General features: G+C 37.0%; 26 protein-coding genes across 34 annotated transcripts in view; 10 read left to right on the forward strand and 16 right to left on the reverse strand.

Annotated features, from left to right (window-relative positions):
• Positions 1–1,641, reverse strand: part of LOC140759484 (protein ACCELERATED CELL DEATH 6-like) — a 3,756-nt gene extending 2,115 nt beyond the window's left edge. Inside the window, exon 1 of the mRNA XM_073096063.1 lies at positions 928–1,641. Coding sequence (XP_072952164.1) covers positions 928–1,633 — 706 coding nt within the window. The 5' untranslated portion in view covers positions 1,634–1,641. The remainder of the gene's footprint in view (positions 1–927) is intronic.
• A 3,544-nt stretch (positions 1,642–5,185) lies between these two features.
• On the reverse strand, positions 5,186–13,225 carry LOC140758678 (protein ACCELERATED CELL DEATH 6-like). The gene is made up of 3 exons (XM_073094921.1): positions 12,257–13,225; positions 6,332–6,864; positions 5,186–5,881 (listed from the first exon to the last, which is right to left on the reverse strand). Exons 1-3 carry the CDS (start codon positions 12,987–12,989, stop codon positions 5,186–5,188), a joined length of 1,962 nt encoding a protein of 653 aa, XP_072951022.1. The 5' UTR covers positions 12,990–13,225.
• A 10,056-nt stretch (positions 13,226–23,281) lies between these two features.
• Positions 23,282–25,072, reverse strand: LOC140758679 (uncharacterized). Its single transcript, XM_073094922.1, has one exon. The coding sequence runs from the start codon at positions 25,070–25,072 to the stop codon at positions 23,282–23,284; it is 1,791 nt and encodes a 596-aa protein (XP_072951023.1).
• Positions 25,073–26,575: 1,503 nt separating this feature from the next.
• LOC140759284 (uncharacterized) lies at positions 26,576–27,702 on the forward strand. The gene is made up of 2 exons (XM_073095798.1): positions 26,576–27,121; positions 27,244–27,702. Exons 1-2 carry the CDS (start codon positions 26,984–26,986, stop codon positions 27,433–27,435), a joined length of 330 nt encoding a protein of 109 aa, XP_072951899.1. The 5' UTR covers positions 26,576–26,983; the 3' UTR covers positions 27,436–27,702.
• Positions 27,703–28,129: 427 nt separating this feature from the next.
• On the reverse strand, positions 28,130–32,083 carry LOC140759283 (cyclic nucleotide-gated ion channel 4-like). Its single transcript, XM_073095797.1, has 8 exons — positions 31,396–32,083; positions 30,296–30,511; positions 29,894–30,207; positions 29,660–29,771; positions 29,335–29,571; positions 29,140–29,226; positions 28,805–29,049; positions 28,130–28,586 (listed from the first exon to the last, which is right to left on the reverse strand). The coding sequence occupies exons 1-8, from the start codon at positions 31,942–31,944 to the stop codon at positions 28,313–28,315; spliced, it is 2,034 nt and encodes a 677-aa protein (XP_072951898.1). The 5' UTR covers positions 31,945–32,083; the 3' UTR covers positions 28,130–28,312.
• A 3,284-nt stretch (positions 32,084–35,367) lies between these two features.
• On the forward strand, positions 35,368–47,003 carry LOC140758821 (protein transport protein SEC24 A). The gene is made up of 13 exons (XM_073095143.1): positions 35,368–35,744; positions 39,038–40,178; positions 40,258–40,396; positions 41,825–42,015; positions 42,164–42,271; positions 42,436–42,639; positions 42,724–42,955; positions 43,043–43,192; positions 43,291–43,447; positions 44,393–44,520; positions 44,615–44,937; positions 45,308–45,493; positions 46,365–47,003. Exons 2-13 carry the CDS (start codon positions 39,054–39,056, stop codon positions 46,590–46,592), a joined length of 3,171 nt encoding a protein of 1,056 aa, XP_072951244.1. The 5' UTR covers positions 35,368–35,744; positions 39,038–39,053; the 3' UTR covers positions 46,593–47,003.
• Positions 47,004–47,818: 815 nt separating this feature from the next.
• Positions 47,819–49,450, reverse strand: LOC140758680 (UPF0481 protein At3g47200-like). Its single transcript, XM_073094923.1, has 2 exons — positions 48,905–49,450; positions 47,819–48,844 (listed from the first exon to the last, which is right to left on the reverse strand). Exons 1-2 carry the CDS (start codon positions 49,448–49,450, stop codon positions 47,819–47,821), a joined length of 1,572 nt encoding a protein of 523 aa, XP_072951024.1.
• Positions 49,451–53,551: 4,101 nt separating this feature from the next.
• Positions 53,552–75,121, reverse strand: LOC140758641 (myosin-2-like). Its single transcript, XM_073094882.1, has 24 exons — positions 74,182–75,121; positions 72,506–72,607; positions 72,286–72,429; positions 72,027–72,177; positions 71,908–71,935; positions 71,611–71,776; positions 71,418–71,481; positions 71,272–71,285; positions 71,104–71,188; positions 70,462–70,565; positions 70,182–70,320; positions 67,964–68,082; positions 67,714–67,866; positions 67,541–67,630; positions 64,541–64,618; positions 62,958–63,116; positions 62,191–62,382; positions 60,044–60,249; positions 59,823–59,955; positions 56,798–56,927; positions 56,250–56,396; positions 56,048–56,163; positions 54,923–55,135; positions 53,552–54,468 (listed from the first exon to the last, which is right to left on the reverse strand). Exons 1-24 carry the CDS (start codon positions 74,668–74,670, stop codon positions 54,016–54,018), a joined length of 3,675 nt encoding a protein of 1,224 aa, XP_072950983.1. The 5' UTR covers positions 74,671–75,121; the 3' UTR covers positions 53,552–54,015.
• Positions 75,122–78,867: 3,746 nt separating this feature from the next.
• LOC140759551 (B3 domain-containing protein Os07g0563300-like) lies at positions 78,868–93,935 on the forward strand. Its single transcript, XM_073096139.1, has 12 exons — positions 78,868–79,196; positions 79,523–79,604; positions 79,738–79,836; positions 81,680–82,494; positions 83,228–83,324; positions 84,890–85,064; positions 85,638–85,717; positions 86,529–86,927; positions 89,889–89,938; positions 91,624–91,737; positions 91,888–91,955; positions 92,640–93,935. Exons 1-12 carry the CDS (start codon positions 79,036–79,038, stop codon positions 93,227–93,229), a joined length of 2,730 nt encoding a protein of 909 aa, XP_072952240.1. The 5' UTR covers positions 78,868–79,035; the 3' UTR covers positions 93,230–93,935.
• Positions 93,936–94,257: 322 nt separating this feature from the next.
• LOC140759552 (uncharacterized) lies at positions 94,258–95,355 on the reverse strand. The gene is made up of 2 exons (XM_073096141.1): positions 94,734–95,355; positions 94,258–94,643 (listed from the first exon to the last, which is right to left on the reverse strand). Exons 1-2 carry the CDS (start codon positions 95,278–95,280, stop codon positions 94,267–94,269), a joined length of 924 nt encoding a protein of 307 aa, XP_072952242.1. The 5' UTR covers positions 95,281–95,355; the 3' UTR covers positions 94,258–94,266.
• A 2,830-nt stretch (positions 95,356–98,185) lies between these two features.
• On the reverse strand, positions 98,186–108,247 carry LOC140758808 (ADP-ribosylation factor GTPase-activating protein AGD5-like). The gene is made up of 11 exons (XM_073095111.1): positions 107,904–108,247; positions 106,108–106,166; positions 104,952–105,042; positions 103,789–103,843; positions 103,469–103,559; positions 103,188–103,347; positions 101,866–102,100; positions 101,491–101,666; positions 99,830–100,084; positions 99,697–99,755; positions 98,186–98,604 (listed from the first exon to the last, which is right to left on the reverse strand). Exons 1-11 carry the CDS (start codon positions 107,952–107,954, stop codon positions 98,448–98,450), a joined length of 1,389 nt encoding a protein of 462 aa, XP_072951212.1. The 5' UTR covers positions 107,955–108,247; the 3' UTR covers positions 98,186–98,447.
• Positions 108,248–112,548: 4,301 nt separating this feature from the next.
• LOC140759744 (uncharacterized) lies at positions 112,549–119,869 on the forward strand. The gene is made up of 8 exons (XM_073096382.1): positions 112,549–112,690; positions 114,706–114,870; positions 115,299–115,487; positions 115,946–116,024; positions 116,127–116,257; positions 117,048–117,129; positions 117,705–117,778; positions 118,746–119,869. Exons 1-8 carry the CDS (start codon positions 112,634–112,636, stop codon positions 119,166–119,168), a joined length of 1,200 nt encoding a protein of 399 aa, XP_072952483.1. The 5' UTR covers positions 112,549–112,633; the 3' UTR covers positions 119,169–119,869.
• A 582-nt stretch (positions 119,870–120,451) lies between these two features.
• Positions 120,452–121,907, forward strand: LOC140758694 (uncharacterized). Of its 2 annotated transcripts, none has more exons than XM_073094945.1 (2): positions 120,452–120,882; positions 121,000–121,907. In XM_073094945.1, exons 1-2 carry the CDS (start codon positions 120,582–120,584, stop codon positions 121,305–121,307), a joined length of 609 nt encoding a protein of 202 aa, XP_072951046.1. In that variant the 5' UTR covers positions 120,452–120,581; the 3' UTR covers positions 121,308–121,907. The 2 variants fall into 2 exon arrangements, with proteins under 2 accessions (XP_072951046.1, XP_072951047.1); XM_073094946.1 differs by having other exon boundaries at positions 120,454–120,879; positions 121,000–121,906.
• Positions 121,908–121,922: 15 nt separating this feature from the next.
• Positions 121,923–124,900, reverse strand: LOC140758692 (uncharacterized). 4 transcript variants are annotated; one of them, XM_073094943.1, is made up of 5 exons: positions 124,649–124,900; positions 123,748–124,011; positions 123,546–123,668; positions 122,545–122,835; positions 121,923–122,126 (listed from the first exon to the last, which is right to left on the reverse strand). In XM_073094943.1, exons 2-5 carry the CDS (start codon positions 124,009–124,011, stop codon positions 121,923–121,925), a joined length of 882 nt encoding a protein of 293 aa, XP_072951044.1. In that variant the 5' UTR covers positions 124,649–124,900. The 4 variants fall into 4 exon arrangements, with proteins under 4 accessions (XP_072951044.1, XP_072951045.1, XP_072951042.1 ...); XM_073094944.1 differs by lacking the exon at positions 124,649–124,900 and adding an exon at positions 124,610–124,631; XM_073094941.1 differs by lacking the exon at positions 124,649–124,900 and adding an exon at positions 124,520–124,619.
• Positions 124,901–130,045: 5,145 nt separating this feature from the next.
• LOC140759380 (uncharacterized) lies at positions 130,046–130,569 on the reverse strand. Its single transcript, XM_073095925.1, has one exon. The coding sequence runs from the start codon at positions 130,454–130,456 to the stop codon at positions 130,250–130,252; it is 207 nt and encodes a 68-aa protein (XP_072952026.1). The 5' UTR covers positions 130,457–130,569; the 3' UTR covers positions 130,046–130,249.
• A 1,685-nt stretch (positions 130,570–132,254) lies between these two features.
• Positions 132,255–141,650, reverse strand: LOC140758691 (secretory carrier-associated membrane protein 2-like). Its single transcript, XM_073094940.1, has 13 exons — positions 141,400–141,650; positions 139,543–139,608; positions 139,290–139,406; positions 138,969–139,031; positions 137,709–137,742; positions 137,093–137,215; positions 135,684–135,746; positions 135,497–135,590; positions 135,323–135,368; positions 135,148–135,215; positions 133,505–133,553; positions 132,939–133,004; positions 132,255–132,653 (listed from the first exon to the last, which is right to left on the reverse strand). The coding sequence occupies exons 1-13, from the start codon at positions 141,454–141,456 to the stop codon at positions 132,567–132,569; spliced, it is 933 nt and encodes a 310-aa protein (XP_072951041.1). The 5' UTR covers positions 141,457–141,650; the 3' UTR covers positions 132,255–132,566.
• A 1,183-nt stretch (positions 141,651–142,833) lies between these two features.
• LOC140759762 (brefeldin A-inhibited guanine nucleotide-exchange protein 5) lies at positions 142,834–165,316 on the reverse strand. Its single transcript, XM_073096409.1, has 33 exons — positions 164,946–165,316; positions 161,586–161,661; positions 161,110–161,353; positions 160,275–160,396; positions 160,124–160,182; positions 157,559–157,616; positions 157,393–157,477; positions 157,105–157,302; positions 156,920–156,978; positions 156,743–156,812; positions 156,587–156,655; positions 156,279–156,401; positions 156,064–156,117; positions 155,888–155,976; positions 155,666–155,762; positions 155,468–155,566; positions 155,171–155,380; positions 154,922–155,032; positions 153,420–153,604; positions 152,713–153,339; positions 152,137–152,554; positions 151,562–151,801; positions 151,356–151,479; positions 151,070–151,218; positions 148,241–148,597; positions 147,867–148,033; positions 147,491–147,768; positions 147,146–147,321; positions 146,419–146,532; positions 146,165–146,301; positions 145,773–146,088; positions 144,444–144,539; positions 142,834–143,380 (listed from the first exon to the last, which is right to left on the reverse strand). Exons 1-33 carry the CDS (start codon positions 165,055–165,057, stop codon positions 143,318–143,320), a joined length of 5,382 nt encoding a protein of 1,793 aa, XP_072952510.1. The 5' UTR covers positions 165,058–165,316; the 3' UTR covers positions 142,834–143,317.
• Positions 165,317–166,939: 1,623 nt separating this feature from the next.
• LOC140758690 (protein STRUBBELIG-RECEPTOR FAMILY 3-like) lies at positions 166,940–180,587 on the reverse strand. Of its 4 annotated transcripts, none has more exons than XR_012104143.1 (18): positions 180,230–180,587; positions 179,348–179,482; positions 174,911–175,040; positions 174,761–174,832; positions 174,511–174,576; positions 174,337–174,408; positions 174,171–174,242; positions 174,007–174,078; positions 173,862–173,927; positions 172,001–172,066; positions 171,258–171,799; positions 170,891–171,177; positions 169,857–170,125; positions 169,626–169,764; positions 168,549–168,688; positions 168,242–168,398; positions 167,435–167,722; positions 166,940–167,246 (listed from the first exon to the last, which is right to left on the reverse strand). XR_012104143.1 is itself a non-coding variant. In XM_073094939.1 (18 exons), the coding sequence occupies exons 2-18, from the start codon at positions 179,469–179,471 to the stop codon at positions 167,636–167,638; spliced, it is 2,268 nt and encodes a 755-aa protein (XP_072951040.1). In that variant the 5' UTR covers positions 179,472–179,482; positions 180,230–180,582; the 3' UTR covers positions 167,299–167,635. The 4 variants fall into 4 exon arrangements, 3 of the variants coding, with proteins under 3 accessions (XP_072951040.1, XP_072951038.1, XP_072951039.1); XM_073094939.1 differs by lacking the exon at positions 166,940–167,246 and having other exon boundaries at positions 167,299–167,722; positions 171,258–171,314; positions 171,408–171,799; positions 180,230–180,582; XM_073094937.1 differs by lacking the exon at positions 166,940–167,246 and having other exon boundaries at positions 167,299–167,722.
• Positions 180,588–191,693: 11,106 nt separating this feature from the next.
• On the reverse strand, positions 191,694–195,018 carry LOC140759344 (indole-3-acetic acid-amido synthetase GH3.10). The gene is made up of 4 exons (XM_073095878.1): positions 194,545–195,018; positions 194,324–194,425; positions 193,375–194,231; positions 191,694–192,477 (listed from the first exon to the last, which is right to left on the reverse strand). Exons 1-4 carry the CDS (start codon positions 194,922–194,924, stop codon positions 191,915–191,917), a joined length of 1,902 nt encoding a protein of 633 aa, XP_072951979.1. The 5' UTR covers positions 194,925–195,018; the 3' UTR covers positions 191,694–191,914.
• A 3,742-nt stretch (positions 195,019–198,760) lies between these two features.
• LOC140758818 (peptidyl-prolyl cis-trans isomerase CYP37, chloroplastic) lies at positions 198,761–212,485 on the forward strand. 2 transcript variants are annotated; one of them, XM_073095140.1, is made up of 12 exons: positions 198,762–199,043; positions 199,539–199,793; positions 199,879–199,968; positions 206,308–206,403; positions 208,589–208,696; positions 208,816–208,865; positions 209,958–210,060; positions 210,465–210,518; positions 210,740–210,895; positions 210,988–211,110; positions 211,931–211,980; positions 212,133–212,485. In XM_073095140.1, exons 1-12 carry the CDS (start codon positions 198,825–198,827, stop codon positions 212,242–212,244), a joined length of 1,416 nt encoding a protein of 471 aa, XP_072951241.1. In that variant the 5' UTR covers positions 198,762–198,824; the 3' UTR covers positions 212,245–212,485. The 2 variants fall into 2 exon arrangements, with proteins under 2 accessions (XP_072951242.1, XP_072951241.1); XM_073095141.1 differs by lacking the exon at positions 210,988–211,110 and having other exon boundaries at positions 198,761–199,043.
• Positions 212,486–212,491: 6 nt separating this feature from the next.
• On the reverse strand, positions 212,492–213,969 carry LOC140758820 (caffeoylshikimate esterase). Its single transcript, XM_073095142.1, has one exon. It carries the CDS (start codon positions 213,708–213,710, stop codon positions 212,682–212,684), a length of 1,029 nt encoding a protein of 342 aa, XP_072951243.1. The 5' UTR covers positions 213,711–213,969; the 3' UTR covers positions 212,492–212,681.
• A 4,124-nt stretch (positions 213,970–218,093) lies between these two features.
• On the forward strand, positions 218,094–218,423 carry LOC140758681 (ent-beyerene synthase KSL4, chloroplastic-like). Its single transcript, XM_073094925.1, has one exon. It carries the CDS (start codon positions 218,094–218,096, stop codon positions 218,421–218,423), a length of 330 nt encoding a protein of 109 aa, XP_072951026.1.
• A 917-nt stretch (positions 218,424–219,340) lies between these two features.
• LOC140758682 ((E,E)-geranyllinalool synthase) lies at positions 219,341–225,145 on the forward strand. Its single transcript, XM_073094926.1, has 12 exons — positions 219,341–219,692; positions 220,118–220,307; positions 220,409–220,635; positions 220,808–220,931; positions 221,131–221,261; positions 221,385–221,617; positions 221,703–221,833; positions 222,699–222,791; positions 223,657–223,872; positions 224,067–224,196; positions 224,319–224,555; positions 224,643–225,145. The coding sequence occupies exons 1-12, from the start codon at positions 219,359–219,361 to the stop codon at positions 225,033–225,035; spliced, it is 2,439 nt and encodes an 812-aa protein (XP_072951027.1). The 5' UTR covers positions 219,341–219,358; the 3' UTR covers positions 225,036–225,145.
• A 24,597-nt stretch (positions 225,146–249,742) lies between these two features.
• LOC140758803 (probable protein phosphatase 2C 64) lies at positions 249,743–255,835 on the reverse strand. The gene is made up of 5 exons (XM_073095105.1): positions 254,935–255,835; positions 254,539–254,805; positions 254,315–254,435; positions 253,985–254,208; positions 249,743–250,413 (listed from the first exon to the last, which is right to left on the reverse strand). The coding sequence occupies exons 1-5, from the start codon at positions 255,169–255,171 to the stop codon at positions 249,952–249,954; spliced, it is 1,311 nt and encodes a 436-aa protein (XP_072951206.1). The 5' UTR covers positions 255,172–255,835; the 3' UTR covers positions 249,743–249,951.
• Positions 255,836–278,047: 22,212 nt separating this feature from the next.
• On the forward strand, positions 278,048–279,849 carry LOC140759264 (UDP-glucosyltransferase 29-like). The gene has a single exon (XM_073095774.1). It carries the CDS (start codon positions 278,254–278,256, stop codon positions 279,736–279,738), a length of 1,485 nt encoding a protein of 494 aa, XP_072951875.1. The 5' UTR covers positions 278,048–278,253; the 3' UTR covers positions 279,739–279,849.
• A 3,134-nt stretch (positions 279,850–282,983) lies between these two features.
• LOC140759137 (cytokinin riboside 5'-monophosphate phosphoribohydrolase LOG4) lies at positions 282,984–286,242 on the forward strand. Its single transcript, XM_073095622.1, has 4 exons — positions 282,984–283,553; positions 283,669–283,797; positions 284,701–284,885; positions 284,969–286,242. The coding sequence occupies exons 1-4, from the start codon at positions 283,347–283,349 to the stop codon at positions 285,390–285,392; spliced, it is 945 nt and encodes a 314-aa protein (XP_072951723.1). The 5' UTR covers positions 282,984–283,346; the 3' UTR covers positions 285,393–286,242.
• The last annotated feature ends 696 nt before the right edge of the window (positions 286,243–286,938 follow it).

Below are 286,938 nucleotides of genomic sequence, written 5' to 3' on the forward strand. Positions count from 1 at the left end.
TGGTAGGTTAATTTGGAAATTCACTAGGTAACACAATTTACATCATATGCCGTGAGGAGATAGCTCGCTAATCTTAAGGAGCTTACAATACTGACCAACAACTTGAACAGTTTGCAACTGTGTAAATTTAAAATTGTAGAATTAAAGATAAGGCACAAATTAGATTAGCAGTAGAAACTAATGCCATATCAGCCTTGTATCTTATTTAACTTGATATTCTTTAAGGAAAAAAAGAACATAATTTACACCCATATGTTGGGGCAAAAATTTAAAAAATGCCCCCTGAATTTTTTGTTATGCCACGTAATCTTCTTATAGTTCGAACTTACGTGCAATTCATGTTAATTTTGATATGAAAAGACCAAAATATTCTTTATGTTTTGTAACAAAAAATTAGAAAAAATATTATTTTTGTGCAAAAACAATATTTTAGTCTTATGCTTCTTTCATCTCACCCACTTTTACCTTTTTAATATTAAAAGATATTTCAAAAAGAGATATTATAAAAGATAAAGTTGATGGTTAAAAGATTATCTTCACTGTTAGTTTTGTACGAAAACAAAAATATATTGGTTACATATAGATTAAAATTATAAAACGGTTAAATGATATAAGTGAAACTTCAAGGAGACATTTTTGAAATTAGGACTAATCACAAGGCGTTTAAAATGTATATCCCCCTATCTAAAATTAGTTTGTCTTATATCCACAAGAATCAAGAAAAGGGTCGCCACAAGATTTTTCTTGAGAATCCTGCATAATATCCTATGTTTTATACATAACTGATGCGTGTTTACAATATAAACAGCAACGAATAATATGAAGCCATAAATTTCCAAAAGAGAGAGAGAAAAAAAAAGAGTTATGTTGTAGATAAGTAATGCTGCTGAGTTTTAACACAGAATTGAAAAATGAAATGTTCATTACCTGAGTTATTTTGGGTGAAGGCAGCAGCATGCAAAGCCGTTTGTCCATTTGGTCCGGCGTAAGATACAGGGAACGATGATGCAGTTGATGGCGTTGTAGAAGATGATGGAAGGATGGCGCGGAGAAGTGGAAGCGATCCTGCCATGGCGACCCAATAAAGCGGAGATATACCTTCTTCGTCCACCATATTCGCCAGTCCGGGATCAGCTGACATTAACTCCTTTGCAACCTCAACATGGCCATTTCGAGCTGCCTCATGTAACGCAGTCCCCCAATCGCTACTCCTTGCTCTCAGCACCGTCTCTTCTCCGACTCCGTTGTAATCACGGGTGAAAATAATGATAGAGGAAACTATTAGGTGATGCCCTGCCCTTGCAGCGCAGTGCAGCGGCGTCTCGCGCATCACATTGCGAGCCACCAGGAGGGACCTTTCTTTCTTGAAGATCAATTGGGCAAGCTCCAAGTGTCCATGGGTAGCAGCGATATGGAGGGCTGTGTTGCCCCCTATGGTTACTCCAAGGAGGATGCTGGCTCCTCGGTTCTGTGCTGAGAGAGCATCGTCCGGAGGAGCTGATATGGCTATTTTGGTTCTTGCTAGTAGGTTCTCTACGAGACTCGTATCCCCTCTTCTTGCTGCTTTGAGCAACTCAGGATCCATGGGGATTCGGTCACGACCCATTGGATCTGCTTGAGTTTGAGGACACATGTTATGAGATAATGGACGAAGCAGCAGGAGAAGATACATATATAGATTCTATATCAGTAGTTCTTTCTTTGTCAACTGCATGCATTTTTGTCAATAATGCTGAATGTTTTTTTTGTTTTTTGTTAAAAGGGTATTGTAACGGAAACTTCCATTATTCTATTATAGCATGATGATTACTATTGGAAATTTTAGAACAAGAAGACTTTGGGTATCCAATAGCTTGATAGATTCTTCATCAACGAATGCAGACGATTCTACCTTTTTATTAAGTAGGAGGAGTGCGATGGTTTAGTACTCTTGTTTGGTAGTTGCATCTTGATGGAGAGCTTTACCCCTTGACTTGACTCGTTCAATAAGAAGAAAGAAGAACTATTCAATTAGATCTTTTTGATGAGTGTGAATTTGAAATTTCTGTTTTTCTTTGCTAACGTAGAGAATACAATTGGAGTTTGAAAAGGATGGCAATTTGATGGATACTCAATAATTTTGGTTGTTGTTGTTTTAAAACAAATGAAATCATCTTCCGCCATTAGAAAGCTTCATAGAGTCTTCACACACGTTTGACCACTTGCTTATTATACTTTCACGTTGTGAGAAACTTAAAGCTGAAAACGACTAAGGGCTGATAAAGATTTGGGATGAAATAAAAGAAAAAAAACAAGGAGAAATTTTTGGAGAACATATTGAGATATTGTTGTGTAAATACCTAGATGAAGCAAAACCCTTCATCCTCAAACAAATCCAAATGGAATAGCAATAATTTGGGGCAAACCAAATATTAGCAAAGCTAATATCAATATGAGAACTCCAAATACAAGATGCTAGTTGTAGAGAACTTCAAATACCCAAGGTAATCACAAATATGAATACCAAATAAATACAAACCATAAAAAGAAAAGAGGGAGAGACACGGTTTACGTAGTTCGGCGATGTGCCTATATCCACAAGCGGAGCAATCTTCAATCCACTATGCAAATCACCAAATACAAAGAGTTTACAACTCAAATCTCACTCTAAACAATGGTGGCTCTCTCCTACAAAATTTTCTCTCTTGCAAAATGCCCACACAAAACTCTAAAACCTAACATTTCTATTTATAGGGTCGGTTCAAATTGGTGATTTCCACGGCGTGATTCAGGGTTGCGTTCGAACACGCCCAGTATCAATACAACAAAACCAAAGGGGTATTCTAATGCAAGAGAGGCCGTTCGAACACTTGCAGAACAGGCTGCTCTCGAGTTGGTCCACGTTTGAACGCGACTGGGCCGTTCGAACCCCTGCATCATCCAGTCTCTATTTGGGAACTGCATCCGAATGCCCCCTGAGCCCGTTCGAACGCATTGGCACATCAAGCCTGCAAAATGCTGAAATCTAAATTATATATTTGAAAACATACTATTACTTTATCCCTCTAACTTTTGTCACTTTTAAAAAATTGATTACTTTCCCATCAGTGGCTTACTTACGCTCTTTTTGCCACTTGACTCAAGGAATAGGAATCTTCTAATATTTTTTATACTAATTCTGCTTAAAAAAATCCACAATCTTTTAAATAATTATATCTCAAAAATGCACAATGTTCAAATCAATATGTAAAATGTTATTAAAATCTCTAAATAAGTATATTTAAGATATGGATAGAGTCTGTTGCTCCGTTAAGTAACTTCCTGAACGATAGCTTATGATTTAATTAGAACATTGATATAGACATAGTCTACCGTTGACTGGTATCCTATTAATTTGAGACATCTTATTCTCCGTTGAGTGATTCCCTGAACGATGATAGCTTGTAGATTTAATTAGGACACTCCTAAATCTCGTAATGCCAAGAACGACGTGATCTAATCTTGCGTCCATGGTACATCTTGTCTCTCTCCCCTATTACTTGGTGTACTTCAAGAAGCATTTGAACACATTATAATCACCACCACATCATTCATGATTTCTCTGTACATTCACAAGTTCAAGGTCAAACCGCGTTGGACTAACAAGGAGTGACGCATTTGCAAGTAGCTTCCTTCAAAGGTCTTTAAAGGTGGACTGGCACGAGACTAGCTCTGTCCAAATTTACTTTTACTAAAATAAACTTATGCGAATCAAGTTAGATCCGATCACATCAAAAGGAGATTAGATTCAATAGATTGAGTGTAATTATCTTATTTAGTTATTTGGTTTAGTTAGAATCTTAGCAGGTTAGGATTTTATTTAATTAGCTAAAACCAACTCTGGATTTTATTTAATTAGTTAAGACCAACTTTGCGCAGTTTTGAACAAATATTCATAGAATATTCTACACATATCCAAATAATATCAAACCAGTTGGATAAGGTCGCCAACCTCGAGATACAACTTTTATATTCATAACTTCTCCAGATTCGAAATATATGTACGACGAAATGAAATGAAGAGTTAATCCGAGAAGATAAGGAAGACTAGTTTAGTTGATTTGTTAGGGTTTTAACTTAATTATTGATTTGTTAGGATTTGCTTGGAGTTGTTTAACTTAGTTGATGTAGCCTCTATATATATGTGGAGGAAATCCTAGCCTCATCTTCTTTTCTCTTGACTCTAGCCATTGGCGCCCTCTCTCACCGCCCAAGTCTTTGATCGGCCTCTTCCAACCTCTAATCTCCCTCTTCCACAACAACTTCTTCCCCTTCATACCAAGGACCAATCCTAGCATCCATCTAGCTATTGAAGGGCTATCAAGCTATGATCTAAGTTTTGGAACCATTGCAGATCGGATTAGGCCGGTTCGTAACATAAACCCTACTAAATCGGTGTAATTTACTAAAGTCATAATAAAAATACTATATTTTATCTCTAAATAGAAACACTAATTAGCTCAGCGTTTTTGTCTGATCCTAAAATACTAAACTAATTAGCATTTTATATATATTAATTTATTTAACTTAATCTATCAGCAGTTAAAAAAAAATTGTTCGACAATAAAAATGTTAAATTCATTAGTATTTTTAAAAACACTAATTAATTTAGCATTTTAAAAATAGTAATTATTTAATATTTTTATTAGATTTGTAGTGAATTAAATATCATTTAAACACCATGTTTTATATTTGAACTGTCAGAATATTCTATTAAGTAAAAATATTTAAGTTTTAAAATAATTAAAATATCTTTATTTTTAAAATAACTAAAATATCCTTAGTATAACTTGGTTGAAAATATTTTCATAATTTTTTTAGTTTACTTAATTTAACTCAGAGATTTGATTAATTTTAATTAACTAATATAACTCCGAGCATTTTCTACACATATTAACTAAAATATAAGATGTAAATCATAATTTTATTAAAAGATGGGTAATATATGTGAATTTTCCTTGATTTAATTATATAAGTTGGATGTGTTGGTTTCCCTTTTTTTGTCAAGTGGATACTTTTCTGGCTTGTAATATGACAAGTACATGCAAATTGTAAGAAAATGCCATATAAAAAAGAAGAAGAAATAGTCATATTACAAGCCATTTCAAGAGTTCATCTGTCTTCTTAAACAACTATGTATATATAGTTGCATAAAGTTAATTTTAAACTAAAGTAACGCTAACAGAAAAATGAAGATATAAATCAATGAAGCACCTAAAATTTCTAGGATGTGGGACTTCAACAAATACAAGACAAACCGAAGCGCATGGGATTCGAACAATCCTGTCCATCCTACTCTGCCCTTCATTGTTATTGCAAGTTTATATAGGGGGATCAAATGAGGAGCGTCGAGCAAAAGTTCTGAGGTAGAAGCGATCACACAGACAACAATGCCAAAGGAATTGCTAACCGGAGCGAGCACCAGATATATAGCTAATGCAAATGCTGCCACCAAACTTCTACCTGCCATCGCTAACAAACCAGTAGAAGAAGCAACATAGTAGCGGCGTAGCTTGAGAGACATCAACTCGGCCCCACCAAAAGTGCTAAAATATGTGGATAATACGGAGAAAATAAACGCAAAGGTGTCTGCAATAACAAACGCCTTGAAGGTGTATCTCCTTACAAGAGTTGGTGTGCCATCAGCTCTGTAACCCCCAGGTAAGGTGAAAGCTGCCGCAAATGCCACAGTAGCAATAACTACTGAGGAGATTGCTAGGCTTCGAGTCAAGGACGCATGTTTCTGTGATTCCTTCTCTAAATCCTCTGGGACGATATTGTCGCGTACAAAGTGGTCTGCCCGATGAGGACTAAAACGAGCTCCAGCCCATTGCAAGCACATTAGAATCCAATCTGATGGATTCTAGGAGAAAGAAAAGAGAGAGTAAGATATTAAAAGCTGAAGAAAATTAGGACAATTATTTGGTAATCTCATAGAGCTTACCTATAGCCATTGGTTTCTGAAAATGTGTCGGGAATTTATATTGGCATTTAGTCCTCTGTAACTTTAATTGCATATAACCGGGGTTCTTAACTCAATGTTGCTGTTGCCACCGGAGTCGTAAGTACTTAGTGCCACATGCTATTTTGTGGAAATTTATAAAAAGAGAGCCTTTAGGTGCTACATTTACTATATATCAATTTTGTATATATGTTTTAGTATATCCTACGACCAAAAAGAATTAGTAGTACTTCTATTAGCATCTTTCACCCAACTTCGAAGTGTGTTGCTACAGATGAATCTCTAGGTGATGAACATAACATATATTAAGAGATTGAAATTAATGAATGAGTAGTACCGAAGGAGGCTTACCATAACATAAGTGAGACCACGGTCAACCCCAACAACGGAAAGATCTAGAGGTGTTAGGCCATCCTTGTTCATGGTACTTGAATCTACTCTCTTGTTCCGCATCAGTAGACTTACAATCTCTTGTTCTCCGCTTCTTACTGCTAGATGTAGAGGTGTGTTCCCTTCATAATCCTTAGCATTCATCAGTTTCACAAGGTCTGACCTTTTGCACACATACTGGACTATTGCTATCCTTTTGTGTTCAACAGCATTATGAAGCAAATTCCGTCCTTTGTTATCGAGTAACTCATCCGAATCTGGACAATGTTTGATGAACACACCAATTACGCCAACTCTACCCATGGTAGCAGTGACATGCACAGGAAATAAGCCACTTGAGTCTGAGATGTATGCCAGAGAACTGTCATGTTCTAATAATAGTTTAACCATTTTTTCATTTCCAACCGACGCTGCATAGTGAAGAGGAGTGCTCCCTGATTTATCAGCACTTTTGGCAAGCATTTTGTTCCACTTCAGAAGTTCTTTGGCGATTTCTGTTGTTTAAGTTTACATATATGCTATCAGAGAATGAAGACTATTAAATATAATTTAAGTACATATTCAAGAGTGCTTAGAGCCTCCTATCAGAACCACCTTCTTTTTCACTCTCTTAGTTGATTTAAAGTATCCTACCTTTGCCAAGTGAATAGTAACTAGGCTGCAATTAAACTCGGCTCAAAAATAAGTTAAACCGAGCTTAATATTCAAAATAAGCTCAAAAATAATTTCAAGACGAGCTTAATAATGAGCTGGCTGATCAAATAAGCTCGATAAAGCTCAATGAGGTTCAAAATAATTATAATATAGATAGATATAAATATATATAATATAAGTAATATTTTTTATATTATACTATAATTCTATTATATTCTAAGATTTACTTAAGGGAATTATTATGTACTCTAATCTTATAAAATTTAGTTCTAAATTTAATTCTATTAATTTATATTTTAAAATTAGGCCGAATTTGAAGCTTAATTCAAGTTTAAATTAAGCTTAATTTAATTTAAGTTTGATGAGGTTTGAAATTTGGCTTAAATTGATTAAGGCTTAAAATTGTTTATTGATTGGCTCGTTTCAGCTCGAGCTCAAAATTAGCTCGAATTGAAATAATTTTAATTCAAGCTTAATCATAAATAAAACCTCAAAATTAATTTCAATTCAAGCTTAATCAATTTGATGCGAAACAGATTAGTTCGGATCACATCACGAGAACATTGGGCTCGATGAATTGAGTCTATTTATCTTTTAATTGATTCATGTTTATGTAAGCCCTTAAGGCAAGTCTAGTTAAGTTATGTAAGTTAGTAAGACAATTTTAATTAAATCATGTAAGCCACTAAGACATTTTTAATTAAGTCATATAAATCTCTAAGGCAAGTCCTAATTCGAGTCGTATAAGCTTTTAGGGCTAAGTTCGAGTATGACTCATTGTATCCCACCTCTATATATAGAGGGGCTGGGTTTTAATCATCAAAGCGTCCAAGCATTAAGAAATTATTTTAGTATTTAGTTTATCTTAGGAGTGAGAGTAAAATAATCATAGTCGTTTATTTTCCTAAGAGTAGATATAAGTTAGAAACTATAATTCTAACTCTATAGCCACCATCACCTCCACCCTACCATACAGCCGTCCACCACCACCCTTGGTCGTTCGCCATTAGAATTCTATCTCGTGAGGCTACCACTTTCTTATGTTCGAATCGGTTAGTTCTTAATAAGATTACACCCCTAATAGTAACTCCAAGCTTCCAACTATTATGTATGTATGTGTAAATGTGTATGCATATTCAGATTATCCATTTGATGCTAGGTTACTTATAGAACATAAAACTACTTAACTATGTAGTCCACATATATATAGAATTAAACATCTTGCTCTTCAGTATATTGTAGAGGAACATAGTTGATTTAAGGAACAATGGCGTACTAATTTTTGTGTGCCTTCTATCGTGCTAATTCCAATAAGATGGAGGGTAGCGGAACTGATTCTTAATCATCCATAAAATAATCTAATAGAATTGCAATGGATAAAAGTGTGGAAAATCAATCAATGGCTCTAGTACACTTAGAATATTTTATACACAATTGCCAACAATTAAAAAACCTAACAAAATCATCTTTCTACTTATGAAACACAAAGGATAGCATAGATGATAAGCATCCTTTATATTGCAACATATCAAGCACATGAGATAACGAAGCGTGACAAATTATTCATAAAATTCAAATGTCAAACCAGTTGATCTCGAGTGATCCTCTCGAAGGTCATGCCTTCCTCGAGAGGAATTGAGCTGGTCTTGCTTTTAGATTACATCATCGAAAAATCTAGAAGAACATAACTGTGGTGGAGAAAGACTATCATATATGTACCCTCTAATTCAGAGCAGGAGGTGTATATGTGAACATCTGATTATAGTAAGAATTTCTATTTTATAGTAATAATTCAGAGCAGCTTCCCCATCCTTGATTACTACTGGATTGGGCTCTGATCAAAGTAACAATTTAGGATGGGGAAGCTGGGATAAGGTCTTCCCAAAGATGGGTCAAAGGGAAGCTAGACTTTCTGAGACTCCCATGAAAGGTGTTTGCGAGAAGGGCTCAATGAAGGCAAAAATACATCAGAAAGAGGAGGATCAGGCAAAGGAGAATATCAGAAGGTGGACTGTAAGCTGGATATTAAAGGCAAAAGGAATATGGAGCAGGAATTTTCATTTAATTCACCAGAAACTGTGCCTCAAGTAGAAGATATAATGTTAGGCTCGTGTAATTGGCAAATTATATTTCAAAATATAATTTATATTATGTAATATGCTTAGATTTTATGTATGAGCTATGCACAAGATATGAGATATTTAATAAAAAATATTGAAGTGCAAAATTAATTTTAAAATTAAAGTATTCGAAATAATTTTAAAATCGTTATTTAAGTGCTTAAATGGTGTTATGATGGTTGAAGAAGTATGAAATTTTACCTAAAGTTATAAGAATAGGCACTCTGCATTCAATTATTTAGTCTGTCATTTGAATAAGGCGTTCGAACGCACTCTAGGCCCTTTCGAATGCACCCTATAGCTATTCACATCACGTTCACACATACATAGAGCTTGTTTTGGTTGATCGAAAATACCCTACAGGCGTTCACACATATAGTAGTGGTGTTCACACATATAGAGGTTCATATTTGGCCGTTCGTAGCGCATTCACACTTCAAATCACCATTCAAACACACCCACATAATTTACAATTTCTAGAGTTATGTGAAATGTGATTTGACTTAGATTTGGCATTATCTCAAAGAGGTATTTATCTTATCTCTAAGAAAATCCGTGGAGAATATTTAAAGAGATTTATCTTATCTCTAAGAGATATTTATTTTATCTCTAAGAGATATTTATCTTATCTCTAAGAAGTATATAAATAATTTTAATCTAACCATGGGAGAATTGTCATCAAGTATTAGATTAGGGAACACTTTTCTACTTTAGACGAAATATGCTAAATTATTCTCATCTCAATACATCTACATCAGATTTAAAAAAACTAAGTCTCGAAGATCACTAAGACGGAAGGATCAACCTTGAGGGGGTTACTAAGGTTTGAAAATCTATCACCAGAAGTAGTACATCACAGGGTCAATTGAGCAAGGTTGGTGGGATCTGTAGGCTTCTTGTTAATTACTATAGGTTTTGGTGATTGATTTCGATCAAAGTTTAGATCTGTGATTTTTTACTTAGGTTTGGGGTTTTTTCCATATAAAAACCTTTGTGTTTGAGATCATTTTTTATACGCATTATTTTTCACATATTATTATAGATAGTTTGTGATAGATCTATCTCATAGGACATTTAAGTTTTTTAATAAATATCATAGTATAATCTAAGTATTCACGTAAGTTTCAGTTTTTTTCATATAAGGAGCTCCAAAAAATTGGAGTTAAGTGGAAAAGTTATGGATGTAGAAAAAAATTCTAATTGAAAAGGAAACCTAGGCCAAAATGATAGATATAGGAAGGCTATGGAAGGAGAAATGGAAGAGATGGAGATGCAAAAGATGGATACGGAGGAAGTGAAACATGAAGACTGGTAGCTGGCTGTGTACTCTGAAGGAATCTATAAGATGTCCAAAGATTATGAAATATGTCAGGAAAAAGTCCCACTAAGTCACCACAGCTACCAATACAGAGAAGCATCAGAGATATCATCAAGTAAGGAGGATAGGACTATCCAACAGTAGTTGGAGGATGTTGGAAGAGCTAAATCCCTAGAAAGAGCTGGGAGGAAAAGGACACAAGCAGGTGAAGATATTTTTTTACAATGTTTGTATTTTTCAAAATTTTCTGATGATGAGTAATTATCTATTGCTCATACTTGTGGTATTAATCTGGGTTTTATCTAAGATGAGAAAAAAGAAAATTTAAAAATATTAACAGCATTGAGGGGGAAAGAGCAAAGAAATATATAGATTCTCTTGGATGAACTAGAGAGGGAGAGGGAGCTTAGTCTAGTAAACTATGAGGGGTCTGTTTCCAAATATCAGACGTATGGGAATAGTTGAAAAAAAAAAAAAAAAGAATTGATTCTGAAGTGAATAAATGATGGTCTCGTGAGACAATGGGGGTATCTATTATGGATATTTGGACTGAAAAAATTAAAAGGTTTTGCTGAGTTTGAAAGGGTGGAGTAGGAATTTAAAAAAGATGGATCGGTATCAAAAAGAAAATCTGGTTGATTTAGACTATAAATCTGATTGATGTGTTGGAGGAGGAGAGAAAGTTGAATAAAAAGGAAATTCTAAGTAGGGAAGAAGTCGTTATACAGTTGTAGCAGCCGGTACGAATACGAATAATTGAAGTGGCAGCAGAGATCGAGATAGATTAACTTGGTGACTGCTCACTACAGTCATAGTAAAAAGAGTGAAGACAGAGTTAGACGGAGATTTGAGAACAACGACATCTTCACTATTAAGTCAATCTATAGGTTCTTAAATTATGTGGGTATTTCATCTAAAAGCTTGCCAAAAATCTAGAAGTTGAATATTCCCTTGAAAGTTAGAGCTTTTTGTGGTTAGTTTGTGGTAACAGAGTGTTAATTAGAGATAATTTGCTTAAGAAAGGGTAGACCGAAAACTCTACTTGTGTTTTCTGTAGGATAGATGAGACTGTGGACCACTTGTTCTTGCATTGTAAATATGGAGGAAAGCACTATCATGCATGTAAAAGATTGGTTTTGAATGGACAATTTGCAGCTGGGTAAAGAAAAGAAAAGGTGATGGTTTATTTGGTTGAATGTAATGATGTGGGCTCTTTGATTGGGAATAATAGAATCTTTAATAACTGTGTCAAATCATGCAAAGTTTTATCTCATAAGATGACCTTGTGTTTTTTACTGGGCAGAGGGATTCGAAGGGAGGAGGCAGCGAAACTGGCTTGTCGGCTGACGCAAGGCTACACGATGGACAATATGGTTGATCTAGAGATAAACTAAAGATGCTGCTCAGGGACTGGGTAGGCATGCTTGCTGAATTGTCTTTCGATCCATATATGTTCCTTCTGTCTGATGTTCTGAGATATTCTGTGATGTTTTGGATTTGTAGTTGTGATAATCTGTCGGATTTTCGGTAGGTTTGTTTGGATATATAGGTAGTGTGGTTATCTTGGTTATGGTTTGCTCTGGTTGTTATTGTCATTAGAGAGGTCTTTTAAGGTCAAAAACTGTGACCGATTTTGTGGTTTCTTTTGTGGGGAATCTTGGTGGAAGGTTGTGCTACTAATTAAGTTTTAATAAAATAAGGGTCACGGCTTGCTTGTCAAAAGAAAATTTCTATTTCATAGTTGTCTTTAGTCTGTTGCATAGCAATTGCATTTCTTGAATTTCTGTTAGCCACGAGATGCTGCTGCAGGTTTTTTAAAACTGAATTGAGAGATGAGATGTCCATTACCTAAATTTAGGAAGAAGAAGGCAGCAGCATGCAAAGCCGTTTGTCCATTTGGTCCGGCACAAGATACCGGGAATGATGCTGTTGTAGTTGTAGAAGATGATGGAAGTATGGCGCAGAGAAGAGCAACCGATCCTGCTGTGGCAGCCAGATAAAGCGGAGATATACCTTGTTCGTCCACCATATTCGCCAGTCCGGGATCAGCTGACATTAACTCCACTGCAACTTGTACATGGCCATTTCGGGCTGCCTCATGTAATGCAGTTTCCCCGGCACGATTCCTTGCTCTCAGCATCGTCTCTACTCCAATTCCATTGGAATCCCTGGTGAAAGAGATGATGGAGGAAACTATTTTATCATTCCCAGCCCTTGCTGCACAGTGCAGCGGCGTCTCGAGCATCACATTGCGAGCCTCCAGGAGGGAGCTTTCTCTTTGGCAGATCAATTTGGCAAGCTTCAAGTGTCCATGGGTTGAGGCGATATGGAGAGCTGTGTTGCCCCCTACGGTAACGCCGAGGAGGTTGACATCCCTTCTAGGAACTTCAATGGCTGTTTCAGTTCTTTCTACAGATGGCGGCTGTAATAAGAGATTCTGATCCCCTATTCTTGCTGCTTTGAGCAACTCAAGATCGATGGGGATTCGTGTATGACCGATTGGATCTACTTGAGTTTGAGGATTCATGTCACTCCTTTTGATAAGGCCAAAGCAGCAAGAGAAGAAACAATCGGTATGCAGCTATACATCAAGAGAACATATATATATATATATATATATATATATATATGTATGTATGTATGTATTATACACTTATAAGAAACTTTTGCCAGCAAGACGTGGAAAAGTCAAATCAGTGCATGGGATAGGCTGGGCCTCGTGGCCACGAAATTGCACGGCTAAATTTAAAATGCTTTAATGGAAGTTGCTTTATTCAGTGTATAATATATATATATATATATATATATATATATATATAAGCAGCTTGTTTCAACCTTCTATTTGTGAAAAGAAAAACAACACGTAGGCCTTTGGGCATGTTGGATAATATCCGATCCAACCTGCAGATTGAAAAGCATATGATATGGCTGGTCAATTTCTTATCCTAGGATTCAGATTTGAATACGAACAGAAATTCTGAAAAATGTTGTGATCCAAATTTATATAAATACTACTTGGATAAGGATTTGAATATAGATTTGGATATTTACGTATACAAATATGGATTCAAATATGTGTTTATCTATTAATATGACTTAAATTGATTAGCATTCGATAGATCATCAAAATCCCTAAATCTTGTATAGTTACAATTCATTTAACTCTTTCATCTTTCATAATCCACATTCCACTGTTAGATACTAATTAGAAAATGTATTTCGGTATTCATTTATCAGCAAATATATAACAAATGGACTTATTATTATTGGATAGATCCTCAAACTGTCTTCCAATCCGTTTGCAATCCTCAAACTTTGATAGGTTTAGATTCACCCTTAAATTTGTTTAAGTCCAACTTTTCCTATTTGCATTACTATTGTTTTAAAATCTCCTCTGAAAAAATATTTGAAACTTACGTGATTATACCAATGAAAAACGTAAGAAACACCCTAGTAGATAAAATCTATCACATGCTATTAATAATAATATGCGGAAAATAAAATATGAAAAAATGATCGCAAACCACAAAAATTTATGTAAAAAATCCAAAACTGAGTAAAAAATTATGGATCGAAACCGATCACTAAAACTTGTAGCAGTTAACAAGAAGCTTACAAATCACCCGTCAATTCCCACGACTCAATCTATATCAATCTTACTCACTAAACCCCGCAACACACTGATTTCCGTCGTCAATTTCCACGACTCAATCTATATCAATCTTGCTCACTAAACCCCGCAACATACTAATTTCCGTGATAGGTTTCCAAACCTCAATGATGCTCAAGGTTGATCCTTCCATCTTATTGACCATCGAAATGTAGTTCTTTTTAAGATCTAATATAGATGCAAGATAAGAACGATTTAGCACGTTTCGTCAAAAATATAGAGGCGATTTCTAATGTCTCTAAAAGATGATCTCCAAATTAATATTTGACAGTCCTCAATCCTAAGGTTAGATTAAACTATTTTATATTCTTAGATATAAGATAAATATCTCTTAGAGATAAAATAAATATCTCTTAAAGATAAAATAAATATCTATTCAAAGGTTCTTCACGAGTTCTTTTAGAGATAAGATAAATACCTCTTAGAGATAAAGTCAAATTAGGTCTCACATAACTCTAAAAATTGTAAATTATATGGGTACGTTCAAATGTGGCATGAGTGTCTTCGAACATGGTGACTTAAAGTGTGAATGCACTGTGAACAGCCAAATATAAATATCTGTATATGTGAACGCTACCGCTGTATGTGTGAACACCTGTAGGGTGCGGTCGAACGGCCAAAACAAGCTCTTTTTATGTGCGAACATGGTATGAACAGCTGCAGAGTGTATTCGAACGAGCCCAGAGTGCGTTTAAACATTTTGTTCAAACAGCAAACTAGACAATTAAATGCAGAGTGCTTATTTCTAAGCCTTTAGATAAAATTTCATACTTCTTCAACCATCATGACACCGTTTAAACACTTAAAAACGATTCTAAAATCGTTTGAATACTTTGATTTTAAAATTAATCTTTCACTTTAATATTCTTTATCAAATATCTTATATTTTATGCATATGCTCATATATAAAATCTAGACACATTACTTAAAAATAAATTATATTTTGAAATACAATTTACCAATTACATAAGTACAAATAAACCTAACATCCTCAATATCCAATTCATATTCAAAACCGTTTAAGATTTGATTTGTATCTTATTTGTATCAATATCTATTTAATATCCCATGTGTATCATTTTAAATTTTAGTATCACTCTAATAGCTAAAATATGGACTATTATTATATCTTCCATTTTCACCCTTAGGTAGGCCACTTACATTATTTGAAACCGTTTGAGTTTTTATTGTTCATTGATTCTGACAACTACAAGTCAAACCAAGGCAGGCAAAAATAATACATAATCAGAATCGGCCTTCTGGAATGGAAGATCTTCTTTTCTGGCATTGCCTTTCGTTCTTTCGTTCTTGTATTATCATCGGGAGAATATAACAAATTACCTGTGATCAACTACATGGATCCTTATGTTAGAATTCCATCACGATCATAAACGCACTGGCACAGAAATACTGATACATACTGAAATTTATTAAAAATTAAATTTAAGTTAATTTGTAACGAATAATATGTGTGGATGTAACTCAGATAGGATGAACAATGTAAAATCTTATTTTGATTGTATGGTAATTGTTTTTTTTTTTATTTTTTTTTAATTTGTGATGCGCACGATTCTCGCTACATAACCCGCTTCTTATATATAATTTCATCAAAATGAAAGGTGGCGAGAGTATGTATCCTTAATTTAGATGGCATACTGCCTTAATGGTCGGGAGATGCATTTGTCTTGGTGACTAAACTTGTGTTTATTTGTTTAGGATTAGGAAAATATATGAGCCATTACATCTTAATTTAATCTTAATCTACTGGTTATGATTTATGCATAGCATAAATTAATAGCTAGCTTACGCTCAAACTTAGCTCATAATCAGTTTCCAGCCTAATATTTTGCTCAGTCTCGGCTCACATTGACCGAGGTGAGCTCGAGCTTGAATTCAACCCAATTACACAGGCAGTAAGTATGAAAAGGGTTACTGCTAATTACAATATAATATGAGTTAATCACACAGATATATACCTGAACTATTGCCCAATTTAACATAGACCCACCCTTTTTTCTATTTTTACCTTTTCACTCCTTCAATTATCTAATATATTTATTTTCTAATAGTGTTAATAAAAAAACAACAAATTATCATCTTACCATTCATTTCTCCTTTTCTTTTCTCAACAAAAGGGCAAAATAGTCGCATTTTGGAGGTTTTACGTAATTAAAAGTATTACTATATCATGAAAAATAAATAAGAGGGTCTATATGAAAATGAGGGGTCTAAGTATAATTATCTCTAGAATATGGTAAAACTCTATCATAATCATTTAGATTATGATAAATATTATCATAATTAATATTAAAATATCTTTACAATATTATTATGAGAATATTCTTCATGTATAACATATCTTCTCCTCTCATATATTTGGAGTAAATTTGTGAGTATCAATTATTATTAATTCTTGTTGTCTTTTATTTATTTATTAAAACTTAGTCATTATAGACAATTCTTTTGTACATCAATATATAGAAATTTAATTAATTAATCTTTTCACCGTTACTCTACTTCTATTATTTTCCTTTTTCTCTTTAGTTTTCTTGATGATATTAAAACATCAGAAGTTTATGTAAGTTCAACAACCTCCTCTCATATTAAAAGCAGTCCACTAAATTCTTACTAGAGCACGCTATCACTATCAATATACATTAACGTACTTTTCAGAATGTTTATAAACTGTTTATGGGCAAGGGATCATTTGCTTATAAAATTAACAAATTATCATAGACATTTGAGTTTTTTGTTTGAATTTGGAACATATTTACTTACTCTGCTGAATAATTCTCCATCCGTGGGGGAGATTTTATGGGTTTTTATTAAAAATTTGTTCAAATTCAGTTTTCAATAAATTTCAGTATGTATCAGCATTTCTGTACCAGTGCGTTCAAACGGGCCCTAGGGGCGTTCGCATGTGGGTTCCAGACAAAGACTGGGGGATGCAGGCGTTCGAATGACTCAGCTGTATTCGAACACAAATCTCAACTCGAGAGCAGTTTTGATGCAGGCGTTCGAACGACCCAACCGCATTCGAACGCAAGTCTCCACCTTAGAGCAATTGTGATGTAGGCATTCAAACGGGACCCTCCTGCATTCTAACACCCCTTGAGTTCTGCTGTATTGTTATTGGGCGCGTTTGAACGCGCCCCGAGGGCGTTCGAATGCGACACGGAAAAACCCAAAATCTGAACCTGCCTATAAACACTAAAGTGTGTTTTTAGGGCTTAGGTAGTTGGAAGAACATCTATGAGGGTGAGCCACCATTATATTGAGAGTGATTAGAGTTGTTAAACTCTTTGTAAGTGAGAGATTTGCAAAGTAAAGAAAATTACTCTGTCCGTGGATGTAGGCACATCGCCAAACCACATAAATATTGTCTCCCTCTCTCTCTATTGTCTCTATTACTTTCATTCTAGAGATTATTTGCATTATCGTGTTTAATCCATGATTAGAACTTGTTTATTGCTATTCTATCACCATTAACACCTCATTGGAGTTCTTTTTCTAAAACTTAGATTGGTTTTCCATCACTATTCCTCTTTGTCATATTTGGGGGTGAAGGTTTTGCTTCCGCTTCCTTCACCCATTTGGGTATTTACACAACAAATTAGTATCAAAGCCAAAGATTTCAAACCTAGCATATTGGATTTGGGAATAGTGAGGATTTGAAAAAAAAAATTCTTTGGCAAAATGGGGGAATCATCCAAATCGGGCAAACTTGTCTCAAATGCAAAGTTTAAAGTTGAGAAGTTTGATGGCACCAATAATTTTGGAATGTGGCAATGTGAAATGACATATGTTTTGTTCCAACAAGAATTGGACATCAATTTGGAGGAGAAGCCCAAAGATGTATCCGAGAAGGAATGGAAGAAATTGAACCGGGCAAACTTGTAGCACTATTTGACTTTGTCTAGTAAAAGACCAAAAGTACTCTGTGATGAAGGAAAATTCAGCAAAGAGCTTGTGGAAGAAACTAGAGGATAAATTCATAACCAAGAGCATTGAGAATCAGCTCTATTTGAAGAAGAAGTTTTTCAAATTTCAATACAAGAACATCTTGGCTGAGCATTTGAATGCCTTCAACAAGCTACTTGCGGACTTGTAAATTTTGGATGTTGAGATTTCGGATGAAGACATGGTATTGGTATTGTTGAATTCTTTGTAGGATACTTATGACTACCTCACTACTATCTTAATTTATGAAAAAGATTTAATTCATTATGATGATGTTACAAATACATTGATTAACAATGAGTATCGAAAATTAGACAAATAAGCTACTCATGAGTCATCATCTGATGCATTGATGGTAAGGAGTAGATTAGAGAACATTATGAAGAGAGGCAAATTCTTCTCAAAGTTAAGGGGTGCATCTTCGAATAGGAGAATGATTGCTAAAGACCAATGTTCCTATTGCCGCAATAAAGAGCATTGGAATAAGCATTATCTCATTTTGAAAAACAAGGACAAGAAACCTCAAAAGGTAAATGTGGCACATTCAGATGATGAGGATTCAGAAAATGCCTTGGTAGGCTTAGCTCTTGCTTGTAGCAGAGATGAGTGGATTTTGGACTCCAATTGTACATACCATATGTGTCCTAACCGGAGTTGGTTTTCCACTTTTGAGAAGTTTTCTAGTGGAGTTGTGTTCATGGGCAATGATAGCCCTTGTATAGATGAAGGTATTGGTACCATTCGCCTAAAGCACCAAAATGGGTCCGTAAAAGAGCTAACTAAAATCCGGTACATACTAGAATTGAAAATGAACCTAATCTCTCTTTGGGTTTTGGAATTAAAGGGCTTCACTGTTACTCTGAAAGGTGGAGCACTGAAGGTGTCCTTGGGAGCATTAGTGGTGATAAATGGCATAAGAAAAAGTAATCTATACTTCTTACAAAGCTCTGTAGATTTGGGAAGTGTAGCGATTGCCTCAAGTAACTCAGTTAGTGAGACTAACACTTTCAAATTATGGCATATGAGGTTAGGGCATCCAGGATAGAAAGCTTTGCAAGGCTTGTCAAGTCAAGATTTGCTAAAGGGTGTGAAGAGCCTCAAACTGGAATTTTGTAAACACTGTGTTTTGAGTAAACAAACTAGAGTTAAATTTGCCACTATAGTACATCGAACCAAAGGGATCTTAGACTATATTCACATAGATGTTTGGGAGACTACCCAAAAGGTCTCTTTGGGAGGAAAGCATTGGTTTGTGACCTTTGTAGATGACTACTCTAGAAGGTCTTAGGTGTACACTATGCACTATAAGAACTAAGTGCTTGAAATATTTTAAAATTGGAAAACAATGATTCAGAATCAAATTGGCAAAAAGATCAAGAAGCTCATATCAGATAACGGTGGAGAGTATACTTCAGATCCATTCATGAGATTATGCAAGGCAGAATGAATTGAAAGGCACTTCACTGTTAGAGAGACGCCTCAGCAAAATGACGTGGCAGAACATCTAAACTGAACCTTACTGGAGAAGGTTCGGTGTATGTTGTCCAATGCTGGATTGGGCAAGGAGTTTTGAGCTGAGGTAGTCAACTATGCATGTCATCTTATCAACCAGCTACTTTTATCTGCAAACAATGGGAAGAGCTCATTGAAGTTATAGTTTGGCAAACCTGTTTCAAATTATGATTCCTTACATATTTTTTGTTTTCATGCATACTACCATGTCAGGGAAAGTAAGTTGGATTCTAGAACCAAGAAGGGCATTTTCTTGGGCTTTAGCACTAGTGTGAAGGGATTTCAGGTTTGGAGACCAAAATTGAGAAAATTGATCATCAACAAGGATATTACATTTGATGAATCATCTATGCTGAAGCAAAGTCAAGTGTCAATTAGCCCGATTGATGACAATGCTGAAGATGTTCCACGGCAGGTGGAGTTTGAGGGAGAATTAAGTTCACCACAAGATACACCTTCAGAAGGGGCAAATGAAGAAGATTCAAATTTGCAAGAGGATGACATTGTGGAGCCAGAAATTGATGAACAAGACTTCATACCAGTTAGAATGCCAATGAGAGAAATCAAAAGGCCGACACACTATTCTGATATATTAGCCTATTCTCTTTCAGTGATTGATGAAGACTTTCCCACTACCTTCAAAGAAGTCATGAAGAACACGAAAAAGCTAATTGGAAAAGGGCAATAAGTGATAAAATGAAGAACCTTGAGAAAAATAAAACTTGGGATTTGGTGGAGCTCCCAAAGGGAAAGAAAACAATTGGATGCAAGTGGATGTATGCCAAGAAGGAAGATTCTCAATCAAAAGATGGAGTTAGATTCAAAGCTAGATTGGTAGCAAAAGGGTATGCTCAAAAAGAGGGGATTGATTATAGTGAAGTGTTTTTCTCCGATGGTAAAATACTCCTCCATTCGGATTCTAGTAGCTTTGGTAACTTAGTTTGATCTTGAGTTAACCTAGATGGATGTGAAGACCGTCTTCTTGCACGGTGATTTGGAGGAGGACATCTATATGACACAGCTAGAAGGGTTCAAAATTGGTGGAGAATAGGATTTAGTTTGCAAATTGAAGAAACCCTTGTATGGCCTAAAGTAGTCTCCAAGGCAATGGTATAAACGGTTTGACCAGTTTATACGGAGACAAAAGTACAAGCGAAGCCACTATGATCATTGTGTGTACTTTAGAAAGCTTCAAGATGGATCTTTTATATATTTGCTTTTATATGTTGATGATATATTGATAGCATCTAAGAGCAAAGGGGAAATTGATAAATTGAAGCTCCAATTCAATAAAGAATTTGAAATGAAGGATCTAGGAGAAACTAAAAAGATACTTAGTGTGGAAATTAGAAGAGACAGAAAAAGGGGGACAATATGCTTAACTCGGGAGCAATATTTGAAGAAGGTATTATAATGGTTTAGGGTTAATAGCAAAACAAAATCAGTGAGTACACCATTAGCACCTCATTTTAGGCTTAGTGCAGCTATGTCACCTAGTTTAGATGCTGAGAGAGAGCCTATGTCTAAGGTACCATATGCAAGCGCAGTTAGAAGCTTGATGTATGTAATGGTGTGCACAAGGTCAGATATTTCACAAGCCATCAACATTATTAGCAAATATATGCATGCTCTAGGAAAAGGGCATTGGCAAGCTGTGAAATGGATTTTGAGATATATTCATGGTATTTCGGGAGTTGAACTGAAATTTATGCAAGATGATAGACTTGGTCTACGTTTTACTAGATATGTAGATTCGGACTATGCAGACGATTTGGATAAGCGTAGATTCACTACAGGATATGTTTTCACACTTGCTAGAGGGCAAGTGTGTTGGAGGTCTACCTTACAGTCACATTTTGCTCTATCTACCACAGAGGCTGAGTATATGGGAGTGATAGAGGCTATAAAGGAGGCTATTTGGTTGGTTGGTCTGACAGATGACTTGGGTGTATACCAAGAGAAGATGGAGGTACATTGTGATAGCTAAAGTGTAATTTGTTTAGCTACGAATCAAGTTCATCACACAAGGACGAAGCACATTAATGTCCCTTTCTATTTTGTGAGAGAAATTTTGGAAGAAAAGGATATTTCACTTTGCAAGATTGGAACTGCAGATAATCCGGCTGATATGCTGACAAAAGTAGTGACCAAAATCAAATTCTAACATTGTTTGGATTTGATCAATATCACTTACTATTGACCAAGTTTGGTTTGGTGTCTTAGGATGCAAATTTGCAAGCGGAGCACTCTTTGGAGGATTAAGTCACTTTGGGATGGTGGAGAATGACTTGCTGAAGTTATGAGTTTTTCGCCAAGGTGGAGAATTGTTAAAAATTGACTCAAATTCAGTTTTCAGCAAATTTCAGCATGTATTAGCATTTCTATGTTGGTGCGTTTGAGCGGACCCTAGGGGCATTCGAACGTAAGTTCCAAACAGAGACTGGGGGGATGTAGGCGTTCGAATGGTCCAACTGCATTCAAACGCGAGTCTCAACCCGAGAGCAGGTGTGATGTAGGCGTTTGAACCAGACCCTCCTGCGTTCGAACGCCTCTTGAATTCTGTTGTATTGTTATTGGGCGTGTTTGAATGTGCTACGAGGGCGTTCAACACGACGTGGAAAAACCAAAAATCTGAACCTGCCTATAAATACTAAAGTGTGTTTTTAGGGCTTAGATAGTTGGAAGAACATTTATGAAGGTGAGCCACTATTGTATTGAGAGTGATTAGAGTTGTTAAACTCTTTGTAAATGAGAGATTTGTAAAATAAAAAAGATTGCTCCGCCCGTGGATGTAGGCACATTACCGAACCATGTAAATATTGTCTTCTCTTTCTATTGTCTCTATTACTTCCATTTTAGAGATTACTTACATTAGGGTATTTAATCCGTTATTAGAACTTGTTTATTGCTATTCTATCACCATTAACACCTCATTGGAGTTTTTTTTAAAACTTGGATTGGTTTTCCATCACTATTTCTCTTTGTTATATTTGGAGGGTGAAGAATTTACTTCTGCTTCTTTCACCCATTTGGGTATTTACACAATAGTTTCTTCCTCCCGGTTGTAAAACTGATCTATCTTCCTTTAGTTCTCTCCTTTAGTTCTAGTTTCTGTAAAAAATATAAAAAAATAAAGTCTTGTATTTTTCACTCATTATCTTAAGAAATCTTAATTGGGGCTAATTCTCAATCACTAATATTTACATTTAAAAAGAATGAGAAAATAGGTTTAAGTAGAAGTTAGTCAATTTTCGGGGTGCGTAACTGAAGATTTTTCTACATTAGCCATCATTCGAACTAGATTAATTCGACATCAAATGGGCTTGCACCATAATAGCATGAATTGGTTCAAATTGTATGCATATATAGTTGGTCAGATGAATTTAGCTTTGTCTTAATGTCTCTTAAATCAGTTCATCTGCGTAGAGATTATGCTATCTAGGAAAAGATTCAGTAGGATTAACAAGATCTAAATGCAAAAGTTGGAGAAAGTGTTTCTTTGAATGATGTATTCTTGCAAAGGAAAGTTTATATAGGATTAAAGAAGATACAACTCCAACAATATTTACTGTGTGAAAATGGTAGAGATTATTTCCCAGATATCTAAACATTCAAGGCAATTTTCAGATAGATGGCCATTAGCAGATCATGTGTTACAGAGTAGTAATTCTACAGACTTAGAAGCTCCAAATTCCAGTAAGTATACTTTTGAATCCTTTGCCTGCGAGCTTCTTAACGACCTTCTTCGCATCAGTTACGTTAGTCTCTGCAAGCATCTCTAAATTCTTTACACACTCCGAAGATGCAATCTTTCTCCGGCTGCTGCTGCTCTCCATTAAGTACATCAACGCAGACAGCAAGAACTTCGTCGTCGTGGACTTTTCCCCATTGGTATGAAGCAACCGCAGAATTCTGTTGATGTTTTCGCCTTCTTGAACGAATCTTTTCCGGTTCCTTTGGATTGAGACCAAGCTGCATAGGACCTCTGCTGCAACGTCTCTTAGTTCAAGAGAACTGTTGGTCTCAAGCATCATTACAAGCTCTGGCATGAAGCCTTCGTCACCCATTGCCTTCTTAGTCTCTTCAGATATCGAACAGAGACGGCGTGCTACCTTTAACGCCGACTGCTTCATGGAGATCTCATCATTCCTCAGAAAGAAGAGAGTGTGACGGAGGAACGCAGAATTGATCAAGAAATTCACCCAATTCACTGATGAGAAGCAGAGAGACTCGATGGCCCTGAGAGCGACCTCTCTTGCTTTGCATGAATGAGGAGAGCTTGGATCAAACACCAGAACAAGTGAGTCTATAACCCCTTCTTTCACCGCCTTTTGCTTGACACCGTGATCATCAGAGGAAATGGTAGCTAAGAACTCCATGGCTTGGATTTGTTTCACCTCCTCTGCAGCTCCCAAGAGCTCAGCGCAAACAGAAACTGCCCCTTGCTCCACCATGAACCTCTTGATCTCGTCGATACAGCTGAGGCTCTTCAACACACCACAAGCCGAGCAAACCAACTCTTCACTGCTAGAGAAATCTCTGCAGACGTCGAGCAATGCTGCGACGCCTCCATGAGAGGAAACCGACCATGCGTTGTCTGAATTCTCTGTAAGTTTCTTGAGGGTTCGAGTTGCTTGTTCTTTGGCTAAGACATTCCCTGTCTCCAAAACCTGAACCAACGAAGCCATAACACCAGCAACAACAAGTGCTACTCTGCACGAATGGAGCTCTGCGATCACCGAAATGGCTTCCAACGCTCCATCTCGAACACCCATGTCTCCAAATTTAAGGAGGCTAACTAGAAGACTAATGCCATCAACTCCATTGGCTGCTACAATGCTCACATACTTGTCATCCTCATGGAGGAGCTCGTTAAGCGCGACTAAGACTTGGATTTTCATGTCCGAGGTACCAATCCTTAGTCTTGAGAAGAGATCGTTCGCGTAGAACATTATGTCCTCCCTGCTCGCCCCAGTGCTTGGTTTTGACACGACGATAGCTCGAGAGTGCATTAAAGCACCAGAAGAGTACATCTCCACCAGGCGTTTGATGTGGGTCTCGAGCTTAGTGGCCACAACGTCGAGATCACTCTTGAGAAGAAGCTTTCCTCCACTGTAAGACTCATCAGAGCAGTGCTCAATAATTACTTGTGTCTCATGCCCAGTTGATACTATGGACTGTAATAGCTTGATTAGTTCAGAATTCTCCTGGGAGTCGTCGCCTTCGGCTGCAGCGGACAGGCCGGTGTAGAGTTCTTCTAGTTTTTTGCGAATTGATCGCCATTTGGCATGAAGCAATCTGATGGAGTAGGAAGAGGAGATCAAGGAACTGATGAACTCTGCTGCTCTTGCAAGGCTAACACTCTCTTTTTCCTCTTCTTCCATCTTTACTAGGCGACTGATATCAAACTCTCCGTAATTATGGGACTTACTATGTCCGCGGTAACTGGATTCTGACACTGCTACCATATAAGAGACCAATCTTCGGATGATTGTGTGTAAATAGTTAAAGGCAAGGAAAAATGCTTGCAGCTATCAGAATGGTAGAAGATCTGATTCTAGTTTGGCATTGTGGGAAGAGACTTGTGCGAGTAGATCTCTGAGAAGAAAAGTTTGGTTGGGTAGATGAAAATTTGGTAACGAGTAGTTGGATAGGTAGTTGCTGAATTGTCATGGAAGAAGTAATTTTCAGTATAACTGAAGAAGTTGACAAGCCCAGCAGAATCTTAGAAATGGGACAAGATATTTTCGGAACAGAGCGACTGAACTTTGATAAAAGCTGCTGACTAAGAGCAGCGGTACTTTGGTACATGCAGCAATGGAGAAGCTTCATATAAACTGTTAAACAAAGTTAAAACTCAGTCGTAGTCAAGGTTACGAGTAATATTCCTTCACAAGGTCGTAGATTTATATGAAATGAAGAACGTTTACATATGTTTGAGATAATACATGAGGACAATATGATCTACGAAGTCAGGGTTTTATCTAACTGCCTAAAGACTAGCAACACAGAACTTTGAAGCACCTAGTTATTACAAAACTTTGAGCTAAAGCTGTGATACTTGTAAGTCTTATAGAGTTGATGTGAAGGTAGGCGAAAGTTGTAGCCATATGGACCACTGAGAGCACCACTTGAGGGTAAGTAAAAGTGTAGGATATACGAAATTTCTCAACAGTAGGGTGTCAAATTGCTTCGCATGTGAATCCTTGGTTTGTTTGTTTGCAGTACCTCAGGACTGTGGTGTCACATTAATAAGAGAGGGGACGACCGACTGCCTTTAGCTGAGAGAAAGAGAGAGGAAGCACCCAAGGAAGAGGGACTAAAGTACCATATCAAAACAAAGTTAAAAGGATGCCCAGGAAGGCACGGGTCATCCCTACCAATAATAAAGTGGATCAACTTTTGGAGAGACCTACAAAAGTTGGACATAAAATAAGAATTCACTAGAAAGGTAGAGTGACAATAATTGACATGGCACTAAAAATCTTCCTAAAGGCTAAAACCACGATTATAGATATACATTATAGATGAACATGCAGATAAGATAAGCATGGAGCACATCCAAAACATACACACTCATTCATGAAAAAGACTATATAATATCATGTGGACAGGTATTACCTGGAAAAGGATGAGTTTGAAAATTCCGAAGCTATATAAAAAAGTGCGCTAAAATTCTATACAGCAGACTAATATATAGACTGTTTCTAAAGTAGCAGAGAAAAAGTGCATCCTCTTCGGTGGGTATTGGCCATAGGATTCAGCTGAGTTTATTGCAAATTTTCCATCACTTTGATGCACTGTCATTAGTCACTGGCCCCATCGCTTTGAATCCAAGATGTTTTTTTCTCAGGCACAAGATGTTAACTGGTGCCACAACTGATAAGAGGCTTACAGGAAAAGAATGGTGCAGCTTAAAGCGAACCTTAAACAACACGTAGCTTTATCTCTGCCACAACGATGACAGAAGAAGAGTCCAGTGCAGCAAAGCAAGGAGACAAATGCGCCAGTAGTGGAAGAGTCCACCACCAGCCATCCGTGCCTAATTGAATCCAGAGTACCACGAATATAGCAACACCATTCAAAGATAAGAGTATGTGATCCTCCATGTGCACAGGTGGGCTTAATCAATTCATCACGGCTTTGCTACCACATAGCATATTCTTGGATATCTCCTCTTGGCCGCAAAACTGGAATCCAGTCGACGTGGCCGCGATCACATCCAACATCCGCCGTTGCTACTTCCCTCTGCCATCAAACAGTATTTAGTAAGACCCTCGTTTCCCTTCATCCATACTCGGTAGTCTTCCCTACTTGCAAACCAGAACCAAATTCCAGGCTCCTCTTCCTTCCTATTCTTGCGAAGTCCAAAAGTAGGAATGCTGGAAAGCAAGGCAATCATAGGAGACACAGACATGCTGCAGACCATGCAGCAGGATGCACTCCGCTTGGCTGGGAAGGCCCTTGATGAATTAGATGTCACAGACTCCACTGATATTGCTCGTTTCGTCAAGAAGGTATTTTCTTACGATCAAGATGATATATAAGAGAATAACAGTAACCTCCTTGATATATTTTTTTTCTCTTGTATCATTTCATCTTCCTCTCATGGATGATTTGCAACTATGCATGGCTGCAGGAGTTTGATAGCTCGTATGGGCCTGGATGGCAGTGCATCGTCGGGAGGGATTTCGGTTCCTTTGTGACGCACCATTGTGGCTGCTTCATCTATTTCAGCATAGGCAGCCTCACAGTTTTGCTCTTCAGAGGTGGAGCAGCTCATGAATCCGACGCAGGGCAGCTCATTGCCATGGAAACAGTTGAGGCGTGAAACTCCCTTTATCTTGTAACTCAGATTTTTTTTTATATTGGGTTTATGATGTTAAAGGGAAGTCGCACACTGTTCCAGAGTATTCAAATTCTAACTCTTCATCCTGTTTGGCTTGCAAAGGGAAAACTTCCTGCAAAATCTGCAGTTACTAGGAAAATGGGAAACTTGGACACATAATCACAAGAATTCTAGCAAGAAAAAAAAAGGTTGCATGCTGTACATAACTTTACAAGAATTCCGCGATTAGAACGAGATTTTATATCCTAATGTCAAAATCTCAGTATCACAAGTAGCTGGTGGCTAGTCCTGGAAGTTGAAAGTGGCACCAATTTGGTGTAATTGATCGAAGGGTGCAAAAGAAAATATCCAGCTATTGGAAGGAGTAGAGTTTCACAGGTAGTCAGTCTTCAGTAGTTCAGTTTGGCATAGCTATTAGCGACTAAAATCCATGGATATAAAAGCTCTCATTCTTCAAAAATGAATGCAATAGCGTAGTTCCTTGAGCATTTCTCCAAGTATCAGAAGCAATCAGCACGCCATTGCAAGAATTCAATCCGACCAAAATATAAAAAGGAAAACAAAAATCACCAATTGCAAAATTGCCCATGCAAATCTTCAAGTCTACGGAGATTTACCAACAGACATCCAATTTAAAACTACACTATAAATTGCAAAAAAAAAGAGAGATTGCCAATAAGGAAATCAGATCATCCTTTCTCGCGATCAAGAAAATTCATATCTTTGAAGATTGCGAGAACTCGCCGGTTACGATTGCAGAGAGAAACAAATGGAGTTAGTGCCAGATTGCAAGATTTCACGAACCCACTAAAACCAGCATCAAATCACATCAATTAAAATGATAAATTTACAACGGCGATCAAGAAAGAGCATCCCGTTGTGGCTTGGGCGACGTGAGCAGAGCCGCGTAGTGTCGGAGCCTCTCCTCCCCCGGCGACGCACATCTCGAGGCCTCCGTCGGCCTCCTCGCCCTCACGATCGCCATCCGAGCCAGGAAACCCTGGCTCTTATACCTCTTCCACGACATTTGAATCGCCACCGCCGCCCACGTTCTCCACCCGGGGGAGTAGTACCTCGCGCTCCTCTTCACCTTCTCGTTCACGAACGTGTACCGAAAGTGCTGCGTCACGTACCTGTTCATTTTACATTTAACACCCTGAATTTAAGCCAATATCCGATTTGCATAATTAAAATTTAGATTTATTAGATTTATTTATAATATAGACAAAATATACGGTGTACTTTATGACTTTTTCTTAAAAGAAATTAGTCAACGAGGCAAGTCGAGGGTGTAAAATATAACTTTGCCCCCCTTTTTTAATAGTAGAAAATGGCGAGTTAATGGTGGTACCTCAGGTCCCCCGCCTCGAGCCCAAAGGCCTCGGTGGACTCGAGCGTCACCAAAGTAGACGAAGACGGCGGAAGGCGTTCGATGAAGGGGCGGCGAAGACACCAAGAGAGGAGCTCATCGCCGCTGAAGTTGCCGGGGCCGAGCATGCAGCAACTCTTGACGCCGTCGCGGAGGACTTGGCTGCTCTGGAGGTGGCCACGGACTATGAACAGCATGCGCTGCACTGGATCCCCTTCTCTGCTTATCTGAATCATTACAACACATTACACGTACATGTGAATCATGCGATGGTGCAATTGTTTGTTAGAGTAGGAGAAGAAGAGTTGGTGGCTTACAGTTTCTCCTTTTGGGAGGATGAAGGACTTCACTCTATCGCAGATGTTCTCCAAGACTAACTCGTCCATGTGTTGAAATAATGGAACCTGAGATTCATACGTAGTCTTGTTAGACTTAATGCATGGTCCAACGACAACCGCAATACCGATGCTCTGTTTCCATGATGCAGAACAATGGACTACTAAATTTGGTACCTGGCGGACGAGATCAAGGCAGAGATGATACTTGATATCCCTCCTCAATCCCTCTGGAAGATTTTGGATCATCTCCCCCTCGTCCACCCCTCGCATCGCCGCCCACCGCTGCCGCTCGTACTGCCGCACCCTCTGCTTGATCCCCTTCGGCAGCTGCTTCCGCTTCATCCACCACTCCGACCTTCTCATCTTGAGGTGCAACGCCTGCTTCTTTGATGTCGTAGAATGCAGGAACACCTACAATGCCATCATACATCCTCATAATTTATTAATCACTACTTGTTAACAATGCAAGTATAAATTTGGAGAGTAACAAAGTGATCACCTTGATGTTTCCAATCAGCATTGTAACCAAGAGAAGCCCGGTCGTCACGACGATGATGTTGAAGAAGATCTCGAGCAATTCCGTCGTGCTCTGAAGGCCGCCGCCGAAGGTTCTGAACTTGATAGACATCATAGACTACCAGAGATGTTAAGGATCTCGTTATAGCAAAACATCCAATAACAACTACACCTTTTACCTACGGATCAGATTATATATATATCAAGGATTTCTTACGTTATGTTCATCAGACCCCAGAAGATGGGAAGCAGCATCTTCTCCAATCGGCTCGAGTTCATGACAAGTAGAAGTGTCCACTTATAATTGCCATAATCATAGTTATCTTGGCTATTGAGGCAAGTGGTCCTGGCATGCAAGTTGTGAGCCCAAGCCATCCTTTCCCTTTCACTGCTTGCAGTGGGGATACTATAGTATACAGGATTTAAACACCCCACTGTCCTTAGCCCACACCCTTTGGTTGAAATGCATTGATCATTGAGGCATCTTGTAGCTCTTTGGATGCCAAGCAAGTACCAGCACGCACCTACAGCCTGTTACATTGCAACAACTATACAATGTTCATAAACTTGAGATAGATAGATATGATCAGCATCTCGGATCTCGTTGCTAACTACTCACATGAGCTCCTACAAAGTAGGCTATCAAGTTGAGAGTAATGCCCCACCAAATAGTCCCAAATATGTAGCCCGAGGAGTTCTGCAGCCGGCGCAGGAAGCAGATGGAATGATAGATCTTGGGCAGGTATTGGATGAGGAACATGATCAAGAAGATGGTCATCACCGCAATCGTCGATCCTCGGCGAATTAGGGCAGGGGCAGCCACCCACAACACTACCTGCAATACATTTTTGGGGGGGGGGGCGGGGGGAGGGGAGTGGGGCCAAGAAGAGTAGGTTGTTGGAATTCTTGATAATGAAAATGGCCACAGCCCAAAATAATGTACAAAATGCCTAATCTAAAAGCACTTGATATGAGACTTAATTGACTCTTCCTCATACATTGGAGTGGGGGAATCTGGTTTTTTGAACTCTAGGTTCCTTCCGATTATACGACGACAAGACATCAGTTAGGGAAGGACATAATGAAAACAAAGACCACTATATATATATATCAGTAGATGTAGAGACTAGTCGATCATCACGTCAAGCAATCAGGTTCTCTCTTGTGTCCCTCTCATTCCCACTTTGCTGCTATAATGGTCAGCAACGTATCAGGGAGCTTCAGATATACTCTGTATTCTGGCAATGTCATAGTGTTGTTTCTGGTTAAATTCAACATTGGGTACTACTACAATCTACAGAGATGATGTCAATCCTCCATGTGCATTCAAACATCCGTAAGTACTGCAGGCCATGCTTGTGTATATAAGTAACCATGTCATGCCAGTGTGAGGTTGTCCGTATTTAAGTACTAGAAACGGACACTAAAATCATGCGGAATGCATGTGATTCCTCCCTCTATCCCCAGTCCGCGCAGTGAATGCTCACTGCTATCTGAATAAGAGCAGGGTTTGTCTTGAGGTGAATTCAAGAAAATTCCAGTCTCTTTATGTAAAGCTAACAAACGAATGGCTCACTATGCAGCAAGTGGAAGTGGAAGCCTCACACTCAGAGGTAATTAAAGATGGATGTCAGCAAGAAAAATGCACCAACTAATGGTAACTTATTGAGCATAATTATAATTTTAAGAACAAAATATCATGACCATCACAGGGTATACCTGAGGCACTGGAAAAATGATGAAGAGATCGAAGAAGAACCCCTTGGTCGACGTCAAGTACTCGAGCGCCACCTCGCGCGAGCTCATCATCGAAATCACACCTTCGACGACTTCCTCGCATGCATGGGACATCGTCGACGACCGCCGGTTGCGGTACGCGGTCTTCAGCCTCACCCACATGTTCCACACGTGTACGGCGTCGGTCATGCACCGGAGGACCGTCACCGTGACCGCAAACCACCCGTCGACGAAGAGGCACATCTGCGCTCCGCTGATGGAGAGGGCGTAGAAGAAGAGGGGGTCGACGACCAGCCCTGCGGCGCAAACCAGGAGGAAGGTGCGGTTCCACTCTTGGACCCACCTCGACTGCGGGTCGAGGACGCCGCCTAGTAACCAGCTCTGGCCTCGCCGGACTCCGACGTGGTCAAGTCTTGGTGCATGCGAGCTGCCCTCTTCATCAGACTCTACATCTTGACCCATGTCTTCGTAGGGGGTGTATGTGGATTCTCCAGCTCCGGGCATGGTGGTTTCTAAGTGATCATAAAACATAGTAAGCACTGAGGAATTAATAGATCAAAGAAACGTAGCAGTTTGGAGGAGGTGGGCATCCAAAGGAGGCTATAAAGATGCTCTTGAACTGCATTAAGGTACTGGAGCTGTCTAAGCTTGGGGTCTTGTGAGATACTGCTCGTTAATATGTCATTATGTAGTCAAAGCTGGCGTTACAAGTATCAACTAACGCGCGCTTCTTGATTTAAAGTAGTCCTTGCATAAATAAAGAAGCTTCATAAGAGCATGAAATTGAATGTGGATTTACTAGCAGTCACATTAAACACCACTGGCTAGTTATAATAATTGAGCTCAATCATTGGCTAGTAGAGAAATTAATGACTAACTCAAACCATATGTTAGGAGTTTCCAAGGTAGTTTACATATATTTAATTCTCTTGCTTTCTATTAGGATTCTCCTGGTACTATATTAACTCATCAACTATTTTTAAAACTTAAAACTATAGGTGATGTGATGATAGATTTACTCCTTCACTGAAACTAATTTGGGGCTTTCATTATTATTAGATAGTGTTTAACACATCTATCGCATTATTCATGCCTATTTCACTATCAAAATTTGCTCATTTTCTCCATCTAAAACACGAAAATGGCAACATAAAATCTTTTCCAAAGGATCCAAGAATAGCTACAGTAAAAAAATTCCTTTTCCAAAGGAGCCAAACCTTGAGCTCTGTTTCATTTCGAAATTGTAATGATTGTTGTATCTACCAGTAAGTAAACACACAACATCTATTCAATCACTTTCCAAATATAACAGCCCAATGGAGAAACAAGTAATCGATGCCCTCTTTGATGATCCGTGACCACAGATAGAGACATTAAAATTGATGATAGGAACAAAGAAAAACATGAATCTTGATAAGTTTCTTTTCTTTCTTTCTTTCTTTAATTTCTCTTCTTGGGTCGGTGTACGGCCGGTGTTGTTGTCTTCGTCCTCTTGCAAAGTGTACGTGATTTGGGAAAAAGAAGAAGAATTATACTCGCAGTTTCCTGGAAATTTCTAGTAAGTAGTGTTGCACTAAAAGTTTGTGCAATGTTGGACTGCTAAAAGAGTTGATCCCTTACTTAACTCTACAATGGCTTGCAATTGGCTAATGCTTAGGTTACAATTTAGATTAGTGGGCACTTATTCTAGCAGTTTAATTAAGTGGAAATTTAATGATTCTTCTTTTTTTTTTGCTGGAAAAAGACAAAGGAATGATTTAATCTTTAAGGTCTGATGAGTGTTCTCTTTGTTTTCATCCAAAATAACTGGATAACTCATTAACTAGCGAGAGAAGCAATAACATTGTAAAGCATTCATTTGGAATTGCTTTGATACTTCAGCAAACCATCCAGCAAACTTTTATTGATTCCTTTCCTACTTTTTACGCGGTCCTGCAATTTTTAAACTGGTCGAGCTTGATCGAGCTAAGCTATGTACAAATGGGACCCAAAATTAATTTTAGATCTGATTCAATGCATCGGGCTACTAGCTTTAATCAATTCGAGTTTATTTCGAGCTCAAGTAGGTTCAAAACTGTTTGAAATTAAACCTAATTTGTACCTCTCTCCGTCTCCACATGAATCTCCCTTGCATTGACTCTCTCTCTCTAATATCATATATGAACATATAATAGATAACATGACAAGCTCTAGAGAAAATATTACCTCTAATGCATATTAGATAACCTTTTGACTTAAAAATTTAAATTATTAGATAACATACCGATACTATATATCATACATTCAATGCTTTCACCTCCATCACTTCACCTCTATCATACCAGCATCAGCCAAAAGCACAAAGACCACCTTTCTCCAGTGGTCTTGTTTTGAAGCACTTATCCTTGGCCTTCTACAATGCCTTGAGATCTAGTAACCAGCTATGATCTCTTATGGTTGTGTAGTAGATGACAGTGATCCTCAACAAGGCATCCCTGGCCTCATTTGCCCTATGCCTGAGAGAGATGGCCCCACGTCGAGATACTATATAGCGATAGACGAGGAAAGAAGTTCTTAGAGGTACGTAGAATAAATTTATACCATGCAATTCTCTATAGAAGTTTTCAATGACAATGATTTTGTGATTAGCACCACTTTTTTTTTTTAAGAATTTGCTTATTTATAATCCCACAGAGATCATTTTTATCATAATTTTTTAAGACTATTATTATTATTCTGACAAACTATCTATCTTTAACACTACTTAACTCTAAACTATGGTAAGCAAGCGTATATATATATATAAAGGATTAACAAACAACATAACCTACAATACAAGCATAAATTAAGGTTATAATGTCACAATCTTTGTTGACACATACACTATAGCCCAAAACAAAACAAATCCTGAGAAAGTTAGTATGAGGGTCCCACATCGACTCAAACAACAATTAATAAGAAAAAAAAAACAGCCAATAAAAACAACAAATCACTTTATATAGTTGGGGAAAGAGAAAGCTCTAGCTACACTACTCCTCCTTATGTATCAAGGAATCATATGCTCGGATGAAAAAAGAAATCTTATTACTAAAAGTATAATTAATAGATAGTAAACTTAAGTTTTAAACGTGTATATAAAGATATAATTAAAGAACTAGCTTTTGAGAGGATAAACATAAGCGATCATCATGATCATCTTCTTGGTTATCATCTCGATCATCTTCCTAGGGTGCAAGATACTTTGATTCATCCTATTAGAATTAAGCATGGGTGAAATCAAACGAATCGGATATTGAATATATTCCGGTGATAAAATTACTAAAATCTATAGATAATTAGTAAATAAATGCGAAACTTAGAATAAAGATTCATATAAAAATATTAAAAAAGTCTTTTATATCACTATTTTTTTTATAACATTTTAAGGTAAATAATATGTAAATATTAATTCAGATATTATAAGATAGAAAAATCTTAATCTATATATGACAAAACTCGGATGCGAAATCAAATCGGATTTGATATATGCACTATCTTTGCCCTTCTCTCCTAATTAGATTAAATCTCTCTCTCTCTCTCTCTCTTTATCTTCATCTTTTAATTGCAAAGATATAGATGAGCCAAGGTGGTGCATTTTAATACTAAAATCTTATTTGTTTGTAGAGTGTTTGTGGGCATATTGGAGTATATTAAGTTTGTTGAATTATAACGGGTGTCCCCTAGGATCCGAACCCAACTATTTGCAAATAACCCGGCGTGACCAAGCCCAAGGGAATCGGCTCGGTTAACGGGTTAACGGGTTAATGGGGCTTATCAGGTCGACTTGCCACCGTCGCATCACAGCCGACCAATTTTCTTCTACGAATCTTGAAAAGCTAGTAACGTACGGCGGTGATTGGCTCGACCATAGCGAATAGAGCGGGTGAGTCGGCGTCCCTATGATGAGGCGCACGTCCGATAGAAGTGCGGATTAAGAATAACTCTCCTCTATCTATCGGCGGTTCTCTCCTCCTCTCTCGGTTCTCGAACTCGTCGTCTTCGTAAACCCCCATCGCTCCTCTCCCGTTGCCTAGTCTCCACTCTCAGGCCGCCGCAAAAGCCGCCGAAAGACTCTTTCTCCCCGCTGCCGGAATCCTTCTGGAGGCTCTCCGCCGTTGGATCTGCCAGATTCCGATCTCCGCCGTTGGTCGGATTCGCACTCTAGCCCGGGAAGCTCTCGATCTGCAGTCTCGTATCTTTCCCGAACAGTAACGGCGTCGGTATCGGATCGGGATCCTTTTCTCTGTGCGTGGCAATCTATCGATCTAGGGTCGATCCAACGCCCTGTGGGTCTTCGCTGCTCTGATCTAAAGGTAAATTACTCTTTTTTCCTCTTTTGGAAATAAAAAGGTTGGATATTTCGACGTTAGTGATAATTTACTTGTTAGTTAGATCCTCTCTTCGCGAGAAGACGGGGTCAAATTGCTTCCTTAGATTGGAATTATTCCTTTTTAAAGGAAGTGACGGAATTTGTTTAGTTTCCTAGTAACTGCAGTTATGCAAGATCTAATTGACACACGGATCGTGCGTCGTGGATCTACTGCAGATGCTTTTTAAAGGATCACTTGAATTTTCTTCTATAGAAGGTGAAAAAGTTAAACCATGACTGTCGGCAAGGTTACGCATTCAGGTTGAAGCTTTCATATCGTAAAAGATCTAGATTAGTTTTCTTTTCCCTTTCTACGTCCACTGTGCTGCTTCTGCTGAAGCTGGATCTGGAGCATGAAATACTCTTCTTTGGATTACAAAATTTTGGAACTTGCATAAAGACAGCAAATGCCGTAAGATTCCCTTCTACGACACTTGAATACTTACCCTACAATCAGAAATAGATTATAAAAGATTGCATAGAGCTTTTGAGTTTGTCAACCAAAATGCACCCAGTACCCTTCAGAATGTCAGGTTGTGAGCATATGGCTGACATATCCTGCTTGAGTAGCCACTCTAGTTCTTCAGACCATCTAGCCATGGAAATTGAGTGGATAGAGAAGGATTTTGTGCCTTGATAGTAAAATTCTGGTAATTTAGCGTTTCCAGTTTTGGATGAAGAACCAAAAGTTTTTGGTTATTATGTAACACTTCTCTAGAGGTGATTATCATTGTACATCCAGTTTGTGTAGAGAGATGAGAGAATATAGGTATCTCCAAGCTCTGTGTGTGTGTATGTGGTTTTAAGAATCCTAAAGAATTAATTACTTCATGTGGATTGCACATGAGCATTAGGTGAAAGATGATATATAGCAGCGCCAAATAAAATAAAAAAGAATGCAGATTTTCTACTCATTGTATAAGTATTACTGTTGTGTAGAACTTAGAGTGGCAGCTAAACTTACTTTCTCTTTTTTCTCTTTTCCTTCATGTCTCACTTCTCTTTTCTCTATTATCTCTCCCATTATACCATCCAAATATAGTGATAATCTAAAACATCTTCTGGTATTACTATGCCAAAAAATTTCTTTGATTTTAATAAGCTTGGTTACCACTTAACATGAAAAGGAGAGAGGTACATGTCTCCTCCAGTATTATTCTGCCCAAATTTTCCTTTGATTCTAATAGTGTTGACTACCACTTAACATAAAAGGTAGAGAGTTATATGTCCATGACATTTGTTATCCCCATTCCTCTGTTCTCTTCTAGAGATCCCAATTTCATTGAACTATAGAGACCATCTTTTATTGGATGAATGTCTGTGAAAATTTTGTTTGCTTCTCTGTCATCTTATGGATTGTTATTTTTCATAATGATGTAGCACTGAATTAGCTAATATAGATATCTCTGGCCAAAGACTAGAATTTGCGAGCAATTTTTGTCTCTCTTCTCAAATTCCTTTTTTATCTTTCTTTCATGGTACTCATTTGCTGTCGGTCTCTTGCTGCTATTTAGCCTTCATTGGAGTTTGCAACGGAGCTCTCTCTGCATTGGAGTCGTTAATCATCTATTACATATTCCATTAGCTAGCTGTTAACTTTAGTTGTCACAATCATTGAACATAAAACAACCAATCTTAATTGAAAGGTATCCTCTGTTTATATCATTCGAAGTAGCAGTATCTTGATTGTATAGGCCCTATTCAATTTTGAAGCTATCGATCAACTCTATCCTTGTAGGCTTGTAGCCAGGCAGATTTGTTACTGAAATTATGATTATGATTTACTATTATACCGGTGAACAATTTTTTCGAAAAGTTTAAGTTAATCTTTTGTATTCTAGCCTAGGAACCACGGATAGTCCATTTTTCTTCCTGTACCCGTATTCTATACATATTAAATATGGCTCGAACATGACTAGGATACATATCAAATATATTTTTGAAGTATCCTATATTAAAGTAAATCATTTTGATTACTGGATATGGCTGGGATACGTGGGAATATGGTAGGATATGACAAGGGATATGTTTTCAATGTAATTTGTTATAGCAGGTTGGTTATTAAGTCAATTAAGTGGTTTAAACTAATTATGCCAATTTAAAAAAAAATCATTAAACTTATTAAGGGATGGAATAGGGGAAATTGGGTGTTCTCTTTCTTCCTGCGTGTGCCCTAGGTGGTTTCTTCCTTCTCAACGGGATTTGGCAGTCTTCGACCAATTTGATGGAGGCTCCATCTATTTTCTCTCTCATGCAGATAAGCTTCTCTCCCTCTCTCTATTCTTTCCCTCCTCCCATTCATCTCTCTCTTGTCCTTTTCCCTCTCATCTCTCTCGCCTTATGAGATCTACAGTGAGGACGACCCCTCCACTTCCCATTTCCCTCTTGCTACTGAGAAGAGAGGCAATTTTCTTCGTGTTTACATTCTATCTGGTAGAAATTATATATGGTTGTATTTGGAAGGTGGGCTTTTTGAAAACTTGATAGATGCTTGATTGTTTGATGGTTTTTCTTCTCAACATGTCACTTTAGTGCAGTTTCTGTTCTTGATAACCTTCTCTCTACTTTCCTACTTTCCTTGAAGTGCCAAGTCTAAATTCATGACTTTATAGAAGTACAGGTGCATGACATGGATGAAGGGTTATAACTTATTATTCTGCATGTTAGGCTTATGTGCTAACTGCTAAATGACCTGAAAATTGTAGGTTGATAATAATTAATTGTGGCAAATTTATATGAGCTAGATGCATGAATATTAAACAGTCAAGTGCTTCTATGTGCTACAGATGAATCTTATTGGGTTAACCCAAGATTATAAAAAAGGTTGTTGCTTCAAGTTATATACAGAGAAAAGTGAAACAGTGCACGGCCATGGCCAAGAGTTTCATGTGTCAAACCACTTTCTTCCTATTGGTTTTCTTAGGAATGTCAAACATTTGATCTTGATAGCTTTACTAATTTACTTTTGTAGAATGCTAAATGAGGTAAGCAGCATGGATTTAACCGAGTTGTAAGTTACATGAAATAATTGGTTGATCAGCTGCTCCCTCCTAAGTTCCTATAATTTCTGGTCATGCTTATTTTTCCAAATGTGCTTTTTCAGGATATGTTATGCGTCACATAAATTATATGTTTCACAAACGAAATTAATTGATCTCTATCCTTGTATTCATTTGGATTAAGTCTAGTAGAGATGACATGAATCAAGCTTCAAATAATTATTATGCAATTGAGCAGGTCGGTTCACACAAGTATGCAGCCTATGGGGAATGAAAAGCCAGGAAATGTTCCAGGAAGGCCTTTATCACCATTTTTGGCTGGTTCACAAGCTGTGCCACCTTTCACATCTTCTGGTCCTGTGGTAGGAGCGGGTGCATCTGGTTATTTGCGAGCTGCGGCACCATTTTCAAGTGCTCCACAAGCCACAACACCATTTTCAAGTGCTCCACAAGCCACAGCACCATTTTCAAGTGCTCCACAAGCCACAACACCATTCTTATCTTCTCAGCCAATGACAGGCACACAGACCTTTGGTTATAGAGCACCAGCACCACCATCAATGAGGTCTAGTGGTCCGGCCTCTCAATCCCCTCCATTATCCTATCTTCCACATGATCCAAGTGCTTCTCAGCAAACACAAGCACCTAGGTTTCCTCCACCTGCTCAACCTCCAACTCCCTTGCACGGTCCTCCTGTGGGTCCATCAGCTGTATACGCTGGTGGATCTTTTCGTCCTCAGTCTCAAATGCAAACAGTTCCAATGGGCCCTCCACCTCAAAATTCTGCACAATTAGCATCTAGAAGTAATATGCCTCCACTTCCAGATTCTTCGTCCTTTATGTCCAGACCACCTCCTCAGCCATCTTATTCTAATTTTGTTACAGGAGGTAATGTTCCTCCATCACCTGCAGAGCCACTATTCCCTGGTTCTAAACCAGTTTCACAGCCATCACCACAGACAACTTCCTATGTTCCTTCATTACAACCTTCTTCTTATCATGCTCACCAAGGAGGTGTTGTTCCACCACCACCACCTATTGGAACCCCTGCAGGGTTTAGTTTAAGAGAACAAATGCAATTTCCTAATTTAGGACCAGCTGCCGGAGGTCACCTTCAAAGTCTTGTTGAAGAGTTTCAGTCATTGTCTGTTGGATCTGCACCTGGGTCACTTGATCCAGGTGTTAACCTCGAATCACTTCCAAGGCCTCTAAATGGTGATGAAGAGCCAACTAGAGTTCTTGATTCATACCCATTAAATTGCCATCCAAGATTTTTGAGGCTGACAACACACGCAGTCCCAAGTTCTCAATCATTGCTTGCTAGGTGGCATTTGCCTCTTGGAGCAATTGTTCATCCTCTTGCCGAAGTTCCTGAGGGGGTATATCTCTTTTTGTTTGTCCATAATCAGCTAGTAGTAGTGCCATTTTTATATTTTTATGATCTGTTGTTCCTTTCAGGAGGAAGTGAAGATTGTCAATTTTGGATCAGCTGGTGTTATTCGATGTCGAAGATGCAGGACATATATAAATCCATATGTGACCTTTACAGACGCAGGAAGAAAGTGGCGATGCAACCTTTGTTCATTGCTCAATGATGGTAGGTATCATCATGCTACAAATTTTCATCTGTTTCTTAGATTTTGTACAAATGGTGTAATTGCTTTATCTTATGGTCCTGTGGAATAGGTTATCAATAGATCTTTAGCATTGTTCTCGTCTTCTTCTCCTTTTCTTTTTTTTTTCTTTTTTTTTTTTTGGCCTTGTTTCTGTGAACATGGAATTCTAGGCTGATAATTTATTTGGACATCTTACTGCTGTTGTCTATTCCATCTTTTATTTGGAAGATTTTGGTTGGAGAAAATAGCTGTTGACAAAGTTTTAAATTACCTTATTCATCATCCTGCTCTCCTTAAAAGAGATTAAATTTCTGATTTACATAATTTTCCATTGTAATTGTTAATGTGGATAAGACAATATATGGAGCTCATCAACTTACAAGAATGGTTCATGCAAGAAACTATCTGGAGCTTGAGCTGTTAATGTTAAGAAGCGTCAGCTGAAAGGTGGGATTCATTGTGGCAATAGGTCAATAACCCAAAATATTTTACTTTTTCCGAAGGACTGAGAGTGAAATTTCAGACCTTCTTACTAATGCTAAAAGACTTTCAAATCATAGAGTGAAGGGCATTCAATATAAAAGGATTTATCAACTTGACAGAAGCTATCACCTATGTGAACCTAAAATTTTGAGCAATATTGAAACTGTAATAAGAAGAGAAATATAAATATAGTTATTATGCAGATGAAACTTAGTGTCAGATTAAGTTTCGTTGAGTGCAATACAAATGTTGGGATATTGGACCAACTTGATTTAGTTCAGGTTCAAAGAATTAGGGAGAGGAGAATTGGAACTCACCAAGATATTGGGGCCATCAAATTGTTGTATGCTTTGTTGGGAGCTGGGTTACAGCCTTACATGTTCTTTTTATGGAGATTGAACAGTGAGTCTTATGAAAAATTAACAAGGTTTTTGAGTTGATCTCCTCTTGGGTAACACAAAGTACTGAGCTAGCATTGGAGTTTTTGCAGCAATTCTCTAATTCTGCTAAAGGAGGCAGTGACTGCAAATCCATTTTAATCTGATATTCAGCTGCTCTAATATCTTATTTAAGGGTATAACATGGGTTCCATTATTGTGTAATATTTTTTCTACTTCCATTAGCAGGATAGAAAGGTGTGTATGGTAAGTGGTGTCTCTTGTCTCTCTTAACAAAAGATGATGGTGTCTCGTTTTTTTATTAAAAGATGCATTATTTGAGCTAAACAAGAAGCACATGCAATGGTTGCACCACCTAAGAATTTATTGATTTCCTTGCTTCTCCTTTTGTAGGTTTAGAATATCCATCTTTGCTCTTACTAAGTTTACAATATGATATTATTTCTCTTCAGTTAAAATGATCTTCTGTTCTAAGATATTTGCTGCTTAGAACCTCTTCTAGTTCATGTGTATCTCTTATGCATTCAGTTCCTGGAGATTATTTTTGTGCTCTGGATGCTACTGGTAGAAGATGTGATATAGCTCAAAGACCTGAGCTTTCCAAGGGAAGTGTAGAATTTGTTGCTCCAACTGAATATATGGTGCGACCGCCAATGCCACCATCTTATTTCTTTCTTATTGATGTATCAGTAGCTGCAGTTCGGTGTGGCTTGCTAGAGGTAGTCACATATAAACCTCTGAAGTTCTGTCTTTACGTCTACAATTGCAGCTATTTTCTTCTATAATTTCCTAATGTCCTTGCATTAGTTTTCTGAGCAGCTTTACCAGTATGTTGGATTCCAACTCTGTTTTTAATTGTTTTTGCAGATAACAGCAAAGACCATAAAATCATGTCTTGATGAACTTCCAGGATTTCCCAGGACACAAATTGGCTTCTTGACCTTTGACAGTGCATTACATTTCCATAATTTAAAGGCATGCATTATACCCTAACATAAATAGGAATGCTAAAGTTTTTTTATCTGTGACTTGCTTGATGACATTTGCTCCTTATTTTTCTAGTTTTTGTCTGTCTCAACTTACTGAAACCACTTTAGGACAAACATCTTATGACTACTAACTGTCTCTATCTGTTCCAGTCTTCTTTGTCACAGCCTCAAATGATGGTCGTAGCAGATCTGGATGATGTATTTTTACCATTGCCTGATGACCTTCTTGTAAATTTAGCTGATTCTAGACATGTGGTTGAGGCTTTTCTAGATAGCTTGCCTAGTATGTTCCAGGGCAATGCAAATGTAGAATCTGCATTTGGCCCTGCTCTTAATGCAGCATTCATGGTCATGGTAAGATGTTTATTTAGTTATTTGTTTTGATGATATACTTCTGTTAGATTATATCTTATAGATATCTTATAATTTCTTGGACAGAGTCGTCTTGGAGGGAAGTTGCTCATCTTTCAGAGTACATTGCCATCGCTTGGTATTGGTCGCCTAAGACTACGAGGAGATGATCTTCGGGCTTATGGCACTGACAAAGAGCACACTCTGCGGATACCAGATGATCCATTTTATAAGCAGATGGCTGCTGAATTCACAAAATCTCAGATTGCGGTGGACATATTTGCTTTCAGCGAAAAGTACTCTGATATAGCTTCACTAGGTACAAATGTTACCTTTACCAACCCCCAAACCCTCGGATAAAGAATATTTCATCCTTGTTTTGTTCATCTCTTGGCCATTTTGTCAGGGTCTCTAGCCAAATATACTGGTGGCCAGGTTTACCATTATCCGTCCTTCCAAGCAATTACTCATGGAGATAAATATAGATATGAGTTGGCGAGAGATCTTACAAGGGAGATTGCATGGGAAGCTGTGATGCGCGTCAGATGCGGAAAAGGTCACATTTACTTCAACAATATCTTCCTTCTTATATGCTATAGATTTTGAAGTAATGTTTCAAAAATGATTATTTCTAGGAGAAATGTCATTTTTCAGGTGTGCGTTTTACGACATATCATGGCCATTTCATGCTTAGGTCAACGGATTTATTAGCCCTTCCAGCTGTGGATTCTGATAAAGCCTTTGGAATGCAATTATCTCTAGAAGACACCTTGATGACAACACAGACCGTTTATTTTCAAGTTGCACTATTGTATCCTTTTCTTTTTTATGCATATTAAGTGACTTGTTCATACACTATGCTTGAAAATGTTTTTTCTTTTACTTACGTCATAGGAAAATCTAACCAGACTAAGATACATCATGTTTAACCTAAGAATGTGCCCTTTACACATTCTCATGCCTTAATTTTAGACAAACTAAGGTCTGCCTGTAATATGTCCTCTTTATTTTCTTGCAGATGTGTGAGAGTTTTCTTTTTGTATTTTTAAATATAAGCAAAAGGGATGGCTGCACACCTTCAAACTCTTTTTATAGGATAAATCTAAATAATAGAACAGATATATATTTATATCCGCTTCCCTCATTCTCGGCTCCTCTATTCTACTAAACTGTCAAACTTGTAAGTTGACGATGATATGTCAGAAGGCCTCCACACAATCCTTTGTTGAGATAGAATCATAAACTATTTCATCTTTATCATGTACATCACCAGGTGCTTATAAATCCTTTGGAGCATCTAAATTTTACCTAATGTTATGCATCTGATTAGATTGTACTCAGTGCAACATATGAAAAGCTAATTTTGGTGGCATATTTATATTCTTTTCTTAATATTTGACATATGCGGTTAAACCTACAAATGACTATCAACTGAAAGTGAAAATAGACTTATTAACCTAAAACCTTAATAAAAAGCAGTAATTTGAAATGTATGTTTCAGGCATAATTCATCGTATTACCAGGTGATCCTGTGTAGTACTGCTTACTCTTCAATACCCAAAGTTGTACCAAGTGCTTGATTTATTTACCATTTTGCTAACTCACTATTTGTGCTAACTCCTTGTAAGTGCAAGGTGTACAAGTATATGCTATCCTTTCTAACATATGGGTATAGCACATCGGTGTGGACCTGTTTCCTGCACTTAATATTGTGAAGATGGTACATTTGAATTGTTTGTCCTTAAGCTGTCACAAGATACACATCCTCTTCAGGTGAAAGGCGTATTAGAGTGCACACAGCAGCAGCACCTGTGGTAGCAGATCTTGGTGAAATGTACCGCCAAGCTGACACCGGTGCCATAATCTCGCTGTTGAGTAGGCTTGGTTAGTTGAAACATATATACCTCTTTTGGATGGTTAACATATATTATTTTGTTTTACCTCTTCTATTTTACTAATGCTGAAAGAAATCCTGCAGCGGTTGAAAACACGTTATCCAATAAACTAGAAGATGCTCGGCAACTAGTCCAATTGAAGCTTGTGAAAAGCCTTAAAGAATACAGGAACCTCTATGTAGTACAGCATCGGTTGGGCGGGAGACTGATTTTTCCAGAATCTTTAAAATTCCTTCCCTTATATGTCTTGTGCCTATGCAAGTCTCTAGCTCTTCGTGGAGGTTATGCAGATGCTCCTCTAGATGAACGGTGTGCTGCTGGTTATGGCATGATGATTCTTCCTATAAGAAGGATGCTCAGACTTCTTTACCCTGGTTTATATCGGCTTGATGAGGTCTTGACAAAGGTGTTGTTCTGTACCTGTATTATACTTGTTAAGATGATAGCTACAGGAAGCTTGTTTGAGAAACAACATTTTTCACTGTGCTCTTAACTGCAAATAGATAGTTCATACTTTATTGAAATTTCTAAATGCAAAAGAATACAACAGAGATTTCTACTAGAATATCACATTCTGTTCAGTAAATTTGGAAGCTCTTATGAATGTTCAGTGATCTATTTAAACTAGATCTATCTTAAGGTTCTGAAATTTCTATTGAGAATTTGTTTCATTAGATTGCCATTACAGTTCGTACTGATGTTTTAATAATTTACAGACTTAACCAAAATATTTGAAATTTATGCTTAATCATATAATATGAATCTGAATTTTGCAGGGTGCAGACAACTTTGATGAATCTTTGAAGCAATTGGCCTTAACTGCACAATGCTTAGATGCGAGAGGCCTCTACATTTACGATGATGGGTTTACCACCACCATATGGCTGGGCAGGATGCTATCACCTGATATTGTAAATAGTATATTTGGAGACAACCTATCAAGCTTCCCTGATCTTTCCAGGGTATGGTCTATGCCCTAGATTATGTTAGAAGTTTCTATCTATCCTTCTCTATATCTAGATTATATTTTCTCTCCTTATCAAGTAAATTTGACTTTATTATAAGAAGCAACTAAATTTAAGCATTGTTCTTTAGATAAAATATCTAGGTGTGCTTTGGAAAATCTATGTACTGAATAACACTGAACAATTTGTGGTCATTATTGGAATAATTATTGTCAAATGGATATCTTTGAAGTTAGACTCTAACAGTCTATGAAATCTACAAAAATTTGGCAGATATTCTAGAGCAAGATCTCCTGAGATCCTCATTTAATGATGTACGACACTGTTGTCATTATTGGAATGAATATTGGCAAATTGAAATCTTAAAATTCAAGCTCTAATAGTATAGGGAATCTGAAATTTGACAGATAATCTAGATCAAGATCTCCTTTAGCTCATTTAATGGTGGACTACATTCTTCAACTGTACTCTGCTCTCTGCTCCTTGTACCCAAATATTTTCAGAAACTCATGAATCATTAAGTTAGTTGAGGCTTTCTTTTCTAGTTTTCTGGAATGTCTTTTTCGTAAGTGTTTGATTTAAACACTCTTGATTATTATTTAGAGAGCATATATTCCAAATATGCTAGTCCATTTTTTTGGTAGCTCTTAATAATGTAAATCACTTCATACAACTTTAAATCCAATGACATAAGGCAACATTAGAAGAAGTCCTGATCTCTTATAGTGTGGAGTGTTGACTTCTCCACTTGGCAGTTAGTGCTTCTGTAAAGGAAGTATATTATAGTATAATGCATATTGTCAGTATTGTGGACAGTTGTGACATACTGACATTTTAATTTTTTCATGCATATCTTATTGCATTGCAGGTTCAGTTGCCTGAACTCGACAATGAAGTCTCAAGAAAACTGATGAGGGTATTAAAATTCCTAAGGGAGAATGATCCTTCCGTTTATCAATTATGCCGCATAGTAAGGCAAGGTGAACAACCTAGAGAAGGATCATTGCTTCTTTCTAACCTCATTGAAGATCAGACTGCTGGAACCAGCAGCTATGTTGATTGGATTCTTCAGATATATCGGCAATCACAAGGCTAATGAAAAGGGTGAAATGGCTCCAAACTTCCACCGTTCTGCACCTGTAGAGTCTTCATGTTTACAGCGTGAGCCTTTGTGGGTATTCAGTCCTATTGAGTTTTTTGCACCTTCTTGAGTTGAACTGTGGAGCCTGTGACATGGCAGCAGGGGCAGCCAGATCATCAAATTTTACTCTGGTCTGAGTTTTATTTGCAATATGTTGGCTTGCAAGTTCTATTTTTGGCACTTATTATTATGTGGTCTCCTTTTTGCTCCTTTTTACTGCTGCGTTACATATCTTGCTGTGTCAGAATAATTTAGTTGTTACACTGATGGTAACTTATACAACTGGTGGAGATGGGTACTCATTTCTTTTTCTGTTCACCAAAGATGATTTATATTTGACAGCTGTATAGCTGTACTTCCTTTTAACTCTCCTAATGTTGGTAGTACTTGCTTTTCATGACTACATGACTCATTCTGGTTGTACTGGAAAAATAAACATTGAACCAGAACCTGGATGGAACAAGTCTCATGTTAGCTCAGCTTAGCTTTTCTGCCCTTTTTTCATTCTTTAACTTTGATATCTGCAGCAAGTTCAGAGGCCTGAAGCACCTCAATGAATGTTATTATTTATTTCGTTATGATGAATTTCCCCCTTTTGCTGTTTGATTTGGCACTCTAGGTTATGAATTCAGTACAAGAGGTTGGATTCTCGTTGTGCATTAATTGATCCGAGTGTTGGTATATATTTTTCTTTACTGAGGATTTTCTAAATAAATTTAGGCTCAGATTGATTGTCATTATATGTTTTATTTTATTATGTTTTTTATTTTATATTTTTTATTTCGATATAGAAAGCTCAATTATAATTAAGGGGGGAGGGAGGAAAGAACACCTCAAACGAGAAGACAAATAGAGGACGGAGGGCATAAAAACCCCGTCACTGCTGCCAAATGTTGGAGAGAGACGATTCTTATTCTAAGCCCTTTCAGACTCTCTCTCTCTCTCTCTCTCTCTCTCTCTCTCTCTCTCTCTCTCTCGGAAATATTCTCGCCTCACTCAAGGCTGTAAGAAATTATTTTCTAAAGTGCTTAATATTTGTATTCTCTTGATGACGATTTTAATTCAATAAGCCATAGATTAATAAGAGAAGAAAAACAAAGCTGCAGTTTATTTATATTTTTTTAATATGAAGCTGGAGTTTCGATACAACAATATTTAGAACTTAAAAAAAGGGAAACAATTCAACACAATTTAACACAATGCTTGCGGGGTTTAAAATAGCTCAACGACGAAATAACGGCCTGGTATGTGCTGAAACCCAAAAGGATTAGTGCTATAATCCCGGAGATAATCGTCCATCGGCTACTGTGGAAGTTGTGGAATAAGCTGGCCCTAAGAGTCGGGTAGGGTGCTTGGCAGTAGCGGTTCACGTCTTGGAACAGTGCATTAAAATGGTCGCTCTGATAGTTATAGGCACACGCGCGTAGGTCGTTGAAGAAGCGAACAACTTCCTTCTCGTTCGGTAGCTTGTTCTCGATGATCTTTTCCCTCTGGAGTATCACGACATCCTCTGGTTTGCTAATCATGCAGTTCATGAACACCGCATAACTCGTCAGCTCCTTCTTCACTGTACTATTGGTTTGCTCAAATGCGACGAGGTTCATGTAGTTCGATCTGGTTGATTCGTCGACCACGGTGCGAGGGATCCTGAGGAATCCAACTGAGAAGGTTACATCGAGGAAGCTTCTCGCGATGTGATTTTTATTGATTGATACACCGAACTCTTGCAGCTCGGTAGCGCATCGAATCATCCTACGCGAAGTTGTTTCATCTAACTGAACGAATGAACCAAACGAAAGAATTTTGATGTACTCGACCATGGATGCTATCAAGATGTAAGAGAAAATCCCTACTGGGCTTATTGGGACAAATGGGACCACCAGTTGGCCGAGAACCCCAATTATATTCCGGAAGCGTCTATTCAGGATTCTAATCTTCGCGTGGCAAGGCAGATGGGTTGGGCTTCTAGGCTCCTCTTGGTTTGGGACTGTGGGCTCCCTTATTATTATTGCTAGACTTCGCCTTCTAGGCCCCTCTATGTGAGGCACGAAGCAGTGGTGGTAGAGATGGAGCAGGTGGCAGATGTCGTTCTCCGTGAAAGTTGGGTCGGGTTGCCTGTCGTCGCCGTCGAAAAGAAAAGAAAGAATGAGTCGGGTGAGTGATGGTTGGCTACCTGGGTTTCGTGGTTGCACTCCATCTTGAGGAACGTTGGAAGAACTCGCACCTGCGGACTCCGAGTCATCGACCTCAGCTGATCGTAGGTAGATGACGTCGTACAGCCTTTTCAGTACAGCGAAGGGGATCTGGTTCTCGAGCATGAGCAAGTCGGTCTTCACGAGTGCTTTCATCCATTCAGGGAGGACGACTCCATCATCCCTGATCAGGCCATGAAGTTCATCATACGATCTAATGAGGAGCTCGATGACGAAGCAACCGTCGAGGAGCAACATGGCCACGAATTCCTCCTTCCTCAGCGCTACGCTCTCGAAGTAGCATCCCCGCGCCGCTGGCTCCTCTAGCATCAAAGCCTTGATGTAATCTTTTTCTATACTGCGACCGGATCCGGATCCGGATCTAGAAAGGAAGTCGGCAAGGTACCGCCGCTTGAGCTCCTCCATGGCCTGAAGGTGGGGGCTGCCACGATGATAGGGACCGATCGAAACCAACCTGGGCTCATAGTAGTTCTTGCAGCTCTCCCGGATGTGGGCGGGCAAGCGGTAGATGGAGAAATTCCTCCTCTCTCGCCGCTCCTCATCGTTCGACAAAGAACGGACCAACTCCGCGATCTCAAGGATCGTGTCAGTGGCATTCATATCACCAGCGCACTCCTCACCCTAACTATCTCTACGTGTTCTTCCCCACCCCTGTGCTTATATTGACGTCGCAACGTCGGGATGCAAGAAGAAAAAACATCCAGTATTTTGTTTTTGTTTCTTCTAATTATGGTTTACACTCTACCATATTATAAAAATTATAGATATTATCATTAAACTCCTATATTTTGCCTAAAAATGTTGGCGGTAACAATCTGATTCCAAAGAGTCATAATAAATTCGATCAAAATAATATAAATAACTTACAGATTATAGGACACTATCTCCTTGCACTGGAAAGGAAGCAGCTTTCTAATGCCTTGATTGAACCTGAACTGTGCTATACTCTCTTTCGAATGCAGACCCGTGCGTGCGAACCGAACCGGGCGGCGCGCGTGTGTGAGTTAAGTTGCATAGTAACATTTACCCACAAAATACGTACCCCTTTTGGGGCCCAAAGCCCATAAGAAGTTTGTTACTTATATACCATACTAACATTTCTCAAATATCCAATATGGTACTAAATTTCATTTTCTTTATTTTTCATTGCCATGATACCCACTTTAGAGCCAATTTTCATTCACTTCTCTTCATGGATTTGACTAAGTGAATATTTGACAATAAAGTACACTTTGAGCTAAATTAATTCCATCATTAATAATGTGTGGGCTCCACTTAAAACTTAGCTCAAAGTTAATAAAAATTCATGTCAAAAACATGAAATTACTAACAAAAAATGCCTCAAAAAGTCTCTACCATTAGTTTTGTTAATGGTCAATTACTACATTGATAAGTTAAAAGATAAACTAACTATAGGTGCAAAATAACTGTAATACACTTGAATGAGTTTTTTAAGGTTAGAGTAAAATTAAATGGTGAATTAAATTTTAAGGTCAAATAAAAATATTCTTTATCCTGTTAACTATTGTTAGGATAAAATTAACCTAGGGTGTTTTGGAGGAATTTTAGGTAAAATGAAAGGGTTGAATGATAAATATTTATACGGTAAGGTATAAATAATAATAATAAAAACAAAATACATGGTATTTTTCATAGATAGAATTTTTTTTTGTTTCAAATACCATTACTAATTAGAATTTTCTTTTCCGAAAATACCATTGTGGTTAAGCTTTAAAATTTAGTTAGGTAACGTGAACAGATATGGTAGTTTTTTGTTTTTGTTTTTGTCGATGAAACCAATCCTACAATCCTATAGTGACAACTATGTATTTTGAATCATGTAGGGCGATTACAATATTTGATAAGTTTCCAATGGCCACATTCAAGCATTAATTAATAAAGGATACGACTTTGTTCTACTCTTATAATAAGGTTTTCTAGATCGGTAATAATTAATCTTGTTTATCTCGAAACAAGTCGTTCTATTTTTGACATTGTAAACCTTAGCCCACTATTCCGCCTATGTCTTTCTTTTTCTTTTTCTTTTTCCTCAAAGAATTGGGTTTCTGCTGAATAAACCCTAACTCAATTAATTGGTAGCCTCACTAGGATGTCATCCTTAGCCTCATCGCCCGTTTGAATCTTTATAAGAGATAACAGATCACTTCAGAAGGTTAATCACAACGAAACAAATCATTCTCAGTCATGGAGCTGACGTTGCATATTTTGATATTGTTCTTTGTTACGAACCGACTTGATCCGATGCGTAACGGTTTTGGATCAATTTGAGGATGTAACTTTTGAAGGAAATATGGATGATCTAGCCATTGGATCTTGCTGAATTTTAGATATGTTGTCACTCTTGAAGAGAGTTTTCCAACAAATCCAAGATCGCAGGATTTGGATGGTTAAATCTTGAGATATCGGCCGAACAGTGACCGAAGATAGGATGAACCCTAGCTTGTTAGCCCTTTAATGGCTAGATTTATGCTAGGAAAATTCTTTCGGAGTGAAGAGGGAGAAGTAATTGTAAAAGAGGGAGATTAGGAATTAGAAGAAACCGACCAAGGACTTAGACAGTAGAAGAAAGGAGGCGGGAGAAGGCGCCAATGTTTAGAGCAAAAAAGGAGATAAAAGCAACAATACCGTTTCAATTATCAAATAAACTTTAATTAGGGTTTCCTCCACATATTTATGGAAGCTCACCCTTGGGATCCAAATAACCATGCTAAAACCTTAACAAATAAATAATTTTCGTCACGGTGTATTTGAATGCGCCCGATTGCGTTTGAATGTATAAATATTGTTTTTTGTCGTTGCAAATGTGTGCAGACGTTTGAACGGCCCAAACATGCAAATCTCGTTCTCTGTTTTTGTGAACGCGTACAGACGTTCGCATGACCTATTCGAACATGATCCTTTGCGTTCGAATGCCCTTATCAAAAAAATTTTATTTCTTCAAGTAAAAATCAAACAGATAAATAGGCTAATTCCAATAAATATAATATTACGAGTGGAATTAATATGACCAAATTGTATCATTCTTCTAAGAAGATAGATTAACACCACCTGTTACTCCTTCCTCAAATCATCATGTTGGCAAGATTAACACTCTCTCCAAAGGGATTGTTCTCTCCTTTGGTTTTGTAGTCCTTGTTGAGTACAATGAGCAGAATCAACTGGCAATCTATAATAACCTTTTGTGCTGCAACCTGAAACTGGGTTGGTGAACCTGGAGTTGGGGAAGGCAAAAATCTCTATCCAGGCGACACTTACTTCAAACCTCTCGGCCTCGCAGACGAGGCTTGGACATTTACTGAGCTGAAGGTGAAGGAAATCAAAATTGAAAGACTCACAATGTTCTCCACGTTCAGCTTCTTTGTCCAGACAATCTTCACTGGGAAAGGACCACTGGAGAACCTCTTGAATCATCTGGGACAAACCCTGTTTCCAACAATTGCTGGGTCTATGCCACGAACCTCTGCCTGGCTCTTAATTTACTCATGCATTTTAGCAATCAGATGAACTGAGGAGCCTGCTGTAAATTATCATGTTGCTCACTATAGGATTTGAGAGGTGCATTACTCCCAAAACAAAGGCCGAATGCAATGTAATAAGAATGGAATTCTGTGTTCACTTTCTCATTCTAGTCAGTACAATTTAGAGCATCTTCATTGCAATGCAGCTGCTTATTATGCCCATCGTATAGTCTCTATTCTACCTATGGGTATGACTTGATGACATCGTGCTGGTTTAATATCATATCTATACATATTTGACTTCATGTTTCCATCATGACAGATACTCAACATAGTACCTGATTCTTTCAGCATATTCCATGACATGTTCTGTTCCACCCACTAATGATTCTGATTGATGTCTCTTCTCTATCCATGACCACAGGTTTAAAATTATTATTAAAAATTTCGGCCCAACAGCTAACAAAGCCGATGCAAATATATAGTTTTATGTGATGTTTTATTCAACATTCTTCACAACTTTAGGAGATCCTTGAGAACTGTACTATAAAGATTTTCTAAGACATATGCCCAACTATTTTCTGTCCATATTTGCTCTATATAAATATTTGTGCATTCATGCTTTAGATATATGTAAGCAGTAAGTTATCATATTCTCATTTATAAATTGACGTGTCAAAAACTGATCATGTAGCCACTAGATGTTGAATCAGAGTACATATAAAGAGAAAATAATTCCTAAACTACAAAGAACCACAGAAGTTAAAGTAGTATTTGTTCTTCGTTAGTAAAACTTCTACATGAAAAAGGGAAACTAAACCTCAATTCTGTTCATTATATCAATTGTCTCCACGAAAATGATCACGCAATGTTCATCACCGAAGTTATTAATTCAAAATGAAAACACAGAAAGAAGTTTTCGTCCTCCATGATGTGCTGTATATTCAAAAAAAACAAATGTTCCGAAAATAGAAAGTATAAAGAAATGATAAGTTTACCTGGGATCAAGCTACTGAATGCTTTATGATGGTATGTCTTTCTCAGAAGAAGGCACCTTTGTTACATGAAAAAAATAAGCATGAGACAGTAAAGATTTGCGAGACAGATAGTAGCATATTTAGATCAAAATCAAATAACACAATGGTCTGTAATTTCAAACCTTTCACTAGCTTTTCCTCAATCTGTCAAAAACACAAATGGCATGGTATGGAGTCAAGCACACTAAATCAAACTAATGGATTAACCTAATGACAAAAAGCAATAGATAATATTCCAAGTTAAGCAATAGATCATAAAGGAAGATGTTGTAATTTCCCTTGCTTTGACAACATTTTCTTCTATACATGCTTACACTACAATTACTTGGATGTGGATAGTGTTGAGTATCCGTCTATATTTTCCTCTCTTTCATCTTCTAACTCTATGTTACTTGGCAAATTTAGAAAAAGGAAATGGAGAAGAAGATTATGAAGATATACAATCTCTGTATCATGGCTGAGATGAGAAATGTGGGTATTTCGTATGCATAATATGCTTTCTCTAGAGAAAGCAGAATGGTCCTATTTTTGCTGAAAGTCCCGTCCTTGATTTCAAGTCCTTGAGAAAAAGCCGATCTCCTGTGGAAAATTATGAAACAGCCACCATGCATGAGAAGCGTAAGGAGACAACTCAGTCGACGAAACATTGTCATTTGTCTTTCCTCTTGCCCCACCATCTTTTGTGTGCTTTCTGTTCATGATTGCCAAGCTTCTGAAGTGCTCTCTTTGTTTTCCTTAACCGAGCTTTATAATCTTTCTTCCATGCAGAAAACCGAGCTTTTAGTCTCCGAATCTCTTCGTATGTAGAACCCAAATTCTCTGACTTTGTTGCAACAAGAGATGCAGCATCATCATCGAAGAACTGCTTCCGCTGATCAAATTCCTTAACGAGGTCGCTGATTCCAGTCTGCTGCCCATCAGAATTTCCTACCACTCCATCTCCAGAAGCATTGGGTTGGTTATGTGGTGTTCCTTCAGGTGTGCGGGTGTCAGCGGACATTGTATCTTCAGAGTCATAGTGCCCATAAATTGGAGAAGCATCAGGCCTTGCTGGTTGGATATCATCAGAAGGAAGGTACTTACTGGCGGCAGCAAGGCTCGCCTGCACATTGCAATCCTAATGTCCGGTAAAGTAGAATTATATAAGAGGGTAAATGAGCATAAAAAACATTGCCAATATTATGATCGGTAGGAAATTGTTGACGATCATCACCAGCAGTAAATATTCTCATTCAGAATTTTCGCCATAAGAATGAAACATAAAAACTCTTCCTTATCTAACAAGGAATGCTAACTTGGATTTGCCCTTTTTCCAGATATAACTAAATGCCAAGCCTGACAGTTCAGCAAGATGAAAATCAACGCAAGATCCTCAATGAACTGTGAAGGTCTTGTTAATGAATACAATTCTCATAGTAAATAAGGAAAAGAAGATATTGGGTTTTTTCATACAAAAAGAATATTACGAGAGTGTTCCCTATGAACCAATTAAAATGCCCAAAAAAGAACAGCATTTTCACATATGCAAAGAACCCAAAAAGATCCATAAAGCATGCCTGTAAAGAAGAGAGCTGTTTCTGCCATGACTCTTCCATGAACTTCATTTTTGCCTCGTACTCGGACCATCTCCTCTCATATTGTTCAATTTGCTTCTTCAGATCAGCATTCTCCTCTTCCTTTTCCTGCAGTGCTGCTTCTGCTCTCAACACCCGCTTCTCAAGTTCAGCCAAAACTGATGGTTGAACCTGAGGATGTTCCTCACTCATTTCCTGATATTGAACACTTCTTATTAAAAATTCTTCTTTCATGTATGTACCTAAATTTCTATATTAAATGCATTAGCTGGTCGTCTATCACAATTAACAGCTTTGGTTATATAGAATTATGATCTGATTTCATTGACAGGTATAATTTCAATGACTAAAAGAGCTGTCGTGACTTGTGCAATAACTCAAGAAAGGCCCTTCTAGATTCTACATTTATGTCTCTACCAATTGTATCATGCCTTTGAAGAACTACAACTAGAAGCAGACTTACAATGTTCCAGTTAACAAAAGCTGAATTTGAAGTGATGAATCTAGTTGTAGGTATCCAGCCACAGAGACATGAAACCTACTGATGTTTGTGCACACTGAACTCGGAAATGCAGTTCTTGTCCATGTACTCATCAAGATCCACTCTTGGAACCAAGAATTGGTTGACAAAGAAGGGTGGCCATCTCAACAGAACAAGTAGCTTAATGCCTTAGTCCCTTGTCACTACTGTAATCATGTCATCTCTAGCAGGGGCTTCCAGTGACCAGTAAATTTTAAAGCACATTCATTAAGTGATCATAAACTAAAATTCATGGTTCAGGAAATTTTCGTAACTTATAAGAAAGGAGATTTAGGTGCAGGAGACTCTCACCTATGGAGGGATAGGGAGGAATGTGAACAACTTATCCTCATTTCTCAAGTAGTTGTTTCATGATCTGAACTTATGAATTTCTAGATGCAAGCAGCAAGTCTTACCAACAGATTTTCCTAATTCATAGTCCATCAAATTGCCAACTACAACTACAGAGTGCTCCATATTTTTCTTAATTAAAAATAAAAGGAACTTTAAATATAAAATTTAAAAAAAAAGATGTAGAGATATGCAAGCATAACACTAACAGAAAAAATAGAATTCATACGAGGCACCTTGATATGTGGAAGACTCTTGTCTATGTCATTTTTAACTTCGACATCAGTGGCCCTTGAAATCTGATGATATTTCAGAGCCTTAAATTGCTTCCTCACCAAATACCCGCGGATCACTGTACAAAACATTGAATATGTTGACATAGATTCTATATAATTACCTGGCAGTACTTCTAAGTTTTAACGAGTGACAAGGCATTACCAGATTGCAAAAGGATAATATCCTTCTGCTGATCAACAAACAGATTTTTAGCGATCCATCTTCTAACATGTTTTTGTACAAGAACAGCTGCCCTCCATCTCTTGATCAAGAAATCAAATTGGAGCCTTGCTCTTTTTCCTCTTACAACTATATAGCATAGATTTCAATATAGCAACATTAGGTGAAGATATATAAATCATAGCTTTTTTCCCTCAAAACTGAGAGGAAAAAGTCTCCATATGGAGCTTGTCATGTCCCACTAAACTTGTTGACATATGATGCAGAAGAGAAGGTAACTAAAAGAACATTTTATGGAAAAAAAAAAGAGTGTTCGAGCTGATGTGGAGAAACTTCTTGCTTGCGGGGGCGGGTGGGGGGGGGGGGGGGGAGGTGTCTAGAAATGACTCATTTTGAATATCTGCAGATTTTCTTAGAAAACTTTAGGCCTAGATTTCTGGACAATTAAATGCCACAAATATATGAACAAGATTAACCAAACTATAATTAGCAAAAAAAGTGTGTATTAGCATGAAAAGATAAATCATTACATGACTGCAATGTAGTTGCTCCTTTCCTCAGTCCTTGATAATTTCTACGAGCTAAAACACCACGAAAGTACTTCTGAAGCCAAAAAATAGCACAAAGTGTTTGGTTTCTGGCATATTCCAATGCTGCAACCTATAAAAAGTCAACAAACATGATAAATGCTAAAATACTATCCAGCACAAAAAAGAGAAAAAAGAGTACATCATGGAAGATAGGGATTCCATAATGCCAGAAAGATAGAATCCTAGAACTACTATTAAAAAGAGGAAAGTACCAACTGATTGAAGGAGGAAAGAAGAAAAAAAGAAGACCTGCAGACTCCAAATTTGTTGCTAAAAGCATTCAGTCACATTGGTGGTAATGATTACAATAAAAAAAGTTATTCTGGCCAGATATATCACTTCTACACTGAAATAAACTCAGCTCAAAAGGAAGGTTACAAGAAAATAATTGAACAATCAGAGGGGAGGGAAACTACAGAAGTACATCAAATTTGGACTATCAAGAGTAAAGATAAAAAAATGACAAGGGGAATACAAAATTGCTGTATATAAATTTCTTATGGCAAAAAAATAAAGAAATGTATTGAATATTTAACTGCTCATTTAGGATAATTGAATTATCAGAAAGCTGCAAAGACAGAGAGTAATAAAGCTAATGAAATATCAAATGTAGGGAAGATCTCAGAGAAACTGTATTTATGTATTAGCACAACCATCTAGCAAGGAAAAATGTAGGCTAGGAAATAATAAAAGTATGTGCAACAATATCTGGATTTTCTGCAAAATCTGTGTTGCTGGCTGGAGATGTATAATAAATTACATTATGACTGAGGGTTAATATACCTCATGTACATGTATATAGGTCTCTCCTTAATGAGATAGAAGATAGAGAATTCTATTTTAACATGATAGCAGAGTCTATTTAGGGCTTCTTTGTTTTCTTGCTGTCAGACTCCTAGTTCAGCATAGACTTCCCTCTGTCATGGACTGTCTTCCCGATTTGATCTCTCACACGATTAGAATTTCAGCTACTTAATTGTGTGGAGGAATTTATGATCCTGTCGGACTTCAGCAACTTAATCCACACACATGGAGGCCTTTCCAACCGGCTGGACTCCTACAACATAATCGCGCATAGGAGGCTTCTCTTTCCTGCTAGTGAAATACCAATCCAGTCAGGCTTATCTTGTGTGAAATCCTATTCCCATGGTGAAATCCCTCTCACGTGATCTCCTATTCTCCTGCCATTGGACTCCAGCATAGCATTGCACAAGACTTCCCATATGACTCCCAACAGCTCTCGAGTTTATTTTTCTTCCAATCAAACTCCTTATAATTGCTGTTTTCCTTTCTCTCTTCCTTTCAATCAATTGTCCAGCAGCATTGATGTGCAAGATGGTTCTTTGCTAGATTATCAAAGGCTCTTTCAGGTATACAAGCATAAATTGTAAGGAGTAGATTATCACAGTTGTGATTGTTGCACATTCTTGTCATTGCACATCCCTATATCTATATCGTTATGGTTTCTGCTCATGACTATCTTCCTCCATCCGCCGATTTTATGTTTGTGATAGCTGCTGCTAGCCGTTTTGTTCTCGCAATGGTAGACAGTGCACTTGATGGTCGTGATCTCATGAGTCATCTTGACATATCCAATCATGTGCCCTCTAGTGCTCTAGATGAGAAAGGACAAGTAACTAAAGAATATGTTGCTTGGAAGGCTCGTGATCCACATGTTAGAGCCTACCTAATTACATCGACCAATAAGGTTCTTCAACTAGATATTATTCATTTTACTACTTATGACGGATCATTGGAGCTATCCTCAATACCGCTTTGTTGAACTAAGTGGTGCTCGCGAATATCATCTTTTGTCTGATGCACAAGCCGCTCAACAAGGTGATAAATCTATAGACCAATTTACAATTATATGCGAGACTTCTGGCATGAATTAGAAGCGCTTGAGTCTCCATTTCTTTGCAATTTGCCAGTATATCCTATCCTACAAACTATGAGACCCTCAGAGAATATCATTAGTTTTATCGGCTTTTATATGCCTTTTTTCTTAAATTTGCCCCTCTAACAAGGATTTTGGTCCATCGTGCCATCTTACAAGTCTAGAGTATGGTTCCTAAAATCAGTCGATCTTGATCCAAACTCAAAACCTATCTAGTGACTACTTTCGATTTGGGATTGTCCAATCCGTCTCAGTTGTATCAGTCGAAATTAGATTTTTTTTTTTTAAATTCAAGTCAAATCTAAAATGTATTTAACCTATGAGATATTACTAATTGATATCTTTAGCTACCTTTTTTTCAAGTTTTCAGTTTTACCCTTCATCTCTCATATACTCTCTCCTCCTATCATCTTCTCTCTCTTTCTCACCTACCTTTTATCTTCTCATTTCTTACTGCTACAAAAAAAATAGTGAAAAGTGGGATATCTCTTTTCACTGTTGTTATGCAATAATAATTTACGAGTATAAAAATTTATCAAATTCGAGTTGAAATTCACCACAGTTTTGAGTGAGTTTTTTCTTCTTTTTAAGCTTCATATATGATTAATTTTTATTTTAGTTTTTCTAATTTTTTTGTATTTAAATAATATTTAGAATTTTATGTAATTAAAAATAGTCCGATCTGATATGGGCAACCAATATATATTATTTTTTCTAACGGCAGATTTTGATTCTGATCACAATACTGAGTTTTAAAATCTTGATCTAGATTCTATTATGGCTAGTTGCTGAGAAGACACTTGGTACAAATCAGCACCTCTCCTTTTATTGATGTTGACAATTCACTAGCATGGTACATGTCGACTTGTTCCAACTGGCATGCAATCAATGAAAACAACCATCATGTTCAACTTGCAAGTTGCAACATTGTGCAAATTTTGGCACTACTCAGTTTTTGGACAGACCTATAATATGATTGTTGTTAAGAAAACTCCAACAAGTTGCAAATAAATGTTGAATAAGGCATGTGATTAAACGCAAACTAAAGAAGTGGAGAAGGTTTATTACTTGTCCTGTGCGGAAAAATAACTTTGTGTAACCCACTTGATACATCTCAGGCGGAACACTAAATTGTTGCAGTATGGAAACTGAAACACTGAGTGGATCTTGAGATGCTCTCTCTGAAGCAAGAAATCCATATCTACGCAGAAAAAAGGGCAAGTCACTAAAACTTGAAGTTAAAACAAAATTATCATACATTGGAAATCCATGAGGTACAAAGTAGTTACCTTTCTGCAAATTGTTGATGCGTCATCCTAGTTGGGTAGCCTGACTTTGATATTCGCACTACTTCCAGTACTCCACAGCATCTAAGCTGCTGTAGAACAAGATCATACTCATACAAGCCAGGATGCTGCTTACTATTTGGTTTGATGCAACGAATGAAGTGAGGGGTGGTGTGCTCTAACTGCTGCATCAGCTTAAACAGTTGAGCCTAGAGCATATGACAAATAGATAAGATTTCACTAGAGGAAGTGGGATTGAAGCAATACTACAGCAGATAAAGAAATATATCGTTATTCTCAGGGAAGAATCTGTTTATGGATTAATTAAACGTTTGCTGCATATTTTTACAAGACTACATGTACTGTTAGACACGATACCACAGTAGATATAGAAATTCATCACTAATTTTTAATGTATCATACCAATATTGCAAGTACTCCCAAGATATGTTGGAAGAATAAATTCAAAGTAATCATAATGAAGGGATGACTCAACAACATACGACCTAAAACACATCACCATAAAAAGCTTCTAGGCAACATCAAGCTGACACTGTCAATCTTCCTCATATATCATCTATAGAGTAGGTAGTTGATTTTTTCACTAAGTCGCATCTCACTCCACCTTTTAAATATCTGATTGACAAACTCCTTTGTGTTTGATCCACCTTAAGTTTAAAGGGTGTGTTAATATATAGACTCCTATATTGTACCTGAGGGATAACCTACTCTATGTATACATGTATTTATCATACAAGTTTCAACCGATCCTGATCCAACTGGTTTCGGTCAGGTATCAGTCGGATCGGCTAATACCCGATCAGTATCGGGTTGAGATTGGTTGTATCAGCCAATCCCGCCCGATACGGGCTCTCCCTCTCTCTTCTCTCACTCTATCTCTCTTCTCTTTCTAATTTTTTTCATTTCTTCTTTCATCGGTGCCCCATTTCTCTCATTTCTCTCTACTCTCCCTCTAGCGTCTCCCTCTCTCTTCTTATTCCTCTCTTTCTTTTCTCCACTCTCTCTCTCTCGTCTCTCTCTCTTTCAATCTCTGTTACTGCTGCAGTAACAGAGAGTGAGATAAAAAGGCAAGAGAGAGTGGAGAGTGATGGAAAGAGGGAGGAAGAGATTGAGAGGGAGTAACAAAGAGAGAGAGGAAGAGATTGAGAGGAAAAGAGGAGCGAGAGAAGAAATGAAAGAAAAAAATTATCTTGCGACAATAAGAGAGAGGGAGGAAGAGAGAGATTGAGAAAGAAAGAGGAGAGAGAGAAGGAGAAGAACTAAAAACAAAATTTACCTTGTGGCAACAAGAGATAGAGAAGGTAGTGAGAAACGAAAGAAAATTAGAAAAAAATAAATTTGCCTTGACAGTAATAAAAAAAGGAGGAAAAGAGATAAAAAGGGAGAGCCAACTCAGTGTTCATCAAAATTTGAATAATTTAATATAATTTTTAGCTTTTAGACTTTATATGTGAATAATTATGATTTTCTTATCATTTTTCTAAATTTTAAAAAAACATCCCGTACTTTTAAATAATATTTAGAATTTCTATGATTAAAAAATAGTTTGATCCAATAAGGACGACTAATACAGCCGATACAATTAATATGACCGATATATATCGTTTTTCCGGATGGCCAATTCCGATACCGAGTTTGAGAACCTTGGTATTTATACTTATTCTTAATGAGAAAAGATCAAGTGCTTCTCCATTCTTACAATTCCTGACAAATTAAAGCCTTCAAGGTTCAATATCTACTCGCCATACTTGTGGATGGCAGAGAAATGATAATCCAGTTGGAACTTGTGAGGCGGAATAATTGTTGGTTTGACAAAACAATACAAAATAGAAACTACAAACGCACTAGTGACACACCTTCAATTTTCTAAAGTATTGAAGGCATAATCAAACAAATACGTTTCACATGATCTCACGAAAATAGGTCAAATAAGTATACGGATGGTGAATGAAATCAGTAAATGGAGATAAAAGAAAAGAAATAGACACATAAATGAGTGTATGATTTGTTACGTCCAGAAATGAACTTGCATGTACAAATTGTAACTATATACAACCATTTAACTGACAGATTTTATACAAAAATATCAACCAACAAAGGATAGGTACTTATTCATGTACAGGCATTACCTTAAACTTTGTTGCAACACTTTGTTTTTGGACATCAGCACTTGATCGTCCGGATTTCTTCTGAGATTGATTAAGTATTTGGGAGGAAAATAACCTTGGAAGTTCACAAGTGCATGATTTTAGTAGCTGGATAGAGCCTGCAAGCAATGGATCTCTATTCTTCTCCAAGAAACCACTTGTGTCATACATAACCTGACACCAACAAATTCGCGAAAGAATCAACTGGGTATTAGCATTGACCAAGTAGAACTTTTATCAAGCAGTCTTTATATAAGGGATATGTCCAGGATCAGTTAGTGACAACAAAAGCACAAAACATTCCTTTAAAATGTAGCCATCATTCAATTATTAATTGACTTCTTTATATTACATGCTGATTACCTAAATGGTTCCTTTAATTACTAAGAACAAGGTCAATTAAGGATTTTTTTCACTACTCCTTTCAAAACCACAGGACCAAAGAGTTTCACTGGAAAATATAGGAACAAAAATATTACATAGTAACAACTATATAACTCCGGTATCTCAAAAATCCAACCAATTCAATTAGCAGGGAAATATTTTTAATAAATAAATTCAATTACAGGTCTATATCTTTACGAAAAGCCTGAACTGATGCGCTCACACACACACAAAAAAAAACCTGGCCTCATGGCCTCAATTAGTGTCCAAGTGTAATGGCTATGGTACTTGTAAGGCATAAAGATGATAAAACTAAATGGAAGGAATAAAACTTAAAGTAGAAGAAGTCCCATGGAATGTCTGACCTCTCCAGCATAGTGGAAAATCTGGAAAGCACAATCCCTTTCCCCCTTGAAGCAGGGATTACCACTCAAATGTTGCTTAAGTTTGCTGGCAAAGGTTAGATCTGTCGCCTTGGGAAAATTAGACTCCTCATCCAACAAAGAAAGTAGGCCTAGTGGTTTCTGTCATGCAAGTAAAGCAAAATCACAAAATGTACATAGAAAGACAATAATGGAAGACTGTCTGATGCTTTAGAATCATTGGTAGAAATCAAATATAGCACATCATGACCCTATAAGTCATCACTACCATGCAATCAGGCTACAAGCCTACTATCAAGCAAATTGCTCCCATAATAAGAAATTCATTCCAATTTATCAGTGAGTTTTTATACTCGCAACTTTTCAAAATTTCCCTAATAATATCCAAGCTGAAATCCTTATCCCATCTGTACTTTTTTGGCATTACTCAGAATTTTCTATGAAATTATCACAGAGGATATAAGGAGTAACTTATTTCTTATAATCCAAATAAGACACTGATACTGCATAAAGTGTTCTCAAATGATTAGTTGGATAGCTTGAACGTTATGTTTGCTTGTTCGAAGCCAAGTAATAAATTGATGCTTCCAGAAAAGTACAAAATACTGCAAGTTCAAAAAGATCATGTCAACTGAACATAGGAGCAACAATAATGTTTCTAAAAGGGCTAAGCTCTCGGTTCCAAGATAAGGTTAACCAAAATGCAAGTACATGAAGTTACAAATTACTGACACTGACAAGAACTGGATCCCGAAGAGATATTGGCCAGCCTAGATTTATAAATCGCTGAACAGGACCAAGGGGTGAAAACTACATGAATGGTGATATTGTCATCTTATCCAGCTCCTGTGAGTAACTTCAGCCAGATGTGGATACTCTACTGCAGTTTGATTTAAGCATCTTATCTAAAATTGGGTTTGTATAATCCCTTTTCTCAAACATATAAATAAAGACAGTAGTAGATTAACTCTAGCAGCATGCCAAAGGTGATTGCAGATGTCAATTTACATCTTCAGTGAGCAAAATGCCAAGATATACATGGTATAACTTCTATTTAGTTCGCATAGATGGGTGTTAAATTGACAAAATTCTATGTGTATCTCTTGGGATGTGAGTGATATCAATCAATTTCTACATATACAAAACAGATGGTATACTTTCTATTCAATTCACATCATATCCAATATTAAGAAAACTCAGGATAAGTAATTTCATATGCTAACTCTTGTATCTATACATTATTACAAATATGAAAATCTTTTAGCTGGGGCAAAAGAAAAGTGGAAATGATAGAAATGTAACTCGTCCCTACAGGAACCACTTTGTGAGGTCTGCATTATGACTAGGACTAAAGCTCTTGTTTGTCATCTTGTGCATGGGATTTTTCAGCCTTTTATACAATAGTGACAACTTAAAGTTACTGATGTCTAATATGCCCTGCTTTTGAATTTCTAAGCACAAAATCTATACTGTCTGGCACATGTAAAAGAATTAGATAAGATCAGCATAACTATTGTCAGCATTTAACAATATAGACAGTGTCACAGCGGCATTCCAAAACAAACCTTCTCAAAGAGATTTAAACAATCAGCATTATCTACAAAATCAACGTTGGTCCAATCAATTCCATCTTCAGTGTACTCCTGCAAAAAGAGGACTCATGAATAACAGAAACACATGTTAGAATGCAACATCTTACAAAGGAATATCACCAATGGCAAGCACCATATTCTTGATGAAGTTAAAATGTCATGGGCTCATATTACCTACATACACAAAAAAAAAGGGTGTCACATTTTTAGAGTGTCATCCAGGGAGTTTTACTGATTTGAGCGTACAAATGGCTAAGCAACGGACTGAGACTTTGGTTGTCAATTAGCAACAGTCAAACAAAATCATCTCAGCCCCACCCCCCAACCCGCGTGCTGCCTCAAGTCCCTTATTTATCCCCTTCTCCATTCCAGTAGCACACAAAAGTCCCTCTATTTCCATCTCATTCACTGATGACGAGGATCAAGTATGGCGAAGCTCCCTAGACCTGACCTCTACCCTTTCATCGGTAAGGCTGACAAAACAATGAAGCCTCAAGCTTGGCCCAATTTATTTCTTAGGCACGAAAATAGTTCAAGCCAATCAGGAAATAATGAAGCTGCTTGAATTTTGAAAGGAAAAAAACAGTCCTCGAAATACATACAGCATGAATGTATCTATATAAAAATAAGTATGACCCAAGGTTCCAAAACTCGGTATCGAGATTGGGATCAAGATCAACCGTTAGAAAAACAATACGTATGGGCCGTCCGTATTGGGTCAGACTATTTTTAATTTCGTAATATTCTAAGTATTATTTAAAATGCAGAAAAAATTTATATAAAAAATAACAGAAAAACAAAAACAAAAATTAGTCACATATGAACTTTAGAAGCTAAAGAAAAAACTCACTTAATACAGTAATGAATTTCGACTTGAATTAATAAATTTTTATATTCCTAAATTATTACTGCAAAACAATATAAAGAGAGAGATCTTTCTATACTATTGTTCTATAGCAATAATATAAATGAGTTAAAAAGTGGGTTAAAAAGTGGGTGAAAAAGAAGGAAAAAAATAAGAAAAAAAGTCATCTGAGTTTACAAAGGTGTAGACAAGCCAGAAGGGTTAACTGACTGAAACTATCTGGCACATGTAAAAGAATTAGATTCTACCTAAATCTTTAAAAAAAATTAATTTTAGTTGATACTGACCAAAACTAACCAATACCGACCAAAACCGGATCGAAACTAGTCTAATCGGGATCAATTATGGTCGATCCGAACCCAAATCAGCCAATCCGACTCGGGACCGGTCAATTTTCGGATCCATGGTATGACCCAGAAGCATGTACCTACGCGTAAACTTGATTTAGTGGTATATCTTAGTTCAAATTCAAATTTCAAGCTTTTCCAATTATAGTCAATTGAATCCAATGCAAACCGTGTAAAACGAGATTGAACCTAGCATGATTTAATTTTTAATTCGGAATTCATCTGAATTATTGCTATCAAACAACTTAGCTAAGGCTCAAGCTTGGCTCAAAATAAGCTCCAAATATGATCATAGATGGGCTCAATCAAGCTTAGCTCAATTACACTATTAACTCTTGGCCACTTGCTGTCATCAACAATGACACTGGCCTAGTGACCATCATAGTACCATGTCCCTGAAGGTCCCCATATGCAAGAACTTCACTGAATCCCTTCTCCCCACTGATAGCCTCTGCCTTTTCCCCCATATTTGAGCTTAAGCAGGCCACTGACAACTATGGCAACTATAGCCTCCTATGTCAGGGCAACAGATGTCGGTTGAGGGAGACATGGAAAACCTTCTCGCCACAGAAGGAGAAAGAGATAGGATCTTCCATGTGGATACGGAAGTAGAGAAGGGAAGGAGAAGGAACTTCAGGTAGTGCAGAGAGGAGAGGAGAGATAACATTAAACTGATCGAGCTGAATTATTGTAAAGGAGACTTGGATCAATCTGCAAATTTTTGAGCATGTAAACCCATGAAGTCCCAGTTGAAAAGTTTGCATGATTCTTACTTCGATTTTTCTGCCCTTATATCATGATTCAGTAAGTGAAAAGATGAAAAGTTCATGTCTTCAAGGCATTTTCCCAGTAATTATTAAATAATTGACAGCCATTCATGCTGGAAAATTGCTATTCCTTAAAAGAGAACATTAACAAGGATATGGAACTATAATATAAGAATGTGTGAGTATGATGTATGTCCCTAGTAAAATAAACTGTAGAAGGTGAACCAAATCCTTTGAAAGTAGGCAAATTGTACATACAAGATACAGATCATATACCACAAGAAAAAAATCCAATCAAGCAAAAGAGATTAAAAATCAGAATGAGTGAAGTTAGGAATAACCGATTAAGTACTAAGAATATTAAGGAAGCAAAATCTTGGAAGAACTGTACTCAATAACATAATACACTCTCCGATAAAGAAAGACAGATGGCTGATCAGGAGGAGCAAGGAAGCTTCTGTAGAAGTGCATAAAATTCAACTGACTGAATGTATCCCTGCTTATATTCTATTTTCTTCTATCTCATATAATATTACTGGCAAATCATTAATTTAGTGCTCTATAGACTAAATAGCATGCACCATTCTTTAAGTCCTGAGTACCTTTTATAGTTTTGTATTCTAATCTTTTTTATCTCATGTACAACATCTTCAATACTCTTTCTGATCATTCATTACAGAATTTTGTGGTAAAATGTGCAACCAATACTATGACTAAACACTGGCAATTCTAATCTAATAATATCTTTCCAACTTGTGAAATTTAAGAACATCAATGCTAACTTTGAGAATTAATGTCTTGGAAAAGAAGCTCAATCCAAAGCAACATCAAATTAAAAAATACTTGATAGGGTATATATTTAATGGTTATATTATCATCTAACAGAATATATTCCTCCTGGGACGTGATTCCTGAAAGGCTTCGTTTAAACTGGCTTAAAGCTGTTAGCACCATGCAAACCAGAAATTAGAACATGATATATTAAGATGCTTACCTCCTGCTCAAGCTTAAATAGATGCCTATTGAAGTGCTGCTGCAGTCTCTCATTAGCGTAATTTATGCAAAACTGCTCAAATCCATTTTTCTGCAGCAGCATAAAGTGTTTCTTCAACAGGGAAATTTGATCAAGAAACCAGCAGCAGACAAGTACTATCGCGTAATACGTACATGAAAGGATTCGAATCCATATATATCTAAAATACTTATGGTTCTCCCTGTACAATATTTTCCCACTTCAAGTGAATTATTGATTTGTTCAACAAGCCAATGGAATAAGTTGGCATAAATTGATTTTGCTAGTGCATCCCTGTTATCAATGGCCTGCAGGAAGGGAAAACAAAGGTGGAACATGCCATAAAGACTACCAGATATGCTTAGGATGGATAGGATATCGAGGTATAACATAAACTAACTTCACCTGCAGTAGCGTAAGCTTTTGGACAATGTCATCTTTGCCTGCTTGAATTTTACGAGTTGATAAAGCTAGCATCAGGTCAGGAACTTTGCAGCCCAACAAATTTGCCGCGGTAGCTAATCCTATAAAAGAACAACATGACCAAAATCAATTGCCTTAAATTTCCTCTAATGAGAGGACTTACACAATCAAATAAAACGATATTGGACCTGACAGTTCATTGCTAAGCTTCCTAGCAACGTGAAGGCCTTATAGACACATTAATAAGAGATCAACATTACGACTAGGGCTGTCAAAGTTATCAAACCGGCTCTAGCTCAACTCAATCAAGCTCAGCTCATATTTGAAAAGAGTCAAGCTTGAACTGAATTTTGAGCCAAGCTTGATCACAAGCCAGCTCAATAAGGCTTGATTTTATTTGATAATATATATACAGTAATAGGAACCATTGGATCAAGATCTAATGGTTCATACCAATGATAACCGTGTTGATCAGCATTTACCAAGCCAACGGCATACCTGCAAGTTGGATTCACTTGCCGTCAATTTCGTTGTCAAGCTTTCTATCGCCAGCAGCCTCGTCATTGAGCTTCTCATTACCACCAATCTCATATCGGAGCTTGTCAATGAAGACCCCGCTCGCATCCAATGCAGATGCCCTAGCTCAAGGAGAAAGAAGGGCTTGGTTGGGTCAAGTCAAATTGGGTTTGGGTTCGCAACTTAAGTTTTTATTCAACCCGTCCCGACCCACTCGAACCCTTCTTTCTTCTCAGGCTAGGACATTCGCGTCAGATGCGAGGGATGCCTTCGTCGATGAGCTTCGACATGCGAACGACGGGCGACGACGTGGCCAAAGAGTGAAGGTGAGTTATTTCTCTCCTCTTTTTCTCTTCCTCTCTTGTGACACAACTGGCAAGTGCCGTGACATATGTCATGCCATGTCGGTCAGTATCTGTAGTTCATACTTCATACAATAAAGTAATAGTTCCAATCTCTTGTTGGGTTCGAATTAGAATTAGATTCAAAGCTTGATTCAAGCTTGAATCTGCTTATCAAGCAGCTCGTTTGGAGGTCGAGCTCAAAATAGGCTCAAATTGAAACTTATCAATTCAGGTTTGATGCGTTAGATTAGGTTCAAAACTAATTTTGAGCCAAGCTTGAATAGAGCATGTGCAGATCTGCAGTCTATGCAAATGAAGTATATGCGGATGCATCCGCATATGCGATCTGTGGTCTACATCTAAGGCCTATATGTGGTTGGGCCACATTAAAGGACCACAAAATTCTACTACCTAGCACCATAAAATGCATGGTCGCGTGTGCGGTCTATGCAACAGCTTTTCACAACAATGCTGGTAGAAACTAATAAGAATGCTTCAACCTAAAAGATGCCTACAATATGGATATATCTGTAAGGTCTAAAGTTTCTTTCTTTTTCTTTTTCTTTTTTTGAGAACAAGTGCGCTTAGCCCAGTTAGATTTATTAAAAGAAGAGAAGAAAAAAATCCGGCGAAAGCCCAAAAACTTACAGAGAGAAGAGGAAGGAGTCAAAGTTTACAAGGGAAGCTGAGGGAAAGCGCAGGCTCCATTAGTACCAGATCTCAGAAAGAGAGATCACATAGGAGTATGTGCCTCAGACTTGAAAATCCTACTGTTCCTCTCCTTCCATAATAACCTTAAAAAAGTCCATGGGCAAACCTAAAGTGGCAAAGGATAATTGCCTTGCACCAATCCAACCAGTAGGTGGAAATAGCCGTTGAAATGTCCTCCAGTTAATAAGGTCCTAGCCTTCTAGGCTTACAGCTTCTTCTTGCATTTATCTTTTGGATTTGGGATGACTTCCTTGCTTGTGCAACATTTACTATAGATATTATAGTACAAGGATGTCATACTATAATGTATTTGCATTGCCTTTGGCATGAAATATTTGTGGCTACACGTTTGAATTGATTCCCTGTTAAGATATGATCTTAATGTCATCGCTGCCTTTAATCTACACTCTTAACTTCCATACATAAGAGTGAATTAAGTTATAATTTACTATGACAAGAGTAAATAGCTACACAAGCTGACTGTGTGAAAGGTTGTAACAGTACATCAAAAAAAAAAAAAAAAAAAAAAACAAAGGGTTCACAAATTTTAAGACAAACATGTGGAAATAGACAAAAGTCACAAAACCATGAACATAGAGCTCCAGCAAATGAAAACCTCAGTTCAGTACCTTCATTTGGAACAACTTCCACATGATTTTCATTATCTGTTATGGCGAAAGAAATATTTCCCAGCCACAGGACTGCTGCAAGCATGGAAAACGCTTTTATTTGATCTTCCTTAGATATTTGAACAGCATCCAGTGCTTCCTGGAGAAATGCAATTGGCGAGAAAGAACAAAATTAAAAACGAAACGAGCAGCACTAGAGGACAAGGTATGCAAATGATGCAAGAAAGTCGTCAGGTCAGATTTGTTCAAACAGGAACAGGATCCTGAAAATTGAAATTACCATCAACATCTGGAATCTTTTAGCATCATCAACACCAACAATTTTCAAGCAACCACTCTGTTTCAGATACTCATACTCGTTGGCTGCTTTAAGAATCAATCGCTCTGCAGAAAAAGATCAATTCTTGCTGTATGATACAATGGGAGATCTATGATATAACAAATAACTTCTGACAGTAGATCACAGTTTCCCAGTGTGGGACAAAATAGACTTGGCACAGGTCAGGAAAAATAGGACATATTTCTTCTTCTCATGATCAGAACCTGGTCTCACACAATGAAACGGGTCAACAACAGATGTTACCATCTTTAATAAATACAGTTGTCCATGCATACAAATGTAGAGGACTGTACAACTATATCTATATGTATATAAATATAAAAAGTATACTTGCATATATAGGCATGAGCTAATTCTAGACAAGCTTGCGCAAGCTGAGGTCAGTTCGAGCTCATTTTATTTATTAAATGAGCTCGAACTCGGCATGCTCATAAACTGGCGACCTCAAACTGATAAAAAAACGAGCAAAGATATAGCAACTTGCAAGCTGGCTATCCTGGTTGACACGCTTACTAATATTTGGACCAAGTAAAAGCACTTATCAATTGAAATGCGAGTATACAACTATAACATTTTGATCACCTCTAAGGAAGGGAGGAGCTCCAGCACAAATTTGATAGAAAACATGATATGATCTTTCCCCTGATGCAACTTGAACCACCCTTGACTGCTTATACAAAATTAAGGATTCTTAAACTTTGGAAAATCATATACTAATGTATTTTTAATTACAAGTTGGAGATTGGGTACCTTTTCAAGTAGAACTGTCCCAGCATATTGAAGTTAGGCCAAGAGATATGTCAAAAAGAACTTTGTATTAACTCAAAATATTACAAAAAAATGCATTGTATATTTGTACATTTTCACTGAAGAAGTAAATAGCCAAACATGCTTACATGTCTGGATTTTAGCACCACATATTTTCCCACTTGCAGAAAAATGTATCTCAATTAGCTTTCCCTGCATTATGTCAGAGAGAACAGAAGCTATCTAGATTACTGAAAATAATAGAGACAAATTATGGGGTTCACAAGTCTCTTGATCCGAAATATTGCAACAAAATTATAAGTTATGCATCAAGGAACTCACAAATCGGCTTGAATTGTCATTTCTTAAAGTTTTTGCATTTCCAAATGACTCTAGTATAGAATTAGCCTGCAGAACCTCATGTTCTATCCCACTGATACCCCCAAGAGAAGCCAGGTATTGCATTGCAATTTTCGCTGTTTCAGTTTTTCCTGCCCCACTTTCGCCGCTGCAATATAGCACAGATGTTATCAAATGACTCAGAATTACATCAATAACCAATTCAAATTCAGAAGCTAATAATGAAGAGATAAATAGAGAGGCACAACAAGCAGTCCTATCTTAAGAGAAATACTGTACCTTATGATGATGGATTGATTCACCCCACCTACAACCAAAAAGTACTGTATAAGATGTTTTTGTACCAAATCTACACCAACTGAAAGATGCATGATAATGCATAGGAGTCAAGTATCTACCTGTCATCATTTCATTAAAAGCAGTATCTGCTATTGCATATACATGTGGACTCCCCACAGCTTTCTGCCTATAAGCTGCAATATAATCTCTTCCATAAATAGGCACCTCTTTAAACGGATTGACTGCTACCAAAACAGGTCCTGCTTTCGTCTGCAAAAGATAAACATAGCAAACTAAGAAAAACAGGAAGAAATTGAATACTGAATAAGCCATAAGCCAATAGGAAGTAAAGGAAAGGCCTGCTAATGACAGTCTTACATAAACCAGATCACGGGAGTATCTATACTGAAGACTGTGTAGAACAGAAGGTTCGTTTAAGTAACTAAGCTGTATAAGATCATCCACGCCATCAAGGATATTCGGATTTGATGGTAACAGATCTGCTGAGGACACTGTCAAAACCTAGGCATAAGAATCTTAAATAAGTATTTTGATCTAATATATGCCTATATAAGAAATTGCAGACTAAGGACCGCACTTTGCCATCAGATAGCAAAACATGAACATCATCTCCTGAAATTGAGTGGATACTCCCTAATTCCCACTTGACATTCTGGAGGCCACACCAAACTCGTAACTTCTGAAATAAATTAAAGCAACACTAGTGAAAATACAAAAGCAAATTAATCAATCTAAACAGAGGAATCAAAATTTAAAATCCGTTAACATCTAAGAGAGTAATAGTAATTAAAACTGTGGTAGTACTCTGCTGAGCATATCAAATATTGCATATGAATTTAAATATTAGAACTGTAGCAGATAAAAGCTGCGCCTGATGCTAGACAGAAAGTTAACAATTAATCAAATATCAATATCAGAAATAGTTGCACAAGTGCTTATTGTTCCAAATTTCAGCATGGCCATGCAAATGGATCTAAGCATCTATGCAGTCATCCTGAACTTTCTATATCAACTGGCTAAGGTTGTGGTAAAAGACTAAAAGAATATTTATACATTTTGTTGTTCGATATGCTATCTTTTAGTTATGTCTGAATTGCCTTGATTTCCAGGGGCATCTGTCTAAGCAGCAGGCATCTCTTACTTGCTGTTCAATCATCCTTAGTCTTTTATTATGTTGAGAAACTATATAACAGGACAACTAACATCAGATGCAGGAAATTAGCTTCATATAAAGGAGGACAATATGAGGTACTTACAAAAGAACTTAAAAATCAACTTGTTGGACTATTGCACTAGGTGTCTACAGAACGGACTGCAGTTTGTAGCTCTGTAAGCCCTTAAATTGTAGTAGATAACTACAAAGACTCTTAGATCTAGAGCGTAGCAATGAGAATGGTGGACATTAATTTTGCATTGTTTCACAATTACCTACATCCATGGGAGCTTAGTCCAACAAAACAAACTAAGACTTTGAAAACAAACCCAAACTAGACCATATCATACAGCGGGGGCTCTGCAGTGCTCCACCCCTTCAGGCAACTTTCCCTTTGTCTATCAGCCCTTGGTGCCCTGAGAATATGAGTCACTCTCTCCAGCAGACTTGATTTCAAGTAATAGAACCACTTGTTTTCCTTTCCGGACAAAGAAGTAAGTGAGAGATTCAAAGTAGTAGAACAACTTTAACAGAAAATAAACATGTGATGTTTCACTATAATATGCGGGATCTTCTGATTAATAGTCCAAATAGTGTAACGTATGAGAACATACAAATAGAAGGCACACCAAGGAAAAAGAATTTCACTTGTGCTACTCAACTTGAGCTCCTTTAGAGTAAATTATCAACAGAGAATCTGACCATCAATTGAGATGACATTGAATGCCGCTCCATGAAAAGCAACACTTGTCTGTAGGTATTGAAGAAAATATATATACAGAGACAGTCCATTTCAGCACACTTTGTAGGATGTTTCGGCTAAGACTATTTAGGTACTTATATTTCCTCTACTCTTGTTCTACATACAAAACATATATATGCTTATTTATGACAAGAGGTTGTTCTCCAGTATACTAATGTTGTTAAAGTTGATTTATACTGAAGCCCAGAAAGCACCGGAACTATCTTGCTTATGCCAGTAAATGCAAGTATTACAAGCTTCTTTCATAACATAGGGGGAAAAAATTGGCTGATTTTCTGGATAGATGAAAGGAGATAAGCATTTAAAAGCTGACAGAAATCTCAACAGACATCCTTACCTTCTTCAGAAAGAAATCTATGTTTTCAGCACAACTCAACGTTGCATCAAGTGAAACTGCCAAAGACGAGGGAACAGCAGGAGAGCTCATTCCATTAACCGCCGCATCCTCTGATCTTTCCTCAGAATTCTCAAATTCCAGAATCCTAGCATAAGGAGATTCTTCCGGCTGCTCCACCTTAGCAATCTTCTTGCTTCCGAAAATCCCACTTTTGAAAACGATCTCCTTTTCTTCCCTCAAAGCCTGATCCTCTATTTTCTTTTCCCTCTTCGGAGATTCCACTACTAAACTTTTGGATGCACCATTTTCAACCTTAAGACCTACGGGCAATGACCTTCTCGAAGTGGGCAAGCGGCCTCTCGAGGTGGGTCGAGCTGGCAATGCCGGCGGCATATCCTTTTGCTGCTCCTCCCTCTGCCCGATTGTATCCAGCATGACTTCCAGGGAGCTCCTAAGCCCCAAATGACCATTTGCGGAGGCCGAGAACATCTCTCCAGACACCGAATTCACGGAACCATAAATCTAGAACCACAAATTTCTCATCATACACCCTAGAAATCAAACCTGTTCTCAAATACTTCCAACAACTGCTCTTAAGAGCTCGCACACGAAGAATATCAGAATTGAATAAGAAAAGCAGCAATTCCTCATAACATAAATATTACAGTGAGTATCGATATAACCCAAAAAAAACCACCCGGTCAAGTAAGAATCAGCAAAGCGACTGAAAAAGCTGCGATCTTTACGAAAGATGGCAGGGTGGAAACCTACGTTTCCAAGAGGAAAAGGGAAATGGGTGTTAATAAGTTACAAAGAATTAAGACCAAGAAAACAAAACCTAATGCTAATAATTTGGCGTCCGTTGGCGAGGTGGGCAGTTGGAAAATCTAGGAATTGCTTCCCCGGAGATTCAAATTTCCCTTTTATTATCTTCCCCCTGTCTCCCGTTATTTGATTTAAGGAGACTAACAAAGGTCTAGATAAAGTCCTCTAACTTCGCGAATATTACATCGCGGGGGGGGAGGGAGATGAACCGGTCTTTCGATTACGTGGTCAGTTTAAACCGTTGGATGTTAAAGCGGCAGGTGCGCGTCTGTAACGTCCAGAAACGACGACCTCCGTGCAGTTTAAATGACAATATTACCCTCCGGTTAGTGCTCCCCCACAACCCCAAACGTAGCATTATTATTATGATTAGGCAGACCTCGCTGTCTACGTTGAAACAGGATACAGCCTTCTAAATTTGTCGGGCAAATTGTCCGCATGACGCGTGCATCTCGGACGTGCACGTTTCTAGGGAGTTAATCTTTCGCTACCACCACCTCCTCTGTCTTTTTCTTGACTTAAATATAGAAATGTATTTATATTACCTTAAAAAGTAGGTAAACATTTATTCCAAGTATATCCGTATCCAACATTCATTAGCTTTACTAAAATAATAAGCTAAGGCCTAAGTGTAAATGACCTTCTCTCTCTCTCTCTCTCAAAAGTAATCATTACACCAGCGTGCTCAGACTCACCTCGGAGGCAAGAGTGAGCACCTCGCAAGGCCTCCACCAGTGTATATATATATATGAATATGATCTTATTATCTTTCTAAACTTCTTTACTTTGTAGGGCGAATGGGAAGCATAGTTGTGAGTAGCACTTCAGTCAATATTACTTTTTTGCTAATTACCACGTACCCAAGGCATGCATAGAAGAGATATATGCAGGTGGAATAATTTGATGATAGCATCAAGGTTAAATCTCGGAGTAAAGTAATATCTAACTGTAGCTTTTCCAAGAAGATGGTCCCCTTCCACTTTCCTGGCCTGGCCTGGCCTGCACTCGGAAAACTTTGAATAATTAATTACTAGCTGGGACGTTTGAAGTACGTGCATGTGAAATGTGCTATTGAGAATGCTATTATTGGAACCGGAAAGGTACGTAGTATATATATGTGTGTGATCTTGAGAGCTCCTAGGAAAGAAGGGTTTGATTGCTGCATCACCAGACAGAATACTGGTCTGGGTATCAACTTCTTACTGGGTAGCATGCAATTGTCAGCTCATCTATTGGGTTGTTGTATGCAGTGCATATATGTTGATGAAATATTATACAGTAAAGAAGCACTATATCTGTATAACTGTGGAGTTAACCATCTCTTATATATAACTTTAAATATGGGTTAACTTTTCGAGAAAAAGAATCACATTGGATGTTGGACTTAACCATCTCTTACTTTAAATTAGTGACATTCTAGCATGGATGAGTATGCTCCTACTATTGTACTGCAGTAGTGACAGTCGACATAACTCATCTTGTATTCTAATAACTAACAAAACTTATTAATATAATTAATTTATGAAATTAATCATGTCATAGTAATGTGCCTATAATATAAACTTACTATTTGAAAATGTTCACCGTTCAACTTATTATTATTTGAATATGTTACGAAACTATAGTGGTCATACTTGTTCGTGATCAAATAGTCTCTCGTAGATACCTCAAAGCAAAAGAATTAATTTTCAAGGTATGATAAATATTATTTCTATTATGCTCCTCAAGTGTATAACCTTGATTTGAAATTTGAACCCTTGTAAATCTTAAAAAAGAATAACTATATAAATCTTAAAAATAAATAAGAGATTTATACATATAATTTGTAAGAAAAGAGATGTGATAACTTTATGACACTTTTTTAGCTTGACATTAAAAAAAAAGTACCTCACTTAAAGAAATTCTCCTTGCTAGTAGCCGGGTGAATACGGATCGGATAGTACTCAATCCATATCCGGATCAGTATTTTTAGTTCGGATACGGATATTAGATGGATATCAAAATTTAAAACCATATCCTAACTAAACGGATACAAATAATTTTCGGATAAAGGATCGGATATTAATTAAATTTAAAATAATTATAATATTTTATTTAAATATAATTAACACAAAATTATTAAGAGTTTTACAACAAATAATTTTTTTGTATGTGAAATATATAAAATTAGAGAAATTAATCTCTATAAATATATATAATGTATTATTAGTAATAATATTAATACTTACTATTTAATTAAGTAAACTAAAAACTGTAAATCATTTAAAAAATATGCGAGTAAACGGAGATCTGATATCCGTATCCGAATTTGAAAAATTTATCCGACCCGTATCCGAATCCGTATCCAAATTTTTTTCAAAAATTCTATCCGTATCCGAATCCGAATCCGAGTCGGATAGAAATTTTTTATCCGAATCCGATCCAAATCGGGTCGGATAGCGGGTCTGGTCGAAGTTAATCCGACCTGTTTTCACCCCTACCTGTAACTCTCCCCAGCCTTGTCTATAATTGAGTAAAGTCCACTTCTTTAAAAAGAAAAGAAAAGATTAAACGAGATCACCTTAGTGTCAACTCTTATATAGGGTCCTCATTTTCTTTTAAATTGTTATGCCAAAACCATCAAGTGGAATCTCTCTCGATAAAAGATGATAGAATTTGCGGGTTCTCTAATTTACTCATGACCTCTAAAATAAACGACTTTAATATCATATTAGAATAAATAATAGACTAAAAGACCTTTAAAATTAATGGATGATAAATATTACTCTTCAAAGCTTGGTCCCTTCAGCCGTAGTCCTGGGTACTCCCCAATCCGCTGCGAATGGACGTAACGTTGTGTCCTCTTTTAGTCTCTTTTATATCATCTCACTCTGCACTGACCACGTGTCGATCTATGGTCGTTTCGATCCGGTGAATGGAACACCTCGCAAGGCATCGGATCCCAGTAGGTGTGTGAAAGGCGTGAAGCGAGGGTTACGTGCTTGCATGATGTTCGCCGGCCATGCAAGAAGGGGCAGAGTATTACTCTTACGGACGATCGTACTAAAACAATTATGCGATAATCCTTTGTGCCGTCCATGTTGCGCACTGAGAAAAGATCCCAGCCGTCGGAAGTAGAGATGACGTCAACTTACCATGTGGGCTTCCGCAAACCGATATGTATGCGGCTGTACCGAGGATTATAGTCTATTCGTACTTAATTGACGAAAACGACGACGACGACAGCGTGTCCGTTATTGGATGGCGAAACTAACGAGCTAAGTGTTCCGGTCACCGCCCCCTAAGATTCTTAAGCTTACCGTTCCCCGTCCTCAAAGTATCACGTATTTTTCCCAACCAATGGGATCTTAGATTAACAATTCCACGTTCGCCCTTTCAAACAACCGACACAGCTGTTGATTGCCTCCAGTACGTCAACAGTGAAATTAAACACCATATATAAAAAAAATTTGAATTTTGTTGTTAGATTTTTGTGTGTGGATTAATATAATTGTGTGATTAGTCAAAGTCAATTACGTAACCTATCTACCAATAACCAGTGGGTATGATATGGATGGATAAATAGTTCTTGAAGCATGTATAAGTGGAGTTGATATATATGAATAAAAATTTCTAGCAGTTATATAGCAGGCACGGATCAAACTGCAGGAAACTTTGTGCAGTAGGATGCTGCAGCCGATCCGTTTCTTCACCATCGGGCAGACTATTAAATTAAGCACGTACGTAATTGTGGTGCAACGAGTGTGCGAGGAGAGAGGGCGGTGATCACACCAACCGTTGCTGCTTTCCCCTGTTGCGGCTACTACTAATATCCTTCGTATCGTATAAAAAGCCCCCATTTTTTTTTTATTCTTTCCTCCCCACCTCCACGATTCCAAACCCCCAAAGGAAAGAACTCCCCCATCTCTCTCTCTCTCTCTCTCTCTCTCTCTCTCTCTCTCTCTCTCTTTCTTCGAAGATTGCGGCGTCTCTCTCTCTCTCTCTTTCTCTCTCTAGGTTTTCGCCTTCGTATTATCCGCCGCCGTACCGATGACCTCGTCGTCGGCGGCGCCGGCGGCGGTGGCGGCGCCGGCTAGGTCTTCCAAGATCTGCTTCAACCCCCTATGCAAGGATCCCAAATCTGACAGCGCACGTAGGAGGGGATGGCGTCTCCGCTCCGGAGACTACGCCGAACTTTGTGACCGTTGCTAGTAAGCTCTGTTCCTCCTATTGATTACATATTGAGGGGTCTGCTTCTTCTTGTTAAAATTCATTCCTTCTTTTTAAGTTTTTGATCGGTTTTCTCTTATGCAATCCACATAATGTTTAGCGTATGTTTGTCGCTTTGGGTTGTCGCTTCGGAACTAGGGATGTAATAAAGTTGTTGCCTTTGTCGGTGAATTGTCGATTGGTTGGAATATTATAGTGCGACGAGTTCGTGTTTCTTTGCTCTTGTCCGTGTCCTACCTTGGCTATTTTACTTGATCAGTGACGTGGCTTTGATGCTCTCGTGTTGTTGTTTTATGTCTGCTTTTAGTTTTACCTACGAGCAGGGGAGCTTCTGCGAAACTTTTCACTCGGATGCTGCTGGTTGGAGGAACTGTGAGGCATGTGCGAAGGTAAGAGAAGGAATTCCACAGTGATTGGATGTATTGGTTGCTAGTGATGACTATAGTATTTGGATATTTGGATCCACTTCTGGTCAATGATATTTTTTCCCTGTGCGTCCTCTAACTGGGAGTTCTTTGGCAGCGGGTACACTGCGGGTGTATCATATCGGCTCATGCGTATGTGCTTCTTGATGCTGGTGGAGTTGATTGCATAGCGTGTGCTAGGAAATCATTTGCGATGGTAAGTGATTTAAACACTCTCGTTCAGATTATTATTTGTTGGTGGTGGATTTTATTTTCCATTGACCTGATGGTTAAAATATATTTTTTAGATGAAGACCTGCCTCCAAAAGATTATTTTTTTACTGCTGTTAAATTTAACTAATTAGCTGATCTAGAGATACAAGCAATTAGGTGTAAATATAAAGAGTTTGGGTTATCCCATGAATTCACATCTTATTATATTAATCATTGTCTTTCTTTGATGTTATCAAACTTATGTCTTTAAGAGGAACATTTTGGCCATTCATCGCCACCTTTGCCATGGTACACTTGTCGTTCTTGGTACTGTCTGTTGTTAAAAAGTTTGCATCTTCTAACATGGGCGGAGCTGTTATGATGCATTTAGCGTAAGTATCAAGTGGAATAATAGTTGTAATAATCACGAGGGACCATAAGAGATGGGTAGAGGAGGAGAATGGTGTTAGATAGGTGTGGTAGAGATGGAAGGATGGGAAGAAGTTGATAAATGGAGAAATAAAGAGGCAAGATGGTCTTTGGGATTGAGGAGAGAACAAAGGCTGGGGAGAGGGCAGACGTAATCTCCATTATGTAAAGTCAAAATTGTTATCGGAAATCTAATGTGCGTGTCAAGTGCCAACTGTCGAGAAGAGTCCAAATGGGAACTTTCAAAACCATGACATAGAGGCATGGGCTATGCTCTTTCAATTTTGCATTTCTAAATATAAGCTATAGGAATATTTCTGAAGGAAATAAAATCTAGACATGTACTTTTTTACATATAACTTATGGAAAGTTCATTTAGTATGATCCTAACCGTCTATTGTTTTCTCTATTGAAGCACTTGCAATGAAACAAACATTGAACTGATTGGAAATGCCCTAATCTCACAACTGTCAGAAATGTCTGAGTGCTTGACATGATAAGAAGCACAAATATCTAATGTTTGGAGTTGGACAAAGTTGTTTGAAGTTACGTTCATATCTTTGGACTAAAAAGCAAGTACAAAATGGCAATAAGACATTATGGATCTTCTAGGCATCTTTAGTTCTTCTAGTTTGTTGCTTCGTCTAATGTTCATACACAAACTCTTTATCATATGTAAATATATGCTATATAGCATTATTTGGCGTAGGAATGAAAGAGTGTCATATGATTTGCCATGATTTTGGGTGCCTCTTATGCCAGAAGAGACCAAATGAATATTTACATTTAACTGTCACAATAAATTCAATCTTCTAAGGGTGTCACTTGGTGTAAGGGCAAGGTTTAAGTCATGGTTGCATACATTTTCCCTTTCTAGGTCCTTTGGTGGAATTCTCGTTCTCTAGGATGGTTTTGAATGAAATCAATCTTGTACCATACTATCAAGTCTCAACAAGTCATGATTTGACAATCTTTAAATGTTGTGTACAGATTGCTCTTTGTTCTATCTTGTTCAGACAAATACTAATATGGAATGAGAGGATATGATGACCATTGTTTGAATTTATGTTTCCTTTTCTATAATTACAAACTTATAGATCACATATCAGGTTTCAAACGACTGCAAGTTCTTGCTGTTCTACATGCATAGCATCTTCATATGTTAGGTACACTTTTAGTGTTTAAGGATTGAGGAAATTTCTAGAAATATCTTTGCAACTATTTTGACACATACCAGGCTACCTCTTTCCCTATGCTCCATGATTGTACTGTCTCACTATTTTATTTTTTCTATTTGTAGTCATTTTTTGCATATCCAAATAGTAACTAACAGAAATACAGCTACCTCTTTCTCCAAGCAGTTTAGTTGTATATCTCTCCCTTGAGTACTTGGTTTAATAGATTCTCATTTTCCTCAGGCACCAAGCCAAATGTGGTCATCTTCTTTGCCTTTGCCCCAACAAATATCTGAGAGGAAAGATACTCATGTTAAAAACTGGAAATCACCAACTGCCCCTTTTCCTGGATATTGGCGTCAGGCAGCGAATTTGTGGAATGCATCTAGTGTGCAGTCAGACTTGCAACAACGGCTAGCATATGAATTTGACAGGCCTAATAACGGCGAGAAGTTGTTTCAGGTATATCGCTCTTCTGTTGCTGCACAGGAGAAGAAATATGAAGATCCATCTGAGAGAATTACTTCTAATAGCCTGAAACAAATTGTACGAGAGAGATTTGTTAATGGAAACATTAGTTTGGATCCATCATTCTCATATACTATATCTCATAGAGAAGGAAATCCTAAAGGACTGCAAGATCCTAACAACCTTGCAGGAGAAACTGATACAATGTCTTTAAGGAAAGGAGTGATTGTGGATCCTTGCTTGACAACTTCTTCTGGAGCTAACCTTGATAGACATCCAAATTCTGCTGCAAGTTCTCTTCCATCATCTATTTTAGATGAAGATTCATCATCGTCGATTGGCTTGGCTACAGCTTTTTCATCACTAGATGGAGCAAAGGACTCGATCAGAATTGCATCAACTCAGATGCAAAGGCAAGGAGCTCTTCCCTCTATATCAAAACAAATTTACTCTCATAATGCTGCTGACAGTGAAATGCAAGCTCAAGTGAGCAATGGAAGACCGAGATTGGATGCACAAACACGGGCTCAGTTACTTCCACGATATTGGCCTAGAATTACAAATCAAGAACTGCAACAAATATCTGGAGAGTATCCATCATATTTCATTCATGTTTGTCATAATCATTTTATTAGTCAATATGATTATATTAGTTAATTGAAGTATTCCACTTTGTCAGGGACGGTATATGGTGAATTATGATGATTAGTTTTTTCTATAGTTTTCAGTTTCAGCCGATCCCGAGTGGGATCGACCGAAATGGATCAGGATCGGCTATCTCGATCCATACAGGTGGCTACAAGCTGTGCAGGCGGCTGCAGCAGGCAGCTATCAGCTACTAGCTGTAGCTACAGCAGCAGCTATAGAGAGAGAGGGAGAGAGAGAGAGAGGAAAAGAGGAAGAGAGAGTGAGCGAGAGAAAGGGAGGGAGAGAGAGAGAAGGAAAAAGGAAGAGAGAGTGAGGGAGAGGGAGCGGGAAAGATAAAAAAAAGAGGGTGAGAGAAAAAAGAAGAGAAAGTGTGGGAAAGAATGGATACTTCAGAGATAGGAAAGAAGAGAGGGAGGAAGAGAGATTTTTATTTTTTAGACTTTATATGTGAGTAATTATTATTTCTTATTTTCTTATAATTTTTTCTAAATTTTTAGAAATTTCTCAATATTTTTAATAATATTTAGAATTTTATTTAATTAAAATAGTCCGATTGGATACAGGCGGCCGATACGTATTGTTTTTCCGGACGGCCGATCCCGATTCCAATGCCGATTTTTGGAACCTTGGTTTTTTCCTCCGATGTAGTGATGTTTATCCTTAAGTTGATTCTAGTTCAAAATCTATTATCACTCCTTTGTTTGAGAAGATGCTCAGTGCTAGTGATGCTGGCAAGATTGGGCGTCTGGTGCTACCCAAGAAATGTGCTGAGGTGAGTCCTAAGTTTCATGCATTGTCGTAAGAAAATCTTTAAATTACTGTCTGTTGTGCTTCAACGTTGAAGATGCTGATGATACGAGGTGTTTCAGAATTCATTCTCGAGTTGATTGTACATTTATATGAATTTATCATGCTAGTGTAACAATATTAGGTAAAAGCTTCCATGATTTGTATTTGTTAGTACTCTCTGGTTATCCTTAACAAGTTTTGATTTTCTCCTTTGCAACTTTCAAATGTATTGTTTTCCATCTCACATCTTCTAAAATGATTAATGCACCGTTTTTGTTTTGGTTTGAGTAGAAAGTAGCTTAAAGTTCATGTGATATTTTATTCTTCACTTTATATCACCTCTAAGTTCTGTTTGCCATTTTTCCAGATTGTGGTATTCTCTTATGTTTCAGATGCTGTCATGATTTTTACCTTGTTAATATGTTCTCATGGGTTCATATTCTTCTCTTCTTTTTTGCTTCCACTCATGATTTTCTCCTGCTTTACCTGTTTGTTGCAAAGTCTCTGCTTTACCTAATGGTTTGTTTTGATTTTGCTGCACATAACTGGGCAGTTTTTGTACTTAATTTGCACATGATAGAGTTCACCTTCATGTTTGTGAAAACTAGTATATATATGGCATCATGCATCAAACTCAGAGAAGATATTGAGCACCAAATTCCATATTTTACTTGTTTAATGCCAAGATGTCAGTCATGGAGATAAGTCTTTAGAAATGAGTGTAAGATTACCTATGTCTTGGCTCCATAGAACCCACAAGGTTTTTGCTGTGGAACACCCTTAAGGCTTTAAGTGCCAAATTTTGGTTCTACTAGTGCACCTTCGGTAGTCATTGAATCAACTAACTTGCTTTTATTATGGTACAATGGTACTAAATCTCTTTAATTTGGCTGCTATGCTAAGCCGTAGAAAAGTAATAAACTTTTTCTGCTATATAGCTAAGAGATTTGATTCTTGATAACTTGTAGATCCAATTTGTGAGGCATTTGTTACACTGGAGTTTCTCATAGGCCAGGCTTGGATAGTGTGGGGAATTATGGAGACCAAATGTTTTATTCATGGTAATTCTGCAATCATTCGAAGCTGAATTTGCTTTCAGTAAGAGAAAGAAAATACAATGAGAGAAATGGTTAAACACAGTAACCAAGAAAATGATTCACAAGACGATCCTAGATAGTTGTCATTATAGGACCTCTTGTTATTATATTAAGGATTACTAGTGGTAATATTTTTTATCATATCTTTTGAAAGTTTTTGAGGCATATTTGGTAGAATTTATCTTTGTTGGATCTATTCACATTCCTTGTTCCTTTATGTTGTATTATTTTGTCCAATACTGGATCACACATCTCTCTTCTACATTAGATACAGTCCTACAAAGTTATGGTGTTTAATATGCTCCACCAATTATTAGTTTGTATGAAACGGCTCATTTTGTAATTTTTAAACTTCTAACAGGAGGTTTCCTAACATCCTGCATCAAGTATCTTCAGCAAATTTATGTTCCAAATAATGTAAATACATTTTGTAATGTTTCTGATTGAACAGGCATATTTCCCAATAATCTCTCAGCCTGAAGGGCTTCCTTTAAAAGTTCAAGATGCAAGTGGCAAAGATTGGGTATTTCAGTTTCGTTTCTGGCCAAATAATAACAGCAGGATGTATGTATTGGAAGGGGTTACACCTTGCATTCAGTCAATGCAATTACAAGCTGGCGATACAGGTATCTCTCCTTCCTCTCTATCTCTTTATCAATCTAGATGCTGTCAAAAAATGTTTGAATTAATATTTTTGTTCCAATATTCCCATGATTCAATATCTCTTTCATAGTTATCCATTTATGGGTTGAGAAGTATATCATCTTTTAGATTATGTACTGCATCTATGAGTTTGAATTTGGTAGTATGTCATAATGTTAAAATGCATCTACTAGGTTATTTTCTAATTGAGAGATATTATTTGTACTTCATATGAAAAAGGACTTCACAATCTTTGGGCCAAGGCTTGTAGGGCTATGACAATCAAAAACTACACTAGCAGCATGACAGGCCATGCCATGTATCAACATATCATGCGCCGTGGCATGAGAAAACATGGTCTTCCATTGTTTTGCTCATTAATTGCATTAGTTTGTTGATTTCAAACTTCTATATGCATTCTATGGTTCCAAAACATCTTTTTTTTTCTCCATATTTCTTTAATGTGACCCTTGTAAATAGTAAAATTTTAATTGCTCACTTATCCTAGAAACATATGTAGGGTTAAACTGGAATTAAGAATGCTTCCTTTTCTGCAGTAACATTTAGTCGGATAGATCCGGAAGGAAAGCTGGTCATGGGATTCAGAAAGGCCTCTGGCATTTCTTCTGGAGAACAGGTTAGTTAATAAGATTCGAACTTATGACACATATTTCAGCAGTAATGATTCATAGTAGGAAGCATCTTCTCCCACCTTAGCTGCTTTCTATAAAGTGTGTTAACCTACCGTGATAGTTTTAGCTCTTTTTTCTTAAAGGCCTCCATGCTTTCTTCTATCGGATATTTTCTCTGTACTGCTCGATGCCTGAGCAAAGTAGACATGCTAATGCTTTCAAAATATGGTTCAAATTGTCATTCTGGCATTAACTAATGAGAGGATTACAATGAACTTATTTCTATGTGGTAATTACACTTTGTACAAGTGAATTGCAATTGCTACTTCCAGCATAAGGAGCTCTTAAGTTGAGAGAGCCTGACTTTAAGTGGTTCAGAAAAAGAACGTTTGCAAGGGAAGAGTCAGCAAGAGCAGCCCAGAGATGAGAGGAAGAGGCTCAGTATCCACTGGCTTCAGTAGTAGGAGTTGCCCATTGTGCAGCAAAGTCGTCAGAGAGGGAATCCTCTCAATTTTCATTGGACAAAGAAGCTAGGTCTAGGTCCCGTGATAGAATAAGTAGTGCAATTGATTCTTAACTTATAGTGGAATTGAAGGAGTAGATTTATAAATGTGTTCTCTTGTCTTTTTCTTCATGTTTAACAGCATTTTGTTCAAATTTGTTACTACCAGTTTCTTTCTTCTTTATCCATTAAAAGAAGTTCAATAATGTTCTCTTCACAAGGTTTTGCTAATTCTGTTAGTAAGGACTGGACAATAAAAACTAAAAGTGAGTTGGCCATGGTCGTATAAGAAATTATATGTATTATTTTGACAGGATACTCAGAATCTTAAGTTTAGCAATGGTCTCTTAATGCCTCTGGAGGGTAATAGCAGAAACCTCACTGAAGATTCCAATCCAAATATCCCTCTTTGCCCAACTAAAGAAAGCATAGAATCAAGATATCCAGCCAATCCTGCAGAGAAGGCAACCTCGTCTAAATTTGATAAAGGTGGATTTATACAGAAGGATGGACTTGCTGCTAGGTCTTTGCAGGGCTCTTCTAAGAGGAAAGGCAGCTCTCTTGGTACAAGCAGTAAGCGTCTGCGAATTGAGAACAAAGATTCCATGGAGTTGAAATTAACGTGGGAGGAGGCCCAACAGCTGCTCCGTCCACCTCCTTCTCATGTTCCTTCCACTGTAATCATTGAAGGCCACGAATTTGAGGAATATGAGGTATGCCAATCGATAAACTTATTCACCTTCCATGTTAAAATGGTACTGTATGTAACTCCATTCTGATAATCCATGATCATGTCATGTTATGTAAATTTCTTCTATCATGGGTGGCTGATGGAAATATTTACCTTCAGGCAGCACTCATTTCTTTGTTTACTGTTTCATCTTCAATATATTTTGTAGCAAAAGACCAAAAGTTGCTGCATATTCACCTTGCTAGTTGGCCACTGACCATGCCATCTCTATCATTGTTGATACACCTCTCTTCCCTCTTTTGCCTCTCTATATTCATTCTCAATATAAATTAACCTTTCTTTCACCAATCCATGATAAGGAAAATGATTATCACTATTGCAAAATTTTGTGATGCAAAAACAATCTTAGTCCTTCAGTATTACAGTTTTGCAGTTTTGCTCTTTTTTTTAATGAAATTTCACTGAACACTTAACATCTAGAGGATTGCGCAAGGGCATCTTCAAACTGAAATGCTTTATAGGTGGATAGGCATTATATGTCAAGCTTTTCATATTGCACAAGAAAAGAAAAGGAAAAAGAAAAGCCATGTTCATCTCAGTATAATGCATGGATGTCAAGCCCATAGGAATATTTGGGTCCTTTACAAGCCATTCTATTGGAATACTTTAACATTCTCAGTGGGATTAAGAATTTTAAGATTCCAACACAATTTCTTTTTTAACATCTAACTGCATGAGTTGATCTCTACCTTATTTGATTAGTTTGTTTTCTTCACTTTCCCTGGGAAAACTCGAGTATTTGTTTTCATAAACTTCAGACAGAGAGGCAGAAACTTCAATCATTCTTATAATGATATAATCTACTTGGCCATCATTATATTTGCATTTCAAAGTACATAAGCTGTTGGGATCTAAATTTAACATGGAGGTTAGGCATTTAATTTTTTTTTAGAGGATGGGGATTAAGAAAGTCTGGAGGAGTGATGAGACATAATAGTTTTCCAATTTGGTAGTTTCCTCATGTCTTCCTTTAATTCTCTTATATGAGGTTTACACTCTTACTTCGTGTATGAGTGGTAGCCTTTGGTTGTTGGTGAAGTTAAGATTTAGTTTCACTTGATCTAGATCATCTTTTGTTGGAGATGAGTTGAACTATTTGTGGATACTTTGCTTGCCATGTCCCAGTAACTCTCTTATATTAATTTAAGGGATACAACTTTTTTTTTTTGAAAGCTGGCAAACTTGTTTCTCCTCCTCTCATGTCCTTACCTGTAGAATTTTAGTAGATTCCCCTGCCAACCCATTGGTCTTACTGTCTCCATTTTCTTAGGATTATTTAGTTGAACAATTAACTTGGATGCAATTGGAAGAGCTATTAGACTTATATTGAAGGTTATCTATTTTGCTGGTCTGTGCGCATGTCAATCAAAGTAATAAGATAGTTCTTCCCAAGAAATAGAAGTTAAGTTGCTGCAATTGTTGGCTCAAGTGGAGTTATGCACTTTGGCTGAGACTGAGAAATAGAATCTGCCCTTTATTCTCTCATCAAAAAGTGTTTCTTCAGGTGGTAGGTGACAAGAGGCTTCTACTGCTGGTTATCATCATGCAAAATGATTCCTCGAGTTCCGTTTAAATAGTTTCAGGAACCTTTTTAAAGTTGACATCAGTCATTACCTTTCGAAAAGATATGGCTATTTCTTTTTTGGAAAACCACTACTTTAGAGTTGTGCCCAAAATTCAGCGAACAATTGTCACGATCTAAAATTAGAATTATGACTGGTCATGTACCTCAATGCACGTGAGATACATGATGCCTTAATCAATATTTTTCCAAGTCTCAAAATAACAAGAATTTAATTATGAATGAGTAATTCGAATAAACATAATCTAATAATAAAGAAACACCAATGTCATTGATAATGTGTCGCCAATGAAATTAAAATAACAGATAGTTTAGAATAAAATGTCTAATACAACCGATGGACAAAATAGTAAAATCCTAAGTGGAGGTGAGATCTTGATGCATCTCGCTCAATCGCTACATGGATCAGCACCTAAAATATTAGAAGAGAGAACCCATGAATTAACAGTTATAGCTCAGTGAGTAAAATCCACTCAAAAGTAAATAAATCCGAATCCATAACATAATTTCAAATAAATACAAATCCAATAATATAAGATAAAAATCTCACTAAGCTTGCTTATGATAATAATAATAATAACAGTACAAATAATAACAGAGTAAATTATATCTTATAACATGGTTCGGGTCAATATGTTGAATTTTTTTCAATATTAATAATAATGTCATATGTCTCAACTTGGGGCTGTTCCTGTGAATTCATATCAACTACAAGTCACCTCGATATATATTCAAGTCTTTTTCTTATAATTAATCTAGTTAGTGTCACTAGGAGGTGTCACTATGTGATAATTTCATTATTTTTTTTTTACTAACCAAAGAGAAAGATTAGAATTACCTCAGAGATATTTCTAATCTAGCCTAAGACTGTTCTCTAAATGCGCTAGAGTCACCTAAACGGATCATATGCTACTCGAATCTGTCCCCTGGATTTCAAGGTAGTCTTGAGTAACTATAGGGAGATGCACAAAAAATATCTAGCCTATACATGTGACCCTTTTTTTTTTTTTTTCTCCTGGTTCTCACAACAGTCATGAGTCTCTTTACAAAATAACATTCGACTTTAACAAAGTGATAATTTCTATAAGCTTTCCATTTGTCCAGCTTAACAGCATGCTATCACTCTCTTTGATGGAATTTTGGTTATACATATGAAATTTGTTCATTTTGTTACTTGGGCAGTATTCATTTTCTTGAAATTGAATGATAATTCTCTATGTATACTTTTTAGTAATTCAGAATTTCAATAATCTTCTTATGTTACCTCAGAATATTCTCAAAGAAGATTAGTAAAATTAAAACAAAATGTACTTGACACATTGACATTAATATCTTAAACAGGAAGCACCTGTACTTGGAAAGAGGACATATTTCATCCCAGATAAAGCCGGGTAACTTTTCCCTTTATAACTAATTAACCAGGAACATTTTATGCCAACTTACGGTGTGATGGAGTTGATTTTGCTAAGAATGTGAACTGAGACATAGACTTCTTATAATGTCAACTCACATGGAAATGTATTGTGATTACTGTTTACTTTTTTACATATTTTGCTTTTCTTCCTTTGGGCTTTAGTCTTTTTTTTGTTTGTACAGTATTAGATAATTGTTGAAATATAGGCTTGTGATGAAAAGAGCCAAATTTATTAGAAACTGTTTACTTGAATACATGTCATTAATGGTTAAAATCTTTGGACTGTGGTTTGTTGTGGTATATATCTAGATGCAACACTGCAAGAACAAACATGAAATGGAATGGTTTATGTGATTCAGCTTCAAGTGCGCATCCATTAGAGGATCCTAAAGATCCACTAGAATATCGTTCAGCTCTCTTACAGAGAGTTATCACCCCAATACAAGCTCTTTAGGAACCTTAGTCTCAAAAACCTCAGAATGAAGGTATCACATTTCACATGATAACCTTAGTGAGTTCGTACTTGTTCTTCTGGATGGGTGGTAAAAAATTATGAACACCATGTCATTTAAAGTACTCTGCCCTTGAAATCCTGTATGTTTTAGTCATGGACAGGTGCAACAGCTCTAGCTTTAAATTCACCTCAGTTTCTACTGCTTGCTTCCTCAGAGGTCTAATATGCTAATTTATTGGGAAACATAACTTCTCTTTTTTTCTTACTCTCCATAATGTTCAAGGCATGTACTCTTCAGTTACTCTCCTTTGGTATTCCACATCGCCCAGTCCTTATTGTTAAATGAATACCTAAAATTTTAAGAGATGATTGCTAAATGACATTGGTAGGAAGCAATTTGAAGGCATTTACATCTTTATAGGCAATAATATGATCTTTTTGAATCTTTCATCCATGTTGAGGGTCCTAATAGGTCGTCAACAAAGCTATATATGGTAGATTGTTTGCCTTTTTGTCTTGTCTTACTTTTCTTAAGATGGCTGCTTCCATTTTCCTTTTGTTGTCCCTTCTGGCAGATATCACTGTTTGATATTCTTCGACTTGCTAATCCATAAAACCTTTTTCTGGAGGTTTGCAAGCCTAGTGCTAATAGAAAAGAGCACAGTGACCCAAACTTAATTCAGTTAAGAGTTGATGTTCTCATTATTGTAGAAGACCCTACCAATATTTCATATTTGAGACTTTTTGTGTTTGTCCTTTTCTTATTTTCTTTTTCTGTTCTATTTGCTGTTTTTTTACTCTTGAAATCTTTATCTTTCTTTATCTTGAATTTTTTTTTCCTCTAATCCATCTCTTTCCCTCTATTTGTCCTACATCACTGTATGGACTTTGTTCCCACATTGAACCTTGCCGTGTACTTCACACATTGACTATGAAGTCTGTGGGGATCCTGCATGCTTGCCTTTAGTTGCATGAAGGCCTCATAACTGCTCTCTTGTGGTTAATGTTTCTTGAACATAAGGTCAGCATATACCTTTTGAGAGTTGGCAGCAAGTTGACAGACAATTGCTTTGCACCTATTATATGGACTTTGTGCTCTCGAGTCTGAATCTCATAGCGGAAAGGGTTACAATGTTATTTGATATAAACAAGGTTGACTTTCTTGTGTGCGTGTGTGCTATCATTTTATTGAGAAAAATACTTCTCAGAGATATTCATCAGTGGGCCCAGTGCGAGGATTGCTCTAAATGGCGGAAACTGCCAGAGGATGCTCTCCTGCCTTATAGATGGACCTGTTCTGACAACACATGGGATACTGAAAGGTGATTTGAATTTTTTTCCTCTTAGTATGAGATTTATTGAATATCTTCTATACTGTTTTATCAATAGTGGCTATGTATCTTTGCATTAATGACAATGCTTATCTTTTATACTTATTATATTTGTAACTCTGGTTCCTTTCTAATTTGCAGGTCTTCATGTTCAGCTTCACAGGAATTAAGTTTGGAGCAGCTTGCAGAATTAATTCCTACTAAAACAGGTATGAGTAGTGCCAGTCTTCAGACAGTTCCAGGAATATCTTGTTAGCTAGTTTATAGAGTCTGTACATTTCTTCACTCTGTTATGGAGAATGCCACGATCAGAGTCAGTAGGAACATAAAGTTTATTCATCAAAATTTGTTAATAATGAGATTACCACTACCGTATAGTCTAGGAGGACAGACATAAAGGATACTAAATGGTTCAGAACATGAATGCATTACATTTAGGTGGTAGGAAGGTAAAATAACAGGACTGGGACCTCATGGTTTGTCGTTCTACACATAGAAAGGGTGGAAATTTAGCTGCTCTCCAATGCACTAGAATGTGGTGGCAAACTGTAATTTGAGGACATACTCTGCAATCTGAGTGAGATTACAGACAATAAGTTGTTGGAAATTGATATATATATATATATATATATATATATATTTAATATCATTTGTGGGATGTACTCATTTGTACATAAGAGAGTACAATTAGTGAAATCAAGGTCAAATTTGTGAGAGTTTTATGTACCTTGAATTCCCTTATGTCAGATCATTGATAAGGATCATAGCAAAAATACAATATACTTGTTGGGAACTTCAAACGACCTGCTGATTTTTCTAGCATGTTTTGTTGGTTTCTAACTGTTTCATTTCAATAACTGAGATCTAAGTATGTATCCGTATGGAACTTGTAGGTGGTTCGAAAAGGTCAAAAGTTAAAGTAGAATCTCAAAATGTTGGAGCTTCAAATGGGCTTGACACCCTTGCCAACCTAGCCATTCTTGGTGAGGGTGAAGCTCTTGCCACCACCTTCCCCCAGACCACCACAAAGCATCCACGCCATCGTCCCGGATGTTCATGTATCGTGTGTATCCAACCTCCGAGTGGGAAGGGGCCGAAACACAAGCAAACTTGCACCTGTAATGTCTGCCTCACTGTCAAACGGCGGTTCAAGACACTTATGCTGAGGCGTGAGAAGCGGCAGTCTGAGAAAGAGGCAGAGGTTGCTCGCAAGCAGCAGGAGCAGCAGCAGAAGATTATCAATTTGCTGCCAGAAGAAGTAGGAAAACGATCATCATTGGCCAATTCTAGTAGCAGCAATTTCCCTGAGAAAACAAGTACAAATAATAATGGCGCACCTCATGGAGTTCCTGAGCATCGAAAAACAACATCTCCTTTCAAGGCTGAGATTGATCTGAACTTTCAACCTGAACAAGAGGAAGAACCATCTCCGAAATTAGATGCCCGTGGTATGATGAGGCTCCTGCGCGATACTCCTACTTAGGCTTCAATAAACAGAGGGTTTTATAAAATGGAGAGGTTATATACTTGGAGGTTATCGACAGACTAACATCACTGGGAGGTCATCATAGCTCATATGTCGTCAAGTATGGATCTGCATTTTGTCCTGCAGATCAGGTTCCTGCTTTCAAGTTAATTGATTCTGTTAGTGCAGAACTCTTATGCATGAACTTCAGCTTCATTCAGATCTATGATGCAGAGACACCCCATTTCAACCTCCCTCTTTGGGGCAAGTGTAACAACAGATCCTCCTGTGGAGTGGTCGATTGCAACGCCCTCCCGTTAAACTGCTTGTTTTCTTAATTATTGTCCTAGATTTCTTTTCCCATAATGGGAAAGGTCGTCGTACATATCTACTCCTGCTTGTCATGTAACAGTATGATTGGGCCCAAACTTGATTGTATAACAACTGGAGAATATTAGTGTGCAGCCACATATACCAAAGGCCAGATTTTGTAGCTAAAATTATTAGATGATACACTAACTTTACTCTCCAAACTTGTTTCGATGCATGGGAGTTCAAATTGTAAACACTGCAAATCATATCGTGATGCTCTTCTTCGGTTGCAATCTTTGCCACAGTATATGCCAGGAACCACCAGCTACTTGTACTTGCTGTAATCATCTCCAAAATAGTTTAAACGAACAAACCAACCAGAGATTATAAAAGCTTCCGTGAGAACAACAAAGAACAGCATTACGATGCAGATCGTTACAACAAATCTTACACTACCAAACCCTGGGACTGCACTTAAAACTCTTCTAAGTACGTACGTAGCTCCGCTAACTCTTCTAAGTCTCAAATAAAAGCATTAATAAGAAATCATAGAAGGAAAATTCCCACATACTTTTCTTACATCAACCCATATAAAATATCAAGGGATTCTACTTATTTTCTTATCATATAATTAACTAAACACAAATAAAAAATAATTAACGTAAGTATGAAATTAACCGGTAAGAGCACTTCACTTCTCCTCCTCTGTCTTCAAGTTATAGCGTAGAGAGTAGAAATGATTTCTAATCGCTGCTTTTATTGATCATCTCCATGTAGTGCTTTAACGACTCCAGTCTTTGTAATCTCATCTCCTCGTTAAACTTGTTTATGAACGCTTCCACCCTCCGGTTCAAATCCTCCGACCCTAACGACGCCTCCCGTCGCAGCCTTCCGCCGCTCCCCTGCCGCGCCACCGCTCTCTCCGTCTGGAACGTCTCCGACTTCCTCGTCGACGGGTCCTCGCCGCCGCTGCCGCCGCCGCCGCCGCGGCAGCGTGCGTCCCACGTGTCGGACTTCTTGAGGTGGCGTGCGAGCGGGACCGCTCGCCCCTCCGTGATCGCCCGCCACGTGCCCTCGAGCGTCTCGTTCTTCCTCGGTCGCGCCACCCGGAGCTTCCGATCTGTCAAAATTACGATCGTACCCTTGTGAATTTGGTTAATTCTGGAAGAAGAAGATGCGGGTAAGATTTTAAGGTCGACGTTTACCGTACCTTCGGGGCTGGGCTTCGCGCTCTTCCGTTTGGGGAACCTGACGGACGTCGGCGGCCTCGCCGTTAAGTTCGTGTGCTCCTTCGCCGTCTCCATCTCGACCTCCGTCCGCTGCTCCTCGGGCTCCGCTTCCTCCGGCTCCGCCTCCTCTGGCTGGAAGATGACGGCGGCCGCAGTCGGGATATCGGTCTGATCTGGCGACCAGGTCGACTTCGACGCCACGATCTCCTCCTCCTCCTTCTCCTCCAGCGGCTGCGAGACCGCGAACTCGACCTCCGATGGCGGCGCTTCGGGTCCGGATTCGAGTTCTGGGGAATCCGGTTCTGATTTGGCGTGGAAGCGGGAAGAGGCGGCTATGGAGATGATGATGACGTTGATGACGAAGTAGAGGTAGGGCGGGGTGAGCCACGACACGACGCCGGCGTAAACACGCGGGAGCTCCCCGGCCAGGAACCTTACTATCTGTGGGCCCACGAGGTGAAACATCACAGCCATCAATACTACCATCGCCGACGCCATCACCACCTTGATCGACCTCCGGTACCCCATTCTCTCTCTCTCTCTCTCTCTTTTTCTCCGTTTTAGTGTTGGTTTGAATCCCAACGTGAGAGGAGTGAAAAGAAGCGATAATATAAATATATATACACACACACACACACATAATGAGGAACGGGGAGCATGGATCGGAAAGTCTGATGATAAGATGAAAGCCGTTGGATTTCCGCCGCTCTGTCTCTGACGTGTCCTTTGGAGGAAATTTCTAAATAGCGACGGTGCTAGATGTGACAAGTAGGAAGGAGGGGCTTCCTATTCTCCTCCACCGAGTCGTGGATTCGTGTCTCTTAACACACCGCCATAACATAGGGCCAGGGCCGGGGCCGGGGCCGGGGCCGCTCTTTCTGGAATTATCGCGATTAGCATTTAGAAATTACCGCACCATATTACTTGATCTTATCCATAACGACTAAGTTTTTTTATCCATTTATATTTTAAAAAAATTGGGTTAATTCCTCTTTGCAAAGACTTAGATGCAACTTCAACTACCAATTAACATCAGTTTGGCAAACCATGAAACGACATTGGGGTCCAGATTTTGCTGCTAAATTCGCATTGGAGCTTTGACATATAGCATGCTAGCTGTTTGATCCATCCATCCATCCATCCATCTATAGATCACAGGATCAAAGAGGGAGTAATTAAGAACCACATGTATGTATGTATGTATGTATGTATGTATTGCATGCATATAGAGTTACCCATTTCTCTTTTTTTATCTTCTGTATATCCACGTAAGCACGCAAGCTAGTCGCTTGCCACGAAACTAATCTGTGGCCCCTGAGGCTTGAGCACACGACACACGCCACCCACCCAGGTCGGAGCACAAGAATCCAAAACAAGGGAGAAGAAAAAGATGACCCCAAATCGGAACGATAAGACTCCATGTCCGTTATGCCAGCCGACCAAAGTTTTACCGGCCCGCCGTGGATACATATGTAGGAGTTTCCTACATCCGTACGTGAGGTAACCCTGATCACAGCTCTGGTGGTGTGGCACATCAAAAAGGAAGAACAAGTTGTAGTGTGGCACTTGTACTTAGACGTAGATTTACTAGATATAAACCGGACAAAAGGTCAATCCTCTTTATGGATATTTAAATCACGCCAAGCTTTTAGCTGCCTAATCTAGACTTAAAGTTATATGCGTCGTCGAACAATTACTCTGAACCAAACGCTACCGAGACCTGTTTCAAACCGTCACGTTGCTAAACTACTCTTTCAAGCTAACTGTACTGTCTAACTATCAACCAAATCAAGTGAAATCACTAAATTATTAATTAATTTTTCTACAATATTATTTAGAGTTAGAGTCAAAATTATGACCTCTTTGGTAGTAGGAAACGTACCTATTAACTTTACAATAGTTGGTTGGTCACCAAAATATTTGACATGCAAATCTAAGTAGGGATTAGAGTGAGGAGTCATAAAAAGTAGTGTGGTAAAGCCATTCTTGTGGCGAAATTTAATTATTTATTGCTGGCCATGCAAAGCAGAAGACGTAGTAGTTAATTAGTCAAATACGCCAATCTATCAAGTCAAAGGTTTGAAGTAGAAAGATATTGGTCGCTCCCGCGTGATGATGAGTAGTCTCTTTGCATCGCCGACCATCCAATCGTTGCTCGCCACCTCAGTCAATATGGAGCCAGGAAGCTCCTGATTCCGGTCGAACAATAGATGTAGACTTCTTTTTATTTTAATTGCGTTTATTTTTTTCAAATTTATTAGAGGAATATGTAGGGCAAAATAAAAGAAAATGAATATATATACATCTCTTTTAACAAAATTATAATTTATATTATTTATAAATTAAGCCCTATAATTTGATAAATATGTGTAGAAAATATTATATTGTTAGATCGGTTAGTTAAACTCAACTAAATATTTAGATTAAATTAGTCATTTTAGAAATAAGAGTATTTAACTATTATAAATAAATTATCTATATATATATTCTTTAAATTATAGGGTTTAATTTATAAATAGTTTACAATTTCGTTAAAAAGTAGTGTTATATATAAATTTTTAAAAAAAAATATATAAAAGATGCTAGGAGCAGAGGAGTACAAGTTTACTTCTCCAAATAGTTTAGGAATTCAACTACTCTTCTATAATGTTTTTTTTTATTATAAAATATTACTCACTTGACCAAAAAGATATAAAAAGTATACAAGTTGTTCGAATCTTAATTATACTTTTTTATATAGGCATTAGGCAGTTGAGAATTAAGAAAGGAAAAATGTACAGAAGTTAGAGATTAAATAATAAAGAGAAGGACGAGATGGTACAAAAGGAATGAAAATAAGATTCCCAAGATTCTGTTTGTTATATTCTCACCATATTCTCGACTAAATTATAGTGAGGAGGAGGAGATGAGGAGCATCTCCTATAATATATGAATCATTGGAAGAACGCCACTGAAACTTTTAGTAGACCAGTAATAATCTATCCAAGAGGAGGTCATCATAGTATAGGATTCACTGAGAAGGTGCTTAATGGTGAGATTTTGATCTTAGACGACAGAGTTTGGTCGCCTAATTCCGTTGAAGATACCTAATTTTCAAACCCAAAAAGTTAAAGGAGCTTACAGAAGGATTTGACCAAGAACAAGCCATTTGGTAATAAATATCCAGGATATCTGATCCAAAGACTAGTCAATAGAAACTCATATGAGTGAGCAATTAACTCATATTATCTTATTGGATCCGGATATAAGCACGTTAGAAGTTGGTGGATGAAGATTTCTAAGCAACTGAACACTTTTAAGTAGATGGATGCTTTGGCACCAAGGTTACAGTTAGGATTGAAATACGTGGTTCAATCTGGGCATAGAAGAAACAAATAATCTGCAAAACCAAACTACTATTCTGGTCCTCCTCAGACTTTAGTAGAGAGACAGAGGTACTCAAATTTATCCTCTTTTACTCAACACAAGTATTATCAGTGTGATCACTTAACAAGAGAAATTTCTCATCCACCTGATTCATTATAAGAAACACCACCAGTTACCCAGACCATTACTTATTTGTCCTAGACAGCAAGGCATACAAGCGAAGCTATTGAAGCAAGTTTACAAATGACAATTCCTTTCCTTTGAGCTGAAATGCTATCATCAAGAGCGGAGGCGAGATTCTTTCATCTGTGACAACGATAATGAGAAGTTCACGGCTTTGAGAACATTCCATGAGTTAACGAGGAGAAGTCATACTCCTTGCCAGATCGACTGGGGGTGACTTGCGAAGCAGAGGATGCAATGGTTCTGTTGACTCCACCAGCACCGACTCCATTGACTGGTACAGTTGAACTCATTCCATACATTCTGCAATAAGAATAAGTATTACTATGATAAACTGCTACTAAGAAAAGAGGACCTAAGTTTATCATCAGCACTGAAGTAATTTTCAAGGATCAAGTTGACATAGCATCATTCGTTATATTTTATTGACTTTAAATCCACAGATAGGAGGATCACATTAAAAATATGAGTTTGATCTTCATGAAAAACAAGACAAAGCAAAACATAAGCTCTCTATCTTCTAGTCATCAAACAGAAACTGGAACAATCACTACCCATTCTCAAGTGCAGGATAACAATAAATGAACCAACGGCTTGAAAGGACACAAATTCCTTGCAGTTTTTATCTTGCCCTTGAAAACCCTAGGAAGCAAAAGAGAAAGACAAGCATGAAAGAGTATTTGATCGTCTTTAAAGGTCAGATTCATTATTGTAAGTGACCAGATCATTTAAAAGTCAATAATTCATCACCTACTGAAGGATCGCTTCCTTAAGTCATGATCATTAAAGATTATATATTAGTCACACCCATAACAGTTGGTCTTCTTCCCTCATAAAAGCAGTGATCAGAAATCAGAAATCATTCCCTCATAAGGGGTGGTGGGGACAATAGCAGCGGCAAGCAATGCCGGCATGGTGACTCCAGGAGTTGCTATCCTTACGAATTGGGAAAAAAAAAAAGCACTTCTAATTCCAAGCAAGAAAATAAGCAATATAAAGTGTAGTCTAGCTTATTCAATTTAGATACCTTAAGAATTCAATAGAAGCCATTGTTGACCTTTTTTATGTACACAAGTCAGACAATTTGGATTCTAATTTAAGCAAAGTTAGGTATTAAATAAAAAACCATTGATCATCATTTAACCCTATAACTTCCCCATATCTATTCAAACCTGGTTTTAACAGTTCGGAGTATGACTGTTCTAGTAACTATCCTCAGAAGAAGAAATAACCTTTATTGTAATCAGCAATACCAGAACCTTCAAATTTGATATTTTCTCTTAAATTCATCAGGAACTTCACAAGAAACATAAGAAAAAGACCCAAAACAAGAGTCAAAAAGGAACTGGCACTAATGCAAAGATTTACAAAGAACATGCTGAAGGGTGGACATACCCAGGTGTAGCATACGGACTGTAGTTTCCAGAAGAGTTTGGGGGCCTAATATTTGCCGCCTGCCAAAAATGAGAGAGAAATGAGATCAAGCTCTTAAATCAAGAAAAATATGTTAAGCATTTATAACTGCTACCTGACCAAAGTTACTGATGCCATTTTGTTGAGCAACCGGTGTCATTCCTGGAATTTGATAACCAAGATTTGTCCAGTTGTGAGCCGGAAAATTTCCATTTGGCACATGGGAACCATTAATGATTGGTTGATTGGCTCTCCCTGGAAATGTTGGGGGCACACCACCTGATTTAGCTGCAGCCATTAGAAGAGCTTGTTGCTGGGAAAGAAATGCAAGCTGCTGCTGGTGAACGGCATATGGTGAAACCATGTTGGACTGCAGGGCACCACAAACAGAAGTGAGATGGAGAATTTGAGATATTGCATCCATTTTATGATACTTGTTAAATGGAATGGACAACATGAGAACAGCAGCAAGTGCAAAGCATCAGCTGGTTCATTGACATCACTAGCTGGTGCCAACAGAATGATTAGGTTGTCCTCGCTTGCTTGTGGTGTCAACTTCTGACCACATTGCACTGGAATCACTAGCCCATGATCCATAGAAGTGATGATAAAAATCTAAACTTACACAATTCTTTTCTTCTCTAATCGAACAAAAATAGGCGCCATTAAATGTAGAATTTTTATAGAAAATTTCAGGACTATTTACTTCTAAATCATCTTTAAAGAAAATGTGAAAACAAATGCCAAATATGGTGAGTAGAACAAGAAAAGAAAAACATTCCCGAGTCTTGTGGAACATAGCTTACCTAAGGCCTTTGGGCAAAATTCCTTCAAGAAAGTAACACTCATTGACTGCAAAGCTTTAAGTTATATGGACTTATGGTGCAATGTGTACAAGGGCAGTCCCTTAACCAGACAGGCAAGTGCTTAGTGCATTTGGTTGTTCCCTGAAGCCTTTATCTTTATCAAAAATGATCTTGTAAATGTCAAAATCTCTCCTGGCGGATGCTCCTCACGTTGTGATCCTTTGATCAATATATAGCATCCCCTTCTTCTTGGCTGTCAAAGTTGAACAAGATGGATCGCTCATTCCCTTGGCCTAATTTCAGTGAAGGGTGGTGACAGGTTTCATGACTGATGACTCTCAAGTGTGAAATTATATGTGGAGGTATGTGGCCATCCAATGTGACAATGTACAGCATGTGGAAGCATTTGGAATATAATAGTGCTCATCAAAGCCAAGCAGAAAGGGTTGAATAAAACTAAAGATAGATGACAAGAACATTCTATCTCTTACATCTTGCATGAAGCAAAGCAGGCTGCTAACTTGCTTGCTAATCACATTAGACTAGCTGAATTACTTCTTGTTGTGAAGATAACAAGCACACAGACCTGGTTCATTGTCTGTGACACTGCTTGTTTGGAGCTTTAAGGCTTGAGTAAGGACTGCCCTAAGACAATTACGACCTTCTTTTTATTATTTGTTTGTTATAAGGTAGCCATTATTGATGATCGAATTTTCACTCTCTTAGTTTACAATTCCTATTTTTGGCTTCAGAATAAGGAGTTAAGCATGCTTTACATGAAATTTAAAACTGCGACTATACCAAACTAATTGTAAGACTGAGTAACAAAACAAGAAATATTATGAGGACAGTTATCCCAATTTTCTTAGTGCTACAATAAACTACAATCTATAATTTCCTGAGGCAGAAATGATAGATTCTGGCATTTATAATAACAATTCATGCTAATAACAAGGATTTGATAAATGACCTTTTCAAAGAGACTCATGATGTCAGTCTTTGCATTCATCGGGGGATTCTTTGGAGCTGAGGACAAAGTCACCGCTGGTGAATCTTTAAATAAGTCTTCGATTCCGGATGCAGAAGTTGTACTTTCAGTTGGTCTTGCAATATCATTTGTCTTGGCACCATGTGTCACTTCTGCGGCTGCAAAAATAAGTAGGACAAACACAAGAAAAAGTAAATTATAATCTTGGTTCCAAATTAATGACTCAAAATGTTGATCCAGGAAAGAAATATCACAAATTATACTCAAACAGAATACATCAGCCATTGCATTTGATGAGAATCTGTTATCACTTATTAATTCTGATGAAATAACAAGTAGTGATATGACGGGACTCACACTTGAATCCTGCCCATGCACCATCATCATTGGAAGATGACCCTGGTCGCTTGTCACTTGTAACATCCATTGAAAGCATGTTAAAGAGATCAGTTGCATAATCGACAACTGGAGGTGGTACAGGTGGAGAATCCACTTTCAGGGGTGTGGTATCAATTTTTACAGGAGCTGTCTCCGGAGATTGTGGAGAATCAGCCTTAGGTGTGGCTGGCTCTGCTTTTGATTCAGAGGAAACCTGTTTTCCCGCAAGGTAAACCAGATAAGAGACTAAATACGATTCAAGGAGTCAGAAACCAACACAAGAGATAAAATAAATTGACAAAAAGGGTTTAGATCTTTAAGAATCTGTAAGCTTACCAGGATGGAGCATGAATGGCACTCACAGGGATCCAATAAATTTTTTTTTTCCGTTTCTAGATTATTTACTTTTAGCAAATTCAAAGAGACAAAAGAACATCATGGCACCAAGCAACAAATATGATGGCATTTAGCAGACAAATATTCAAAGTTTCTCTTCTTCTACCTTCAAGAAAAGGCTATATCTTGTATGACTGTACGAGTTAACAATATACACTTGGTGCTGAAAAGTCTCCAATATCTTGCACTTATAATCGCTCCAAGTTGGAGTATCCAACATTTAACAAAATTTCATTGTCTCCAGATAATCACCTTCAAAACATGTTACATGTCTTGGCTCAATATCAATTTTCTGTAGATTCTATTACAAATGACTTAGCAAACGCCAACAACAATTGATAAAATATTGTCTATGAAACAGTAAGGACACCATTGAGGGAAAATAATAATTCCTTTTATCTCAACAAATCTTCTCTCATTACGAAGTAGGGGAAAAACTAGTTTGTTGATAGACACGAGCAACTTTGTTACTGAAAGCTTTTAACACAAAAGAATGACGTTAGTTAGCACCACATCTAGTCAAAATGTTCATCATATCAAACTGAAACCTACCAGCACATAAGATTGGCTGAATATAAAAAGTTAAAAACTATACCAATCAACGATGGCCCTGCTGACCATCGGCCAGCATGGTTTGTGTCGCGGCATTTGCCGGCCGTGCCATAAGAGAGAAGGTAAATGACTATTTACCTTCACCCTTCAGTGCTCGTCATCACTGATTCACCGCTCGTGCCCCCATTGGGTACCCTAGCCCGAGGGATGAAGAGGAGAGAGAGAGAGTCGATCGATTAAAAACTAAAGTTGTAGATCCTAACAGGAGTGCGAGCGGCGAGCAGCAAATACATCCGACAAGAATAATGAGAAAGTTGAACATAGTATTTTTTAATGGAATAAAATAAGGTCACCTGGCTGGATGCTTTAGAAGCCACTGGAATATTTTTCTTCAAGGTGGGAGGTGAATGATTGTTCTCATGGTTCAGCTGAGACTGAGAACTCCTGTCTTCCCGTGCATTCGAAGATGACTTTGATATTCCGTTCCTAGGAATCCATCTTTTATCTTCATATCTAGCAGTTGCAACTTCATGCTTTTAGTACCAAGTTCATAATTTACCACTACAAAAACATGAAACAGAAAAACAAAAGAAACAAAAACTCCAAAGACACATAAAAGGAAAAAAAGCCATACTTTGCGCGGATGAAGTTTTCAATTCCAACTCGGTCATAATTTGGAGGAAGCTCTGCTTCCCAGTAGCTATTTGACTTTTCATTTCCCATTGCTGCATATTGGGAGCAGTAACAAGCATTAGTAACCTACTTAGCATAATTAATGTTCTCAAGCTTCAGTAGTAAGACAATAATGGCAGCAAACTTGATGTAATGCATGACTGTAAGATGAAGGATAGGTTAAGGAAACTACTAAACTATATGCTTTAAACAAATGCAACATGTCCGGTAGTGCATGATTTGTATGTGATGGGTGGGTCCAGGAAAAGGAAGATTATATACTTTGAATAAACGCAACCTGTTCCGGGAGCCATGTATCAAGAGTCGCAGACCTAACCTGCATTAGACATCAAGCATTCAATCAGATAGGTTGCAGAATCTTAGCTAAGATAAGATTGTTGTGATGGGGGAAAAAGCTGGTCAATACAATATATCAGATTTAGCCAAGGTCTCAGAATATCCCGCAAATACAGTTAACACCCCAGTAAGCGAGAACTGTCTGACTTGTTATAAAGAGGCTTTGCAAAAATCCAGTTCACTCCATTATAATGCCATAGATCACCAAACTCAAGTTTTACAACAGATTAGCTTGCAAAGCAAATTAAGTATGCTATAAAACAAGCAGCAAGATCAATGACTACAAGAAACAGATTTACACCATGGTGATAAATAACATTGACTGTAGAAGTTCTAAGGTCACAAATTTGTAAACCATCCATGTACAAGAAAGACAAATTGAAAGTCTTGAAGCTTGTTTGCATAAATAATGAATGTTTTAGAACAAAAGGACGAAAGGATACTATGCATGTTTTTCATGTTATAATCACAAATTAATTGACTGTGTTACTTTACTGGTCCCATATGTGCAAATTGCAGTGAACCCGTCACATGTCTTTTAGAAGAACTAAACCAAGAACAAAAGGACCTCAAACTCTCAAAGCAAATGAAAAGGATGATATATAAATAACTTTGTTTCCACTTATGTGTTCAAACAAACTGAGCATACAATAAGCCCACAGAATGTAACAATCATTTAAAGCACAGTTAGTACAAACCAGGTATATTGAGGTATCCAGTATCCTACAGCAAATGAACTGCAAGTGCTGAAACTAAAGAGCTGCTCGCCTGCTCTAAGACACCTAAGGTACAGTATTTTTCAATCAAGCATTAAGTTCGCCGGTATGAATTGTTAAGTGATTGCAACTCTATTAAAGACATGAAATGAATCCAAAAGGTGGGTGCCTCGTGTTCTTTGTTGAATTTCTTAAACTACCACAAGGAGTCAAGGTATTGCCTGTTGATTAAAACTAAGTTGGAACTAAGATGAGGATATTACTTAGCCAGAAGCACTGCTAAATAATTCTATTTTGATGTTTAACAAAACCATGAACAACAATCACAAAATGTTAGGTGAATGTGGCAAATATATAGACTTTGTTAATGACCTTTGATATGTGTACTCCCAAACTTCTATGGATTCCAGAGCACTGCATGCATATAAAGATTCCAAGATTCACGCTTGCCCATCTAGGACCTCTGCAAGAACATCCAACCAACACTAATAATTAAAAGAAAAACAAACCGGAATTATCTGAATCATATAAATGTCATCCAGGGAATATAAAATAGTATGAGAAAGAATGCCAGAATCTAAAATAAGGAAATGCTAAGTTATAGTAGGGGTAATTTGAACTTCGAAGGTACATGAATTTAGTCATCTTTCTCCAAAGATATCTACTGACCATAACAAGGTTCTAACTCTTAAATATTTCAGAAGGTTCAGAGTTTCTCACATAATGGTCAAAAGGAGAGTTTTTATGCCTTCAAAATAAAAGATATCTAAGAGTCTAAGATCACCAATTTCACAAATGTTATGATATCCTCTCCACATAATACAAACTTTGAGAACTTGTGGTAAAAAAATTTAGAGATAGAATATATCCCAAGTTGGACTAAATTTTTTTTTTTTCCTTTTCCATTTCAGAATAAGATTCTTCCAGCCACATATCTTCCAAATATATACAGGTCCTATTCATACACATAAATTCAGTAGAATTATCCATATGCCTAAGTTTCATTCTACTATTTAGAAATTACAATAGTTTTGTCATGTTAAAGCCTAAAGCTAAATTTCATATAGAATCATTACATATTTTTGATCTAAAGTACGTACAGAACTTACAGTGCCAAAGTATACTGGAACTTTGAGCCCGTGTTAATACATATCTAGAGATCTCATTAGAAGATTATTACCCAAAGAAAATGTAAATGTGCTCAAGCAAAAACCACATCATAAAAGTGTATAATCAAGAAAACATGCAAGTCAAGTAGTAATGAGTATGTTAACATTTCAATAATTCTTTTACCCACAAACATTTCTCTATGAATTTAAAGCTTGTCCGCTGCCAATGCACAATAATTTAACTTCAGGAAAATATATAGGGTTGGCTAGTGATGATAATAAAGATTGCTCCTCCTTCCTCAAGTACTTTACCTTATTCCTAGGATTGCTAAAAGCTAATGTTAGCAGTCAATAATAAATCAGAAAGTTCTTAGAAGCAAAGAGCATATCTAGAATCACAAGTTATTAGCACCCATTACTTGGATTTGCAGTCAGCACATTCCCTGTTCTCTGGCAGCTTTAGAAGTCCTTCCAGAACCTGCAGAAGTATAGGAAAATATAAGGAAAACAAAAAATCATTAGTTGGTCATTTTTAATTAAACAGGAATGAGAAAATGACCGATGGTTCAACAGTAACCTTGACTCTGGTAAAATTTGTAATAAAGGGATAGGATGATCAAATGATAAAACATCTAAAGGATTTTGTGGGACTAGAGCTCTATCTCTCTCTTCTCCCTTACCAACCACATGATTACCTAACTGCTTGCATAGCACATATGCACTATGTCATAGCTCAACCACTAGGATAGTAGGATATTGTAGCCACCTTTAAACATTGATCACAAGGGAGAGAATGTTGATTTACAAAACATCTAGTTGTCTCTCACCTACAAGTATATGTAAGTTAAGATATCTGAACAGAGCCACTATAGGTGCAAATAAGCTTAAGATTGAGTGAGCCAAGAGATAGACTCAATTTGAAATGGAATGAATCAAAGCTCAAGCTCAACATGAGTTGGGATAGGCAAAACTTCAACTCAGCTCACTAAGCCTTGAAATTAGGTATTCATGGCCTCAGCGGAAGTGTTATTTTGAATTTTTTGACAAAAAAAGTTTCATATGTGGATGAAACAATATTTCAAATTTTCAATATAAAACAGCAGTAATTGCTTTCTTGGTCTAAAGTGTTGATAGAATCATTGAATGATCTTTGGTAATTGTCAATGTGAACCTATAACTCATATAGATCATGAGATGACGAGTCACATTAGATTAGGCTATACTGCCAACACATGTTTAAGTTTCAAAAAGATTAGAAAATTGAACTCCATGGTGTATATATGCTTGTAGAAATTTCAGCAAAAATCTAAAACTTTTGTAGGTTAGAATTCCATTCAAGTTCTGATCTTTTCCTTCTCCTCTTTACCTTATATAATATCTCCTTTCAATTATTCTCATTTTTTTTCTGCTAACCCTTTGATTGTTCTTTTACTCTTCTTGTTATTAGAGTTTTGATAACTCTGGAATCTGGAGATTTTAGGTAAATGACAATCTGATCATAACTCGGCTCACCTTGCCTGGGTCAAACTTTAACCACACAGTGTCACTAACTAGTATCCTGTTAAAAACTTCTCTTATATATATTTTTTCTTTTTTTACTTTTGTGTGTGTGTTTGTTTTGGTACTGCTCAACAACAGAAATAACATCACGAAAATTTCATAAACATGATATTGCTGTAATTAGGTTAACGCCAATTGGTAGTTTGCCATCTGGAGTAAGTTTAATCGGATCATATAGTTAAAAGAGGTGTTCATGTATTTCTCAGAACACAAACACAAGGGGAAAGAAAGCATGATTAAACAAAATTTAGCTTCTTCAATATGCTAAACTTATTTCCCAATCTTTAAAACAATTAGAAGACGAACAGAAATAACTAGGTAGCACTCCTTAAAGCGCGCAATCTTGATGAAACAAGATTAAAAAAATCGCATATTTCTAATAAATAACTGATGCACAAATAACACTATAGCTCTTCCAAGAACTTATAGCACTAAAGATCCAATTATTCACATGAAATAGAAAGGAACGTGTAGACAATTTACAGATCCCTAAAGAATCACAAGAAATCAAGAAGAGCACCACAAACAGATCTCAAAATTTCCTGCTTTCCAAGAGCCAGATCAACGAACCTTGCCAAACAAAATCGCAATTTTATGATCTAAAGGCACCAAAAGCATCGAAAAAAGAAGGGGATTTGGCAGAGGAAGACCACACCTTCTTGTGTTTGGCATTAAGCTCCTTGGAAACAGAGGCCTTCTCGTTCATTCTGTCGCCCCACAGACTGTACGGATCTGTCCGGAATTTTGGCACAGGGGATCGAGCAAAGGAGAGGCGACTTCTGTAATATAAATTACGATTATTATATCTCCTCTTCTCTTCTCTTCTCTAGGCCGCCTCTCTTCCTACACACACACACACACAGAGAAAGAGAGAAAGAGAGAAAGAAATAGAGGATCCAATAGAGAGAAGAAGAAGAAGAAGAACAAATCAAATCAGAGAGGAAGACGAAGGAAGGAAGGAATCCTCCACCTTCCTTCTCTTCCTATTTATTATTATCGGAAAACGTTGTGTGTGTTCCTTCGGGGAAGTTATTCCGCCTTTCTATTTATCTTTTTTCTTTTTTAAAAAAAAGAATAACAAATCCTCAAAAAGAGTTTAGACTTTCTTTCACGGCTCACAACAAATATCATCTCAAAAGTATTTGTATTAAAAATTAATTATTCCTTATCTCAAATAAATCTACATTGTTATCTTTATAGTAGTAGTCCAGGATCCTGTCAATAATTGTATGGGTGGGTTAATAATAGCCTGGAATTAAACTAATACTATGGATTAATATCCAAGAAAGATGCCACGTAAGAAAGGAAGAACTCCATCTCAGTATCATAATTCACATGCATAGCTATTAGCTATTAGCTAACTACATATTAACTTTATTCAAGTGGTGGTGGGGAAATATGAAGCAAGTGGATTTTGCATTGGATGCAAAAGTCAGCGGCAAGTCTGTGAATTGGTTAACATTGATGCATATGATGGCCATGGCAATATGGCATAGGGAACACATAGCCATGCATGCAAACTTGTCACTGAAATGCATCTAATTTGGAGACTTAAAAGCAAAGAGGTGGTGAGTGAGAATTTGGAGGTGCCACTTGTGTGGTGCCAAAATTATTATTAATTTTATCTATTTTTTTTTATATGTTTTAAAAGTATTATGAAATGTAATTGTCGCATCACATAGAGAGATGCTTCTTTATTTAATTTTTTCTTTTTTTATATATAGAAGAAAAATGAGAATTTAATGATATCTTAGTTAAATTGATGTTATTGAAATTTGAAGTCGACAAGACTCATACAACATAAACTCTTTGAGCCATCTAAGCATTCTTCCATTGACTGACGGTTAGTTGGACGATCAAAAAGGTGAAAGATACAAAGATAGATACCAGTGGCGTTCAATATGTCGAAAATGTAATTGTAGATTCTTTCATTCTTTTGGGGAGTGGGTATTTATGGCGCAAAAATTAGTATTTATAGTGCTATGATGATTCTTTTATATATATATATATATAAAAGAGTTGCTATGATTTTAAAATTGAAAGCATATTTTAAAAAGAATTATTGAATAAACTATCTGATTTGATTCTCCTTTTTATTTAAATATTTGGATGAAACTACCGTCGGAATCAATGGAACTGATCTATTCTTTGATTCATGGCTTAACTGAACTAATTGACTGATTAATTGTATTAAAATTGGAATTGATCCGTGCGTGCGAATCGAGCTGGGTCGGACAGCACGTGTGTATGAGTTAAGTTGCATAATAACCTGTATCCATAAAATATATATCACTTTTGAGGTCCAAAGTCCATAAGAAGTTTATTACTTATATACCATACTAATATTTCTCAAATATCCAATATGATACTAAACTCACTTTTCTTTATTTTCTATTACCGTGATATCTACTTTAGAGCCAATTTTCATTCACTTCTTTTTATGGATTTGATTAAGTGAATATATGATAATAAAATACTCTTTGAGCTAAATTAATTCTACCATTAAATCATCATTAATAATGTGTGAATCCCATTTAAAATTTAGCTCAAAATTAATAAAAAATTCATATCAAATACATGAAATTACCAATAATTATTTGGAGGAATTTGGAAGAGTGGAACTCCCAACCTCTTTTTCATTAGCAGTTAGATTCTCTATCACTTGAGATATAGGGTTTGACTAATTAGACTTTGAATACTAACCGTGGTGATAGTAATTGATTGGATTAGGCTAAGATCGTGACAATTAATCAAAGCTTAATAGGAAGTGGTCCCTTAGGCTTAGGTTTTGGTTTGGTGGCCAGCTGGGGAATAATTGAAGAGAGGGAAAGACTTCAAAGGCAAGGTGTGGAGGAATTAAGGTAGGGATCAGTTGATGATCCACCTGTGAATCTGTGATACAAAAGGCAAGCAAAACAATGGAAATGAGTTGTGATCAATTAGATAGTGTTGAACAACAACCATGGTATCAATTTATTATCTCAAAGTGTTCTTAAGATGATTATATGATAAACTTTGGTTGTTTATTCTGAAAGAAATGGTGTCTGCTTGTCCTTGTGTAGTAGAAAGGAAGGAAGCACTAAATTTATTAGTAAACTACTGAATTCTACAGCATTTCATTTGAGAATAAAAAATTCTAATAAATTTAGTGTTTTCTTCTTACATAAAAGATATTAATCTAATCACTGTTTTAAGTTGGTCAAGAAAAAAAAAAGGACACAAACTTAGTTGAATAGTATTTCATATGAAAATTTTCAAATAAAAGCCTAATAAATTTAGCGCTTTACATATACAAATTACTAATAAGATTAATATTTTATTTTGTTAACTTAAAGATATAAATACTAAATTTGATAGCAATTTTATCAACATATTATTAGGGCTCCCAAAATAATGGAGCCGGCTTAAGCTCGGCTCAAAAATAGGTTGAGCTGAGCTTATCTTGAAATAAGCTTGAATTAAATTTTGAGCCAATCTTGATCCCGAGACAATTCAATCGAGTCAGCTCAATAAGACATGAATATATATATATATATATACTTGCTTTGTTGTTTGTAATTTATATTTTGGTTATTTATAGTTTTCTAACATAATTATCTTTATTGCTTATAATCTATATTTTATAGTTGAATTAGGTTTTATTTCAAACTTGATTCAAGTCTAAATCAATTCAAACTTACTTAGGCTTAAAATGACTTGAATTGTTAAGACTTAAAATTGCTAAATTGAGTAGCTCGTTTAAGCTTAAGCTTAGCTTGAATTTGAAATAAGCTCAAAATTAGTTCTAATTGAAATTATTTCATTTCAAGCTTTCACCGAGTCAGACTCAAAATTAATTTCAATCCAAGCTTGATCAGAGACAAGCACGATCAAGCTCGGCTCGTTTACACCCCTATATACTACTGATAACTATAGTAAAATAAATCTCTTCTAATATTAAATTAGAGGGTAGTTTGTTTTCGTTAAAAACGTTTGAGACAAGACTAATTTGGTCACAGAGTCGCTAATAATAACACTTTCCTTTATGACTGCCAAAGATGTTTGACTCAGAATAATATCATTTAAACCTTTTCACAAGGTCAAATCTACCTTCATTCTAGAACGCTGCTGCACCTAGGGGTGAAAACGGGTCGGATTAACTCCGACCCGACCCGCTATCCGACCCGACTCGGATCGGATTCGGATAAAAAATTTCTATCCGACTCGGATTCGGATTCGGATACAGATAGAATTTTTGAAAAAAATTCGAATACGGATTCGGACACGGGTCGGATAAATTTTTCGGATTCGGATACGGATATCGGATATCCGTTTACCCGCATATTTTTTTAAATGATTTACAGTTTTTAGTTTGCTTATTTAAATAGTAAGTATTAATATTATTACTAATAATACATTATATATTATTTATAGAGATTAATTTCTCTAATTTTATATATTTGACATACAAAAAAATTATTTGTTGTAAAACTCTTAATAATTTTATGTTAATTATATTTAAATAAAATATTATAATTATTTTAAATTTAATCAATATCCGTTTAAAATCCGATCATTTATCCGAAAATTATCCGTATCCATTTAAAATCCGATCCTTTATCCGAAAATTATCCGTATCCGTTTAGTTAGGATATGGTTTTAAATTTTACTATCCGTCCAATATCCGTATCCGAATCCGTATCCGAACTAAAAATACGGATCCGGATATGAGTTGAGCACTATCCGATTCGATCCGTTTTCACCCCTGGCTGCACCTCTTTCCCACCAAAAATTCCATGGATTTTGACTGTTCTATGTAGTTCCTGTAAATATTTTTGGTTGCTTTATAATGAAGTAACTAGGATGATTACTATTTTCACTGAAAAGAAGAATTAAAAAAACTACTCAAAGATGAGAAGATTCAAAGGATCTTCCACATTAAGAAGTTAATGGGAAACATTCCATGAAAGAAAAATGATCTACAGCATCGAGTATTTTTTTAGCTTTTCCAAAGATTCTCATGCAGTTAACTCAAAAGCATTCATAGGAGACATGCATCATCCTCTTTGAGTTCTCTCTCTCCAATGTTTTATTTATTATTCATAAATTTGAAGACTAAATATGGGTTGAATAAACGACTAACTCTCTTTAGATACAGAGAAACTTAGGTTTTACTAGATTTTTAGTCAAAAGAGTAAACTGAATAGTCTGAGTTTTAATAATTATTCTGAATTAAATATAATTAAAAAAATAGAAAAAAGAAACAATAGGTAGAAGGAAAAAGAATTTTGACACCATAAAACGGTTTTAGTTAGCGGCGACGGCAGAGAACACCAATCGACCTGAAGAAGAACCCTAATTTTTCACCGTTTCCGCTTTCCAAGAATTCGGCTGGACCCGGTGTAGATGGACGAAACCTTAGCTTCTGAGGCGATCAGGAAGCGCCTCAACCTACAAAGCGAGGTTCTTCTCCTGCTCTTTTTCTCAGCGTTCTTCTTCAAGTGTTTTGTCATCTCTTACTTTTAAAGATCTTTGGAAGGAATTGTAGTTACGGAGTCTATGATCCAGTGTGCGTGGGGATGGAAATGTGATGAGAAAATGGTCCTCTTTTAGGTGAAGGTGGATGCTTGCGAATTATAGGTAGATTGAGAAGACGGTGAGGAATAATTTACAATGTGAGAGGCGATGCTTTTGTATGAGGTTAGCTTATGCTAAAAAGTGTCCTCCTTTGGCATGGGTCTTCTTGTTTAAGCTCCTATTAAGATTTCATGCCCTTGAAGACAGCTGAGATTGTGAGGGTGGTTTTAGTCCTAAACCTTGAACAGATGGGTACTTAAATTGCTAATGCTCGTTAGGATGTCATTTGATATTTTTCCAGTTCACAGCGATAAGATTTTATGCCCTCTCCCTCGAGCAATTCTTCTACTTCCGTTATTTCATTTGACGTCTTTCTCTGTCTGAGTTGTTATATGTAGGATACATTTGTAGTTGATTTAGACTCGGTATAACTTGACTCTTAGAACTTTCTAGTCTCGGAGACTGTGACCTTATATGATTTATAATTTCTTTAGACTGATACAGAATGGCACTCAAATCTTGCCTTACATGTGCAAATCTTGGTTAACTCATTTAGTCAATTCTTCATAATTCTATCTTTCCAATCGGACTGCCAAAGTGTGTAGGTCACTAGGCCTCACCAATGTGGGATCTAGGGAAGGCAACACATATACAGCCTTACTTCATTAATAGAGAGGTTGTTTCCATTACAAACTCATGCCATCAAGGACTTGATGAACTACTAGTAAGTGTTACACCAAGTGATACTCTTTCTCAATCAAATTATCTTATGAGGAATGTAAGTCATAAATGAAAATAGAAATGTAGATTTATTTGATTAATCAATTTGTTACCAACTAGCTTAAGTGGTTAGGCATTTGTGATTTTTATCTTTTTATATTTGATTAATCAATTAGTTATCAAATACTATAAAAGCTTAAGTGGTTAGGCATATGTGGTTTTTATCTTTTTATATTATAATACTCTTTCTCATTTTTGGGCTTGAGATATTTTTATGTTAGCCTGAGAAGCAGACTTGACTTGAATAGGTGAAGGGTTTTTTTAACTTTCATTTTATTAAATAGACAGGTTAGGTTTGGCTGGTAGCGAATTTAGGATTTCATGTTCTACTGCCATGTTAACTTACTAACTACTCTAAACAGTTACAACATGGTAGCTTTAATTTTTTTATATTCTAACATGGCTAAAAGAAGAAGCACTGTTCTGTACGTATTAATAATAAAGTTGGTTATGGACTCGTGGAGAGTTATGAAATGGGATAACTGTTCCAGATGTAGGATTTAGCTTTTCCAGAAATATCATTTTTCGTCTGATAAAGATATTCATTTTCATCATCAAGAGATCAAGTCACCTTGATTGAAAATACTTAAATAGCTGCTACCTTTTAATTTATTCATGTAAGCTTCTCTTTTTAGTCTCTCCTATATTGGCTCCTACCGACATTCAGATTCAAGCAAGAATTATGCACATATCACCTTAGGTTGCTTTTTCTGCTTGACGATGTGCAAAGTTTGTATGCAAGAGGAATTTAAAGTAATTCTTAGGGCCCCTTTATTTTTCAAAAAGAAGGTACGTTGATATAATTCTTTTTTCTATTAAAAGAATAGGGTTTCTGGGGGTTGCAGGAATGTTTTGTGTTGTATGGGTTGTTTGAGATATATTTAATATTTTTTGACATGTATTAAATTATATTTAGATGTTGTTTAGGATATCTGCTCTCTCTATCACATAAAATGTGCAGTAACATCTCCAGAAGTTCAAAATCTTCTTTTATCTACGACACATGTCTTTAATTTCAAAGCGTGGTAATGCCTTCACTGAGACTCAAGTTTGCAGTGCATTTCTACTAGGACGTATGTTCATTATCATCTTGAGAATTTTGTTCTTAATTGTTGTGCTAGGTTTTGAAGTGGCTAGTGGATTTTTCCAAAGAGCTGGAAGATAGATCAAAGAGTACGGCAGCAGAAATAAATGGACTGTTGGACCAGGCGGGAATTATGGAGATAGACATGAAGAATACTGTTATTTCTTTTAACAACCTTTCGTATGATCGGTTCATTGACCATGCAAGTATTAATCCTGATTCTTAGTTCCTTAATAGTCTGTAGCTTCATATTTCGACAATTTAAAGAATAAGTAAAGTTATCTTGTTTGCAAGTTACATTACTGAAAATCCTCTTTCACCAAATTCCTTGACCCAGTATTATACATGTCCAATTTGTCATTTGATTTCTGTGTCATGGATATAGATGAGTTAGACTACTATGATAGTATGGTTGACAGCAAAGTTTATGCATTATATACTTCTGCCCTAACTTATATGTGCTTAGTTCAGATGCCATGGCTTGTTGACTTTTGCAACTCTATCCCTTTTTTTGTAGAAGATTAGAATGACCATCGAAGCCCATTTTCATATTGATTAAGGACATAAAATGTGATAATATTGTACTTATTATCCTTTGACTCTAAAAGTCTTTTCATTTCTAATTTTCAGAAAGTTTCTGATGAAGATGATATGTCTTCAAATAAGGAGAATAAAGAGGCTTCAGGTCAACTGCACATCCATGCTCAGGATTATGAACTCGATATCTTACCGAGATATAAGGAAGCTTTATCTTTGGGCCTGACATCTTGTAAGAATCACTTGGAAAATAAAAGCCGTTCAAGCAGTTCCATTTTTACAGTAAGTTTGTATTACTTGCAAAGGATATCTTTGACATTTCTTCTAATCTAAAGCACAATAACTTGATTTTTCCCTATTTTACCAGTTATTGCCAAGAGACTGCAGACTTTGATGTATAAATCATTAAATTGAGAAATAACTAATAACTAATATAAAGTGATCATTCGATATTTGGATTTTGTTTTATCTGATGTATCTGTTTGTAAATATGATACATGTATATCTCAAATACAAAATTGTTCATTTGTTCTAAGACCTGTCAGTCAGTAAGTTATATGTGCTCCTCATGACCTCATCTAATTCCACGGATGGCCTTAGGTTCCACTACATAGATTAACATAACTAGGCTGATGATTTGTTTTTAATTTGTTCTTTGTTGGTACTAGATTTAAGCAGTTCTTACCCCATATGATTTCTATTACTATTTTTAATTTCCTCTACTGTTTTGAATTTTGAAGACTATGTCAGCCCACAGTATGCTTCCACATGTTATTGGTTCAGAAGAATATATTCATGATAACACCTGTGGCTTGACAGGTAGGATTACTTTTTCTCGTTAATATGCGCAAGGTGATTTCCTCATTCTTCCTGAACAAATTTTCTGTTTATGTGATTGAATTCTTGTTTCTTTTATATAAGATGACTTCACATCACCGAACTTGCCTGATGATTTTAGCTGGGTACGGGAATTCAAAAGTATTTCTTCAGATGCAGAAGCTCCTGATTTATTTGGCTCTCACATGCTTGGGATGCCACATGGTTTTAACAAGGTTGCTTATGGTTTGCTTTACTGTTATAATATTGGATGGATTTATCATGTCATGTTTTAGAAGTTCTCTTGTTGAATATTTATGTTCATTGATGCAGCTATTAGTTTAGAAGATAATTACTGAGTGTTGAAATAATTTAAATAAAAAATAACAATTATTAGTTTATTTCTAATATGGAATGTATCTCGTTGAATTTACATAATTCTAACAGAAAGGGAATAGATATATCTATGCTGATTATATCCAGCTGATTGACTTAAAAAAATGGAACTTATTTGCTTATGTTGTGCTGGTACATGGTCATATGTTTCCACTGATCTGTCATGATAGAAAGAAGTTCCTTCCTAGCTTGTAGTAACTGGTAAAAACATTTCAAAGCTTGGACAAAGGAGAAAATAAATATAAGGAAGTAAGAGAAGGAAGGAGAAGGTATGTGAAACCACCTAATACAATTAATAAGCACTATCATACAACTGTCAATATAATTGTTAGAAAGTTATTCTCAATTTCTCATTAGATAGTCACTAACATATCTAACCTGCCAATATTTTTAAGAGTCACATGTTCATTATTATTTTTAATTAGTGTTAACCTATAACTATTATGAAGATGAATAATGTCAGTACACCATGTGAGATTATGCCCGATTTCTTATAGATAGTAATTCTTAGCAAATATGGGATCTCATTTTAGTATTCATTTGGTTTATGCTAATAATGCTAGTAGTTTCTCAGCTTTGCTTATACAGCTTTCTTGTTCTGCAGTTTTGATCTTATCTTTTCTGTTTCAGGATGAGACCGAGCCGTTGGTATCTGCTGCATTAGATTTTAAAGCGATGCTCGAGGCAGCACTTCTTAATCCTTACAAATTTTGTATGTAATTCTTCTTTGTCCTTTAAAATGTTAGTAGATATGCCACAAAACATTATGCGATTCCATTCCTAGACTCTTCTTTGCACTAATAGACATTTTTTTCTTCTTATTATCAGTAATAAGCTAATTATTTTGTAATATAGCTGCTTTTTATTGGTGACCCAAAGTACTGTTTTTTTAAGCTTCCTGGTACCTAATATGAACTACTGTAATTATGGATTTTCATTAAATTTTTTATGCTTTTGACATTCGTGACGAAGATTGCATCAATGCAGAGACACTAGAGTTCAGACCAGGTAACATAGAAGATATATTCTTCAAAGTTGGAATTCTTGTTATAACATGCACATTTTCCAACCTGTACATATCCTTTTGAACTTCTATAGTCATCTACATTTTAATTCTCCTATTTTATTATTTGAATTCTCTCAGTATTTTAATTGACTATGCTATGGTGTTATTATTTTATTAAAGGAGTCCAGAACTTATGGTTGTAGATGTTCTGGTTTATTGTCAAAATTATCTCCATACTTCATAGAAATCTTAACTATACTATTTCCATATATCTTGTGTAGATGACGAGGAAAGTGTTTTGGCACATGATGCTTCAACTGATAACAAGGCTTCTGCTCAAACAGAAAAGAATGTGGTTAGTTTGCATGTTTCCCTGCCTATACTTGTGATTTCTTATTTCTCTTGTTTCTTTATTTCTTTTAATGTTAAAATTTGGAGAGCTTATGCAAGAAGATGACAACATTTGAAATACTGAAGTTTTGTAAAAAATTAAGCGAACATAGAAGCATGTTTGGTTCATATTGTCATGACTAGAAAATGTCCTTCCCTGAAAAGACCTTTATCCATCCACTTCTTTTAATATCTTGGAATCTGGAAAATATTTTCTTTATTTTTATCTTAATATGAGGAATTGCTTTTCTAGATTTTCTTTCTTCTTAAGCCATTTTTAGGGTCCTTTTTCTTTTCAAGTACTAGAAATGGTAATGAGGAACAGCTTCCAGCAAGTCAGACATAAGAAGGTAAATTTTCTTTTTCTGTTGACATCCTTTGTCCTCATAAACCATGGGAATTTCCATTGTTGCCTAACATACTTTCAAAAATATTTAATTAACTAAAATTTCTGGCAACTTAATAGATTATTTTGTAGCTGAGATGCAATGGTGAGATGGAGACAATTTGTAGATTATGGTTATCGAATACTCTAATAAAGTCTTCTTCTATCTTTAGAGGAACTTTTGTAGGGTTGCTCCTAAATTGGGTAAGTAAAAAGTATTTAATGTAAGGTCAAGTGTTGTTATTTCTTTTCCTAAGACTTCCTCTTATGTTTCTCCTCCCTCTTAAGGTATCTTCTCCCTTAATAATCACTCCTTGAGACCTTTGTGTTGTACTCTGGACATCCTAATCAACAGTTCAGTGCTATTTGTAAGATTTGTTAACCTTATGTGATAAATATTTATTCGTTGCTGGCAATTGGTATTCAACAAACTTACGGAGGTATAAATGAGTTCTGGTGTCTGGAAAGCAAATTTGATCAGTACTAGTTATTGTATTTTTTTAGCTTCCGTATTATTATCTCTAAGTTAATTGCTGATGAATGACAGAATACAGTTATGTCAAGAGGGCAAGAAGATGTTTCATCTGATAGTTTCCAACAAGAAGATGTTAAAGAGGAGGGCCTGACTTACGCCAAATATCCAGAAGGTCATGCTCATGAGCTCTATTCTGGGTTGATCACAGAGAGCCTATTTGATGCAGAGGATGAGCCCCTCTCTCTTGATCAAAAGGAGTCTGCTGACATGTCTGCCTCAACTTCGTGTTCCACATCTCAGGGTGAAGGCACAGTTGATTCTGGTATCCCCGCTGAAAGCACTCTCTCAAGAAATGATCAATTTTCTACTGATCCTAGCAAGATAATAGTACATACTGGCACTGGCACATTCGCAAGCACTAGTGAGATAGGAGATGGAAAGAAAACACCAGAAGAAAAATCTATTTTACATGAGGACGAATCTTCTGAGGGTTGAACCTCTGTACCACATGAACTGAAAGATCATGCAACATTGTTATCTATAATCCTTGCAATGACAATGGGGCTGTCTTCACCTCAAAAAGATGACAATGGGGGGCTGTCTGTGAAGTAATGTGTTGGTTATACACTTTTTCAATAATAGAAGGAAATCTGATCACAAGGATGAAGGAAATAAGGACTCGTGGCCTTTATTTGATGATCCGAGTTGCTTGCTGACAATTTCAACTGCCGACTCACTGAATATATAGACGAGTTGGGATTAATGAGGGAGGAGCGACTATCTGAAGCTAACAGTGTCTTGTCTTGACAGGACTGTACCATTCAATTGAACGAGGGGTATGAGCCACAGCTGCCGTTGTACGAGATAGTTCATTTGCCTTGTAATCTAGACTTGTTAAGTTTGGCTTTCTTCGATTTTGGAATATTGGGCAAAGTCTAATCTTTCATATAGTGATAGGAATTCGGCTTTTAAGTTGGGGTTGGTGCTAACAGGGTATAATCTAAAGAGTTTATTACTATACTTACATGTACATGTGAAAGGAGTTCAGTTTTATGTTTGATATAACATTCTGGTGATTCCAGCTTCTTCAAACTGTGACCTGCCTACTTGAAACTGTTACCTATTATTTAGTGAAAGGGTTTATAAACTGAAGGGTAACCATTGCAGTACAGTGGTCAGCTCCTATTATTTCTTCATTTTTTCTAGCTAGATAGTTGTGAAGTACGAATTTGGTCCGCTACGACCCATTTTTACAGAGGACCAACCTCTATATTGGAGCCATTAGCTAGGCAAACTACGGATCTCTTAAACTAATAAAAGAAATTAAAAAAGGGGGAGATATTTACATTTAACAACATATTTTTATTATTTGCAGTTTATTTACCCTATGTATTTTCAATATATGCAAATCATATCTTATACTTCACTAAGTATTTGCAGAACATACTTGTCATTAGATCCATCGACCAAATCTAATCAAACTCCTAAGTCATCAATTAACTATACTTTGCCGTTAGTTCTCAAGAATGTTGAATGGAATGTTTATTATTTTTTCTTCTTCTAACTTTGAGACTTTTGGCTAAAAGGATGAGCATCATTATGCCTTAGAAGAAGATGTAGATAAGGATGTTTTATTAGGCAAAATGGTCTGAACTAGATAGAATATTTTCTTTTTATGACATAAAAAAAACCTACCTCAGGGTGTTCTGTAGCTATTTGTAAAATTACAGGACGTAATTTGCAAAAAAGTAGTGGGTTATAAACTGTAAATACATAAAAAGGTAGGGTGTTAAATGTAGATTTCCCTGAAAAAAACGTCGCCTTTTTTGACTGAACCCCTATATTAACGGAACGACGATTCGACACTCAACAATGGTGGTGGCCTGAGAGCAGAGCGAAAAGAGTGAGATGGGAATCTTCGAATCGCTCCACTCGACGACGGAGGCTATCCGGGGGCGATTACCGGACCCAACACCAGCTAAGGACGTTACGGTCTCGGCCGCCAAATCTGTCTCCGCGGCAGCCGGGAAAGTCGGCGGGGTAGCGTCCGATCTCGGAGCAATCTGCCGTATCTCCGCCGACTACGGGTGGGGGGCCGTCTCCTGGGTTGACCGCACCGTCCGGGTCGATGGTTCTCGGCGGATTCATGAGGCGATGCCCGATCGTCGATCACGCCATCGCCGAGGCCACCAGGCCCTACACCGGTGTAGTAATCTCATCTCATCTAATTTATATAGGGTTTACGAAATATAGATATCTTAGAAGAATCAAAATGCTAAAATGATTCTTTTTTTGAAAAAAACAATCGACCAAAAAAAAAAAAAAGGTGGTATTCCGGCTTATAGGTACCTGAGGGAGGAGTGGTCGAAGGGCGGAGAAGTTCGAACCCCGCCGGCGAAGGACAAAGCAGTGGAGGAGGAGCTGCAGGCGCTTCGGAAAAGGGTGGAGATCATGGAGGCGTTGGCGAGGGAGGGTGGTGGTGGTGCGGCCGACAAGGCATCGGAGAAGCCCGAGGACGTGATCAGAGAATTCATGGCGAAGGGATTAAACATGGGAGGATTTGGTAAGAAAAATGAACAAATCTTTAAAGTGAAGTCTTCACTATCTCCCAGCCAGCATAATAATAGCATATAACTGAATTGGGAACTATTATGGCGATAGTAAGTACTGAGTAACTACTGTGGTTTTGGATTGTGTAATATAATATCACCTTATCCTAGATTGGGTTTGATGACTCTATTTGGTGAAGTGCTTATTATGATATCAAACCAAATCTGTTCCATTTTCCACCAACTAGAGTTCCAAGTAACATCTTGTCCATATAGAGCCTAGTAGAAATGCATCCCAGCAAAAATGTTGTACATAGAGTAGCAGGAATATTGAACATAGAGAACTAGAGATTACTAACTAGAGAGAAGATAGGGAACAATGCTAGAGATGTGGCTGGATACACAAAATTTGGAGGTCAAATAGAGGTGGTTATGGAGATAGGGGGTTTGCCGCAGACCAGGAGCATATACAACATGAGTCTCTTTAACTATCCGAGATCGACGACTATCATTGTTTTCTGTGTTTGAAAACCTTAAATCATCAAGTTTGAAGCTAACTAGGTGAAAACAACGGAAGAAGAAAGAAACAGATTATTAGAGACATGTCCTCATGCTGATATCAGAAATATGCCATCTGAATGATGGATTTCAGACTACATCTGAAGGAAAATAGGGCAGTGTGATGCTTCTGACTTTTGCTTCAGTCATTCTTCTTCTCAAATTTGGCCCTGTCAGCTCCACTATACGGCGCCACATTATAAGCATACTGCTGGATGACAGAGAAGACGACCATCTCAAGAATTACCAAGACATTCTGAATTGCTTCCTGGATATGCTCTACATCCAACCAGAAATGATGGGATCGAATAACTCCTGCAGCAGCTAAGACGTCGAGAGCAATTCCCTGCACAAAACGTTGTTCAACCCTTCAATTTCTTTCCTTTCACAATCGACAAGCAAAGGGGCTTCTGTTATGTATAAAGAGATGCAAGAATATATTCCACATCTCCCACCAATGTTTCGGTCTCAACACAAACTGATTGGCGTTGATTAGTATGCTGTTAGAGCAAAATCAATCCAATGGATGGAATAATGATTGGCTATCTTACTATTTCGAAAATCTATCAGGAAGTTCTCAAATTTCTGAAATAGCTTTCCATAGTACATGACAGTGTTTGTTCCTTGTGCTGTTTACCAAGGATCAACCACTACATCCTTTAACTTTTATAATTCTAAAAGTTCATTCAGATCTTGAAATCTATTAAAATTTAGACAGTAGGTGAATGTAAGAAGATCATGAGAAATAATATGTAAACAAGTACCTGCCAAAAGCAGAAGAAGACAATCCCTTTGATGCAGAGGAACTTTGCCAGAGGATTATGTGGTGCCAACTCCTTTGCAAACACATGGTAGAAGATAACCAAAGCATATAACGCCACGGAAACTGAAATGTTCAGTATGATGGTGAAAGTCCAGCTGATCCAACTCGGATACAGTCCGAGAAGCTGAAGTGTTATCATTAGAACAGAGCAGATGGGCCGAATGACGACAAATTGCCATGTCCAGTACTTAAGAAGCTTCAACGAATGATGATCCAGACGGACAGTATGAGGCTGCATTCCAGATATATCTCTTGATATTAGCAGCTAAGATACAAAAACGGAACTAGTGGAAACTAGAAACTAGTATTGAAATAAAGTAGTAACAATCTTCCGTAGTTAACAGGACTGAGCAATTCTTCTTGGGGATAATGATGATTCTTTACATGAATGTAAGAGCTAGACAGCATTTGATAGACAGATTAGATATCTTGAACCCAGCCATCTTTTAAACTCAAGATATGAAATGTTGCACAAAATTAACGTCACCTTTTGCAGGGTGAAGCACCTGCACGGTTCATAGATTTCTTAACAGAGTAGAATGAAGTAAACGTCTATAAAAAGGGTAAGTTTCAGACATAGATGTAAACTGTTAAATACACAAGCCCATGATTAACGAAGGAGTGGATTTAGTTTAAAATCCCAAATGCCTTAGCAAAATTGGTATAAAAGTTGAGGAACATAACACCCAATTCATGTGGCTGAATGCCTACCACAATGTTATATACTCATTAGTCAATTGATTGCAATCTGTACATCAGCTCTACAACCAACTAATTCTTGAACAACGGCATGGTTCAGAAGGTGTCCTTGCCCATAAATTTATGATATCTTCTCCTAAACAAAAAGACTTTCCCATCCATTTTTAGCACTCTATTCATTATAAATGTTGTAAAAAAACAGGTGGGCATCTATTTTTATCATACTTTGAGATTGAAACGTACCAGGAAAAGAGAGAAAGGGAAAGAGTGATGGATCTCCCTTCCTTTGATTTCGTCAGGAACTATATTCTTACTGATAGAGATATTCAAATAGCTATACATCAATGCCATGAACTTAGCAATCACCTGCGCATAATAAAAGGAGTAGATAAAGAAATTTATCCGGAAGTCTTCAGAAAATAATATGCATACATCAAAGGCTCACCAGTGCCTCATAGCATTCTTTAATAGAGTCTAAGAATGTGAAGAAAACTTCACTTCCTTGGATGTCTAGCAAACCAGCAAAGGAATCAATGGCATACAATGGAGCCATTAGTATGATGACAATTATAGCCTTCTGTTCCTTTGGGTTTTTCCAATGGAAGAGATGGCGCGATATCAACTGTACTGTAAAAAGAATGGAGAGTACCACACAGCATGTTGTCCCTAGCAGAGTCAGAGTCTTGGGATCCATTCTAGTTAAATCCATCTGGGGGAAAGAAATGGTTTATTCATCAGGAAGTAGAACTGCAAGGTGGCCATATCAGAATCTTTAGATATCTGAAGAGTTAACAGTACCAACTGCATACCAAGCACAAGAAGGGTACAGGTAATATAGCCTAGTTTTGACATTCCTAGCAATGGGACAAGCAAATTTAAAGCTGTGATGAAGATAATCCACTCTTAAAATTAGATCAATCTAAAAGTAACAATAAGCGTGAAACGTTGTTAGTTAATCCAAAAGCACAGATTTTTCATTCACTGAGACTTTGAATCACAATGTGGTCAAGAATCATCAAGACACATTCTATCTTCGGATCATGATGATGAAGAAGAATTTGCGGGCACATTTCCATCATTCATGCCGGCTTCCAAAAGCAACATAATCCTTATGGCTACTACATGTTAGTAAATAAGTCTAGGAAAGAATCCAACTGAGGCCCCTAAAACCAAAGCAAAACCCAACCCAACACGATCGATCTCTACAAAATACACACCTTGTGGCTACTTTCTCTTCAGTTCAATGCGTAGCAAAATAAAAAGTCTTTCTGGAATAAAAAGCAAAGAAAAAGATGAAGAAATCATACACCGATTCCAGTACGCGATGAATAAACGACACTACTTACCAGAAGAGAGATAGAGGTTGGTAGGTGAAATGGTGATCGTGGCTTGCTAACAAACCGAATATTTTATAAATAAATAAATGAATACTGGACGACTACCCACAGCTCTACTCGTGTTTCTCATGATCTCATCTCTCTCTCTCTCTCTCTCTCTCTCCAAAGCTTTAAAAATGATTAGCAGAAGAAGAAGATGGTTCGTGCTATGGAGATGAAGAAGTCTTGTGTTAAACACAATCTCCATTTGCTTCACCACATGTCTACTAATTTTTCACAGGTTCATATCATTAATCAAGTTATTCCTAGTCGCAAAAGATGAGAGTTTTGAAGTCCCAAATCTTCTCTTATGCTCGATCTTGCATAATTTGCGACAGCACGAACATGCAGGGATTAAAGCCAATTGGGCTTTGTAATTTGGAAGATCCAATCCACTTAGTCTGCCAGTTCTTATTTATATATAAAAAAATGATCAGCTTTATTTGTATAACAATATATAAGTAGATAGAATCATTTCCCTCATCATCTATATATTGATGCAAAATTTCCTTTACTTGAGTTGCAAACACGACAAGAGTTCTTTCAACCTTTGAAGCAAATGAATACAAATCCAAATTAATGAAGAAGTTCGGTACCAGTTCTTTGTTCACAGTACTGAACAACACCATGCTTAAAGCTAGTTTGACTTCAAGCAAGTCCAAGTGCAGATCTTTAAACTAATGTTATTTTCAGCTTCCATCGAAAATGAAACCAAGGTTGTAAGGTAGTTGAATATTGGAAGAAGTGGACTGCAGGAGACTTCTCACTCTATTTTAAACTGTTTCGATCTCAGATTACATTATTAAAATGTAGCCAAGTTCAAGAAAATAATGTGCCATTTGCTTGCAGATAGCAGAGGTGTCAATTTTGCCAGAAGCTGGAAGCCATTTTAATCAGTGTCAACCAAGCATCTGTAAAGGTTTGTTTTAGTTCCATAAAATTAAGAAAGATGAACGATAAGAGTAGGAGGAATAATTCTACATCGATCTTTCATAGGTGAGTAATCTCATGTCTCTGTCCTCTGTCCCCAAAGATTACTGGAGCAAACTCAAAGATAGGAAATTTATTGAATTTGATACAAAATTTAAGCACAAGTTTATACATTAATGGTAGAATAATAAAAGAGTCAAAAGAGTAATTCAATATTATCTATTCACTTATTTAAGTTTGTAAAGAGAAATAAATAAAAATTAACTTTAAAAGTGTTTATCATGACAAAAAACAAAAAAGTGAGTTTAGTTCATATTAATTATTTTGGTAGTGTATATAAAGTATCAAATTTTATTTAGACTTTGGGTGCTAAGGAATACTTATTTTTATGAATAAAAAAAAATTCTATACAAATCAACTCATTATTTTGATTTAGTTTGTGCACATTGTCAAGTCCATTTCATGACTAGGTATATTATTTTAATAAGATTTTATGACTGTTCAATCAGATTATTGTTACCACCAACATTATATGGGACAAATAAAATGTCTAGAATTAAGGCCACAGCATCTTCCCCATTACTTCATCAAGTCAATCCCAGAGGCATTTAATTATTTTCCTCCCAACCATGCACACCTTCTTTATTGCCACATGGTTACTCTGCACTGCCCTCAACTGCTGCATCTCACATTAATTCATCTTCAGGCCCATCTTCTATACTCTCTCTCTCTCTCTCTCTTATATATATATATATATATATATATATATATATATCTACAAATAAATAGCCTTAAAACTCCATGAGTGGAGTGGACCAGTCAAAGGAAATTAATTAAACAGTGCTGCATGTCGATCGTGATTTGGTGGCAGAAATGTTTAATTAACTGACAGAAACCAAATATAAAGATAGAGTGGATATATGTTCATGTTCTTGATGCATAGATGTTGCATTCTTCACCCCCCTTCCTCTTTTTTTTTTTCTATTAACTTCTTCGACATACGACATTGAATACTATATTACAATCCGATACACGAAATATATAAGGGTAAACTATTATCTTTTTAATATAAGTTACATACTTAGTTTAAACTTAGACGGCGCTACAGAAAGATAGAGCATATCAAAAAAACTTTGATAAGAGCCAAAATAAATATATTTAAAGTGAGGGTATGACCATGAATGCACTGTGTTTGGATAGTCTAAGAATCGGCATAGATGTTACATCCCAACTGCATGGGGGAGTTGCTTGACATGGATCTTCGTCAAATCTAGCTATTAGCTATAATTATAGATGATGACAAGATTACGTGGGACGTGAACTCATATACGTGGCTTACCTAGCAGTAATGGAGGGCTGCACCTAACTAATTAATTAGAGTCAAGAGTTAGCTAAGTGTCACAAGCAAGTGATTAGTATCCCATTGGCCAGTTAAGCAACAAGTAATTGATAACTTTATTGTGAATCAAATTAAGAGCCATCATCACCTCAAATCCATCACTTATCACCAAACCATTCATAGGTAGGTTCTCATTAATTGGTCGGTAGAAAGTGATATTTAATTTCCTACACATAGGTAAAAGTTAGTGGTAATATAAAACCCATCCATTTTATTGAAACGTTTTTCTTGCTGTTACAGTGTTACTATCTTACAAGTGATTCAAAATATGGTACGTATAATTCTTAGGGTGGCTCAAAATAAAGGTCCTCGAAGGCATAATTATTGGCTTTTACCTAACTAGCTAGCACTTGTCTACTTTGTAGTGAACAAAGGAAAGTACAAGTTATTTAAAAGGGAGTTGGTATTTACATAGCAGTAAAATGACTATTTTATCTAATATTGCATCCTTTTAAACTCTCCTATTCTATTAATCACACGAGAGCATTGTTGTTATTTTCAAAATATTGATCTATATATAATATTATTTTTTTCTATAAATATCATTTATGTATCAATTTGGCTCTTGTTTTTTTAAACTATATATACAAAACCACATGGTATATTAGATTTAGGTGATTATTTTTTTCTTTGTTACAAGTAGATTTACAAATATGTTAAAACAAGGAGAAAGTTCTTTTATGTGATCGAGAGAAGATGCCGACCCTAATAACTTTGCTAAAGTTTCTTGTTTCTCCTCTCGTGGGAGAGGATTTCATTGCCGCGGTTGTCAGCCTTCCTTTCCTTTATCCAGCTACTTTGGCCGTGAGGAGAAGAGAAGTCTTTCTCGTCCCTCATGAGATCTCACAACTTGCTGTTGAAATACAATAAGGATGGGTAGGGCTCTTCCATTCCATAGGAAGTTTGAGTATCGCTCCTCATCCTACTTGTCGGTTTTGACCAAGGGAGGCGAGGCCTGTGTGTGTGCGCGCGTGAGAGAGAGAGAGAGAGAGAGAGAGAGAGAGAGAGAGAGAGAGAGAGAGAGAGAGAGAGAGAGAGAGAGAGAGAGAGAGAGAGGGGCAGCGGTGATTTCAGGGTTACATGAGTTTTTAGTACTTTTCGTATTGTTCCATTGAATTGCCTTTAGATTCAAAAGTAGAGGATTTTTGCTCTTTTGGACTTACTGTTGTCTTTCTTTGGCAGGCCTTCGTGTTTGTCACTTATACAGATTATTCTCTTCCTCTTTTGTTACAGATTATTCTTTTCCTCTTTTGTTGGTGACCTATCAGCAGTCTTTATCAGCATTTGCATTGATAGTTTTTGTTGTAGCTTTTCTATGAGTTCCATAGAGCTGTGTGTGCTTGGGTTCGTAATTGTTATGATAAAATTGCTAGATGCCAGGTCCTTTGCGCCTGAGTTATATCTTTTCTAATATCTTTCTACACTCCTTGAACTTGATATACTATATATTTTTTTGTTGCTAATGATCACTAAGTTGTGAGGCTTATTCAAAGAGTCGTTACCCTATCTCTCCTATATTTTTGTATATATTAAGCATATAATTATCTAAATAGTTTTAATGAAGTTTTTTGCTTGGTTTTCTCATTCAAATATATATATATATATATATATATGAGACAAATTTATTGATACATCTCATAGACATCCAACGTTATAAACAATTTAGATTGATTTGCATAAAAGAAACACATGATTTTTATTTTTGTCATTTGAGCCCGTTTTGGTTCTCTTGCAAGTCGGACTCTTTTGTTTTCTTTCAAGTTTGTCATTTTGTCACTTAATACCTCATTAAATGTTGATGAGATACTATAGAAATATAGAGAAGTGTTATAGTACTCTTCTTATTCTTCCTCCAATTTTACTCATTTTTCTTCTCCTTTTATATACAAGCCTCTCATATTCTAAGAAATGTTGGCTGACTCTTCTTCTCCTTTATCTTCTTTTTCTAACCGTAAATCACAGTTATCTTACACAATTCAAATTCATATTTATGCAATTTGAAATTATATTTGCAAACTTCACATTTGTAATTAAATATAACAATATAAAAGAACAAATTGTGTAAAAAATTACAACAAATTATGTAAATATAATTACGAAATGCGTAAATGTAACTATGAATTAAATTACAATAACTATGAATTGTGTAAAATAACTGTGAATTATAGTTAGAAAAATGAGGATGATGAGAGGTGAGAGAAATACTAATTTATTCAAAATTTTGAAAAATTATTTCATCATCACTAATATCTTGTGTGAAAGTTACCTCTAGCAATGTTATGAACCAGATCTGGAATGATCTGAATGTAAGAAAATTATAAAAATTTAAGTGGTGATAGCCTCGTAAGTTAGGGTTTTAATGACTCTAATTTTATCTAAATCGGAGATCGAGATAACTAGACTCAATCCATTGAGCCCAATCTCCACTTGATATAATTTGATCTGACTCGGTTTGCATCAAACAATGCCTAAATGTTACAAAAATAATAGGGATGATACTAAAAAGATGAGTATTCTTAAATTAGAGATAAGCAAATGATTTTAGAAATTTGATAGTTGATCCATATCTTCTTAGATTCGACAATCTAGATATGGTTTATAGTTACATTTACAATGTCTTATTATGTAATCCACAGTTATTGAACACTTACAATTTTTTACTTTTCAATTTTATTACATAATTAGCGATTATTTAATAGTTTTAATTTTATGAATATTATAGTTAGCTTACTTAGTTTCTAGTTTATATCAACGTAGTTATAGTTAATATTCGTGACTTGTAGTCTATTTAATTTTGGTAGTAAATATTTATTGTAGGCCTAGTGCGCATCTTCCTGAGACAAAAATAAATAAATAAATAATCGTACTAAAAAGTCAAATTGTATTAAATGTAGGAAGCGAGGTTAGAAGATAAAAATAGAAGAAAAGTTTAAGTTGCAGCAAAAACGTAAAGAGTATTCCGGGGTTATACTAATTGTTTTCGGAGTTATCTCTAACAAGTAATTGTGTATATATATCAAAATTACGTCATAAATAAGCATTTAATCCATCTATGATGCATCTTGCAAACTCATAACTGTACCCAATCCCGGAGTATATCATCATATCATATAGTAAGTAAAGTGTACAAAACGAAAGCTAATAAATCTAATTTCGCGACATAAATATACATGATAAACATTATGATTAAGATTCTCGAGAGAGAGAGAGAGAAGAGAAGCTAATATATATATATATATATATTAACGGTAGGACTTGAGGAGAGCCCCGCAGAATGTGCAAATGATGGCACGCCACATCTTCCGGTAGACGGGAAGGTAGCAGAACCGGGTGGCGGTCTCCATGTCGGCGACGCTGGCGCAGCCTCCGCAGCGAGAGCAGATCCCAGCCGCGGGTTTGCTACTCCTCACCATCCGACGCTGGTCAACAAGAAAGCAGAAGAACACCATCTACTACAACTCCAACTTTCTCTCTACTAGAAGAGATGTAGAGTAGAGTACTCCTTTATTATTAATCTCCCTGATATGGAGATGGATGCATATATAAAGGAGGTATGAGGGGGTTGGATGGGTGACACGTGGAGATGGGATCATGAGAACCGCGTGGGGTAGACAAGAATGGCACGGAGGCAGAGAGAGAGAGGGAGAGAGGGAGTTGCATGGGTGTTGGATTAATTAAATAGGGGGATATTAATTAAAAGGGATCGAAGTTGGTGTGTGTGACTATTTACTACCCTTTTTTATTTATTAGTAAATGTGCGGTAGAAGTTAGATAGGAGGCAGGTGGTGAATGAATTAATGGGTAATGCAACAATTTCACTGCGCATATCCATTCAGTGAGCAATTAAGAAACGGCTGGTTCCACGGATTTCGCGATCCACCCGGGGGGGATTTATTCAACTATGCATCTTTAATGCATGATTTGACGCAGCCATTCATAGATTTCAAGCTCCATCCATCCATCCATCTCCCAACCATATAACTTTATATATATATATATATATATATAGAGCTAGTATTATTTTACTTTTAGATGTATGATTAAACCGAGACGAGACGCATGCGTTGCAATGCATTGATTTCCGTTATACACCGGCAAAACTCGTGTTCATGTTGGCAACCGTCAAATTTGCAGAGGTTTTAATATCGTGGAAGGTCACACAACCTGCACTCTCTTCTCTTCTCTCTGGACTAGCCAACATGGCATACACTCTTCATATAATCTATATATGTTGTTCTATTTTTATATACGACATGTCACGATTAATATTTATATCGCCATCTTGATATGTATTTGTTCTTCTTTTCCTTTTGGTTTTTTATATTTCCTGTGCAGGATTATGTTGTGATAGGCAAGCTTATCCATCTTGGTAGGACCCACACGCAGTCGCTGGCTGGCTTTGTCAGCTTGCACAGGTGCATGAGCTGGAGGAAGAGGTTTTAATAAGTGGGTGGGCGAGTTACTTATACCAGGATTAGGTTGATGTCGAGTCCCCTTTTATTCGATCTCGACGCCCCCAATGTCTTTGTACACTTAATGCTCCTTGTCGGCCATCCAGGGCAGCTAGTCTGATGTACGTCTCAATGATATTTATCTTTGTAGAAAAGCCGCAAAGAGACTAATCCATTCTTCAACAATGAAGTTTGAATGTAGAATAAAACGTCATAGCTGACGGATTCAGCCGTTTGTGCATTCTTAGAGTTAATCATCAGTTATTATGCCGTATCACTTTTACCCCCTTTCAACGGAAAAAATTAAAACAATTATAAAACAACCTTCTCTAACCCATTCAAAACCTACTTGAATCTACTTCTAACCTGAGAGAGGAAGAGAAAATAATAAATATTTTTATTTATCTAATTAATTAGTTGATTTTGTAGTATCTTTTCTAACAAATTTCCTTACTGATACAAGTAGACAATTCAGACGTGTATGCCGAGATTTACTAGTAAATCAAACAATTCAGACACATTTAAAGCGATAGAAATAACAGAACATACCCAAGTGGGGAAAGAAGACCTTTAAACGTCGTAGCTGTCCTTGCCTACAGAAGTCCTCCCGTCTTTTTAGAATTTCTCCTCAATCCTCACGCTGTAATCCCTCTCCCCTTCACGTTTCCTCTCTCCTTAATGAATTAAATTAAATATAACTGGCCTAGCCCATTTTCCTCAAAAGAAAGGAGGAAAAAAAAAAAGAGCTATAGGACCAAATTTCGAGCAGGCGTCGCCATTTTGAAGACCAGTAAAATTCGAAAACCTACAGAATATGTATAACAGTACAGAGATTACAATTAATTGGTAAGCACTGCGACACTTGGAACACAACTGCACAAAGAAATAAAAACGGTAAGCACAAAGAAGTAGTGCTTCACTGAAGCTGTACACCTACTCCAGTAAATTACAAGATGGACAACCAAATATCCAACTCCATGTTTAAGGTCAGAAGATCAACTGTCATTCTCAAACACATGAAATGGGTAAAATTCAAGCAACAATATGTATGACCTCTAATCAATTACATCTGCTCTTTCCATGAAAAGTATCTGTGATGCAATGTGTATCAAAATGCTGCCCTCATAGCACCATGTGCTGCCTGCTGCTTCATTTCTGCAGCTTTACCACTTCCTCGGAAATACATGTATACTTGCTGCACATAAAAATGGCAGAAAAATATCAGAAAGACAGTCCAATGAAAAGTATTCCAGATGGAGGAGAAATTGTTCTCTTCCAAATGAAATTGACAGTGTAATTGGAGGAGTGTTTTCGGATATTAGTTCAATGCATCCCTAATGCATACATCAAAATAAAATTCTCTGATGTCTGAACATTGCTAAAATCCATGTTCAAGCTAAAACCTTTCCTTGCCATCAAAAGTACTACTTCCTACATACCAAAACCATGAACTATATCTTCAAAGAAAAGAAATGATGACCTGAATGACCCAGATACTGAGCAGTGACTCAAGGCAAAACAACCCAAATCCAACGAAGTAGAAGATCTGCAGATTAAAAAAAAACAATAGAAGAGTCTGATAAGGCTGTGATAGGATCAAGAAAGAAAAAATTTAGCAGTGAAAAAGGAAGATTTCTACATCAGCACAGTATATTAGTTTGGGTTTATCCTTTCAATAACAAAGCTTAATTAAACAAAAATGGAACTAAAGCTAGTTGAGATCAATGCTCCCAGAGTGTGATGAAGGGAATTATTGAGCTTTGTACAGCAACAATACTGCCAACTGCATTAACATGGTGCTTGTATCGCCAAGTCAGGTAATGCAGGATAACAAGCTCTGGCATCAGGTATGTAGCTTAACAGAACCCACTGGTTTTCAAATGACCAGCAAATAGAGCAACAATCCAGACAACTTATCAAAAATCATCACAAAACGCAGAAGCTTCCATAGCCTAGGAAGCTACACTAACAAACACATAATCTAGGTATTTCAGTAATCAGCAGGCACATTGAGTTCTCTGGAGATAACAAATAATCTAAACTTACCCCAATAATAACATGGTCGCCGATGACATCTATTGCTGGTAAAATTCCTCTGCAACAAAAGAGGATAGAATGCAAAAGTGAATTAGCAAGAAAGGGAAAGCTGATAAGACCTAAGGTGCACAACTTCAATGTACATACAAACATGTATACATATAACATATACATGTATAGTATACATTTACAGCTACGCATACTTATACAACATATACAAATACATGCATATATACCAACATACACAAGAATTATTAACTTAGTGGTCATTTTCTTAACAATTAATAGAAACAAGAACTCCAGTATCCATTAAATCTTTTTGTTTTTCCATCTTGCCAATCAACCAAGGTATTAAAGCAAAGTTTCAAAATTCGGTATCGAGATTGGGATCGATCATCTGGAAAAATGATACATATCAGTTGTATTGGATCAAACTATTTTTAATTACATAAAATTCTAAATATTATTTAAAAAGGCAGGAAAGTTTCTAAAATTTTAGAAAAATAATTAAAAAATAAAAAAAATAATATTACTCACATATGAAACCTAAAAACTAAAAAATATATCAACTTACTCAAAATTTTGATAAGTATGGAGTTGCTTCTCCTCTCCTCTCTCTCTATTACTCACAAGGCAAAAAAAAATTCTAATTTTTTCCTTTCTTCACTCTCCCTTCTCTTTCTTTCTCTTCCTCTCTCTCTCTCTCTCTTTGCCACAAGGTAAATTTTACTTTTTTTCATTTCTTCCCTCTCCCTCCTTTCTCTCTCTTCCTCTCTCTTACTACCACACGGCAAATTTTTTTCTCTGATTTTTTTCATTTCTTCTCTCTCTCTTCTCTTTACCTCTCTCTCTTCCTCCCTTTGTCTCACTCTCCACTCTCTTTCTCTCTCTCATCTCTCTATCTAACTCTCTATTACTGCACTGCATAATAGAGATTAAAAGAGACAGATAGACTAAAATAGAGAGGGAGGAAGAAATTGGAGGAAAGAAAAAGAGAGGGAGATGCTCGAGAGAGTAGAAAGAGAAATGAGAGAGATAAGGCAAAAGTGAGAGAAAATGAAAAAAAAAAAATTAGAGAGAGAAGAGAGAGGGAGAGCCTATGGGATCGGCCAAAACTTGGAACCATAGATTAAAACACCATGCACAAGCATTCTTTTCCTTGGTGCTTTTCCCTTGACTTCCATGACAAGAAACTAGATGTACATTTCAATTTGGATAATGTTATTTGAAGCTCCAATGTTGCCAAAATAGTTGATGCAAGATCTTAAGCTAACCAACATATCACTGATCATCAAGGACAACCATACCCTACCAATTTTGTTGAGGGAAAATAAAAACCAGAGCCTTAATATAAAGCATCAGTCTATACAAAGGTGCTGAGTGAGCAGAACAATCCGGAAAAAGGATTATAACATCAAACTCTATCAGATATATAATTGCAACAAACTTACAATCTCTCCAAATTAAGCATAGAAATAGCAAACAGAACAGTAAAATTTCTCCATGTTCCATGAGCATAAAAAATGATAATTCAATAGGAAAAAGCTATTATTCCAGGTGGGCCAACTTAACAAAGATCTTTGGTTTTAGTACTGCCACTTAAAACACATCTTTTCTTGCTATTTCACAAAGATATATATTGGAAAACTTACGTCAAAGATTTTCCCTTGAAGAAGATTGGAGGAGCCACAGCTGCATAGATGCAGAAACCAATGTGTAGCTGCAATAAGCAAACGGGTAATGAGTAAATTATCTTCCTTACTCCTCTAATAAGGACAACACTCTTCTGATCACTACAGCCTTCTTTAGTGTGATTCAATGACTTACCAAGTAAAACAAAAAGAACCATCCAAACTTCAAGGCACTTTCAGTCCTATAAGATGAGTTGCAGAAATGCATGTAAGTATCAGAATTCTCAACAACTCTACCATGAGTGAAGAAATAGAAAACATTGATATCTAAAAGTAAGATTAAGAAATTGATATTGCAAAGTTATGGCACCTCGAAGCATTATAAAGAGGCCGGTACCAGAGAACATATGCGCCTGGGACACCAGAAATAAAGTAGATGATTGCGAGAAACCAGATCTTTACACCTGAAAAATAAAGAGTTGCATCAGCTTCATCTGAGATACGGCGGCAGCTGAATCAGTTGAAGTATATGCAATATACAATCCCTTCAAATATACCTTCCCCCTTAATCCAAGCTGCTGTAACTGCTACTACATTCCAGAGGAGACATCCAAACAATCCTGTGAGAAATTCAAGCACAAGTCCTTGATAAGTTTACAAAATATTACTGTAAAACTGAATGTTGATCAATGAACTCATGCACATAGTGTTGTATAATAATACTAGTAATCATACCAATAGCCTCAAGATATTCCTCAGGCTTAAAACAATATAAACCATCTCTAATGTAAAAGTCACAAGAATGTTAACCTCATCAAATCATGAGATATTATAAGTTTAGCATCCTCAGTTTGTGGTTATGGTTGAAAACACTTGACAGTGAATAATTACCGCACAACTAATGTCTGTCTCTTATGTACAATCTTCTGCTGCAATAGCAGATAGACTATTCCAGAAAATTTCTCAGCAGCTACCAAAAGCTACCAACTAGTCCTATCTAATGCTGTTAAACTATGTACAAATACTACATTTTGGCACAACATAGATTTTCTTCGAGAGAAGTTTTTTGGAACTTCTTTCAATAGGTGTTCCTATTTGCACAACCAAATATACAAATCTCTCCAAATGAGTTGACATACCTAACAAGGAATTGCATATGGAGATGCACAGGTTATGCTACTGGATACTGATTATAGTAATAGTAACCAGTATTGATACAATCCAGTTAGAAAGGTACAATCCGGTATTCATATCTGTCACTGCATCGCCTTGTGCTAATCTAATGCTGCCAGAGTAGACCACATGTGTAGTTGTGTACCTTATGTTCCTTGACAAACTGGCATAGATGATCTGGAAAGAGAATTTGCGGCCTCACAGCAACCATGCCTCAGTTAACACATACATGCCAATAGCTAACCAACAGGCCTTGTGCCACTTGCATGACTATCCTTGATCCCTACCAGTATAGGCAAGGGTTGACAAATGATGTATCAAGTGTTGTTAGTTGTATCTAAGTTGGTTTCCTAGTAGATTAGAAGTTTTATTTGCTTTGGGTTGTTCAACTATATACATTGCTAATTCAATTTTATTTCTTCTCTTTCTCTTCTCTCTTCAATTTAATGACAGTGATCACAAAATTTCTTCACTGGTTGCGCCAACAAAAAATCATATGATTGAGTCCAATACACCAAAAAAACATGGTAATGTCGAACAAGGGAAACTCCACCAAAGACATATATAGGCTACTAATTTTTCTGATATGGCCAATAATCTTTTTTGGTTCAAGTTCAGCATGCCAATGTTATGTAAAAGGGTAATAGATGTGCAATAATTATAACTAACCTATTAAAGAGTTTAAAGGAGTCACAAAAACCATGAATTGTCCTTTGACCATTACCTCCAAATTTGTTGCATCACAAAGGATTCATGATAGAACTACAATTTCATGAGAATAAGTAGAGCATACCTAGTAATGACGCAAATGCAAAGTACTGCAGTCTTTGCAGGTGAATGGGTATCTCATTTCCAATATCATGATGGATAATGGGGAAAAAAGGAGGCCAGTTTTTCTCCTCTATAACAATGCCAGCTGCAAAAGCAAAGTTAAATGCCACAACTCAGGTCATATGAACTGCAATGTAATTCAGCTTCCTAATGCTCAGAAGATAAAATGCCACTTAAAAAATAATAAGTATATACACTATAGAAGAAGAGGACGACACTTATAAAGCCATATCTTCAACTCTTGCTTTGTCTCGAAAGATAACCTTTATCATGATAACACTGATAAAGCCATAATTCAGCACTTACATTGTCTTAAATTGACAAGTGCTTTTATTTAGACATTCTCCAAGAATTAGAAAACCTATGGATCCTCTTCTCAACTAGTTTTAACTACAATTCATAATGTATGCAGGAATTAATATTTTCCAAACTTCAGTAAAACATCCTCCTTCTCTTAGCAGTTGATACACATTCTTATAAGATTATGCTTTGCTATTAACTTATATCTAAAAATGGCCAAAAGGAGAAAAAGTTGTTTAAATCAGACTTGGACGAAAAAAAAGAACATTAAATCTTACCTCTGGCTGCTGCCTCTTCCCTTCTTTTTAGTTCCTAAGTAGCACAAACAAATATCAAAATGAGTAAAAGATGTATGGAAAATCTATTCAAAGAGAAGCTACTCAGTTCTACAGATGAACGTAGGAAATCAGAATCATAACTTACATGCAATCATGCATTCGAAGAGGATATACTATCTCAATGGATACATATATAGTGTCTATCTCAGTTTATGTGGTCTGTATGGAATCTATGGATGTCTGTATATCAAAAACAATAAACAGTATTGCAACTAAATGCACTTTGGATGCATATCAAAAGCTTGATGACCACCCAAGCACCAAGCCTCACTGCCACTCCAAGTGACTTCATGTGATTTTTTAAGCTAAATGCTTTGGCTAAACTATTGAAGTATTATGTACCTCTTCAAGACTTTATTGTCATTTTTAGATGGCTTTATTTTTCCACGTTGACTAAGAATAAGAGAATCTATTCTAGCCAAGAATTTAAACTAAAATATAGGAGAGCTCCATCTAATAAGCTAAAGAAAGAAAGAGAGAATATAGTGGTATATAACAAGAAAGCTCACCACATAAATGCATGCTCACGAGCCTCTGGAAGGGAAGTCATAAAATATTTGGCACTAGTTGATGATGAGATTTGATAATGAAATGGATAAGAAACAACACATTGGATGGATTAAAATCAACAAAAGCCCAAATGAAGAGGGAATGTGGCAGGTGGTAGTAAATATCAGTCAAGTGGGTTTGGATGTCCTGCAGAACACTACTGATTTAAATATAGCTACAATTTTCTCATAATTGGAACTTGGAATCTAACTTGTCTTTTTCATTATCAATTCAATCAGTGACACCTGAAGTCCAACATGAAGATATTAACTCTGTATATGATCCACTTTCAGCCTAAATCCAAAAGGTTCATGCAAAATCTGTTAAATATTAGGTCCTATTTACTTCATAGAAAAAGTATTATCTACAGAGATAAATAAACATGTAGAGATGATATTGACACATTCTAATGATTATGTAATAGTATGTTTTCTTTCTCATAATTCATGTAAACAATAACTAATAACTAGAAATAATGTTGGAACTGCATAGAATTTATCACTATAAAATTGTCCTAGTGCACAAGGCTCCCACATAACCGGGTTCTAGGGAAGGAAGATGGTCGTAGATGTGGTTAGTCTATTAATTGAATAATCTCTAAGTTTAAGATGATGCAAAAGTAGCATTTATTAGCAATTCAGTTGAAAATACTTTCTCCCTCTTGCTTAGTTCTGCCTCCTTTGCCTGGAGTTCCTTCTCCTTTTTCTTTAGGTCCTGAAAAGTACACATAAAAAGAAGAAACATGCAGTGAAATCCAAAATCACAATAGACATAGAGAACAAATATATATGGTTTAGAAAGGAAACTGATTAAAACAGAAGTATGTCCACATCAGCCCATGCAAGTGTGCAAGACTATAGCCAAAGATGTGGACCAAGTGTCCCACTAACTTGCAAAACTTTTTGAAGTACACTTGCCAATATCCACATGTGCAACATGCTGTTCATTATAGTGCCATAAATATCCACCTACCTTTGATGAATCAAGTGGAATATCAATTGTTGCACCACGATCATTATAGAAATCAGCCGGTTCTGGAGGAAGAGGTGAAAGACGAGAATTTGTTGCAGGAGGTACACTTCCAGGGTGCTGATTCACAAGGAAACATAAAGGTCAATCTCAACTGAAAAATGGTGAAACAGAAATTAGATAAGATGAAATTTAATTCATGCAAACCCAGAATCTGATTTTGTATTCTGCACAATGATCATTAGAATAAACTTACTGTTGTGTAAAATGGACCTCCACCATAATTTGACTGTCCAGGTTTCTTTCCGCGGACCGCTGGATCCTGATATGTGGAACATTATAGAAAACCCTGATTAGATAACTATTTCTTCATAAAAGAATCCTGAATATCATACTAGTAAAAAGTGGTTATAGAAAATGCCAAAGCTGCTACTTCTACAAGAGAAAAGGAAATTGATGGAACAATCCATAATGCTGCAACACGAGGTATGGTATATGTTAAACTTGTATTTCTGTATATAAGCACATTATATGGATATTTTCAAACTTCCAAACAGCTTTATTTGCCAATCTCATTAAGTAGAGACAACAGTATTACTAGCTGAAGGTATAGTGTTTTTGCTACATAAAAAGTAAATGACAAAGATCTCATTATCTCACCTTGCAAAGTAACAATACGACTGCATTCAAGTCAAAATATCATTGCTTCGACAAAAGTTTTGATTTTGTTATCATTGAGTACACCTTGAAAATGTCTAGAAGCATAGGGGTATAGCCTTCCCTCCTAAGATGAAATTTAAAATTCTTTTTTTCCAATTCTATTACACAACATTTTATTGCAAAAAATTCTGCACACCCCATCCATGTGCATGGCTAAAAGGTATAGAATAGATAGATATTGTTGAAATATGTTATACTGGAACACTGTCAAAAGAGATTAAAATATCTTTAGTAAGTTGGTTCTTTAGATTATTATCCATTAGGAATAAACAGCTCCAAGTGACAGGAAGCAGATCACCATTAGCAATACTCAGATAGGCCACTTCCATGCTTGGACTCATTGACTACTTCTAGCAATGTCTTCTGAAATACTCAACCAAACAACACTTCAGCATTCACTTAAGTATTAGTTGGAAGTAGGAATAGAGAACTTCAATCAAATGTAGAAGTACAAACCAGATGTCAAGACCATATTGCAAGCTTTATCACAGTCAAAACAAATCAAATGTGGAATGCTGATTTTATATAATATACAAGACGAATGGACAGCACAAAAAACCTTTAGGTTGAATCTGAAAACAAAGTTCCCATGCTTCCAAATATCATAAACTTCTCAGTGTCCCTAGAGCTCCAAAGAAAGAAAAGAAATCATGAGGGCAACACATAAAGAGTTATCTTTTCTTTTAATCCTATTACTGACTGACATCACCGCTAGGGGCCTTGTCGGCTCGTTTTTCCTTGTTTCAATATTTGTTTCATGACTTCTATCTGTTAAAGTTCCAAGTTTCTGAATATCCTGAAAATGAATAAGAACTACCAAAATTCCAACTCGCTAATCCATCAAATCCTTCTAAGTTAGTTCTCAATTCATCTGAGTACGTCTTTACTTACAATCGTAGGCGTGCTTCTGACTTAGAGTAAATTATAAAATTCAGCAATTTCCGAGATAAAACTGAAGGATGTTATTCAGCTAGGGTTGATACCTATACCACCATAAGGAAACAACCAGAGGTACCCAACACCCCCAAATAACAAACTCACATGTTTATCCAAGTCAAAATTGTCCATTAGAAATAAGATAAGGACCAAAACGCGTCGAAAATCTAGAACGGAGCTCGACAGCATCAGATCTAACACAACCCACGACAAAATTCAAAACTCTATAGGTTTAAAACCACACAGATTCAGATTCAGGGCACTCGGATCCAACTCCAAGCAAAGCAACACGAGATCTCCCGTAGGGTTCAGATTCATTCAAGCCATGTAATCTCACAAGATCTATTCTAAGAAAAAGAAAACCCTCAGTATGATTCGGATCTCTTCCAGATCCACGAGACAGTAAATCTTAGCAAGGATCAAGAGTCGTGATCGAAAAGAATCGTCGAAGACTCACCGCGAAGGGATTGACCTCCTCCTCGTCGAAGGGGTTGCTGTCGTAACGCCCCGCCATTGGATCCCGATCGCTGTCGCCTTCCCAACCTCCAACGGATCGATCTAAGGCTTTCGCACGCGAAGGGAGAAGGGAGAGAAGATGAGGGAGACGAGATCTACTCAAACTAAGTTGTATTTGTAAGTCCACCCAACAGAGAAAGAGAGAGCAAAGGAGACGGTTGTGTCTCCGCGAGGACGAAGAAAATTAGGCAGACGAAAAGCCCCCCCAAAAAAATAAAAATTAAAAAAAAGGAGAAGGAGGAGGGAGTAGGCTGGAATATTGTTACTTGACTGGGTTTAAAGTGTAAAATTATATGGGAGTGAGTTTACCTCCTAAAAATAATTCTAAAAGTAAATTGACTATGCTTCTCCCAATGCGTGAACGCGTGACAGCAAAACTCCACTTCTGCTTCGGAGCAATTGGTGTTGAATAAATACTGATGTAACAACGTTAATAGGAATTTGGACATTGTTAAAAATCATCTTTTATTGTGATTCTCTAGTATAAATAAATAGAAAGTGTGCATCTCGTAGTCGTAGAGAGCCATTCGATTCCTTCCATGGTGACAACGGAACCACTACTACGAAGCAACAGACAGAAAATAAATAAATAAAAAGCTCACGAGTTGGCTGACCTAAGCCCAAGGATGGGGTTGTTCAGGGCTTTGCGTCTTTTGGTCTGAATAAGAATTTCACGGGTTCTCCCTGGGATACCTAATAAAAAAGAATTTGCACCCACTTTTCTTTAAGGTAATAAAATTGCTTTCTTTATCAACAAAAAAAGAAAATTTACCCAACAGCTTGAAGGAGTTCCCCCACCATTAACGAAAGACGTTTCACCTGGTACGATCATCGACCTATCCCAATCCTCTCTAAATTGGACAGGTTTTTTTTAATCCTATTCCTCTGTCGGTCGGATAGGAATAGGATTCATGTTACCCTAGATCTGCAGTGGTGTCCCGTTGGTTGCAACATGGTTTCCGATCAAGCTGGACACCAAGGCCCTCCCTCCCACTAATGACTAATCTGAAGTGGTAGGGACTAAACATCCATCCGGGTTTTGACTCTCTGGTCTGGTGGCATCTTGGCGGACATCGGCTCCGTCCTGCAGCAATCCGATTGCCAATTTTCTCCTCAAGCTTAAATCCCTTCGAGCCAGCACCCACTCTCGTAAATTCTCTACCCTTTTCTAATATAATTGGGTTCCTATTTGTTTATCTAAAATATTTTTCTAACAGCTATAATAAAACATACATCTTTTGATATTAACTTTAGGAGTGGTCCATTTCAATTAACCCAAAAAAAATATATATATTAGAAGAGGATTAGTGTGGTAAACACACACAAAAAATAAAAATAAAAATAAAAAACCTGACATAATTTGTGCATAAAAATGTCTCAAGTAATGATTCAAGTCTCATCTGAATTCTGTTATTCTGCCAATCTCAGAATGATTAGTTGAACAACTTCCATAAGCTGAGTGGAAGCTAGTGGATACATTGAAAATATGAGATAATGTCCTTGTACAACTGACGATTTGTTTGTGTTCCTAACTTGCTAACTTTCCCCTCTCCATAGAACTTGAATGGATATTGAATAACAAAATCAACAAGAAGCAATGGAAAGAATATGCCAAGCATATAAAATAATTTAGTCGCTTTCCAAGATGTAGTTTGCAGTTCTGTTGCATTAAAATTGGAATACTCTTCACAAAAACTTTTGCTCCTTCAGCATATAGCAGCATCCCATGCAACAAAATTCCAAATGAAAGATACAACTGGCCCCGTTTATCTCATGGGACCCAGCATCTGTGCTTCAAGAGGGAGATTGATTCAGAAGAGAAATACCACACAAAGATATATGAACATAGCTAAGTGCGATCATGGTAAAAGGGCCGTAAGTTGAGAACTAAAAAGATCTCCAAGTGCTCCACGAACGTCCATCTGTGTTGTAGAGCAAGAATAAATTAGTGCAATATCTCTCATCAAGCAACTTCAAAGTATATATCTTATATGAAACAAGTGATAATCTGATAAACTACTTATAATTAAATAACTCCATAAGGTCATCAGGGGTGCTCGATCTATAAGAATAAAAAACTATATAAAAACAAGAAGCTTTCATCATGCATTCCATGAAATTCTCATCAATTAGCAGATTCTTTTCACACAAAACACCATAACGCTAGGATTCCCAATAAACAAGAAAACGAGCAATTGAGAATTTTCACACATTAGATGATCAGCTTGAAGAAAATGCTGAAGATCATTCTTAGCTGGACATTACAAGATCAGCCAGTTGAGTGGGCTCCAAGAATTCACATGTTTTTCAACCTATCGACTTCTAGAAATTGGTGGCAACTATCAAGAAAAAAAAAGGCAAGAAGAGCTGATCATGATACATAATTTAAGGCCAATCTACCATGTTGATTGCAAATACAGGCAGCATATACACAGAAATAGACCAGATAAAAGAGGAAGCTGCTGCTTCTACATAGGGACTTTGTTTTGCCCATGAGGCACAAATATTCCACAGAACAAAATAAAGCAGATGACAAAGCAACAAGTAAGCTATCACAAATTAGCAGCAATTCTAAAGAAATGTGACACATCAGAATGATCAATTTTAGACATTAACTTGATAAGCAGAGTTCAAGGAAACAGCAGGTGGATCCGAGTTATTGCCATGTAGATCTAATAGCTTTTTGTGAAAATACTATATAACATGTCCAGCTCACAGCTCATGTGAAACTAACAGCCATTCCAAAGTAATAAAAGTTCAGGTACTTCCCTGTCCATAATCAACTAAAGATGAGAAATTGTGTTGTATTTCTAGTATATACACTGGGTCTAGAACCCTAATCACAACGAACTAAAAGCTAATTTGGAATTGCAGATGGGATCACATACAAATATATCTAGTTGGTTTGAAATCATTTTTTATGGTTAGTTGGGTCAATTGCCACAGCCAAGAAAATAAGCAAAGCACTTATGTGAGAGAAGTTACCTGATCACAGCAAACAAGTTTGGTAACTAAAGGGTAGAACTCTCTTAGATGCTTCCTGAATATCTGAGCATCCATGCGGCACATTCCCTTAAGCACCTGGAGGAGCAGAAGAGTTATTGACTTATATCATTTAATATGCACACACAGGTAACATAAGAAGCAGGTATATAAATATATGCATCATAGAAAAGGAAAAAAATCAATCATTGATGTACAAGAAAAGTCCATGTAATGTAAAATATAATACATACAGAAACCAGGAAGTTGTTCAGGGATAAAGTACTGCATTCCTACTTCCTACTACATTAATAGGAGCATGGAGTACAGGCGACCTGCCTGATCATGTCAATTCACAAGAAGCAACTACTCACCTCACTAATGCAAAAGAACAAAGAGGAAAAAAAACCGGGATTTACAAGAAAGTGGATATTAAGATCACTCCAAAATTAATTCCCATAAGAGGACATGAGAGATTGAGAGTCAGGTAGGAAGACCTTGACTGAGAAATACAAAGAAAATGAGATACAGAAACATATTGAAACATTAGTAAGCACTTTCCGACACATATGAAGCTTCAGGTTAAAGGAAATCATTGTAACATCTGATGTCATGGGCAAATCATGGATATTCTCTATGTCGGTGCCAGTACCTGACGTCCTTGTTCTTTTGGCCAAAGGAACTTAAAGAACAAGTAATCTCTGGTTGAGGTGTTGCACAGTCCCTAGACTCTTTTACATAAAGCATACCCACACAAAATTGCAACAGCCTCTCCCTCTCCAGATTTATTAAATCATCATAGCTTTACCAGAAGACTATTCAATATGTCTATTCAGGTGACCTCATAGAAAATGTCATACTAAGCATTAATGTGTACAGTGAAACCTTACTTTCATGTCTTGTAAGGAATTAGTTATACTAACTCAGTTATTCAATCCAACCAATAGCCACTAGCTAATCAAAGCATAATTTTTTTTCCATATTGAGTGATTCTTTTTTACCTTTTGCTTGTTTAATCAAAACTGTTGCATGAGTCAATAAATGACAAATATGAATGTTTGCAGGAAAATTTGGATATATAAAATACTATTAATGGTAAATGCAACAATCGTATATTATACTAAAAAAAAACTTTGAACAAAGCATCATACATCAAGGAGATTAAATTGAATTTGTTAAAGAATAGTACTTTATATATATAATTATATGGCGAAAAGAATCATATAGATGCATTATGAGGGCCATAATTGAAAACAAAGTGCTAATTAGTGCAGTACACTATATGCAGCTAGAACAGAAGATCTTACATGAGCAAATGAAACACTCTTTTACCTTGACAATAACAGGAGCTCGTAGATCAAGAACACGATGTATGTCAGCATTGGAAGCCTCTCCCATGATAGGCTGGAGGTCAGAAGCCTCCTTCAAAATCTGCCCGCAGAAAGAAACCAACTTTTCTTCTGCTAAGCTCTTGAGCTTTTCATCTTCCCGTGCAGCTTCAACAAGGCCACTGGTTGTCTCAGTTGAATGATCACCAGTATTCACAATTTCAGAACTTTTAGCATCATATGCAGTAGTTGACTTGTGCAAGATCTCTAAGTAAATGGAAGTTCCTGCTATTTCTTGCCGAAGAAGATTTAGAGGTGGCCTGTGCACCATTTAAGTTTCAAATTAAGACCTGGTAGTTACGACAAACAAAACTTTCCAGATACCACAAAATTTACCTTTCTGGAGGTATATGGTGCATTCTCATTCTAAGGTTTGAGGTTGAATTATAGGAGGCCGCAAATTCCAAGAGCGACAACAAGATATCCATTATTGCAATCTTTTGAGGGACTTTTAGCTTGTTCCAGTATCTCATCTACCAAATTCAATCACTTGTCATTAGATGGTGCTAATCTCACAAGTATTTCTTGTAATTCACATCCAAAAATAACTGGATCTGATATTACAGATGGAATATCAGGAGAAATTTTACCTGTATGCTGTCAATGGCACCTAACAGCAGTAACTGAGTGATGCATTTGCCCCTAACTTTCTCCATCAAAGGGCTCTCTTCATCTTCATTCTTGGTCTCAGCAGATTCAGATATCTAGATAGATCAGCAAGGAAAACATAGAGTCAAATCAAACACATTTAAACAAGAATGAATTGGAACTTGGAAGATATGACCATCAGCACTTCCATAATAAATCAAACACAACTGATGTGAGCAATGATGTGCATATACAAAAAGTCTGCTAGTTGGCCATTAAAACATTATATATCATGCTACAGACACGAGCAAATATAGAACAAAATGGTAATAATTTCTCTCTTCATGTATTATTTCAATATGCCAAGTAAAATAAGCAGGTCTCATCAGGACCTAACACTCACGAAGTTACAAACTTCAGACTGGAGAAAGAACATCTAAAATTGATATCAGTAACCATTGATTAGCTTTCACCAAGTTTCAATTCTGTATTCAGATCTCTCTGCAAGATGCACTCACATGGAGGAATAGTCCAACCAGAATGTAGTGCAAATTCTCCAAGAATCCACATTATAATAGTAAAAAGAAACACACATCCTTCTAACCGTTATTTAAAGAAAAAAGTCAAAGACTATTTCAGGGTTCAAATATTTCAAGTCCCTCGAAAAGATAACCAAAAGCATTATTCATTGTCAATGGAGATACTTCTAAAGCCAAAAAGAGTACATACCTTCACAGGTGAAGATGGCACAAGATCATCCGAGTGACTCTTGGATTTAGAAGTAAGACTTCTGACCAAAAGATTGTCCATCATATTCCCCATGATCCTTTGACCAAATGTTTGAGTTCGTTGCAAGTCTCCAGCTTCAGCAGGTTTCTGTGCACCCCCTGATGGTGATGGTAATCCTACAAAGAAAGCAGGTAATTTGATTGCATTTGGAAGAGGAACCCTGTTGGCTCCACAGCCACCCATTGTAATTTAATTTGCAATTAGCAAACTACATAATGCCTCTAGATCCAACTAGTAAATATTACTTCCTGTATATGTCTGCAGAACCGTCTAATAGAATATTACCTTCAGAATCCTCCAGGATAGTTTGGAGATCTGTTTCTTGATAATCATCTTGCAAGTTTGAAGTAACATTATTCCTTCCAAATGTTTCACCACGAGGACTTAGGGATGCATGACCAAAAGATCTTCCTCCATCTTTGCTATGATGGATGTCCTTAAATGAAGGACTGTCACCTTTACTAGCACTTACATCTTTTGATGTCACCGCTTGCTGGTTATTCGAATTCTCAAATCCTAATGAGTTGAGCAGCTCAAGAGGTTGCGTCGTGTATGAGGCATCTCTGATAGATCAGATATTAAAAACGTGAACTTAATCTTATGCAAAATATATATTCACAGAAGTATTGGAAGTCCATACCAAAGTTCACCAAAAGAATACCTGATGCTCTTTAGAAAAGTATCCCAGTCACTATCACTGAATTGGTGGCCTCCAACCTCTATCAGATGTACTAAAGCACCGAGAGAAATTGAGACAACTGTTTGATCAGTCTTCTTGGCACAATCCAAAAGTAATCCAAGAAGAGGTGGCAGCATAAAACAGACCTCCTATAAACAAGAAAAGATGGAAGAGATGAAAAACAGAACCTCCAGTATAACAATTTCAAGATTGTTCTTTTGTGAACCAGCACAAAAGGAATTGCTTATCTAGCCACAAACATGAAAGAAGGACAAAGTATAACAGAAATAGGCAGTATTCAGTTTGTTAATTGATGGTTTTGAGGAAATGGATTCAGAAACAAGCAACTTTGGTACCTTGTAGAAAGTATTGAATAGGTTGCAAAGCAACTGAAGCGAATGAATGCTAGTCTCACGAAGCCAATCATCACCAGAGGAAACAAACCCTTCCCTTCCAGCATGTCGTACATGATCAAATATAGGAAAGAGCACTCGATGAAAAATGCTTTCCCAAAAGGCTGAAGAGAACTTGTGACCTCTCTCATTCAGCAAATCAAATAACACCTCAAGTGCACAGTTTCGAACTTCCGATCTTGAATCCAAAGTTAAATCAGATAAACCAGCCAGCATGGGAAACCAGTAAAATTCAGTTACATCAAAATTAGTTTCCAAACTGACATCAACTGGTTTAACTGCCCCACCAGGTATAAAACCCTAAACAACAAAAAAGAAAAAAAGAAAAAAAGAAAAGAAGAAACACATATCAGAAGAATACATGCATAAAAGCTTGTAAAACTACAGAAAAAGCAAAACAGAAAGGATTTTTATACAATAGCGATTGAAGACTTTCCAAATATCATAAGAAACCAAAAAAGAAAAGTAAATCAACATCGATTCTGCTTATTCTTGTCTACACCAGAAAATGCTACTGTAGTAGACTTACCAGAGCCACAAAATTTCTAACATCTATCAACCTTTATATTTGGCACACAAGAGAAGTATAAGATTATCACTGATTAAGTAGCCAGATTCTAGATTCTGTTCATTGTAGGCCCTTCATGGTCAAAGAAGCCCAATGCATCTAATGAACAAGGCAATTTATGCATAGATATTCTATGGACTATGGAGACATATAAAGACCTTTGTGGACTTCTTCTGACTATTCTTATGACCATGGCATTTACCTGACAGAAGTTCTACATCCATCTAAGTTAAGATCTTCATTACTTCTTCACAAATGATGTAGACTTACATATGGATGGCCGTGCCAACTACCGACTGACACGGCATTTGCCACTGCATTTGCCGGCCGTGCCACAAGAGAGGGAGAGCAAAATATGAGGGAGACTACTCACCTTCATCATTCGCCACTCGCCGTAGACTAACCGTCGCCGCTTCTCGCTGACCTCATCGTCGTCGTTCATCGTCGTCTTGCCACTATCTTGTCACTTTCGAGTCGCCAATCACACGTAACAGGATGCCCTAGACTGAGAAAGAAAAGGAGTGGTAGGTCGGGTTGGATCGGGTGAAATAAAAACTAAAGTTGCGGATCCGGGTGAGACGACGGTGAACGGTGACGGTTGATCTACGACGAGCGACAAGCGGCGAAGCTGCTTGGAGGGGTGCTGTGCAGCACCCCTCGTGCCACATGCTGGCATATCGACTACACAGTAAGTGCCGACCGGCACAGCCATCGTTGGACTTACATAGTTACATCCAAAATTTCACTAATTTGGAGAGTAATTTAAGAAATGCATTCAAGGGTATCACCCCAGTTTGGGTAAGGAATGTAAATTATAGTAAAGAAAAAAAGAGAGATTTCACATGACTTGACTCCATTTGTTTCATCTACACTGAGACAACATTAACAGACAACAGTAAGTATCAACAAATTTCCAGTCAGCTGGGGTCACGAATAGTTTTTCTCCATTCAACTAAAACCTATATCTTCTAGTTTGATAAAAAGGTTGTATTGTCTTTACCTTTCAATAAAAAATGGATACGAATACAGGATCCAAATATGATATGGATAGGGATGTGCTGAAATGATAAATCTTGAAAGACAAGAATAAAATATGCTTAGAGATCATAGCTTAGATATGTATATATTTATGTCTACACATAAATATTAGTGAACTTGTGTACCTACATTTTCTTAATTGAGAAATTATATTTTATTGTTGCATATGATAGTTTATATAAGGAGATCTTCAATTTATCAATTAAAAGAACCGCCATTCACAATAAAGTTCCAATGTATTGCATAGTATATAATTAACTGCTATATAAGATAAACAAGAAAATTCAATCTATTAATTGAAGAAATTGGTCATTATAATGTGATTTCCTTTCTTCTTTTTAGAAGGCAGCACTTTCAAGCAAGGTCTCAAGTATCGGAATCAGAATCAAGATTGGTCGTCTAAAAAACAATATGTATCGGCCGTCCGTATCAATTTGTATTTTAAACTAAATTTTAAATATAAAAAATTTCTAATTTTTTTTAAAATAAATAATAATAAGATATAAATATAAATTATTCATATATAAAATTTAAAAACTAAATATTATTTTCTCAATCTCTATCTCTCTCTTTCTACCACACTCTCATACAAACAAAAAAATTCTTACTCTCCCTCACTCTCTCTCCCATTTCTTTCTTATTAATTTTTTCTCTCCCACTAACTCTCCCACTACCTCTCCCTCTCCCTCTCCATCACCAACTCCCCTCTTAGTAACTCTCTGTCTCTCTCTCACCAACTCCATTCTCTCGATCTCCCCTCTCCTCTCTCTCCCCCACTAACTCTCCCTCACCCTCACTGACTTCCTTCCCTGTGGTGTAAGCCCCTCTCTTACAGAAAACTATTCTTGAACAAAACTCCATAAATCTAACCTATGTCAAAATATATTGATAACTCGAGAGTCATGCATAAATGCTTTCTTGATGTCATCTGTCTGCACATAACAGAAACACATGCACAAACATACACCATACTTACAGACCTAAATATACGCATGCTATAAATAGATATATACGGATTTGCATACATATGTACATAATACAACAACAGATAAAAGCACATGTTTCATACCAAATACTAACTCAATATACAAATTATAATAGATTCCAAAAGTACAAGAAATCAGAGAAAGCATGCAACAAGTATCCAAATAGTCATTCTCCCTAACCTCTGCAAGGCGATCCTCACATATACGAAGGAGAGCAATAGCCTTCAAACTAATCCGAGGAGAGCTTTTGTTATTGGCAAAACCAATAAGACAGTTGACGCAATCCATAAAGCAATCACCAACAACCTGATCAAAATGTTCCAAAATAACTGCAACATACATTGTATTAGCATGATTTTGACTTCAGCAAACTCGGAAAACCAGATTGGCAAAACAAGGCTCATTTTGCCAAGAAAATACATTTAAAGTAACAAATCTCATCATAAGGTAGAAATTCAAAAACTACCTTGTTCTACATTTTCAAATGCACTTTCAACAATTGATTCCAGCTCATCATCAGATGCTGCAGTGAAGATCATAAAGACACTTCTCCAACCAGATTTTATGCTACCAACTTTCGATTTAATCATCTGCATCGTTATCCAACACAGGTAAGCTCATGGACATCGCTGAAAGGAAGTTAAAAACATAGGATCATCAAAAGGATGGTACCTGAACAATGCAGTCAACAATGAGACTGCGAATTTTGTCGTTGCGGCTATTTCGCATCAGAATAACAAATGGCTTCAAAATATCATTCTGGAAGGTGAACTTGTTCAGTTCAGCACGCTCTAGATACTTCATCCCAAGTTGCCTCAATGAATCAATGGCATACATAGCAACCTTTTCCTCATGATGGCTACCAGCAGTGATAAAATGCTGAGCCAAGACAGACCATATTCTGGCCCACACCTGTGAAATAATTGCAATTACATATATTTCAAGTAATTTTGAAATAGATGGAAAAACAAGGCTCAAAATGCAGACAATAATTTCTGATGTGTTTATGACTTAAATTGACCTATTAGCTGTCACAGAATAGGTTAAGTCTGATTCAAGGAAGAAAGGTTTCTGTAGAAGAGCAGAATTATTTAATAAGAGATGTAACTGAGTTATCCCCAAACATTTTTATCTAAATATTACTGAACAAGATCTTCAAACTGATACAGAAGTAGCTATCTAAATATATATATATCTAAAAAGAAAAAATAAGACAGAAATTTAAGTGTTTAAGGCACAGAGGATACCAAACGTATTCGAGCCATATTATAGTAGCTTATCTCCACGAGTTTCTGTAAGCTGAAGACGCGAGCTGGCGTTTGTTTAAGTTCTTCAGCAGATACACCACAGAGAGCAGTAAAGAACTCAACAATAGCATCACTTGGCAATTTCACACTATTTATGAACACCTGCTCAGCAGGTTTCCCAGCTAACTCTCTGAGAGTCTGAAGAACAGAATCTCTAGATATTTGATTTGAACCCTGCATGACTGTTGCAGAAATAGATGGGTTTGAAGTGATATATTCTAGCCTTGAAACACATTCTAAGACAGCATTCCATGTATCCTGTAAGGCGTCTGTCTCCATGTCAGCAAGAACAAGGAGTGTTCGTAAAGCTTCCACATTCTTACTACGCATTTCCTTTGGAGCATGTAAAAATGTAAATCTGCAAAAATACGTCGCATGAGAAGAAAGTCATACATACATGCTGGCAAGACAACTTAGCAATTAGCTTTTATGAGCCAAAAAAAGTATTCAGAAAGATGTGGAGTAGGACTTAAAACAAAGGGGACAAATCTGACAATTAAAACAAGAATATTATACCGTACTAAGGATGTCAAGAAAGCATAACGCATTGTGTCCATTCCTAGAACACGTGTTATATGTATACCAGCTCTAAATCCTTCCATGCAAAGAAGAACTCTAGGCTTATTGTCACCCTCCTCCATGGTAACAGAAAATGTAGCAAGCAAAGGCCAGCCTACAGCCTCAAGCATGGGCCTAACAAGTTCAACTTGCTGAGCTGTATAAAAGACACCAATTTTCTCCCCTTTGTTTCTGAAAAGAGCTTGGGTTTGCTTGATAATTTTTTCACTCTCTGCTTTAGTATCAGTTGCTGACTTCATTCTAGGAAGAGCTAAATTTAAAATGTTGACAAGACGACTTCTTTCTTCTGTCTCAGGCCTCTGTCTGCTGCTTTTTGCTGAATCAGGCACATTGTCCTTCAGCTTTATCTCTTCTTTGATAATAGAATCATATATCTCCTCCAGAAGCTCCTTCGGGGCACATTCTTCAGCATCATTTCCAGAGTTCATACGTATGAAATCAGCTTTTGACATTTTAGGCCAGACCATTGGATTATGTGCGTCAGTATTCAACATTATAACCGCATAGGCAAGAACATATGCAGTATCTGCATTTTTGAACAGTCCCGGATTATCAGCACAGTAACTGCAAAACCATCATATCAACTCAATGATCATTCATAGTAATCTGAAAGAAAATAGTATCCAGCACTTAAAAATATATACCGCTCAGCAAACTTCTCCATAATTCGATCAATTTTCTGTGCCTCTCCAGGAAGGCGGAATCCTTTAAGAAATTCACGAATTGCAGTATCAAACTTCATCCCCGAAAATTTCATGGAATCAACATAAGCATGCATGACAGAAAGGGGAAACTCCTCATGCTGTCCCAAATATTCACCTATCATGACCTGCAAAAGTTCCGAAGTTAGCAAGCCCTACTTACTAGATAAAAGAGAATTATCTTACACTCCATTTGGTTCGCAGTTAAGGGCAAATCTAGAACAACTGTTCTAATTTCTTACTCTTAAAATTGTACCTCTAATCTAGAGAAGGATAATTTGATGTTTGGTTGTAAACTAGATTAGTGGTATAAATATCATTGTTGTGACATAAAGTTGAGGCACAAGTACAAACAAGAAGTGGAAATTGAATCCAATACCTTTGATTTGATAATAAATTTAAATTAAAGTATTTGCATTTTCTGGAGCTATGCATTACCACGGATTCCAGTCTCGGCCAATCTCGAGATGGATCAACGAAAATAGATTGGACATAATCAATTCCAACCAATATGGTGACTAGTTTCAGTCTAGTATCGGCCAGCTAAAACAAGCCAAGATGAAGTTTTTTAAAGATTCATGTCAAATCTAAAATGATTCGACCTAGGGGACATCAATAACTAATGTGCCCAGCTCTTTTTTTTTTTTACTCTCTATCTCTCCTACCCCTCACACTTCATCGAGCTCATCCGATGACCGATCCAATGAACTCCTCCGACTACATCGCACTCAAATGGGTATTTTTTGCTCATTTTTTTCATTTCTTTTCTCTCTCCTCTTTCTCTCTTTCTTTAGCTCATCTTTTCTTATAGCTACAAAACAAGAGTGAAGAAAGAGAATCTCTCTCTTCATCTCACTTCTGCATAAGTAATATATGAGCATAGAAATTTACTAGATCCAAATCGAAATTCATCATAGCTTGAGTGAATATTTTATTTAGTTTTTAGGTTTCATATGTGAGTATTTCTTCTCTTAATTTTTTGTCATTTTTGTTAAATTTAAAAAAAATTCCTGCATTTTTAAAATAATATTTATACTTTTACATAATTAAAAAATAGTCCGATTTGATACGGACAGTCGATACTGTCGATATATTTCATTTTTCTAAGCAGCCAGACTTGAGTTTCAGAACTTTGTGCATTACACACTTGAGTAAGAAATAAATAGGTGGGTAAGAAAAGAGAGGAGATAAGTAGGAAAACTAAGCGGAATATTTCATTTATAGAATGAGGTAAATGAGTGGTAGGAGATAGGAGAAAGGATTTATGAAATAACTTTAGTCAAATCAAAGGTAAAACTATAATCAGGTTTATGTGTAGAATAATTTGAATAGTGTTTCAAATGTAGAGTATGAATAATTTGATGTTTGGTTACAAATCTATAATGTTCCTTAATTTAGAATATGGGGAAAAAGAACCTAAAACCACATGGGGGCTTAAATTCTACCTTATCTAAACTAGGAGTGTTCTTGAGAAACTGAGCTACAGCTGAAGCTGATTTTTCAACCAACTTATTTGATAATAAATATTCTATTCCCTTCATTGGTTTGCGATTGAACTGCACAAAAGCCACACAAGAAAATATATATTAGTTTTTCAAATATGATAATGCAAAAAAGCAACATAAGAGAGATCAGAATAAGAAATCATAGTACTAGGTCGATTCAAATTGAAAGAAAACCAATAATCCTTCTACCTCCGAGATTGCAGCTTCCATTGTAGATTTATGAGCTTTAGCCTTCTCAAACTGGTTAAGTCCATCTTCTCTGGTCTTTGATTCTTCTGTTGTGGGGTTTCCCTTGGTTAATATTTCCTCTTCAAGGGACTGAAGAACGCTGCCATGCTTTGTGGATTCTCTTCGTACTTTCTCCCAGTCAACCAATGACTTGAGGACACTCACCAGGCACTGGAATAATGGGTCTTTAATTGGGTCAAATCACATATAATAGAGACTTGAAGGTTTTATATTGACACAAAAGTTCACATAATAAACCTGAACAGATGAGCCCTTAACAGAGGCAGTTTGAGATGAAGTAGCTGAGTTAGGATCTGCACTTAGTGTCCCTTGTGCGATTCTTGAGAGAGAATTAACCTGGTTGTGTCATTTGGGCGTGACAGTTTTTGTTACTAAGTTGAGACACCACGAAGAAAACTTAGTGCATGATCCTTATATATGATTTCCTGGACTTACCATGCGCTCATAGAGGTTTGGTCCCTCAAGATCACAGTCATAGTTAACAAATATGTCTGCAAGCATTTGAGAATCTTTACAAACTTTCTCGAGCATCCTTCAAGACAATCAAATTAAACATATGGGAGTAAGATAGCCTATGCCAGCAAAGTGAACAATGAACTAAAGAATTGCTACTGCCAAGGTACCTACTAGAATTTCACATGAGAAAAATAAGATTACCGAAGGACATTCGTTCTTTGGCTGAGAGAACTATCAGAGCTATCCAAGGACCTTAAGATTATCAAGGGAAAGAAGACACCAATTTCTCCCTAGAGACCAAATTTACACACAGTAATGACTGAGAAAATCAAAACATATTGTAATCAGCTGCTAATATTATGAAGAACTTGACAAACCTTAAGACTTTCCCTAAAACGCAGCAAGAGAACCAAGAAAATTCCAGTTGCATACTGCAAACAAGAAACAAAGAAAAACCATCATCACAAAAGTAGGAAAAATGAGTAGAACTACTGCCAAGTATATTGCAAAGTAACCTTGTTTAGGGAATAGAAAATTAAAAAAGAGTATCAAGTATATGAACTTAGAAGATAAGGAACAATAAGTACAAAACCTGAAATACAACTGGTGAAGAAGAAACAGAAGCTCGGAGAAGAGCATAAGAAAGATAAGCTTTCACCGAATCGATGAAGTGGAAATTTTTGGTAAAGGAATGGCTTACTCCTTCCAGTAAACCCTGCATAAGTAAGAGTCATGAGTATTTTCTTAGACAACAAGAAGCACCATACACTCTGCAACAATGCTTTAACTATCAGAATAGTTAAAGTTTCAACATATAGAATTCTTTAAGATAGTACATTTCAAATCTTTTACTACCCTCCACCCAATAAAAGCCCTTTAAAAGTAAAATGACAAACTAACTTGCAAAAGCTCAAGCGACAAAAGCCTTGTCCTTGTAGTAATGTCATCAGTCTCTTCTTTCATGCCCATCTGTAGAAAGAAAGTCAAGCTAAGATTTTGAAGTAGAAAAGTGCTACAAGACAGTCATGATAAAGAAGCTATTCTGAAATATTAGACCTTGCAAAGAGTGCGGAAGAGCAATAATGCATCACGTTGTGCAATGCTCATGTTCTCCAGATCAATGCCTCTGTTAGGAAAGGAAAAATTAACTAGTGTCATTTCTCTAGATTCCATAAGGACAAAACTAAGCAGTGTATATGTTATGATTTTTAGACTAAAGCATCTTATCCATACCTTTGTATTTTTTTCCCATCCTCAAGTTGAACAGCCTTATCGAGAACAGCTTCTAGTCCCTGTTTAATAAATCCTACGGTTAGAGGCACCTACTTAAGTTTGGTTTTTGTGTGTGCTGTATCTGTGTGGCTATCTATGACAGCATCTTTGGCTATATTTAGGAAAGGGAAAAAATTCTGGAGAACCTTGATATCAGCTCCACCGGCTAGATTTTGAAGTTCCTCAACAGATGCAGGGGATGCTTCACTTACACGACTCTTGGACAATGCGTCTCCTAAAGTAACTTTTTTATCATCTTGGTCGTTCAAATCGCCATTTTCCGAGTTTATGTCACTAGTTGAAGCAACATCAGTGTCTGCTGAACTTCCGATTGACATGGGAACCTGCATTAACAAGCAAGATCCTTATAGCAATGTGGTAAATTGTTTTCTTCCTTGCACAATTAGCAAACATTTTGGAAAATAAAAACATACCTGATCAGATTCCATTCTTCTGAATACAATACTGATCATCTGGGTCAACATTGCCTTTGAGGTAGCTAGATTGACAGGACTCTTGCTGTAGCCCACAAAATTTAAATCAGGACCATTAATCAAAAGTCCATACATATAGTCTATGAGGAACATTTGTGTCCCATACCTGTTAAGAGCAATGTTATAGCATACTCTAATTACTCCCAATAATGGCTCCCCATGCACTGTATTAGAATAAAAATTTCAGTCAACAATTAAGAAGAGTACCATTACATAACTAAGCACCACGTAGAGATATACATTTGCAATTGCACTCTGGCAATAATCCTGGGAATAATCAGATATACAACAGATTCACTTCAAATACCCGCCAGCCTAACATCAGCTAATTAAAATTATCAGAGAAATTGAAGATTGTATGATTGAGAAGAACAGCCAACAGAATTATTAGAGAAGACAAGGCAACAAAGAGAATTATGTTGTACCGTATTAGCTTTATGAGTTGCTAGAGTATACCCTAAACAAGTTAGGGGTAGCACCTATAGAGGACAAGTGAGAACAGATTAAGGAGGTCTGGAGATGTACAAAGGAGATAACATAAAGAACTAAGTATTTCATTAAAGTAGAGGGTGCCTTGAGAAGGAGAGGAATGCCAAAAATTTGTTGTCAGTTGTTACTCCGGTTGCTATCAGAGCTATTGCATGAGGAACTTATGACCAATCCACAATATCCCACTTCAAGGATTGGAAGATCCTAGTTGATATGCATCACTTACCTAGCACAGACAATCAGTAAGCCTAAAATCATCACTCGTCTGTATTTGTATCGCAACTAAAACACTACCGGGAAAAAATACGAATTTGCACCTAACATAATCCTCGTGTTGATTTGATAGAAAATAAATGAGGTACAACATCAGACTTATCAAGAAGGAGATTCAATCTGAAACTTCTAGCATCTTAAGATATTGTACCTATTAATTGCGCCTTTGATGTGCAAATACAGGAGGATTGCCTTAGTTCCATGGAAACCAAATTGACCTTAAATTTTGTGTTCTACATGTAATAATAAGATTGATCATGGTAAGAATATGGACAAAGAAAGTTTGGAATATAGAGGTTATTTGGTTATCAGGTTTTAGTCTTTTTTCTGTAAAACATGTTCTAAATCATGCTTTACATAATTACATAAATAATATTAGAGTTGCATTATTCGTATTTTACAAAATTAGTTGCTTGGTTGTACCTCAGAGCATGGGCTCTCTCTATCACTCACCCCTATTAAATCTCTATCATTGCTTATTGACTTTCACATTGACTGGCACTAAGGCAAGCGAGCACCACGGCTGTGATTTATAACCTTGTGTTGGGGAAAGAGAATCAAATTGCAACTGAATAAAATTTTTACACAACCCCATTATTTCCTGACAACGACCAAGGAGCAACCCCCACCGTGGTATGGGCAAGCAAGGGACCAGCCATGGTGGTGGTGGCAGTAGTGGAGATGACGGAGTTGGTTCCAAGAGAGAAGGCAGGTAGAGTTCCAGGGGCAATGGTTGGATTTATGACTTACGCAAGTATGTTGTTTTGGAAAAATAGAGGATAACAGCTTTTTCTTGGAAACATGTTTATTGCATATCGTGAAAACCATGATAAACTAAATTATGTGAAACCCACTCTAAAATAAGGTATAAGTAAACGTGCCTTAATTGCTTAACTCCTAAACTACTACACAAAATGAGACCTTAATTATCTATTATTGTTGAAGTTACCATTTTTAGAAATTTACCATAAGTTCATAATTGCTTAACTCCCATCTCTAGAAGTACCAATATGCAACTCATGTACACAACATCCTAATTGGCAATTACAAGAGTTATAACAAGATAATCTTGACATAAATTGAGGCTTGAGTATACCAGGAAACACATTAATCTGTGTCATCAAAATTGGCTGCCTCTAGTCTATTTATCCAACAAGATACCAATCTGACTGATTTTTTCTCCTATAAATGCTTCAAGTACCTCTTCTGTTGTCATCAGGAGTAACTACAATATACTTGTTTTTATATATATTTCAAAAAGAAACTATGAAAAAGAAAATCTCTGAAAACAGTTATATGCCAAAAGGATATCCTACAGTGAATAAGGCTCCTTGAATGCAAGGGTTGGAGGGCATGAAATATGCAATTTTCCCAATATAACAAGATAGACTATTTCCGTAACTATAACCTAGCAACCATAATGGATATTAACGTGATTACTATCACATTATAAAACTCCTAAAGATCTTTGTGAACATTTTTTCTTAAAAATAGTTGAAATTCTAATAATAATATAACAGTATGCCCTAATATAAGAGATCAAAGAAACACCGTATATACACTCATTTAGTATAAATCTTTATATTAGAAAAGCTAGCTTAGCTAAAATCCTAATTGGTGGAAATGGCTTATGTCTAGTTGCAGTGACAGACTAATGTCTACTGTTCCAATGTTTCGAAAAGCTGCAACAAATTTCATTGCAATTTGTATAAATATCCTTAAAAAAAATGGATGCAAGTAGATTGATAAGGCGAAGAAAAACAAAAGGAAGTCTGGCAGATACAAACCTGAAGGTCACATGCCTTGAACGAATATCAAATAGATACTTGACCATATTGTAAGTGCAAAAAGTGTCGACTTCTTTTACCCCACTAAAGAACAAGGCAAATTACAAGGTTATGAAACATACCTCTGAACCTTGTGGATGCCACAGCATTGAGAAGCACTTTCAAGACTTGGAGGATAGTACTGCAAAGCACATTGGCACACCATCCCAGAAAGTTGTAAGAAACCACAGCAAAGGACGTATAAAACCAATATCATATTAAACAGACACATACCTATCAGTTGAAGAGTTATCAACACAGCCGCAGACCATGCTGAGAATGTCAGTAAATAGTGGAGCATTTTTACCACCTTTTAAGCCAGGATCACCTTCTAGATGATCATAAGCAATAAGTTTCTGGCAGTAAAACAACAGATCAGAATACAATTGCCAGAAAACAAAAATTTGATGCAGTAAAGAAAGAAGTTAGGAACAAACAATTAAAACATAATATGTAAACTCCAATAAAATCTAAAATAAAGAGAAAAAAATATACTCAGTTTAAGAATGCTGCAAGAGATGGGTAAAATTCAGATTAAAGAAAGCCAGATGCAACAACTACCGCAGATAAGAGTTATAGAGAAAGGCAGTCTGTGCTCAAGCAAGGTTTATTTGTGCCGTGCTGGGCTTCAGCCTTCTGCCCTTTTGATTCTACTCTCTTCCACACAACACATAACCATGTAGGTCAATATTCTTCTCTACTTAAACTAACATGAGTAAAGACCTACTTGTTTGAAAGGCTGATTTGTAGATGATTTGTCTTTCTATAAGATCTGCAATTGTTTGCAAATTTATTGCATCAAGTGATGGTACACCTCCAGCCTAGCAACTAGCTTATCTTATTATTTCTTAATGGTATTTAAAGTGTCATATATTTCCAGTAAAATCCAATAATGCAAACAAAGAGTTCAGAAGAGAAAAAGAAAAAAGCAAAGACACACCCATATAAACAGAAAAGAACAGAAAGATATTTTTATGTATGTGGTTCCACCGCTAGTGTCCTTAGTTGTTAGTAATACAAAGTCTAAGCAAGGGGAAGGAAACAAATCGAAATGCAACAAAGCACATACATGAAGACAATCAAGTGCAGGCTCCACTAGTTTAATATATTTTGTCTCAAAAGCGAGCCTTAGCGGTTGTAGAACTAGTTCAGCTTGAGCCCCTTCTAAGGTATGGCCTGCACATGCTAAAGCTGTTGTAATCGGTTCATAAGTCTCCAAAGGTTTGTTGATGGTAACTGCTTCCTCAGTTGGTGAACCTGGCTGTACACCTTCTTGAACACTTCCCTCTTTGACTGCTTCATCACTATTGCCTCTGATGATACGTGAAAATACACTGGTTAGTTTGCTACACTAGTTGCATAGAGAAAGACAAAGAGAGAGAGATTTATATTTATCCAGACCCTGCCTCTCATGATATTGACAGATCAACTACTATGTAAGTCAAAAACCATACCATGCCCCAAAAAAAGATAATACAAAAGATACCATGCTTCTAATGATCTTAAGTTCCTAGCAATGAAAGTTATAGCATATTAGAAGGCAACCTCTCATCCCCTTCAGAAACTGCAGTATTGCTTTTCTCATCAGAGTGTGGCTCTTGAATAATCTCCTTCATAGTATCTGAAAAAACAAGAAAATACTTAGCTCTCAACTTAACCTAAACTAAATATATAAAGGTAAAGGTCAAAGTGATTTGACCTTCTTAAATTTCTACTGACAAACTTAAGCGTGCATAGATAGCAACATGATCAGACTAATGCTATTATTATACACAGAGGACGTACATACATGTGTATGGCCCATATACACAATTAGAAATAGGAATTAGAGAGGATATAATCTGTAAAAGCAAACTCATATCATCAGATATGATCTACAAGGTCCAAATCCTAGATGTAAAAGTATAAAAGACTAAAAGTATAATCATGATGTTGGAACTTGGAATCCTATAAATTATGAATCAACTCATTAAAGTAAATAGTATTATTAAACAATAATATATACTATTCTTTTTTTATTATTTGATGCATTATGGTCATATTTATCATAACCGGATCAACCGGTGGTTGGACTGGTGAACCAGTGAACCAACCACCAAGCCGATTCAGTTTAGTTTTCAAACCAAGTAAACAATCAACTCGGTAAAAACCGACTAATCCGGCAGTTGAACCTATGACCCGTGCAACCCGTCTGGTTTTTGGTGAACCGGCCAGGTTAACTATCTCTACAAAGTTACATAATTATTACTAATATTTAATTATTCTATTCTACATCCTAATGTTATTTTATTTCTAAAATTTTGAAAATATTTAGTTTATAACATATTTGGTGTTTCAAAGTTAATTAATTTGCAGATATACCCTTAAAAATTCCCTTATTTGCTTGTATGTCTCTCTAAAGTTTATATTTATATGTATATCTCCCAAAATACAAAAATTTTGCACGTAAACCTTTTAAAAATCCTTATTTTTTGCATGAATACTGCTTAGAGTAAACTACTATTGAAATTTGAACAATTTAAATATAAAAAGACAAAAATATCATTAATTTTGTTTTTAGGTATTTCTCTTAGGTGATAGTACTTTTCAACGTTCCAAAAATCGGTATCGGGATCGAGATCGGTCGTCCGAAAAAACGATATGTATTGGCTGTATCGGCCGTATCGGCCGCCTGTATCGGATCGGACTATTTTAATTAAATAAAATTCTAAATATTATTAAAAATATTGAGAAATTTCTAAAAATTTAAAAAAAATTATAAGAAAATAAGAAATAATAACTACTCACATATAAAGGCTAAAAAGTAAAAATCTTTTTTTCTCCCTCTAACTGTTAGTCTAAAGTATCCATTCTCTCCCACACTCTTTTTTTTATCTTTTTCTTTCTCTCTCACCCTTTTTTTAATCTTTCCCTCTCCTTCACTCTCTCTTCCTTTTTTTCTCTCTCTCTCTCTCTCATACCTTTTTTTTTTAATCTTTCCCTCTCCCTCACTCTCTCTTCTTTTTTCCCTCTCTCTCTCATACCCTTTTTTTTTAATCTTTCCCTCTCTCACTCTCTCTTCCTTTTTCCCCCTCTCTCTCTCCCTTTCTCTCCCTCTCTCTCTCCCTTTCTCTCCCTCACTCTCCCTTCCTCTTTCTCTCTCTCTCTCTCTCTCTCTCTCTCTCTCTCTCTCTCTCTCTCTCCCTCACTCTCTCTCTCCCTCTCTCTCTAGCCGTTGCTGACAGCTGACAGCTACTGCTGTCTGTTGCAGGTGCAGCTACCTACAGCAGGGTTTCGGCTTGGATCGGGATCAGCCGAAACTCGAATCCTTGGTACTTTTATCTTTTTATATTAAATGACTTAACTTGAAAATAACTATGAAAGTATCTAGATAAATAACATGTTTTGTGGGATATACATACAATTATACTACTTCTATAGATATTTTTTATTTTTAGAATTATTTAAATCTATCTATATAATATTTAAATATTTTTTTAAAATCAGCAATTCAACCACGTGAACCACCAGTTGAACAAATAACCCAGTGACCCAACCCCTGACCGGGTCAATGTTTTGTCCAGTCTAGATAACTATGAATGTGGCTTCTGAGACAATGAGTTTCTACAAGAGAACTTAATTCAGGTCGCTCGATACATCATACATGAAATACTTGAATCAAGCTTCAAAGTCTAGCAATTCAAATGTAAGCATATCTTGGAATTTTTCCATGTTGTCTCGCTATGATAGGCTATAGTCTAATTTTGCTAAATTTTCCTTATTGTTGAATCCTCACCATTGTTGTTAGCACTTTGTCATGAATATGATATAAAAATTTTTAACGAAACTATATATGCCATAGGCACCAGGTGTGTCGGCCAATGGCAGCACGTAGCACAACATATGCAATGCACCACTCGTGCTACAAAAAAAATAATGGAGATGCTCTCTTCCTTCCATGGTTGCTCCAACTTTGTCGATGGAATTTTACAGGTATTTTATAACTGAGCCTTACTGCTACTAGATTTATCACCTTTAATTTCAAAATAAGAAAAAGAGTATTTATCAATCATTAAACTACTAACAATTGTTCTTCTTCATATCCATGTTGGTTAACATTTACAGTTTTTCACTGTATGACAAGGTTGAGCACATCATTTACCACTTAAAATTTTGATTTCCTCAGAAGAAATAAGAACCTTGATTTTTATCCTTGACTTCAAATAAGATAGTGCTAGCATATCTGATACAAAACCCTTTTAGGGCACATCTTTAGTTCACTGTTGCAAACAGTCCAAACTTCTCCTTTAATTCCCATTTTGGATCATTCTTCCATAAGTACTATATACCTGAGTATCATTACATTGCTCTTGCATCTGATGGCCACCTGTTGCACCTATGCTGTGTCTCTCTTCTTTTAAATAAAAACATAGAGCATGGCTAACACAAGTAAGATTGCATCATGATCCCTTTCCATAACACATTATTCCTAAACAATTGAAATTCCAAGCTTTTTTCTTTTTCTTTTTCTGTATTTTAAATAGATGATAATAAAATGCGACCCATGTCTGAGCTTCAAATTTCCTAACACTTCCTGAATCATGTCTATTATTTGTATGTACTTTTATCTAAAGTCCCCACTATATCCCAGGCCGGCAGAGACAAAGATTGTGCCAACTATCAATAGGTAAAAGGAAGAACAATGTGACTAGATAAATTGGCGCATGACTCATATAACTAGATTTATTCCATCAGAAAGGTCAGCAAGACCTAAGCTTGTGCTTCGACTCGTACAGAATAAAGTCAAATATCACCATAATACTCTAAACAAGCAGAAGGATCAATCCTCCAACTCAGTCTTTAGCATTTCAAATGATATCTAGAGAATGAAGTGGACAGAAATAGGAAATGGGATGGAATACGAACCAAGATAAGTCTGGATGGCCTTCTGAAGGTTCCCATACTTCTTGTTGGCGGCGCACTCCTTGAGCATGGACTCGAAGGAGCGCGTCACGAAACCACCGGCGGCGCCCGCCATGGCGAGATCTCTCCCTTGATTTGCCACAACAAGAACACCACGTGGGCTTCAAGATCTAAGGAACAGATCGCAAATTCTCATCAAAACCGAAGGGATCTAAGCAATGAAGAGACGGAGATTGGAACAGCGACGATCTGGGGAGAAGAAGAGAAGAGATGGAGATGGGATCTGAAGGTCGTGGATCGAAGCGAAAGACGGATCTGAGGGGCTTCTCCGCCTTCTAGAACGCGGTGACGGAGTGACGGTCTGAAATGAGAAAGTCATTAAACCTTTTCCCGGCTACTGATCCGATAAGTTAAGGTGTCTATTGCTCCAATTCCACGAGCAGAATCCGACCCGGTAGATTAGACGATCTTCATTTATTATGGATCCAAACCCGACTTGGGAGTCCGGAAGACCATTTTACTCTTTATAGAAACCATTTGAATTTTGAACCGGTCGAAGATGCTACCAGATATCATTTTACATAAAATTGGTGGCACATATTAATCACTCTCAAAACTTGCCATAATGATATTTTAATAAATGATAAACAATTTAGAGTTCTAGGTTATAGGCAATTATGATTTTTTAAGTAATATCGTAGCAATTATAATATTTGACTAGTTTATATATATATATATTTTCAAAAGAAAGCCCATAGGTGAGATATTTCATTCGTGCAATCAGATGTTTATAAGCCTAATATAAAAGAAAAGGAGATATAAATTGAACAAGAGCCCACTACGCACGACATGGAAAAAAACTGAAATCAAACCCAAAAGGCATACAAACATATAGCAAAAATAAAATAGAACAAAGTTTCAACATCTCAAATATTAAGCTGTGACAATTCCGCCATGATTATTGTTGATCCAGGCTAGCCAAAGAGCAAATTTACATAAAAATACAGAGAAAAAATTTATTAAATAAAGAAGATACTCCATTGAATTTGACGAGCTTGGACCACAACTTGCATGGTGGTGGCTCCTAGGGCTTAGGAGCTAAAAAAAGGAGGTGAGTGATGACAGCGAAGAGGTTTGGTAGGGAGAGGCGATGGTAAGAGAAATAATAATGGAAGGAAAGAGGGGGCGACAGAGAAGAGACAAAGCGATGATGATGAAGACCAAAAAAGGATAGAAGAAAAGGGGAAGTAAGGAGAAAAAAAAAATCTTCATAAGAGAGGAGGAAATATCCCTTCCCTCCTAGCCATGCTAGGGTAAAGGAGATGAAAGAGACCACCAACATCAACCCTAGCAGAGAAGCTTAATTAGACGTGATCATCGGACGAGCCAAACTGAGTTCGGGCCACTATGTTCACAGGCTTGCCCATGAGTGGCTCAGGCGAGGCTGGGCTAGAATAGTCTATTCAGTTATTGCCTGTCAGTCCGTGAAAGAGTAGGCTTGCTAGGTTGAGCTCCGCCTACGAATTTTTAGAATTTTTTTTGTGGCTATTTTTATAATTTTTAAAGAAAATTTAAATAGTACAAAGTATCATATAGGCGGGATGGGCCGATCATTGATAAGAGAGTTGGGTTTTAATAACCGTAAAACAGTATAGAGCATCAAAATCCAGCTTTTACTATAGCAATATGGGCGGGCTTAGTTGTAGGCTGAATGGGCGGGTCTTCATGTGTGCTGATGGATGGGCTTCCAAACTGGACTTTTGAGTTGAGCCGATAGACAAACTTTCGAGCACACAAGGGTTGGCCCGTGCCACCCACTAGTAGTTCGGGCACAGGTAGACTAGGCCATTTGATCAAGTTAAACTCAATGACCCCATTACTTTATTCATGTTGAAATCGGTTATGCTGCTTAGATACGCACTAGTGGATCCTGAGTGAAAAAAATGGAGAAAGAGAAGTTTCCTTCGAAAGAGAATAAAGAAGACGACATTTCTAAATTGACAAGCTAGTGGGGTTACTGGTTAGTTTCCCTTATATATATATGTGAAGTAACTTGAAACAATCTCTCCAACAATAGTAGCATTGAATGAATGCCATTTACTCTCCATGACCGCCACAATCATTTTTATCAAATAAGAGGAGAGGACTTTCCATATGTTGTTCAAATCTAAACTTCGCATCCACATTGCCACAACTCGTGAAGAATGATGGATTTGGTTTTAGTTGAATGCCCTCGTGAATCCAAAATTTGATGAAACCGAAAAGACTCATTCCTGCACTCCATACGTATGAACCAGTTGCAACCTATCGTCCCAGATTATAATTATAAATTAGCGCAGGTTTATAGTACATCGTGGATTACAAGATTATAATAAGTAATAAATGTGTTTAAAATCGCACCTGAAGAAGGTATCAGGCAAATGAATGAGCTAAAAAATGGCTTACACAATTCTGAGCTTACAAAACGACAACAAAAAGGAAAACAAAAATACCTTCTGAGTAACAATCAGCAGAATCCTGATTAGACCTCCCTTCTTTCTGTGGGCGGACCATCACCATGTTTCTGAGCAGGCAACATGGTTACAACTAATTGCATTTGGCAACCAGATCCTTGACATATGCCCGGTAATTCATGCTTCAGCATTTTCAACAGCTCCGAGCTGAGATCAGAACTTTTCCTTTTGATAATACTCTCACTTCAATGCATTCCTCGTGTCCTTTACCAGACGAGCTAGGTCTTGGGCGACCTCGGACATAGGAGGCCTGAATTCTGGCCCTTGCTGTTGACAAAATCTCAGGTTAGAGCAGCAATTTGTTCCATCTCTGACATATAAACTACAATTATAGATGCCATGCATTCCAGAATTTGCATCTACTATGTAATTGAATATATTGATGCACTTGGAAATGTTAACTATATCCATAACTCTTTCACTCTTCAATATCACTGGAAGTGGAAAAAGATAATGCAGCCGTCCATATTTTATTTTCCTTATCTTTTTTATGGAATTAATTTGACAACATTGTACATCATGTCATCTTGGTGAATACAGAAAAGTAGGATGATGAGATATAGCTGGCAATCTAGTCGAATATTCAAGTGAAGATACAATGCTTTACTGAAGCAATGGATAAAATGCAAGACCTTGATGCACAGTATTGAGGTATCTGTCATACAATAACTTTTGGAAAGTGAGGAAACAATCTATGTGCAGACATGGGCAATGAGATAATTGTTTCTATTAATTGTTGCTATTTAAATGAATGTCAATAGGTGAACAAGGAACGTAAAAAGTTACCTGAATACAACGACTAATAATGTCAGCAAACCAAGATAAAGATTTCTCAGAACATTTTTCTTGGATAGATGGATCCACCATCCTTGATAAGGCATTAGTGTCATATAGTTGAGAACTAGCCCATCTTACCAGATGTTGCTCTGCACGAGGTCGTGAACTGCCATTTTTTGAGAACAAAATATATGAACACAAGGTCTATACATAATGTTTTAGAAAATTAAGCAAAGAAGATGGCTTATAAAAAAAATATAACAAAGAAAGAAAGAAAGAAAGAAAAACTGGTAATAGACCAAACAAACTTTCTTACCTATCATAAGGTTTGCGTCCTGTAAGAAGTTCCAACATAACAACTCCAAAGCTGTAAACATCACTACGATCTGTCGATGACCCAGATTCACCGACTTCAGGGGCTTCATAACTGAATAATGCACGTAAACGACCTGATAACTGATACAAAAAATAAACATAATAATAAGTACATAAAACCTTGACCATAATTCAAAATGAAAGCTTGTTCATAAGTTTTGTATGTAAATGTGAAGCTATGTCGATCCCTTACCCCCATGGGAAGAATTAGGATATGACAGGAAACAAGAGAATATTTTAGTCCTTGAAGTTTTTTTTTAAACTTTGATATGACAGAACTGCCAGACAAAAATTATACAACTGGTTCTTTAAGCATCCCAAGTTCTTGTGATACTGTCAAGCACCCAGAACATTTTCAAACTCTTATGTTTGTCAGTTCCACAATATTGTTCCAATTATTTTTGTGCCTTGCACACCATAAAGTCACCTTCATTCTTTACTTTTAACTGTTTGTACTTTCCAGTAACATAACATGACAGTCTTAAAATGCTATCATCCTTTTATTTTTCTACCTTAATATCATCAGAGGAATCATACAAGTCCTGCATTTGGCTGGAAAAGAACAGAATTTTGAAATTCACAATGTGTTATTTACTTTGTCCTCTGTTTTCCTGCTCAATTCTTATAAACCTTAAACGTCCTATACTGTGAAAGTAGAAAGTAACGTATCACTGAATTGACCAACAGACCTTCTACTACCAATATCTGAAGGTAGAGTTACTAGTACCATTTGCACCTGCACCTCCTATTATAGTTAAATGAGCTCTCACGTTCTCATTGATCTAATTTTTTGTTTCAAATGATGGAGGACAAAAGTTAAAAACAAAGCAAACCTAATAGATTATATTCAATCAGAGAATTGTCTTTTAAACTTTGAGAAGTGTTAGAAAGAGCTGTTTATCTCAATAATGAGCTAGAAGAGGCATAAGGTAAGCATGATGATCTTCCATGATCTTCCTGTGCACAAATAAAACCAGTGATCTTATGAAATATCTCTTTGCAAATTGCAATAATTTACCTGAGTCACTGAGTTGGATGACATTAGTGGCGCCAGGCCACATTCAGAAATGCGTGCTTCAAGCTCATTATTAAGGAGAACATTGGCGGGTTCGAAATTCTGATGTACAATTGGTTGTTGACATCCCTCGTGAAGATACCTTCAGCATTTAAGAAGTCTTATATTAAAAATATATGAGATTATGAATCCAGATCATAGAGCAGAAGTATATAAAGTTAATATTTATCTTACTCTAAGGCCTTTGCTGCTCCAAGCGCAACCTGTAGACGAGCATTCCATGATAATTTCTTGTTGAAATCATCCCCACAATGGAGTACATCATGCAGGGTTTTCCTACTGAAGTAGTTATAGACAAGCAATCGTTGACCAAACTCTGCACAATAACCCACGAGTTCGACAATGTTGGGGTGCCTAAGTTCTGAGATGTTCAGAACAAGATCTAAAAAGTCATCAACTGCTATTCTTGAGCTAACATTGTCAATCTTCATGACTTCCAGCAGCTGTAACAATGAGCAAAAAAAGAAAAGCCACTAAGTACATTGATATTGCCTATTTGTCTCCATTATTATTATAAGAATTGCATATCCACTGTCGCTCTCTTAGTTAAGGTTCATGCAGATAGAAATGCCATGCATGTACACAAAACAACAATGTATATTTCATACTTTAGAAACGGATGTGAACATAGAAGACATAAGGTGCATTGTGATGTGGTTTTTTCGAAAAATAAAAGGTGAGAACTGGTCTATGACTTAACCAGAAAGAATATCCAACCATGCCATACTAGAAAATAACAAGAAGAAACAGAAAAATTGAGAGACAGTATAAGTGACGGTGCCTGATGAATGCCCTATGACATAGACGAGGAACCTTATAAAAGTATAAACTTAGTTGATGGAAGAGTAGAAACTAGAGACAAATCTCACTTCCTAAAGAACAGAAAAAAAAAAGCACTAAACCATTATTTTTTGCTTTCCAAGAAAGGAACAACATCAACGTTGAATTTCTATACTTCAAATTCATTGAGTAGAATTCTCTCCCTTTTATTACAATCACCTTGTTGACATGTAAGATACAAACTACAAAGTTGAGGCAGCAGGCATAAAATACTTCAGTCAGGATTTTGAAGGTCAAGAAAGTTTATGATCATAGTTGTTGGACATAATATATACAAAATATACCACTCCTATCATACTTATTAGAAACGTGATAGGTAGTGAAAAACTTATACTCTTCTTGGTGAAAGGATATCACTAGGCTCATACCTTTCCATCGGGAAGCTCTGCCAGATAGACTTTTCCCAACCTACTTTCTCTTATCAAATTTTCTTCTCTAAAACTATTTGTATACTGCTGAAGAGATGCAACGGAAAAGGATGTTGCAGAAGTTGAGGTGCATGTCATTTCAGATGTGGGTCTACTTGGGTTTTTAGGATAAAGAATTGGATTCACAATAACTTTTTCCACAGGAGGAGGTGGCATAGCTACAAATCCTGTTTCTCCTACATCAATCACATGCTCTTTCTGCTTGTCAGTAGATATCACCGAATTGTCTGTCAAAAGTTGCAGAACTTTTCTCAGTAGCAGTACTAGCAAACAAGAACCTGCATATCATTGAGTTGAACAAACCTACCTGCCAGTGTTAGAGCTAAGTTATGCTCCTGTTGTCTCTCAGAAACCTTTTCTGCAACTGTTAACAACCATTCCAGATGCTTTAAATGGAATAGCAAGAAGAGAAAACTAACAATCAAATCTAACGAGAGAGAAGAAATCTTACTCTTACCTTTTTTAACTTCGTTATGTGGCTTTGCTAAATGTTCTCTAATTTTAGGTTCCTCAACCCTTTCATGCACCCTCCCTACCTGGCTTTTGGAAAATTCACTATCCCTTGAGTTTCTTTCTTGGTACTTGGACATACAGAATATCACCAGTAGAACTACCACAATAAAGGAAATCACTGAAACAATAACAACTCCTATAATTTTTATTGTCGAAGTACTACTTTTCTTTGATGGTGGGGAACTTTCTTGAGCATTTGAACCGCCGGAAGAATTTGTAGGCCTTCTTGATGGAGAAGGTGTGCCTGATGAAGACGACGATGGTGGAGGTGTTGTTTGTGGAAGTGGAGACATTGGAGATGGAGCTGTGCTGGTATTAAATGGGTTTCCATCCTTTCTGCACTTACAAATCAATAGTTACTTAAGCATTCAAATATACACAATTTTCCACATAAAATGATCCAACTTCTTCTGAAATAGTGAAGTGAATCGACAGAACTTTTATCAATAATTGGTACATGGAAATCTACTTCTAACTTGAAAACAGTAGCCAAGACTCGAGGAGAGAAAAACAATATAAACAAAAACAAGTTCTTACTTGAAATTTGGTATGCTCAGTAACTTTGAAGGCACAGGGCCAGAGAACAGATTATTTTCTACATTCCTGATTTCAAATAAAAAAAAACAAACAAAAGGAAGTTAAAATTTTGTGAAAGGAGAAATGAAATATTTTTAGTAATCGTTTTAAAGTATTGTTGATGGCACTCACAAACTAACAATGTAAAAGATTACAATTGCTGGACTGGAGAGGCAATCATAGAAAGACATAAGCATTGTCCACCCTTACAATTAATGAATGCTTAACTAATAAAACCTAGCCAGATGAAAGAAGGATAATCAAATTATCCACAAGCTTTTGGTTTAACTGCCAGAGGCACCACCCATGAATCAGTAAATCAAATGGGAACCACAAGAAAGAGGAAAAGGATATAAACAAACACGGCTATTAACTAGAAGATGGCAACATAAACTTAAGTCAAGGGCATCCACTTTGAGGCATCCATACTTCCAAATCAAGATTTTCAAGCAGATTATGCTAGTGACAATGTGGTTAAACATCTACATGAGTCCATAAATAGAAAGTACAGGAATCACAGAAGGGTGAACATGAACCAGCAAAGCATCTATAGTTTAGAATAGCTTTAATGTTTCAAAAAGAGTGAGTACATTTAGGTTTGCCTACAATATTTGTGGTTAAGAATACACATTCTGACATGCAAAAGCTTAGAAATCAAAGAAAGGGAGTTACTTGAATATAAAGGCATGTCAATAATTTAGAAAGTACCGACAGCATGTCTTTATAAAGTACCTTCGGTGTTTCTATTTGGATGGTTACTAGAGGGCATCAATGGAACTAGAAGGATTGGTTTGTACATGCAAGCTCTTAATTTTCATTCTCTTCTGTACTGGAAAATATGGACTCCAAAAGCCAAGAGGTTATCAAATTGATCTGGTAACAATATATGATGCCCTGAATTCGCTCCTTGGAACACATATAGTCCACTGGTCTAAATCTATTTTTGATCTATCAACCAGTCTCCAATGGTTCTTTGTAAATTCACGATATGATCATAGACCAGTGAGGCTAAATCGATTGCAGTGTACCTTTCACCTTTTTCTGCTCTTCCAACTCTATTTCACCTCCCGGAGTCATTCAAATCTCTAGTACAGTGTGAGTTAATGGATGTTATATGAAGATTAAACTCAACCATTAAACATAAAGTTTGTTGACTAGTAGAACAGTCTGCTCAAACTAGACCAACAAGACACCTGACCTACTTGCCGTGTGCATTTCCTACTGATATATATGGGCTTGACTATGAATGAACCTAAGAAACAATATTTCTTTAAAAGCTAGATCAAATAATGAACCAATTTTGGCATCCTAGACATGATCTAAGATTGAAAACCTGGGACAATACTGATACTAAGGAGAGAGATAATTTGATGAATCAGAAAGAAGGAAAAATAGGAAGCAGCATTTTAGAAAGGGGTGCATGTGCTGCAATGGATTGTGTGTGAGCAAATGTTCTGTTTCTTTTTCTCTCTCTCTCTTTTGGATGGGGGAGGGGAGGGGAGGGAAATTTTGGGTTAATATATCTTGACCTGACTATGCAATACACAGATAATTTTGTTACACTTGGCCATACATATTCACTTAAAAATTTTCTCTATATTTTCAATTTAGTCTGTGACATATAGATCAACAAATTTAATTGGAATATCAAAATCTCTTGCAGTGAGAAAAAAAAACAATTTCTACTTTTAATTGAAAGGGTTCAGATGTAATGCCATGTGAAAAACTTCTGTCCTTTAGCAGCTACAAGAAAAGCAGAATAATAATGTATTATAGAAATAAAAATATGAAGAGATAAAAGAGGTGGGCTTTTTTAGCGTACAAGTCTTTGAGAGGAAGATCTTCCAATACATTAAGGGAGCCTGAAAATTGATTGTCTTGAATATGCCTGTGAGATAACGTATAATCAAGATAGTATCATTAAGGAAATTGAAGAAAATCATCACAGGGAGAAGCAATCCACTCACAGAGTAGTCAATGATAACAAGCTTCCCATTGAAGGTGGCAACTGACTGCTCAGGTTGTTAGAAGATAAATCCCTGTTTGGAAGTTCTAAATATCATTTGTCAAGAGACTAAAGTATAAGCAGCAACACAGAAACAATGATATGCAAAGATAAATGCCAGCTTACAAATTTATAAGACCAGTGAGAGACTGGAAAGCATTTGGCAGTTCTCCAGTTAAATGATTTTCATTGACTGACCTGAGAAGACAAAGATCAATAGATATATAATAAATCATAAAGAGACTGTTGAAATAGGTGGCTATATTTGTAGGCTAATCAATGAAATTTTTACATGGCTGACAGAACTGTCAATTTTGACAAGGAACTTGGGATGCTTCCAGTGAGCTGGTTCGCAGAAAGAAACCTGCACAAACAAGGGTATACATATCTGATCAAATGAGTAACACAAGAAGATGAAAATAAATCTTTATAAGTATGGATTAGGTTTATTTAGCCAAAAACATACAGTTGCCGCATGGTAGTAGGTAGGTTTTCTGGTATACTTCCCCCAATGTTGTTATTACTCAGATCACTACAAGAGAAGAAAAAGAAAGTATGTTGATTGCAGGTTTCCCTGATGATATAAAGAACATAGACAGAAACATCAATTTCTTCTGCTAAAGAAGCATGGAAAACCATGAAGTGTAAATTGGGCCATAAGATAACATGGTAATAAATCAAACTGTACAATCTTGTGCAGGGATAAAAGCACTTACATGGTGACTATTGATGTGAAATTTCCTAAATCATTACTCAATTGCCCTCCCAAATTTGCAGCATTGATAGTTCTATCAAAAGTGAAATTTATAAGAAAATAGACCTTAAGATTATATGAGAAACACAAGAATAAGGCGAGTTTACCATACATTGAAGTAATATTTGAGTCAATGCATTGGACACCCTGCCATCCCTCTATGCAGGGGTCTCCTCCATTTGGAATCCACCCAGGAAGAGGAGGCGATCCCAGAGAAACATACAAGCTATTTATAGAATAAACTATAAAGAGAGAAAATTGTGATTGTTATCTGAAAACAGAATATATGGACTAAAAACATTCTATTATTACACATATTAATGACTACATCGATATGATTCCACAACAATCTCATTGGTAATCCAGTTCAAAGTATGACAAATGGCCAGAAGAATGCACTATGTTAAGTGTATTAAACAATGACCACCTCTAGATTGTGAGTTCCATGTGGGGTTATACTAAGATCTGTTGGTGAGAAGCATTCAAAAGTTACATGTTGCCAATCGCTCTTTGGATACATGAAATCTCTCTCTCTCTCTCTCTCTCTCTCTCTCTATATATATATATATATACACACACACACACACACACACACACACACACACACACATAAACATACATACAAAGTAGAGATTAAATAAACAGTCCACGGCACAAGTCTGATAGAATGTTAATATAGAGAATTTTCATTTATCAGCTCAAAATATAAGGTAATCTAGATATAATGGATACAAAAGCATCAACTTTCTAAAATCTTGGAGTTCATCTCTAACTTGAGTAATAACTGTTAGATAAAAAGTATTAAACTGGCTGGAAGAACATGATAACTGTTTATTTGTTACTAATTCAGTGCTAGAAAAAAAACATCATCAGCTTGAATCAGTTGACAAAGTTAAGTAATAAGGAGACCAGCATGCATGAACACTTCCTAGACAAAAATCAAATCTATGTTCTCAGAGAGACATTCATTTTGCCTAAAAATTACCAGACGGGGAAGTCATATTGCAACACCTTATCATATTCATCTTGGAATTACTGTTGGCCAAGGCACGGGACGTGCCCGTCGGCACAGGGCATGCCCACCCACATGCCCTTGTGTGTCATTGATATGCATTTAACATACTTTTAATAAAAAATACAAGATAATTAGATATGTTTTCGAGTCTTTGGCATGTCAATATTTAATTTTTTGTTTCTGAAAGATAAAACAATAATCAAACATAAATATTATTCAACACATAATATAATTGAATATATTTATTAAAACTAATATTAATAATTAAATACTTCATAATATAATTAAACACATAATAATATTCAACACATAATAATAATTGATAATAGTTTAATAACTAAAACTAATATCTAGTTGAATGTAAAATAATGAGGAGAATCAAATACTTCATTTAATGATGACTGATGGAAATAAAAAAAAACTCCATATTGGCATGACTCAGCTCGATTATCCTTGTTGTTTACTTGTATACAATAAATCAAAACAACCATAAAAATATATTTACTTCTTAGTGATATGACAAATTTTTTCTCCACACATGGTTAGCTAGCTTCTTCCTTATCCCATTACCCATAGCCAAGTAATAGGAAACTAAAGCCTTTCATGCAAATGAGTATGACATTATCAGACTTTTACATGTTGCCCTTGTCCTCTTGCTGATACAAATTATTTATTAGGCAAGTCAGGGGCATCATCTCCTTATCTTGCCATTTCCTAACATTCACAAGTTCAAGCAAGTAGATCACTCCCCAAGGACCCATCTAAGAAAGAAGCTTAGCTAGGGTTTCTTCCCCTTGCTTACTCATTATTATGCTTTCAAAAGATATAGCAACTTGTTGGCTGTTGGGGCTCATCTCTCAATAGTATCAATGTGCCTTAAACTCACTAGCATTTTGGGGTGCTGAAGTGCCAAGTTAGAGCAATAATCTAATAGACTACTTACAATAAATAAAGCATTTTGGGGTGCTGAAGTGCCAAGTTAAAGCATAGATACGAATATGGGTTACGGGGATATGGAGATACGGCAAATATTTAAAAGTAGGATACAAATACGGCATAGATACACTAATAAATAAATAATATATTTTCAACCTATTGTCAACCAATATAACATATGGTAAAAAATGATTACATCGTAAAAATGATACAATAAAAGAAAAGAAAATCACCGATTTAGTATTAGATGCATAAAACTTAAAAATAATATTGTAACAGAAACTAATATGAAACTCAAAATGTTGGTGAAACATTGAAATCTAATTCAACTATTAATCTACAATTAATTTAGATTTTTAAATAGCTTTCAAGTTATATATTTAATTCATCATCATATAAACATAGCCTTAAAGTATCACAAAGGATTGGATAATAGTATATACATATAAAGTATTTGTTCTGTATTAGTTATTAGCATTAAAAAAAGGATTAGATCATTAAAAAATATATCGGAGCCTTATCGGAAAATTAAAATGAATTTTTTTAATGCGGATACTCCTCCAACCATATCTTATACATATTGAGCCTATCGGGCCATATCAAGGTCCGCTATGTATCGAATATAATAGAGAGGAGTAAACAAAGTATCCGTGCTTCACAGCCAGCTAATTATTTGGGACTAAAGGTTTGGTATTGTCGTATTGTCACTCCTTTGTGCAACAAAGTTACTCCTAGATATTGTTTGCTCGAGGAGAAGTTGGTTTTCAGACAGACTCAAGAAGGCTTAGTCAGATTAAAAGTTGAACTGAAGCAAACAAAAGTTCTAACAATCTACACAAACTATCCTGCCATTTCTTTAACATATCACTTTCATTCTCCCTCTAACCCAGAAATTTCTTCCACTATTTTGACTCTTACTCTATTTGCTTACTATATTCTTTAGTTTCTAAAGCCTAGATACTACCCACTTGCTCACTTGATTAGCCTGTTTCTTGTCCCCAGTACTCTCATTATCCATTACTCTTAATGTTTCACAGTTTGATGAAGATCCTTAGTATAGAGAAGAAAAATGAAAACTTTGCAAGTAAATTGGCAACGTCCTTTGAATTCAAACCTATTTTCCCTTGAGACTCAAGTTCAAAACCAACCCATATTTTAAAGAAGCCAGCTTAAAGTGCCCTTGTATTGTCCTCTCGTTCGTGTTACCAAAACAAATCAAGGCAACAGATGTAATCAACTTCTGTAACTTCCAAACAAATCAAGGTAACAGATGTGATAAACTTCTGCAACTTACTGAAAGTGTTATTGAACCTCATGGTAGGTACTTAATGCTTTCTGTTCATGTTGCCCAAACAAATCAAGGTAACAGATGTGATCAACTTCTGTAGCTTTCTGGAACTCTTACTGAACCTCATGCTAGTTACTTATTGCTTTCTTGGTATCTTATCTTGCCACATTACATTATCCAACTTTCTCATGATCTCCACATTTTCTAGTACCTTTTATACCGGTTCCTTTCAAACTTCATATCCTCTTTCAGTTTCAGAATCAATACATGCTTATTTAATCTATAATGGTAGAATGATAATCCTACTTATTTGATACCTGGCCTCTATGGGCATCCAACAGAGGCAAAGACTAACTTCCAGCACCTCTTTAAATAGGATGCCTCTCTTCCCAACCAACACTCCCTCCTCCTGATGGATCAAACCTAGAAGGTTTGGAGTTTTGAAATATGGATAGTAGGGTTGCTCTATATTTAATTCATAGTCATCGAAGCATTATTGATGTTAGCTCTAGATCAGTATTACTGGTTTAGTCCAAATACTTTTATGCTGTTACGTACAGGAAGGATAGTATGGGACTAGATATTGCAAGATCCAGATATACATTAATAGAAGGTGATCTATGATATAGCTAAACAGCCAACCTATCTAAGAAGAACAATGTGTACCATTGGTAATTGATATCCTAGGCCAGTTAAGAGAACTACCAATTTTCTAGGATGCAACCAGGACCGCCTCCTTGCTTATATTTCAGAGCTTCTGACCTCAAAACTATAATCACTTACTTACAGTATTTCCTAGGCCGATTTAATAGTTTCCTTAAGGGGATAAACGTGTTAGGTGATGCTTTACTTCTACTTGAGACAGTATCGTTTTCTCCGAGTATTCCTAATTAAATAAATTCCAATTTGCCAGCGCTGCATTGAATCTCGCTCATAGAACATCACAGAACTACCTGGAACATTACAAAGATTAATTAAGGAATTAAAATTAGCACCACAGAACTACCTGCAATAATAAAAAGATTGCCGAAGGGGTTAAATCCTGAAAATCTCAGAACCTAGCAGCAAGGGTTGGGGCTAGGCCTGTTGAGAAACTCTAGCAGAGGGACCTAGTATTATAGAATATGGACTTACGGAAGTCCAACTTCCTTCCAATGTTGGGAAACGTAAAGGCCTGCTATGGTTACCACAACTAATAAAAAGTGTAGCAGAGAAGCTAGGTGATATCATTTTCTTCTTTTACAACAAGTACATAGATTAGACAATCAGCCTTATGACAACAAATCCCTAAAGAGAGCTTATGGGCATACCATCTCTTTCATTCGTGTATGCCTGAGAAAATGGTGTCAGTAAGACCGCCATCAGAGAGAAAGCGAGACAGAGGGAGATCCTCAAACCAATATTACCCATTCGAGTTTGCGGCAATTTAATCATGCAATGCTGTTCTGAAAAAAAAAAAAAGATAGGCCTAAGAGGGGAAGAAAGTAATTGCTTTAGAGGATAATATACATACTGAAACACAAACTCAACAAATAGGAACAGCGTAAAGAAAAGGAAAATGCAGAGAGCTCATGAAGCAGGAAGGATCAATTTATTGTCATACCATAACATTCACTTTCTTGAAAATCAGCTGTAGCAACAAATCCAGGAGACAAGTCATTTCCTTATCTGACCAATTCCTATAAGGAGCCAACCAGCTCAGACATATGGAGAGAGAGAGAGAGAGAGAGAGAGAGAGAGAGAGAGAGAGAGAGAGAGAGAGAGAGAGAGAGAGGGAGGGGGGGAGAGGGGGAAAGAGGACAAATTCTTCCAGCTCAGGTTGGTGGGCGACAAATTTATGAGTTCACGTCTCTTCTTTCAATTGATAGCGCACTAAAATAATCTGAGAACACAAACAGAAAGGCAAACAGGACCAATTTCAATTGCTTTTTTTTTCCGCGAAAAGTCTCAGAAAATCCAGAAAAAGCTTTTCACAAACGGATCGGAACCAAATCGAACAATTAAAATTCCAAAAGAACATTGACGTTCCATCCAAGGCACGCAAGATCTAAAACCCCTGTACCAATGCCACACGAAATCACCACAGCGAAACACAAGCAGCCCCAGAACACCACTTTTACAGTCGAAAGAAGCAATAATTACAACTCCGCAAGAGAGAAGTAGGAAGTAGGAAAAAACACAGACGATCTGACCTCTGAAAAGTTGCGTCTCCGCCGGCCTTCGATTGAGCTCGACAATACTTGGACGCTAAGATTCCAGAAAATGTACAGATCTCGGGGTAAGAGAGAGAGAGAGACTTGCAGGTGAAAAGGAAAAGGAAAAGAAATAAATAAAATAAAAAAAGACGAGTAGGATTGAGAAGGGTCGCGCGAGAACGGACAAAAGGCAGCAGCAAAGCAAAGCGAAGGAAAGCAAGAGAGAGAGAGAGAGAGAGAAGTAATAAAAGAAAATGCTACATGGCGTAAGGGATCGAAGAAGGGTACGTCTTGGACACGGTGACGACGGTGGAGTCCAATCTCTCTATCTCTCTCTCTCACTCTCTCTCTCCACTCAGGGAATCTCTTTCACTCCACTGGACAAAGTACCACCTTTGTCCTAAACTTTACCGTAAAACTACCCCCATATTTCTTTATTTAGGAGAAATTTTATTCCTTCTTTATTAGATTCAAATTTATAGGTGGCACAAGCACATAGATTTCCGTTGGGATATCTTTTTGTTTGTTTGGCGGCCTTGAAACTAGAGATAACACTACGAGAAAGTCCTCTTCGGTATCATTCAAAGAATGAATCTTTGTGACAAGGAACTCCATATATGATTTATCAGTTTCCTTTTTCTCTGATTGGAAGATTAGGCCATCATTTATTTCTTATTGCTCCTCGAGAAACTTTTCCATTGCAAAAAGGACCTTTCACTTTTATGATTTATCTATTCACTATTAATAGTATACAGAAGTAAAAGATGTGGACAGTAGCCGCAGTCATATAACCGCAACGTTGGTTATTTTATTTTGTAGTGATAAACTATATAATTCCTACTGTGGCGTATATATATATATCTATATACCCATTGCCCCATTGGCATCGACGGAGTGGAATTAATCTATAAATACTAAATCCTCACAAATTATTCCAATACCCACCTTTATCCGGAATTGGATAAGTTAGCCAATGAATGTGGTGTATTTTTTTTGGGACTTGTCAAAATTCCTTTTAAATGATGCTGCTATCTGTCGTTTTATCCTCATCTGATCTATAACATTGATAGTATTCTTAAGGATGTTGGATTGATCTTGACATCATCGATCTCTTCTTCAGACCCTGATTAAGAAGGTGGTCGTCGTAGTCGCCGACTTTGATTAAACTAACAAGTAACAAGATAAGGACCAATATTAATTAAGAAGAAGGTGGTCATTGTCATAGGTAAGATAGATAGACATTGGGAGCTGCACGCCGATTGCCCAAAGTTCTAGCGTCCAGATGGAAGATGAAAATGGAGGTGGGTCAACTTTCTACGGCCTTGGTAAGTAAAAGTGGGACCTTAGGTGAGGCCATTTTATTCCCATGTGATTGAATAGGAAACACTTAGTCTGAAGGGACACGTGTTCTTGATGAGTAATCTGATACTTATCACAATTGAGACTTTGGCTCTCTCTCTCTCTCTCTCTCTCTCAAGATCCCACTCGGCCACTCAAATGCATTATTTACATTCAGTAAATAATGTATGCTTCTATGTCCTATATTTTGAAATATAAATCATTTTCCCTTCACTTTTTCTCAAGTTTGAGTTCAGAAACCTCAAGTATACTAGGCCGAAGTGTAGGTTAGAGGCGAAGGGTCAATTGGGCCCCAATTTATGAAGCCCAGTCCCAGATGAGGTTGTGGGCTAGTTTACGAGTCTTTCTTGTTGCTTCACCTAAGGCGTTTGTTTGTTTTTCTAATTAAAATGGATTAAAAGAAAGCCAAGAGTAAGACATCCCGGCAGCAACCCTAGCCAAAGAAATCAAAGTCATCCTATAAAAAGGATGAGCTCCTTTGTCTAGTATATGTCAATTTGCAATCGATTAATATCTCAGTAGACGTAAAAAATCTTTATGTTGCACAAGCGATTCGAAAATGTGGAGGCCAATGGAAGCAATTCTCAAACACTCACAAACAAAAACAAATAGAATAATAAAAGATTTAAGTAAACAAATATTAGCAAAGGTAATATCAATACCAAAGAAAAAATTCACAATCAAGATACTAGATATAGAGAACTTCTAATCACCGAAGATAATCACAAATAAGAATATCAAATCTATATAAATCACAAAAAAGAGAGAATGATTAAAGGAGATTTATGTAGTTTAGCGATGTTTTTACGGCGATACAAATCTTCAATTCACTAGTGGAGATGCAAATGCAATATTTCTTAGTCTCTAATCTAGTAAAGATGTAAATATAAAGGGTTTTCAAGCCTCCAATCTCTTCCAAATATAATAGAAAAGTACTCTCTCAAAAGCCATCTTCTATTGTTGCAAAATTCTTTCTTTTCAACCTTCTCTCTTAACTCTAAAACTCATCACAAGGTATTAATAGGAGTGACTTACGAAAGGAAAACTCCATGGGGCGTTCAAATAACGGTCAAATTGTGTTCGAACGCCTTTTTGCAAGTCTCTGTAATTACGAACAATTTACAGACATGCAAACGCTAACTTGGATTGAAGTAAAAATCAACACTTTAGAAATTGCTAATAAAAGATTTCATCAAAGATCTACGGTCTTCGATATTAATAGTGCGCACATTTCATGGGCTATCATTCTATTATAGAATACGAACAATTTCAGTAGAATCAATCTTCATTAAAAAGTTGTCAAAATGAAGCGCCTAACTTTTTTAGAGGGTCTCCTCCTTCATCGACTAAGGCTCAGCATGAATTTTATTTTCTTCGAGATCCATTCCTTGCAGCAAAAAACCAAAGAATTGGAATCCTTACAATTGATCTACCCTCAACCAAATGATCCATCTACATTACTTTTAACCTAATTTAGGGTTTGGGGGCACTATTAATCTGAATTTCCAACTATTGCTACTTTGGACATTTTAGTTTACCCAGCTTGAAAATATTCCCAAGTTGTCATAAACATGTTTCTCACACATGATAAGTATGGAACTCTTGCCTATATAATAATGCAATTGTCTCCATTCTTCCAAATTTGCCCTAACATATTAATTGGCAAAGTTAAGCTAAACATAAAATTCTCTCTTGGTCAAAATTATAATCCTCTTTAAACTAAGCTTTCCTAAGCCAATCACCATTAAAAGAAAGATAAAGATGAAAGGCTGGGACAGTCATATTCAAATCTCATATTTTCTTAGCAAATTCACACTTAACAAAAAGATGCTCAGTGTTTTCAACGTCTTTATTGCTAGATATTATAGAGCAGGGTGGTACATATGCCACAATTTATCAATCAAACTTTGGTGGGTAGCTTATCTCCAATCAACTCTCACAAAAAATACCTGAATTCTAAATACCAATGGGATCTTCCATATAAGTTTTCACCAATTCTCTGCTCTCAGGATAGAACTCAAAACGATTCTAGTTCCCTAACAAGGAGTAAGCTTACTTACATACATGAATCCTTTCTGATTATATTGCCATACCCAAGAGTTGAAGATTAAGAATTTGCAAATAATATTGTTGTATGTGACATAGTGTCACACATATTCTCTAGTCTTAATTGTCTAGAAAGAGAAGTTGAAGATTTTGCTACAACCATGTCAAGAATTTTGAGGAAAGTAAGAAAGTAATGAAAGTATAAATAATGCTGCCACTTCTCTTTCTTTTTGAAACACCCAACTCTAAAATCACTTCCATGTGGAACAACCCACTAACCTGTCAATACAGTGTTCTCATGAGTATCCAAGAAAAGTCTAAGATGTCATAATAATCCAAGCAAAAATAAGCCAAAATATATTGTAACAAAGCTTTAACAAGCCTCCACATATATAACTAAATACATAGAACCCCTCGCAGGTGCTAAGTTCAACTAGGAAAAATTAAAACAAATAAATCTAGTAGAGAAATAAATTAGATACTTCTCAATATTCTCTTCCTTCTCCAACTCTAAAATGTTTGCACTTAAAGGTGATGAACAGACAGCTTAGCAAGTATAATTAAATAATAGTCTATGAATAATATAAATGCATGATAATGCGTGATAAATATACTAATGCATACTCGTAATTATCAATATATTAAAGTAACATATATAATATAATTTGCAATGATTTTTCATATAATCATAAAATATAATAGTATCATAACTTAATCAACTCTTCAAGATAAGCTCAAATAGAGTCAAAGATAATTATGTCTCAATATACTCATACAAAGTTATAATCCACATAGAAAATATATAAACGAGGTGGAATAGCCATCTAGTGATAATATCGCTCTTATATGCCTAGTAACACTGCATATGACCAATTGCCTATGAACATTAGACTAAGAACTTTAGTTGTAAGCTCATATCTCAACTCTGTCATCATCATCGCTCTAGTAAGTCATCTCACACAATAAAATTATTACTTATAACAAAATCATCGCACATAACAAAATCATCACATATAGCGGGATAAGAGCACATAGCTCAATGAACGCCCTGACCCTACGTTATCAAGTACTGATAGAGCTATAACCATACCTCATAAATATCTTTATACTATCATTATAGTCTAATCTCCAAATAAGATAGTGTAATCTCCTAAATGTTACACAAGCTAACGATCTTAGGTGTAAATCATTAATATGATAATACTATATAAGACACTTCACCCTTAACTCTGGGTTGAGTGAGTGGATGACACTGCTTAGTCAAAACTAGACTAATAATGATACATGTAAGTGGTGTAATGTATTCTATTATAAAATTTATGTTATAGTCATCATTGTTTATATAAGAGTACATCATGCAAAAGATAAGCAGTAATTAGTAATAAATAAACAATAAAAATGCACGTACAAGTAATATATTATAATAAAGACATGAAAATTAAATTAGCAAACATCAATACTACCTATAGACTAATATAAGATTTCACTCTCATAAGATATATCTAGAATATGACTCTCTCTCCTCAATTATTAAGCTTCTCCTGTGTCTCAAGATTCTCCTTACATAGTAATGACTCTAATAATTTATGAAAAATAAAATAATATATAAGAAGGACGAACTTATAGAACTAGTTACCTTATTTCATAAACTACACTTGTCACTCTAAGTCCCAATAGGTTTGACTTGATATTTGCTTTTAGTCTTCAAGTATATAAAATTATTTTTTTATTAATCAAATTGAGTCATCAGATGTAGAATTCAAATTATACCTAGATATAATTGTCAAAGACATTAATGCCAAGATTACAAGGATTAACAAGTCTAACCTTCCTATAATTAAGTTATGTATTATCCTAAATTTTACACTAATTAAATAATGGGGCATAATTTTTGGAAAGGTAGCTAATGTAAATTATAAGAAAAATAAAAGATTGTTATTAGGCTAACTTATGGCCCATGATTTGGACCGGGCTTAAGGCCTCGTCTAGCACATATGAGGAAGTGGGGCTACGGGCCTACCGCAGCCCACAAAACTAAAGGGGTGGATCGAGCTCAAAGGCCTAATCCACGGTTGGCTATGTGGACTACGACCCACCCCGCAACCCAATAGGGAACTAAGTGAGGGTTGGTCAAACCCCCATCCCTTTTCATCATCTTCTTCCTAGAGAAGAAAACAGAGAAAGAGGAGAGTGTTGCTATTGGTGACCACCGTTGTTGACGGTCGAGCAACACCTCCCAAAGTCGATAAGATCAGCTTGGTTAAAAGCTTGGGGGATTGGCCGAAAAAGAGAAGGAAATGGAACGGGAAGGGAGGATTGAACTTGTCGGCGGGAAAAGAAGAAATTTGTAACCCAAAGGTGAAAGGGGGTCTAAGAATATATGAAAATCTTTAGTAAAGTGAGTAGATGCTCTCCAAAGATTAACATATTAGTCAGGGTGGACAAGAAGTACGGAACTCCATGGTCGGCCATATGGGTCAAAAGGGCTTGAAGCCCATTAATCTCGGCACCTATCTCTTTGCTCGAAGAGGGGAACCAGTCGAGACAAGCAAGCAAGGTCACCATCGCCGACGGTGGTCGTATGCAAGCCGAGTAATCGGTTGTGGGAGGTGACATGGTGCAGCCTCACACACACCATGGGTACCCAAATATGATACCCACGACAAGAGGGTAAGGTAGCAGAGCTTCTCAAACCGATGACTGGTCAACCTAAAGTTGTTGACCGATGAATTTCTTCAATAAAGACGAAAATAGTAAAACTAGAAATTGACTATAATTACTAGGCAAAAATCAAATTAATTATAATGAGGGATTGGGGACTAACTTGTAGATTGGGCTAGGGGTTTGTTTTGATCCGCCGATGCTCTGGTGGTCCACAGCTTTGACGAGCTCTTCGGTGGCATGTAATAGAGGAGAGAGAGAAAGATATGAAGGTGGGAAGGTGACTGGAAAAGAAAAATTAGAGGGAGAGGGTTTAGGCTTTTATAAGTGGGAGGCAGTGGGGAAAGAGTGGAGTTCGAACTCACTCCAGCGAGGGTGGTGTGAGTCCACTCCACTTCTTGTAACCAATTGCGAGAGGTGAGGGATGAGAGGGAAAAGGTCAATGCAGTGCACACGTTAGACACTGATTTTTTTTTTTTGGTATATGTAGGTGTTATGACTATGTTATATACTGAAGTTTCAGGGGAGGTTATCTTTGTGTTTGTTCTCTTGGAAAAAAAGAGATTTAATTTCCTTTCGGCCGTGCAAATCAGACTTGAGGAGAAGAACATTTCATATCCCACTTTAAGTTCGTAAGAAGATAAATGATCTTGCTTACAAAAACATGCTATGTCCAAATACCAATACTTGTCCTACTCCTAAGCTTGTTATTTTGTCTCTTGAGATGTTCTACTGATTTCAGTTACATCGTTATCCCTCTTTAAGTTCATAAGAAGATAAATGATCTTGCTTATAAAAACATGCTATGTCCAAATACCAATATTTGTCCTACTCCCAAGCTTGTTGTTTTGTCTCTTGAAATGTTCTACTGATTTCAGTTACGTCGTTATCCCTCTTTAAGTTCATAAGAAGATAAATGATCTTGCTTATAAAAACATGCTATGTCCAAATACCAATATTTGTCCTACTTCCAAGTTTGTTGTTTTGTCTTTTGAGATGTTCTACTGATTTCAGTTAAGTCGTATTTTGGAAGCCATGTAGAGTTTGTGGTATCTTAAAGATAAGGTAGAAGCAATATATACATTATTTTATGCAAGGGAAATACTTGGAGGAGGATTAAAAGTATACATTAGTTTAGGCTTTATTTGGTTTGAGACTGAGCTTCGAACTCAATTAGTTAGTTTTATTTTTTAGTCTTAATTTTTAAAAAAATAAATTTAATTAGATATGAAAAAGATAAAAATATATTTAGTTATTAAGTCAATTTAAGAGTTCTAAAATAGCTCAAAAAAGGTCCCTAAATTCAAAATAAACAAGGCCTTAATTATTTTTCTTTACCATGGTTGCTTAACAATGGATGATCTCATTTCCGAAAGATTCCGAGGTAGATGTATTTCTTTATACTGATTTTATGAGTGTTGATGCATGTGATGATATCTTCCATGATTTGATTTGAAAGACTCTTGGTGGGGGATGATTGATCTTGTAATGACTCAATCTTTCACTATGTTGTTATTGTCTACATTCATGTGCCTCACTTCATGACCTCAAGTAGATCTAAAGAGCTACGTCACATTCCAGTCAATAATGTTGCTGAGATAGAGGAAAATACATACATGGTCGTAATCATAACTGGGAAGACAAAATTGTAATTACCAAAATCAGTAGTGATGTAGTAGGACAAAATAGGAGTTCATATTATGGACCTTCTGATAAAGATAGAATAAACAGATTATAAAATGTCGAGGATAAAAAGGAGTATGAGTCTGGAAAGACAATAAATCACAAAAAATCTTATTAAAAATAAGTAAATAAATTTATCGATTATAGAATTAAAAATTATATATAGACGAACTCAGTGTTTGACACTACTTTCTTAAGACTAATTCACCATTAACTGATTGCTTCTAGAATAATGGACGTTGATATCTCAAGATACAACAACTGTTTTGTATTCAGAAAAAAGTTGTTATCCGAATGTCTTGTTGAATCAGAACCGTGTAGTACTCTTTTAAATGCAGACAGAAAACCTAACTTGAATGAACAAAATTTCATAGTAGAACTAATGCAGACTGGCAACCTATTTAAAAAAGAAGAAGCAAACATCCATGATGAGATGCTTCAATCGATTGGATTTGGTAAAGAAAAGATGCTTCTCTTCGAGCTTGAGTGAATTAACCACTCCGAGTCAGATCTGACTTGAACCAAACTAGATCTGAACTTGTATCGGGCAAAAAATAATTTTGGACTAGGCCCACGTACGTGAAGTGAGTTGCATCGAGCAATGCCAGTCCGTGTGAGTTTTGGGTAGATTTTTTTTTACTCACAAAATTAGTAACCAAAGCCTATAAAAATTAGACACTTATATATCATACTAGTATATCTCAAATATACAATATGGTACTAAATTAACTTCATTTTATTTTTAATTACTATAATATCTATTTTAGAGTTGATTTTTATTTATATTTTTTAATGAATTTGAATAAATAAATATACGACATCAAAATACTTTTTGAGCTATTTTAATTTTACTGTTAATCTATCATTAATAATTAATAATTGTGGAGCTCAAAGTTTATAAAATATTCGTACTGATATTTCCAATAGTAACAGAGAACAGTGGCTACACGAGCACTTTTCGTAGTTCTTAGAAACAATTTCCTAAAAGACTTGTGTAGGCCTTGCCTTCTATTAGTAGACTAAAGGGATAACAGGAACTTTTAACTGTTCTACATGGCAAGCGTATATATTCACTTGGAACATTTCCACTAGCCTAAAACTTGTATTACTGTCATGTAGGCTACTATAGATTTTCCTGTTTTCTTTGGTTATGTTATGTAAATTGCTACTCACTGACTGCAAAAATTTTGCTTCTTAATGAAGCTGGGCCTTCGGGCATTCTTTATTGCTTTATTGCATGGAAAAGATGCAACATTTTTTTTAGGCCTAGTTCTCTACTCTCATGTTACCTTAGTCACTCATTCCAGCCTTGCAACTCCCTATATAGTTCTCTACTCTCATGTTACCTTAGTCACTCATTCCAGCCTTGCAACTCCCTATATATATATATATATGAGCACTCTCTTTTCTGGTTCCATGTCATTCCTAATGCATGTTAGATTGGTTACCTGCCCTCTGTTGAGACATCAATCAGACCATCAGCCGTCCTTCCCCTCCTTGTCAGGGAAGGGTGCCTCACTATATCAAGACCAAAAGAATTCAAATGGTCCACTATCATGTTTGTTTTTTCTGACATTAAGACCAAAAAAGTCTCAAATGGTTCATCAACGCGATACAGTTTATTTGTTTGATGGTACATATTACATAAATAACTATAGTAATCCCAGAGTTAATACATGCAAGAGAGGTACTTTTGTGCTACTGGTAGTTTCAGATTTTGAGTATGTCTCTGTTGCTTGCTACCCATTTCTCGTTTTACATATGTAGCAATTACATGACAAAGAACATATAGTATTTTATCTACTGGTCCATATTGTAAATGTATCAGCTTGAGTATTTAAGTATTTGTTTTCCTGTTCTTCTGTATTAAAGGACACGGCATGCATCATGCATCTAGAACTCAAGATTTCTAACTTTGTACTCTGGAGTTGTAAACATCCAGAGATCTTGAATTTGTATGTGCCATCCTTTGAATTTAGACAGTTACTGGGCATTTAGTCAATCAGAGGTAAATTTTCTGAACTTGATCTTATCAAAATGTGGACCCATTTGTCTTTGGAGGAAGAGAAGAGAAGAGAAGAGAAAAGTGAAGAGGAGGGGCAGTAACACTTTTGCATTGGAGTATAGTTACCAATGACGTGGCCAATATATGAAAGAGGGTGATCTTTACCTTCATTTGTTGCAGTTGTTATTCCAGATCACACACTAATAGTGTAAGCTAATAGTTAAGAACAGTTGTCATATGTTTGCATGTGTATAGAGTATAGAGCCAACGCTAATCAATTTTCAAACATCCACTTGGAGAATGACTGTGCAATGGCAGTTGATCTGCATTAAACTCAAAACACCCACTTGGAAAATGACTCTCTAATGGCAGTTGATCAGTTGATCTCTGTCAGACAAGAAGATGGTGATGGTTAATTCCAATTCGTGGCAATGAATAGAGCTATTCAAGATTGCATGCAGGCCACTTGCTATAGTAATGTTTGTACAGCAAGATATGCTAATGAAGTTGTGGACAAGGTTACTGCAATCTGGCCTCCATATCGATAAAAGTGAGAGGCTGAGAGCTCAGAGTAGTCAAGTTGGAATCCAGTGGGTCTACTAGATTATTAAGCCTTGTCGGGCCTTTGGCTTTGATATGTCGAACCACTCGGATTTTATTCCTCCGGCCAGTTCTTGAACACGTTATAGGATTCTGGAGCACAAGCTCCCACCATGGATCGATCGTGGGTCCACAACAACAGCCACTTAAACCTTCCAGTTGACCGAAACGATCGAGAGTTTGATTATTGATGCTTATCGATCGATCGATCTTTTCCCTCTCTAGCTGTTGGGCTAGCTACCTTTTCTCTTTGGGAGGTAAGGAGTACGATATTATATAAAATAATAAAATTTCTGGGACCTTGCCAGGCGGAGTAGTCCAAAAATGTCACTGGACCTCGGCATTGTCGAGGACGAATGCAGCAGCACGTATAGCATTATTGGAGTGCAGCGATGGGGTGGGGTTGGGGTGTGTGGTCTCCCATCACATCCGTAGTAGACGACATGCATGGCCAATTGGCATTAGTTGTGGTCCTCTCATCCATCAATCCATCGGCATGGCTCGTGAGTCGACCAATTCTGCCATGACTTTGCTCATGATTGACCATCCCGGACCACAATTAATTAAGCTCCTCCATGCAGGGGTCCTTTTCTATATATTTTTTTGTTTTGTTTTGTCATTTCTACATCGATATCATGGGTTGACAAGGGTCTTATATACCTATATATATATATATATATATATATATATATATATATATATATATATATTTATCTGCAAATTAAACTCATTCCAGTTCATTAAGCAATTAATAATAGCGATGTAAGCAGCACATCTCTTGGCACACAGAGAGAAATAACAATGAACAAGTTGATCCTATATTAGAAGTAATCCATGATCTTATCCACAATATCAGGTCTTGTCCGTTTGACACTCTCAGTTATTAGATAGAAAACTTAGAGAGCCACAGCGAGTTGATAAGGAAATATCTGTGTAATGCATGCCAATAGTTTGGTGCTATGCTGTTACTGACTTACTTCTTTTAGTAGTAATTAATAAGCGTCAAGAACCAATTAAGGGCACGTGTGGTAGAATTTGACTACTTTTGGCTTTAAATTCCTAGCACATATTTTTTCCTTTACTATAACTAAATTAAGCACGGTAGTAAAGGACGGAAAAAAAATTAATACCTATAAACACTTTACAAACATTCTAATTTTGATTCTAACTAAAGAACAGTAGTGTACTAAAGGACATTGTGCGAACTGTTTTTTGAATGTTCCATACTTTCATGGCAGTTTAGATTCCAAACATCAACCAGAAGTCTACAGCAAGAAGAAGTTATTATAAATATAAATATATTTATAATATATCTAGCCGGCGGCCGGTCAGCCATACGCAGAGCTCCAGAAGCGCTTAACAGTGCAACGGTCGAGAATGGTCAAGAGCACTTGGTTGTTGGTGCACCTCGGCATCTTGAACTGGCTCACCGCAGCGCCGTTGCCGATGTAGTGCTCCAATATCTTCCCAAACGTCCCCTTCTCCACCACCCTTAGCTCCAGCCGCCCGATCGAGTTAGTCCGCCTCGACACCACGTAGCCGTGGTCGACGAAGGCCGCGTCCATGGCGGAGCAGCATTCCCGCAGCACCGCCTCCTCCACTGCCTCGCCCTTCACCTCCCAGTAGATCACGTAGTGCCCCGGCTGCTCCGTCACGTCGGCGTGGCTCGTGAAGTCCACCAGCTCGGCTCTACTCATCATCATCATATTCTTGTCCTGGGTCGCGAGCAGTGTCGATCCCTTCTCCACGGCCATTTGCAGGTCCTTCTCTGTGTTCTTGTCGATGTTGATGGTCAGGATTAGCTTCCTTCGGCAAACGAAGGTCAGCTGTGGGGACCCTTTGTAGAAGCCCGTTACCTCCACCACATCCCCCAGTCTATATCTATACAGCCCTGTAATTATTAATTAAGCTACTATAATTCAGTAATTAATAAAATACCTATATATAATCTAAGTTTGCATATGTCTTACGTACAGTACTCGTCTTAGTGAAGTAGTAATTAATGCATAGATTGAGAATATCTTGCGGCTAGATACTTATTATAATGCAGTAGATGGCTATAATTAATAGAGGTCACGGGACATGGGCCACGGTAAGCACTAAGCAACAACAAACGAACGGAAATGAGGACGACACGACTTCTCCCATACATGAATGGACCACCCCGCATTGCATCCTGCTGAAGCGAGCAAGAAGACATCTCTATCTCTTATTTGATTGACAGAAAACGATGGTATGAAGACCGTGCATGTGTATAGTGGTACGGCTACTGCATCACTGTAAGCTGTTGTTCCCAGAGGACTGCTAGCTAGCTCGACCATACTGCAAGACATATCTTACCTTTTAACATACATGCATGCATGCATGCTCCTGTATCAGTATCACAATCCTCAATAATGCATCCTGGCTCCTCTTGTTTGAGTCTTGGCTACTTCTCTCTCTCTCTCTCTCTCTCTCTCTCTCTCTCTCTCTCTCTCTCTCTCTCTCTCTCTCGTCCTAGAGTGAAAAAGATAAGTTGGGGATTCGGCCATTTACTTTACCGCCATTATGCAAGTTTAACATGGATAGCCATTAGTCAGGAGGAATTAGTCGCGATTTGTTTTATATATTTCAGTGTTCAGTGCATTTTAAATCAAGCATACATAGGTATTCGTAAAATTAAACATGTAATAATTTCTGTATGTGGTTGATATATAATAATTTCGATCTCTTTTCAGAAAATAAAAAGAAAAAAAGGAAGAGAGGGGGAGGGGAGAGGGGGGAGGAAGATAAATACGTACGTACGTACCTGTGAAGGTGGTGAGGACAATCTCATAGTGTTGCCCAACTTTAACTCGGGACAGTGGCAATGGTTGGCCTTCAGAAAAGTCATCAGTAGTGCTACTAATCGTGATATTAGAAATGTCTCGGTGATCTTCCCCCTGCTGCTTGTAGTTGTAGAGAGGGATGAACTCAAAGTAAGAGAAGGTGGGTATGGCAGTAAAAGAGACTTTGTCGGGAGGATTTGAAGGCTCCAGGTTCACCCCGATCCAGCTCTCGGTGGACCCGTAATCCGCGGAGATTAATGGCAAGTCCCCAGCGTAGTGCCTTAACTTGTTCAAATAAGGCTGCATCGACCCGGTCATTATTGAGTAGATGTACTTGGCGTTGGGCCACAGTGTAGGAATCAATCGCCACCAATTCCATCTCATCTTCAGTTCTCTGCATTTGCTTCCAATCCTGGTAGCCAGTCCCGGGTTGGGCGAGAACGACTTGAGTACGGCCATCCTCATCTCGGGCGAGCTGACCCTTGAGCTTAGGCTCCCCTCCCTGAGATCCTCACAGAGCTCCTCCCATAGCTCCTCGAAGGCGGCGAAGGCCTGGACGATGCTGTAGGCGAAGGTGGAGGTGACGAACTCGACCTGATCGCACAAGGCGAGGCCGAGGAGGAGGTGGCAGTAGGTGGTGGCCTTGTAGTCCCCACCGGAGATGACTTCGTAGGGGCTGCAGGTGAAAGATTTGCTGCTCTTCTGCTTCGTCTTGAACTCCTCGCTCGCGAAGTAGTGGGTCGTGGCGGTGCCTACGCTTAGGCCTCCCTTGGTCAGAAACTGCTTGCTGCTGTAGATGAACTCCAAGATCCTCCCCCCGGGCCTTATTGGGAATACCCTACATATATATGGAGATGTACATATATAACAAGTAGCGCTAGTACCAACTATTTTAGTTTTAATTTGATGAATAAGATTACTATTGCACACCTTGACCTATAGGCAGCCGCCAATCGAAAGGTCTGAAGCGTGGACTGAGCACTGAAGCGTGTGAAGGGTACATACTTAGGCCTCCCGTCCGTGGTTCCCGAGCTGCAGTAAACTCAATTAAGTGTACAGCTTTGTGATAATTGTCGAGGTTCTATAAAGGCAATCCAGCTAATTAGACAATTAACATAGCTAGCTACTATTGGTACGTACTGTAAACGAACCTGAGAGAGAGCATGGTGATGGGCTCGGAGGTGAGGATCGGAGAGGAGTCGCCATCTGCGATCCTTTGGATGTAAGGATCGAGGTCGGGATGGGAGACAAGGGGGACGACGGAGGTGAAGAGGGACTCGAGCTCAGCCGGGTCCATGTCTCGGACACGAAGGTCATCGCCGAAGTATCTCCGGAGGTACTCGGTGGCGTGGTTGAGCTGGATAATTCGTTGCAGCGTGTGGGTTTGGGTTTGGCCGGCGTTCTCCGCGATGCCCTCGAACCAGTCGACTACCTCGTCGTGAATCTGCTGATCGCCAATTATGTAGTCCATGTCGAGATGCCGCCCTACTGCAATCTCCCCAACCGCCGCTTCCTGGAGGATGGTCATCATATCTAATGTTGTTAGCTGTAACCGTAGACTAGCCTGGACTAGGGGTGGTATAGTTGCACCGCCAACCACAACAATTTCGACTAGCTTTCCTCCCTCTCTTTCTTCAGCCACAAAGTTTATATATATATATATACACACACACACACAGAGAGAGAGAGAGAGAGAGAGAGAGTGTTATATTATTGTTATAGCATTCACTGTGATAATGCTCTGGCTGGGGAAAATACCAGAGTAGCCCTGATTAATTGTCTCCTTTTCTTTTCTTTTCACACGAATCAATTAGGCGCAGGAAAACCGATAACAAGAGTAAAAACTAGAGTAGATAATATCCGTCATAACTAAATCTTAAAATTAGTATCTGTGAGGTATACAGCTGTTAAGCTACGTGATATCCACGTTAAAAAAGTTATAATATCTCTTAAATATTCTCTCTCTCTCTCTCTCTCTCTCCAATATTCCTCTCTGGGCCAAACCGCAGCACATGCATCGACATATTTCCACTCTGCCACAACTCTCTCTCAATTTCCCGATACACTTCCAATCCCTACCTTACTTGTAAATTTCCTAACTTAATTTTCAATTCCTTTTAGTAACATGTACCAAATACTACCAAATTTAAATTATTCCAACCCACTTCAAGCCAACTTCGACGCTTCTCTATCACTAATTCCACACCTACACTCATGAATATCCCTCTTGTGGTCTCGCCCCACACACTCCTTCTCTAAATGGTACGCACGTATAATAGCTTCAAGGCCACACCACAGCTTAACTAAGTAAACAAACCATGGAACGGTTGGTTACAAACAGACTTAAGTATCGACGAGGGGGACGGCAGAGGTGAAGAGGGAGTAAGTAAACAGCTTAGGTAAGTAAATGGTACGCACGTACAATAGCTTCAAGGCCACACCACACCACAGCTTTTACTTTGTATATGGAAGAAGAGAGAGGGAGAGAGAGGAGGATGGATAGAGAAGTACGAAATCGGTCGAAGACAGCTGGCGAGGCTCCCATCTTTCAATGTTTGCTGCTGTCCGTACCGTTTATCTTTGAAATCGACGATAGCTACAGTTTTCCTCTCGATATCTACTTCTACGCACCATCCGTCGACTCTATATATTGCTTTTCAGAAAGATATATAATTCGTTTGACTACAGCCTAATCTCATAGTAGTTCACAAACTCCAATATTTCCTCTCGATCTCTCTCTCCATAAGACTATATATATTCTCTTTGACTCGTGATTAGGTTGAACGTCCGAATTAATGAAAGCTAAGGAAGAAGGGATCCAACCTGAGATAATTAATTCTTTCGAACGCGTCTTGGCTTGTTGAAAAGTACATATTGCCGATTTTGAGCTTATTTTTCTATTGTGTCGGCAAGCAATACAGACTGTCCGATCAGTAGCACAGGGAAGAGTATCAAAGATGTACTTTTCGGGGGAGGACATCCAATTTTTGATTGAGCTTTTTTTACCAAGATAAACTATTTTCAAGACTAGCTACTAGGATGTTGCTAGCTCAACTGTAACGCCCATGGAAAAAAAAAAAAAATTAAAGCGCACGCACCATGCGCGCGCCGACTTATTCTCCTTCCCCTACCTCTCGCACTTAGTTGCGAGAGGTGGGAGAGAAATACACCAGAGTGGAGTTCACCTCTCCCCCTCATCTCTATATAAACTCCAACACCCCTCTCCCTCTAGCTTTCTTGTTCGCAATCTCTCTCTCTCTCTCTCTCTCTCTATATATATATATATTTAACCTCTTTCTCTCTTTTCTCTTTCCGAGTTGATGAAGACCTCGTCACGGACAATGGATCATCGGAGCGCCGGCGGCCAATCAAGTCACATACTCGAACCTAGAAAATCAAACTTAATTTATACAACAAGATAGTTAGTTCTATAAGTTCATCATTCTTATGTTTATTTTATCTTATAAATTATTAGACCATTGCTATGCGAGGAGGATTTCGAAACTCAGGAGGAGCCGACTGATTAGGAGAGTGAGAGATATTCCAGAGATATTTCAGACGAGTTAGATCCTATATTAGTCTACGAATAATATTTACATATGTCATTTCTTACTTGCATTAATTACTATTTATTCAATATGTATAATAGACCCCATGCTTAATTATAATACATGTTACTTTGATGATCATGATATAATAAATAATAGAAGTCATGATATAATAAATATGACATTAGTGACACGATTTCTGTGTGGATTTTTATATATATTGAGTTACGATGATGAAAGTTTATTGAAAATTGTATTGCACACATTTAGTTGATATGTTCATAATTATGGTTATATATTTCTATTTATCATGGAATACAATATTCATAGGTTACTATTGGATTATACTTGTTAGGCCCTATGCTCACCACTATTTTGGTGGAAATATTTCTAAGCTAATTATAAAGGACACGGATATCGAGGAGTAGCAGATTTGTTTTCCTATTAGTATTGTTTATTCTGTTATTCATAGTTGGACTTTAGCTCGTGCGAGGATTTTTATGTTTAAAATTTATGTATGAACTTATATTCCTAAATGCTTGTTGATGTCTGTGATAATTGTAACTTTGGATTATTTGCTTAGATTATTATGGTATTTTTAGACTTATCCTAGATATTTTATGAGATTATTTCACTAACAGGTCATGTGAGAATCACGTGGATCTCTCCACATGAGAAAAATGTAATTAGTGAAAATGGGTGTTTCATCAATATATTATTATCTCAATAAGTGATTCTAAGTCAATTAATTACTAAGACCAACATGTAGAAAAATTGTTAGGAAAAGTGAGCGATTTATAAATTACGAAGAGTAATTTAATATAAAGGTAAATGGATTGTGTGTGAGAGGGAGAGAATGATACAGAGAGAGAGAGAGAGAGAGGATACTATGTTGGTATATTAGTATATTATATATGAATCGCTTTATTTGGGAGAACAACTTTTACTTATCGCTTTTCCTAACAGTTTTTAGTAGGTTTAGGCTAGCCAAGAAGTAAATCTACATAAAATAGAAAATAGAAGTTGCTTTGTTGGATTCAAAAAGCCTAGATTATCACTACCGATCTGGTGATGACAGTGGAGAAGGGCTCGACGGCGACAAAAGGGAGGGGAGTGGTGATAACACAGAATAGGAAAAGAGAGAGAAGAGAAGAAGAAAGTATAAGGTGAGAAGGGAGAAAATGATGGACGAGAAGGAAAATATTGTCTCGAGGGAGAAGAACATACCTTTTTTTCTATCCTAGCCAAAGTTGTCGGGTGTGGGGAGAGGAAAAAAATCCACCAAAATTGGTATTGGTGTTGGTGGAGGCAATCCTAGGAGAGGAAAAAAAAAATGAAACAACTGGCTCACTCCAATGCAATAGTTGAAGCACGAGTTATATTATTCATTGAGTGAAAAGATATGCAAAAAAAAGAAGAAAGAAAATTATATTTTACACCTTGTGTGTTACATGGTGCATAAATTCTATATACTTTTGACTTAAGCACTTGAATTTATGGTTTGGATTAAAATGTAACTACTAATATTTTCGATCATATTCGATGGAACCGACCATTAACTCACTTCCTCTGACCATAAGACCATATTTGTAGGTAGAAAGAACCGTCGGGTCAAAAAGGAAATATTAGTCATCTGCGATTGTAGACGATTCACTGTGGGCTAGCCCATGTACTAGGTGGGCTCATAACTAGCTAGACACGGTGAGTTTGGGACGCTGCGAGCCGAAATCCCGCGAGACGAGGGACGGGCGCAGGAGTAGTGGGGTAGGGTGGGGTGGGTTGGGTTGGGTTTCGGATAAAACTAATAAGATGGAGAAGCAGAGCCAAGTGAAGTGTGAGTGACGAGGCTTTTCTTTTCTTCCCTTCCTTCCGATCCTAATTCCATGGCGTCACCGTTGGTTCCCGCCCACTTCACCACCGCCTCCAACCATATTCCGCAAGTGAGAGCTGTTGCTCCAACTCCCTCTCCCGGGAAACCACCAGCTATCACTATTTCCGGTGAGTGCAGGAAGAGGAGTAGGAGGTGGAGCTCTTGCATCAGAGTCTGCGCAGCCTCGTCTTCTTCTTCTTCTTCTTCCAAGGATTCCTCGTCTCTGTCTCAGGCTAGTCTTTTAACTCTAGGATGCTTCTAGGTTTCCATGCGAGGGATGCAATCCGTGCTTCTGCCTTCTTGAGCACCTAAACTTACGCGACTAAAATCTAATCTAATCTAATCTACTAGGCAAGACAATGCTTTAACATTGAGAGATCCTACAACCTACATTGTGCTATTAATCTCAAATGTGTTCCGCCTTTCTCTTGTCTTGCCTTAAACTATAATCCTAATCTTTCATCAAATCAAGCTGCAACTGGAACATAATTCACACCCAAATGGCCAATTCCCTAGATCAAGTTATAACACAGCTCCTCACCTCTTCCTTTTCTCATGAATAACTCGTCATGCTACAATTAGCTTGATTTCCCTCTGCCAATGAAAAAAAAATCTGCCAATCTGGCATGAGTATTTTATGGAGAATATGTCATAGATAGATGTATTAAGTTTTCTTATTACCTGGGGTGGCTGCTAATTTTTTTTTTGTATTAATTTATTTTAATAGGTGATTTTGGACCGACATCATGGTTCTACATGGTCAGGATTATTACACAGTGGACTTGAGAGACTTGAGAATGCAATTGCTGCAATTCTCATAGTTTCTCAAATTTCTTTTCCGATGCCTTTTATTGATTGGAACCCCTGGTTTATTTCTCCTGCAAATGCGGTGCTTTATTCACCTGACACAAAAGTCCCCAGAACCGGAGAACTTGCTTTGAGGAGAGCGATTCCAGCCAATGCAAATATGAAAGCTATACAAGTATTTCTACTTATGTTATTTTATATGGTATTAAATGATTGATGTTCATGCGCTGACTATCTCATCTAACTCTCATTCTTCATAGGAGTCTCTGGAGGACATCTCCTATTTGTTAAGAATACCTCAGAGAAAGCCTTATGGTTCAATGGAAGGTGATGTGAAGAAAGCTCTGAAGGTAAAGTAATTATGTTTCCCTCATCTTTCCCTGTAAGCTGCTTAACAGTATGTTAAATTCTCAAAATCTTTTTCTCCAAAGAAAGAATTAAGAGAATTTCTTGCAGATTGTAGATGTTCAAAACTTATGTAGTTATCATCTTTGACTTTCAGTTGGTCATTTTTATGATAAAGTTTGTTAAAGAGCATATGGATATCCCTGAAGTTGGAGGATCCATAAAGTCCCTTTAAGCATCGACATAACTCATTCCTTCATAGTTCATACTATTTGGTAGAATTTGAACCAACTAGGATTTACATCTGAATTATTGTATCTATAATTGTATATATCTTTGACTTGCTGCATCTTAAGAGCATAGTAGGAGTACTATGATGATATTATTTTCATATTTAATGTACAAGTAAAAATAGTCCCTTTTACTGCAACTGCCTGAAAATCAGTTATTGGACCAGAAAAACATTGTGAATCTACCTTTAGATATTGCTGTTGATGCAATACATACGACAATTCTTCAGTTTAGGGGGACACTGGATGGATTTGTCATTGTTGATGTTCTACCATGATTGTAAATGGATAATAGATGGTTTTACCATGAAACAGATAGAACAATGAATTATGGTATTATCTGAAAATTTAACAACCTTAACTTATTGGAGAAATCTTCTTTTTCTCATTTTCCATGACACAACTATCTTAGTGAAAGTGTGAACTAATTATGAGGATTTTGGTTATGATTCAGATTTATTGGGATAGTACATCTCCATCTCCATAAATCAAGGAACAACATGGTGTCTAGGTTTTGCATCTACTTTTGTGTTCTGCAACTTTGTAAGAAAACACCTTACATGCACTACTACTTTTGTTGCTTTTCTTACCTAAATGGACATTTTAGTATAATGTAATCTAGGATATCTTAGTGGTTCTGTTTCATAATTAAAGAACCTTTATGGCAGAATACTATGGTTAAAAGAATTAGATCAAGATATATAGGGGTGGCATTAACATCTCTACATCTTCTTTGATGTCTCAGTTGGTGAGAGCATGGATTTGTAGTTATTTTTTTGACAAACAGGTTGCAGCCCCTGTTTCATTGAAACTTACAAAAGTGTTAATCTTTCCAAAGATTAACCACAACATCACAAACAAAATAGATAATCCCTGTTACAGTATATGGACCATAATAAAGGCCCTACAACCACCAAGACAAATCCCACATAACATCCACAACTACCATAGATTAAATGTACACAGAAACATCAGAAATAAATCCACAAGGGCTAACAACAAAATCCAGAACAAAGCACTAAAACAACCAGCAAAGTATCACAATAAAAGTCCCGTCAAACTTCTGCCAGCAGCTCCATCACTCCTCCAAATCCACGACCTCCAGGGGTCCTTGAATCCACTTACGATCCTTTTTTGTAGCATTCTCTCTTTGAATCCCTGCTCAGCAGAGAAATAAGGCAGTTATCTTGTGTGAAAAAGCTTCACAAGTTCGCATACTATTATTGAAAATCCGATTATTTCTTTATAACCACAAACTCCACAAGAAGGCTTTAAGCCAAAGAAACCACCATCTTTTTTTCTCTTTTTTCAAATTGAGGTTTAGCCGGAACCAATCTTTCACATGTTTAATATATTTCTTAATACCCCAGCTTCTTTTCATCTGTCTCAGCAGCTGACTCTCATAATTATATCTCAGAAAAAAGGTGATCTGCCGACTCATCCAGGGCACAGAACACATAAGAATAGCTATCAGTCCAACCTCTTCTTAGTAGTTTATCTTTAGTTAAAACCCGACTTTTGCAAGTTAGCCATAAGAAAGCTCTAACTTTGGAGGAATCTTCAATTGCCAAATTTTTGCCAAGACCTTTGTAATCCTCCCTTTATTGTTCAGAAATCAATACAGGGATTTAACTGTGAAAAGACCTCCTTTCTCAAACCACCATACAATTCCATCATTTCTATCACCCATTTGATTACAGTTATTAGGCACATAATTAATCATCTACTGTTCCTCATCAGCATATACTCAGACAAAGCCTTTCAATATTTTAGGTTCCATCTTCTTCTATTAGGCCAAACTTGATTCAAAGTTACATCTTCATCTCAAACCACATTGAACAGTTGGGAAAATCTAGTGGCCATAGAGCACTCACCAACTCAGATATCTTTACAGAATCTAACTCTCTTTCCATTATGAACATCCAAATTAATTCCAGCTTTAAAAACAGTCCCAGTTTGAAGCACCCTTCTCCAAAATGGAGAAATTCTGCCAGAGTTAGTCAGTTTAAAATCATGAGCTTTAATTTTTAATACCTCTGCATCACAATTTCTGCCCACATATACTTCTCAGAGTTCAACAATCTCCACTGCTATTGGCCAATAATGAAGTGTTTAAATTCTACAGATTCACAATTCTCATTCCACCATACTTTTTTTTTACATACTTTGTCCAATGCATCAGAGCATATCTCTTCTTAGCCTCAGCTGTGCCATGCCACAAAAAATCTTTATGCAATTATCAATTCTTTTTTGAACCCAAACAGACATATTAAATAAGGACGAAAAAATAAAGTGACACTGCACTCAATAAAGAATTGATCTGTGTGGTCGGCCACTTTGTCCTCCACTTTGTCAGCCCCAATAGCAATCCCCAGCATAAAAAGCATTTAACAGGTCTATAATCTCCTTTTTGATACTGTGCTAAAAATGATGAAAAAATCTCATCCCAAACCTATTAGGCCCAGGAGCTTTATTTTCGGCCATATTAGACATAGCTTGATATATTTCCTCTTCACTGAAAGGGGCCGCTAAAGCCTCAGCTTTATTTAACTCTAATTATCATGAGTCCAAATCTCCTCAGTCATAATTAATCTCTAGGTGCTCACAATTCCAAACAATTGTTTATAGTAGTTAGTGATATGCTCTCTAATTGCCTTCTGATTGATGGATTGTTCTCTTTCAATCTGAATTGAAAAAATGTTATTTCTTCTCCCATTGGCCACCTTATGAAAAAAAGAAGTACTGGGATCACCAACAGTCAGCTATAACTGTCTAGATTTTTGTTGCCACCTCATTTCCTCCTCTTTATACAACTGATATAATTGAATCACAACTTCTTCTCTATCCTGTGCCTCCTCCTGAGTCAATTGTCTATTCTCCTCCAAGATGTCCAACTGGTTAGTAATCTGAAGCAAATTATTTTTTTTTGAGCCTAATCCTCTTTTAGATTCTTACTCCACCCTCTTATGCTTTGCCTCAGTTTTTTGATCTTTTCAGCCGAAACATTAATTGCCAAAAATCCCACAGTCTCTCGAGACCACAATTTCTTAACTAGCTCATCAAACTCAGCTTTACAAAACCAAAAATGTTCCAATCTGAAAGAGTGAACCTGATATCCCATAGCCCTAGTATCCACAAGCTAAGGAACATGGTCAGAGTAAATCTTTGGTAATGCTTTAACCATAGTTGAAGGGTAGCAACCCCCTCCCCCCCCCCCCCCACCCACTTAGTTGAAGCAAAAACTCTATCAGTAGAGCAAAAACATTGTCTTCTCTCATATTAGTCTAAGAAAACATTCTACTAGACAGTTTTATCTCAATGATTTTTAAATCATTAATAATATTATTGAAAATTCTTCTCTTTATATTGCTAAACCTTTTTTCCTTTTCTATCTCTTTTAAATCTTGTGGCATTAAAATCACCCCCAACAGCCAATCCACTCTTTTATCTCTTTGAGATCATTCCAGAGAACTTCTTTATCCCTTCACTCTTGGGTACCATACACATTACTCAAGACCTATTTAACCTGATTATCTTTGCTGTACACACATAGAAATAGCATAAATTCCAAACTTTCAGTCCAGCACTGCTAATTTCTCATCATTCACTCCAATGAGAATTCCTCTCGAAGCACCCACTGAAGGTAAAATAGGACCAACAATTGATCCTACCTCCTCTCATAGCCATAAGCATCCTATCTTTACAAGTTTCCATTTTAGTTTCTTGAATACAAACAAAGTCCAACCCCTTCTGCACAATCAATTCTTTTATTGTTTTCTTCTTTTTAGGTATTCCCATACCCCTTATATTCTAGAAAATACCCTTCATTCTTCTCTTGTTTGAGCCCCCTTTGTCTCTTTGGCCCCAATTAAATAGTCCACATATTTTTGCCCTTTCCCTATCAAGAGCTTTTAAGGTTCTCTACTTTTTCATCTTTGGTATTACCCAGATTAAATACCACAAGTATGAGCAATAGACAACAATTGTTCATCTAAATTTTTTGAAAAACACAGACAATTTAAGAAAGGATCTTTACCTGTTTGTGTTCTTTTTCTTCCAACCACTTCCAAAGCTTTACCATTGCCCACTTCCTCTATTTGCTACTGTATAACTTCTCTTGTCCTCTTTGCTGAATAATGTTCTTAATGCTTCTTCTAGTTGGCATTTAGTGATTTATTGAACTTCTTCCTTGTATATTTATATCTGGGTGATCCAATCGACTGACTGCAGAGGCCTCTACATCTAGTTTATTACCATCACAATCAAGGTTCGAAAAATCGGGATCGGCCTTTCAGAAAAACAATACGTATCGACTGGATCGGCCGGCCGACAAAATCAGGATTGGGATTGGGATTGACTTTCCAGAAAAACGATAAGTATTGGCCGGATCGGCTATATCGGTCGCCCGGATTGAATCAGATTTTTTTTTAATTACATAAAATTCTAAATATTATTTAAAAATGTAGGAAATTTTTAAAAAATTTAGAAAACATGACAAAGAAAAATAAGAAAATAATAATTATTCACATATGAGCCCTAACTATTAAATAAAAATACTAACTTACTCAAAAGTGAAAACTTTGATGAATATCGAGCTAGCTCTCGTAAATTCTTGTGATCGCCTTCATCATAATCATTATAAGTTTGTAAATAATGATGTCTAGGGTCTGGTACTTCAAAGAGCGATTGTATTATATCATTCATATCAAATGGATCTTGATGTCTCTAAGATGGATAATTATCAATATGTGGATCTTGTGTCTGAGGATATTGAGGAGGATAATAACCAGCATATGAATCATGTGATGATTCTAAATAATAAATACTTGATAAACCATAGTCATAGAAAACAACATCCTGGCTCGGCTTGGGGGGCATCAATAATTGATGTCCCCGGGTTGGATCCGGGTAAGATCCATAATGGATTTGACCCGGTATAACTAAAACCGGCTGATCCTGATCTAGATCAGCCATGGATCGAGATCGGTCGATTCGAACCTTGATCAGAATACACTCTCATTTTATAGTCCTCATGTTCTTCCTCATTTTCTTTCATTTGCTGAAATTCTATATCTTCAGTTTCACCTTCAGTAGCTTCACCCCTTTCTATCATCTTGATCGAAGTTTGCTTCTCAATAAGTATTCTCTTACCCATCTACACTTTCTCTACTAGTTCAAACTTCTCAGCACCCTTATCTTCTTCTTCAGGTTCTGATGAGTTAACAGACCAATCCTCCACCATTTTCTTTTTTTCCTTTCACATCCAAGGAGCTATCTTGTTTCAAGTACTCTTTTTTTCCTTGTTCAACTGGCGGTTCTGTCTTTTTCCTAGCTTTATTCTCCTCCTCAGATCCACCTCCACAGCCACCTTTCATTGTGCTTGCAAACTAACATCTCTTTTGGTGCCATCTTAGGGAAAGCTTTCTTTTAGCTTTTCTAACCATGGTTGCTACTTTGCTCTCACCCTAATCCATGTTCTTTCCGGACCCATATGGAAGATTTAAAGCCATCCACTTTTGGTCTACTATCTTCTATTTCACATTTAACATCAAAAATCATTCCTTCAATCATAATTGCTAGTTTAACAAGAATATCCTCAATATATTTTATCATCACCCTCAATCTAGTCCATTGCAAATTTTCCTTCTTCATAGTTTTATCATCAACCATCACCAAAGTTCCAAAGGATTATACTATTTTCATGAAATGAATGTAATTCCAACAGTGAAGAGGAATACTTGATAGATGAATCCACATCGGTTCTTTACGGCAAACCATCTTCCAATCTTTCTTCCACGGAGTGAATATCAGCACTGCGACACCCAAATCTATACTTATCTTAAAACCTCTTCCATACATTGAAGTGGAGGAAAATCAACCAAGTATTCTTGATCAGAAGTAGCCTTTGCTCTCCGATCATGCTCCCAAGCCCACATGTTACTCATCGCCAACTCTGTGAATTCTTTTGTTTTGTGATAATGTTTGTTCTTGGATCTTTAAAGAAATTCCCTAGTTGTCCTCGGAAATATTACTCTCTATTCTACTTTGATACAGATTGCAATGGAGGAGAAGGAAGCAATCATGGGCAATGTACCAGGAGAACTCAAGGAGAAAGGTTCCATGCTGTATGCTTCTTTACTGGATGGAAAGGTATGGTCATGAAACTAGGATATCATCCACAGTGGGAAAACTATTATCATATTTTCTTCATCTTTTACTCGGCAAAAGTTTCTGATCATACTGAATATCCTTTAAGACAGATAGGAAGAGAATAATAGTCCATTACTTCTAGCTGCATTAGAAATCTGAGCAAGAAGGGGAGACTCTTACTTTATGTAAAGGGAAGATTTATTAATGAAGGACTTTAACTTCTATGTAGTTTTCTGGAGCACTACTGCAGGTTCTAAAAGACATAGGATTCATCAAAGTAGTTATCTGCAAGATAGCAAATTAGGAGAACACCTCTGGTGGACAATGTAGAATTATTATTTGTCTCCTCTACCTTATGTACAAGAGGGACGGTTCTTTTATTCCTCTGTTTTAGTTGCATATGATCGAGTTTATTAGAATTCTTCCAAAGCCTATCTAAAGGTTGCAACTCTTGTAGTGACAATGTGACATGATATCAAGTGTTATTAAAACTCCTTTAAAGCTTGTTTAAAGATTGCAACACGTTTACTTGCATAGTATTGGGATGATGGTTTACCAACATAGAATTGTTTCACAATACATCATTTCTTGCTTTGAAGGATTTTTTGTTTTTGTTTTTTGGTGCCACTTTCGTAGCTCTGGTCACATCTTTTAATATCAGATACATGGCTAATTATCAAATTACATGCATAAATATGAAGATGTTTCTATGTTGCTTTCAGACCAGAGCTAGTCTGTGGGGTAATTGCGCAGTAGATAAAAATAACTACGATATCTTGCCCCCAAACTTGAGAATTCAACCACCAACATGCACTAGCAATCTCTGACATGGCCCCCCCCTCCTTTTTTTTTTCTCTTTATACTCCTAACCTCCTAGGTATCAGAATTTTACTTCATTTGGTCTCAATCGTCATTGAATTCTGCATTACTAGAGTTGGTTTCAGAGAGAATTTCTTGCTTAGTTCAATACCCAGTCTATTTTTAACCCTCATTTGTCTCCATTGTGTTCTCAATAACAAGGGATATCCTACCTAAAGAGTACATATGCAAACAATACTCCAGAGCTAGACACCTCTACTCTCGTAGCTAGTATTGATGTAGAAAACTCCCTTTATTCATCAAAATTCTAGCATGGCATGTGGAGTTCTTCCTTAAAATGTCAAGGAAAGATACGGAGTGGAAGAGAAGAATAATGAAATTGTGACCTCGGACAGATATGTATAGGCAGGTACCCTATAGAGTACAACATCAAATTAAAAGATATATCTACATATACTTGTAAATTGCAGCTACATGTTATCCATATGAAAGTATTAAGAGGTTATGCCTAGGATCACATTCTGTGGGATGGCTCAAAGATTTGGGCGATACCATTGTGAATTATGTTGAATTCAACAGTAGCAAATGGAAACAAGAGGAAGCATATTGTTTCCTCAGCTGCTATGGAGAAACCCTGGCAGGGCATGACTAAAGAGTAAAAGAGGGAGGGGGATGCTAAGAGTGGTCAGATGAGGTGTTGAGGCTTGTTCAGAAAAGGTAAACTGAGGTGTGATGCTCTGATGATGAGAGATTTCACCCAATGATCCAAGAGGTTGAGATGCTAGGTGGAGCTGCCATGCTAGGAAAAAAATGTCCTGTTATAGAAGATTGTCCTAATTAGGCTTGCTTGCAGGGAAGAGAGGAAGAAAAGTGGGAACAGGAAAGAGGAGTCTCCGTCTAATGGTTAGCTAATCTTCTAAAACAGGTCTGGCTGTATAATTTAACCCTGAGTAGCAGCAATCTAGTAGAATATAAACAGATTCAAGTATTCAACAGGTGAATCTATGCAAAGTATTTTAAAGATATAGTTTGCTTAAGTTCTTCAGTATATTCTGCTCAATTCAGAGAATTTTCCAGCTATTGCAGTCATATGCCCAACTCAGATTACACTTTTATACGGTGTGCCACAGTGGATTATCATAGGCTATAATTGCAAGCATGTAGCATAGCAGACAGAATACACACACACACACTCTCTCTACCAACCTGATGATTGCTGATTGATTCATTTTCTGGCATTATGCCCTAAATTTTTTGTAACATCCAGCACTTTTAATTTATTTAATAATATAGAAGGGAGATGAACCTTTTACTTTATAAGATTCTTTTTTATGATTTAGAGAATCTCATTTTCTTAAATTCTCAGGGAAGTTTGCAAAATCTTTTAGAGTCCATAAAGGAAAAGGACCCAGATAAGGTATCTGTTGGTCTTGCTTCATCCCTCGACACAATTGCTGAACTGGAGTTGTTACAGGTAAAATTAGTATATGTATACCTCTAACAACATGATATCAGAATGAAATGTTTTATAAGTGTGACATTTCACTTTTCTTACATATGTGGATACCTTATAGGAACAACTCCTTTTAACAGGCTCCAGGTTTGTCATTTCTCTTACCTGAGCAATACTTAAGATACCCAAGGTGACTCAGTTTTCCTCTCTCTGAATGTCTTGTTATTTGATCTTCTCATGTAAATTTTCATTAAATTGCTATATGATGTTAATAGTCCTATCATTACACATTCTATTGACTGCATTATAGGACTACTAATAGTAATAATCAAATAATGTAATTTAAGATGTAAGTTATGGTAAATTTTGGGTGATTCTATCAAATGGTTGTCCAGCGATGCAAGTGACAAAAAGAATCTTTTGGTTCATTTCTTCTTTGTTGTATGGCCTTGTGAGACCTACTTGCGTTACTTTAATTTGGGTTTCTGATGCATAAAAATAACTTTGACCTTTTGCCTTTCCTGCATTACCTCTTCTCCTATTTTGCAACAATCAGAGAAATCCTTTCACTTCTGTTTTTGTTATAATCAGTTTTATTATCAATCTCCAAATTCCAAAATACTTTGTTTCTGCTATTAATTATGTAGGACGTAGTCCAAGTTTTCAAGATTTCTTGCTGAGGCGCTTAAAATTATGTAAGGGAAGAAGATAACTGAAAATCAAAAAGAAAAAAACAGATCCTTGCTTGAATGAAGGGAAAGACCTGTTTTAACAATAAAAATGATCAAGGAAGGATCACAATAATGATACTTTGGAACAAATTTGTGGAATTTGTTTTTTATTGGGTAATGGGGAGCAATGTAAGCAGGAGAGATGGGACGAGATCATGCTGATGTGAGAAGTTCAGTAACTGTATTCAACTTGATATTGCCACTGTCAAATCACCTTGTGCACAAGGTATATCTGCACTGTCCCTGTCATGGTTTCTTAGGTAACATGTCAGGTTTGATGTTCTGGTCTTAGCTTTAGTTGTAGCATTCAGCACTAACATTTAGTTTCTTCATAAACTAAAACTGTTTTCTCAATAGCAGTGTATCTGCGTGATTAGTTTCAATAACCACAACATGACAGCCTTGATTTTTAAATATGCCCTCAAAGATTTAAGAAATTCTACGCTGCCTTTTCTATATCAATTGATTCCTAGAAATTTTGTTTGGATGCTTACTATCTTTCTATGAAAGTTTATTTATTGTCAACTTTGCATCATTTATTTTGTCAATAGACTAACAGGGAGAGGAGTTGTTGAATTCACCATTGAAAGAGGCGACAGTTCGACATTCTTTCCAACTGATGGTGGTGAACCAAAAAGTATTGCTACAATTCAGGTACCCAAGTTGATAGACTTGAGTCATTTGACTGATTAGAGTCATTGGCAGATCATGTGTTCTATGTAAGTGACAGCATAAGCTTAACACTGACGCCGGATCCATGTTGCTGAACCCATAAGACAAATCTTCAATTGTTTCATCGAGTTTGTATGCTCAGTTTATAAACAATCTGTGATCTCATCAAATGAGTTGTTAATGTTTCTAAGCAATGTAATGGTAGAATAAAGTTGTAATACTCATTGCTCACTATAGGTACATCTTGATCTTTCTACAGCCAGCAATTATGTCGCCTGAGGATGTACCTGTAGCATTTTAATTATTTTAACTTATTTAAAGAAGATAATCTTTATGGGCTGTTTAAAATATAACTATTTTAGTAAATTCACTATTGATATATGCAGGTTGTCATTGATGGATATTCTGCCCCACTGACTGCAGGAAATTTTGCGAAATTGGTAAGGTAGCCAAATCTGACTTGGTCTTCTTGCTTCTTTTTCTTGTACGTTTTAATCATTAGGGCACATGAAATTGTGGCATGAGACACGTCTAAATGGTTCCATGGAAGAACTATTATAATTGTCCAAATTTGGAGCATAACAATTTCTTAGATTGCTAGTAATATTACCAGCAGCAGGAATGAAATCTGGAAGATGGGTGATCAAGTTATTTCGTTCAGGTGACAGATGGTGCATATGATGGGGTAAGACTGAAATGTGTAAACCAGGCAGTTCTTTCAGATAATGAGATCGAAAAATATGGTTACACGGTTCCCTTAGAGGTGATGCCTTCTGGACAGTTTGAACCTCTATACAAAAGCACCCTCAGTATTCAGGTATGTTGAAGGTTATTGCTCACTGATCTATGATGGATGCATGAGGTTTGCATTATTCTACTGTTCTTTTTCTCTGTTTTTTCTACTGATAGGATGGGGAATTGCCTGTTCTACCTTTATCTGTATATGGAGCAGTTGCTATGGCACATAATGTGGACTCTGATGAATACTCATCACCATCCCAGTTCTTTTTCTATCTCTATGATAAAAGGAATGTAAGTCAATTACTATAGCTTTTAAGCATGTTTCTTCTGACAGAGATCAAATGGCTTTGTGGTGTTGAACATGATGATCTTATATGCAATGAGAAATATTTCTCATCCTTGCTAAGACTTTCTAGTCTTATGACTGCTTTTTAAGAGATGAAAGGTCTCCTACGTACCATCAGTTAAATATAAGAATGCGGTAACTCAGATTGGTTAATTATGTTGTACCATATTCAGCATTGCCCGAGGATGCTCTTCTGCAATTTTATCTGATATGATTTATGGCTGCATTTAATTGGTAATACATGATTCAAGATTCAACCCAAATCATGTACTAACTCTGCATTGATTGTTGTGGAGTGGATTACCCTTGCTCCTATTCTGCTTGAAATATATATTACTCATATTAGCTAATTCTTCTTGGCTATGTCGTACCTACTAGACATTTAGATATTCTTGCAATTAAATTGACACTCATCAACATTTGTCCTGTCATGCACAAATGATATCTATGATGTTAACGTAAATATGATACATACCCAGATCCATTGGTTTGATTTTATGCATCTTAATACTTTACTTCTTGAAGAGGACTTACTCTTCACTGAAGCATTCTGATTCATTGCTGGTTACCAGTTATTGATGGTATCTTAGTCCATAATGGGTGAGATTTTCCAGAGAATACAAACAATCTTTCTAATGTTTTTCATTCTTAATAACATGCATTCCCAAATTTATTTTCTGTATTTCTACAGCTTCATATGTCTCGTATGCTAATTTTTTGTTTGCTATAATACAATATTATAACTTCATGATTTCTTGCCCACAGGCTGGTTTAGGAGGGTTATCCTTCGACGAAGGCCAATTTTCAGTTTTTGGGTAATTCTTGAACTTCTAGCATTACGGAAAAGTTATTTCATGTTTATGTTCATTGTGGAGTGGAAAATCCTTGTAAAAAGTGACAATGCATCTGAGTTAAAGAGGATGGTGGTCTTTGAATGATCGGGAAATTTGCTGCTTTGTTCCACCAGATATACTACTGCTGGAAGAGAGGTACTTTCACAGATTAAAACCGGAGACTTCATTCGTTCGGCAAAGTTAGTGCAAGGCAGAGATCGCTTTGTACTGCCAGATGAAAGTTGATTCACCTTTCGTGCCGGACATGATCCTTCCATTCCATCCTGCCATTCTCTTATTATGCGTGGCATTTGCACTTGGGAATGACCAGGCCTGGTTTTTTCTTTGTCTCAGGTCATGCTGACGAGCATTTGTTTTCTTTTATTTGCAAAAAAAGTATTTCATTTGGATCAATGTGTTTAACAAGCAGTGCGAGGCGCTTTTGATGTAAAAACAATTGAAATATCAAGTGTTGGTTTCGGGTGCATCATACCAGTCTGTTGTTTCATACAAGAAGTATGTGTACAATCGAATCGAATCAGTTGAATGTGGTGAATAATTTCTAGGAATAGCAAGCATCTTCTAACGGAGAACATGAGAGGCGCGGCTTTCTCTTTGTTGTTGGACAAAGATGAAGGTTTTGAGTGAGTAAATAGTAAAATCCGGATTGGATGTTGGTGATTTTACTTTTGAATCGGCGGCGGGGAGTGGGAGCACCTTTGATTCAACCAGGCGAGGATGTCGCTGCGGACGAGGTCGATGTTATGGTCGGGCTCTCCGAAGAGCATTGAGTGCAGCATCCCGTCGTAGATCCGGATGGTCTTGTCGTCGCTCCTGGCCGCCTCGTAGAGGGCCCGGCTCACACCGGGGTCGGTGACCTCGTCGGCGCTGCCGTGCATCACCAGAAAGGGCAGGGTAACCTCGGAGAGCCTTGCCCCGAGGTGCTCGGTGACACGCAGCAGCTCCACGACGGTGCCCAGCCTCGGCCTTCCGTTGTACCTCCTCGGGTTGCTCGCCGCGACGACTCTCTTCTCCGGAACCTTCACCGACTTCTCGATCAGGTCAGTCGTCGGCACCACCGGTAGCGTGGGGGCGAAGCGGGCGACGAAGGTGAGGATCTCGGGGAGGGGCCACCGGGGGCGGATGCGATCGGAGATCTTGCACATGGGCGCAACGAGCACCGCGCCGGCCCAGGAATCGTCGTCGTCTTCTTCTTCCTCCTTTTTTGGTTTTGACCGGAGGTGGAGGTGGAGGAGGAGGCAGAGGGCGCCGCCCATTGACTCTCCGAAGAGGAAGCAAGGTAGGCCGCTGAACTCGGGATTTGCCCTAACGGATCGGAAGAAGGAGAGGAGGTCGCGGAGGGCGGCATCGAGGTCGGGGAGGAAGCCCTGGAGGCCGTGGGAGCGGCCGTGGCCGGGGAGGTCGGCGGCGAAACAGGCGAAGCCGGAGCTAGCGAGGAAGATGGCGGTGGACTGCATGGTCCAGCTGATATCATTGCCGTATCCGTGGATCATGAAGATGAGTGCGCGTGGGGAGGCGGAAGGGAGCCAAGAGCGGGTGAATAGAGAGAGGCGCACATGTTTGTCGTTATTAGTAGATTCAGCAGGGTTGGGTTGGAAGAAGGATTGGGTGCCGCGGACGCCGTGGGCAGCGTAGTATTCCTCCTCCCTCTCCGGATGCTTCCCCCAAAAGTGTGGGTACTCAGCCGCCATGTGCGAAAGGAATGAAAATGGGAATGGGGAATTGGAATTGGAATGCTTGCTTGACGCTGCCTTATTCACTTGTTTGGATGGATGTAATTTGTGATCGTCATGAAGAAAAATGAATCAATCCTCTGTGATTGATTGGTGTGGTCAATGGTGGCCGTTGGGCTGTTGACTAATCTAACCAAATTTGGGTGAGATTGAAAATCTAGGCCCATTGTCATGCTAAGCCGGGCCCAGCCCAATCTGAGAGATACATTTCATTCCTCTCCTAGATTAATCAGTTTTGGATTCCTTCATCTGTTACACACACACATCAGTGAATTGTAGTCCTAGTATTTGCCACAAATTTGTAGTCCTTCATGAGGCGCACATTTTCTCAGTTTTTAAGCCATTCATAATCTTCCAATTAAGGGGGTTAAATCAAGTCATGAGAGAGACATATCAGGATCCTAGATTAATCAGTTTTGGATTTCTTCATCTGTTACACACATTAGTGGATTGTAGTCCTAGTATTTTCCACAAATTTGTAGTCCTTCGTGAGGTGCACATTTTCTCAGTTTTTAAGCCATTCATAATCTTCCAATTGAGTTAATCCGATCAAGCCATGTAGATTCACACAAATAATTAGAAGAACTCAATACCATAGATCCATAAGGACTAACCATTAACCACTAACCACTAACCAGCGTCCACAATACGACGAGACATTGTGGTCCAGCTCTCCGTTTTGTCCATACAACAGTTCAAGATCTTAGCTACATCTCGATCTAAGGAAAACGAATTCGCTGTGGGCCCATCTGTACATGTCAATCTTGAGTGAGCCATTGCATGCATATTAACACTTCGATCCGAGTGTATCTGACGGTTTTGATTGCATTTAAAATAATAATAAAATTTGCAAAATAAAACATCTTAGGCATCAATAATATATCCACGAAACTATATAGAACCTTTTGATACGATTCAGACTTCACCGAGGTCGTCTTGAACACAGATACACATTAGGGTGTCTTTGTTTCTTATTTTAATGTTTAATTTCTAAGAAAATAAGTTTTCTGTAAGTCGCGTTCGAACGCGAGTGGAGTGCATTCAAATGCGGGTGGAGTGCGTTCGAACGCGGTTGTGAACACCTGCATCACATCCAGAGAGTGTGAATTGTGCATTCGAACGCCGCGTTCAAACGCGCTGTGAACGCCTGTATCGTGTTCGCAAATCAAGAGAAATGAGAAACATGTGCGTTCGATCGCGCGTTCGAACGCCTGTATCGCGTTCACAAATCCAGAGAAGAGCGAATTAGGTGCATTCGAACGCGATCGGGCACGTTCAAACGTGGTCGGTGAAAATGTACTGTTTATGGTTAATTTTGAATTGTTTAGTTAGCCTTTAAAGGATGTAAGGGAGTAATTATTGATGAATTGAGTTTTTGTCTTGCCTTCTTCGTCTTCTTCGCTTTTGTTCTCTCAATCCTCGGCGACGCCGCTTCTTACCTCCCTCGACCGGCCAATCACCCTAGTCCCTTAGGAGTGGCCCTCTCGTCCTCCTTCTTCCAAACTCTCCAACACTTGTCCTAACCCTTCCATCATCCATAACCCTTCCGCCACCACTTTTCACCGATGCCACCCTATTCCATCCATGGTTCCTGATCAGACCCCCCTGATGTTCTTCTACTAATCGGATGATATCTCGAAATCCCCACATTCGATTTGCCTGAAACTTGATTTGTTAGAAAGCTCTTTTCTGAGGGCTACAACATATCAAAACCTCACGACGATCCAACGGCGGCATCTTTCGGGACCTATTTATAAATTTTCATGTCAGATCCAGTCCAGATTTGAGAATTGAAAGAAATCAAACCTTAGCATAAAAAGAAAATTATATCAAAGATTTGCTTAAAATGGTTTACAAAAGTACTACAAATCTCGTCAGTATTGAGAAGTCACTCGAAGAGAGTTTTAGTCCAGAGTTCGAGTTCCTTTTCTTTCGAGAGGAGGCTAAGGAAAGAAAATATTTAGTGTTACAATCACCAGATTTAAGCCACTACACCCTTGATTATTGTTTCCAAATGATTTATTCTTTGAGGTAAAGGTCTTTTAGAACACATCCAAAACCCTTCTCCTTACTCTAGTCATTCTCGGACAATATTTTTTTTAATGTGATCCTATTAGACTCGATCCCGTTAGAGAATAAAAGAGAGATAGAAGGAAAGTGGAGTGAAGAGAAAGGAGGATACGGAGAAGGATGGGGTGAACTACCTAGGGGGACCAGGGCGAAGGAAAGCCGAAACCGAGGAGGCGAGCTGGAGAGATTCCAAGAGAAAGCAATATGCAACCATTTTTCTACACAAGAGTCACGTCATATATAGAAGAAATAAGTAATAAATTACACAACACACGAGAGCTTTTGCTATCGTCATAGTAGTGATATACGGGGGAGTTGTGCAATTAATTTTTTTTTTCTGTCGACAAATATTCATTAAGATAAGGTATTTAACGGTTTGAGGGATCTGCAACAAGTCCCGAAAATAGCTTTGCGAACTAGACTTCTATTAGTTAGATTGAGTTGTCTTGTGCCAAGCTCGTTGTTCCGTTGGTTTACAAAGCAAGTCCGAGCGATAGATATGATTTTTTTCATCAATCTGATACGAATTGGGTCAGATCAGATCATATTAAAGAAAGATTAGACTCAATGGATTGAGTCTAGTTATCTTATTTGCTTATTTGGTTTAGTTAGAAGGTTAGGATTTTATTTAATTAGCTAAATTCAGCTCTGCACAGTTTTAGAAAAATATTCGCAGTGGATAAAATCATTAATCTCCAGATCTACAAATTTGGTATTCACGACTTCTCCAGATTCGGAATCACGAAACAAATGATTAATCCGAGAAATATAAAGAATGCCGATTTAGTTAGTTAGCTAGTTTTATCTTATTGTTTGAATTTTAAATAAATCGGATAATCCACATGTGGATCCGATCCAATATGGATTTTTACTCCTATTTATAGGAGTGGACATATAATAAGAGGGAGATGGAATTAAATTGAAAGAAATCTGAGTTTAGCTGGTTATTATTTTCGTCCTTATCTTTTTTACATTTTGTATTTATCTTCATAGGAGTAGATCATAACCATAGATCCTCTTCAAGCATCCAAACCCTAGCCACCTCCTACCTCCAGGAGCCACCCTACTACACGACCGTCTACCACTACCTTTGGCCGTCCACCACCCTTCGACGACCACCACAACGTCGGATATTACCGTTCTGCCCTCCCTGACATATCTTCACTATTTTATTTTTATCTTTTAATCCTGACCTTCGATTTAGGTGAAACGAGAGCCATTAGAACCCTAACTCATGAGGATACCTCTACCTAAATTTTCATAATCATCCTACGGACGGATTGTTCCAGATCTAGTCTATAACACAATTAGACTCGTACTGAAAGTCTCTGATCATATCATTTATCTTATCCAAGAGAGAAACCAATAAAATTAGAGCAGACAAAGAATAAAATAAATAAAGTTTAGTACCGAGTTAATCAAAACCAGCCTTCTCGCTTGAGATAAAGCCCTTGCTTTCTATCCAATCAATCGAGATTGTAATTCATAATGAACTTGAATGCCATATGTTTAGACTTTAATAGAAGACTTCCAAAACCAACCAACTCTAGTAGAGTTGGTAGGTACCACAATAATTATTTGATGGTTTGACTAAATGGCTCGACTAGGTTAATGGTTCGACGGTGCAGTTGGCTTAAAGGAACAGCTCGGTGCAATCTAGTCTTCGAGCTCATAAATGATTAAGAAAAAGGAAAAAACTTCTAAGATATTTTACCTTTTTTAGAAGTCTTCTAGGCCTTGTTTGTTTTGAGTTCACCGAGAACTAAAATAATAATTGTTGAGAAATAAGAGTATATTAGTTATTTAAAGTTTTTTTGTTAACTTAACAATTATTTTATGAGAAATATTTTATTAAAAACAAACCACTAGCAATTCGAAAGGAGTCAAAGGAAAAAAACCAAAATTTAATGCCAATTAGGATAGTTCCAAAAAATTTCAGTGGTATTATATAAAAAGCCCTATTTTTCTTAATCTAATAAAATGACTTTGGAGAGAAAACATGAAAAAAAAAAGAATTCTTTTCTCTCGGCTGGTAGCTGGTAGGAATTTATTTTTAGTTTATTTAATGACTGCTACGTGGCCCACACAATTAAAATTTATGTGTTTTAAAAACAAAACGTTTATGGAGCCTACACTATTTCGTCGTCTTGATCGATCAGATGACGAGAAAACGTGAACCACATAATTATACAGTGTACGTGCAATCGCTGCGTCCTCAAAAAAAAAAAAAAAAAAGCTGGGGTTTAGTTTGAACTTATTTCTTTCGGAGAGATGGAAAGATTAGCGGATGAGACACTTGTTGAGATGGTGAAGGAGGAGGGGTTTCCTGATCATATGTACTCCTTCGTCCCGTGTTTCGTGTATGAGACGGCATGGGTGGCCATGATTCCCGATTCAGATCGCCCTAACCTCCCACTCTTTTCTAAATACTTGGGTTGGCTACTCTATTACCAGCAGAAAATAGAGGAAGGAGGGTACTACTGTGCTGAATCATCTGTAAGTTATGATCTCATCATTGGCTGCCTCACTGTCACTCTTGCTTCCCTTATTGCACTCACCACGTGGAACGTTGCTCGACAATACATAGACGAAGGTTTTTAATATGTTGCTCAGCGAAGATAATTCTAGCAGAGATATCTTTTGAAATTGAGTACAAAATCCAAGAAATAATATGTTGTCATTCATAGTCCAAGAACTAAGGAGATCAAGATAGTACCTTTAGAATTGAATCGACATTTTTTGCTATTATTGGATAAGTTTTGTGACTGTTTGAATTAGATTGTTTGCTAACAAAATCTAACTTATAATCATGATTAAAATCAAACTCGGATTTAATAAAGACTATGTACCCTTGTATAAATTGTTTAAAAGCTATCTAATATCTTTTTTTATACAAGATAAAAATCATTGACATATATTTTAAATTCTAAACTTTCAGAAATGAGACTATCTTAGTTATTTAAAGTGTCTTGTTAAATTTAACAAAATTTTATGAGGACTATTCTATTGAAAACTTACTATAATGGCAATTTTATCAATTAGGATACTTCCAAAATTTTCAATGTACTTTTATAAAAAGCCCTAATTTTCTTAATCTAATAAAATACTTTGGAGAGGAAATATGAAAAGAAAAACTAAATTATTTTCTGTCGGCTGGTAGCTTGTAGGGATATATTTTTAGTCTTTTTTTTATGACTCTCTATGTGGCCCACACAATTAAAGTTTGTTGGGCCTACAGTATTGTCGTTTCCATCGAAAGGTTTCCTATCGCTCTTTGTCCGTATTACCATAATAGAAAAAATAACATAGTAAACGTGAACCACATAATTATATAATATACAGGAGAGTAAGTTGTGGTGTAGTCATATATGAGGCTGATGTACGCCTAATCAACGTGAGAAATGTGGGTTGAAAACAACTTAGAGGACCTAGCCAATGCCGAGACTACTATTTCCTCTATAAATAGAGGAGCTCTTCTACACAACACTTTATATATTTTTGCATCATTTAAGTTTTAACTTATTTATTTCGGAGAGATGGAAAGATCAGTGGATGAGACACTTATTGAGATGGTGAAGGAGGAGGTGTTCTTGGGTGCCTCCCCTGATGATATGTACTCCTTCGTCCCGTGTTCTGTGTATGAGACGGCATGGGTGGCCATGATTCCCGATTCAGATCGCCCTAACCTCCCACTTTTTCCTGAATACTTGGGTTGGCTACTCCATAACCAGCAGAGAGTAGAAGAAGGAGGTTACTACTGGGTCGAATCATTTGCAGCTCATGACCTCACCATTGGCTGCCTCACTACCACTCTTGCTTCCCTTGTTGTATTCACCACATGGAACGTTGCTCGTCAAAACATTGACGAAGGTTTTTAACTATATATATAGTCTATCTTTTGTTAAGATTTCTCTCCCTTAGACTTTAAATATAATAAATATAAATAAACGTTAATTATAGAAAATATTATTTAATAGACTTTTTAATTTTGATTCTTGAATTTTATAGGAGATAGACTTCAATTTAAATTTGATATTATCTATTTCTATATGTTCTCAAATTTTACTTTAAGGTAATCTTAAACTAATGAGAGATATTTTTTTTTTCTTTTGATAAAAGAATTAATGAGAGATATCATATATAAGTAATTAAAAAATAATCAAAGAGATAGAATTTAATTACACTTTCATCAAATTAATCATAAAAAAAAAATATCAATACCTTTATTTTAAAATATATAGTTCCCTCAGAACTTTATTCGTACAACCTTGACCTTGTTCCGATCGATCGACCAGGGTTGGAGTTTGTTCGCGCATACGCAGATAAATTGCTGGTGGAGCAGCATGGCCTCATCCCTAGATGGTTTGCCATTGTTTTCCCCGGAATGCTTGAGCTTGCAGCTTCCAAAGGTTTGGAGGTCTTTCCTAATGGTTGGACTGAAGCCGTTAAGGACGTCTTCACTCGAAGAGAAGAGATCTTTGACATGTAAGTTAGTTAGTTAGTTAACATATATATATATATATAGTTTTCTACGTACTAACTAATAACTATTTTGAAATTCCTCATACAAATCATATTATTCTCAGGGAAAGGAGTAGTTTCAGCACAAGTCTGAGTCCATCACTTGCGCTATACCTGGAGGCCCTACCAGAAACCTACAAAGAAAGCCACGAGCAGATTCTTGCGCAGCAGAGTAGTGAAGATGGCTCACTCTTCCAGTCGCCTTCGGCAACGGCCAGTGCTTTCCTCATCACCAAAAATAGAGGCTTCATGATGTACTTGAAATCCTTGGTCAGAACATGTCAGAATGGAGGTATACTTTTTATGCCTCATTATTTTATTAATTAGATTTGAAGTTACTAAATAACCAATAATTAACGATGCGTGCACGCATGGAGATGTGCTTGTATATATATATATATATTTGAATCTTAAGTAATTAAGTAACCAATGCTAAAATAATTAATATATGTGTGGGCCGGCAGCACCTCCGATGTACCCCGTGGACCAAGATCTCGTGAAACTCTGCTTAGTGGACCATTTACAAAGGCTAGGCTGCGATGAGCATTTCGCCGAGGAGATACGACATGTCATGGACCAAATTTATTGGTATATATATGCTTAATTAATATATATATATACATTCGAATGTTGTATTGCTTCACGTTTCTATTGCATGTGAAACGGATCTACAGATTAGATTGAGTATTAAATCACATCACCCAAATTGATTAAGAAAACTGGTATCTTACTGATGATTTCAGAAATTTAAATCTAAAAAACCTTTTGGGCATTATTGGACGTGAAGGAATTATTGGATGATACAAGAGCCGCAGCCCCAGGGTTTTGGGAAGCACGATACGCAATTGCAGCTACAATTACAAAAGGCGTCTTTAGCATTTCACCTCTTGAGGATGCATGGTTATCGCGTATCTCCATGTAATTAAGAGCTAGCATCACCAATCATGCATGTATTTTATGATTTTCACTTGATCATCATGCATGACCATCAATCACGTACATACTAACTAATTAATCACCTTAATTTACTGATCCACACAGCGAGGTTCTGTTGGTTTATTCACGACTTAGAGCTGCTGTCATATATGCGAGAGAACTACATTGACTTCTTAGGTGCTTTATACAACATTTATAGAGCATCACATCTTGCATTTCCTGGAGAAGCCGATCTCGAAAAAGCCCACACTTTTGCTAGAAACCTACTCCAAAATGGATTACAAGGCCATAATCAAGGAGACCATCACTCCTCACTTCTGACCGATTTCCAGAAGGAGGTATATGCAGATTTGTTATCACATCGCATTCGCATTAATGCTCATATGAAGGATATTCTTTTTATTTATTTATTTGCTACATTAGATTTTCCAGGCGTTGAGAGCTCCCTGGCTTGCTCAAGCAGATCACTTAGAGCATCGGATCTACATTGAAAGAAGAGACGACTACTGTATATTACTTGGGAAATCTTCATCTTGGAGGTATAAATTGATACGGTCAGTTTAACGACTTATTTATTAATGGGAATTTTATAAATCTCATCTTATATTTTATCTACTTTACTTTATGAGTCATAACTTATTTTTAAGGATTTTATAATCTGATATTTTTTTTATAATTATTATTTAACATCCTAGGTTAATTTAACTTAATGGTAATTAAATAGAATGGCACCAATAATAAAATATTCTCTTATAATACAGGAAATAAAAAAAAATTCCTTGGATTTGTTTTTTATGCAATACCTATATTATCGATCCCATTGTTCTTATTCCACGCTTAGGCAAAAACAAAAAAATAAATAAAAAGAAAACCTAAAAAACCTCCTATTGAAGTGCTTCTTATTCCTCAGCTAAGCAAAGTCGAAAAAATTAAAAATAAGAGTAAAGCCTCTCTCTCTCATACTATTCATCTTCCTCACACAGCTTAAGAAAAAAAAAAATTCTAGAAACCCATCATCATCCGTTACCAAGCTCCACCTTCTCCTCCACTCACCCAGACGAGCTCCGCCTCCTCCACTCACCTAGACGAGCTTTGTCTCCTCCATTCACCTAGACGAGCTCTGCTTCCTCTAGCACCTATATGAGCTCCTCTCCCGGTGGGAGTATTTTAGTAATTAGTAAGTATAGTTATATAATTTATATAATTGAGTTAATATTAGTTAATTAAAATAATTTAAAGGTATTAAATAAAAATTATAAAAAAAATAAGGGTCAGATTATAAAATTTTAAAGACCAGAGATGAACCACAAAATAAGTAAATTATATGGTGTGATTTATAAAATTTATTTTATTAATTACACTGTTCACTTTTATTCAACTTAGTAATAGGGTTATATATGCTGACATATATAAGTGCAGGCTGGTATGTTCTGACAATGTTGTGGAACTTGCAACAAAAAGTTATGAAATTCGCCAATCTGTTTATAGATCTGAACTAGAGGACGTAAAGAGGTAATTTTCATTTGTACTCACTCTCGAGATTGCATAACCTCTGCTATATATAGGGCTGTCAAAATAATCTAGCCAGCTCGAGCTCGGCTCGAGTTCGACTCGATAATGCTCGATCAAGCGAGCTTGATCATTAAAGCTAGGCTCGAAATTAAATTCGAGCCAAGCTTGATCCCGAGCCGGCTCGATCACATCGGCTTGATAAGGCTCGAATATATATATATATATATATATATATATATATATATATATATATATATATATATATATATATATATATATATATATATTAAACTAATATGAACCATCAGATCAAACTCTTTCACCCATTTAGAATTCCAGCAATTATTTTCTGATACAATTATCTTTATTGTTTGTAATTTATATTTTGGTTGCTTGTAGTCTTTTGACACAATTATCTTTGCTAATTGTAATTTATATTTTGGTTGCTTGTAGTTTTCTAACTCATTTTTATTACTTGTAATTTATATTTTGATAATATTTATATCTTTATAGTTGAATTAGGTTTTATTTTAAGCTTGATTCAAGCTTAAATTAATTCAAGCTTGCTCAGGTTTGAAAATGGTTTGAAATTGATAAAGCTTGAAATTGCTAATTGAGCAGCTCGTTTAAACTTGAAATTGGCTCGCGTTTGAAATTGGCTCTGATTGAAATTATTTCAATTCAAGCTTAATCACAAAGATAGGCTCGAAATTAATTTCAATTCAAGTTTGATTAGAGCCAGGCTCGATCAAGCTCGACTCGTTTACACCCCTAGCTATATATATATATATGAGATTATTCTATTATAATAATATCTGTAACATGCATGCATCATTATTCATCCTTAATTTGCTTATTGTACTAGGTGGGCAAAAGATTTCGGCCTTTCCGACATAGGATTTGGTCGACAGAAAATAACCCATTGCTACTTTTGTGCTGCTATCTCTGTTTCCCTTCCTTTATGTTCTGATGTGCGGAAATCTATGGCCAAGTGTGCAATCTTGGTCGTATTAGCTGATGATTTCTACGATGAAGAGGGTTCATACTGTGAGTTGCGAGAGCTAACAGAAGCAGTTCAAAGGTACGTTTGAACTTTTTAGCCACTAATAAAATCTTTTGCATGTAGTTTTTTTTTTTTTTTTCCTGATAAAAGAAGCTTTTCTTACTTATCTAATTATTCAATATTTAACTGTTTTCTTAGAAGTCAGAATTTTATGAAGAACTAGTTCGTGCCATTTTCCATTACAACTTTCTTAAATACTTCAATAATAACAGGTGGGAAGGTAGTCTCTTATGTGGCCATAGCAGAGTTGTCTTCGATGCTCTTGATGGCCTTGTATTGGATATTGCTTCAAAAGCTCACAACCAACAAGGCCTCGATGTGAAAGAGGATATTAAGGATATTGTAAGTATAGAATCTTCATTTCTTTATAATTAATATGAAGATTAGTCTAATTTTGCAGCAACATGCATATTAATCTAGCTAAAAATATATATATATATATATATATCTCGTTGCAATCCCAGTGGCGAGGGGCATTTAATGCATGGTTTAAAGAGTATGAATGGAGGAGAAAAAGATATGTGGCAAGGATAGATGAATACCTAGAAGTTGCTACAATCTCTGTTGCAGTGCAACCAATTGTTTGCCCAGCCTGTTATCTGACAACTCCACACCTTCCCCAGAGATCTACAAGGACACACAAAATTACTGAGTTAATGATGATATCGACTCGCTTATTAAATGACATCGGAAGCTATCAGGTTACTTATACATCAATATTTTTATTTCTTATGTTTAATAGTATTTATAATGCTAAATAGGAATTCATGATATGAAAATATTTCCAGAGAGAACTGGAAGAAGGGAAATTGAACATGGTAACATTGTTCCTGAAAGAGAACCCATCTGCGACAATTGAAGACTCAATTGCATATATTTGCAGAGCATTAGAAGTGAGGAATAAGGAGTTGATCGAACTTCTTCTGACTGATGACTATGTTCAAGTGCCGAAGGAATGGAAACGACTCCATCTATCTGTTCTTAAGGTCTTTCACATCTTGTATGGTGCAACTAACAAATTCGACTCACCTTCTGCATTGCTTGAAAACATTAAAGCTGCATTTTATGATCCTCTGGTGACGGATGTTCCGAGAATTTTACATCCTTATAAAGTGAAGGATAAACGAAGTTTATATTGGGTTGGCCGTGGGAATTTTGATTCGAAACCGAGGGAATTTTGATTCAAGAAATTAAGTTCAAAGAAGCACATGATTCAAGGCCAATCTCATACGAGGTGAAAATCTCATCGAACCGTTAAAAGATCCAACAATTTGAGTTCTTCAACCTATTCTTCTTCATGTGTTAGCCTTTCAATTATTTACGGTCTAAGATATGTTTAACGTGTTGAAAAAGCATTAGGAAAAAAAATTGTATCACTAATAAGCGTTTCAAAGATGATTGAGTTCACTCAGTCATGAAGTAAATAATATACATGTATGTAATGTTGCATTGTGCATCAAACCTGAACCGTGCTATACTCTCTCTTAAATACAGATTTAAACCAAGCCGAGCCGGACGGCGTACGTGAGTTAAGTTTCATAGTACCCTTTATCTATAAAATATGTACCTATTTTGGGGCTCAAAGCCCATAAGAAGTTTATCACTTATATATCATACTAATATTTCTCAAATATCTAATATGGTACTAAACTCACTTCTCTTTATTTTTCATTGCTATGATACCCGCTTTAGAGCTAATTTTTATTTACACTCTTCATGGATTTGACTAAGTGAATATATGATAATAAAATATTTTTTGAGCTAAATTAATTTTACCATTAAACTATCATTAATAATATGTGGGTCTTACTTAAAACTTAACTCAAAATTAATAAAATTTATGTCAAATACATATGTCTAGGAAGAGACGTAAAATTACCAACATGAAGGATGTCAAACCTTAAATGGGGATGTCAAGGAAGAGACCGAGATGCTCAATTGTATTGTCAAATGTAGTTTACCCCTTACTAATAGCTAGGAAGAGGCTAGGTAATATGGGTTTTGTTAACTGCATGCCTATCAATTGGGTTTTGTTAATATGGGTTTTGTTAACCACATGCCAGTTAATTGTGTTTCCTTACTTCAATCTAAATTACCGTGTGATAACTCTATTCAACTTTCTCACTTTCTCTATCAATTGGGCATTAATTCCTCTAATAATGTACTCTTGTTTGAACAAATTTATCGTAGTCTATGTAATATAATGAAGTCTTCAACTCAACTTGATCATCTTCATGATTAGTTGTGCGATAGGAACATCGTGCCATCGATCATGTGTGATGGCATTTGGTGGCTTAAAGAATGCACGCAGTTGTCAGTGCACATAAACAACTTGTTTCATACGTTTTGCAACAACTTGTAAGCGACATAACTGGATTTACTCCCTCCATGTCGGCGATGGCAACTGGACCCAAAGTCACAATATAATCAAGAATGATTTCGCGTTGCCCAATTTAAATCTTTGTTTAAGTCCATTAATCCACCCTCTCCTTCTACTTGTAGTAGAATTGATATGAGATACCGCCTACCGTCCAAATTACTCAACGCCTGGGATGACTTGTGCTAGCTCTATCAAAGCTTTTTTAAAGAGAGAAGAGATGAACATCAATATCAACTGATCCCACCGAAGAGAAAAAAATTGAACGTGAATCTTGGGTAGGCTATCATACTAACAGAAAAATCTTATAATGAATACCTTAAGAGATGAAATCTGTTACATGCTATCAAAAATAAAATGCAAAAAATAAAATATGAAAAACCAATCTCAAACACAAAAAAAATTCCTAAATTGAGTAAAATATTACGGATCTAAAGTCGGATTGAAATTAATCATTGGAACTTGTAGTAGTCACAAGAAGATTACAGATCATCCATCGATTTTCACAAGCCAATCTGTAACAACGTTGCTCATTAGATCCCGTCCAAATCTCAATGGCCCTTGAGGCATTTCATCTCAGTGACGCCATTTGAGATGTAGTTCTTCTAGATTTGACATAGATGTATTAAGAAGTGAGCGATTTAGAATATTTTATTTAAAGCTGGAAAGTTATCATTAATGGCCTACAAAAGATGATCTAAAGATATGACTAACGGCTTCCCTAGGGTTAGATTAAGACCCCTTACATATCTCTTAGAAATAAAGTAGACATCTCTCCAAATTAAAGCCAAATGGATCTCCAAAAAGATTTCACGGAGTAGCAAATTTCTTCAAAATTCTCAACCTTGCATAAGGATTCCATTTGAACGGCCTTGACTTAAATCTACAAAACCATCTCTATAACTCCAAACGACCTCTATGGTTGAAAAAACAACCAACATACGTGAATCCTTAGGTATATTTTAATACCAAATTAAGAAACATAATAAATGCCATATGAGATAGGATGTATTGCACGCTATCAATAATAATATGTATAAAATAAAAAGTGAAAAAGATAACTGTAAACACAAAAGTTTTTTACTTGGAAAAATTAAACCAGGTACAAAATGACGTATCCAAACTAATCACTAAAATATATAGCAATTAACGAGAAGCTTATAGATTATCAGTCGATCTCCATGACTTAATCTGTACTAATCTTGCTTGTTAGACCTTGTAATCTGTACTAATCTTACTTTTAGACTTATGACCCTTAAGGTTGATCATTCCGTCTTAATGACCCTCAAGACGTAGTTATTCTAGATTTGATATAGATGCGTAAAATTGAGAGTGATTCAACATGTTTTGTCTAAAATAGAGAAGTGATATCTAATTACCTCTAAAATATTTTAAAATAATGATCAATTAGTAATAAGATAGAAATATAAATTAATATCCTCCGCCTTAACCCTGGTTAAGGAGGTGTCAAGTACTATCGAGATATAGAAGTCACTCCCTTTGTGGTTATGCACATGTGAAAGTACTATCGAGATATAGAAGTCACTCCCTTTGTGGTTATGCACATGTGCAAATGATATGATATTATATATTACAATAAGCATAATGAAACACATATCATTATCATATATTATATGCTATTCTATATAATAAAGCCAATAGATATGCATAATATCATGATACACGTAATTATGTCAAATCGTAAGTAAAGCTAGTAGAGACTACTTGCATTATTAATAGTAAATAAATTTTTTGCACATGCATAATATGGATGCGATGATGTCATAAGATACGACATTGCATTCTCATACTATTAGATTATAAAAGGTTTACTTACCTGATGTTGCTTTCCTAATACTATCGCCACTAGCCACGAGATTATCTTCGCACGGTAAAGAGTCCTCCTCAATAATAACGATAAATAAATTATAAGCACCATATTCCTTATAAGAATTAATTAACTGATGTTTACTATGGGCTTGGGTAGGTCCATCTACGAATTTCTATATTTATTAATTATATAGAGCTAGCATAGATGTACCAGTGCCTAACACATTATTAAAATTAAAATAGCATTTAATTAATCCGCTTCATTAAGTAAAATAATCTACTTAATATAATTTCCCTATAATAATCTGTATTAATTATCCGACATGAGAAATTAATATAGATATCCCCATATCAACAACTCATTTGCTAAAATAAATTTAACCAAATTGCAATCTGGTTAAATCCCAAATAGAGCTAATTCCCTAATATGAATTATTTGTAATGGCACTCTCAAGCCATAGTCTAATTTATTAAAATTAATTTATAATAATTAATTTAGCAAATACAGCTATCTGCTAAAAAATAATTAATTCAGGCTCACATTTGACAAGATTAACTAAATAAAAGATTAAAATAAATTAAAACAAATTAAATAATAATTTTTCTATTTGGACCAGCCCAAAGCAAAATAGGCTGAGTCTCCACTAACCCAAAGACTACAAACCTACCAAAGATGGGCCTAAAGCCCCCAACCCACTAAGAAGCCATTTAGGTTGTGCTACACCCAACCCACAACATCATGGGCTAGGCCATAGCCCAACCCACAATTATACCATGGGTTGGGCTACACTTAGCCCAACCCCACCAAAACCTGGGTTGGGTTACAGCCTAACCAATAGCAACTTGGGTTGGGCTGGATGGGTTGTCTCGCAGCCTAGCCCAACAACTTGGGTTGGGCTGCGTAGGTTGGGCCGCAGCCCAGCACAAGCCCGAGATGGGCTGGGCAGCTCAGCTCAACAATATCCCCACCACACCACCTCCCTCCTCTCACTCGACAACAAACCCTCCTAGAGGAAGGAGATGGCTGTCGGTGTGCACCACCGCTAGTAGTCATTGCCTTCGACAAACCTAATCAGCGGCACCAAATCCACCAACTCGACGCACACAGCCCACACGAAGTGGCACACTGCTTACCGAGGCACCCGACGATGATCAAGCCGTACACCATGGTTGGCAGCCAAGGAGATGAGTCGCTCGACAAACCCAACCACAAGGGCACCAAAAGATGACACCAGAAGCTTCGTCTCACGAAGAGGAATCTAACTCGTTGGTAAAGCCCCAAGGATCGGCACGAAGGTTACTTGGGGTTGTTGGTCGACCAATCAATCGACGAGATTGAAAGGGAAAGAAGGGAGGGGAAAACGTCGTGGGGTTAAATTAAAATACAAATTAACTTGACAAGATAGGAGATGACTCACGGGTGAGCATCTCCATGGCGACGATAAGCCCTGACAATGCTTTGGTGCGATAAGGAGCTAAAGGGAGAAATGGCTGCGCGGAAGGAGAAGGAAAGAAGGAAAAGAAAAAAAAGAAAGGAAAAGATGTTACATCGATGTATCAAGTCTATATATTTTTTAATTAATTTATGTTTATCTCTTATGTAAGCCCTTAAAGTAAGTCTAGTTAAATCATGTAAGCCTTAAAAAGTAAGTCCAATTAAGTTACGCAAGTATCTAAGGCAAGTCCAATTAAGTTATGCAAGTCTCTAAGATAAATTCAATTAAGTCATGTAAGCCTATAAGACAAGTGCTAATTCAAATCGTGTTAGTCTTTATGGCTAATCCGAGTAGGACTAATTATACCCGACCTTTATATATATAAGGGTTGTGCTTATTTGTTCAATCATCCAAGCATCAAATGAAGAATTAAGAATTAAGTTTTAGCGTTAGACTAATTTAGTAGTAAGAATAAGATTATTCAGAAAAAGAAGTAAATTAATCATAGCCGTTTATTTTTATAAGAGTAGATCTACCGTAAAATCCTAATTCTACCTCCAACCCATAACTACCATCACCTCCACGAGCCACCCTACCTTATAGCCATCCATCACCATCATTGGTTCTCTGCCACCCTCCGACGACCGCTGTAATGTCGAATAATTACCAACCTATCTAATTCTAACATTTCTTCATTATTTTAATTTTATCTTGTCACTCTGACCTCAAAATTACCTAAAACTAAAGCTACTAGATCTATGAATTTTGGGGCTTCCTCTCATAAAAATATCATAATTTTCTTACATCCAGATTGTTCTAGATTTAGTTCGTAAGATTGAAATATTTTAATGACGACTTTAAATCATTAGAACACTTTGACTTGAAATCCACCAAAATTTATAAATCTTCAATTTATATCTTCAAATCACTTGTATATATAAATTCCTTAGCTTCAAATCAATTTTCTACTTCAATATATCTTTAATCAAACATCTCATAATTTATCCTAACTTATATATATGTTTATAAATAAAATCTAAACATATTACATAATAAAATTTTATTTTAAAATATATTTTACCAATTACATAAGTACAATTAAAATCCTACACCTAGATTGTTCTTATGCCCAAAAAGAAGCTCCTGCTTTGTCGGTAACTTGTAGCCCATACAAAAATTATCGCAAAGATGCTTGCAACAAGGATCAAGCCTTTTTAAGCTCTATCATTCCTTGTCCCAAAATGCGTTTGTTTTGGGAGACAAATCATTGATAATCACGTAATGGCTCAAGAAGCTGTAGCCTACATAAAGTCGACAAAATTGAAGGACGACGCCTTGGTGGTAAAAGCAAACCTCTCCAAGGCATTTCGACCATATAGAGCTGCCTTTTATTGCCAATTGTCTCAAATTGCATGGTTTTCCTAATCATTTCTTTAAGTAATTGTCGCATGTATTTCCTCTGCCAATCTTGTTGTTAATATCAATCGTTGTCTTGAAGGTTACTTCATGTTATCAAGAGGCCTTTGACAAGGCTGTCATCTCTTCTCATATCATTTGATTATTGACTCCATTGTGTTATCTTTCTTGCTTGACAAGGGGAAGAAAGCCGGTAGATGATAACCATATTGCACCAACATTGTCACACAAAAGAGTTGGTGGAGAGCCAAGATGAACCTTTAACTCACGTAATAACATCCTAATTCAATGGTATATTGCATAAAATGAGTGGCTATTAATTAGCATTCGTAAAGGAATCTAGTGTGGAGTTGCTATCTTAATGGTATGAACCATAGGAGCCGAAACACTCAGGATATATTAAAATGCAACCGACATTCAAATAATGACCGGAACATTTGACAGACCGAGAACTCTGTTCAATATACATTAGAATAAAGTGTAATGTTGGAAGTACATCTGAAGATGGACAAATTTTGCATGATAAGTTAGGATGTTTTGGAGCTTAATATAAATACAATTTAGACTAAACGTTTGGAATCATGGGGGGGTAGCAGAGAGAAGAAAGAAAGGATACCACTTGGAATAGGAAATATTTTAGAGGTCTTCTCTACTTTCGGTATCTACTCCGACAAATTTATTCTCCTTCCATTTTAGAATATATTGAGAGGATTGCTCATTTTAGAGTAGTTATTAGCGTTTTGCTTTTTTTTTTTTTTTTTTTTGGAATTTAGGGCTTTAGAGCTATCTCTATCTTGTCCTCCTCATCGTGATGCAAATTGGGTTAGATCGGATCGCATCATGAGGACATTAGATTCGATAGATCGAGTGTAGTTATCTTATTTATTTTACTTATATAGTTTAGATAGAATCTAAATAGATGAGAGTTTATTTAATTAGCTAAGTTCGTTGACTTCTGTTGCCCAGTTTCAGGAAAATGTTCTGCAGATATTTATCAGTTTACAGAATATTATGAGACCAGTTGGAGAAAATAGAAGACGTCCTGGTCTATAGCTTTCGTATTCAAGATTTCTCCATATCGACTCCATCCATGGCATAATGAAGAAATATTCTGAAAATGATAAGAAAGGCTTATTTAGCTAAGTCATGTTTATTTTTAATGTAAACCTTTAAGGCAAGCCTAATCAAGTCATGTAAGCCACTAAGGTAAGTTCAATTAAGTTATGTAAGCTACTAAGGTAAATTCAATTAAGTCATGTAAGCCATTAAGATAAGTTCAATTAAGTCATGTAAGCCTCTAAGATAAGTTTAACTGAGTGATGTAAGCCTCTAAGGTAAGTCTTAGTTTGAGTCGTATAAGCCTTTAGGGCTAAGTCCGAGTGGGACTCATTGTACTCGATCTCTATATATAGAGGGGCTAAGCTTTATTCGTTCAACCATTCAAGCATTAAAAATTAATTGAGTTTAATTATTTTCTTATTCTCGCATTTATCATTTTTATCATAACCGTTAGATCGTCTTATTTTTCTAAGAGTAGATCTAAGTTAGAAACTCAAATTTTACCTCCAACTCATAGCCATCATCACCTCCACCAGCCACCCTATTATAAGGCCGTCCACCACCGTCCTTAGCCATCCGTCAATCTCCGACGACTGACGCAACATTGGATATTTATCATTTAAGATATCTGATTGATGTGAAACTAGAGTCATTAGAACCCTATCTTGTGAGGTTATCATCACCTAATTTTTATAACTTTCTTACACCAGAATCAGTCCAGATCTGGTCTGTGACACCTCATTTTATAGCATATAAATTAAAGCCGAGCTACATACATCCTATCATTGTTTTCATGGTGTATATATCTTATTGTTTGTGACTGCTTCTGTATAATTTGATTGTCCTTGCTATGACATAGTGTGGAAGGTCTCATAACGCCAAATAGATCACACCCACGAGCTCAAGAAATTGAGAAAATTAAATCTCAAATAAAAGTAGAGAGATTGACACTCAAAAGAAAAGAAAATCAAACAAAGAGAGAAAATATAAGATTTATGTGGTTTGATGATTCATTTACGGAACAAAGATCAATCCACTATGAAGAAATTGCAAAATTACAAAAGCGATCACAAATCCTAAGTTTTTATCTCTCCCTCACTTTTTGCTTCAAAGAAAATAAAAGATGGCTGCTGCTAGGTGATCAACGCGTTGGTGCTGCGAAGCTCTCTCTCTCTCTCTCAGATATAGTTAAACGAAAGATGCAAAAACTAATGGTGGCTGCTGTAGAAAACAAAAGGACAAAAGAAAGTTTTCTTTTACATTGCTTCATGCAGGCTCACTTCAATATACTTATAGTAGATCAATTCCTATGTCTTTTAGGACGGTAAGTCCTCTATACAACGAGGCAAAACCCAACACGGCATCTATCTCAGGGACGCCATTTTCGGATCTGATATGCTTTAGCATAGTATTCGATAGTTGTAAGTAACTCACAACTGGTAGCACTACGTACGAAGGGTTGTATTGCAGAGTACCAATTGTACTATTCTTAATTGGTGAACTTTTATACATGATTATGCTATTGAAGCTAATGGGATAGTGCACACGGTTAAAACGGCTTCATGTCGTATCACAATGAAGGTTCCACTTCTCATAATCTCTCAAAAAAAGATAAAGATCCTTGACGTGATCCAATTTTATAGTCAAGTTCTACCAATGAGTGGCAAGTGAGATGCAGCGATGAAGAGCTCCGATGCATGCACAGACAGTGTGGTATCACTTTTTCATTAGCGACGTGGAGGATACCTCTGGATGAGTCCATAAATGGATATTGGGCAGGATCACCAAATGCAATTCCATAATGGATATTGAGTTGGATCACTAAATGCAATCTTATTCAAGAGACGACGGAAAATAAGGGAAGCTGGCTTATCGATCTCACCCTCCTTACGCTTTGCTTGCATTGAGCGGATATTCAGTTCCCCTCGCTAGCGTCTAGCTTGCTTGCTCTTTCTTCTTCTTGTAAAGATCTCTGGTCTGTGATCGACCTCTCACGCTTGGTTACCCAATGAGATCTGTGTATATGACTTATTATTTTGCATTTTTAGTTCGTACTCCAAGAATCAATTAATTCCAAAGGACATACACTACAGAATATATAAAATATAGAGCTACAGCTTATTTTATTGAAAGCAAGTAAAAACGTACATTAAAATACCACCTAACCCTTCTAGTACATGCAGCTAGCTTAATTATTCTAATTACCTAGCTTACGAATGAACGCAGAAGGAGACAGCACTTGATAGATAGATAGATAGATAGATAGATAGATAGATAGATAGATAGTAGAATATGGGTCCCTAGCTAGTTAACATCTTCAAGGAACTGATCTCCGAAAGGGATTTGGAATCTCGAAACCTGGGTTTGGAATGAAAGTGTCATCCGCACCAGGCAGATATTGGCCATTCACCGCAGCGGGAATACTGTGGTCTAAGCCACCAAAGTCAGGTGCCTGGAATCCGCTTCCGCCCATGAACCCACCAATGCCTGGAATCGACACACTGCTTTCTTGCAGGCAGTCTGTTTTCTCCTTATCGTCCGACTTGGTGGTGGTGGTGGTTGCTGGAACTTTGCGTCCAGCGACGGTGAAATGAGTTACGGACAACAGAACTAAGGCGACGAAGAAATAGGAGAGGCTTGAGGATTGGGCCATTGGAATTAGCTAGACGTACAAGAGAGAGTTTTGATATATAGGAATTAACGCAGGACCAATGTTGGTTGGTTTATTGAAGGACTTCGTGTTTCTTATATACTAGCATCCACCGGGACAGCTTCCAGATCTAGTTTGGTCGTGAGTAAACGGCTCATTAACTTGAAACATTATGATATTATACATACATATATACGTACATATATACGTACATTGTTGGCAAGTATAATGTATGTTCTGAGTTAATTACCTCATGCTTCTGCTGCTTTATATTTTGGTGATGTGAAAGTGTGAATCCAACTGAAATTTATTGCTCCAACATCTCCCAACTACTGATATCATTCATCATACCTGCCGCATTTATTGGTTGGCATTCATAATTTGCTGATGGGATCTTCACCCATTTAAAATTCTGTTATAAAATGTGGCCATTGAATGCTACCTCTTGCAGAGTAATTAACATTGATGAATAGGAGGAGGATACCCAGCTGAGACGTTGGATAGGACTTCAGGCTAGCTAGCTATCCTGCATGCCTTATATATATATATATATATTGCACACACAATGCTCAAACTGTATTTTGTAGTAGATCCTGCATGCTGAGCAAGAACGTTACTTTATGTTAAAGTATTGTCCTTCTACAAATTAATATTTATTTCTACATAAAGAATGCCGGCAATCCAAAAAGGATACTAACTTTTTATCAATATTAAATCTAGTTGCTTGAAGTAATTAAGGATGTTGTTCATGGAGGTATGGGCAAGACGATCGAGAGCCATCATCAAATCCTAGAATATACGTTATTGTTCTTAAAGCAGAACGAAACTGACTTTGCGACAATAATTGAGAGAGAGAGAGAGAGCTACTATCATTGATCAAAGGAATGACGTAGCGCTAGCTGCAGGTGTGTCAGCATATATAGGTTTTACTAATTAGAAACACTGTCTTCTCCATATTAGTGATCAGTAGTATAATTTCGGCCACTAGCTTAACCTCGAAGAATTGCCTCCAATTCTTGCAATTTTTTATTTAAGCTTCACTAAATTTACTACTTCTGTATCGTGAGGAAGTTGAAGTTTTAAGAGGCAAGCTGCCAATGAAGAAAGAAGGTTCTTCATCGGCAGAAGCTTGTTTGCGTGGTTAGGGGAACGAGCCAAGTTGGTGAGGACTGGTCAGTTGCTCCCATAATTAGGGAATGTTCCTGCATTCTATCTGAAAACTCATGTCTAAATGTTTGTCAATCGCTTAGAGTTTTTCGCTTATGTTAAGAAAATTTGTAAGGAGTGGGTCAATCCCCTCCCAGAATTTCACTGTAACCTGTTTCTTTGATTAAATGAATAGGTCTGTCGACTTCCTTTTCAAATAGAAAAAAAGAAGAAAAAAGAAGGCTCTTATTCAGCCAAATCGATCATAACTATCTTTGCCGTCGGCTTTTATTCAACAACGTTCATCCATCCCGTCGAACATATTAATAGGAAGATGACACTTGAAACTATTGAAATTTGGCTCAAATTTAGATTTCAGCAATTTTCAGAAACCTATGCTAGTGCATTTGAACGGGCCTTAAGGGCGTTCGAACGCAGTTTCTAGACAAAGGCTATTGATGTAGGTGTTCGAACAGCTCATCCGTGTTCGAACACAATTATCAATCCGAAAGCAAACTGTGATGCAGGCGTTTGAACGAGGTCATTACGTTTGAATGCTACTTTGGGATCTACTATATTTAAACCTAACTTGAACTAGCCCTATAAATACTGAAGTGAGTTTTTAGGACTTGAATGCTTAAGAGAATATTTATGACGGTGAGCCATCATTGTATTGAGAGTGATTAGAGTTGCTAAACTCTTTGGACTAAGAGATTTGCATAGTAAAAATGATTTCTTCGTCCGTAGATGTAGGCACATCGCCGAACCACGTAAATCTTGTCTTCTTTTCTTTCTATTGTCTCTAGTACTTTCATACTTGTGATTACTTGCATTATGGTGTCTAATACATGATTAGAAGTTATTTATGGCTATTCCATTACTATTAACACCATATTAGAGTTTTCACCAAACTTGCATTGGTTTTGCAATTACTATTTCATTTGTAAAATTTGTGGGTGAAGATTTTGCTTCTGCTTCCTTCACCCATTGGGCTATTTGCACAACAGAAACTAGATCTTTTACCTGAACATTTCAATCATCGGAAGGAACCTATAATTTGAATATCACTAATTTCTGAGAATATGCTTAGCTAGCGTACACTAACCACGTCCTAAATAAATGCTTCTTTCTGCTCAACTTTTGAGATCTCTCTACATTTAATTTTTACTAATTAACCTTCCCCGTATATATATGCTCCCCTTTACTTCTCCCCTAATTATTGTCAAATGGAATGCTAGCTTTTGTAGTTAGGCTAGTCCCTTGTGAAAGTTGGTCATCAACATCAGCTTGCTTTCTGTCTTACTTTGAGATTTGTGAAAATATATGAATTTGATGTATCGGTAATATTTCTTAGCATAAGAACAAATAATTATTAACTTTTTCATGTGGTTTGAAATTATAAACAGAGAGTGGTTGTTCTAGTAAATAATAAGCGAGTTATATTTTCATCTGCTGCTTGCTTCTCCAAGCAAGTCTGGCTGTAGTAAATTGCGGGGGATGTAAATGTTACGTGGAAGACGTAGCGTGGGATTATTAGTGGGACCCTCCAAGAGGACACTACCGTGGAGTCAGATCTGTACACCGGACCTCTGAAATTAACCAGTCCAGATCCTGAGTGCAGGTACTTCCAAGTGAAATACCAAAGAGTAGTACGCACCGATTCGATCTATCTGGTAGAAGATTGCCTGGGCTGGATGAAGTGTCAGATACCTACTTTGCCAGCAAAATGTCCAGCAGTACATAGCATTAATTCATAATTGTAGTTAGGTCTTTAAAAATAAAAGAATAAATAAAATCATTACTTAGTGCAGCTGGAAAAGTTTGGTCTAAGACCGACCACTCATAAAATAAATACATCTTTGGTAGAAATCATTGGCCTTATGGTCGGGGCAGTCGCTTTGAGTATTTCTGGAAACGACTTCTCACGCCCATTAATGGCCCGAACTTTGCAGAAGAGGAGATCCACTGTCTCATGTCATATCGCAATCGTTCAACGAGTCGATCACCTTTAAAAGGAATTGGTAAGCTTGCTTCTAGCAGCATTCGCTGCCGACAGCTATTCAATTACATCTGGATTTGGTATACGTGCTCAAAGATTGGACCTTGGTAGGTCATCGGGCTGTGCTAAGTTCGGGCCGAGCTTTTTGGGCCAATCGGACTTAAAGTATTTATTCACGGTCTGACCTACCAATTACTCGGATCGGACTAGAATAGTTTAGCCTGTTATCGCCCATCGATCTATGAGAGATCGGGCTAGCCGGTCAGGCCGGGCCGGCCGAACCGGCGTAACCCACCAATCATTCGACCCAACCCACATTTTAGCTATTTTTAGAATTTTTTACTATTAGCTTATTTTTAAAAATAATATTTATGTCCCTCCATTTAAAAAATAATAATAATAAATTTAAAATTTAAATGTGTACTTTAAAAAAAGTGTAAAACGGTACAGTACTAAAATTTTAGTTGGTTTTTACTGTAGCTAAACGGGTGAGAACTATAGCAGAACGGGTGGGCTACTATAGCATAACGGGCGGGCTACTATAGCGGGCCTAGTTGCGGGCCAAATGGGAGGGCTTTCAGGCTGAGTCGGACGGGCAAAGGGTTAGTTCGTACAACCTATGGGTAGTTCGGGCTCGGGCCTAGTTTAGGCTCGAGCCGGGCCTAAATCAAGCCCAGGCCAGGTCGGGCACGGGCTGGTTGGGCCGTTTGATCAAGTCTAGGCCTTGGCATATCCATATCTTTCATCAACCTAAATTACAACCCGACTATATAAAACATATACCTTCTTCATCGCTGTCCCACTCTTTCTCTATATGAGAGGGAAGCCTCCTCCTCTCTTCAATTAGGGATGAAAATGGATCTAACAGTGGTAAAACCATGTCCCTCACTTCTTTTCTTTGTTAGATACGAATAATTAGCGTATATTAAAGTTCCTTACTGCATCCTCTTAATACAGACCGGATCTTTACTATATCCGAATCCATTTTGTAAAATTATAATATTGTTTAAATTTATAACATATAATTAGAACAAGGATATACGAGAATATATTCAGAATTCAAAAACTATCCTCTTTTCTATATTTTAACTACTCCTGCAACTATTCGGATATGAATATAAATTCCGTTGTTTATTAGGACTTGAAACTTTTCCTCGTGTTTTCCCTCCATTATTGTAGTATGGAGGTAATGCTGCCGCTGTCTGTCCTAGCTAAGCACCCTAGCAACAGGACCATGGTGGGGGTTTCCCCTGTGACCTCTCCTCCTTTGCTACAATTCCTATGATGCTAAGAAAGACTAGTGCATAGGTACGTGGCATGGTTACATGTAACAATTTTGACCTGCCACGTCCCTCTCATGAGGGGTTTCCCTCCCGTAAGCATCACGTGGAGATTAGAAGTCTAACAACATCCCATCAATATTCAAGATAAAAAATAATTGAAAAGTAAGGGGGCTCATAAGCCACAACTCCGGCCAAATACAACAGTATGGATAGAGTCTCATAATTAGAGTACATGCCAAAAGGAAGATACAACACCCCATTACAAATAGTACAAAATGAAATGTGAAAGAAAAAGGGGCCCAACGCCTTACTAGGTAATCACTACCAAGCTCCTTCTAGAGTATAGTAACACTATTACTAGTCATATATTATGAATAACAATATGCCCAATATGGATAATACATGGATATCTACACAACCGATCATCATGATTATAAAATAAATCATGCATGTATTTAGTTAGCACGATCCGACCTGACTCCTACTAACCCTATCCACTCCATACACGTAGTGCGCTTCACAAACAGCACATTGGCTACCATCCATACTAAATGGACATAAATGCCCTCAAGAGAAAGTAGTTTCTAGTGGTAGAATTATTTAATTAACCCTTCGTTTTGTCATAAATAGATTTTGAATCTGGAGAAGTTATGAATATCAAAGTTGTAGCTCTGGAGGTTGGCAACCTTATCCAACTAGTTTGATATTATTTGGATATGTGTAGAGTATTCTACGAATATTTTTCTAAAACTGTGTAGAGTTAGATTTAGTTAATTAAATAAAATCCTAACTTTAACTAAACCAAATAACCAAATAAGATAATTAGACTTAATCCACTGAGCCTAATCTTCCTTTGATGTGATCCAATCTGACCCGCTTCGTAGACGTCCCATTGCCTACCTTTTTGTACAAGAATCCATCAACTATCTACGGGGTTGCCATGAAGGGCCCTCGACTCTGACGACCACCACGACAATTGGCTGCCGAGATGTCTCCGGCACTAGGAAAAGGCCATTAACCACGGTGAGGTGCCAGCGGGCGCGGCGGAGGTTGAGGAAGATGGAGGGAAGGTTGCGGCGGCCCACCGAGGACCACAATGAGACCCTCAAGGGTCCCATCGGTGCCAAACAAGGAACCCACTGAGAGTAGGAGAAGAGGCTCTAGAGGAGGCCCACAACCTCACCAAGCTCAACGGCGGTATACAAACCACCATCGCTAGCCCAATCGGTCTTAACCAAAGCCGACGGCTATGAGTGCCTGAAGCACTGATCCACTATGCTAGACACCGAAAAAAAAGATAGGGGAGTGAGGGATGAAAGACTTCTCAACGACGGGAGGCTTCACTAACTCCAGCGATGACAAGGGAGTCCAAGGGGTGAGGCAGGACTCAATAGGTGGGAATTAGAGGAGAAAAGAAAGGGGAAGGCGAGAAATAGAGAGAGGAGGGCGGCTGCCCTCTGCTTGAGGGACTGGCCACCTTGCACGTCGCCAGCGGCGTGTGCCTAGGAGCCATCTAGGCCTGGTCCTCCTCGCCCTCTATTTGATAGAGAGGCCCTCCCCTCCGCAGGCAGGTAGGGAGGGGAGGTAATGGGTTGGCTCATGCTAGGCTTTTTTTTAGGGTGTTACATTACAACCTTGCAAATCTTCTTCACCACCCTAGGCGACCTCGGAGGACGATATCGACCCATATCTTACATATGATCAAGTAGGATTCCTTTGATCGGGTAGAGATAGACCTAGAGCTACTTGAAAGTAGCTTAGATTAATGAAATTCACTCTATCCAGCATAATTGTTAGACCAGATGTTGACCCAATTAGAGGCTAGGTCACTGGATTATTGGTTCAACTAATAGTTCACCTGACTGAATCGCTGGTTTTTAGAAAGATAGTTCTAAATAATTCTAAAAATAAAATAAAAATCTCGGGAAGTAGTACAATTGTATAATATCCCTCATAACATATGATATCACCCTCATGGTAATTACTTTTCAAATTAAGTCATTTAATACGAAAAGAGTACTAAACTACTTTCGAGGGGCAAGTGCTAAAACCACATTACATGGAAACCTGACTTCCAAGTCTTGAAGGAGATCCTCAAGTCGGGTCTTGTTTGGGTGTGATTCAAGGATTTGCCACATGAGTACTGGAGGCTGGAAATTCTTGCTAGTATTACGATCAAACTTGGCCGTCCATTATAGGTGGACGACATGACTGTAACCCGGGCAAGGAGCTACTATGCTAGAATGTGCATTGGCCTTGACTTGCCCAAGACCCTATGGCAAGCGCTATCCATTACGATTAATAACCAACACCTTTAGATTCATTTTCTCTATTAAGATTTAACTATATTTTGTTTCGCCTATGGTAGAATTGGACACTCTGTCACGAACTACTCCAATCCTCTGAAGTGCAAAACATCGATGATAGTGGCACTAGAGGAATGAGTGCAAACCGACACGAAGGATGTCTGGACTAATAGCGGTCCTATGTAATTGAAGGTGGGTGGGAGGGTATGCCTAGGAGTGAACATACTCATGAGTATGGTCCATGGTTGTTGTAACAACCTATTGCAAATAAATAAATAAACAAACAAATAAATAAAAATAAAGATAAAAAAATAAATAATAATCATGGCACGGCATGGCTGGCCCCACTGTGGCTGGCCTCATGCCAAGATAGATTGGGCATTGCCGTCGGCCCGGCCAACCTGGTGGGGCCATCTAGTGCGGCGGGCCCTGCCGCCGCTAGCACCCCCCTCACTGCCTCTCTCTCCCTCTTTATATCTCTCTCTTCTCTCTCTCTCTCCTCTATTAGTCTCTCATTTTCTTCTCTTTCAAACTCTCGTCCCCTCCCCCCTAACGTCGACCTGTAGCTGCCGCTGCCATTGACGCCGGTGAACCTCCTTCCTCCTCCAGCTCTCTCTATCACTCTCTCTCTCTCTATCTCTCCCTTTCTTCCTCTTTCTCTCTTGGGTTCGCTAGAACCAAGCCACCGGCAATAGGCTTATTGCTGGCTGGCCAGCAGCGGTTGAGCCCCTCCCCACCGGCCGACTCTCCTCCTTCCCCTCCTCTCTCTCTTTTCTCTTCTTTCTTCTTCTTCCTTTCTTCTTCTTCCTTCTTCCTTCTTCCTTTCTTCCTCTTCTTCCTCAAGTCCCTCCTCCTCTTCTTTTTGCAATAGTGCTGGACTCGGCCTAGCACTATAGCAAGTAGTGTTGGGTCGAGTCCAGCACTGCTCGCAATGCTTTTATTTATTTTATTTTATTTCTATTTATTTAATTATTTGGGTATTTCTTTCTTAATTAATGCAAATAGGTTATTTAGATATTAATTATTGTAATAATAATATATATTCTTTAGTATGATTATTATTAATTATAATTAGTAAAATTAATGATTATACTGTTATAAACTATTACACATAAAATATAGGTAATACTTAAATTATTTATTATACATATATTCATTAATATGCTTATTATTAACTATAATTAGTAAAAATGAATGATTCATTATGTTTTAAATTGCTACATATAAATATTGGTTTACTTTATATATATATGTGTGTGTGTGCGCGCGTGTGCGCTTGCTTGCTTTTTGTTAGATCAATAAATAATTTTCTTAATTATAATCAAGAGATTTATAGATATATACTAATATTCATAATATATATATATATATATAAATTATTTTTACAATTTATTATATACTATTGTGTGTAGAATAAGATACTAGTCTGATTAATTTTTTTATTTATTATTTTGTATACTTAAGTAAAGACTATATAATTCCTGATTAATCAAGATAGAGTAAGAATTATAAAATTAATTATAAATAGATCTTGTCTATACTTATATCTAATTTATAGTTCTCTCCCCTTTATATTACAACTAGCATTTTATGATAATAGTATTTGAATTGTACCTATAATGTGGATCTAGTTATGTACAATATAAAAGAAGTAATTTTAAACCTAATAAACCATTATATTCTATTTGAACTAATTCTAATTGAATAAACGACTAACTTAATGCTACTTAAATATTTTTAGACCCTGAACCCATTATTTAAGACCCCGTGGACCCATCACCTCCTACTACAATCTCAAAATATCTGGGTCAAATGTATATGCATACTTCAGCTCATTAAGGAAGGAAAAGGTAGGAGAAGAATAGGCTGCAAGCTCAGCGGTATCGGGTTGGCGCGATAATGTATCCGTTCCCTTCTTGTTTTGAATTTCATAATCATATCCTAGCAATTTTGTGACCCATCTTTGCTGTGTCGGAGTGTGTATACGCTGTCCCATAAAGTATGGAAGGCTCTTTTGATCGATTTGGATAATGAATCGTTTACCGATTAAATAAGGCTTCCACTTTATTATCGCATGCAGAATTACCAACATCTCTCTCTTATAAGTTGATAATTGCTGAGACTTTTATGATAAAGCCTTGCTAAGATAGGCAATGGAACGTCCTCCTTGCATTAGTATAGCTCGTATGCCAACACCCGACATATCATATTTCACAATAAATTCTTTGGTGAAGTTCGGTAGTGCTAAAACGAGTGCTGTCGTCATTGCTATTTTCAATTTTTTAAAAGTTGTAGTGGCTTCATCCGTCCATCTAAAAGAGTCCTTCAACAAAGAAGTGAGAGGAGCAACGATCTTGCCATATCCGGCGATAAATCGGCGATAATATCCAGTCAGCCTAAAAATTCCTCTCAATTCGATGGTAGTAGTAGGAATAGGCTAAGCAATCATGCATACAACCTTTTGAAGATCCACCGCTACACCATCCGCTGAAATGATGTGGCCTAAATACTCCACCTTTGGTACTCCCCATAGACACTTGGACTTCTTGATCTTTAATTGGTTTTGCTTCAACAAATTCAGCATGTCCTCCAAATGCCGCTATTGCTCCAATTCAGTCTTATTATACACCAAAATATCATAAAAAAAAATACTAAGACATACCTTCGTAATAGAGGCCGGAATATTTCATTTATGAGGCCTTGAAAGGTAGTTGGAGCATTAGTGAAACTAAAAGGCATCACCCGGAACTCGTAATGCCCGTTCGGAGTCCGAAATGCAATTTTGCACACATCTGTCGGGTGAACTCTAATTTGATTATACCCGGCCCTCAAGTCAAGTTTACTAAATATAGTCGTCCCTACAAGCTCATCCAATAACTCCTCGATAACCGAAATGGGATACCGATCTTTGACGGTAATAACGTTTAGTACCCGATAGTCAATACAAAAATATCATGTCCTGTCCTTTTTTCGCACCAATAGTGCGAGGGATGAGTATGAGCTATGACTTGGTTGAATGAGGCCTTGCTTCAACATCTCGACTACCATCTTTGAGATAATTTCTTTTTGCACATGTGGATATCGATATGGCATCACGTTCGTCGATGTAGCCTCAGGTACAATCTCTATGCGATAGTGCGCCACTCTTCTCGAAGGCAACTCCTATGGCTTTTCAAATAGTCTAAAAAAGTTATCTAATAAATTAGACAATTTAATGGTAGTACATGAACTCATTTGAGGCTCATCTCCTACTGGTCATAACTGAAAAAGATAGGCCAAATCATACACACAAGGCAGCCCCACCATAGGCTGCATCGCAGGAATCGACGAAGACTGAACACCATCAATTCGCACATCTTTGTTTCCTTGTTTAAATTTCATCCACATGCTCCGAAAATCAAATGTGATGGACAAAGAGCACGAATATCCGCTTGTATCTCATCCCGCAGCCCTGAAATAAATATGCTCATCAATGTCTGTTCGGGCCAAGATGACTTACAATGACTACTAATTCTTTCAAACTCAGCTTGGTACTCTAATACGGTCATCCTCTGAATCATCTTGCTTAATGTGGCAGCAAAATATTCATATGCCGCTGTCCCAAATCTGCGTGTAATCCTTTTATAAAAATCAACCCATCCGGTAAATCCTCCACCATAAATAACTGATCTATACCAATGCAATGCCGTTCCTTGGAGGTAAAAGCTTGCCATCTGGACCTTTGCATCTTCCGCTGTATCTTGACAATTAAAATATTGTTTTACTTGAAATATCCAATCCGTTGGATCACCGTCTTGGAATTTTAGAAAGTCCAAGCGTGCGGTTCTCCCCCGAATAGCATTGTCGGGTTCGCGAAAAATCCTTGGTTCAGGTCTAAACCTTTGTGCATGTTGATCACCTTCTCTAAATCCTCGAGCACGTCCATTACCATCTCTTAAGGGATCAACTTCATCCTCAAAGTGCCAATCTTCCTCATCGATGAAGTGCACCGATGTCGTACGCCTCTCAGGTTCCACCACCGTCGATCTTGGGTTTTGTAACGGAGGTGGGGGGATGATGTGTAAGCATAGGTAAGAGAGGATCATTGACACTCACATGACGCACTTGGACCTATCAGGTATTGGTTTGATGAGATCCCATCACTGGTTCTTCTTGAAGCTCTGATCGTTGTCGAGAAGATGATGAACCCAATCAGTTCACGAAATATTCCTTGAAATTATTGTGATTCTTTTGAATTGTGTCAACTCTATGCAGCAATATTTAAAACATGCCCCTAAGTTTATCAATCAAGCCCATATTTACACCCATGAACGTTGGTTAACTCGGTCTTATTGTGGTAGCTCTAAATGAATCGGCCTCATAGTTAGGGTCATCATGGATTGAGTCCTCCCTTATCGGTGTGCTCTCCATAGGTCTCCTTGTTGATGTCATCTTTCTTATTTCAACCATTAATGAGGTCTGAGGTTCGCTTGCTCTGATACCAAATGATAAGCTCTGATACCAAATTGATGGGTTCTCATACCAAAGATAGGCTACGCAACGATTCCTTCAAGATTTCGATGTATTATAGAAATCAGTCCGCGCAATCGTGGAAAAATATTTATCAAATATTCTGCGGTAATCAGAAAATTAAGAAACCAATTGAGTTAGATTTATAACTTCCTGATCTACAATTTTTGTATTTACGCTCTTCACAGATTCGAGCTCAACTAGGATGAAAATATGAAAGAACACGGGTGATAGTGGTGGTGTCGGGTGGAGTGGATGTTAGGGTTATGGATGGGTATGGAGATGAAGGTAGATGGTGGATGTGATTAAGGGATATAGACGAAGGGAACAAAGTGGTCGAGATCCCAAAGAAGAGAGTTGACTCGACAGACGAGGGAGATTAGAAGTTAGGAGAAACCTTGCCAACGGTAGAGATGGAAGGATGGTGAAGAGGGAGGAGAGAGAGAGTCTAAAGAGAAGATAGGAGGCAAGAAATTAATAATCTAATAGTATAATGAATTTGGCTGCCATCCACATATTTATAGAGGTTAGCCAACAAGTTCTAAAATAATAAGTAACCATAATTCTAGAAGATTCTCGCCGATTGTGTTCGAACACGTCCGATCGCGTTCGAACGCACCAAAAAATGTTCTCTGTATGTGCGAACGCGATGCAAGCGTTCGAACTCGCCTGATCGCGTTTGAACGCACAATATGTGGTCTCTGTATTTGTGAACCTGATGTAGGCGTTCGCAGGGGCGTTCGAACGCGACCCCTCCTACGTTCGAATACAACCCCTCCTACGTTCGAATGCGACTTACAGGAATTTTGTTCTAATGAAAATAAACAACTAATGCAATAAAAAAAGATCCTAATTAAGTGTATCATGATGTTGTTTGCCCTAACTAAAGCTCGTGAACACCACTTAGATTCCTTGATTGATTCCAAGACCCTTATCAACATTATCAACCACACCCTTGTGGCCTCTTGGAAATTCTAGCATGTCTCTGTGAACATCCACAATCTTCCTTACTTTTACGGACGTATCCTTTTATTATTGCCCTAGGGTCAACAATTAGGTTGTTGACTAGCTAAACTAAGGCAGGCTTTCTTGAGATCATGTATAGGGATGTACCTAGTATCGTCCTAGATACTTGATATAATTTTGCACCTTTTTTGGTGATTTATGAAATTTCTAAAAAATATAAATTCAAATTTTTAGATGAATAAAAAAATTGACCCATGTTCGAAAATACCTCCTTTATTTGACTAGATCAAATAAAACATTTATCTCACTCATTTTTATCCAATCTACATCATTGCAACAAAAAAGGGTCCTAGTCGGACTGGGTCCGCACTTCGGTTTGAGCCACCTATCTTGCATTGGCCATTGATACCATTAGTATCTTTAATACTCATTGTTGGCCATGAAGGACTTTATAGATCAATAGGTATGCAAGGTGTAGAATATACAATTTAAATATCACTTTTCCGTAATAGTTTAAGTTTTAAGAGTATTAAGTGAGTTAAGACTTTTTCTTTCTTTTTCTTTCTTGCTTAATGGTATCCCTTGCTTAGTTCTGCGAGCTTCTTTCTTTGTTGAGCTATGTCATACCGCTCTTCTATCTCTTTCATTGTCACAATCTTGTTTTCATTTAATAAATAATTATGATTCACTTTTATAAAAGATATCTCCTCCCAGACATCTAATCAGTCTATTACTTTTAATTAAGGCACTCTCGGAAAGGAAGGTAAGCAGCATACATGCTTATATGTTATCAAAAATACAAAATTTCCACTCATTAAAATCAAGTATACTTATTGACTTATTAAAATATCTTAGCCCAAAAATATAGGAGAGTATTAGATTATAAAAATATAAAAAATATTGTTCTCTAATAGTCAAAGTTTTAGAGTAGTTGATGAGTTAATAAGGTATCAATGCAAATGTCCTAGGTTTAACTCCTATTAGACTCATTGGCCATTTATATATAAAAGCTCACCCCTTTAAAACAAGTAATGTTCTTCCATTCCAACCGATGAGGGTGTGTTAATTATAAAAAAAACTAATATTCTCTAATAATTAATTATAAAAAAATTAATATTTTCTAATAACTTAAGCTTTCAGCAATAGGTGAGTTAATACAAAGGATCCTCATACTGTTCTGGAAGAATTACTAGACAAGTGAACATCCTCTCATACTACAATTTCTACACCATTAACATATATGGACCATTTGCTACGGCTAACACCCATGCAGTATATATACGGCATTTGCATTTGTTCTCGTTTTAACCCTGTATGTCATGCTATGGTATTGTCACACTCGCACCATAATCACGGAGGTATACGAGGGCCTAGTACATCACAACGGTATCCAAAAGTCCGTGCCACACACAATACGGGCTATGATAATGGTCACGAACAATTTTAGGCAGTTAACGCTTTGGGACATGAAGTGTGGAAGAAACAAGACTAGTGCACTAGCCCAGCTTGATCTAACCCGGGCCAAGCCCACCCTTGTCCCAAAAATCAAAATCAAGGGTCAGAAGTCAGATCTGGTCACAAGTCCAACTGACGAACACGGCATCACCACATTAATTCGATCATCAGTGCTTTTCTAGAATAAATTGCGCTGATTACGCATGTATGCTAGTTGTGTTATTATACATCAATCAGAAAAGAATGAATGAATATGAATGTATTTATAGTTGGGGCTGACTCTCACTCGGATTCTGATTCGGGTTGATCAGGATGGAAACAGATGGTACAAATTCTAACTAATCGACGGACATGTTGCAGAGGCGGCTGGGCGTCGGCCGGAAGCTCCATCGCCTCTGAGTTCGTCGCCGCGCCGGAGGCGACAACGCTCTACTCAGTACCTCTCTGTTCCCTGGCATTTGCAGCAGCCGGCGTCGATTAATAATCCTCTCGCCTGAAGTTGCAGCTGAAGCTGAAGCTGAAGGCAGAGCCGTCTCCCGGCACGCACCCCACCAAGCTCCACTTGTCGGGTATTGCTTCTTGACGGATCTTGAAGGAGATGCCTCCTGCATATTATTGTTATCCCGTCGTCGACTTCCTCCCATGGGTCGTGACCTCGGCAGCATCCGGTTCCGGCAGATATACGAGGAGCTACTTGTCTGCTGCCGCTCCACTTCCATGCTCTGATCCAATCCAATCCAATCCAATCCAATCGGCTCTACCTAATTAATTTTACTTGCTTCGCTTTATAAACCAGTGATTGCCTCCAATCCCTCCTTGAAGGCAGACTCCAACTTTGACTGCAGAATAGTAGATCCAAATTTGAACTTAGAAGAGAAGGAATAGCAACTGCATCTGCGTCAGCAATGCTGACTAGCCACCTAGTCCAATATTGACCATTCTTGCCATTGCCACCTTCTTTGACCAGGAATAGTTCTCCCGGATGTAACTGTCTTGTTGGAATCTAATTGGTACACCTTTTTTACTTTTTGTGTTCGCTCACTTCCAGAGACGGCATGCAAGCACTGTTGGGAAGTCCAAATTTCCTTTAATCCCCTTATACTATACATTAATACATAGGAGCACTAATTCTAATTGAAGACGACTCACAAGCCACTTTATTTGGCTACCGCAGCGTGAATGTTTAATCAATTGTTTATCTTCTTCAGAACTTCGTAACATCTTTGATTGACTGTGGATCTACTTATTTCATTTTACTGTTAGTGATTTGTTGAATAGCTAAAATTATATATAATGAATAAATATATCCTCGCAGTGGTCGATAACCAGCGTGACCCAGATTTTAAGAACAATAGATAGGTGGCCCAAAAACCACACGACTAATAATGTAAAAGGAACAAACCACCTCTCTCAGCAGTAGCACCAGAAAGGGAAGGGAAAATTTCACACCCAAGAATAGTTGGTCCAAAGAGCATTTCACAGCCTTAAGACAATTTCAATGTACTCCACAAACACTGTTGGACTAAGAGTTACAGACAAAAGCCTCTGACAGCTTATGTGATCCGAGAAAAATTTACAAACCACCTGACAAAGTAAATAAACATCAAAAATCAAAAGGGGATCAAAATTAAAAGACAAAGCCCATTAGCAAGACTTGCACAATCATCAGGTGGCGGCCTTCTTGGAAAACCTGGGTAGCTGAACAAGTGAATTTACTCGTGTCACTCCCTCGAGGCCTGACCAGTTCTCGTCCTCCACCGCACCATTAGTTCCATCCTCTGCTACCAAAACTTGCATCTTGGTGTTTCCCCCTGATCTTACTGTATAATTTCGCGTTAAGGTAGGCTCTTGGTCTGTTTCTTCATTCTCATTTGTTGGACTCTCAAAGTGCAAGTTATCCACAGAAACAGAGTTGATCACTATTGAATCATTTCCAGGATCCGCATTTCCATCCACATTCCCATCCAAGTATAAGCAAACAACTGCACAGTCATCCATTTTTGAGGTAGGATATTTGGACTTCCATTCACGTGTAGCAGCTTCAACTAGGAATTTTGCTGCACTTGATCGAGTTGGAGATGATGTAATGATATCTATCGCTTCTTTATTGCTAAGAACATCCCAGACCTGAAAGATGCCAATATGGATCAATTAGACCATCCATTAAATCAACTATTCAGCTATATGCATACTTCATAAGTTTATCATCTCCTTTTGCATCAATACTTGCTTTTACTCAATTACATAGAAAATGAAAATGAAATGCTTATATGCAGAAAAGTGATGCAATCATCAAAATGAATTTTCAAGCAAAAACAAGACCTTAAGAAAAGAGAATCCTTTATGCCAAGATGCTGGTCTCCTTAAGCAAGTTCATTACTATCTGATATGATGAATGAGACTTCAGAAACAGGCCTTACTTCAACTCATCCTAGTTTCCCTTTGTAATACTTCTATAGCTAGCCCCTGTAAATTAGCCTTGTCCCTCAGAATAAATGCCCAACAGGGATCTAAGGTATCCATCAATAAACAGCCAACATGATCATCATACACAAGAACCTGATAGGTGACAACTCACTAACTCAGCATCCTAACTAATGACTAATTTTATCAACTAGTACCTTTTCTCTCCCTTCTCTCAAACTTTATCCCGTGTAGATAACATTTTCTTCTCAACTGCTTTGGCAGGCAAAGGATCACTCTTTTGCTAAGTATAGCTGCAAGCTATTGACTCATAAAAGTATCAGCCAGATGGCTAACACCATTACAATCTCTTAACAGATAAAGCATCTGACTAAACATCTGGCATTGCCTATGGTAGACAAGATCACAGGCAATTCGAACAGGAACAGTTATCTTCATGAGCCATGAAGGCAAGTATAATAAAACAACGGATAGCTATGAAGGGAATGCTGAAACTTGCTCAATGGGACATTCGATGCTGCTGATTTTTGAACTGCAGAAACCCAGTATCAAGCCTTCAAGACATGTTAGTCCTGCTTTGGTTATGAAACACCAATTCAGCCAGTTAAATCTACCTGGTAAGATAGAAAATGTTTGGTGCATAGTATCAGTGCAAGTGGGTCATGCGATGCCCGCTGATTTCTGAACTGCAGAAACCCAGTATGAAGCAATCAAGCCATGTCAGTCCTACTTTGGTTCTGGAAAACCAATTTTAGCCAGTTAAGATCTACCTGGCAAGATAGAAGGTGTTTGGTGCATAGTACCAGTCAATCCTTAGTTGTAAGCTTCAACACCAGAAACTGCACAGTATGAGATTATAATGATGAACCCAATCATGCATAAGTTTCAAGTGATGAAATGCTGCAGATGAACAAATTTGCACTTTCGCAGTATTTCAGTTCCCAAAAGAGTTAGAAAAAAGGAAGTTCAGGAGGCTGTTCATCAAAACTAAAGTAAATGCAATCCCCTTATCAAGAAAAAGAAAGTTGATACTTGATACATTTTGTGTCCATGTGGCCATGTGGGCAACAAACTGCTTCCTGAAGCATTTAGTTGAAATTGATGAGAAACAAACACTATCAGGGAAGCTTGACAAATAACTGGGGTTCCCAGATCAGATTTATAATTAAATAATAGGACCACAGGGAAAACTTGCATCAGAAAATAAATAACAAATTAGCCATCCTGTGTTATTTTCTTGTGTCACATCAAAACCTTTATGCAACCATTGGTATGAAATGCATATCTTGAAGTTCAGTAAGCCCTACTGTAATGCATATCCAAAACAACTAATTTAATTCTCAACATCACTAACATGATCTGAGAAAAACAAAAATTCTATGTGCACAGAAGCTCATGTAGTTGTCATCAAATGTTCCACCAATGATGATTTTACCCTGACGTTATACTTAACAAGTCAATAATAAAGATTGAGAAAATCGCAAATCCTATTCGGGAATTCCATAGATGAAATATTGAAATGAGGCATCTTCTACGGTATTAAAGAAAACCTACATTTAATAGCAGTACTATTAACTAGAAGATGGCTCCCATGTACGAAAACTAAATAAGCAAGACAAGATCTTACTATGTCAAAAGGCGAGTGTTGCTACATTACTTAGCTCTCTAACCAAAGGTATTTGCAAGAAATTTTCTTCTGGATAACTTTTCAACTTCATGTAAGACAACAAAGTGAATGTGGTTACATCTCACTTGGTATTGTTACATGAAGAGAGAAAATGGCAGACCATATAAGTTATCATGGTAGCATATCAAGTTCCACTAAAGTGCATCTCGACATAGTAGAACCTCCTCCAGAATGACAATCTTCTGCCCTCGTTTATGCCAAGTGAAGGTTAATTTGCCTCAGCACCGAGTCACAAGGTTCAAACTAGAAAAAGAATTAAAAACTACAGCAAGATATGTGTTGAGGCCATAGTGGTGATATCTAGGAAGCTACTAAAAAATGCTAGGTGCCTCACCTTTGCAAGCAAACTAGCTGTGCTCTATGACAAAGCCGCTAAATCGGTGAAAATATAAGAGGGTTTTATGATTATCCAGGAACCATGAGTGCTGGGAGAAACTTTCCCTACAAAATATGTAAGCAATTCTAGATAATCCCCTTTTCTACATATCAGTTGGCATACCAACATTGTGTGGTCCAGAACAGCATATACTCCTACAATCTACCAATCCACAATTTTATTTTAGTGCACATAGAATGCTTGTCATATCTAACAAGTTATTGTGCTTTCATCTTCCTTATAGTGGTGATTCTTGCTTTCTTAGACTAATATGCTACTTAGTATTCTTTGATAACCAGTTGACTATTAGATATGTTCCAACAATTTATATCATGTTTGTAATAAGCACTCTCATGTGCGATCTCTATACCGCACGTGAACAAATAATAAATATGAGAATGTGCAGCCTGTCCACATTGCACCATAATAGATAGTAGAAAATAAGGGGATAGATAAGATTTAAACTCATGACCTTCAAAAAAACTCTTGATGTCATATTAGATAAAAGCTTTAATGGATTGATAATATATCACATCTCCAACAAGTATGGTGCGTAGAGGATATATTACAGAAGTATGTGGATGGGAGAAGAATTTTAGAGTCTAGTATTATGATCCAAATCTTTAAAAGGAATTCCTTGAAGTAACTAAGCTTCTAGGAGTTCATAGATTTGTGCTGATGGTTATCACAATGAAGGGCATAAAATGAAAGACAGAAATAGGTATAGCTCAAATTTCACCAGTTCAATGTTTTGGCCTTTGTTGAAAATCACAGCTTACAAAGTGTCAAATCGTTGTCCAATTGATAAAAAAGATTAGCTCCCTATATGGAAAAAGTGATAAGCACTGATGACAAATAAATAGATGCTCAAATTTCACCAGTTCAATATTCCGAGCTTTGTTAAAAATCACAGCTTACAAAGTGTCAAATCGTTGTCCAATTGATAAAACAGATTAGCTCCCTATATGGAGAAAGTGATAAGCACTGATGACAAATAAAATAGATGCTAAATGATTATTTATATATTGATTCAGTTTCCAAGGATATGCAGCTACATCTAAAAGGTGAAACAATAATTATCTTCTGTAAATGCAATCCATGTAAACTACACAGAGAACGCGCAACTTGGAAGATAAATTAGCAAGGTTGCAATTTGAGAATCGATGGAGGATGCACAAAAACAATCAATGGATTTCAGAGAAAGGAATTACTCCATCGGATGCGAGAATGACAAACTGGTCCTTATCGGTGAGCGTCCATTGAAAAAACTCTGGCACAGAGATGACTCCGTAATCCTTCAAGCAGAAGTCCCCAAAAGCTCTAGCCATCGCCAGCCCTGGAGCATCGTCAAATGGGAGCCATACCCTAGGTACCTCTGGCTCATCCTGCAGCGCAAATACCCTGCCCCTGCACCGCTTGATCCGCTCTGCTTCTCCTGCAGAATGAAAGAAAGAAAAATAAAGCAATAAATAAGAATAGTTTGTGCTTATGCGAGATGAGAGAGACTTTTGCATTCCAAAAGGCTTGAGATCAATACATACTTGGCAGATCGGGCTTAAGATCGACGGTCAACTGCACTGCAATCGCATCTCCGCTGTTCTCGTCCTTGGAACACAATACTGCACGGGAGTCGCCGATGTTGCTCATAAAAAGAGTCGAACCCTGAAGGAAGGAAGGTAGGAACGGAGGAAGGAATAGAAGAAAGCTTAGCCATGTGAGAAGGGCGACGGTAGAGGGTAAGGAAATGGGGCTATAGTAAGCGAACCAGCTTGAGGACGGTGACAGCGGTGCTTCCGCTGCAGAAGCAATCAAGAGTAGGGTGGGCGCGAAGATCCTTGTCCATAGCCTTGTAGGCCTTGACGAAGGCCCTTCTCCAAGTGGACACCAACTGCTCCTGGTTTTTGCCGTGCTTGTGGAGGTACGAGAGCAGCTTGAGCGGAAGAGCGTCCCTTACCTTGCGGGCCACGAGATGGCCCTGTGGCCCGTGGCCGTCGAACACACCACACAGGACGCCGCCCTCGAAGCCAAAGTCCTAACCCCATTCACCAGATCATGATTCATGGATGATAAATAAAATAGAGAAGTCCTATAGAAAGGAAGAAATATTCGATGGGGGTGGGGATGGGGATGGGGATGGGGATGGGGTTTGTAATCAACTCACTTCCCACAAGATCATGGCGTCCTGGTTGATACCCTTGCGCCCTTGTTGGGTAAAGATGGAGGAGGTGCGAGTCCTACCGTCATTGGAGAATATCCTCCCTGGAATTAGATGCAGATGCTCCTCCTTAGGAACCTTGGATCTCAATGACCCTTTCCCGTTGTTGGTGTTCTGCTTCCTCCTATCTGCACCATTTTTGGTACAGATTACTGTACCGGTCGAGGCGACGCAATTACCCATCAACTTGATGAGCCCAATGTTGCATCGGTCGCAAACAATTCCAGATAGAAGCAAGGGGAGAGCTGCTTTGCTTCTTCTTCTTCAGGTCCAGCAGATCAGAGAGAGATCTCAAGGAGTCAACAAATGGAGCTATAAAGTGGGTGTGTGTGTGAGAGAGAGATAGAGAGACCTTTTGCTGCTGCTGGCTAAAGGCTACTTTTTCTCTCTCTCTTTTTTTCTTTTTTTTTAATTTATTTTTGCTTTTAATTGTTTTCAACAGGGACAGAGGGAGATGAGATGGCCGATGTGGGAGACTAGAAGGATTGACGACTTTGGGGATGAAAGAGAGTATCGAAGAGAAAAATATTAGGTATTAGTGTCCACTAAATACAAACAAGAGAAAAGAGAAAATATTTATTAATAGATCGGACAAGGCCAATAACAACAATGGCTACATGTCAAAGGCCAAGAAGATCTTTTTTTAAGAGAAAAAAGAAAGACCAAGAAGATTTCTTACTTTATACCGCAGGCGAAGGCAGGGAAGCGTGTAGTTCCTCCATTCACATGATAAGCAGTTGTATGCAAAGCAATATAAAAAAGTAGGACGTTGTGAGCAATTGCCGGATTCCACTCCGTGAAGAGAACGAGAGGCAATTAATTAATTAATTAAACACTAGGACAGACAGACGATATATATATAGTTGGGCTGGAAGAAAGATAGGGGAAAAGTGGAGGGAGATGGCGCGTACACGGAAACCGCAGGGTTGCCCCCGTTCCTCTCTCTTTTCACTTTTTTTTTCTTCCTCGTTACTACTTTTTAATATAGACGGGAGTGGGCCGGAATCATTGGCCAGTGGCCACACAAAGAACGAGCAGTAGCATCATGGTCTATCTAATTGACTATCCTCATTTCTGTTCAATCTTCGCACCAACTCCTGTCGCTATCTGCCAAATCGAAAAGGTCTGAGGAAGCGTACTCATCACTCTAAGACACGAGATTCCAAATGAACAGAAGTAAAAAAAAAAACACACAAGTTGAAGATAACAATAAGATTGTGTATACGATAACAATTAAGAAGGGAAGAGAAGTGTTGGGATGGGACGTTGACTAACAACTCAGCGGATGATCTGGATAAGCGTTGTCTACTGGATTGAAGACCAACAGCAGGGTTAAACATTGGTAGTTGGCTGTTTATGTCAAGGGGAGTGTGAATCTATACAGGTTGTGAAGTCCATTAAGATCAGGCAGTATCTGAGAAGAAAGATAAAAATATGATCCAAAAAATGGAATTAAATTATCGAAAACTAAATATCCAAGATATCATCTTATCTTACACAGACTCTTTAATTTTCTCGTTAGTTTTGATTCTTCTAAACTCTTAAATACATAGCTTTTCTAAATTGAGTGAATATGTTTAGAAAACAAATCGATTATATATAGCTTAGTTCTATCAAATTTTATAGCTACGCGTTATCATATTTATCAAAAAAAATATTTATCCCATAAGAAACATTTATCTCAATCAATGACAAAACCTTCGTATCGATCAATGAGGTAACATTCATCTTATCAATAAGAAAATGCTCTAACTATAATCAATGAGATAAGATTCATCTAATCAATAAGAAAACGTTCTAACTATGAACGTTCGATATGAAAAAAAGGAAATATTTAGACCATAATAAATTTAGTTTTAAAAAAACAGTTATACTTTAACTTAGTTCCATTGATTATTTTTTTAAGAAATAAAAAAATGAAACATGATGAAAGTCATTTAATAACACCATATATTATGATATATTTAGTTCTCAAACTTTACATTTTATATGGTAAACTTAATGAATAAACCCCATGTTTATTCTTATGAAATTTTTAAATACTTAAGTGCATACTAATATGAGAAAACATCACAACTAATAAGAGTTTCATTCATAGATTGTATATATAATTATATAATAGAATCAAGTCTCATCTTCTCTACATAATCCTTGAATTTCAACTATGATATGCCTTTAGTCAAAGGATTAGCAATCATTAACTTAGTACTTACGTGCTTAATGACCAATACTTAATGCCGATGTTTTTACTTCAACTTTCACTTTTATTATTCTTAGTCATAAAAGTAGTAATTACATTATCACAGAAAATTCTTAACGACATAAAAACAAAATCCATAAATCTAAGCTCAAATATAAAGCTCTTATCGTACATCATGTGAAGTAGCCTCTAAACAAGAAACAAATTGACTTTTGTAATAAACATGGCAATCAAGGTCTGTAAGCCACTCCTCCATAATATAGCTCCACCAGTAAAGTGTATCTAAATGTTGATTTGTGTGAATCAATACAATCAATGAAGCAAGAATCTGAGTATCCAATCACTTTCAAATAATTTTTCTGCTTATACATAAATATATAGTCTTTAGATATTTCATCACTTATTTTGCTATTCTCCATCAGTCCATACCTAAAATATTATGATATCATCTTAATATTTCTACAACAAATACAATGTCAAGATTTCTACAGACCTATTCATACGTCGGGCTTCTGGTAGTAGAAGCATATGAAAATGTTCTTCATTTGTTCTCTCTCAAAATTGTTCTTTAGGCATTGGCTGAAATTAAACTTATCACTTTTCACATAGGAGCTAGACTTAATGAAAAATCTTTCATCTGAAATCATCTATAATTTTATTAATATAAACTTTCCAAGACATACTAAAATACAAAGAAATCGGTCTCTATGAATCTTAATGCCAATTACATAAGATATCTCATCCATATCTTTCATATGAAATTTATAGAGAAATTATTTCATCTCATGAACCGAACATTTATCATTGATTGCAAACAAATATCATCCATATATAAAACAAGAAAACAAATCTTACTCTCACTAACTTTCTGGTATATGCATTGATCCATTAAATTTTTAACAAATCCAAACGAAGAAGTCACCCCCATTGAATTTAAAATACTATTGACTGGAAGTTTTTTATCAAAATATATATGAATTTCTTAAGCTTACAAATCAAATTCTCATTATCACTAGAGAGAAATCTTTTAGATTATTTCATGTAAACAACCTCCTCTAGACTTATTGTCTGCTTTCTCAAAATTAGTGAAATCTAAAGTATTAAGTACTCCATCTTTTGCCTATTTCTTAATTCTTTCTATAGAGATGTGTTCCAATCTTTGGTGTTATAACATAGAAGAGTCTTCATCAATATGACATTGCTTAGTGCCAATATAAACAAGCATTGAACTATAAATAGCATTATCTTGCAAGTTAATATGATAAAGACCACTAGACAAAATACCGTTCCTAATAGAATCAAGTGTGTTTGAAAAATTAAAGAAATATTCCATTGTACAAGTCTAGAAATTGAAATCAAATTTTGTGAAAAACTTGAAACATAACAAGTCTTATCTAATTGCAAATTAAAGCCATTGCTTAAAGTTAATAAACATATTCCTATAGCCTCCACATGTGAGCTAAGATGTTTTTGTTTAGTTCCTATTGATTTGCTTAGATTTTGCATATTGTGAAAGGAGTTTGTAATATGGATTGCATATCCAAAGTGAAATAACCTATATCTGCCATATGCCTCCAACGGCCCTCACATGGGGTTTAAGCTAGCGGTCTAACAAAACACCATTAATACCAAACAAAGCAAAAATAATAAAAACAAAAAGGGGCCCACAAGCCGCAACAAATCCATCCAAAATACATCAGTATAAGGTCCCCAAATACAAGAGTATATACTGAAAATAAGATATAATAAGGAAAAATATAAATCTCTCACAAACATTATAATATTAAAAGTGAAAGAAATTGGGTCTAATGCCCTGCTAGGTGAAATTGCTATCGAGCTCTCACTATGATAGCAATCAATCTGTATCATATACCAACTACGAATGATCCTAATACTCAAAAAGTGACACTGTCAATAATGAAATAATATAGATATAAATGCACCCAACATAAAGAATGTATGGATATCTCAACAGTTGATCATCATGACAGACAAATGAGTCATGCACATAATATATTTAATTATCACTATCAGACCTAACATGTAATAACTCTATTTGCCACGTATACTTAACATGCCTCCTATTCAGTCCACTAGCTATCGTCCATACTTGTTCAGCACAAACGCCTTCAAGAAAAGGGTAGATCATTATGATACACTCGTCTGCCTCTCATAAGACGAATAATATAATCAATTGTTTGGAACCACAAACTAAGAATCTCAATCGTATGCCCGACATCAACTAGCATCACTGCCCAAGCAGCATCACTACACACAAGAGGGTGAGATAGAGAGCAGTGTTGGTTCTATGGTGGCAACTACGGCTACGAGGTCTAGCGTGCCTAGCAGGCTCAGCTAGCAATTGGGGACGCATAACGTCCTCATAGGCTTGCATGGCGAAATGGGCATAGTGTGGTCGGCCTCATATTGCCCATATATGTGAAAAAATTTAGTGTTGGTTTATTACACTATAAGTTTCATATTTAACTATTCTAGGCCTAATTCAAGTACACCTCTTTATCCCAAATAATTTTGAATAAATTTGGTAACATAGTGGTAGACATGATCATCGGGCGGGCCGATCCGAGTTCAAGCCGAGCTTTTTGGGCCAACTGGGCTTAAATATTTGTTCACGACCTGACCCACTAATCACTTGGGCCAGGTTAGAATATTCTAGCCCGTTACTGCCCACCAGCTCATTAGATAATGGGCTTGAATTGGATATACGGGTCTAACATAATAGGTTAAATATAAAAAATATTATATCTTATTAGGTTGAGTTTAATTGTAATAACCCAAGTTTAAAAAAAACATTTAATTTACTGCACTGCATGGCACGACAGCTCGTGCCATGCAGTGGCAGCTGTGACGAGCGCCACGCGCCCCAAGCGCTGGCTCGGCCAACCTGGCCGAGCCAGCTGGCGCGGTGGGCCCCCGCCGCCGCTGCCGCCACAGCCGCAGCCTCCCTCCCCACCGTCTCTCCCTCCCTTTTCTTCCTCTCTCTCTCTCTTTCTCTTCCAAGCTCTCTCTGACCTTTCTCTTTTTTTCTCTCTCTCTCAAACACTCTCTCTCTCTACCCATTGCCGCCGCCACCTCCTCTAGCTCCGATGAGCCTCCTTCCCTCTCTGTCTCTCTCTCTCTCCCTTTCTCTCTCTACCTCTTTCTCTCTATTTCTCTTTTTCTCCTTGTCGGTTTCCTCTCGAAACCACCGGAGGATTGAGCCGTCGGCGAGAGGCCGGCCGCTGAGTGGCCACCAGCGGCCGCACCCCTCCCCCATGGCCCAACCCTCTTCTTCCTTTTTCCTTCCTTCTTCTTCTTCTTCTTCTTCTTCTTCTCTTTCTTCTTCCTCTCCTCCTCCTCCTTTCTTTCTCTCCTCTGGCTGCACCCTGCAAGTGGTGCTGGGCTCGGCCCAGCGCCCTTGCAGTGCCAGGCGCTGGGCTCGGCCCAGCGCCCTGCTGTGCATGGTGCTGGGCTGGGCCCAGCACTATATATATATGCACAATTAATTTTGCTTAGTTAATTTAATGTATTTAGGTTATACAAATTAAATATAATTATATCATAGTTAGTATATAATTCTAATCATAGGGTTATGTATGTATATTCTTACGTAATTATTTGCAGTAACTTAATTCTTATTTTCTTAATTATCAAAGAGAATAATAGACAGATAAAATATATTTTTAATACACTATTAAATAATATAATTATGATTAATAAATAACAAAAACAAATATAGAAATAAAGAGTACATAATTACAATAAGAAACTATTCTTTTGTCGGGTTAATTTTAATTAATAGAAAGACTGACATATCTATTATAAATAATTTCATATCCTAACCCCCCTGTTCAAGATCCCGTGGACATAGCTATCGAGGCGTGATCGTTACCGTAGCAGCGTGAACGAGTGGTGGTTTGGTAATTGCAGTGGGGTGAGTAGTCTTATCCCCTAGATCCCTTTCTCAAATTAGGTTATATTATATATTATGTACATGCATGTTTTAGCCTCCAGCATAATTATATGATTTTATCTAGAGATGATTACAATCGAGCATATTTTTATCATGCATATAATTAGGCTGATCTTGGATATGAGTATGATGATGATAAATAGAGATGATGAGATATGATTATACTGTGGTGAGGTTATGTCTAGTTGATCTGTAGCATGGGTATGCATATAATAGATTAGCATGAGTATGCATGTGTTGACTATATAGTTGGAGACTACATTGCATCATTTTTCTCTTGATTCCTATTCCACCTAAATTCCTGTTATGCATTGACTTGTTATCGTACTGGATATATGCATATGATATGTCATTTAGAAGGAAAGCATGAAATGTGATTGATAGGATAGTTGATAGAAAGCGTGAGGATACCCGAGTGGGCGCGAGGGTTAGGGCGTGCCTGGAGATGACTGATCGCTCGACATAGTCGCGATCCTGTTGGCCTTACGTCTGAAGTCGTTAGTCTGTGTGCGCAGCAGACATTCGGACACATGCCGTTCGCCAGGGCATATGTGGTGTGTTATCCTCACGAGGTTTCTATCAACTATGTGGGTGCCCGGTCTGGATGGATGTTGATACCCTAGCGGGTGGCGGGGTATGGTTATATTAGAGATACTCTTGCGGGTGGCAGAGTATGCTCTGAGCCTTTGGATATGATGTTGAGACCGGGTACCGGGTATTGACTGTGCACAGTGGTCTAGTATGATGATATTATACCGAGATGTCGGTGATGATCGTGAATGTTGAGAAATACATATGATTTCATTTTTATCTGACATACCTAATTATTAAGTGGTCAATATACATCATATATGGTTGCATTTGGTATCATAGCATGGTCATGGTCGGCATGCATCATGTGTCATATTTGATAGAGAATTATGATGATCATATGACATGGAGATTTGTTTATTCATTGTCGAGGATTGTATACTTTTATCAGTATGACATATTATCTACTTTTCATTTATGTATTACTCATTCATGACATGATGTTGCTTTCTGATTCATATTATCCAGTACATGATTTACTCTCTGTTTGGCATCACTGATTCGGGGTAAGGTCTATTCACTGAGCCTTTAGCTCATGACTCCCTTGTTTTCTCCTTTCCAAAAACCCAGGTGAGCGAGAGAAGCAGGATACTCCCTTAGAGGTCTTGCTGGTGAGTGAGGAGTAGAGTGTGGTTAGTGTTGTATACTAAATGAGTTATCTTATCTAATGTAATAGTTGACATCCTCCAAAGTGTATCTGTATCCATATCTTATATGTTAGCAGGTGATTTTGTACTTGTATAATTATGTATATACCTCTGTTGTGTATATGTAGTTGTGAAAAGCTCTTGATGATGTGTTGTGGCCTGTGTAGGGCCCATGTAGGGTTATTTGTATGCTGATGACAGTTAGACTTGAGTTATTCTTAGTTTAGATATTGTGGATAAAATTATGATGTTGTTACAGGTTTATTTGATTGTCAGTAACAAACCGAATGGTTAGGTGCTATGTACGTGCCGTGTGGGCTCGTGCTATGCACGTGTTTAGAGTGTGGGTGTCACATTAATAGACTTATATGAAGACATTTTAGTTATTTTTCATGTAACATAAATTGATATATAGTTTACTAAATATCCAATGTGAGATGCTTTTCACTATTATGCTAAACAAAAAAAAAAAATTATAGGAATATATATGTATTATGGGTCGGGTCATAAATAAGAGTAGTAGATTGGGCTTTTGGGTTGGGTCAGGTGCACAAATGCTTAACCTATGCCACCCACTACCATCTCGAGCTCATATTGGGCCGGACCTAAATCGAGCTCAGATCGGGCTTAGCCTGATTAAAACCAGGCAGGTTTGAGCTGGATTTGGACGAGTCGGATCCAATGATCATGTCTACATAGTGGTAAGATTGCATTCACCACCCAAAATATCTTTCCAAATTAAATTTCACCTTATCCTTATTATGAGCAACCCAAGACAAACTAGCTTTGAAATCACTCCTTGTCTACCACACTCCTCCAAAAGGTAATTTTGATTAGAGCTTTGTAGTTTAAGTACCTCTAACCAACGTTTCCTATAATCTCTTTGTTACCTCTCTGCCCACAACTAATTGTCCGAGTCCAATAGCCTCCACAATCATTTTGCCAACAAGGTCATATTCATATCATGCAAGTTTTGTAATCCTTATCCCTCTAAACTACTTTATTCTACAAATCTTGTTGTATTTAGTAAGGAAATACCATTTTCTTTTCTCCCTAGTACCTTTCCACAAAAGACTTAATCTAATCTTATGAATTCTTTTCCTAACCTAGATATGCATATGAAAAAAGAAAAACTAATATAAATGCACAACACTTAACACTCAGTTTAATAAGAGTAGCTACCCCTTACGATAGCATCTTTCCTCTCCAACTAGACAACTTTTTCTTTGTTTTATCAATAACAAGAGTTGATTGTGCTACAATTTAATTATTAGTTATTTATATATACTTTGTTTAGATAAACGGTCGCTCCTATGTAAACTTAATAATATATCTATAAAGGCTTGTTGTAGCTTGTGTTCAGCGTTGATTACTTTTTTGTTGGATTTATATTTAGGTAAAACCAATCATCGCTATATACTCTGTGGAAACATTGAACACAATGTGGGTACTCGCACGTGGAGAGCATGTATATTTTGGTGGTGGGTATTTCAGGGCTATTTGAGTCTAAGCCTATTTTAGGCTAGGCTGGATTGGCCCAACCCAACCCCTTATGGTTAGGCTGGCTTGCCTAGCCCAAGCCCACTTCGGGCTAGGTCCAAGCTCATGCCCCTTGTGGGCCTTTCCAATTCTTTTATGTGAAATATTAGGATGCAGATTTTGACTTCGTATTTTACCGCAGATCTTTCCAGAATTGATGCCCCTTAGTGCAGATTGATAATAATGTAGTGTAATTTGTCACCATAGAAATTTAGCATGTCAAGACAAGTGGACTATCAATCATTGTTAATTTTATTTGATGTAATGCGTTATGCTAAGTTTTAAAATTTGCTGATAGCTTGAATATTATAGTTATACGTGTTAATTTAACTATTGTGTGATGTGATTATTTTTATCACAATTGCCATGCATATCCACAAATATGCTTATGTATGATAGCTCACACTACTCCAGGATAATGGTATTTTCCATTATAGTGATTTATGTTGTATAATATATTGCCACTAGCATACATACAGCACTATGAAGTGAGTAACATCTACATCTCCACTACTAGACATCTCTGCAGCCAGGTAAAAACAAAGAATTATATTATTATTACATAGTAGGATTTATGCTTGAGTTATTAATTTATGAATCTCAGACAATTATGCATATTGTTCGCCAAGCAATAGATGATATATTGTCAATCGATAAGTCAAAACCTTTAATACACTTGAGTTGGAGATAGAAGGTAGAATGATTTCGATATACCGATGACGCGGGATAGGGTCTCCATTTTGAGTTATGTGCATTTAATCCAGCTGCTTGCAATGATTTTGCTAGAAGCAATGATTTCTGCTGTGATGCATGGTATTAAATCCCTGTTATTTTGCTAGGCGTTATCTAGGGTGAGGAGAAAAGCTCCAAAACAAAGAAGCTAGTGTATCGACAAAGATCTGCTGAACTGACTTTGGATGACTAGTTAGTTCCCTTTCTTTTGTTAATTCTAGTTATAATTACTTTGTTAAGTCTTTGTGCTTTTTATCATCTCTTTTTTACTAAATCTATGTAATTTGGGGGGTGATGGACTGTAGTGTTTGGTTTATCTTTCTGATCATGTGATGATGGAGTAGTTGCTTGTCGGTTAGTTAGTCTATTTTGATTTGTGGTGTTAGATTGCTGTAGTGCTAGTACTTTTCTGATTGTGCTCTTAGGTTGTGTTTTTGCATGCTAGAAGGTAATTAAGTTTTCCAATTGAAACAGCAGCCTTTTTGTAAAAGAAAATAACACTGTAACCTGATTCCTCTCTCTCTCTCTAACAGCCCATACAATTTATAAAATAGTAGTAATAATAATAATAATAAATTTATTTTTAAAAAAAATTTGCACGTGAGGGGCATGTGCCCTCCCCCTATCGTCTTCCTCCTTCTCTCCTCTTTTCCTTTTTTCTCTCTCGTAACCACCGCCATAACTTTTCCTCTCTTTCTCGCCGCACCTGAGAGCTGCCAGAGGACGGCGACACTGTGGAACGATGCGCTGGAATGTCCTCTTCAACCAAATATGAGTAATTTTGGGTTTAATAAGGTTTTAAAGTTTTTCTCCCATTTTTCCTTCCCCTCGGTTTCGTCGAAAATCCCATCGGCAGGCGGCCTCGTGCCTCCAGCCACCGGTCCCAATTGTTCCCTCTTGTCGCCCTCTTGTCGGTGATGCCCTTGGTGGGCTGTTCCCTTCCCCTATGGAGGCTACACATGGTAGCCTCTCCTTGTCAATTTCGAGCCACTCTTTTCGGCCATCGCCACCAGTTTCCCCTATCCTTGGCCATTCAAGAAGCTTCCCCTTCACAAGGGGAAGCCGATGGCACATTGCTTCGAGTCCCTCGTTGCTCGAGTAATGGTGTAAGCCAACTCCATGGTTGCCAACCATGGAAGAGCTTCCTGTCTCATCGCCAACCACCCTGGCCGGCTACTTGTGGGCTATGCACACTCCCCCAACCTAACAGAAAGGGGTAGGCTTGTGTTGGTCGGTTGCCGGTGGTGGTGTTCACTTGCAACCACTCCCTTCTGCCTCGGCCTACTTTAGGTGAGGAAGGGGGTGTTGCGTGGTTGGGCTGGGTTGAGTGCGGCCTAGCCCCGCACAGGTTTGGTTGGGTTGGGCTGCATGTAGCCCACCCTAAGTTGTGGGTTGGGCTACGGCCCAACCCAATTCTTTGGTTGGGTTGGGTTGCAGACAGCCCAACCCAATTATGTTGTGAGTTGGGCTATGGCCTAGCCCATATCTTTTGTGGGTTAGGCTGTAGCTTAGTCCAAGTGGCATTTTTAGCTAGTTTGGGCTTCGGGTCCAACCTCTGAGTTAGTTTCAGCCCAACCCATCACTTTGGGCCTTGGACTAGTCAAATAGATTAATTGATCTTTAACTTATTTTAATATAATTTATTTATTTTATTTAATTATCTTTGTCAATCTGAATCTCAATTATTAATCATTTTTTAGAGGATAATTTTGATTAGTTATAATAATTATTATAAATCAATATTAATAAATGATAATCATATTAATTATGCTTTATATTCAATAAGTAAGTTAACTAAATGCGGTCTATTTTTTAATTTACTTTCAATCAACAATTATTAGGGAATAATGATCATGATGATAATTGTATTTAATAATCCTTAATAGTGCGTCATACTGTCAAAATCAATATACCAACTCTACTTGATTAATAAATATAAAGATTCTTAGGTGAACATACCTCAAACCCGTAATAGCTATCCCGATTAATTAATTAATTAATTTAGGTAGCCTTGTGCCTATGTATATTATTTTTATTATCGAGGTAGATTCATTATCGTACGAGGATGATCCGTGAGGTAGCTGGAGTTGATTAATTTGGAAGCGATGTGTAACGCCCCCGGCCGACACGGGCACGTGCATGCCCACACGGCACGCGCGGCGCATGCGACAGGTCGGGCGGGCCCGTCACGCACAGATACACTCCTGTGCACATGTAATAATGACATCATTAATAATACCTGTTAACATATGCATACTCACATAATCCAACACCAAATAAATTATATTAATCAACCAAATAAACTTGTTAACATCTAAATATCCAAGTTCATAATAATATATATGAGACCACTACCTAATCTGGCAGGACCCACACAGGCCACAATAAACTATCAAGATACAACTAAACAACTGATACACGAGTGCTCTATAATCTGACATATACTATACAAATCATCATCTGATACAATAAGGTACAAATATAACAAACAACGATACAACTTAATATCTGGTTAAACTATCTTCTATACCGCTTCACGTCTATAGCTCACATCATCCTTGCTTTAAAATATCTCATCAAGATATCTGAAGTCGCTATCACGTATCATAATATCTGGGGGGGTTAGAAAAGAAATAAAGAGAGTCATGAGCAAAAGGCTCAGTGAATAGACCTTACCCCGAATTAGTGATGTCAAAAAGAGAGTAAATCATGTACTGAATAATATGAATCAGAAAGCAGCATGATGCCATGTATGAGTATGTATACATGTATCCTCAATGACATATATATGAATGATATCAATTCTCATGAATGAGCATATTATATCCTCAACTAAAAAATATATCACATGATAAAATTACCATATAACCTCACTGAATATCACCGAATATATCGACATATGATGTATAACAATCATGATCTAATGATACTAGTCACATCAATGATGATGCATGATGCATGCCAACCACTAGATAATTGTATACGCTACTCAATTTAGTTTTTATTTGCAGTTGCACCAATGTTTTTTTAGAAAAAGTATATCAAATTTCTATTTAGACTGATTTTGAAGAATATCTTCTTATATTAAATAAATAAAAATCTAATAACATTTAAAAGATGTGAAAGGCTAATAATTTTTTTTTCTAGATTTGCCACTTCTCTCACAATAAATATTGAAATCTTGACAAGAAAATAACGTTCCTAACTCATTAAATAGTTAGAGCTTTGTTCATCTATTATCAAGGCATTGATATTTTTCACCATTTGATCTAGTCCAATGAAGGTTTTTTCTTAAATCTTACCTGTTTCATTTTTTTGGTAAATGATCAAACAATGGGGGCAAAACTACTTCGCCATAGATGTTACGAGGGGGTCTATCCATTTCCAATGCAAGGCTAGCAAAAGAGAAATCTCAGATTTGTCGCACTTGTGAACACGCTTTTCTTGATGGTTAGCATAGACACTTAGGTTCAAAGGTAGTTACACCTTATCAGCAGGACTAGGCCACCCTCTCCCTTTTGGCTAAAAATGTTGTTAAGAATATTTCTCCATTCTTAATGGGCTTGATGATCCCTGGGCTAGATTGGTCAAAGCAAAATATGAGATTCCCCATCCTTAGATCCTCTCGCCCCACCCTCTCTCGGCAAGCTAATTAAGCTTATTAGAAATGGCAGAGACACAAACATTTGGAGGAACCCTTGGATTTCTACTGTTCCGCTTGATAAGGGCGAGCTGATTAAGCTTATTAGAAATGTTAAAGACACGAACATTTGAAGGAACTCTTGGATTTCTGCGGTCATGCTCGACAAGTACCCACTTATTTTACTATGGACTACAGGGACTGTCCTTTAAAGTTTTGAATCTTATGTGTAATACCTAGTGGGATGTTAATCTTATTTTGCATTGTTTTAGGTCTGGTTTGTCGAATGTAATACTTAATCTAGCCATCCCGATTAAGGATAGGGATGATACTTGGGTTTGGAGCCTTCATACCTCCAAGAAGGCAAACTCCAAAACTGCTTATAATTACTTACCAAACCTTCCCACCAACCCCCCTACTTGGGATGGGTGGAAACAAATTTGGGCCTTTGAGGTCTCACCCAAGATTAAAGTTTTCATCTAGAAGTTGTGCTGGGGTAATTTACCTACTAGGCCTTACCTAGCCAGCATTACGCTCAATGTAACCTAGAACTAGAGTCCATATCCCACCTCTTTCTAAATTGTAGAGGCTTCCACTATGTGGGGCTTTCTACAGAATCGACTATCAATTTTGCTCTCCGTTTAGGACTCGTGGGAGGATGGACTTTGGCTAAAGTAAATAATAAGACTTTTGGATAAGGAGAGATTGGCTACATGTCCTTATTGATATCATCTTTTTTGGCAAATATAGAAATTCAAGAACAATGTTTGCTATAATAATCAAAGGGAAGATCTTGAAAAGGTTTGGACTTGCTCTAAGTTTAATTGCAGAATATGTCGAGATTTATTTTGTTGAATCTACGGAACCTAGTCTCCCTCCTGCTCTAATTTGATAACTTTACAATTTTGCTAATTGTGAGTTAGTTTAATAATATCATCAACAAAATTTTTGACTATTAAAGATACTTGAGTATTGCCTTTGACCATGTTAACAAGAAGAAGTGAGTCGGATTTTATCCACAGATTTGGGATACTTTTTCTTTGTCAAGAAAAGCAATGCCTCTCTCATTCCCATAGCTTCTGCATAGAGAGTTGAACAAAATTTTTCGCATCGAACACCTATAATTATAGGCTCACCCAGCTTAGTGGAGCTCACAAAAGAGCCATCCGTGTTAACCTTTTGCCACCCAAGTGGTGGTGGTACCCATGCTTATCAAGAAGCCAATTAAGCTGCTGATTGGTTGGCCAAAGTGGATACATCTTTAGGTTTTTGTAGAATTGGTTAGCTATTAGCCTCCGACTTTAACGGAGCATTTTGTAGCTAAAGTGGCTAATTTATGTGATACGAATCGGATCAGATTGGATCACATAAAAGGAAGATTAGGCTTAATAGATTGAGTCTAATTATATTATTTGGTTATTTGGTTTAGTTAGAGTCTTAGTAGGTTAGGATTTTATTTAATTAGCTAAATCCAATTCTGCGCAATTTTGGAAAAATATTCGCAGAATATTCTACATATATCCAAATAATATTAAACTAGTTGGATAAGGTCACCAACCTCTAGATCTACAACTTTTATATTTCATGACTTCTCCAGATTCGAAATCTATTTCTGACAAAATGAGAAGATAAATAAGACTGGTTTAGTTGGTTTGTTAGGGTTTTAACTTAGTTGTTGATTTGTTAGAGTTGTTTAATTTAGTTAATGAGTCTCTAGGGTGAGCCTCTATATATATGTGGAGGAAATCCTAATTAGAGTATGATGATGATAATGCTATTGGATTATTGATTTCTTGCCTCCTATCTTCTCTCTAAACTCTCTCTCTCCTCCCTCTTCACCATCCTTTCACCTCTACTGTTGGCAAAGTTTCTTGTAACTTCTAATCTCCTAGCAAAGTTTCTTTCAATTTCTAATCTCCCTCGACTATCGAACCACCCCTCTTCTTTGGGATCTCGATCACTTCGTTCCCTTTGTCTAAATCCCTTAATCACATCCATCATCCCCATACCCATCCATAACTCTAACATCCACTCCATCCGTCATGATCACCATCACTCACGTTATTTTGTATTTTCGTCCCTACTACAGTTCGAATCTGTGAAGGGTGTAAATACGAAAGTTGTAGATTAGGAAGTTATGAATCTAACTCAATTAGTTTTATAATTTTCTTACTACTGGATAATATTTGACGAATATTTTTCATTCCTATAATACATTCAGATCTTGAAGAAATTGTTACGTAGCCTATCATTGGTACAAAAACCTATCAAAGCGGCATCAGAGCTTATCAATTTGGTATCAGAGCAGACAAACTTTAGACTTTCATTAATGGTTGAAATAAGAAAGATGACATCAACAAGGAGACCTATGAAGAGCACACCGACAAGGGAGGACTCAATCCACGATAACCCTAACCGTGAGGCCGATTCTTTTAGAGCAACCACGGTAGGACCGAGTCAACTAACGTCCATGGGTACGAATATGGATGAACTTAGGGGCATGTTCCAAACATTGTTGTATAGAGTTGACACAATACAAAATGATCACAATAAATTCAAGAAATATGTCATGAACTGATTGGGTTCGTCATCTCCTCAACGACGATTGGTGCTTGACCAAGGACCACCGAGGTATACATCACCATCAAAGGAGATCTTGCTGCCCACACCGATAGCTAGGAATCCCAAAACGATCATTAGCCATCACCAATCGCCACCTGAGCCATTGATTGGGGGTATTGAAGCTTTGAAAAATATCGAGGATCCAATACCTCGATGACCCAATCCTATGGTCATGGCTGCCCATCAAGGTTTTTACCAATCTAAAGGACAACCTCCTCAGCCCATAAACAATGTGCCAAAGCCTAAATAGATCAGCCCTTGCGCGAGGCCTAGACTAGACTCGAGCATACATTGGATTGTGGGTGAGTTAAATCTTAGCCTTGAACTAATTGGTTGAGCACAAATCAACACGCTACATTATGTTACACTTGGCTGAGCCATGGCCTCCTCCACAAATCTTCCACTCTTGGACTTGGCTTGGATGTTGGTAGGAACGATTCGACAAATAGGTTTGGAAACCACCATGGACACTTTGAAGACAAGGTGATCGAAAGTGTGGTGGATTGATATGAATCAGATCACATCAAAGGGAGATTAGGCTTAATGGATTGAGTCTAATTTTCTTATTTGGTCATTTGGTTTAGTTAGAGTCTTAGTAGGTTAGGATTTTATTTAATTAGCTAAATCCAACTCTATGCATCCAAATAATATTAAACTAGTTGGATAAGGTTGTCAACCTCCAGATTTATAACTTTTATATTCATGACTTGTCCAGATCTATAACTTTTATATTTATGACTTCTCTAGATTCGGAATCTATCTACGATAAAACGAGAAGATAAGGAAGACTGGTTTAGTTGGTTTGTTAGGGTTTTAACTTAGTTGTTGATTTGTTAAGATTTGTTAGAGTTTGATTTAGTTGATGAGTCCCTAGGGTGAGCCTCTATATATATGTGAAAAAAATCCTAAAGTATGATGATGATAATGTTATTGGATCATTGATTTCTTGCATCCGATCTTCTCTCTGAACTCTCTCCCTCTTCCCTCTCCTCTACCTTCTCCTATTGAGCTACCTCTCTTCTTTGGGATCTCAATGACTTCATTCCCTTCGTCTAAATCGCTTAATCACATCTACCATCCACCATCTCTATACCCATCCACAACCCTAACATCCACTCCACCCGTCACCACCACCATTACCCACGTTATTCTATATATTTGTCCCTTCTACAGTTCGTTTGTCATTTTTACAGTTCGAATCTGTGAAGGGCGTAAATACAAAAGTTGTAGATCAGGAAGTTACGGATCTAACACAATTAGTTTTGTAATTTTCTGACTACCAAATAATATCTGACGAATATTTTTTCATGATTGCATAAATTGATTCATGTAATCTTTAGTACAAGAACCCTTCAAAATGGTATCAGAGCTTATCATTGAAGTTATTCCTTTTTGCTTAAAATAAAAAAAGTTTCGAGTTGAATGAAAATATTTGGGGATACTCGATAAATGATAGAAGTACATTTGAGTTGGTACAAAGCATCAAATTATAAATACCGAAGATATGAAATTTTGAGAGAGAGAGGAGTGCGACATATTGGATCTCAACGTATACTGTAATTAATTACACCAGTTGTGTAACACCCACCATCACTCATAGGCCCACAACACACATGATGCATGTGACATGATGGACAATGAGGTAATCTATTTTAGAGATAAATTATAGTATAATCCAAATATACCTATAAGCACAAGAATCCTCATATATATTAGAATAATAAGAAGCATGACTTACATAGGAATCATCATAACAAAAATTGAACTTACGTGAATTTTTAGGTATACTATAATACCAAGTGAAAAACATAAGAAACGCTATCGATAATAATATGTAGAAAATAAAACGTGCAAAATATGATCGCAAACACAAAAGTTTTACGTGGAAAAACTCAAATCTAGGTAAAAAATCACGAATCCAAACTCAGATTGAAACTAATCACTAAACTTATAGTAGTTAATAAAAAGCTTACAGATCATCCGCCGATTCGTATGGCTCAATCTGTACCAACCTTGCTTACTAGACCTCGTAACATATTGCTTCTTATGATAAATTTTCAAAACTTAATGACCCTCGAGGTTAATCCTTCCGTCTCAGTGACCCTCGAGTTTTTCGAGATCTGATATAGATGAGTTCAGATGAGAACAATTCATCATGTTCCATCTAAAGTAAAGAAGTGATCTCTAATGTCTCTAAAAGATGATCTTAAAGATAATGATCGACGGTTTCTCTAAAAGATAATCTCTAATTTAATACTTAACCGTTCTCACTCTTAGGTTAGATTAAACCAATTTATATTCTTATAGATAAGATAAATATCCCTTAGAAATAAGATAAGTAACCCTTAGAGATAAAATAAATATCTCTTCCACAGATTCTACTTTTTAGAGATAAATCCAAATCAAATCAGATCTCACGTAACTCTAGGGATTCCAAATTATGTGGGTGTGTTCGAATGTGGCCCGATTGTGTTAGAATATAATGACTTGTAGTATGAATATACTGTGAACAATCAAATATGCACCTCTGTATATATGAACACTATCACTGTATATGTGGATGTCTGCACCCTTAAACAACCAAAACAAGCTCTTTGTATGTGCGAATGTAGTGTGAATGGGCCTAGAGTGCGTTCGAATGCCCTATTCAAATAACATACTAAATAATTGAATGTAGAGTGCCTATTTTTGTGTCTTTAGGTAAAATTTTATACTTCTTCAACCATTATGACACCGTTTAAGCACTTCAATAACGATTCTAAAATCGTTTCGAATACTTTAATTTTAAAATTAATCTTTCACTTTATTATTCTTCATCAAATATTTCATACCTTGTGTATATGCTTTTACATAAAATCTAGCATAAAATCTAGACACATTACATAAATATAAATTATATTTTGAAATACAATTGGTGAATTATATAAGTATAAATAAACCTAACACATCACGTTTAAAAATTGACATAAATATAAAAATACAGGCCAACGTGTATAATATCAAATCACCTAATATATTGAGATACCAATATACAAATATTAGTACAAATCAATCTCCATATATAAATATCATCTAAGCCACCTAGTTCCTAGCTCACCTCATCTTTGTAATAAAATATTTTTTCATGCTATCCTAATTTGATATTATGTGCCACATATATGAGAAAATAAAGAGGGCCATAAGCTAAAGGACTTATTTTGTCATGAATTAGAGATGTTAAATAGATAGTAAGTCATGAATGTATAATATAAATTAGAAAAAAGTATCATCTTATGAATGAGCACGAAAATGTATACTTAACAATTTATATATATGATAACATGATATGATGCATGACAATTATCATTAGGTTTTAATAGTTTCAAATGTAATAATATATGATGCATGCCAACTACTCGATAATTATGTATATTAGGATATGAGAGAGTAAATGCATTTATCAATTAGTTAATCATCAATGTCAACTTTAAATGTCACAACCATACTAAACCACTATGAACGACCCACATCTAATTCCTAGTCTCAGAATCTTGACGAAAGGCTCAATCATATTCTATTATACATAAAAGTATATCATCACCTATCTAAATCTATTACCCTTCTAGCTATTAGAAATCACATTGAATTGCAATATATGCTATAGCAAATAACGTATGCTCGAATGTCTGTTATACACATAGACTAGTGACCTTAGATGTAAGTCACATGGTCGCATCTCTAGCCATCAAAGTTCTTTTGGCTCCCTAACTCTATTGCCCGCTCAAGTATCCTCATGCATTATATTAATTACCTACTAATATGACTTTATGAGTTTTTTTTCTAAATAAAAGATCATATACATTTATCTTGTATTATAGAAAATCTTTTATATCAAGAATTTAGATGGTAAAAAATTTAAAGAAAATATGATGCAATGCATTTTCTGACCATATAGATATCAGTTGTATAGTTATTCTAGAGATCAACTCAACAAATAAAGTATAAAAAATATGTTTATTTTTTTTTCTATGTACAATCATATAATCATTTTAAAAGTCAAAATAAGAGGCATATATATAAATATATAATATATCTTAATTTGGAAAAGCTATTTTGGGTTAAGACTAGTCATTGTATTCTTGCTTCCCTAATTTCTTTCTCTAATTTTGAAATCAATTTGAAAATTTTAGACACAGGTATGTATCTAAACCCTAGGCAATAATATCACATCTTTGCTTAAACAAATACGAAATAAATATAAAAAACTAAAGCAAAGATGAACACCATGATTTTTATGTAGAAAAACTAAAACAGGAAAAAAACCATGGATCCAAACTCGGATCAAAACCAATCACTAAAATTGTAGCAGTTACAAGACTAACTTATAAAACAACCCATCGATCCCCACAACTTTATTTCTCTCAGTCTTGCTCACTAGAATCCATGATTCACTGTTTTCCGTGATTGATCTCCAATTTTAGTAGCCCTCGAGATTGATCTCCAATTTTAGTAACCCTCGAGATTGATCTTTCGTCTAGATGACCCTTAAGACGAAAGCTTAGTGCAACATAGAAGAAACAAACCTTGTTCGTAGAAGAACGATATAGCCTCAAGAACTCTTTTTCAAACGTATTTACCCACCATCCTAGAGTTAGAGCATCACAATCCTTATATATGTAACCAAGATAAGGCCAAATTCAAGTCATATCTGAACTCACATAAGTCCAAAATTTGCATATTACGTAGGTATGTTCAAACGCGGACCGAGCATGTTCGAACAGGCTGATTTGTTATCAGGTGCATTCAAACAGACCCAAGTACGTTTGAACGCAATGACTTAATTTTTACTAGATGAGTTCGAACGCGCAAATACACTCCTCAGTATGTATGAATGTGCTGTGAACATATGCAAAGAGCGTTTGAACAACCCTTGATTGTGTTTAGATAGCAAAATAACGTTCTCTGTATTTGCGAACGCTTGTACACGTGTTTGAACAGCCCGAATGCATTCTTTGTATATGCGAAAGCCTGTGCAAGCGTTCAAATGACCCGAATGCGTTCTCTTATATGCGAACACCTATGCACGCATTTGAACGGCCTAAACGCCTTCTCTGTATATGTAAACTCTTGAGTGTGCGTTCGAACGTAGAAACTTTTCTCCTCTAATTTTGAAAATCTTTAATCCAAATACTTTTAAAACTTGTATAAATGCTTATGTACATGTATAAAAATACTTAGAATATTTTATACACAATTGTCAACACTAAAAACTTAACACAATTTATACGACTTTTGGATTTATGTAAATCTATATACTACTTTATATATAGCAATTATACTTACATATCCTTTCCATTTATTTATATATAGAAATACCTATTCACTTAAATGACATATTACTATTTTTAATTATGGATATATGGTTAGACATTCACACTTCTAATCTAGCAAGTCTAATTATGCATAATACCTATGGCATTTTATGTTTTCCTTAACTATTAATTACATTGTTTCTTATACATTACTAATTAACATTTAACAAAAATTTATTACATCTATAGCAAACCCATAGTATTCATATATTCATCTGTCCGTATATATATACGCTATATGATAATTAGATTATAACTGTAACGCTACTCACTTAAATTACGTTGAACGTAAAATAGATGGATTAATGTACCTGGATTCGATACCGATAAATGGGAAGGAAGAAGGCAGGGGTTACCTAGAGGGTTGATCCTTTGAGTCCGTCTAGCTGGGCAAGAGGTCTGAAGAGTCGGTGGTGGATGGAAAAAAGAGAGAACAAAACTGGGAGGAATGAGAGGAAGAATTTTAATAAAATAATAAAATAATTAATGCAGGTGAGGGTATGTCAGTTTGTTGTGTTGGGTCGGAGGTGGGTGGGGAGAAATTTTTAGGAGAAAGTGGAGTAAGAGAGAGAAAATTAAAAATGGTAAAATGAAAGAAAAAGAAATTTGATATTAATTAAAAAGAAATTTAGAAAATGTTAATAAACTTCTTAATGGAGAAACAAAATTATAACTCTTATATGAGGTAATATTAACATTATTTGTTATGTGAGATTTTATTAACTTTACCAAAATACCAATACTAACTATTATTAGTATTATGGTAATAATTTTTAGATCATGATATACTTAGTTAGGATTTTTTCTTATTGTATTAATTATTTATTTTCATTAAAATAAAATTCCTATAGATCGTGTTCGAACATAGGAGGGGTCGCATTCGAACGTCCTTGCAAATGCCTATATCAGGTTCGCAAATATAAAGAACGCATATTGTACGTTCAAATGTGATCGGGTGAGTTCAAACGCCCGCATTCGAACGTCTACATCGCGTTTATACATACAAAGAACGTATTTTGTAAGTTCAAACGCGATCGACGGGAATTCTCTAGAATTAGGGTTACATATTGTTTAAGGACTTGTTGGCTAGCTTCTATAAATATGTGGATGGTAGCCAATTTCATTATTTTATTGGATTATTAATTTTTTACCTCCTATCTTCTCTCTAGACTCTTTCCCTTCTCTCTCTTCACCATCCTTCCTCTACCGTTGGCAAAATTTCTCCTAACTTCTAATCTCCCTCAAGCCACCCCTCTTTTTTGGGATCTCGACCACTTCGTTTCCGTCTACATCCCTTAACCACATACACTATCCACCTTCACCTTCACCTTCACCTCCATACCTATTCATAACCCATCCACTCCACCTGTCACTATCATCATCATCCATGTTATTCCGTATTTTCTTCCCAATTGCAGTTCGAATTTGCGAAAGTCATAAATACAAAAGTTGTAGGTAAGGAAGTTACGAATCTAATCCACTTGATTTTATAATTTTATGACTATAAAAAAAAATTTGACGAATATTTTTCTGCGATTTTACGAACTGATTCCTTTGCTAAGGAATCGTTGTTCAGCCCACTCCTTGTTGAAAGAATCGTTTGTGCAGCCCACTCAATTTGGTATTAGATCACTATCATTATTATAGCATATATTCTTCTTCTGCTTTTTGGTCTTTTATCCCCTTTTCTTCTTTAAGTTGGGTCGCCTTGACATGTGTCACTTAATATTTAATTGTTAGACATGAGTAACACTGGGCTTAATTGACATGTTGCAATACGCAGATGAAAATGGTGAAACGTGGCATAATGCGCGCTGTCTTCCATCTCCATGCATATCTATCTAGCTCTTTCCTTTCTCCAAATTTTTTTTTTATAAATTACTTGCATAAGTTGCGTTCCTTTGAAACTATGTAGTTTTTATATCCGGCCGCTGCTTGCTGCGATAATATAACTTTCTCAGGTTGGACTAATGGAGATCCAGTCATGTGCGGATCATGAGCTGTACACGTTTAGCGTACTGATGCTACCATGGCTAGCTCACGGCCATGTATCCCCTTATCTAGAGCTCGCCAAGAGGCTCTCGCGACAGCACCACATCCTGGTCCACATTTGCTCCACTCCCATCAACCTCAACCCCATCAGAGAACACCTAGATCGCAACCAGAAGTACAACTATATAAGGTTGGTGGAGTTGCACCTTCCTCCCCTGCCAGGGTTGCCCCCTCAACTGCACACCACCAAGTACCTTCCTCCGCACCTCATGCCTACCCTCAAGAAGGCCTTCGACCTTGCGGAGCCATCCTTCTGCCGCCTCCTCGACGACCTCCAACCGGACCTCCTCATTTATGACTTTATCCAGCCGTGGGCTCCCCTATCGGCACAGAGTCGAGGAATCCCCGCTATACATTTCATGACTAGCGGAGCAGCCGCAACCTCCTTCTTCTGCCATTACCTCGTGAAGGAGGGATCCTTCCCTTTCCCCTTCCAGGCCATCAGCCTTGGAGGACTGCACCAAGATCTGCAGTACACCTCCATGCTCAACAAGGTAGTGGACGACGAGGTCCTCGCGGATAGAGAGCGATTCCTCCACAGCTTAGAATGCTCCTCGGGCTTCATCGCCATCAAGTCGTTCAGGGAGATCGAGTTCAAGTACATCGACTACTTCTCCTCACTCATCGGGAAGGAGGTCATGCCAGTGGGGCCTTTAGTTCCCGATGACGCTGAAAACGTAGTCGGTTCTGAGGAGTTGGAGCGGGCGATCATGAGGTGGCTCAGCAAGAGGGAGACGAGTTCTGTGGTGTTCGTCTCCTTCGGCAGCGAATACTTTATGTCGGAAGAGGAGATGATAGATTTGGCTCTCGGTTTGGAGCTCAGCGAGGCCAGCTTTATCTGGGTGGTGCGGTTCCCAACAAAGGAGCAAGAGGGAGAAGAGGAGAGGGAGAGGGAGAGGGAGAGGCGTAGTGCAAGGGAGTTGCCACGTGGCTTCATGGAGAGGGTTGTGAGGGAGAGAGGGATGGTGGTGGAGGGTTGGGCTCCGCAGCGGAGTATCCTTGCTCAGCAAAGCCTTGGCGCCTTCCTCACTCACTGCGGTTGGAGCTCGGTCATGGAAGGAATGCGGTTCGGCGTCCCCATGGTAGCTCTCCCCTTGCATCTCGACCAGCCCTTGAACGCTAAGCTCGTTGTCGAGCTCGGTGTGGGCGTGCTTGTCCCATCGTCATCCAATGATCGATTAGGAGGGGTTGGCAAGTTCAAGGGACACGATGTGGCCAAAGGAATCAGAGATGTGCTTTTCACCAAGAAAGGGGAAGGTATAAAGGCAAAAGCCAAAGAGATGGCACAGACCATGTCTCGGAGAGATGATGAACAAGAGATTCAAGCCATGGTGGAAAAAATGACAGCACTCTGCAGCGATAACGCCAACAAGCGCCGACGCCCGCAGTTTGCCACAGATTAATTGATGTGTGATTTGTAGATTAAGAGTATGTATTGGTAAACATGTTGGGTGATGGGTTCTAAAAGTTTGTCGATTTAATATGATTTTTATTCTTATAATGGAAGGCAAGTTTAGTTATTCTCTTTCTCCCCTTTATGCTCCTGCCTATTTTTAGCGAGCAGAATAGCTGTATCTAGACTCTGTGATGCAATGCTAGATGATTACATTTCTAATATATCACCTTCTGCCAAGGGATTACTGGATTAGGCTAGACAGGGTGAGAACAGGAAAAAATTAAGAAAACTGGGCAAATTCCTGTATAGAACAGAAAAAGGAAAAAACTGAGCAAGAGATTCTACAGGTCAGTTGGAAGAGCAAGATGATTCTACAAGTCTGTTGGAAAATGCATTGACGTGATTAGATCGTATTCCTCTATTACGTTCTTCACTTTTAGCAGAAGATTAAACGTATCAACTAAGACCATGTATAAGAGAAACACAAAAGACAGCAAAAATAAGAGAAACACAAAAGACAGCAAAAGAAGAACCAGCCTCCGTCATCCTTTGCAGCAACAACATAGCTCTTTTTGGGCCTTCTCATTTTTCCTCGCCGTCCAATTATAAAAACATAGAATTAATTCTATAAATTAGCTTCTACCAATCACCCAAATATCACCTAAGGTCGTTGGGTAGTAAATGTTCCCCAAAAGACTCTGTCTTCCTTAAAAGGAGAGACAACTCACGATCTCTCCTATAATAAATATATTTTAGATCCCTTCCATAATTCTCTTTAAAAAATTATCTTCGGTTAAAATCTTGTTCCTGAATTTGCATATTCCAGAGATCCACTATTAAAATTTCTTCCATTATTGTTAAGAAATCTGTATAAAATTTTTGCCATATTGATGTCAGAAGAATCTATAAATGTGATTCTATTAGGAAATTTGTATTTACTGCCTTTTAACTTATTTGCTATTTACACTTTTTATTTTTATTAGATAAACTTAATCAAACTCATAGTTAAAACTAATTATACTAAGAAGATTTTAAAAATATTATCAGTAGAGTTATAGTTATCTAATCTATTAGACTCAATCTATACTCAACTTAACCCAACCTAAACCAACCCAATCCAACCCAGCGTATACTCAACTAAAAATATTAAATCCAAGCTATACCCCTAGTTAGAAACCAAATCCAAAATACCAAAGAAGCCCTAAGTTAGGCCTTTTTCGATGGTATATCTCAAATTGGCTGCGCTCCAAATAGGTGAAGGTAATTGATTGATCCCTATATGATCTCTCTTGTAATGAGATGCCATAGTTGAGAGAAATCCCATCAAGAAAAAGCATTGTTTTATGAGATTGATTTGTTGTGCTCTAAAAGTGAGAGAAGAGACAAGAAATAGTAAAAAAATTAAAATTTATGTGGATACTTAAGTATACTTTTGTACTAATTAAAAAAAATATATAAGAAACATTATAGAAAGTGAGATTTATCGCACGCTATCGATAATAATATGTAAAAAATAATATGTGAAAAACACGATCACAAAAATAAAAATTTTATGTGAAAAAATTCAAAACCGGGTAAAAAGCAACGAATCCAAACTCAAATCAAAACCAATCACTAAACTTAATAAGAAGCTTACAAATCAACCGTCTATTCCAATAATTCAATTTGTACCAACCTTGCTCACTAGACCTCGCGACACACTGCTTCTCTTGATAGGTTTCTAAACTTTAGTGACCCTTGAGTTGTAGTTTTTCAGATCTAATGTAGATGCGTTGAGATATGAATGATTCAACATATTCCGTCTAAAGTAGAGAAGTGATTTCTAATTCCTTAGATTAATATTTGACGTTCCTCATTTTTGGGTCCTTTTCATTCCTAGGGTTAGATTAAATACTTTATATTCTTAAAAATAAGATAAATATATCTTCAAAGATTCTTTATGGATTCTCTTATAGATAAGATAAGTACCTTTTAGATATAAAACCAAATTTAAGTCAAATTAGGTCTCACATAATATCAGAAATTGCAAAGATTCATTATGAATTGTTGAACGCGTCGCGAACAACAAAATAAAAACCTCTATATGTGTGAATGCCACCGTTGTATGTGTGAATGTCTGCAAGGTGCGTTTGAATGACTAAAACAAGCTCTCTATATGTGTGAATGCAGTGTGAACGATTATAGGGTGTGTTTGAACGGGTCTAGAGTGCGTTCAAACGCTCTATTTAAACGACAAATTAACAGTTGAATGTAGAGTGCTTATTCTAATACTTTTTGATAAAATTTCATACTTTTTCAAGTATCATGACACCGTTCAATCACTTTAATAATGATTCTAAAAGTGTTTCGAATATTTTATTTTCAAAATTAATCTTTCACTTCAATATTTTTCATCAAATATCTCAAACCTTATACATATGTTTATACATAAAATCTAGACACATTATATGAATATTAGTTATGTTTTGAAATATAATTTGCTAATTACATAAACCTAACAAAGGGCATTTTAGTCATTTTAAAAAAATATTTGCAATTGATGAAATCTTCTCTTTTTATGCCATCTGTCCAAAAGTATAAACCTAATCTAAGATATTTTCTACACATACTTAATAAAAAGTAAGGCTCAATTTACAAACAATAAAAATAGAAGGTGTAAATAAAAATAAAATAAAATAAAATAAAAGATAAAGTGTTAAATATAAATTTTACAATAAAATGACAAAGTTATAAACCAAAATACTTATAAAACATGTACAACCTGAGAAATCTGTACAATAATGTCACATTACATGCTAATCATTGGCATATGAGATCGTAACCCAGAATACTTGAAGCATATAAGTTAGGCATGAACCAAGCATATAGGACAATAAAAGAAACTTCATAAATAGTTTTCAATTTGGAAATTCTTTTTGTAATTCACCTCCTCATATGTCTGAGGATGATTTATTCACATTTGCCATCACTAAAATTCGAACACAATACAATCAATAAAGTATAATCGCCAAGAAACTAATTCATTTAATGGATGTAAACTTCTATTCGTAATGCATAGTGACATCTCTCGAGCATGATGAGGCATCATATTACGTGATGATCAATTATAGCTTCTGATCCGTTTATTAAATAGAGAAGAGGTCTAAGCTTGTCGGGCACGGCACCGAGGAAGAGCCTATTTAGTCTCCATTAATCCTCATATGGTAGGACCTCTCTCTCTCTCTCTTGCAGCTCTCCTTAACCAGAATGGCCACCAACTCCACCGCCACCTCCCCCGGCTTCTCTCTCTCTCTTATTAGTTCCTCATGTCTGCTATGGTAACGTGGTGGGGATAGGGTTAACGACTTAACGTTCGTTCAGCAAGCTCGAGGGCCGGATTGTCATCTAAATCTAATAGCCTATGGGTCCGGTTGTCCTATCCAGCCAGCTTTAGGGCCAATGTCGGCCCGATTGTTTGGATCCACACCCAACCAGGCCCATGAGCAAGCATAAAGAAACCCACTGTGCAGTATGTACGAAGGAATCGGATTCTCCAAAGCCCTATTTGACAGATCATACGCATCGCCTCCAACCTCCATCCCCGGATGCTAAGCAGCAGCAGTGGATTTTAGTGGGATGGTAGCGATGGTCTTCTCTGCCATTCCGCGCCTCTCTATGCAACTGCTGACCAATAATAATAATAATAATAATAATAGTAGTAGCAGGTATTGTCGAGGGTGGGGGGGCACTCTGCTCAGCGCCGGGAGAAGCTTTTCCGGCCTGGACGGCGGTTCTCCTCTTCCACAAGTCACTGCACACCTCGAGAGGACGAGCGGCAACGAGGTGCTTAATTTCCTTTCTAATTCCCACTGGACCAATCAATTGCACGGAATGGAAGGATATGTAAGTACTTGTATGTCAGCTGACGAGCGATATGTTTATTTTTCTTTGGTGGAAGGTAAAAGAAGAGATCAATAGATGCTATCAACTTGTACATAAGCTTGGCAGGGGAGTTATTTACTTGGGGTCTTCTAGAGTCAACAAGCACCATTCGCACTACCTGCAAGCAGTCGAATTGGCCCGAGAGGCAAGTCTCCCATATCTTGCTACTTCTTTATCATCTACTCCACCGAAGTAGCAATTTATTGATGATCCTTCGTCATAATTCCTCGCTGAGGCCATTGCTCTATCCTCATTAGAATTGGTATAATCATTACTGGATGAATATGATAACCTCATGCTTCAATTGGATGAGGAACTATTTGTGCTTTTTGCTTATAATATCAGATTTTCGATCTAGATAAGAATGCACAAACTTTTTCTTTTACTCCAATACTATCTGTGCTTTACTATCTATTATCTGTAATCTAACATTGTATAACTGTATTGGTGATTATTTAGCTTGCATTTTTAGTTGTTTGATCGTTATTAACGTCAGTTTTACTGGTCAGGGCGTTTTTTTTAATAGGTGCATGCAAAATCTTCAGTTGGAAGTTTTAGGTGCAGCCCCCTGATTTTATTACTTTGTTTGCTTAACTGATCTACAAGTTCAGCTGTAAAAGGAACTAACCATGGTCCACAACCATGATGCTTTCTTTTATGCTACATTACAAGTGCAGGTAGACTCAAAAAGTTGTCTGACCTGTATGTATGTGTAGAGCAGATTTAGAACCGGGGTGATCAAACAGAGTTGCACTTTGAAAATCTTATTTGTTTTGCAAGTACCTGCCTTTACACAACAATAGGAAATATTACTGCTGTCTCTATCTTTTTTGTCTATGATGAACATAGCATACACGGGGATATGAAAATGTTATGTTTGAGTATATAACAAGTTCTAATTAGTAGCAAGTGCAGATCATCTAAGACCCAGTTTCAAAGTTTCATGTTTGATTAAGAATATTCTCATGAGGATCTTATGCTTGTGTTCTGAAACTGAAATTTGTTAATCAAATAATGAACCATGTGTTATCTGCTGATGTAATATCAGACTGCAAAACTATTAGATTGCACCACTTGGACAGGAGCTGGTCCTGGTCTGATGGATGCTGCCATTCAAGGCGCTCTTGAGGCGAAGAAGCCAGTTGGCGGGTTCAAGATAACAAAGGAATCAGGTGAATGGACATCTTCAAATTTCCACGCTTACCTGCCTCCTGAAACTTATCTGACATGCAGGTAATCAACGTCCCAGCAAGCCTTATAAGGAACATGTTTATGCTTATGAGTAAAATCTCATTTACATATCTACATGCAAACAGGTTTTTCTCGGCACGGAAGCATGGGTTGGTAGATGCTGCAGTGAGAAACAACCAATCTGACATGACCGCTGTTGTTGCCTTTCCTGGTGGAATTGGAACATTAGATGAAGTTTTTGAGATACTAGCACTGATTCAGCTTGAAAGGATAGGGTCCAAATTTCCAGTTCCATTCTTGCTTTTGAATTATGATTCTTACTATTCTAAGCTATTAAATTTCATGGATGAATGCCAGAAGTGGGGAACAGTAGATAAAGGAGAGGTTGCATCACTCTGGAAAGTGTGCAGTGGGAATATTGAGGCTTTGGATTACTTAGCAGAATTTTACAGACTTCCTCTAAGCAAAAGGAATTATAATATTACAGAGCAAGTAGAACAAGGTATAGTTTCATACAGTGGCCAGATGAGCCTTGGTCTTAAAGAATGAAGATTTAACTCATTTGCCCCCCCTTTTTATTAAGATTGTTGAGTTGATGACTAAGTGTATAAAATCTGGCACAATTAGCAGCTGGAATCAAAGGCTTGTTGTCTACTTCGTTGATGTTTTTGAAACATGGTGTATTTGTTATAATCGGAATACTTCAAGGCAAGGAAGTTTCTGTTTTGACTTGTAACTCTCAAGAAACCGCACATGCAAACTAGACACTTTGGTCCCTGTAAGTCTATAACACAACGGTGCTTAGTAGTTGAGAAGACAGACTGTTTAACTAGCTGTCCTTCTGATGAATATGTCCTTTCTAGAGTCTACTGTTTAGGGTCCAAGGATTCCATGAATGCACTCGCTTTTGTGCTTAGGAAGTTGCAACACATTTCCATTATCAGTATTATTTTCAAAACAACATCTCAGGAGATGGGCTAATTTTGCTGGTTTCTATCCAGTACTATGTCAGAGTCCTGGTTATTCCTGGCAAAGAAGCAGTTCCATCTGTAACTTTACTATGCTTCGTAAATAAGATATTCCATGTCTGAAGCACCAGAAGAGTATGTATTATCTCCTAGTTAATTTATTTAATTTCTATAAGCTTCCATTTTTAAGATGCATCATTCTGATAGACTACCAAGTTACCAAGTTTGCATTTTTGCTGTCTACTATTTCTTACTCATGTTTGGCTCCTACTCCCTAGTAGATCCAGGGAGTTCAGATGAACCACCGGTTGCTGCAAAGAATCAAGTGTCAACAGTAGTGAAAACCTTACCCATCCATATCGTTCAGTTTCATATGCTTTGTAGTACAAAACTACATTCTCTCAGTATAGGTTTGTTTCTGTCTAAATACGGTTGTATTAATTTTCCATTTGTACGTACATGTACATCATACATATATGGCTGGTGGAAGCTTCTGCACTTTTCGAGGTCTTGGTTGATATTGGTTGTTGCACTTCTGCTTAAAAATTACCGACACGTCTGAAAATGATTTAAACTGGTACATCATTGACTTCGTTTACTCTTACTGTAATGTGTTTTCTGCAAATCAACGCGTTGTTTTCATCGTTCCTATACCTTATCCTCTATAAACAAATCTCGCTGCTATATCTATTCCCGATGCAACTCTTTGGCCTTCAAGAAATCCACGAGCCAGTCTTGCAGATGCAACTCTTTGGCCTTCAAGAAATCCACAAGCCAGCTTGCAGCATGCATATTCTGGGCAATGGCACTCGAACTGCCCACATTCCTATTTCTTCCTCTGCTACTTCCAGCTGTTCTAATAGAAGCTTACCGTCTATAGTGGTAGCTGTGGCGCCATAAGCAAAAGAAAAGTAGAGTAAGTGAGCAACTTTCAACTCAAATTAGGTATCATTTTTGAAACACTTATCTCCAAATATATGTGTTACTCTCGTAGATAAAATCTACATAATTTTCACATGAACTTTTGGTGAATATTTATACATAATATACAAGATAAATTTAATATTTTCAAAAATTAACAAGTTAAACAGAGTCTAAATTATTATATATCGCAGCAAATTCGAGAA

Source organism: Typha angustifolia, chromosome 4 (genome assembly GCF_048772165.1).
Source record: "Typha angustifolia cultivar Huaian chromosome 4, ASM4877216v1, whole genome shotgun sequence".
NCBI lineage: Eukaryota > Viridiplantae > Streptophyta > Magnoliopsida > Poales > Typhaceae > Typha > Typha angustifolia.

Bases quoted from the DNA above. Each gene is read 5' to 3' on its own strand.
- LOC140758808 (XM_073095111.1), bottom strand. From the start codon at position 107,954: ATGAACGAGAAGGCCTCTGTTTCCAAGGAGCTTAATGCCAAACACAAG. The intron at 106,167-107,903 runs GTGTGGTCTTCC...ATACTTCTGCAG, and splicing joins TTAATGCCAAACACAAGAAG to GTTCTGGAAGGACTTCTAAA. The intron at 105,043-106,107 runs GTAATGGGTGCT...ATGTTCTTGCAG, and splicing joins TGTGCTGACTGCAAATCCAA to AGGTCCTAGATGGGCAAGCG.
- LOC140758682 (XM_073094926.1), top strand. From the start codon at position 219,359: ATGGAAAGATCAGTGGATGAGACACTTATTGAGATGGTGAAGGAGGAG. The intron at 220,308-220,408 runs GTAAGTTAGTTA...TATTATTCTCAG, and splicing joins AGAGAAGAGATCTTTGACAT to GGAAAGGAGTAGTTTCAGCA. The intron at 224,556-224,642 runs GTTACTTATACA...AAATATTTCCAG, and splicing joins ATGACATCGGAAGCTATCAG to AGAGAACTGGAAGAAGGGAA.
- LOC140758694 (XM_073094945.1), top strand. From the start codon at position 120,582: ATGGGAATCTTCGAATCGCTCCACTCGACGACGGAGGCTATCCGGGGG. The intron at 120,883-120,999 runs GTAATCTCATCT...AAAAAAAAAAAG, and splicing joins CCAGGCCCTACACCGGTGTA to GTGGTATTCCGGCTTATAGG.
- LOC140758692 (XM_073094943.1), bottom strand. From the start codon at position 124,011: ATGGATTTAACTAGAATGGATCCCAAGACTCTGACTCTGCTAGGGACA. The intron at 123,669-123,747 runs GTGAGCCTTTGA...TATTATGCGCAG, and splicing joins AAGAATGCTATGAGGCACTG to GTGATTGCTAAGTTCATGGC. The intron at 122,127-122,544 runs GTACTTGTTTAC...CGTTTTGTGCAG, and splicing joins TCTTCTTCTGCTTTTGGCAG to GGAATTGCTCTCGACGTCTT.
- LOC140758818 (XM_073095140.1), top strand. From the start codon at position 198,825: ATGGCGTCACCGTTGGTTCCCGCCCACTTCACCACCGCCTCCAACCAT. The intron at 199,044-199,538 runs GCTAGTCTTTTA...TTATTTTAATAG, and splicing joins ATTCCTCGTCTCTGTCTCAG to GTGATTTTGGACCGACATCA. The intron at 210,061-210,464 runs GTACCCAAGTTG...TGATATATGCAG, and splicing joins AAAGTATTGCTACAATTCAG to GTTGTCATTGATGGATATTC.
- LOC140759264 (XM_073095774.1), top strand. From the start codon at position 278,254: ATGGAGATCCAGTCATGTGCGGATCATGAGCTGTACACGTTTAGCGTA.
- LOC140759284 (XM_073095798.1), top strand. From the start codon at position 26,984: ATGCTGGAAAGCAAGGCAATCATAGGAGACACAGACATGCTGCAGACC. The intron at 27,122-27,243 runs GTATTTTCTTAC...GCATGGCTGCAG, and splicing joins TTGCTCGTTTCGTCAAGAAG to GAGTTTGATAGCTCGTATGG.
- LOC140758691 (XM_073094940.1), bottom strand. From the start codon at position 141,456: ATGGCGGGGCGTTACGACAGCAACCCCTTCGACGAGGAGGAGGTCAAT. The intron at 139,609-141,399 runs GTGAGTCTTCGA...TCCACATATCAG, and splicing joins AGGAGGTCAATCCCTTCGCG to GATCCAGCGGTCCGCGGAAA. The intron at 137,216-137,708 runs GTAAGATTTAAT...TTGCTTTTGCAG, and splicing joins GGAAGAGGCAGCAGCCAGAG to CTGGCATTGTTATAGAGGAG.
- LOC140759283 (XM_073095797.1), bottom strand. From the start codon at position 31,944: ATGTTTTATGATCACTTAGAAACCACCATGCCCGGAGCTGGAGAATCC. The intron at 29,572-29,659 runs GTGATCACTTTG...ATGGCATTGTAG, and splicing joins TGCTGATTGGAAACATCAAG to GTGTTCCTGCATTCTACGAC. The intron at 29,050-29,139 runs GTAAGCCACCAA...GTAATGATTCAG, and splicing joins TCCTCCCAAAAGGAGAAACT to ATAAGCAGAGAAGGGGATCC.
- LOC140758690 (XM_073094937.1), bottom strand. From the start codon at position 179,471: ATGATTAAATTGCCGCAAACTCGAATGGGTAATATTGGTTTGAGGATC. The intron at 174,577-174,760 runs GTAAGTGCTTTT...CTTCTCTTGTAG, and splicing joins TTCACATCAATAGTCACCAT to TGATCTGAGTAATAACAACA. The intron at 174,079-174,170 runs GTAAGCTGGCAT...ACTTCCAAACAG, and splicing joins CTCACTGGTCTTATAAATTT to GGATTTATCTTCTAACAACC.
- LOC140758680 (XM_073094923.1), bottom strand. From the start codon at position 49,450: ATGAATGCCACTGACACGATCCTTGAGATCGCGGAGTTGGTCCGTTCT. The intron at 48,845-48,904 runs ATCTACCTACGA...AGTTCTTCCAAC, and splicing joins TGAAAAGGCTGTACGACGTC to GTTCCTCAAGATGGAGTGCA.
- LOC140759551 (XM_073096139.1), top strand. From the start codon at position 79,036: ATGACCTCGTCGTCGGCGGCGCCGGCGGCGGTGGCGGCGCCGGCTAGG. The intron at 79,605-79,737 runs GTAAGAGAAGGA...GTTCTTTGGCAG, and splicing joins ACTGTGAGGCATGTGCGAAG to CGGGTACACTGCGGGTGTAT. The intron at 89,939-91,623 runs GTAACTTTTCCC...AATACTTCTCAG, and splicing joins TTCATCCCAGATAAAGCCGG to AGATATTCATCAGTGGGCCC.
- LOC140759762 (XM_073096409.1), bottom strand. From the start codon at position 165,057: ATGGCGGGCGCCGCCGGTGGTTTCGTGACGCGCTCCTTCGAGTCCATG. The intron at 151,480-151,561 runs GTACCATCCTTT...ATAACGATGCAG, and splicing joins TTGTTGACTGCATTGTTCAG to ATGATTAAATCGAAAGTTGG. The intron at 151,219-151,355 runs GTAGTTTTTGAA...TGTATGTTGCAG, and splicing joins ATTTGAAAATGTAGAACAAG to TTATTTTGGAACATTTTGAT.
- LOC140758681 (XM_073094925.1), top strand. From the start codon at position 218,094: ATGGAAAGATTAGCGGATGAGACACTTGTTGAGATGGTGAAGGAGGAG.
- LOC140758803 (XM_073095105.1), bottom strand. From the start codon at position 255,171: ATGGGTAATTGCGTCGCCTCGACCGGTACAGTAATCTGTACCAAAAAT. The intron at 254,436-254,538 runs GTTCGCTTACTA...TCCTTCCTTCAG, and splicing joins CTGTCACCGTCCTCAAGCTG to GGTTCGACTCTTTTTATGAG. The intron at 254,209-254,314 runs GTATGTATTGAT...TTCATTCTGCAG, and splicing joins TCTTAAGCCCGATCTGCCAA to GAGAAGCAGAGCGGATCAAG.
- LOC140759552 (XM_073096141.1), bottom strand. From the start codon at position 95,280: ATGGGGTACCGGAGGTCGATCAAGGTGGTGATGGCGTCGGCGATGGTA. The intron at 94,644-94,733 runs GTACGGTAAACG...TAATTTTGACAG, and splicing joins CGCGAAGCCCAGCCCCGAAG to ATCGGAAGCTCCGGGTGGCG.
- LOC140758820 (XM_073095142.1), bottom strand. From the start codon at position 213,710: ATGGCGGCTGAGTACCCACACTTTTGGGGGAAGCATCCGGAGAGGGAG.
- LOC140759344 (XM_073095878.1), bottom strand. From the start codon at position 194,924: ATGATGACCATCCTCCAGGAAGCGGCGGTTGGGGAGATTGCAGTAGGG. The intron at 194,426-194,544 runs GTTCGTTTACAG...AGTTTACTGCAG, and splicing joins ATCACCATGCTCTCTCTCAG to CTCGGGAACCACGGACGGGA. The intron at 194,232-194,323 runs GTGTGCAATAGT...ATATATATGTAG, and splicing joins GCGGCTGCCTATAGGTCAAG to GGTATTCCCAATAAGGCCCG.
- LOC140758821 (XM_073095143.1), top strand. From the start codon at position 39,054: ATGCAGCCTATGGGGAATGAAAAGCCAGGAAATGTTCCAGGAAGGCCT. The intron at 40,179-40,257 runs GTATATCTCTTT...TGTTCCTTTCAG, and splicing joins TTGCCGAAGTTCCTGAGGGG to GAGGAAGTGAAGATTGTCAA. The intron at 43,448-44,392 runs GTATCCTTTTCT...AGCTGTCACAAG, and splicing joins TATTTTCAAGTTGCACTATT to ATACACATCCTCTTCAGGTG.
- LOC140758679 (XM_073094922.1), bottom strand. From the start codon at position 25,072: ATGGTAGCAGTGTCAGAATCCAGTTACCGCGGACATAGTAAGTCCCAT.
- LOC140759137 (XM_073095622.1), top strand. From the start codon at position 283,347: ATGGTAGCGATGGTCTTCTCTGCCATTCCGCGCCTCTCTATGCAACTG. The intron at 283,554-283,668 runs GTGCTTAATTTC...CTTTGGTGGAAG, and splicing joins AGAGGACGAGCGGCAACGAG to GTAAAAGAAGAGATCAATAG. The intron at 284,886-284,968 runs GTAATCAACGTC...ACATGCAAACAG, and splicing joins GAAACTTATCTGACATGCAG to GTTTTTCTCGGCACGGAAGC.
- LOC140758678 (XM_073094921.1), bottom strand. From the start codon at position 12,989: ATGAATCCTCAAACTCAAGTAGATCCAATCGGTCATACACGAATCCCC. The intron at 6,865-12,256 runs GTGGCTAACAGA...CTTAAACAACAG, and splicing joins AAAACCTGCAGCAGCATCTC to AAATCGCCAAAGAACTTCTG. The intron at 5,882-6,331 runs GTAAGCCTCCTT...TCTTTCTCCTAG, and splicing joins GTGGTCTCACTTATGTTATG to AATCCATCAGATTGGATTCT.
- LOC140759380 (XM_073095925.1), bottom strand. From the start codon at position 130,456: ATGGTGTTCTTCTGCTTTCTTGTTGACCAGCGTCGGATGGTGAGGAGT.
- LOC140759744 (XM_073096382.1), top strand. From the start codon at position 112,634: ATGGACGAAACCTTAGCTTCTGAGGCGATCAGGAAGCGCCTCAACCTA. The intron at 116,258-117,047 runs GTTGCTTATGGT...TTTCTGTTTCAG, and splicing joins TGCCACATGGTTTTAACAAG to GATGAGACCGAGCCGTTGGT. The intron at 117,130-117,704 runs GTATGTAATTCT...TATCTTGTGTAG, and splicing joins TCTTAATCCTTACAAATTTT to ATGACGAGGAAAGTGTTTTG.
- LOC140758641 (XM_073094882.1), bottom strand. From the start codon at position 74,670: ATGTTCTCGGCCTCCGCAAATGGTCATTTGGGGCTTAGGAGCTCCCTG. The intron at 70,321-70,461 runs GTAATTTCAATT...GCATTTCTCCAG, and splicing joins AAAGATTCCAGATGTTGATG to GAAGCACTGGATGCTGTTCA. The intron at 56,397-56,797 runs GTAATGATTTAT...TATGCTATATAG, and splicing joins AGCAACTACATTGCAGTCAT to TTGTAAGAGGAAAAAGAGCA.